This window comes from Botryllus schlosseri, chromosome 7, assembly GCF_051294905.1.
Source record: "Botryllus schlosseri isolate E-star chromosome 7, Bs_hap1, whole genome shotgun sequence".
Classification (NCBI taxonomy): domain Eukaryota; kingdom Metazoa; phylum Chordata; class Ascidiacea; order Stolidobranchia; family Styelidae; genus Botryllus; species Botryllus schlosseri.
The window spans coordinates 11,166,155-11,401,472 of record NC_137242.1 but is presented as its reverse complement, the minus strand read 5'-3'; the positions used below and the strand labels follow the sequence as shown (position 1 = coordinate 11,401,472).

The window sequence follows — 235,318 nt, the reverse complement described above, 5'->3', positions numbered from 1 at the left end:
AATTATTTTGCGCATAATTTCAAAATTTCGTAAAAATATCTCGTGGCTCCCTTGCGAGACGTAAATGGCACACCAGTTGAGAACCACTGTATTAGGGTCTGGAATGGGCATAACAATTCGGAGAACGTGGCGCAAAACCATTAGTCTGTGTAAAATTCGCCAGACTACACTACTGCAGGCTGTATATCTATTATGCAGTACAGTTACCGGGGAGCGGCGGCGCTTACGTGGTACACGGTCTTTATAAGTCGCATTTGATTGGTAATTGCACAAGCGCGTTTGTTGTTGTTGTTGTTGTTGTTTTTGATATTCATGGGCTTGTCAACTACTATAGTCATTTACACCAGGCCGATATTTCTTATTTTTGATTCCGTATCTGCCGACTTGTAGCACGGCCTACTTCTAGGTTTTTGTGAGACACCGATTACCCGGATGATATGGCGAGGAGGAGCCCAGATAAACCTCCAACACTTAGGTAAGAATTCTAGAGTCGACCTCGGTCGGACTCGAACCCACAACCCATTGGTGTTGTAGCCCTGGACTATACTACTACGCTATCCAGAGGTGGTCAGTAACGAAGTACTTCTACTTTTTCGAAGTACTCAAGCAGTTTTCCTCTACTTCTGGTACTTATTCAAGTAGATCTTTTTTCGCTACTTCCACTTCTACTTCGTAATATTTTGTGAGCTACTTACTTACTTTTCGTTATTTTCAGTTTGTCAAGTAGAAGAAGTTTAATCCCAATAAGAAAGATAGCCTAAGGAATTTCGGGGCTGTTTTCACGCAGTACCAACATTTAATTTTCCTGAAAGTAATGTGATGCCCAGAATTTTCGTTGCGCTTCGCACACAGTAGATATGGAGTGACAGCTATGTTTTGACGAAAGTATCGATAAATATAAATTAGAGACCGGATTGCGGTATCCGTTCACACCGCATTGTCGCCTATATCAAATATTTTATCACCGTAAGTATGACCCCCATAACGTTTGAAACTACTGTATCGCAGTCTAGCAATTACCTATTATACCTAACAGCCCATGACGTGTCCTATAATCTTGAAAAGTGGACTTGGACTTTTTTAACGTTAGACCTGTTTTAGCTGACCACCGTTGAAACTTTCTGGACAAAAGACAAGAAATGTATTTCCCGCTTTTTAGAAGTAGTAATTGTATTTTTCTTTCAATTACGAGTATTATACGATGATTTCTAATTATAGTTTCAGTTCATTTGTCTGGAGAACATACATGTGAAAGTATAAAAGCAAGTGTAGTAATGCCTTATATTTTCCAAACATAAAGCTATACACTATATGGCATTTTTACGATCTGCCATATTTTCAATTAATGTATTAATCACGCAAAGTGTTAAAGCCGTATCAGACACAACTTCTCCGTATTGTTCTTCGACGGAACTAGGGACCTTATAATATGGGGGAGCTAGGGCGCCTTGCCATGATATTCTCTAAAACGGGGTGTTCGAGTAAACAAAGGATTAGTATCGCATTTCTATATCAATATTATCATTTACATCCCATGGTTTGGACGACTGCTTATTCTGTCAAAAATTGACACCTCCTGGGATGCATCAATATGAATCAAGCTCTCTACACCTACCGCATAGCTCCATTTGCAGCTTTTGACAGTCCATGCGAACGAAATACGATCGTTTTCACAACCACTTTCTTACTTGAGTAGATTTAAAGTCAGTCAATTCTACTTCTACTTCAAGTAGTTTTACGTTGCTTATGAAAGAAGTACTTCTACTCGTATTTGAGTAGATTTTTTCTTCGCTACTTCTATTCGAGTGGCTTTCTGGACTACTTTGACCACCTCTGACGCTATCTCGCCACAAGCGCGTTAGTCTGTTTTCGTGTACAGGATCGACTGCGTGTAGAATAGTAACTGTAACATCACATCATCACATCATTATTGGGATTAATGTAAGCATCAATCGACCATATGACAAACATAACAGCAACAACGATGCTTGGAAATGCCTGGAACTTTCGCATAAATAACCTGTTTGCGATGATATTAGAAGACACTTAAAACATTTACCCTTGTAGCAATAACGGGGCGAGATCATACAGTTGACTAGCACATAGGCTTAAACATTTAGAAAACGGAATAGAAAATACGAGCAAGAAATCAATTTTGACTCTATCAGCCTTTTTATGCAGATATGTTTCAACAACCATCAGAATATAGTATTTTGGTATTCCACCACTGTCTTTTTAGCAAACCAAAATATTTAATGATGGGTCAAAACCAATTAATATTGCGTAGATTTTAAAGTCACATTGATGGAAAAGTGTATCTCGTGTTTTCTAACATATCTTCAACTGACAAACTGCCACTGGGATAGGCTACACTGCCTGGAATCCCGAAAGATTACTTACTGGCCAGGCCTGAATTAGATCTGACCGCTTCACAAACACTGATTTCCACAGTCATTGGCAGAATTCCATCAAAGCATCCTTAACTTGACTAACATTTAAACAAATGTGCAACATACCAGCACGCTCGATACAGTGCTGCCAGTACCATTCTCGATTCACGATTCACAGCCTGGGGCTTAGCAATGCAATAGGTTCATGATTAAACCTCAACAGAGTTATTTGTTACTGCGAATCTGTTTCAAGTTAAAACGTTCACGCATGTACTGTCAGATACTGATCTAAGTTCGACCGACACTGAACGACAAGGTGCACACTAAACTGTACCCTATTAAAACATGGAAAATATAGGAAGGAGTCCAAACGACTTCGAATAGATTTGATTTACATACCAAACTTGGCATGTACATAGTGATGGAAAAATATGGCAAGGAGAGCCATGCTCAATTGCCATGTACCGTAAACCGAATGAAAAGTAACAAAAGACAGCATAAAAACATTTAAGTAGGCTAATGAAAATGAAGCGAAATGTGTCGGTAGGCGACTTTAATCGAAGAGTAGTTGTTTAAGATATAACTACTGCCACGGTAGGCTATACTAGAGTCCGATATGACAGCCTTTCCTTGCGTTACAAAAGGTTTTCGAAGATTGCTGGTCTTAGAGTCAGTCAAATTGACTAGGATGTCCGACCCGACTTCAATCCGGGTCCACCCCTATTGGGGTCGTTATTATAGGGATGGTGCGAACCCCAGAAATGATCTGGTTCGTGTGAACGCAAACAATTTTGAAAGGTTCTGTGTGATCTCCAGCTTTATCGCGAACCTATGACATCACGTGACGTGATATTGCTAATTTCAAGCCCAAGTTTGCGTAAAGTAATATATTATTGTAAACGATAGCTACCGACGACTCAGGCCACATTCTGCCGCAATGCTGAAGTAAAATCTGACATACTATAAGCATCACCAAATTTATCAACTGGAACAATCTATAATTTCATAAAATCAATATTTTCGGTCACTTGCCAACAGTTTCGACGAGGACTTGCCAAGGAATATAAGCTTACGCTATGCCAGTCCGGACAACGTATTCAACGTATACAAAATTTGATGAAGGTCGTAGCGTATGCTACATGCTGTATCATTCAATATTTGTGGCACGTCGGCACATGGTTAAAGAATAGTTAGCACGAGAGGTTAGGTGAGCACTTCGCAATAAAAATTATGAATACAGGTGGGGCTTATGTTCTGTGCCACAAGCATGCCATTCGAGTGTCAAATATACGTATTAGTATCGGCTCTTTATTACCTTTGGCTAGCATATCGTACGGTCGCGTGAATAAGTAATTCAATGCACATCGGTTTCTGTTCGATTTGGACCATGTGATTTGGATAGGCGGTGTCTTGAAAACGCCCTAAAGTGGATCGTTCTACAAATCGGCAGATACGGAAGCATAATAAAGAATGTTAGTTGGGTGTAAATGGTTGTCTAATTTCACTAAAATAGAGCGAAATGCCAGCAAATCTAATTCTAATATAACTTGTGAAATGTTCCTATGCACAAATTCTAATCTAATTTTTTGATTTCCCAAAAAACGCCTAAACGCCTCGCTGTCCGCGGTTTTCTGCAGCGAGTTAACAGGAATATCCCTACCGCGGCGGGAAATCCAGTGTCAAGCTGCCATCACATTACTTACACCGTACAATTACAGTAGTATTGGGACGAATAATAGCCATGCGTTAGTGTAACGCCGAAGCCGTTTCAGCTAGTGCGAGATATTGTTGTTGAGCACAAGCAAAGGCTTATTTCGAAACAACAACAATAATTTGAAACTGAAATCAATTTTACCATTTCAAAATGCTTTACGTCACGTTCTTCAAAAATTACAAATCAGATGCCGGCTGCATGTGGCCCGCGTCTTGGGAACCCCTGGTGAGTCCAAAACGAGGCAAGCTTGGTGTACAGACGTTAACCATTCTCATGATAAAGGGAACGCACTGTGATCTGATATAAGCTGAACTTCATTTTTGCTTGATTTTTCATTTCTCATTCACAATTTCATTCAATTTCCAAGTTTTTTTCGAATTCAGTAATTCTAATTCTAATCTAGTCTGGAAAAGCTGTGTAGCTCTAATTCTAATTCTAACCCAATTTGGAAAAAATTATGTAGCTCTAATTCTAATTCTAAACTAATTTGGAAAAGCTGAAAATGTTATAGATGTTCAATTGTTCATGTCTGCGTGGTGTGGGCTGGGAAGCAGCTACGGCACTGGTAGCCCGCATAACTCATGTGTAGCCTACAATATGGTCGTCCGTTGTTCCACACGCGTAGAAAAGCGCAATGATCTAGTAACAAACTCAGTTTGCGTAATTGAGGTTCTAGCTCTACTATGTTGGGGAATAAATGTTAACTGTGATAGCTTATCATTCTGGTCGACAGGTAAGATCATCGCTCTATCAAATATGCCGGTCCTGATTTTGGAACAGTATCTCGCCTGCTATCGACAGTCATCGAGCATGTCCAAATTCGAAATACAATCACTCTGTACTGAACAAATACCAGCCAGCCCTCCAGTTTACCAGATCACGACCTGACATATCGATCTTGGCTTCCGTCACGTACCACCTCATTTCCTAGCTTGTCTTTTAGCATTCTCTTCTTTTACTCTTCATTCAGTGTGCATCTTTACATCCAGGGCTGTGGAGTCGGTAAATTTGACCACCGACTCCGGTTCCGACTCCGACTCCTGAGTATTTAAACGTACCGACTCCGACTCCGAATCCGACTCCTGGGTCTTTAAACGTACCGACTCCGACTCCGACTCCCGACTCTGACTCCAGTTTTATTACCAATTAACTGCGAAAATCATATGCCACATTGTCGGTTGAATGACTATCATACAACCAATAAACATATGCAAACATATGATTAACGGTGGCATACTAAATTGTTTCATTGTGGCACAGCTCGAATTATCCACTATGCAATTAACATGAAAGAAAGATTTGCTAAATACCCTTCCCTTTTCAAGTTTTTATAACATGGACTTTCTAATATCCTGAAATGTATGAATCATTCAAATATGGCAGATTTCCAATCCTGTATAATAAAAATGTAGATAAAAAATCCAAGTGTAGCTCTTGTGTATGAGTCAGCAACTAATAAAGAGATTGAACTTGCTAATTTTGTCATTGTACACTATCCTGATTACAAGCACACACATTCTTACTACTATCTAATAGACATTGGTCATAAATGGTTTAGTTAAGTAGTCAAAGACCATAGTCTATGTCAGAGGTCTCAAACTCAAATGTGAACACAATTTCCTAAAATGTGATGACCCGCGGGCCGCAGCCTCAATAAATAGGGGTATTCAGTCTATAATATCCAACTAGGACTTATTTAACGGCACCTTGCAGACAGGCATTCCACAATCATCGAGAAAATGTAATTTACCATTATACTATTTACGCTTGGCACGAAAAAATCACATTTTCAACTATTTGAATAAAATAGTTTTTGTGCCGGGCATAATTTATTAGAAATAATGAGTTTAGACATCATGCGAGAGGACGCATGATGATATCGTAAAAGCTGTCGGGTTGTAATATTGCAGCTATTGGACCTTTGAAATGCCACAATTTTATGTACAATATTTTAGAATTCACTAAAGATTGATCAGATATCAGAGCATGTGAGCGGTGTAGCCTAATCGAGGTTTCTGATATACTCGTGATAAGTATAGGCTATTGTTACTGTCATTGCCAAAGTCAAATTAAACCAGCGTTAGGTTTTCTTCGATTAATATTGGAACAGATCAATAACAACGTGAATATAATCATTATATTTCCATAGTAATAACATTGTTTTTTACCCGTTTTAGCGATCGTACCCCCTGTACTTTCAATTAGATTTCCAGTGACCACTGTCAATTTTAACACAATTTCTGATGGGACCTATATAAAACTCAGAAAGCCCATTCACATAAAATCGCGGGTTGGGCGCGAAGAATATTTTCCAGTTGAATAAATTGGTCCAGAAAATATTCCACAGCATATAGACCAATTTCCATAATGCATCTGGTACCCCCTGATGTGGTGCTTTGTACCACGAAGGGTCTACGGACCCCTGGTTAAGAACCCCTGGAATATAAATGACTAATTGCCGAAGAATTCATTGGTGTTACAACTGTGGAGCGTACCACTACCTTACTCGCCACCGATAATAGCATGGACAGAGAGAACAAGCAACATCCAGGATGTAACCAAATCTACGTCACGGGGGTCAAAGAACGCCAATGGTTTCCATACAGAACTCATTATATTTCTATATTCTATATACCATACGCAACGCAAGCTACGGGCTTTCGCTATATTACTATTTATTCCCCACGACAGTTTCATATATTTTTGCGTCCGTAGGATTGCCAAGTCACTATTCCAAGAGGCAAGTCCTTCTCTGATCTTAACGTTCGACCCTGCTCAACTCGAGTCATTATTAGTTTATCACCCAGTCAATCCAAAACCGAGTAATTTGACAAATGGTCGCACTAAACAAAGTCCCGATTTTCAGTCACGAATCATCCACGTATCATGTTTTGTCATCATGAACCTGAAATGTGACGTAATAGCGATCTTCCACTGAATGCTAGATTTTAGGAAGTGATGTGATAGTGAAGTTTGTTTAGATTCCAGGGTTTTGTAGTCGTTTTAGAGTGAACTTTAAGTTCCTAAATCAAAAAAGATATATGACACTAGAATATATTGTCGAATACTTGAAATTGAAAAATGCGTTCGCGGGCCGCACAAAATGTTCTCGAGGGCCGCGAGTTTGAGACCTCTGGTATATGTCTAGTCTATACATGTACTTCATCAAGTATTCAAGGATTGGTACTTGCAGTCTTTCTTAATCATTTCTTCGACCCAAACAGCTAAGCTCCACAACAAATATTTTTAATTTTGTCAAGTGCGAAGCATCGATTGGTCATATTTACATCATTTTTACAATTTTACAAACCAGCCGATGCATTTGCTTTGTCGCAGTATCATGGTATAATTCCAAAAATTGCATCAATTTTGACTGCATCGCGAAAACGCATATAGCGATTTTCTTCCCCTGTGCAACTGAGTTGTAATTTGCAAGTAATGTCTAATTTTATCTATAACTTTTTAGGTCAAAGGGACACATGAGATTTACAAACCATTGCGCGGGCAACTGGAATGTTGAAAACCTTTTTTTTGTCGTCCAATAGGAGCGAACCGAATTAGGTAACATTACAAACAAGACTTATATTAATGTGCTCTAAAATTGATAACAATATGTCATGCAACTGTGCAGTGCGTAATCAGGCCCTGGTCGCGCGAAGCTCTAAATTTGTTGCAAGATAATGACTGAATTATATCAATGAATATGCTGCTAACATACATTGGGGGTCGCATCTGTATACCACTGGGCTCATTTGGCAAGGACAGGATTATTCGACGTTTAGACATAGCAAAACCGACGGTATCAGTGAACATGCCTCTATCATTTTGTGCAAATGTTTTGTAGACGATCTCACTGCGAGTGCACAAGCGAAGCCGCATGTTGGACGACACGTTATCTCGTATTTGCGAATATATTTAGACTCATTTCTGCGAATAATATGTGTTTATAATTTTCAGAAGGGGGCTCAAATACTGAATGCAAGAAATCTAGTGACAATGAATCATGCGAAGTACCGGGAAAAATTTCAAGTCAAATAAATCTGCTATGAAATATTCTACTGGATGGTCATATACGAAGATCTGGGATAAATGTGGCTTGCCCGTGGATACGTCAATGCGTCAGAACTGTTGTTTTAGTCATCATCAAATTTTGTGGTCATGCTAATCAAATTTTGGTTGGCCTTGCAATTGTACCTGATGACCTCGAAGGCCACATCCAACCTTCTCGTGTGCCAATGCCAAATTTGGCCTGCGTGTAACGGGCTGGCGGCACCTGATCTGTATGGTTATTAATAACAGAGATTCGTGGTACATAAAAATTATATTGAAAATTATTTGAAAGCAAATGTTCTCATGATAGAGATGTTGGAGTCATAGTCGGAGTCGAAGTCAGGGTCATTCTCACAAACTCCGACTCCGACTCCAGTCAGTATTTTCCGACTCCGACTCCGACTCCGACTCCGACTCCGACTCCGACTCCGACTCCGACTCCAGCTATTATAGTTTTCACGACTCCAACTCCGACTCCGACTCCATCAAGCGAAAATTACCCAGACTCCGAATCCACCGACTCTGACTCCACAGCCCTGTTTACATCGCACAGGCCCGGGTGGCCTGGGTATCTGATTTCAATGGCCACTCCTAGTTGTTTCGACACCTTCCTATATCTTCATTGTATCGCAGTCTTGTGGCGTTTTGAAATGATTAAAATTCCTAATATATACTGAACTGATAGCTTCAAACAATTCTTAACGTGATCTCGGTGAATGGGGTGTGGGGTCCTATACAAAAGTGTAGAAAGAATTTTCATCACGCAAGTTATGTGTAAGTCTTGGACATACTGAAGGTGCGATGTCAGAACTAGTCCTGTATAATTTGGTCTAAAAATGGCTTAACCTAGAAAAAAATCTTATAAAGAGGAAGAAGAAGATAAAGAGAAGAAAGGAAAGATTATTTTACCAGCTTTTCAATGATAGGTTTTGTCACTTTTTTTACCTTGGGGAAAAAAAGTTATGACCAAAAACGTGCCAAGGGGTAAAAATTGAAATTAGGGAAAAATTATTATAAAAATATGAACAAACTGCTAGAAACTAATGAATTTTCAACAGAAAAGCAGGATATAGATGCAAAAGGAATATATCAAAATAAAATAGAATTATATATCTGTTTCAGGGAGTAAGAGTAAGCAAGACAGGGGGATGGGGGGCGGAAGTAGAGCTGTTGTTGTCCGTTATAACTTCATTATGTTATTGTTTACTTACTATGGTCTGTTTCATTTACCTTGCTTGTTTTTTTAGATAGTGCTTAGTCAAAAAAGAAACAGCAGTTTGTGTTAAGTGTAGAAAAGGCTATCGTACTGTAGATTCACTGTATCATTCGGGAGCTCATTTCTGCGAAAGTGATAGTACCACACACCCTTTAGACTAGGGTTGCATTTAAAACAAAAATCAACTAAAAACAAACACGTTTAAAACAAGGCCCTAATTTAAAACATGTTTTTCATTGTTTTCAAGTCATGACGTCACTAATATTGAATTGTGACGTCATAATGGATATAAATTGACCATTGCAAATATAGGGTAAATATAGCCCCTTTGACAAAATATCTGTACTACAACTGTTGAACCGACTACTTTAGAGGGTTCCAACAATCCCATAACGATATACGTCGGCTAAATTGGGTGGTAATTGTCCGTGTGATCATACAACATGTTTTTGGAAAGTATTTACACAATTTTTGCATAATTTTATAACTTGAAAACAATACAATTTTGTTTGAAACTGAATTGTGAAACGCTAATCACAACTTTTCAGAAAAATTAGGAAAATGGCCATAAGAGGTAGGCCTACATCCACACATCATGCCGTAATTTATTGAGAAACCATGCGAGATCAAAGAAACGTTTGTGGAGGCTTTGTCGAAAATTCGTATTTCTTCACTGGCAAATAATTTTTCTCTGAGAAATATTATTTGACCTGTGATGTTCAGATTGCCACGATAGAATAATTAGACACGAGCAATCTAGGCAGCTATGGACAATTAAATAGGCTTATATTTATTTCGAAGTTCCCGGTCGACATAAGGGCAATCCTTTTCGGCTAAGGTTTTCTCGCAGGCGATCCATTAGCACACTTTTCAGAGCACCACATTGGCAAATACTTCATATGTTTTCGAGCATCGCGGCGTGGTAATGGTCGACGCCGAAATGCCTATTTTTATTTTCTATAAATCATGCTTTTTTCTTGGGGGAAGGGTACTCATAATCAAAAATTTGGCAACATGAAATCGCGCCCAGCGCGAAAAAAATGAAAAGAGTTGCATAAATTGTCGATGAGTGATGTATAAATAATTTATGTTCATTCACCGACATAATTTCGGGACCCCCAATTGGACGATTTGGGGTGCGGCAGTTACGGTCTTGGTAAGAGGTCAAAGTCCGCTCGCTGTTTTCTGGTTGAGATTTTACTATTGGAAATATTTTGCGCTTCAATCGCACATATATATATTAATTGCATGTGGTACATCCAGGGTCAAATCAAGGTTGTTATAACAGCCATCGAGGAAGGGTTCACACCATGTGCTTCGAACCAGATGCACGCAATCCGAATTCCCATCTGTGATTGGCAATACGGGAAATTAATTGCATTGGGTTTTGTTTTAGTGCTTTGTGTGACTGGTAAATCAACTGGGAATGTCATGGAGATATCTGCCCACATTGAATTTGGTACTGCATCCAGTTATTAATTTTAACACGAATGTATTCCAAACAAAGCTCCGCTCCGCGACGATGTTGGCTGCATATGATTTCATAAATGCAGTAGCCTTAACAGCCCCTAAAGCGCGGTAACTGAACATATTTTCGAATATTCTACCAATGGGTATTGTGTCATCATGAACATTTGCGTTACCCGAGAAGATACATGTTGCGATTCCGTATGTAGCCACCTCCGACTAATTGTCGAAAGAATGCGACCACCCTCCCCCCACCAAATATACTTAGATATTTCTGCCACTTGAAGTAGTCTTCACGGGGCAGTTTTGCTTCATTGCAGTAGAACTCACATCCACAGGATGGCAGTCTGAGATTGAATATCCTGCTGTGTGGACTCATTTTAGTTGCTAAGTTCCCAATAGCCCACTGAGGCAAATATTTGGCTGTATAGAGGTGTTTTGCTGGGCATTGTGTAAAAATAAATGGTTTGATACGTAAAGTCAATCACGGAGACTTCGAAATGTTAGCAAAAATCCGTTTTCTCCTGTGATATAGGCCTACATAACCATTTCCCTAATAACTTCAAGATGAGCTGCTGGATATGAATTAACAGGCTTGACGTTATATGTTCAATAAAAAATATTGTTTGTCAATTTTGGTGTCATCATTGTTGCGATCATACCCAAATGTGTCGTCGGAAGCGTTATGCCTTATTATTACATTCACCACCAGCTTTCTTTGATTAAATGGATTTTCAGCACTCGATGATATGAAATCGAAGGCGCAGATTTTAAAGACACGGCCAGTCGGCCACGTATTTCAAAAAATGCAGTTGAATAATTAGTTTTGAAATAATAACAGCCAACCCAATTCCTAAATAAATATAATGCTGCTATTTTCAAGAAAAGTAATTATGTTGCTGTTTATCACTAGCTTTAAGTTATCAGTTGCACAAGATAGATGACGATTGTACGATATTTGAGCTAAATTTGAACTACAACTTCGGGGGTCCAAAAGGGGTCCGCGAATGCAAAAAAGTTGAGAACCACTGCTCAAGTTCATAGTAAAATTATTACGGCAAATCAGAAACCACCAAAAATGTAAAGCTTTTTGTATATAGAACTGGCGTTTAATATTGCAAAACACAAACAAAAAGCCTCGATACCATTTAAAATTTAAAAACATTTCTGCCTCTGTTCAAGTATGGTATTTGGTATTTGTTGACCAGCGTAAATGTACGGGTCGAAAAGAGCTTCTAATTGGACGATGATGGAGAATCACTTTATTCAAGTTCACCGAAAAACTCACTCATTACCACAACCCATGTTTCATGATAGATGATTTCAATAACAATATTTGATCTGTTGCTATTGTATGCTAACCGTGATGTCACTAACGAAAGCTGAAATTTGATTAATTTATGAAAATGAGAAAAATTAATACGGAAAAAATCTGACGTGACGGAGAAATTATTAGCACCGAATCGGATTCAGCAACCATAAATTAGCCTAAATCAATCATTAAAATTTTTGACGCTATTTTTTTCGAAATTCGTAAACCAGTTTTATTTCCGTCTCGGTCAACTTTCGCCCCCTTAACTTATGATAAATACATCCTAATAGTTATGTTTCATTTTTTTGCTGTTCGATTGTTAGTTTGCCTTACTGAGAGTGATATTCCAATTCATGGTGTTGTATTCTGTTACGAAGGTATCGTGTTTTAGCTTATAATTGTATTTTAATGTCAGGCAGCATAAATGCAAAGCTATTTGGAACCGGGAATATCTCGATTCAGAAACAGGAAGCCATTACAAAATCTTCCTACCAAATCTTGAGGTGAAATTACCATCAGTCTCACCAAGACGCAGCGAAGCTACGTTGTTTCGACTACGCACCGGTCACTGCGGACTCAATGCACATCGCCACCGCATTGGCTGCTCGGAATCCCCATTGTGCGAGCATTGCGGCGAATTAGAAACGGTCGAACACTTTATTATGACCTGCTCACATCTGACTGAGATAAGAAGAAAGCTACAACGTATCGCGCAGACAAAGAACGTACCGTTCCAGCTATATAACCTTTTAACGGACAGCAACATTATCGCCGATATACTGGACTTCATACGAGAGTCAAAGCGTCGCATTTAGCTACGTACCCATCTTGTATTTTCATGACATTTCTTGCTATCATTTTGATCAAAATGTCTAAATCGCCGTGGTGCAAAAAGCCTTCGATGCGAAAAGCACCACTAAATGTTTTTATACATAATAATAATAATAATAATAATATTGTCAGGCAAAATAGTGCTTTACCCCCTGGCACGTTTTTGGTCATAACTTTTTTTTTCCAAGGTAAAAAAATGACAAAACCCATCATTGAAAAGCTGATAAAAATACGCCTTTATAAGAATTTTTTCTAGGTTGACCGAAAATTCTACAGGATTAAACATTCAATCCAATGATACAATCAATTCATGCGTCTCTTACATCGCAAAGATTTCAAGGCCGGACATTCTTAGACTTACCTCAAAAATTAATGCGCTGCGCTAAATCCTCAATCCATTACGATTCGTTGAGGTGGTGCCATACATTTCCGCAGTATGTTGATAACACAGGGCAACAAAAAAATAGTTTTTTGAAATATCATGATATTTGAGATTGATGTAGGGGTATATCAGGGGCGCTGAGTTCGAAAATGACATTACTTTTGCCGATTTGGCTATATTTTTTGAAAATATTGCCTCTTCCTACACATGCCATGAAAAGTAGCATGTTTGTGGATTATATAGGTTAACTCGCGCTTGAGGAGGTGAATATGGGCCTAGATTAGTTTGTATCATCTACCATGTAGTACTATAACATGTGCGTTGTAGTGCACTGATAAAGCAACAGTTAGTTTAATCCTGAAAATTATCATTTAGAGACTATTTTTCCGACAGATTCTACGTCAAATAACACACCCCTCATTTAAGCTACTGACACTTGTTTCATCACCGATGATTAGTGATCTCAAATTTAACACGCTTTCCGACGCTTTGTAATATGAGATACTGTCCCTTGCTATCCTTTTCAGAAATTTCGATTCATGGGTGTTATATTAAGTATGTTAAAAATTGAGTGATAGCTTGACAGGGAAAGTGCCGTAATCGACCTAGATTTGTGAAATGTCACCAAGTGCAATTACAAGGAGTACTTTGATATGACGTTGGGAATCAATATTAACGCCGGGCACCGAAAACCTTCCACCAGTATTAGGTTGAAACTTCGCGCTTATGGACTCCAAATAATGCAATTCGTAATCTCCGTATAGTTTTGTGCCAGCCAAAGAGTCATCATGATGGTTGATATTTTTACATGGGTGAGATGTAAGGTTGGAACCAGGACCGTAACTGCCGCACCCCAAAACCCATAATTGGGGGGGGGGTCGAGCTCGAAGGGGGCCCCAAATTATTTCGTGAATTAGCATAAATTATAGAGTATTTTTTGAAAATTTATGCAACTTTTAAAAAAAATTTCGCGCAAGTCGCGATTTCAAGGTGCAAAATATCATAATTTTTTGGTACTCTTCCCCCAAGAAAAGAGCACGAAAGATTTTTAGAAATGGACATATCGGCGTCAGCCAATACCGCGACACGACCCACCAAGACATATAACGATTTAGGACATATTACATGCGACTCCAAGAAGTGTGCCAGAACGATCGGCAGCGTAAAAACCTTGGCCGAAAAGGACTGCCCTTACGCTGACCGAAAACTTCGTTATATATACAAAATACATAAAGCTTTAATTGTCCATAGCTTAGGCGCCTAAATGACTGGCGCCGAATGTTCCTGTCCTCAGAAGACGAATTCCATCCCGCGGGGAAAAATTATACCCCAATGGAGAAAAACCAATTTGAAATCGTGTGCGTCTTTTAGTTTAGTACGTTTGCCCGATTATATATTTTTTAAATATGGCAGACAGGAGGTCACGAAATAACATCATGTAACGAAGTCATACCAACGGTTCCGCCCGCCGAAGATGTTCAATTATCATGTACGGGTCCTACAGTTTCCAAGACACCTCACTCAGCTGTACCGGTAAATCTGATAAAGTGAGCAGAAAGGACAAGAAATTGATATCAATATATATGCAATTCACTAAACACTCAACGGTGCGGCTAATTTCGTGGAAAAAACGATCAACAAGATGAAAGGTCGGTCGGTTACCGGGGTCGGTTTATCATCCTATGGGAGCCCAAGACCCAAGTTTTTTTGGGGGGACCTGACGAAGTGCTGTTTCGTTCCGCCAACGGGTATACGCCCGATGATGTTTAATTATTATTGAGGGGCCTACCTTTTTAAATACATCTCACTCAGCTCTACCGGTAAAACTGAATACGTCAGCAGATAGGGGATAAAATTTGATAGCAATATATCTGTAATCTCCGATGATGCTGACCGATTCAATCATGAAATATTGAAATTTTTCGCGCTCGGCGCGTCTAGGCGGGAATGGGAGGCCCACTAAACGCACACCCAATAGCCTATAGATGACAAGTAGGCCCAAAGAGCGGGATAACAAGGGGGTCTGGGGGGCGAAGCCACCCAGAAGTCCGGGTTATCACCCTATGGGGGCCCAAGACCAACGTTTTTTGGGGGGGCGGACGAAGTGCTGTTACGGCCCTGGTTGGAACTAAAACAAGAAGTCCTAGCACTTCCTCAACATTGACACTGCTTAACAGCCAATTACCCGCTCCCCCAAAATTCCAGTTGCAGCTTCACGTCCCTGCCAGATGTTATTTGGCATGGTGCTACGATATAGGATGTAGTAAAAGATAAAGATGGCAATAGTATATGCTGTAGCAAATGAATTAACACGGACCCCACAACATTATTACGAATACAGATTGAAACAACGCCTTTAGCTCCAGATCATCTGAACAACAATGGTATTGATTTGGGTTAAGACGACAAAAAGAAACTGCGAGAATATTTTATAAGCAGTTCTGTGTGTGTGTACGTGAGTGAGAGTGATAAAACGCCTCTTTACATACATAGTTAATTTTATACTCGGTATTTGATTCAAGATAAATGGTCAATTTTTCTGTCTTACACACAGTTAGCAAAGTGTAATGACTTTTCATCATCACTCATACTTCGAACAATCAATTTAATTTGAATCATGACTTGACTCGACTTATTCGAGTCACCTCCACAAATCGATTGACTTGACTTGACTCGAGTCAAAATGTGCAATGACCCGAGATGACTCGTGACTCGAAGGTAGTAACTTGATCCAAACACCGCCCTAATGGGTTGGCTACCACAAGGACGACATGAGGTCTCTTCACATACAATTATCTATTTATGCGAAGCATAAAAGTAAATAAATCTACGATTTACTCCCCACAAAATGTAATATTTAGGGTTTAAAAACAGTAATTTGATATTTTTAGTGGTATACGTATCTTCTAAAATAGAGTCGATCTGGCAAAACTAATGTGATATTTGTAATCAGCGACCTTCAAAACATCCGAAACGACTCCTAGATGGCGCATGTGGGGGTTATAGCGTAGTGGTGAGCGTCGGCGCCATCCACGCAGGTGGCTCGGGTTCAATACCCGCCGTCGGAATTTATTCTTGGCCCCTCGTTTCCCGCGTCGATTTTCTTATGGCGACAAAAAGCCCAGAAGAAGGGGACCCGACGAAGAAACAAAAAGACCAAGATATAACTTCCAAAAACGACCGACGAAGAGCCAGCTCAGGAGACCTCAGGGGACCCCAACTGGTTGGTCGTTCGGCATCTCCCTATCTGTTCATTAATTACATCGCATTGTGTGTGTGCGTCTTGGACAGATTAAAATATATTTTTACGATTGATTGATGCCGAACTCATTAAACGGTGACATTCTGGGTCAACACATGGTAAGAGATTTTCCTTTCCCAGTAAAGCTAGCGGCATCTCACCTGCCACTGTATACCCCGGTGCGGGATGATTCATACGATATTAACATGTGCATAATTGTGTTTTCATCGCATATTCATATTTACATGCATACTAAAAACGTTGACATAAGGTATTCAATGAAACATAAAATACCAATAAAACACATATATAGGGGAGATGTGGTACCGATGGATCAAAAATTGCAAAATGATCTCTAGCCCTCAAATCTTCAGCCGAGAATAGCGGATCTTTTGCTGTCTCAACACTTTGATGCAAGCTCTAACTATCGCGGACATTTACATGAATATCTGATTATTCAAAAAATATTTATGAACGTTTAAAATTTGTTGCTCGAACGTGTCATCGGTAGGGCTGGGCAAAATCGAGTACCTGAGTGATTCGATTCTGAATCACGTAAAATGCTTCGAGTCGAGTCGAGTAATCGAGTATCACTCATTATGACGTCATAGCAGAATATTATTTGTCAAAGTTCAAATATATACCTTTTAAGCGACCACAAAGAATATAATGCCTGTTATCCATCATATTAAGGATACTTTGGTATTTTTTCGACCATACCGATTTCATTGCACTTGGTGACAATATTGTGGGATGATCATGACTTCGGAAATATGCTATTTCCAGTAACGTTCGTAGCTTTGTACTTCATGTTTCGTATGCTACGATACGGCCAATCAAGGTTTCAAGGCTTCAACAGTGAAATTAGTATAAACTCGTTGATCGTTGATAAACTCCTCGTTGATAAATCAACTTTCAGGGGCGAGGTGCGTATAATTTCAGTACTCGAAAAAATCGTCTTTTACTACTCGACTCGAATCATTAAAATTAATACTCGATTCAGATTCGAGTACTCGAATCATTGTGCCCAGCCCTAGTCATCGGTCCCCACCCGGTGGGTCCAAAGGCACACGACCATGGGACCTATGAGACATACGCTCAAAAACTCAAATTTGTTAACTTGTTTTGTTGTGCACTGTAAGCTAAGCTACAGCAAGCCAATGAAGAATGTTTCGTCGCGACCTTCAAGAATAAAATAGATTATATCAACCCAAATGTTGGCATAAAATCATGTTGTGATTTACGCCTAAACGTACAAAATTAATGCCACATACATATTACCCGCAAATCGACATTTTGACTTCCAAATACCTCGTAATAGGGATAAAACACCACATGTAACTATGATTTAACGCCTATACATATGCAGGCGAGTTTCTGTTGTTAAGTGATTAGTTGGCCCATCTGTTTGGCTTGATTTGGCTATGGTACCATAGGTCCCCCACCCCATAAATATTGTAATTGACTTGAAAATAGTCCACTCGAGGATGGTATCGATTCAAAAAAATATGTCGCATTATATACCCTGATACAAGCCCTATACTTCACATCAAAAATTATGGCGGGTTTGTTAGTCTGTAAGGTGATATAGACAAATGCAAATGTCGATCTAAATTTACTTTATACCCCCTAAAACGTAAATTATTCGTCACAGACCCCATAACTCAGGCAGGTCGATTTTTTTTGCATGTGAGGAAAGATTCTGTCAGCATGTTATTGTAGAAAAATTCACGGAGTGCAATCATGGAATTATCATGGAAACTTTTTCAAGTATTTTCGGTCCCAGTGATCCATCGGTACCACATCTCCCCTACTGATACTGCTACTTACACTTGTGTTTGGACAAGAGTGGCAGTATGTACGACAATGGCAATATATGTATAGGCATACACTTTTTATCTATACGGTCGGGAGTATGCTGCCGATGATATGTGATTCGATATATAATGAGTGATGTAAACACAATAATGAAAATGATGATAATATATGATAGCATAATATTCTGAGGTCAAATTATCCATAGACCATAATACGAAGGTATAACAGGTACGAAATTGTGATCTCAAAATTGCTGAGCACTTCAAACAAGTTTGTGTTAAGCATATCCCGGTATCATTTTGTAACTTAATTTATGAGAATTTAGATAAAGAATGAAAATTATGAACATTGAATATCGTTCGTCATTGACCTGCTACGTGCTGCGCACAGTATACTAATGTTGTGGTTTATCATTGACAACAGTTTAATATTTAGAGAATAAAATGGAAAACAATTATGTTGACATACATTTCATTGTTAAAATATAGGAATGAAACAAGTCTATACCCTTCTAGAAATAGCTACTAATACTCCAAGGGTAAACTCAAGTAACATTCGGTGTATAAATATCGATTCTAAATATACAACCACAAAATAGCACAATCCTATTCCAATACTGAGCGAGATTACCCAGTGAAGATGAATGAACTTTTTATTATAGGCAGTGAAAAGTGCGAAGTATGCCAATGCGTGGTAGAAGTAATACAGACTAGCGATCAACATGATAAGACTTGTGATATAGAGAATGCCTATGCAAGGTGGGAAGCTGAGTCGCACTGCCAGTAGCGTGAGAATGCCGATTGTCCAAGTGGTCATGCAGAGGCCATGCATCCACATAGTACAGATCATCATGAAAAGGAAGAACAACGCACCGTTTGTCTGCAAGGTAGACGTGTCGTTATTTATTATTGCTCTTTAATACAAACATAGGATTTATTCTAAAATAATACCAGTCACCACATTCCATTGACCAACTCATCCATCGGCATCATTGATTTAAGTGCCTACCAGAACAAAAGTGGGCCTAGCTAAACGTCGGAAGCTCAAGAATCACAGAAACCAATACAGGTCTGGTGTATAAGATTAATGACGAAACAATCACGGGGACAAATACAGGGACAGTGCAAGTATATAGATAACTATATAGTCTATGGATATTGGATAGCTGAGGAACACATGACTGCACGGTTGGGCAAGTAATTTCCGTTTACTTCGTAAACAGATATGGTCATCTTATAGCTGGCGACCCGAGCGCAGAATTTATTAACACGGGTCTTAAACGAAAGCTGCTATTGCACTGATTCCGAAAATATAAATTATAGTCTGGTGGAGTTCCACCCCACAAAAATTGTAACTGAAGTCAGAAATACAGGCACCAGTCAGAACAACCACAGCGTCGTCTACGGATACAGTTTGTTTGTTTGTTTTGGGGTAATCATGGTGTTAGTCGACTACAATGGTCATTGGTCATTTACATCAGGCCGATATTACTGATTTTTCATTCCGTAACTGCCGACTTGTAGCACGGCCCACTTACAGGCTTTTGTAAGACACCGTGTATGCGAATGAGATGGCGAGGACGAGCCTATATAAACCTCCAACACTTAGGTAGAAATTCTGGACGGAGACAGTTATTGTATTGGTATTCAAGATTTTACGATTCCTTTCATGTTCATTTAGCTACATAAGGCCGGCATTCTTTTATCAGTATTTGAGCGTTTCATTGAAGCAGATTGCTCTCACTCTCTCTTTCGCGGCTAGAATCGAATACTTCTACTTGACAAACTGTGGACAGCGAAAATTAAGTGACTATATCATAAAATAATACCAAGTAGAAGCTGGGTCAAATTTTACCTGTACGCCTGCTCCGAAGCCATATGGTGATGATCGAATGATATGAATAAACAGTATTCGTTAAAGACATCGGGCTCAAATTTATGACGTAAGTAGTGTAGTAGATCGGTCGTGACTTGGTGTTTTTAACATGGGGCTCTTATGGGTGCGGTCGCACATCGTATGGAAAACTCGTGGTGGCACATCGTACTTTTTGACCCCCCCCTCTCGGTCGCACATCGTAATGCGTTCTTATGGGTGCGCTCGCACATCGTACTTTCAGGTATAGGCATCTGTCGCATATCGTATTGAAAACTCGTGTTGGCACATCGTACTTTTAGGTATAGGCATCTGTCGCACGTCGTACTTCCGCGTGTCGTATTTCGCGTATAGGCAGTGGTGGTGATTCACAATATGTTCTTATGGGTGCGTCGGCATATCGTACTTTCGGGTATAGGCATCTCTCGACTGGTGTTGATTATGTATCAAGTAAATAGTCACGTGATTGATTCTTAGTTAACGTGTATGTCGCAAATTATTATATAAAGGCGAATTCACACATACCCGGTTCGCACGGTAAATTCGTGCGTAACGCACGTATCGCAAGACTCAATTCACACATTCACGATTCGCGATCACTGTACGGTAGCCGTGCGACGACCAACCGGACGTATATTCACACTGCCGCGGTCGATCAACCACGGTTGCAAGCGGTACACCTTGATTCCATTCCGGTTTGCTATGCCTCTTTTCAACATATTGAAATATGACAGGCCTATATAAAGCCCAGGTGGTTAGTAAGTAGTATTAATAAGTTTTGTCTAGGTTGTGTTTTATATCACTTCCACGCAACAACATAGCTAACCTACTTTTTGCACTTTGGAATATTTGCACCTATTTGTAGTGTCACAGGTGAGTTTGCGATAGTCCCAAAGATGAACCCTGCAATTTAAAAGTGACCACCTCTGCTGAAACTATTCGAGCCATCAACCACATCTACTATTTAAAACTACTTGATCACCTTTCATTTCTTCATTTCCTACACTTGGAAGTAGTTTCCACATCTCTCTGAAATTGCTTATTCTACTTGAAGGCGAGTAAAACTTTACAGCAATACTTTTGTATGAGTAGCAACGCTGAATATTCTGACCACCTTGGATAAATATTCACATATTCCTGATCATTCCAAGAAATCAAGTGTGCCTTACAATACAGAATTGAATTTTCAATCATGTTATGCAAAGAAATCATGAACAATAAAATGAAATGATTACACTTGAAAGCAACATTTGCAAATAGAGAATGCATACATTTGAAGAAAGAAACAAGAATAATATGCAATACAATGGTACCAATTAAATCAATGCAGTAATAATCATAATAGACAAAACAGTATGCATGAAATAACAGTGCTAGTTTTCAACTGGTTCTTGTGATCATAAACTTGGAAAAGTTTGCATAATGTCCTTCATTATTGCAGCGGCACACACAGCCTCCGTTGACTCACAACTGTGCCGCCATAAAGTTCGCAAAATGATCATTGATCATATTAGTCCAGGGTGCAGGAAACTGGTCAGTGCTCTTCTGTAGAAACTTCATCATCCCACCCTGAATAAGATATAATTTATATTTTATATGTTACATGCATAGCGTGACAAGTCATACATCACAGCTTCACCTACCTGCATCAAATGTCTGTCATCATAGTATCTTCGCTCTTCCCTGGTATCCTAATTGTCTGCCAATTGTAGAGTTCAATGACGCGTTGTTGGTGGATGCAAGAGATGACGTAGCAGTGCTAGTTTACACATCAGCTGGTTTCACATCATTTGTCTCTGGCAGTGGTTTCTAGATCCCAATATTAAAACATTTGAAAGCTTATTTTACAGCAACAATGCCTTTGAAATTTAATATGCCATAAGGAATTTCACTTCATGCAAAGATTCACCACAATTCACAATATCTGATGTTGTCACTTTAACCAATCATTGCTTCAACTTATTCTGCTGCAGTAATCAAACTATCAGAGTAGTGAACTTTTTCAATATCTGCAGGTTGGCAACAGTGATACACAGATGAGTATGGTCAACAAAGAAGCTAAAAATTTATACTTTATCACGACCTATTCTCTGCATTGGATGCGAGAAACATTTTCTGCTAGTATGACGTCCTATCTTGTGCAAATGCAGCATTTGAACTAGGAGTAAATGAATATGTTTCCCCCTTTCCCAAAAATTGCTCCTCGAAGTCGACCATGGAGTTTTCACTTGCCCCAACGAATGAAATTACAGCAGCAATACTAGAATGAATATTAGAAATGAATGGAAATGGACATACCAGATGTTTGCAGTACATCAGCAATTGATGTTGATGTAGGCTGGCATCAACAACTGCCTGATTTTTTACTAGTGGAAAGGATTATAGAGTACAATTTCTGTAAACAGATGTAGTAAGATTGAAAAGACACCATTATGTAGTAAAAATGCATGCATAAATATAATATGAATCTGAACTCATTTAGTTGATAAAATGAAATAGTGTTGCAGGAATGAATTACCAGCTTCTATCAACTAACTATAGGTACTCATTTGCTACATGATAATCACAACACAGGACATGGAATTCTAGGTTAAAATGTCAAATGCAAATATTAACATCAACTTCGTATATACAAGGATAACAAGGTTATGAAATGACTTGTAGCAGTCCTTCAATCAGACGCACACATTGAACTAGAATAAGTGAATAGCAGGCAGCCCTGTGATCACCAGCAGTGATTTATCAGGTATGCAGAAAACAGACTGCTGTAGAAACACGTGCAACTGAGTCAGCCTGATCGCAATATCGTTGCCAGACGCAAAACAATCATCGCATAGTAATATAGAATAACCACAACTGGCGAGCATACATAACAAAACGACTGATTACTACTGCAGAGTGCAGATTACTGCATGGCAGTACCATCATACCGGCATGCCGTCTGGTACGTATCTACACATCCTACCGGTAAACTCACCTTCTCATATCACATTTTCTTCGTACAACCAATATACACCCTGAACACAACATAGAAGCACTCTCCTTCGATAATTATTCAATACATTCATCTCGACAAGCTGCTAAATCCATAGGACCACACTTTCGACTGAGCTCACGGCAGCAACGATAGCCACGGAAAGTTCGTTTGATCCAACTTTCCGTACGGCAGCAAAAAAGCGAAGAAATCAACCGCGCGATAGCCGTGGCGACAGCCGCCGTGAACGAATCGTGCATGTGTGAACATTTCCACGGCAAGTCGGCCGTACGACCGTACGATGGAAAACCGTACGGCAAAAATCGTGGCCGGGAACCGTGCATGTGTGAATTAGCCTTTAGTTTGTGAACGCGGCTATTGTTGGTATTCGAATCACCGTCTACGCCGGCTCCGTGGTAAACTAATTACCAAGCAACTGATTCCTAGATTTAGCAAACTATTTCACAACCTTTTTTGGTGAAAGTACGACATGCCGCTAGCACTCTATCAACGAAAGTACGAATCATCGCCGCGCCCATAAGAATAACGATATATCGAAGTCGCATTCACCGCAAACGTTGGGATTAACTCGAATCGGTCATAAGGCTAATTCACACATGCACGGTTCCCGGCCACGATTTTTGCCGTACGGTTTTCCATCGTACGGTCGTACGGCCGACTTGCCGTGGAAATGTTCACACATGCACGATTCGTTCACGGCGGCTGTCGCCACGGCTATCGCGCGGTTGATTTCTTCGCTTTTTTGCTGCCGTACGGAAAGTTGGATCAAACGAACTTTCCGTGGCTATCGTTGCTGCCGTGAGCTCAGTCGAAAGTGTGGTCCTATGGATTTAGCAGCTTGTCGAGATGAATGTATTGAATAATTATCGAAGGAGAGTGCTTCTATGTTGTGTTCAGGGTGTATATTGGTTGTACGAAGAAAATGTGATATGAGAAGGTGAGTTTACCGGTAGGATGTGTAGATACGTACCAGACGGCATGCCGGTATGATGGTACTGCCATGCAGTAATCTGCACTCTGCAGTAGTAATCAGTCGTTTTGTTATGTATGCTCGCCAGTTGTGGTTATTCTATATTACTATGCGATGATTGTTTTGCGTCTGGCAACGATATTGCGATCAGGCTGACTCAGTTGCACGTGTTTCTACAGCAGTCTGTTTTCTGCATACCTGATAAATCACTGCTGGTGATCACAGGGCTGCCTGCTATTCACTTATTCTAGTTCAATGTGTGCGTCTGATTGAAGGACTGCTACAAGTCATTTCATAACCTTGTTATCCTTGTATATACGAAGTTGATGTTAATATTTGCATTTGACATTTTAACCTAGAATTCCATGTCCTGTGTTGTGATTATCATGTAGCAAATGAGTACCTATAGTTAGTTGATAGAAGCTGGTAATTCATTCCTGCAACACTATTTCATTTTATCAACTAAATGAGTTCAGATTCATATTATATTTATGCATGCATTTTTACTACATAATGGTGTCTTTTCAATCTTACTACATCTGTTTACAGAAATTGTACTCTATAATCCTTTCCACTAGTAAAAAATCAGGCAGTTGTTGATGCCAGCCTACATCAACATCAATTGCTGATGTACTGCAAACATCTGGTATGTCCATTTCCATTCATTTCTAATATTCATTCTAGTATTGCTGCTGTAATTTCATTCGTTGGGGCAAGTGAAAACTCCATGGTCGACTTCGAGGAGCAATTTTTGGGAAAGGGGGAAACATATTCATTTACTCCTAGTTCAAATGCTGCATTTGCACAAGATAGGACGTCATACTAGCAGAAAATGTTTCTCGCATCCAATGCAGAGAATAGGTCGTGATAAAGTATAAATTTTTAGCTTCTTTGTTGACCATACTCATCTGTGTATCACTGTTGCCAACCTGCAGATATTGAAAAAGTTCACTACTCTGATAGTTTGATTACTGCAGCAGAATAAGTTGAAGCAATGATTGGTTAAAGTGACAACATCAGATATTGTGAATTGTGGTGAATCTTTGCATGAAGTGAAATTCCTTATGGCATATTAAATTTCAAAGGCATTGTTGCTGTAAAATAAGCTTTCAAATGTTTTAATATTGGGATCTAGAAACCACTGCCAGAGACAAATGATGTGAAACCAGCTGATGTGTAAACTAGCACTGCTACGTCATCTCTTGCATCCACCAACAACGCGTCATTGAACTCTACAATTGGCAGACAATTAGGATACCAGGGAAGAGCGAAGATACTATGATGACAGACATTTGATGCAGGTAGGTGAAGCTGTGATGTATGACTTGTCACGCTATGCATGTAACATATAAAATATAAATTATATCTTATTCAGGGTGGGATGATGAAGTTTCTACAGAAGAGCACTGACCAGTTTCCTGCACCCTGGACTAATATGATCAATGATCATTTTGCGAACTTTATGGCGGCACAGTTGTGAGTCAACGGAGGCTGTGTGTGCCGCTGCAATAATGAAGGACATTATGCAAACTTTTCCAAGTTTATGATCACAAGAACCAGTTGAAAACTAGCACTGTTATTTCATGCATACTGTTTTGTCTATTATGATTATTACTGCATTGATTTAATTGGTACCATTGTATTGCATATTATTCTTGTTTCTTTCTTCAAATGTATGCATTCTCTATTTGCAAATGTTGCTTTCAAGTGTAATCATTTCATTTTATTGTTCATGATTTCTTTGCATAACATGATTGAAAATTCAATTCTGTATTGTAAGGCACACTTGATTTCTTGGAATGATCAGGAATATGTGAATATTTATCCAAGGTGGTCAGAATATTCAGCGTTGCTACTCATACAAAAGTATTGCTGTAAAGTTTTACTCGCCTTCAAGTAGAATAAGCAATTTCAGAGAGATGTGGAAACTACTTCCAAGTGTAGGAAATGAAGAAATGAAAGGTGATCAAGTAGTTTTAAATAGTAGATGTGGTTGATGGCTCGAATAGTTTCAGCAGAGGTGGTCACTTTTAAATTGCAGGGTTCATCTTTGGGACTATCGCAAACTCACCTGTGACACTACAAATAGGTGCAAATATTCCAAAGTGCAAAAAGTAGGTTAGCTATGTTGTTGCGTGGAAGTGATATAAAACACAACCTACACAAAACTTATTAATACTACTTACTAACCACCTGGGCTTTATATAGGCCTGTCATATTTCAATATGTTGAAAAGAGGCATAGCAAACCGGAATGGAATCAAGGTGTACCGCTTGCAACCGTGGTTGATCGACCGCGGCAGTGTGAATATACGTCCGGTTGGTCGTCGCACGGCTACCGTACAGTGATCGCGAATCGTGAATGTGTGAATTGAGTCTTGCGATACGTGCGTTACGCACGAATTTACCGTGCGAACCGGGTATGTGTGAATTCGCCTTTACACTCCAAAAAGGTGTGAAATATTCTCTACAAGCGCTCGCAAGATAACACATCAGAATAGCCATCTCTCGTGGTTTGATGTTACAAAGGTAGGAATTACGCACAAGTAATATTTTGATAATTAGTTTGCCACAGAGCCGGCGTAGACGGCTATCCGAATATCAACAATAGCCGCGTTCACAAACCAACACTTCAAAAAACGTGTGAAATAGGTTACAAATCCCACGATCGCTCACAAGATAACACCAAAGACATAGCCATTACTCGCGTCTTGTCATTACATACATCCCAATCGCTACAGTGTAATATGTCGGTGGTTGTTACTATCAAGTAATAAGTAATGAATAACAGTACCAGCGCAGACCGTGATTCGAAAACCAACAATTTGACACTTGCACGCGATCGCTATATGTTTTGACACTTCGGAACAGTCGTTGACTTTGCGTGATACAAATCATGAAAATATTCAATCAGTGTGTCAATTTGTCAACTTGAAATGAAACTTACTACACAGCTCAAGTTGATTCGTATCTGAATGTGTTAATTCGGTACAATTCTAATTATTTTGAGTAATCTTTTTAACGCGATCTTTTGATTCGACCGTAACCTGAATATTACTGACGCCGACTTTCAGCCACATCGAATTATTCGCACATTCCGCGTCGTCGTTTTCACTTATAGAATCAATACCAACTATAACTCTACAAGAATCAAGAATCACAAGTATGTGCATTACACAGTTATTGTCTTTATTAACTTGAAATCAAACTCTTAACAAAAACACGCAACTAATCATTTACCAGCTCTAACATTATGAAAATCCTCGAGTCTTTATTTTTAAGAATGTTATAGTACGGTGTCGGAATCCATTCGCGGGGTGTACTAAAGCTAAATCCAGATAATCCAAAATGAAATATTTGGACTTTGACATAGTGTGACTTGAAATAGGATTGACAAACATGACTACCAACTTTGATCCAGCCACATTTCAAGATCATACTTTGAACCAAGTATAATGTAACATTACAACTCTATTCACGATCCTGCTTTCCGTTTGTCAAAGAGATATTTTAACATCTTACCATACTCAAAAGAATTATTCACAACATTAACAATTGTTAAAAATCTAGTTTTCACTTACTGGATTATATCACTGCAACTCATAAATTTGAATTAATTCATCCTGGTTGTATTCGTATGCTCGGTATTTTTTATTCAATTGTAAAGATTGTTACTATTCTGAAGACAAACTATTTACTAATCGGTGCATATACGATTTGACTTGGACATATTATATTTTGAGTATACGAGATTTGAACGTCTGAACAATAACTGAGAAATAATTTATCACAATTAAATCCGTAATATTACAGCGTAAAAGATATTGGAATGTCAGCAACTCTGTAAGGTCATAGTTACTACCACATTACCTAATTTACCCGACCAACTCGTCATGATCATTCCTGAAATCAACACAAACGTGACCACTGACTTGAGTTAACCACAAAACAGCATCAAGTTTTAAATCCACTTGAGCTTACGGCTTATTTGAATGCGGGTTATGTTTTGTTGTAATTGAGTGTACGGAAATAGTATTACGTCTCGACATCTCACCATCTTACCATATTCAAAGAGTCAACCACGAAAACATTGTCAAGTAAATCCGTTTGTAACTTACCCGACCAACTCAAGCAGTTAGCCAAGCATACACGAGTCCATACAAACACTAAAACCTAAAATCCATAGCAAGTTCGGTTGTACTCATATCCCTACGACACCTCATTTTTATTCAACTTTAAAAGTCGTTACTATTCTGTAAGAAAGAGAAATTACTACGCGGTATATTCTGCAAGACAAAGTAATTATTACTCGATATATTTTGTAAGACAAAAGTAATTACTACCCGCTGCAGGTGACTTGAGATTAACATAATATGTTTGAATATACGAGATTTGAAAGTCTGATCAACGTAGTTGCGACTTCATTTCTTACAATCGAACGCTGGTGTTATATTCAAAGTTATCATGCTGTAAACATAAGGATTGACACATCGATTTAACATATGTAATAGTTGATCATGACTTGATTATTAAATTATTCGCGTTAATTAGACCCGGTGTTGTGTTGAAAGTTATGACAGCAACAAACTTTTCAGTACCAATGTTATTAACATATTAAGCTGTAAAACTATGCGTGTCTGAAATGTTCTTGAATGGAAAATTATTCCACCTTGGTACATATCACCCTGCGTATCGCGGATATCAGAAAATATTTTACAAATGTAATTGTCCCCACTAACCAAGACTAAAGATGAAACAACAATTTCCTTTGTTAAACAATAACCGGTACAATACTTTATCATCGTAATCAGCAGTGAGAATTGAAACACTTTCGCACATTATCCGGTGTCAAGATATCACACTAGGTGAATTGACATACCGCCGCTTGCATAATACCTAATCCGTTCACACCATTTCACATACTTTGATCATTACAAAAGTAAATTGGAATATGTTTGCTAGATGCATTCAATTCAGTTAGAAATGTCTGGTGCACAACAATCGTAATATCAAAAAAGTACTTGCTACACTGTTATTTGCTAAACGTGTTTTGCATTGTTGTTCATTTGTAGTATTGATTGTTCTTGAACCCTCAAATAATAATTCCTGACATGAAACCAAGCCGCTGAAAGTCGTTACCATCACGAAGATACAATGTGTACGATGTTTGTCAAATGTGTCCTACCTGGCCAACAGAAAACAATTTTCACTCACTCGAAATGAAACCAATGTGATGGTCTCCATTCGATATTTTGTTTGTGTCAAATACTTTGCAATGAGCACATTTGCGTGGTTGAGCTTTACATCATCAAGCTGTTATTTGTAAATCAAGATTTCGGTAAACTTGTAAATGTATCGTTTAACTAACCGACATTTAGTGATTGGGGAAGATACCAGACGATACACATCCATCTCCGAAATACTGCATTGATCTTAATTTCCATCATCGTGATAATCGAAGTACATTTCTTTCGAATTCGTAACAACCGACTACGACATGATAAATTTTTGACAAGTTATGCTTGGAAGATTGGTTGTATATCACGAAAAATAATTACCGCTCATATTGATACTGTTATCCATTGTTCGGTATTTTCAAACGAGTAAAATTTATTACTTGAGTTACTCCGCTTAATGCAAATGTAAACACAACCGTCTTTCAACATCGCAAAGACATCGATACAAAGTATACAATCAAACGCAACAAGTTTTACTTTTGTAGGTTGTGTATGGTTATCCTGCATAACTCATTTCTTACCAAAGCCATATGAAATATATTCATGTTACACGAAAATATTCACTCATGCTACAAACCTGTACAATGATTGGTGGTGCTTTCAAACTGTTTCGATACCTCAAGAACTTTATTGTCTGAATGGTTGTTCATGTATCGTAATAATCAAGTAGTTCAACACAGAACTAGTACTAACAGAAACACCAGAGTTGTTTGCACAAAAGTTTGTATGTGTACAGTATACGAATACCATGTGTAAGTCCAGCACAATTGTGGTATCCATACGAGTTTAGTTAACACAATTTACGACACCGAGGTCGCGTCATCTTTCGTAAGACAACAAACCAAGGCTTCAGGATATGTCCATGTCATAGCAATGAATCGGCTACTCCAACAACAGAGTGCATATGTTTCCTAGTTACGGTGCTTACATCTTACACACAAATCAATCTACTTTGCTAACGAAAAGTGGTGAGTCATCATATGGTTATCCTCACTAGTAAAACATACTATCATACAAAATGGTCGTTATAGTTTGCACACCAACGGTACATCGTACAAGTAACAAGTCTCGAGAATCCAGTTATTCAAAAAACGTGAAAGTATTTCTACACCAAGTCGTTATGTTGACGAAAGCGTATATTGTAATATCATGATCGATTTGCATTCGTTGGTCACAAACTGTCACTACTCTAAGTAATTCTTTTTCACTCAAACACAAACGCATACTTGTCACCATTCGTTTTCATCAAGTACGAGTTCAAGAAACTTACTACGACATGAATTTTTATTTTTATGTTGTGTAAATAGGTAATAATTAATTCAAGTAACACTATATCAACATCATCGAGTTGTGCTAATAGATTTACATGTGGTCTTGTGGTTTTCATCGGGACATACAGCACGAACTAACTGTAGACTCCTCTCTGTTGTACAGCTACTCGGTAATCGAAATGCATTAACATGTAAACAACGATCTTGTTTCGTCACACCAAAAATATGTTCACTGTCGCGATACTCCGCACAAGACGTGCATAGCCTTTTCACACTCGTAATAGTATACCAACGTCAAGCGATAACGTTTAACAAGACCAACGACACTGAACCCACGACGTTTACCTATGTAAAATTACCACTTTCACTTGCCAGTCCATCGTTTACCTGACTAAACATATTATTTTCCTTTGGAGATCTGACGTTTACCCAGAGTAAGAAACCATTTTCACTTGTAAATATATTTTTTCCTTGGCTAACAAACCTTTTTTCACTTGTAAATATATTTTTCCCCGGGTAACAAACCTTTTTCCCTGAGCAACAAACCATTTTAACTTGGTGGTCCGTCGTTTAGTCGAGTAAAAATATCATTTTCCTTTGGAGATCCGGCGTTTACCCAGTGTAACAATACATTTTCACCTGGAAAAATACTTTTACCTAGAGTAACTAATCATTTTCTCCTGGGTAACAATCCCTTTTCGTCTGGAAACTATCATTTAACTGAGTACCAATACCGTTTTAACTTGGAAATACATTTTTTCCCTGGGTAACAATACCATTTTCGTTTTGAAAACTGACAACCACACTGGTCAATTTGATATTTTTGTATATTGTTACAACAAACAGTGACGGAAATATACACAGACAACCGGTTTCAGAGTATACCCCATCGGTCGTATCACATCAATATCATCGGTTAACCACATACAATATGCTCTTGTACACCGAAATGCATGTTTTGGAAACTTGGACAATAGGCCTCGATAGTTCTGTGATGTCCGGGTTCGTGCTTTGGATTTTCCAGAGTCAAAATGTCTGAATAAAACACCTCCTCGACGACGGTTGGTATGTGGATAACGGTGTTCGGAAAACGGTTGGATTTATGTCACCCATCGCGATAACAATTCCTGGTCGAGTTTTCCTCCGACATGTTTGCTATATTGTGTCTTTATTGGTCAATGTATGTCTCGACATTCAGTTTGAAATCGGAAATGATAAAGTATGTAACCGGATCCGGATATCAACTCTGAATCGATAAACCAATGAACAATATTCAAAGTAAACATGTCACACCCTGTGTTTTCACGAAAAAATACCATCCAGACGTACGTCGCGCTTGTTTGCCCACACCAGTATACGCGCAAATGGAGGTGTGTGACATTGCATGCAATGCGTTGGTATACAAACATCGATCCACAGACATTATCATAGTCGGTAGTTTTGATGTAGATCGAATGTCACCCGATAACAATACCAATAAGCCACATTGCAATGACTCTGAGTCTGCGCTATTACATCGATATTTCGACACCGTTCACTGGTTTAGTTTATGGTTTTATCGCGTTGTAACATTACAAGATAGTCATGACCCTATCTCCAGACAGACCACCCATATCAATTGGATACATCGGTCAATATCCAGCGTGTTGTCGAGACCGAAGTTTTCTGCTGAGGCTACAGCGTTTGACCAATGTGAACTATCGAAGTACGGTGCTCGAAATGATTGCGATCAGTCTTTCACTAAATCACGATGCATGGATGTCGCTACTCCCACATAACGACTCCAGATAAATATCGCGAACAGTGATTCTGCAAATCTCGGACTGATACTGTGATCCAATAAGATGTGTTTCTGTGAAGACTGCAATCGTACATCACAAATAGAACACTACCTCGTGATTTCACACACAATCATAAAACACGCCACCGTTTTTCAAGTCCCAGCACCATAGTGTTACGACACAGACAAGAAGCGTCGGTGAGAGAGAGAGAGAGAAAGAGTTCTTTTATTCGTCAACCATGAAATATAGTAAAGGCAATGTCCACAAACATTCACGTCCAATAGTATACATTTTTTAAATTTTTTCCTCACTATAATTTGCACGGTATAGACTGGGAGACCCGATATGACCGAAGTCTTCTAGGCCGGAGTCACCCAAGCATATTGGCAGTATTAATTATAATATGGATCAATTTTTTCTCTCAGTCAAGTAGCACCGCAAAGAGTAACGAAATAAACAAAAGTAAATAAAAGACAGCAACACTAGTGAAGGACGGTTACCATAGTTAACAGTGTGATCAGAAAATAACAATTTGACCCATGTACACAGTGGTAATATTATTGTAGCATATTAAATGAATCAAAACAACAAACAACATTACTGTGGTCATGAGATATGTTCTTCTTAGTACTTGGATAATATAAATTTGCAATAGCGAGCTTTAAATGTATGATAAGGAAGAGTACGGTACAAAGTTGGTACATTGTTCCAAAATTTCACACCTATATAAGATAGGGAATTTCTTGACAGGTGGAAATGATAAAACACGGAAGGCACACTTTGGTGTTATTTGATATGGATTTTACACCAGACGAACCTCACATTCGAGTGATGCATTTGAATGGCGATTGTATTATTGATGTCCAGAGAAAAGAAATGTATCGATTTATCGGATTTGTACATATCCAACAAAAACCTGGGTATATGATTGTACACGGTTCGCATATTTGACTGTGATCACAATATTGGTATGTACTGTACAGTTCACTTTCACCGCCGTGCGAATAACCCATGTCACGGTTCCGTGTTTGTGTGTCTGTATGTCATGCTTCAGATTGACTCAGAGTCATTGCAATGTGGCTTATTGGTATTGTTATCGGGTGACATTCGATCTACATCAAAACTACCGACTATGATAATGTCTGTGGATCGATGTTTGTATACCAACGCATTGCATGCAATGTCACACACCTCCATTTGCGCGTATACTGGTGTGGGCAAACAAGCGCGACGTATGTCTGGATGGTATTTTTTCGTGGAAACACAGGGTGTGACATGTTTACTTTGAATATTGTTCATTGGTTTATCGATTCAGAGTTGATATCCGGATCCGGTTACATACTTTATCATTTCCGATTTCAAACTGAATGTCGAGACATACATTGACCAATAAAGACACAATATAGCAAACATGTCGGAGGAAAACTCGACCAGGAATTGTTATCGCGATGGGTGACATAAATCCAACCGTTTTCCGAACACCGTTATCCACATACTACCAACCGTCGTCGAGGAGGTGTTTTATTCAGACATTTTGACTCTGGAAAATCCAAAGCACGAACCCGGACATCACAGAACTATCGAGGCCTATTGTCCAAGTTTCCAAAACATGCATTTCGGTGTACAAGAGCATATTGTATGTGGTTAACCGATGATATTGATGTGATACGACCGATGGGGTATACTCTGAAACCGGTTGTCTGTGTATATTTCCGTCACTGTTTGTTGTAACAATATACAAAAATATCAAATTGACCAGTGTGGTTGTCAGTTTTCAAAACGAAAATGGTATTGTTACCCAGGGAAAAAATGTATTTCCAAGTTAAAACGGTATTGGTACTCAGTTAAATGATAGTTTCCAGACGAAAAGGGATTGTTACCCAGGAGAAAATGATTAGTTACTCTAGGTAAAAGTATTTTTCCAGGTGAAAATGTATTGTTACACTGGGTAAACGCCGGATCTCCAAAGGAAAATGATATTTTTACTCGACTAAACGACGGACCACCAAGTTAAAATGGTTTGTTGCTCAGGGAAAAAGGTTTGTTACCCGGGGAAAAATATATTTACAAGTGAAAAAAGGTTTGTTAGCCAAGGAAAAAATATATTTACAAGTGAAAATGGTTTCTTACTCTGGGTAAACGTCAGATCTCCAAAGGAAAATAATATGTTTAGTCAGGTAAACGATGGACTGGCAAGTGAAAGTGGTAATTTTACATAGGTAAACGTCGTGGGTTCAGTGTCGTTGGTCTTGTTAAACGTTATCGCTTGACGTTGGTATACTATTACGAGTGTGAAAAGGCTATGCACGTCTTGTGCGGAGTATCGCGACAGTGAACATATTTTTGGTGTGACGAAACAAGATCGTTGTTTACATGTTAATGCATTTCGATTACCGAGTAGCTGTACAACAGAGAGGAGTCTACAGTTAGTTCGTGCTGTATGTCCCGATGAAAACCACAAGACCACATGTAAATCTATTAGCACAACTCGATGATGTTGATATAGTGTTACTTGAATTAATTATTACCTATTTACACAACATAAAAATAAAAATTCATGTCGTAGTAAGTTTCTTGAACTCGTACTTGATGAAAACGAATGGTGACAAGTATGCGTTTGTGTTTGAGTGAAAAAGAATTACTTAGAGTAGTGACAGTTTGTGACCAACGAATGCAAATCGATCATGATATTACAATATACGCTTTCGTCAACATAACGACTTGGTGTAGAAATACTTTCACGTTTTTTGAATAACTGGATTCTCGAGACTTGTTACTTGTACGATGTACCGTTGGTGTGCAAACTATAACGACCATTTTGTATGATAGTATGTTTTACTAGTGAGGATAACCATATGATGACTCACCACTTTTCGTTAGCAAAGTAGATTGATTTGTGTGTAAGATGTAAGCACCGTAACTAGGAAACATATGCACTCTGTTGTTGGAGTAGCCGATTCATTGCTATGACATGGACATATCCTGAAGCCTTGGTTTGTTGTCTTACGAAAGATGACGCGACCTCGGTGTCGTAAATTGTGTTAACTAAACTCGTATGGATACCACAATTGTGCTGGACTTACACATGGTATTCGTATACTGTACACATACAAACTTTTGTGCAAACAACTCTGGTGTTTCTGTTAGTACTAGTTCTGTGTTGAACTACTTGATTATTACGATACATGAACAACCATTCAGACAATAAAGTTCTTGAGGTATCGAAACAGTTTGAAAGCACCACCAATCATTGTACAGGTTTGTAGCATGAGTGAATATTTTCGTGTAACATGAATATATTTCATATGGCTTTGGTAAGAAATGAGTTATGCAGGATAACCATACACAACCTACAAAAGTAAAACTTGTTGCGTTTGATTGTATACTTTGTATCGATGTCTTTGCGATGTTGAAAGACGGTTGTGTTTACATTTGCATTAAGCGGAGTAACTCAAGTAATAAATTTTACTCGTTTGAAAATACCGAACAATGGATAACAGTATCAATATGAGCGGTAATTATTTTTCGTGATATACAACCAATCTTCCAAGCATAACTTGTCAAAAATTTATCATGTCGTAGTCGGTTGTTACGAATTCGAAAGAAATGTACTTCGATTATCACGATGATGGAAATTAAGATCAATGCAGTATTTCGGAGATGGATGTGTATCGTCTGGTATCTTCCCCAATCACTAAATGTCGGTTAGTTAAACGATACATTTACAAGTTTACCGAAATCTTGATTTACAAATAACAGCTTGATGATGTAAAGCTCAACCACGCAAATGTGCTCATTGCAAAGTATTTGACACAAACAAAATATCGAATGGAGACCATCACATTGGTTTCATTTCGAGTGAGTGAAAATTGTTTTCTGTTGGCCAGGTAGGACACATTTGACAAACATCGTACACATTGTATCTTCGTGATGGTAACGACTTTCAGCGGCTTGGTTTCATGTCAGGAATTATTATTTGAGGGTTCAAGAACAATCAATACTACAAATGAACAACAATGCAAAACACGTTTAGCAAATAACAGTGTAGCAAGTACTTTTTTGATATTACGATTGTTGTGCACCAGACATTTCTAACTGAATTGAATGCATCTAGCAAACATATTCCAATTTACTTTTGTAATGATCAAAGTATGTGAAATGGTGTGAACGGATTAGGTATTATGCAAGCGGCGGTATGTCAATTCACCTAGTGTGATATCTTGACACCGGATAATGTGCGAAAGTGTTTCAATTCTCACTGCTGATTACGATGATAAAGTATTGTACCGGTTATTGTTTAACAAAGGAAATTGTTGTTTCATCTTTAGTCTTGGTTAGTGGGGACAATTACATTTGTAAAATATTTTCTGATATCCGCGATACGCAGGGTGATATGTACCAAGGTGGAATAATTTTCCATTCAAGAACATTTCAGACACGCATAGTTTTACAGCTTAATATGTTAATAACATTGGTACTGAAAAGTTTGTTGCTGTCATAACTTTCAACACAACACCGGGTCTAATTAACGCGAATAATTTAATAATCAAGTCATGATCAACTATTACATATGTTAAATCGATGTGTCAATCCTTATGTTTACAGCATGATAACTTTGAATATAACACCAGCGTTCGATTGTAAGAAATGAAGTCGCAACTACGTTGATCAGACTTTCAAATCTCGTATATTCAAACATATTATGTTAATCTCAAGTCACCTGCAGCGGGTAGTAATTACTTTTGTCTTACAAAATATATCGAGTAATAATTACTTTGTCTTGCAGAATATACCGCGTAGTAATTTCTCTTTCTTACAGAATAGTAACGACTTTTAAAGTTGAATAAAAATGAGGTGTCGTAGGGATATGAGTACAACCGAACTTGCTATGGATTTTAGGTTTTAGTGTTTGTATGGACTCGTGTATGCTTGGCTAACTGCTTGAGTTGGTCGGGTAAGTTACAAACGGATTTACTTGACAATGTTTTCGTGGTTGACTCTTTGAATATGGTAAGATGGTGAGATGTCGAGACGTAATACTATTTCCGTACACTCAATTACAACAAAACATAACCCGCATTCAAATAAGCCGTAAGCTCAAGTGGATTTAAAACTTGATGCTGTTTTGTGGTTAACTCAAGTCAGTGGTCACGTTTGTGTTGATTTCAGGAATGATCATGACGAGTTGGTCGGGTAAATTAGGTAATGTGGTAGTAACTATGACCTTACAGAGTTGCTGACATTCCAATATCTTTTACGCTGTAATATTACGGATTTAATTGTGATAAATTATTTCTCAGTTATTGTTCAGACGTTCAAATCTCGTATACTCAAAATATAATATGTCCAAGTCAAATCGTATATGCACCGATTAGTAAATAGTTTGTCTTCAGAATAGTAACAATCTTTACAATTGAATAAAAAATACCGAGCATACGAATACAACCAGGATGAATTAATTCAGATTTATGAGTTGCAGTGATATAATCCAGTAAGTGAAAACTAGATTTTTAACAATTGTTAATGTTGTGAATAATTCTTTTGAGTATGGTAAGATGTTAAAATATCTCTTTGACAAACGGAAAGCAGGATCGTGAATAGAGTTGTAATGTTACATTATACTTGGTTCAAAGTATGATCTTGAAATGTGGCTGGATCAAAGTTGGTAGTCATGTTTGTCAATCCTATTTCAAGTCACACTATGTCAAAGTCCAAATATTTCATTTTGGATTATCTGGATTTAGCTTTAGTACACCCCGCGAATGGATTCCGACACCGTACTATAACATTCTTAAAAATAAAGACTCGAGGATTTTCATAATGTTAGAGCTGGTAAATGATTAGTTGCGTGTTTTTGTTAAGAGTTTGATTTCAAGTTAATAAAGACAATAACTGTGTAATGCACATACTTGTGATTCTTGATTCTTGTAGAGTTATAGTTGGTATTGATTCTATAAGTGAAAACGACGACGCGGAATGTGCGAATAATTCGATGTGGCTGAAAGTCGGCGTCAGTAATATTCAGGTTACGGTCGAATCAAAAGATCGCGTTAAAAAGATTACTCAAAATAATTAGAATTGTACCGAATTAACACATTCAGATACGAATCAACTTGAGCTGTGTAGTAAGTTTCATTTCAAGTTGACAAATTGACACACTGATTGAATATTTTCATGATTTGTATCACGCAAAGTCAACGACTGTTCCGAAGTGTCAAAACATATAGCGATCGCGTGCAAGTGTCAAATTGTTGGTTTTCGAATCACGGTCTGCGCTGGTACTGTTATTCATTACTTATTACTTGATAGTAACAACCACCGACATATTACACTGTAGCGATTGGGATGTATGTAATGACAAGACGCGAGTAATGGCTATGTCTTTGGTGTTATCTTGTGAGCGATCGTGGGATTTGTAACCTATTTCACACGTTTTTTGAAGTGTTGGTTTGTGAACGCGGCTATTGTTGATATTCGGATAGCCGTCTACGCCGGCTCTGTGGCAAACTAATTATCAAAATATTACTTGTGCGTAATTCCTACCTTTGTAACATCAAACCACGAGAGATGGCTATTCTGATGTGTTATCTTGCGAGCGCTTGTAGAGAATATTTCACACCTTTTTGGAGTGTTAGTTTGTGAACGCGGCTATTGTTGGTATTCGAATCACCGTCTACGCCGGCTCCGTGGTAAACTAATTACCAAGCAACTGATTCCTAGATTTAGCAAACTATTTCACACCCTTTTTGGTGAAAGTACGACATGCCGCTAGCACTCTATCAACGAAAGTACGAATCATCGCCGCGCCCATAAGAATAACGATATATCAAAAGTCGCATTCACCGCAAACGTTGGGATTAACTCGAATCGGTCATATATAATAATTTGCGACATACACGTTAACTAAGAATCAATCACGTGACTATTTACTTGATACATAATCAACACCAGTCGAGAGATGCCTATACCCGAAAGTACGATATGCCGACGCACCCATCAGAACATATTGTGAATCACCACCACTGCCTATACGCGAAATACGACACGCGAAAGTACGACGTGCGACAGATGCCTATACCTAAAAGTACGATGTGCCAACACGAGTTTTCAATACGATATGCGACAGATGCCTATACCTGAAAGTACGATGTGCGAGCGCACCCATAAGAACGCATTACGATGTGCGACCGAGAGGGGGGGTCAAAAAGTACGATGTGCCACCACAAGTTTTCCATACGATGTGCGACCGCACCCATAAGAGCCCCATGTCAAAAACACCAAGTCACGACCGATCTACTACACTACTGACGTAGCGATTCGATTGACATGTATAGCACGCAGGGCAAGCTTTCTGACATTTGCGGGTGCCCAATGTCGAATACTATAACTCCCCATCACACAAAAATTGGGTTTAAATGTGTGGCTCCCATATCCACTTTGGGTTCAAGCTTTATGTGCACGCCCCGATTTCGCCACTGCCGTCCTGGCGCGGCCTACTTGATTGATTGAATGAACGGTAACGCTATCGCATAAAACTTATCTGGTGATTTTCCGAATAGAAATCACTTCACGGACTTATTACAAAGCATCTGCCAGTGTTTCGCGAGTGCTGCAGAAACCCACCCACCACATGGGTCGCGGCTATATTTGAGGTCGCTCATAAAATTCTCACCACCGAGGAATCCTGCTGCTGCTGCTGCTGCGGCCGCCGAGCAAAGCCGGGGAAGGCATTTTGTAGCGGAGCCAGATTCATTTGTTGCAATGGCATTGGGTTGATCCCCATTCCTAATAGGTTCCCTCCGTTTCCCAACGGATTTACGGGTGCAGGTGAAGGACTCGACACGGCCTCGCAAACTTCGCAACCCCTGAACAGAGGTGCATGAATGAAATTAGCAGGTGAGTATTTATGCTGCACATGACACTGCAAACAATAATTTGAAGAAGGGCTTCTAACACATTTGCAGTACGCGATCTACTTTTCGAATGCTGGATATAACGCGAGATACTTCGCTACTGCGAATTATGTCAGTTTGTCCCAATCGTGAACCTGTTGACCAGAGAAAATGATCGATTTCGTTCTGCCTTAATGCTGGCTTCTTGGGTATCCATGAGAGGTGTGATTCGAACAGAACATAATAAATTGGTGTCGTAGTTGTCGGGGCTACATAGTACGTGTTACGTAATGCCCACTATACGTAGGTGGAAAATACGTGTATTCATCACATTTGCACCCAATGTTCCCTCGAATTTTTGACGGGTCTGCGCACACTCACCAACTCACTGCGCAGACCCTGGGAAAACAGTGTGCAACGACTAAAAAAAGGTCATCACTTCAGATTTTTTGTGCGCAACTTGGATTTTCTGTGCGCAGAGACCGTGAAAGTACTGCGCATTTGCGCACGTGCGCAGCTTAGAGGGAACATTGTAATTGCACCATCGTGTAGAGTGGAAATCAGTAAGTCCTCATGTTGTCCTCATGTCCATTCCAAAGCGTATAAAATGAGGGAAATACGCCAATTCTGATGTAAATATACGACAGGGGTGTAGTGGATTCTGTTGATGTTTTCCACCTTATGGCACCTTAATTCATGTTCTACACGGCGTACTTCACCCGTTAGACATATCAAATATAATTGGTGTAGTCAACTTGATTCGTTTGCACCCATTGATAGGTAAGGAAGAGTTTGTACCAGAGATTGCCAATTCGCCATTAACATGATATTTTCATTTTATGGTGAAAATCCGTGAAATATACGATTAGAGTACGATATCGTCCGCTTCACCTATCGATCGTGACTGTCGATCTGCTGAAAGGATATCGCACCTCTGATTTGAAGTCACTGAGTACAATACCTGCCGTTTCCGTGCGAACGCTTCTCGCAATCGCCACATAAACGGTGGTCACAGTTTTTGGCATCTTCGATGTGAAGCAAGAAGCAAATAGGACAGAGTTTTGCGTCCGGTATGTCGTCTACGACGTAAAGACGATCTGGTGAGCTGCATGCGGGACATTGCACCTGTCTGTAATTGGTTTGCAAAAGGATTATACCATCAGTCATCACCTGATAGACAACTTGGGCGGAGTCATATGAGACTAAATGGCATATGTGAAAAGGTAAAGATATACAGCAAAATCTACCACAAATAGGACATTGTATCGTTTGAATCACATAACACAGAGACTGACTGAGAAATCATTGAACGAATTTTGAAGCAAACTTCAATCGTTTTCAAAACCGTTTAAGATACCGAAACGATTATTGTCGATGAATTTTTATCAAATTTTGTGACGCTCCGGGTCTTATCGTAGTATTTACTAGGGATGGTGTGAACGCGAGGTTCACGTTCGCGTTCTGTGTGTGAACCTCGGAAATTTAGAGATTCGCGTTCACAACAGAACCTTGGTAGGTTCTGCACTGTGAACCTTTTTGGTAAATTGTAATTTGGACTTCACTATAAGATCTTTGGTTAAAATATATTGCATTTCAACTGCGGGTCACTCTATGCATGGCGCTGGCAGCATAAAAAATCAACACTAAACGAGCATGCACCTTGCCAACATTAAAAGTTTTACTTGCTTTTTGTTGCAAAAAATTTCTCGAAATATCCAGCTTTCCGTTTGTGAATAATTAGTGACTCTCTGCCGTGAGCTTGACCCGCAATCACACAACATCACGAGCGATATACGTAGTCAGCGAATGATGCTTATTCAACCAATCAATGACATTGATATCGTTTTCTGATGTAAAAATCATGCGGGCGTACGGAGTCAATCTTGACTTCATATCCTTACTGTATCATTAAAACCAAATCCGTGCGATTAAGGTGCTGGCTACTGCTATATAACTTGTTGTTTATGGTATCGGTAGCGAGTATAGAAACCCGTTTTACACTCTGCTCAATATCAATGTATAGCAATACTCAGACTCCGAACACATTGTCCGGTCTGTCAAAGACCGTTAAGGCGTAAACTTATATTCCCTGGTAAGTCCTCGTCGAAATTGTTGGCAAAGCGACGGAATGTATTGATTTTATGAGATTATTATATGCCTTCGTAACCGTGGTTGATACATTTAGCGACGTTTAAAACGCCAATATGTACTTCAGCAATGTGACATTATGTGGCCCGAGTCTTCGCTAGGTATCGTGTACATTGTACAATGTACATTAATATAGGCTATCACTTCATTGAAGGATAGGGTTGGAATTAGCAATATGACGTCACGGGGTTCACGTTCGTGTTCACACAGAATCTTTCAAAAACGTTCGCGTTCACACGAACCCGAACCTTTCAGAGGTTCACACCATCCCTAGTATTTACCTATACATGCAGTGGCCAATCATGACGAAGGATATTCGCATTCTGCTGTCACCAAATTCGGCTGGGTTATGAGATTGCCGTGGGAAGAGCTGCCACAGTTGCTACACATGTTAGGTCAGAAGCACTTAAAATACAGTTTCGTCTCTGTATCCTCACTAGTTTCGTTTGAAATAACATGACTGAATTGTATAAGTACGGTGATACTTAGCAACATAATATCGCAATGGAATGAATGTGGAAGTATTGTTGGTAGGGTTGCATATAAAACGAATGGTTGTTTAAAACACTTTGTTTAAAACATGTTTCAAACAGAGCTTTAAACAAAGGCCCTTTAAACAAATTGTGTTTATTTTAAGTTGTAAAATAATGCCATAATTGTGTAAATACTTTCCAAAAATATGTTGTATATTGCCTACGGACATTTACCATCCGATTTAGCTGCCGTATATCGATATGGGACGGTTGGAACCGTCAAAATAGTCGGTTCGACAGTTACAATACGGATATTTCGTCAAAGGAGCTATATTAACACTATATTTTCAATTATAAATGTCAAGCCACTATGACGTCACGATTAAATATTCAAGACGTCATGGCTTTAAAAAACAACATTAAAAAACATGTTTTGAACAAGGGGCTTGTTTTAAACATGTTTGTTTTAAAATGATTTTTGTTTTAAATACAACCCTAATTGTAGGCCTACCCATGGTTTCCGACTTCTCTGACGCATCCGCGACAAAATAAGCGTCCGCAACATTGAAATCGTTTTGGATTCATCACAGATTTGCTGCACATTCCGCATATGATTGGCCTCGGCAGTGAGCGGATATTCTCAAAGAGCAAGGTCTTTCGGCAAGTACAGCATGAGACGGCTCTGTAAAATTGAAGTTTTCAAACATATAGATTACAGGCGTATGTCGTAAATATCTATCACATATACTTAAGTGGACGCTCTAAATAATTGTCGAATGACTTGATAAAAAGTTTAGAATTTTAAAACTATCAGTCGAAAAAAATTAATGTTGGTAACGTTATGCCTACGAGGTAGAGATATTCAGGGTTCATTAAGGAAGTACTCCGGCTTCTTACTAAAGTGGTTTTGTTTTTATACTTACACTTTTACTTCAGAAGTTTTGCAGCCAATCTATTTACTCGTATAACGTTTTAGATTTGGTCAAGAACAAAATTATTTGACGGTATTCTTGGAGGCACAGAACTTCAATATATACCACTGAATAATTATTCATATTTGTAATAGACCCGAATATTTTGACGGACACCCGTCAGGGGCGTTCGTCAGCAACTATAGGGAATTCAAAATAACTATGTATATCAAAAGTCGCATGACCAATTACGGCGCCACGGACATGGCAATTCGAATAGTCGAGTCGAAGAGATGGATTATCCTGAATGTACTAATTTTTAGATTCTCCACGTACTCCTTCCTTATGATACGGCTGTTGAAATACAAAGTTCTGACAAAGTCTATGATGCTTGGTCCAAATCTACTTCTTCACACCATTTACGTGAATCTTTTCGTATTTTTCATATTTATTGAAAATGACTATACTGGTGTTTGTAACCGATTATAAATTTGCAGCCTTAGCCCTTATTTACTTGTACATTACTTCTACTTAAGTAGCAAACCAACAACAACTAATTTGACCACCTCATCCGCTAGGCTGCTGCTATAATATACCATGATAAGTTTGGGTTCAACCTTCTTCGGTGTTACGAAATCTGTGTGACAGTTTGTATTTTCGCTCTCGGTCGCATGAAATAGAAGAGACTACTCTGTGTTACGATCGGTCGTTGATTTGCGTCTGGTTACTGCCCGAAAAAGGAACACTGCTTTGATTTGCTTGCGCCATACGTGTGAAACTGTGTAATACATAGCGTGTCGTGTATGGGTATTTCCCATCAGCTTGTTTTGAATGGCTTGGTTATATATATCTAAATTCCTTTGTTAAATATTGACGCAATCTGTCATGTGATTCGTTCGTGTTGACTTGCGTGCGATTCCATAGAAGTGTAGGCTATAGACACAGAGTATTATCAAGTCCGTACAGCACTGTATATAACTATATACTCAATGTGGCAGCAACAAGGATTTGATTCGAAAGCGTGGTGCATTGCAGAATTTTAATTCCAAATTTATAAAAGCAAAGTCACGTATGTTCATAATTTAAAATCGTCTGATCGTGTCCAACTGGACAAATGAGATCCAGGATCCGATTTTGATGGGGAAAAATTGCTCAATCTTTTTCGCTCAACATTAAAAAAACGGGGCATTTTTCATGACTATGGTATATTCTATAATATAGAATATTTAGTATAATAAAACACGTTTACATTCCATCTCCCAAAGGCATTGTTCAGGTTCGAGTAAAGATAGATGTAAGTCAGAGAGGGGATGCGTTAAGACAGGGTGATGAATCGTGGTCCTTTTCATAATAAATTACGCATATATTCCGTCCCCAAAGGCATTGTTCAGGCTTGACTAAAGATATATAGAATTTTTCTCTGAGGAACGCAGTCCCAGCCCCTACGTTATAAGTTATAGGGCAATACAGTAAATTATTTCGAAGGCCTAATCTGCGTTCGTGGTGAACTTAGGTACCATGATTTCTCAATGATGTACGTCATGTAATACTCTTCAATGTGACGTCATATTTGACAATAATGTTTATCTCCTCGCACCAAATCCGACTGAAGTTCAGGTACTCCTTGCCTTGACAGCCAAAATGTGGCAACCCGATACATGAGCACACAGCCGGACTATAATGCCGAATTAAAAAACGCACTCTTACCTGCCCTGGCCAGTCTGCGTCATTCCAAGAATACACGTGTAACAGGCCCGATGCCAGCACGGCAGCATTCTCGGGTCGTTCAGGGCTTCATAACATATCGGGCAGTGGTTATCTTCCACTGCGTCGTTTTCCATGACGCTTGCCTCTAGCTTCATATATCGAATATATGTTCGTCGCCGAGTAGCAAAACGAGAATGTTTCGGGAATAGCTTTTCCTAAACTCTTAATCAGTGGGAGTAAAAGCAGAATTTTCCTACCTTGTGGATCACCGAGGGAATCCCCTTGTATGTTTCGCACGCTAGCAGAACAGACACTATTGTGTTTGTCGTTCTCATTGTTTTTCTAATCAAAAGGATTGCAACTATACCCTCGACTAGGGTTGTATCTAAAACAAATGGTGTTATAAAACACTTTATTTACTTTAAAACATGTTGTAAACCAGTGGTTCCCAACCTTCTTGTCTTCATTCCCCATTCAGATTTATTCCGTGTCTTCATTCCCCACTACCCAAAACTCCTATATATCCTTTAAAAATGCCCCTCCATAACATTTGGTCTGACGTTTAGCAGGGACTTGCTATTGGAAAAGTGTAAAGAAAGCAATGTAAAGAATGCAGATGATATTCAACAAATGAAACATTTTAACGAAAGATAATACAAAAATAAACACCACAGTTTGCGTCACAATCAATGCGAATTCTGCAGTTGTTTTGCGAAAATGAGCTTTTGCGAACAATACGCAATGGGATTTTCGATACATACATTCCAGACCAGTTAACTTGTAACGGCAATCGCTGATGTGTCTCTATAAATATGTGGACTATCCTGTATATTAGGGTTACCATACGTCCTCCTTTTGCAGGTTTTTGAAAATATCCTCCGAGGACGCCTAAATGACCTTCTTTTTGAGATTTTGTTCTCTTTTTTTTAGAATTTTGGTCAAATTTACTGTGAAATTGGACTTAGATACCGTAAATCAGCACCGAAATAAAGCTCCGGCGGGTATTTAGCTGAGCCGGAAAGATAACCTTTTTTTTAGTCAAGCACATGTTAACGTGAAGGAAAAAACTGTATGTTGGGCGCTGAGTGAGAAAGTTGGCCTTTTTTTCTGGTCAACCGACCACGAAGTGGGGAAAATTTACCCTTTTTTCAAGATCTTTCGCTAGTATCCCAAGTTTGAAAATTTTGCAAAGGTGTAATCCTTTCCCGATTCCAAAATATGGTAACCACACCGGTTGGGAACCACTGATCTATATATAGCTGTACCCGCTGGGGGTTTAGCACAGTGGTTCTCAACCTTTTTGTCTTCGCGGACCCCTTTTGTACCGTGAAGGACCCCGCAGACTCCCTCAAGTTTTAGTTTAAATTTAGCTCAATTATCGTGCAACCGTCATCTGCATGTCTTGTGCTAAAATCAACTCTAGGCTAGTGATAAACAGCAACAAAATGACCGTTCTTGAAACCAATATCATGCTATATTATGTAGAAATATGGATAGACTTCTATAATTTCGAAGGGACTTCTGCAGCCGTATTTCTTATTCCTTGAAATATGTGGTCGTGTCTTGAAAATTCACGCGTTCGATATGAACGAGTGTCAAAAATCCATTTCCACAAAGGTAGCTGGCGGCGAATATCATACTAGCGCCTGACCCTTCCGACGACACCTTTGAACACGATCGCAACATATATGGCACCAAAATTGAGAAGCAGATATTTCAATGAAGTTATCACTTCCAGACTAGTCATTTCTACATAGCAGCTCATCTTCAAGATATTCTGGAGCAGTGATTATGTATATCACAGGAGAAAATGGATTCAGCGATGACGTTTTAATCCCTTTTTTGAGACAGACTAGAAAAAAAACTATTTTAACAAACCTCAACAAAAAATAAACAGCAATATGTTTGTATCAGTAGGCTATTGGCAACTTGGAAATTAAAATGAGTTTACACCAGGGGTGTCAAACATACTGCCCACCAGACGATTTTATCCGGCCCGCGAAGCCATTCTGAGTAGATTGAAAAATGTTTGTATTATCCAGCACATTTGTCACAAATGTTGATTTGTTTGGAAGTATACTTCCGTTAAATATTCCCTAAGACAGCAACTGTCGAGTCTGTTCGTAGGCCACATTATAATCACCAGACTAACGGCGTTTTGGTTTCCCACTTATTACCACTACAGAAACAAAACCCATTTTCGAAGAGGAAAAAAGTGCACAACGAGTTGAGTTTTATGGAATAATGTGCCAAAAAGTAGTTATTCACACAAGCGAAAACGACAATGCTGGACCGTTATATGAAGTTTACATGGATAATATATTATTTACACAAAAATATAATTCATAGAGATCAGCGCATGGTCGCGGAGATGTATCATTTCTGACTCAAAAGGTCCCCGGAATCTGAAGAAACCTGAATCGTGCTTTAATAAGAATACAACAAATTCAAAAGTCCGTGTTACAGTTTAATATCTTGTATTCCTCACAGCGCATACACACTACACACGGCTAACACCAGATCACGACTTAAGCAAATGGAACATAGAATTAAGTGAACTTGTATCGTCGTTACCGCCACTGTTTTAGCAGCGATTCATAAGTGTATTCAACCAGCCAATCATCATCGTCAATTCCGTTGTTCGCGAATAAAGCGTTTCTACTTGCTGGAATAAAGCCCCTATTTTCAGGGATACAATTGTAATATACTTCTATCTATACATGCTTGGTAATGAGGTGTTCAAGTGAATAGCAAAGCGTGCGGCCCGCGAGCATTTGGAATGTTTGAATCCGGCCCGCAAGGTAATTTGAGTTTGACACCCCTGGTTTACACAGTCGGTTATTTAATCTCACACGGCTATTCTGTTGATGTGCTTACTGAAGCATTAGCAGTTTGAAGCGAAGCTGCTTCGCGATTTCCCTAATTTACAAAAGTTACAAATTCGTTTCCAATCATTTTGCAAATTTAGAGGTCTCGCGCAGACCCCCTGAAAATGTTCCGCGGACCCCCAGTTGAGAACCACTGCATGGTTTAGCATGTTTTGTTGGAAGTTGTGTTATCGATTTAACATGATTACACTTAGGTTGTCATTCATTATGTTATGAGCATCACATTTTAAAATCTCAATATTTTGTATCTGTATGCAACTATGACACGTCCGCTATCATTCCGCTTTGGATAGGCTGCCACTGCAAATAAGTTGGCCCGATAATCTATGTAAACTTAAAAGTCACGTGGACGTACCTATGCCTTTACACAAGAATGTCAAACAACGGCATCTGATACTATTAATAAGTGATGTATTAAACGGCTATTATGACGCCTTCGTCTTTCGAAATGTATTCAGTCTGGACCAAATACTGTAAACAGCAGTCATATCGCATATACTGGAGTAGCAATGCCCGAGGACGAAAATGATTTGAATCAGTATGCGTCATCGGAAGATGGAAATGGTTCAAGCGAGACTTTGCAACCAAAGGTTATATATAAAGTTGTCCTCTTCTGGAATCAAAGCACAGATGTTCCCGATAGATATATAACACCAGGAAGTCACAAAAATGTTGTCGTAGAGGGTGATCATATTCATCTGCCAGATGTGCCTAACGACGTACAAAAAGCGCTAGCATCGTTGGATGTGTGTAAGGATACATTACGGCAATTTATTGATCGTCGAAGCTGCGTGGATGAAAGCTTTTTGAAGACAGTTATGCTCCAAGTGTCTCGAGGTGTCGAACACTTACATAAATGTAACAAACTCTTGGGCGCGCTTACGCAAGATCAAGTGTACATCTGTTGCTGCAGTACAAACGAAGTCAGTGTTGTGTTACACAATCTACTGGGGGAAGATGTCACGGATTCTAACAACACCGGAGGAAAGCATGGCGACATCAGGTGTCTCGCTAATTTTTTCTGCAAGCTTATCACTGATCGGCCGATATCAGACCCCAGCACTATGACCGAGAGTGACATTAGAAAGTGCAGTGATACGGGAGCAGCATTGCATCTAATTCAAACGAGTTTTGAGAAACCGTCAACTATCAAGGAAGTGATCGATCATCCATACTTTTGGGAGGAGAACGAAAAAATTGATTTCGTATGCGAATCTTTCGATCACATCAAGCACTTGCCACAAATGAAAAATAAAATAGATGAAAATGCTCATGAAGTATTCAAGGGCAGTTGGATCACTGCTCTCCGACTCGAAAAACGCGAGAAGTCAGATATTGAATCGCGACTAAGGGCCCAACAAAAGAAAAACGTTGGTGGAAAAAGAAAAACACAAGTAAACGTCAAAACGATCGAGAATCTTGCATCTGGAGAATCCAAATTTGAACGGATCCCCCATATTTATGACGGAAATGAGATAAGAAAATTCGATCCCAAGGATGTCAGAGATTGGAAATTACTAATGGAAATGAAATCAGATGTTACTATACCTGATAGTATGCTTGAAAATCACACAGGTTGCGAGCATATTGGGCCGATTTTGCTCAAGAAATCGGAAGATCCATTCCGGGAAGATTCATTATCAGACCTTCTCAGGTTTTTTAGGAATAGGAGAGCGCATTATTGGGAATCCAAGGATAACGTAAGAAAATGCCTCAGTCCTTACCCGAATGGCCTGTGGACTTTTTTTTCTCGGCGGTTTCCTAACTTATTGCCCTTTGTATATGAGAACAGGCACACCTTATTCCGCAATGATGCTTAAGTGGTGAGGCGGGTTTTATTTATTGTTGACGAATCTACAATTCAGACATATATTTACAACGCGAAATTTTCATTATTTTGCAATTACGAATCAAAACAAATAAAAGAGTTTGCTCATACTATTTTTGTAGATTAGATTCATATTGGAAAACATAGTTGGCCGTATGCACCACTGATTAGAATTGCATCAAGCTAGAAATAAACTCGGATAAGTAATAAGATGACTAAGGTGACTATAGCTTAGACAGAATAAATCGGTTGATTTATGACATTTATGTGAACGGGACCCCCTAACTTATGATATGATTCATTGACAAAGATAAGGCCTACGATGGTAATTCATAATTCATACATCAAAGTTATATATAGTTTCTGAAAATTATATAGAAATGTTTGAGTGAACATCGTGTTAAAATGCAGTAGATCTGACACAGTATATATGTACTTTCAAGCAGCCTTGGACAATGGACAACTATAAAATTTTCAGCCATTCCAAATTAGATTAAAATTAGAATTAGAGCCACACAGTTTTCTCCAAATTGGATTTGAAGTAGAATTACTTAACTCGCAAAACCTTGGAAATTGAATGAAATTGTGAATGAGAAATACATACAGCAAAATCAGTTCATATCAAAACACAGTACATTCCCATGAGCATGAGAATGGTTAACGTCTGTACACCAAGTTTGGCTCGTTTTGCAATATACCATCGATGGAGGGTCAGCTGATATGAGCACATTGTCTTGACGTGCAATGGCCCAGACACTACCCATACCGAGACACTTAGAAAGCGGCCTAGGGCTTTCCCACAATATCAATCTTTATGATAAGATATTCTTTCGGCTAGTAACATGTCTGGATAGCCATAATCCTATCGTGCGCAGCTCATAGTTCAAAATAAAATGAACTTTATGATCATGATAGGCCTATTTCTTGTTGCATTTGTACTTCGTTAATCAAACATTATTTCTTTTGTGGTTACCATGCCCATCGCCCATGTTAAGTAAGCACGGCGTTGTAGCCTACTAACGTAAAGTTTCAAAAAAACATTGTTGCTCAACTGATTGAGCTATTTTGTCTCGGTATTGCATTGTTGCATTATCCTCTAATATATTTTGTTTGGTTAGATCTGAAGCAATCATCCTCGTCTTCAGTTAATTATATTGTATTCCACCCAGCGTATCCGCTGGGCTGACGTCAGATTACGACTACAACAAAGGGAGCATAGAAATATGCCAACTCATATCGTCGTTGGCGCCACTCTTTCATCGGTTCGCGTATTGAACCGGGCTATCATCGTATTTAGCCAATTCCATTGTTCACGAATAAAGGTGTTGTCACGTGCTAGAATAAAACCCTTATGAGCCGTGTTTTATCAACTATATGCTTTTCTATATGCTTGATATTAAAGTATTCAAATTGAAAGTAAGGGACCGCAGTAATATTTTGGAATCAGTTGACTGGTCCGACCCGCGGGCGATTTGAAGGCTTGAATCCGGCCCGCGACACAATTTGAGTTTGACACCCCTGCTGAACAGTGTAGGTAATGCGATGTCGGCTTGGCATGCTTGATAACGCGCAATGAGATATTTTCCGGAAAACAATAAACGACTCTTTTGCGGCTGTTGGTCACGGGTGGAAGATTATTCCGTACGTTAGCTCCCTTCGCATGCAATGGCATAGCAGCATTTGCTGCCGCCCACGGCTTTCGTTGAAAATCCCCCCCCCCCCCCGCATCCTAAGTAGACCGCAGCAAATTTCGACATAGTTTCATGTTCAAGTAATCTTTTCAATAAAAATAACTACAAATAATATGGCGCGTCTCAGAAATTCTGTATTGCTTGAGAAAGAAGCCTCATCGTCTTAGCGTTTATAAGGCCCAAAATATTAAAGACAAGAAATAGTGAACGAATTGGCAAAAAATCAGTAGCCGTCTCAAAACTGAACTTTTCGGGCTTTCGCCGAAGCGATATCAGCGACAAGATCCTAAAAATCAAGTTTTTTAACGTAGCCTCTGTCTATAGAAAGAACCGATGGAGCTGATAGCCGATCATCATTCAAGGTAGAACGTAAATCAGATTTCATCAGTTTGAGCTTTGAGAAGCTCCACTCACAGCTCGCAATTGAAACACCAATGGTCAGATAAAAAGTTTCAGACACGAGCATAAATATGGTGTCGAATCAAGTATAGGTGTGAGAACGGCGATGCGGGTGAAGAGGAGCCCAGAATAACCTCCGACCAACAATCGACCAGGGCCGCCTGGGCGATAGCGCTTATCGTCGCCACTATACGCTATCTCCCCCGCTAACTCCAATTTAACAATTCAGATCTTAATCGAAAGCTATTGTTGCCCTGATTCCGGAAATACATTTTCAAAGCTGATCAGGGCAACGGAACCACCCCGAAATAGCCATCAGAGTCTAAAAATCGGCATTGTTCCGAATAATCGCTCGATACAATTTCCATTACCATGATCAGGTCATTGTGTTGCAGCGCTCCGATTGTTCGGAACAATCGGCCCTGATGGCCATTTCGAAGTGGTCCTTTGCTGTGCTCACATATTAATTTGTGTTTTCGGAATCGGTGCGACACTAGCTTCTGATTGAGACCAGTTTGAATAAATTTTAGCTTTCTGGTCGCCAGCTATAGGACTACCAATTACGCTGCTTTTAGCCGGCTGTGTGGACTGTGCACTGTGCAGCCTCATTCTGCCGCCCCCTTGGAGCCTGTCGCCCCTGGCGCAGAGCCTTAACCGCCAAGTGGCTTCTACGCCACTGTTCACATGTACGATGATTGTCTCTATGTACCAGTGACGAGCGGTCAATGGAGGCAAGTGAGACACTGCCTCACCTGTCGCCGGGATAAGAAAAGCAAAATGTGTAAACCTTCAATGATTGTTGAGATACCATCGATGTCCAGGAATAACTAAATTTGAATATTTTTCCATCCAACATCACCAATTTTCATATTTATTGTTCATAAATACTGCGCGAAAGCAGAGATGATCCGCCCATGACTCACCTGGGACAATGCAATTAATCATAAACAGCTCAGAATTCTTGATAACCTGTATCTATCAAATGCTTTTGTCGCACCGATTCTGAAAATCCGAATATTAACTATCTTAGAGCACTGGAACCCCCTCAAAATCACCAAGGAATTTGAAATTCGACTTTATTACGGACAATGGCAGCAGACTTGGATAACTAGAAAATTTTCAGCTTTGCCAAATTAGATTAGAATTAGAATTAGAGTTCCACAAATTTTCCAAATTAGATTAGAATTAGAATTAGAGTTCCACAAATTTTCCAAATTAGATTAGAATTAGAATTAAAGCTACACAGATTTTTTCCAATTTGGATCAGAATTAGAATTAGAGCTACACAGTTTATTTTTCAAATTAGAATAAAATTATAATTACTGAATTCATGAAAACTTGGAAATTGAATGAAATTGTGAATGAGAAATAAATGCAGCAAAATAAAGTTCAGTTCACATCAAATTACAGTGCATTCCCATACGCGTGAGTATGGTTAACGTGTGTCAGTGTTGGGATGACTCGAGTCATGACTCGACTCGAGTAACGACTCGACTCGAGTAACCTTTTTCGTATGACTTGACTTGACTCGAGTCACTTTGCAAAAATGACTTGACTTGACTCGGCGTTTCAAAAATGCATATGGACTCGTGACTCGGAGCACACTTTACGAGTCAACTTCAAGTCATCAAGTAATTTGTGACTATAAAAATCCCTGTATCTTCCATGTATTCGGATTGTTCTCGATACGCTGGTGCGACCTGTGAGAGCGACCAATTTCATTCATTCAATGATTTCCCGTTTTACTGAACCTGGATTGTTCTGTCACAAAGAAATTGACCGCAAACGAAGTGATTGATGCTTAAAGCGTACGCTTTGGTTAAAGTAAGAAAGCAATATAATAGCGAAGTATCCATCTCTGTTCTAAAGACTATGGTCATTGGTGCCCGGTGCTCAACTTAACGCTTAACCAAACCTCATGCATGATTTAAATTGAATCTGAAGCAATCGTCTTCTTTTTTCTTGATGTAGTTGCGGACATGGAAGTGAACAAGCTTGTGCTAACTATCTCCCTTTGTTCGCTGCTGTGCTGTTTGTGATCGAAACTAGAATGTTGTTCGCAGACTACAAGCTACTATGCCAGCATGGCTATTATTCGTCACCCTTATAACTACTATGATTGTACACTGTACAATGTAAATAATGAGATGGCAGCTTGACACTGGATTTTCCTGCGCGAGAAGGATATTCTTGTTAACACGATGCAAAAATGCCGCCGACAAAGAGGCATTTTCAGGAAAGAATTAATTAGATTAAAATTATAATTAGAGCATATGAATAATTCACAAATTAGACGAGAATTAAAATTAGAACATGGAAACATTTCACAAACTAGATTAGAATTAGATTACTGGCATTTTGCTCTAATTTAGTGAAATTAGACAACTATAATCATCTAGTTGTCCAAGTCTGAATGGCAGCGCAGAGAAACAATAGCCAGGTGAGGCAGAATCTAATCTGCCTCACCCATTATTCGCTAACAATTGGATGATCGCAGCACAGTGAAACGCGCAATCGATTTCGGAAACCGAAAGTGTTGTTTGAATTGTACAGTAGGGGCGGTCAATACGTAATGCGCAGCAAATACATTCCCTTTCTGATGTAGCTGTTATGTATTTTCCATCCATAGCTACGTTAAATCATATGGTATGTGATAGCTACATACGTATTGCCGGCGTTGTCGTTGTTTGTGGTCTTTACTACTACTACAATATGATTAGGACTGAATACAAGAAAACGCATTGCTCTATCAAGTATGCCGGACCCCAATTGTGGAATAGCATCTCGCCGGCTATCCGACAGTCGTCGAGCATGTCCGCATTCAAGTAGAAATACAAGCAATTTCTTCTAAATGAATACTAGCCAGTCTTCAGGATTACCGGACCACGACCTAACATCGACCTCGCCCTCCGCCACATGCCACCTCATTTTGTCGCTTGCGTCTTATATTCTCTGCATTACTTTTTATTCACTGTGCATGCCTCTTATTTACTTCGCCTAGGCTAAGGTGGGTGTCTGATCTTAAAGGCTACTCAAAGTTGTTTCGACACCTTCCTATCCTTTCATTGTATCGCAGTCTTGTGATGTTTTTGAAACGATGAAAATATTAATAAACCTGATTGATTGATTGATATGGTGTTGTCGACTGCAATAGTCATTTACAACAGGTCGATATTCAATATTTGATTCCATATCTGCCAACTTGTAGCACGGCCCACTTCTGGGTTTTTGTAAAACACCGCTTACATGGAACAGATGGCGATAAGTAGCCCATAGATAGCCTGCGTTTGAAGATGGCTAATGTGAGAAGAAACAGGACGCCAACTCAATCAGACTCGCGAGGATATAGTTACGGATTATTATTGTACTTAAAATTCCATATTTTAACGTCAAGTTTCAATCCAATAATTTCGTTTAAGACACAAGATTTGTGGAAACCGCTACTTTTTATTTTGAATTTAAAAAAAGCGATGTTGTGACAATACCGCAGATATATGAATTATGACGTAAGTGTAAATAAAATTAAAGCTTGATACTAGTAGTGGTTAGTAGTGATATCGCAGTGGTTCTAACCTTTTGCTAACCGGCGGAACTTCTTCACTAATCTGCAAGTCTTCGCGGAACTCCAAATTTTCAGCTGACTCACAAATCAAAAAACTACCGCAATAGATAGACCTAATTCATTGTTGTAGATTACTGGTGCAAAAAAGAAACTGTGCATCAACAGTCTGTTAAAAGAACAAAACCATTAGAGTAGGGTTACCATACGTTCTCTTTGAAGAGGATTTGTCCTCTTTTTTGACTTTTTTGAAAGTGTCCTCGGAGGACGCCCTTTCGTCCTCTTTTTTGAGATTTTGTCTTCCTTTTTGAAAATTTAGGTCACATTTAGAGCAAAATGCGAGTGATATGCCGTAAATTAGCACAGAAATGACGCTCCGGCGGGTATTTCGGAGTGAAAAACGGTGATTTGAGCTGTGAGCGAAAAGTTGACCTTTTTTTTTAGTCAACCACCATAGCAATGTGGAGAGGAAAACAGTATTTTGAGCTCTCAGCGGAAACTTGACCTTTTTTTTAGTCAACCGATCACAAAATGGGAAAAATTCGCAGATTTTCGAGAATTCTTCTCCGGTTTTGCAAGTCTCAAATTTCTGAAAAAGTGTCCTCTTTTTAGATTTCTAAAATATGGTAAGCCTACATTAGAGTATTATTTAACACGTAACGAAAACATTATAATGAATATTTATTGCAGAGCAGTGTGACTTGTGTTAACTTTCAGCTACCGGCTCAGACGTGCAGACGCATCTTGGAAAGTATCAACGTATTCTTCATTCGACAGACTGGATTTTCAAAATGCGCAATTAGAGCTGGAACTATTCACTTTCGAAAACCCGCAACTAGAACTAGAACTAACGACATTTAAAATCCACAGCCAATTAATACCTGATAATATGAATTACTGAATTGGAAATGAGTGACACCATAGTGTCCTATATGGTGTCGACACAGGCAAATCTCACGCCTCAGTGAAATTGTATCACGTCACAATTTCCATTTGGCTACAGGCAATTTGACGGTCATTTTTGACCGGCTTGCCGAGCATTAAATTTGGTAAAACGGATATCAATCAATCGAAAGCCGACTCTGCACTGATTACGAAAATATAAATTTTATTCCGCTCGTGGCCCTGGAACTCCCACAATCAGCGTCGAATTTTTCATTATTATGGAGATTGGCATTGGGACGCAACAATGCCGTCTGGCTCTTTTTCTCTTGAGCTACTCTCTCGTTTCGCTAGACAGCATTGTTGCGTCCTGAGCAACTTTCTCGTTTCGCCAGATAGCATTGTTGCGTCCCAATGCCAATCTCCATAACAATGAAGAATTTGAGGCTGATTGTGGGAGTTCCAGGGCCACGAGCGGAATAAAATTTATATTTTCGTAATCAGTGCAGAGTCAGCTTTCGATTGATACCCGTTTCACCAAATTTAATGCTTGGCAAGTCGGTCAAAAATGACCGTCAAATTGCCTGTAGCCAAATGGAAATTGTGACGTGATACAATTTCACTGAGGCGTGAGATTTGCCTGTGTCGACACTTGACACCATATAGGACACTATGGTGACACTGACGGAATATTGGAGAGAGAATTGGCATTTTTAAAGGACAGGGGCGAGTAGGAAATAGTGAGGTGCCGACCCCCAACATCCAATCCCTGGCTACACCACTGTTATTATTGAATACTCCCAGCTAGAAATGTCTGCAAGAACACCACACAAGACACAACAGGTCACTGGTATCGACGTACACGCCAAACTACGACACGTGCTTTCCAGTTGGTCTACTTTACAATAATATGCGTGGGGTTAGATATGTACGATAGAACCAAGACTTTGGAGCAGGTGCCGGAGCTGTGCATTTTCACCGGAGCTGGAGTCGGTGCTTTACGTGGAATTTAAATCGAGCAGAGCAGGAGCTGAAACTAATTATATAAAAATAGCCTATACGCTTCGATGTATTTCATAATATGCTATTCTACTACTTGGGCTTGAATTCACATAATGTAAAAGCAACCCTTCACAAAATTATGAATTGTTGCCTCTTTAGTTTTTACCCACATTTTCTAACCAACCACGTTCCTGGAGATTTGGCAGCAGACAAGTCACATGTTCAATGTTCATAGCTGCAACTAATGATAGGCCTCTGTATATGGCTGACCCATTTGATAGTTTTCACTCCGGTATTTGATGGAGCCAGAGCAGTAGTATGAATAAGCTCTGCAGCTGGAGACAAAGCAATTAAAAATTTATGCCTATTCCAAAGTCCTGGCTATAACTAGTTTACTCACTTATTCAAATCCGCAGACGAAACCACTACCAAAACTATTTTAAGAAATAGTTATAGGCAGAGGTGGTCAGTAACGAAGTACTTCTACTTTTTGTAAGTACTCAAGTAGTTTTCCTCTACTTCTGGTACTTACTCAAGTAGATCTGATTTTCTCTACTTCTACTTCTACTCCGTAATATTTTGTGATCTACTTACTTACTTTTCGCTATTTTCAGTTTGTCAAGTAGAAGTAGTTTAATCCCCCAATACGAAAGATGGTCTGAGGAATTTCGGGGCTGTTTTCACGGCGTACCAACATTTAATATTCATAAAAGTCAAGTAAGGCCCAAAAATTTTGTTGCGCTTCGCGCACAATAGTTATGGTGTGACAAATATGTTTTTACAAAAGTATCAGTGAATATAATTTAGGTACCAGATTGCTTGGTTCCGTTCACACCGCATTGTCACCCATATCAAATATTTCATCAAAGTAAATATGATCCACCATAGCGTTCGAAACTACCGTTTCGCAATCTAGCAATAACCTATCATATCGTGATCTAGAAGCCCATTACGTGTCTTGCTAATCTGGAAAATCCAGCTTTTTAAACGTTACACGTGTTTTAGCATATCACCTCTGAAGCTTTATGGACAAAAGACATGAAATATAGTTTCCGCTTTTTAGAAGTGGTATTTGTACTTCACTTTTAATTGCGAGTATCATACTTCGAGTTCTAATTACTTTCAGTTCTTTTGTCTGCAGAACATACATGTTGAAGCATAAAAGCAAGTGTGGAAATGCCTGTATTTTCCGAAAATAAAGCTACACTAAATATAACTTTTACGATCAATCATAATTTTTTTATCAACGTGTACTACTCGCGCAAAGTGTTTACACCGTATCCTATACAGCTTTCCCGTATTGCTCTTCGACTAAACTACGGGCCTTATAATATGGGGAAGGTCGCCATACCATGATATTTTCTAAAACGCGCTGTTGGAGTAAACAGAGGATTAGTATCGCATTTTCATATCAATACTATAATTTGCATCCCATGATGCGAAGAAATGCTTATTCTGTCGAAAATTGATACCTCGTTGATGCATCAATACGAATCAAGCTCTGCACCTTCCGCAAAACTCAATTCGCAGCTTTTGACAGTCAATGCGAACGAATTGAGACTGTTTTCAAAACTACTTACTTACTTGAGTAGATTTAAAATCAGTCAATTATACTTCTACTTCAAGTAGTTTTAGGTGGCTTATTCAAGAAGTACTTCTACTCGTACTTGAGTAGATTTTTTCCTGGCTATTTCTACTTCTACTTGAGTAGCTTTCTTGACTACTTTGACCACCTCTGGTTATAGGTGACCGCCATTACTAGATTGGTGGTTGTACAAATCTGTCGATTGAAACGCAACAGCGTTGTAGGCTTACAGAGATTGTAGGCATTTCAGAAGGACGGGGTCTCGATTTCGGACCTCTGGATTTCCTGCCTTCGCCACTATATGCACTCGATGTACCACAACACCAATGTGACTGTTGCGGTGGTATGTCATTTGAAGAGGCGTGCGCAGGGTAGGTTTTAATGTTTTGTACATGTAACACTCTGTTGATATACAGTTCGGTCGTGCACCAGTAATCCATAGTAATATATTAGATGTGTATATGCTAGATTTTTGTTTTTATGACTCAACGAAGGTTTGGGGCTCCGCGATGGCTTGAAGATTAGCGTAGGTGTTTCTCGGGTTAGTAAGGTTAAGAACCACTGTCCTAGACCAGTGCTTCCCAGTCGGTGGGTCGCAAAGCTATATTTCAGGTGGGTTGCGAAGAATTTCTAAATGTTAACGCTTCTTATTGCATTTGCCAAATGTTCCAAACATTTATCTTCTCAAGATTAGACGAGAAAATACACAATCGCGTCTAAACTATATTGCGCCATAATCGCCTCAGGCCACGTCCCTGTGCTCACAATCATTATGTGAGCCAGGTTTTCGTGACAGACATTTTTATTGGAGAGTGAAATCAGACAGTGCGTTATTGTGCAATAGTGCATGCCTGAGACTTTATTATTTCCTCCGAACGCTTTGCGAACGTTGATAAAGAAATGCAGCACTCCAGACTGATTTGTCGGACATAATCAGCAAACAATTGCCGCAACGCAATCTACTCACAACCAATTTGTGTTCGATATAGAAGACAACTTGCTGATTGGATACCTGCTTCATGATGTTCTCCGACTACAATCCTCATTTACACCAGACAGATATTCTTTATTGATTCCGCATCTGCCGACTGGGAGCACGGCCCACTTCCAAGCTTCTTTGAAACACCGCTTACGCAGGTCGGATGGCAGTGGCGAGATAGCGTAGTGATATAATCCACACTCCACAGCTGCATCACCAATGGTTGTGGATCGAGTCCTACCGAGGTCGTCTCCATAATTCCCACCTAAGTGTTGGAGGTTTATCAAGGCCCATACTCGGCATCTCATCCGTTTGAGCGGTGTCTTACAAAAAGTATAGAAGGGGGCCGTGCTACAAGTCGACAGTCACGGGATATCGGTCTGGTGTAAGTGACCATGTAGTCGATAAACACCATGAATACAACAAATAACAACAACAGATCGGATGGCGAGGAGAAGCCTAGATAAACCCTTCTCGTTTGTACAATCATATGTTACATATACCGCACCCTAAACTGAAGGGATATATCAAAATGATCTCATGAATCAACATAAATTATGGTGTATTTATTTGTGTATTTATTTGGAGAGTTATTCAACTTTTTTTTTAATTTTCTTCGTGCTAGGCGCGATTTAACGTCGTCAGTCTTTATTTGAATATGGGTATACCACCCCCCCCCCCTAACGAAAAATACTCATAATTTATAGAAATAGGCCTACGGTGTCAGCCATTCCCACGCCACAACACACCGAAATTCATGAAATTTGCGACAAGTAATTACTTTAAAATGGGCCAGCCCGAATATGTAATTATAAATATTTAATTATGTGCCCGAAATTTTCAAAGACACCACCTCGTCCCTAAGCTCTACCGGTGAATCCCTTGGGCTGAGAGAGGACAAAAAATTATAGTAATATATGCAATTGCCAATATCATCCATCGAATTCAATCATGAATTCCGGAAAATGTTCACGCTAGCCGCGACCAGAAAACTACAACACACGGACAACATAACGGACCCACGTGCAGTGGTTAAAACGCTAATCGTGAAAGAGGGGCCTCGAGGGTCAAGCAACGAAATTTGGATGAAAAGTTGGTCGCGAACTGAAAAAGGTTGGGAAGCACTGTCCTAGACTAGTGTGAACCTGAACGTAACCTTAAACAATCAAGCGCTCGTCTTCGACCACTGAAGCACGCTAATAGCTATGTAGCCTAACCGAGATCTCTCTTACGAGCGAACGTAGACCAAATAGTGAAGTGCTTGCGGACCAGCGCGGCCCTTTGAGGCTATTCGTTATACTGTTCGCCGAAACAAAGACCCTCTTGCTCGACAAGTAACCCTCAAATTCGACTCGACTCCGTTCGTTGAACGAGAAAAGACACCACAGGTGGATATTTCCAGCTTGTCAAGTAGAAGTATCATAAGTAGCGCAAGGATAGGCCAAGTATGTTTTCTTTGTGGGATCGACATTTTGCGTGTGTGAGAGAGATATATGGTATTCTTTTTCGCCTGCACCATCGAGATGCTTTGACGACGGAGATGCGATACGGCCTTTATAGCAAGGTCATCTAGTCTGCACCCCCGTTTTTTCTCCTTCATGCTATCCGTGATTGCTAGCCGCGGATACCAGTTTTCGAGTCTTCGTCTGACCCGACCGGGGATCGAACCCGCGGCCTACCCATCAAGAAGCCGGACGTATCGCCATTACACTACTCGAATCGGGAAATAGTGATCACCCTGAAGCATTGCCGCAAGTCGCAACGCACGCGCCAAGAACTACAAAACAATGTTCAATGCAGTGTCACAGGTATGCCATTCTTTGTTGTTGCATAAATTGTGCATATTTAAATCTTTAAAGTTATTCATATTGCTGTCATCTGTGACAATAGAACAATAAGAGGTGAATACACTCGAGGCCAGCGCCCTAACTGCCGCACCCCAAACCCCCCAATCATGGTGGGCCCGAGCTCGAAGGGGTCCAAAATTATTTCGTGAATTAGCATAAATTATAGAGTATTTTATGAAAATTTATGCAACTTTTTCAAAAAATTGTTGCGCTCTGCGCGATTTCAAGCTGCTAAGTATCTTCATTGTGGGGTACTCTTCCCCCAAGAAAAAATACGCAAGATTTATAGAAATGGGCATATCGACGTTGGCCATTACCGGGCCACGATGCACCAAGACATATAGAGTTTTAGGGCATGTAACATACGACTCCAAGAAGTGTGCCTGAACGATCGACAGCGAGAAAACCTTGGCCGAAAAGGACTGCTCTTATGCTGACCGAGAACTTCGTTATATATACAAATTACATATAGGTTTAATTAGGCACCTAAATGACTGGCGACGAATGTTCCTGTCTTGGCAATCTGAACCTCACAAGACAAATACCATCCAGCAGGGAAGAATTATATGCCAGTGAAGAAATACCAATTTGAAATGGTGTTCGTCTTTTAGTTTAGTAGCCTACGTTTGGGCGATTCTATATTTTTGATATCGCAGACAGGTCACGAAATAACATCATGTTACGGAGTCATACCAACGGGCCCTACTGTGTCCATAACACCTCACTCATCTCAACCGGTAAATCTGATTACATGAGCAGACAGGACAAGTAATTGATAGCAATATATATGCAATTCCCGATCTTATTGACCGCTTTTATCATGAATTATAATCGAACATTTTCGCGCTTCGCGCTGGCTCGCTATTCTATACTATACAGTACGACTGATTACGTGGCAAAAGCGAACAACGCGATTGTGGGTAGGTTTATCACCCTATGGGAGCCCAAGACTCAAGTTTTGTGGGGGCCTGACGAAGTGCTGTTTCGTTCCTGCCAACAGGCATACGCCTGAAGATGTTTAATTATTATTGAGGGGCCTACCTTTTCAAACACACCTCAATCAGCTCTACCGGTAAATCTGATTACGTGAGCAGAGAGAGGATAAAAATTGATAGCAATACGTATGCAATGCCGGATCATATTGACCGATTCAATCATGAATTATAGAAATTTTTTGTTCGGTTTATCATCATATGGGGGGCGCAAGACCAACGTTTTTTTTTTGGGGGGGGTGCTGACGAAGTGGTGTTACGGCCCTGCTTAAGGCAGATATATCCGATCAAGATAGCGTAATGGTTAAGCGCCCGGCTTCTTGATCGGTAGGTCGTGGGTTCGATTCCCGGCCGGGTCAGACCAAAGACCTGATTAGTAACACTGGTATCCATGGCTTCCCTACTTGGCGCTCATGCATTACTGGGATAGCATGGAGGGGTGGTGCATGACTTAGAAAGCTGTAAAGGCTATATCTGCACTTCCTTGTCCAGCGGCATATGCACATTAGGGTTGTTCAGATTTGAAAAATTGTCCGGAAACTTAGGCCATTGTGATCCAAATGATGATTTAGTACACAAAAACAATTTTATGAGCAGTTTTGGTCATCTTCATCGTGATCTTCCTTTTCCTCAAAGCCCCCAAAGATCACGGGCCAATTCTCCTAATTATTGGGGATTCCCCAGACTTTTTACCTAGCTCTTAGTGCTCTGAGGTGATGATTGTACCTTTAGTGGGGTTTACAGTTGAAAAAGACCGTCTATAGGTGATAAATATCATGGTAATATATCTTTTTGGCAATCGTATTGAACTACATATGCCAGTGCGACCTTCTGGTACATGTGTTGTTATCTCTATAGGCCCACTGCTACAGCTAGTCAGGCTATATGAATGAGACAATTGCATGCCTTTCCAGGTTGCTTTTATTTTGTTAACGTTGGTGAAAGATCTATTAAGTAGGAATATAATGTGCAATGCCAGTGCCTCCGGACAATTTCGGCTCATTTGTAAAATACTGGGTTGTCTAATTTGATGGAGGACCGGAATTTAGTTGAAGAATGTCTGAAACAACGCGGAGAAGGGTTGTACCTGTCCTGCAAAGAACAAGAGACAAGTCCACTACTCAATATTCCGGCCCTGTGGATATAATGCTGTATCAGCTGTATCAGCTGTATCAGCTGTATCCCCCTGTGGATATAAAGCTGTATCAGCTGTATCAGCTGTATCAGCTGTATCAGCTGTATCAGCTGTATCAGCTGTATCACCCTGTGGATATAAAGCTGTATCAGCTGTATCAGCTGTATCACCCTGTGGATATAAAGCTGTATCAGCTGTATCATCTGTATCAGCTGTATCAGCTGTATCACCCTGTGGATATAAAGCTGTATCAGCTGTATCACCCTGTGGATATAAGGCTGTATCAGCTGTATCACCCTGTAACAGCTGTATCACGTCTATACTATATCTGGGATGCGCGAAATAGTCTAGTAGTCTATCACACATTTAGTGAATCAGCTCTTCTTGCGTAAACGCGCGAAGCAAGAGAAATTTATATATTTCATGATTGAGTCGGTCAATATATGATCGCGAATTGCATATAGATTGCTATCAATTTTTTTCCTCTCTCTACTCACGTAATCTGATTTAGGCTACCGACCGGTAGAGCTGAGTGAGTGTGTTTGAAAAGGTATAAGGACCCCTCGTATAATAATTAATTAAACATCTCCGGGTTTATACCCATTGGCAGGAACGAAAAAGCACTTCAAAACATAACGTTTTGGGGGAGTTTGGGATGCGATGCGGCAGTTGTATACGGCCCTACTTATAGCAAGGCAACAAGAGGATTTGTGCGATGATGAAGTATAATAGACCAAGATTCACTCACTCAACAATGATCACTCATATAACACCTGGCCATCATGTTCGAACAGATATCACAAGTATCTAGTATCATATCTAGACTGCTTTCAAACCTGCATTTAAATTTGATAATCCCAACTACTCCTGTGTGTCTGTGTACCCACATCCGCCTCTAGACCCAGATATTTACGATACTGTTTTTTCTCATAAAATAAGTAAGTTTCATGAACGAAAATAACGTAACCCCGGAACGAAATTGCAATCAATATCTATTTAACTAAAAATTGCCATTTTCTTTCTTTTTCGCCGGCTGCGGCCTGGTTTCGATCCAGCATTTTTATTTGGAACCGTGATGCGTAGCTTTCCGTCGGCAGAAACTTGCAAGTTAGTATCAGCAGGCAAAATTGCTTCCCCAAGAAACCTTGCAAATACCAATTCTTTTTCCTTGTCCGATTTTTTGTCCCATTCATATAAATGGAATTCATATTTTCGAAATTTCCCCTTCAGTCGGTAAATCCCGTGATTATAAAATGCTCTTTGTACATCCAAATACATTGTCGTGACCATTTCATGAAGCAGATCAACCAATTTTGTCAGTTTACATTTTTGCCATTGCGTCTGTACCTTTATCATGAAATTCACTGTTTCGCAATTATTGTTCGTATACAGTCCTTCAGAGTACGAATGCCGATTTAATATTTTATTCGGCCCCCAAACCTTCTCACGAGCCTTCGCGAGAAATGTAGTATCCAAGTACGACAGTATCTGTGGACAGTTTTCCTTGCAGTATACTTTTAATGCGTCTTCTGCTGACGAGTAGTATGCAAGGGTAGGCGACTTCATCAATTGCAAAATCTCATCAATTATGAATCTCCGAGTGTTGTCATTTGCCCCGACCTTGATCAATTGATCAGCAATATTTTTTTTTATGTGATTGTAACATAAAATGTGAGTAGCCCCGGGCAGACCATCTAATAATCCACTATACATTGCCCTCTCGTCGTCGGTTCCGATTGTTAGATTATCTGCAGGTGGAAATGCTTTTTGCAGCTGACGACGACCGGCATGATTTCGTGTGTAGGAATATCGGACCCAGAAATACGGGAGAATTACCGGCCGTATCTCTTTTTATTATGCTCAAATTTTTAAACACCATGACAGTGGCGTATATTTTCCCAAGATTATAGGTTTTATCAACAGATAACGGAGTATCCCCTGTAAAACAAAATCTTTTAACATCTGAAATTTGTTCCGGTATGTAAAGAGTAGCGCAGAATGGTTCATCTTTGTCTATAGCGCATGATTGTACATAAGGATGGTTACTTATCATGCTTAGGACTTGCTGATAGTCGTCGGATACCTGACTGCATGTTCTGGCATTTTTGATAGGAAATTCTTTCGCCTTTTGTATTCTCTTCTGGTCTCGTATCTGTTGCTGATTACGTGGCAGTTGAGTTTTAAGATCGGGATCTGTCATTAGCATGGTGTATGCTTTTTTCGGAGCAATAAATTTTGTCAGTCGCTTTATTTCTGATAGCAGTGGTGTTGAGCTCTTGACATACATTCCGGCAGAAGCAGATGTCGCATTGCCGTGTGGGGCATGTTCAGCAAAGATACCCCTGTATTCATACAATACGATGTTGCTAGAGTCCGATTTCAACCATGTAATCTTCCTCTGATATGTGCGATTAACTTTGCTTTTACAATGGTACACACACATCTCGCAAACGATATACTTAGATGCATCGTTAAATTCAGGCACCTCAACACGAATGAACGACTCCCCTCTCCTAATTCGCTTACAAAATTTGCCATCGAGTTTGTATGCGATTTTTAAATGGCCGCTGTTGACGCTTTTCATGTAATATATACTGTATCTATGATGCCCGCACCAAGCTCCACAATCATCGGTGAAGGTATATTGTAGGCCGTTTTCCTTCCTACTGTTATTGGTATCCTCTTTCCCAACAAAATATACATTTTCTTTCGGTCCTCGCGGAACTTCTGTCAGAGGTTTATCGCTCCGTTTCCGTGACAGCTCCTCGAAAACCTTCCGCTGTGGAAGAAATGAACCATGCGGAAGTGGACTGCCATGTTCTATGACCTTCACTTTTTCATTGCAAAGACCATCTGAACTGGATTCCTCTGCTTGTAATTTCATGCGCGTTTGCTCTTTTTCTTCATCATTCGAATCATTTTCATCATCATTTACCAAACTTTCAACGTCATTTGGACTGTCATGTTCTATTATTGTCGTCTTTTTATTGCAAAGCCTATCTGGACTGGATTTATGTTCCTGGAATTCCATAGGCTTTTGCTCTTTTTCTTTGTCAATCGAATCATTTTCATCATGTGTCAAACTTTCAACGTCATTTGGACTGTCATGTTCTATTATTTTGACTTTCTCATCGCTAAGTCTATCTGGAGTGCATTCCTCTACTTCCGTTGTTTCGCTTGTTGGCATCGCGACCTTCCCCGTGTCCACATAGCTGTCAATATGCTCTATATCTTCCTTCACAGAATTGGTAGCTTTCGGCTTGCGTTGAAGCAAATTAAAGTGATTGAAGACCACCGATTTATCATGCTCACTTTCGTGGGTTGAAGTCCATAAAATTTCAACGCGAGCGCGCGCCTTGCTCACTCCTCTACCGACAACTTTCCTTGTGTAAGCCACACTTTGAACATCATGGATTCCCTGACTGGGCATGTAAGAGAATATTGGAGCATTTATTGCAGCGCTTGCGGTATACATGTGGGTAATTCCGGAATATCTGCTAATCCCGTAGGCCGACTCAAGTACTTTTGCGTATGAGGGTGTGACAAACCTCCAATCATCCAATACTTCGAGATAATGACGTTTTTCGTCAACATCATAGTTTTTTTTATATTTCAACATCTCCAGTGTCGTCGCAAGTCGAAGAAGCAAATGGTTATCTTCATTTCCATATAGCCCTAGAGAGAGCGCGCGGTAGAAACAATTTCCATCTGGCTTTGCCGCTCTCGGAGAATAATCGTTCAGAACAGCCGAACAAAGCTTGGATAAGATATTCACGGATGTGCGATCTTCGGTGCCAACCAAATTTTCAGAAGATGAGAACGGAGGAACGAGAGAAACATCGTGGACTTGCAACAATTTTTCCTCACGTGAGGCCAACTGTCGAATACACATGCCTTCAAGTGACAGTTTTTGTATGCGATTTAACGCCTTTTTGGCATCATAGTCGTTGTTATTAAAGCTGCAAGGACGGCAATAAAAATATAGATCGCTCCACTGTTTATTCGAAAATGTTTTGTGGCAGATGTTGAGACATGCAGCGTGTGTCCATTTGCCACATTCATCCCATTGAATGCAAGGACTATTCGTGGTTTCCAAAGTACAGGCGGTGCACGGATATTCTGACATCTAGCCGGGATCAAAGAAATTTCGTTACTTTACATTAAAAGCTCTGCTTACGAATAATTCTACAGCTAATAAATAAACGTTGGTTTATTATTGACTAACACATGTGCGATTCCGTGGATGCACTCAGGGCACTGCCTATCAATAGACAGACATTCCCGGGCCAATACGTGGCTTCTGACGTGTGCGACTGTAGGTATAGTACAGAGGTCTGCAATCGGCAACCTTTGGTATACAATGCAGTATGTCAAAATATTACGAACTGGCGAGTGTAAGACATAAACCAGACACAGCTTTGTTGTGCACCGATTTCTTAGGTCACAGACAAATCGTAACGAGTTCTCACATCCACAGCAGAAAAATCGCGTAACAAATTCGCATAACAACTCCACAATTTTAACAGACATGGATTTTCAGATGTTTTGCCATGCAGCCCACATAAATTTGCATTCGATACAAATACACACATCGCCTGAAAGTTATGACGCAACTCGCGTCTTTAATGTATTTTATCTCGATTTTACTTCCTTTTAATAGAACAAAAACAATTTTGACTTTTCCAAGTCAGATCGCCTTGTTACAAATAATATCCTCGACTATATGGAATTCTACCCTACAACGTTTACATATAGGAAGTGTCTACTCGTCCGGACCCGGACGAATAAAGTTCCTCAGGCTATTCGTCCGGTGTAAGCATGCCGCAACTGTAGAATGGGTGCCGGCGATTTCCGGAACTGTGGGCCGTAACTGCGGCATGGATTCCGAGAGTAGGTTCGCCTCTTATGAAGACTTAAAAAGTGCTTTGGAGAAATACCAGAAAGAAAATTACGTCCAGCTCTACAAGAGAGATTCACGTACGCTCGATGCAGTAAGAAAGCGAACCACTCAGCGAAATTTCAATGATGCGCTCAAGTATGGCCAGATATCTTTTCACTGCATCCACGGCGGCCGTAGATATGATACGGAATTTCCACCGGGTCCACAACCACATGAACATGAAGAAGCAATGTTCCCCATGAGCATTTTGTAGTCTTGGTATCGTGAAATTAGGGTTAAATTAGCCTCAGCCTAAACCCCAACCCATTCCTATGACACCCCACCACCTCATCTTACGACACCCTAATCCTAACCCACACGTGCTGACACCCCAATCCCTAACCCCACACATGCAACCGCAACCCCTATCCTAACCACGCAACTGCAACCACACCCCCACCCTAATCCTAACCCCACACATGCAACCTCATCTTACGACACCCTTCTAACCCCACACATGCAACCGCAACCCTGCCACCCCTATCCTAACCCCGCATACGCAACCCAACACATGCAAACCCCACACATGCAACTGTAACCCCACCACCTCATTTTACGCATACGCAACCCCGCACACCCCACCACCTCATCTTACGACACCCTAATCCTAACCCACACGTGCTGACACCCCAATCCCTAACCCCACACATGCAACCGCAACCGCTATCCTAACCCCGCACACGCAACTGCAACCACACCCCCACCCTAATCCTAACCCCATCTACGACACCCTTCTAACCCCACACATGCAACCGCAACCCTGCCACCCCTATCCTAACCCCGCATACGCAACCCAACACATGCAAACCCCACACATGCAACTGTAACCCCACCACCTCATTTTACGCATACGCAACCCCGCACACGCAACTGCAACCACACCCCCACCACCCCACCCCACACATGCAACTGCAACCCCACCACCTCATCTTACGACACCCTAATCCTAACCCCACACATGCAACCTCATCTTACGACACCCTTCTAACCCCACACATGCAACCGCAACCCTGCCACCCCTATCCTAACCCCGCATACGCAACCCAACACATGCAAACCCCACACATGCAACTGTAACCCCACCACCTCATTTTACGCATACGCAACCCCACACGTGCAACCGTGCCACCCCGCATACGCAACCCCCACACATGCAACTGTAACCCCATTTTACGCATACGCAACCCCACACATGCAACCTCATCTTACGACACCCTAATCCTAACCCACGCGTGCTGACCCCCCAATCCTAACCCCACACATGCAACCACAATCCCGCCACCCCAATCCTAACCCACCCGACCCTAATATCCCCCACCCCAATGCGAAAATCAATTTATTTTAACGTTTATAAATTCTCACATGTTCATAGGAAGCATTGGTTTCATGGAGACCACTTCCTGATGTGTGGAGAATAACGAAGAAATGCCCCCTTTTTAGCTCGCTACTGGACTACAAGTAGCGGCACTGCCACACATGCTGTGCATTACGCTTGAAATACAGGGTAACGTATCACGATTTCATTGCAGCACTTTCCGTAAAGAGTGCCAAGCTCATATCAGGTTTAGTACATCAGAGGATGGGCAGTATCTCATAGTGAAGAGTATTAATGAACAGCATAACCACGGGTTGAGCAAGGTAATATGCGATTATCACTATTGAATCAATAAATGACAACTAATGCATAATCACCGTTATATTTTTTCATTTTGATCTGATGATTCAATAAATGACAACTAATGCATAATCACCGTTATATTGTTGGAATTTATTGCAGGTCGCCTTCGATCACTTGCCACATCAGCGTAAGTTAGACTCGCAGCAGAAAGAAGAGATCAAAGAACTGCTGAGGCTGAAGGCAAATAAAAAGCTACTACAGAATCATTTACAGAATTCGTTAGGTCGGGTCGTGCTTCTAAAAGACCTGCACAACATCGCGACTGCTAGAAGTACCAATGAATTATCAGAACTAGAGGCGACAGTAAAGGAGCTGAAAGAAATTCCAGGTAAAACAATTATGTGACGGTACCCAATTTTGATACTTATACTGATACTGTGTTTAGGAGCTATTGTGGAAATAGTGGTATCAGAAGAAAATGTCTTGAATGGTATTTTTTTTCAAGACAAGGAAATGCGACTGACATATCAGCAATATCCTGAAATATTGTTCATTGATGCAACATACAAGTTGAACGACTTGAGAATGCCACTTTATCTGATGATTGTCGAAGATGGTAATGGAGAAAGTGTAGTAGTTGGTGTGTTTGTGTTGGCGTCGGAAGATGCAACATCCATAGCCCAGATGGCAAAAATCTTCAAAAGAAATAATAGTAGATGGAGTGAAACGGTCACAATCATGGCAGACAAAGATTTAACCGAGCGCCAAGTCTTCAAGGCAGAATTCCCAGATGCAAAAATTCTGATATGCCTATTTCATGTCTTGAGGACATTCCGCAGAGAATTGACATGCGACAAAATGGGAGTAACTGCATCACAGCGGCTTGAAATTTTGAGTATTGTTGAAGAAATGGCCTACGCAAGGTCTCACCAACGTTACGGGGAATTGTACGCAAAACTGGTTGAAAATGGACCAGAAAATGTTGTGACATACTTCAACAAAAACTGGCATAACATCAAAGAGGAGTGGGTGTATGCCCACAAAAATTGTGGTGTGACTTTTCAAAATCAAACGAACAATAGAGTTGAGTGCATCAATCAAAAATTGAAGGACGTCATTGCAAAGTACTCAAATCTGCAGCTATTTTTTCGAAATTTATTGCTTGTCCTGGAGTCTCTACGCACAGAGCAATCCCATCGAGCTATTTCGATTCTGCAGAAAGTGCCTGCGATGCCATTTGAGGTGGGTAGTGTGCAGCACCAGTACGGTCAGATCCTCACACCGCATGCTCTTGAGAAGGTTATTCATGAGCTCAACATTGGTGCAAAAGAAAATCAATCGCAGATAAATCAAGACCTTCAAATTTCTGCGAATGACTGCAATTGCCATTTTCGCAGGTCGATGAAATTACCTTGTCATCACATTTTCCGCTTTCGTCGACAATATTCTCGAAGCTTATTCTGTCCAGATTTATGTGCAGTGCGGTGGACACTCGAATACTACAGGATAAACAATAACGTTCTCTCAGATCATGAAATTGAATTCCATGCTGGGGCCTTTGGGATTAATGTCACAAAGCCGAAGCCCATCACGTCACAGTTTCAAAAGTTCAAAAAAGCCAATTTGATAGCCCAAAAATTAGCTTCGATCGTATCCGAGTCATCCATGTCTGAATTCAACAGCAAAATCGAAGTGTTGGAACTACTGGTGCAGGAATGGGGCAGTGGACGTGCAGTAGCACTGTCTACCAGCAACCCAGCTGAAACACAAGGTTAATAGATAATTTAGAAAAAATTATAATTCATAACACCGACTTTTATAACAGAAACTGAATCAATAAACCTCCAACGAAAGTCTGTACCTGGGACCAATAACACTACAGCAGGTACTGCCTCTGTACCTGGGACCAATAACACTACAGCAGGTACTGCCTCTGTACATGGGACCTATAACACTACAGCAGGTAGGCCTACGTCTATTGTGCACTCGTTAACACTTGATATTTATTTCTGTATCCTCTCCATTTCTGGTAGGTTGTGTTGATTCTAACAAAGATGGATCTCATGCCTCTGTACCTGGGACCAATAACACTACAGCAGGTACTGCCTCTGTACCTGGGACCAGTAACACTACCGCAGGTACTGCCACTGTACCTGGGACTAATAACACTACAGCAGGTACGTCTATTGTGCACTCATTAACACTTGATATTTATTTCGGTATCCTCTCCGTTTCTGGTAGGTTGTGTTGATTCGAACAAAGATGGATCTCATGCCTCTGCGAAGGAAAAGACGGTGGTGATTGTTGAGACATCAGGTTAGTTAGCATTTTACTTGAAATGTTATTCTAGTCTATTAGTTGCAGACAACACTACATCACCAAGTAATGTAGGCCTATCAGTCATTCATTCAATCAATCAATCAACCATACATACACTATTCACAAGCAACATCTCAGGTTAATTAAGCTACCAGACATCATGTTATTAGGACTGCTTTCACAAAATATCAGTATCAATAAACTCCTATATTTGTTGCAATTTGATTACAATAAAGAAATTATCTTAAATCACAGACCAGGTCACTATACTCACTGGATTTAGATGTATGTTGCAATTTCATGATGTTTGCATGTTTGTTTACCTTCAGATTGCGCTATAGCAGTGTCCGAAGTCTGTGATGCAGAAAATAGCACCCCAGCAGTGTCCGTAGACTGTAGCAAAATCACCATGACACCAGACAAGTTCACGGGTTGGTGTCAAATAAATCCAAACTTTATCTTGCTACACTATAGTAAAACTGATCTTGCTGTTTCAGATCTTTCCAACATTCATCTGCCATCAAAACTGAAAAAAAGAGGACGCCCAAAAGGCTTGGAACAAACTGTGGTTGGCCTTCCGAAGAAGAAGAAATGTGACACTCCAGTTCCATTTAAAAAAATACATCCTAAAGACAGAGACCGATGTAAGTTTATTTCATGCAGAACTTCAGCAAATTTCACTTCTGCCTTATTCACAGTGATGCTGTCATGGTTTGTATCACCATCTGACACTAATGAAGCAGTGTATGGAAAGAAATTGGGCAGTAAGTCTGTCACGTCTGACACTCGTCTCATCCCCAACAGCTGCCTTGATGAGACTGTGAATATACTCCACATCAAGAATTACTTCGCATATGATGGATGGGCTGCTGTGATGAAGGCATTCCAAAGTAAATATAGTCAGAAAGACTGGTACTGTGGAGTATGCGACCTTCAACTTACAAAGAGCAATTCAATTCGTTGCGACTCCTGTCTCAACCGGGATCATCTTCTATGTGCTGGACTAAACACTTACCCTAAACAAAACAAATGGTTCTGTGGCCGCTGCAAAAAATCACAGATGCCTCTGTTAGAAAAATATGTAGCGGCAACTTTGACATTGAAAGTAGGCTACTTAGTTTTCATGTTTGATGTTCCCAGTGAAAACACGCTATCAATGCTTGAATATCTTGAAAGCAGCAAATTGTATGCACAGCATTTACTGTCACCTGCAATAAGGAATGTGCGGAAATGCCAGCATGCATACCAGATTAACACCCAATGATCATATAAACATTGAAGTTGTACACAAATATTTTTCGAACAGTTTGTCGTATGTGTTCGATGACTTTTTCATACCTGCTTAAGTTGTTCACTCCCTTAATACAGGACCCTCATCGAAGGGAAATATCTACTTGGGCCCATTTAATAGTTACCTAACCAAGAGATCTGTCGACTGACCTATCATTTTGAATGGATTACCACTCGTGAACTGCTGTATTGCAGATTATAAAAAAAAATACCTCATTACCTCTTGTCGCCGTAATAACACTCTTGCCATACCTAATTACCTCTGATAGTCCTAGTAACACTCTTGACCTACCTGATTACCTCTGATAGTCGTATTAACACTGTTGCCCTACTTTGCCCAGACATTGCTTCATTCATTCATTTGCTATCATTTAATTTTTCTTCATCTTTTCAACTACGATTTGTTACAGTCAGATGATGCAGAGACAATGTAGGCATATACTCGTTTCATGGGGTTTTTATCAGACCACTTGACTTCCAAGGCTGTATCGATCTCTCCTATCCGACACCAAATACTGGTATTTTTCTCCTATTAACACTGTTGCCCTACTTCGCCCAGACATTGCTTCATTCATTCATTTGCTATCATTTAATTTTTCTTCATCTTTTCAACTACGATTTGTTACAGTCAGATGATGCAGAGACAATGTAGGCATACTTGTTTCATGCGGGTTTTATCAGACCACTTGACTTCCATGGCTGTATCGATCTCTTCTATCCGACATCAAATACTGTGCATGCACATGTTTTCTGTATGATCATTGCTGCTGTCCATTTGTTCTGTATTTCTGTTGTATGAAAATAAAGACGCACAGTCTCTCTCAGTTAGTATTCCAATCATTACTGCACAGCAACATCAAGTATGAGTACTCGTAGTACAGCAGAGGTGACAATTCCGTCTTAGCTGTGCAAGTTCACGTACAATTGGTTAGGTCAATGGCGCTTGCATGAGTTCAGAAATAGGTGGAGACAGCAAGAATTTCAGCGAATCGTTCGTGTTCTGACTGCATCCGGTTATTTAACGATAGCACTTTGGAGCTCTTCGTATGGCGCAAACATTCCCTCGGAGCTCCAATTATGAGCTTACAAATCACTATCCTACTTGTTCTCACTACATTAAGCGTAGGTAAACATCTCTTGTAAAGGTAAAGGTGGGCGTCAAGTTCTGGTACTTTCAACACAGCTATTTGCAATTATTAGTATGGCGTAAACTTTCCCTCGGAGCTATAATTATGAGCATACAAATCAGTAACAGTAACCATTGAAATCAGTAACCAGAAGGGCGAATAAATAATGTACAAAACCGAAGCCTGTCAAAAACGCATACAGTCTCCATAGTAACGGGCCTACGTCACACGGTGCCGGACGAATAGCCTGAGAAAATTATTCGTCCGGGTCCGGACGAGTAGCCACTGCCTTACATATACGCTATTCGATACAGTCGAATATTGCAATTATCACATGTCATGGCCTGGAAAGCGATTCGACCACCGGTTCAATTCTTTTCAAGGTATCTCATGACGGACAGTTTCATCAATCACTATATCCGATTAATTCTAGCAGGGCTGATGTGGCATGTTGTAAACTTCGAAAAACCTAAATTGCAAGCAAGCATCGATAACCTGGTTCACACAAAATACCGTTGCAATAGGCTACCTCAATCACATTATATTTTGGCCGGAGATACGAATCTTGCAAAAACAAAGGCTGACGCTACTACCGTGTTACAATTTGAGAGACGATATCTCACTATAGGCGTCAATGCCATCGCCTCACGTTTAAATCTATAGGACCGCCTTACCCTTAATCTGAGGTATAGGCCTACCTATACCCTACCGCTCTACTACGTAGCTAACTTCTTATAAGCGTACCCCGAGAACTCACCGACTATGATCCAATGGCAGTCTGGCGCACGTGTTCGACAATTCATTACTCCCTTATAGGAAGCCACGAGTCCATCGCACCAGAATAGCCTATGCATCGTGTAGTCATTATTTATAACCTGCGTTACCATTCATGAAAATAAGTTATAATCAAGCTTGTTGGCACGTAGGCCTATACCGTGATGTATGGAATGTGCACTGTGCAGTGATGTATTCATATACTAATAATTGATAGACAAAGTTCCCAGACGAGGAGCTCTCTTCATGACATACCAATCAAATTACCGCCACCTCCTTCTGGTGCACTAGTATCATAATATTGTCGTCATGGCGTAAGTCCAGGGCCGTACCGGCACTTCGTCACACCCCCCCCCCCCCACAAAGTTGGTCTTGGGCCTCTCATAGGGTGATATACCGAACTTCTGGGGGGCTTCGCCGGTAATTGAATATATATTGTTATCAATTTTTATCCTCTCTCTACCCACGTAATCAGATTTATCGGTAGAGCTGAGTGGGGTGTGTTTGAAATGGTAGGACCCCTCAATAATAATTAAACATCTTCGGGCGTATACCCGCGTTCGCAGGAACGAAGCAGCACTTGGCCAGGCCCCCAATAAAACTAGGGTCTTGGGCTCCCATAGAGTGATAAAAACGACCCCACCCCATCACGTTGTTCGCATTTGTCACGAAATAATTAGGGCAACAGTTTAGCGTGAAGCGCGAAAATTTTCGATAATTCATGATAAAATCGGTCAATAATATCGGTAATTGCATATATATTGCTATCAATTTCTTGTCCTCTATGTTCAGTTGTTCACGTTATCAGATTTACCAGTAGAGCTGAATGAGGTGGCTTGAAAACTGTAGGGCCCGTAAATGATAATTGAACATATTCGGGCGGGAGGACCCGTTCGCATGACTTCTTTTCATGATGTCCTTTCGTGACCTCGTGTCTGCTATATCAAAATATATAGAATCGCCCAAACGCAGGCTACTAAAGTAAAAGACGCACACGATTTCAAATTGGTATATCTTCACTGGCATATAATTTTTCCCTGTGGAATGGTATTTGTCTTCTGAGGTACAAATTGCCAAGGCAGGAACATTCAGCGCCAGTCATTTAGGCGCCTATGGACAATTAAACCTATAGCCAATGATATATATACAATGATTGGAAACTGCCACGCCCCCTAACGCTGTAAGGTTTACTGCCGCCGAAATCAGCGTGTGCGCGGATAAGGTTGACTGCATACACTTCATTGAGTAATGCTGACTGTGGTGGAGTGCTGCTATCACCTTTGCTGGCAGATATTTCACTGTTTTCTCGTTTGTTGGTTGATTGTAAACAAGTTTTGCGAGCATAGTGAGACAGTACTACAAACTAAGGTCTAATCAAACTTCCGCCAATGCGCAATGTCCAGGTACTGACTAGCTGTTTATGTTTTTGCATTTGTATATGAGCGGAAAAAGCTTGAAAAATTATGACTGATTCAGATACTTATATAAGTAATCTTGTTGCTGGTGGGTGGCCAACCTTAGAAGTCGATGAGACCCATTCTAATAGAAAGCAACCAGGCTACTTTATAACTTTTTCCCGGGTGAGGGGAATGGAAACTTTCCGCTTCTCTTAAATCATCATTGAAAATGAAAATTTGGCATTTCGAAGAACGAAGTGCATGAGTGAAATAATGCAGCAATAATACTGGTGTCCGGTAGTCAGCATGATATTCCGTTTGATGTAAGTTATTTTTCAAGCAATATAACACCCCTCTGTAAAAATCTTACACTGGAATATATTTGCACAGATTTTACATGTACAGTGTACATTGTACACTAGGGTTGTTCAAAATACGGAAAATGTTTGGAATACTGCGTATCCATGACTTCTTGCGTGTAGATTATTGTTAAAAAACGATATTGGGCCTGAAAGAAACTCGCAGGAAAGCCGGCAAGATTTGTCTAAATGTGTACATTGCAGTGTTGGGATCAAGTCACTACCTTCGAGTCACGAGTCATTTCGAGTCATTGCACATTTTGACTCGAGTCAAGTCAAGTCAATCGATTTTCAAAGGTGACTCGAGTCAAGTCAAGTCACTCGATTTTTCGAGGTGACTCGAGTCAAGTCGAGTCAAGTCAAGTCAAGTCACGAGTCAAGTCACAATTCAAGTCAAGTTGCCTTTTCGAAGTATGAGGCATGATTACGTCATTGGATTTTGCTAGCTGCCTGAAATACAGATTGAGTGGTCATTGGATTTTGCTAGCTGCCTGAAATACAGATTGAGTGGTCATTGATTCTGAACCAATGAACGAATATAGAGTTAAATATACACGCAAGAAGGCGCTTTATCGTTACAATATACGTAGAACTGGTATAAACTACGTAAGTAATTGCATAGCCTCAGTTTACCAGCCAAAATAGAGAATAGAGAAGCGAATTGTCAAGATGCAATACATTACCCATTGACAAATTGATATGATACAATTCGAGCCTGCGCCAATGGTTGATGCCAATATAAACTATATTCGAATTCAATTTCAATAAAACAAGAGGTTTGGTTAAGATAAGAACAGAAAACAGAAATATACATTTTGCTATTACATTACTTTACTATACTACTTTAATTACGACATCGTAAGCTATAAGCTTCGATCATTTCGTTTGCGGACAATTTATTTGTGAAAGAACAATGGAGGCACAGTGAAACGAACGATCATTGAATGATTATTGTCGCTCTCACGGGTTACACGAGCGTCTCGCGAGCAATCCGACCATATGCAAGATACAGTGATTTTTATCGACACCGATTCCTTGATGACTTGAAATTGACTCGTGAATTTTGCTCCGAGTCACGAGTCAATCCACATTTTTGATACGCCGAGTCAAGTCAAGTCAAGTCATTTTAGCAAAGTGACTCGAGTCAAGTCAAGTCATACGAAAAAGGTGACTCGAGTCTGACTCGAGTCAAGTCATGACTCGAGTCATCCCAACACTGGTACATTGTACACACACGTGTTAGTTGAGAAGTTACTTGTTACCATATTGACTATATTTATTTTGATCCAATGGTATGGTTGACTGGCAAAACTGACAAAACGAGTTTCGTATCTAATGTCTTATAATGTATTTGTTGACAGGGCGTATATTGAACAATTCCAACCTTGAATTTACCAGAAAAGAGTGCTCGTATGAAACACGCAGACACCACCTCCAACTGGGAGCAAGTAAGAACGGGCTGCGTAGTGCATACTACAAGAAGTTGAAGGATATTGAAAAATGTGCAACTCGTTCCCAGTCTGGAACTGCCAGCGGATCGATTGATGCGGGAAAACCACTATTGCTGGAATAATCTGTGTTTGCCAGGGAATCACATCTGTGACAATTATAGTTCAAAATATGCTGGTATTATCACGCACTAAAGGAATGTCATATGTAGGCTCAGGGGAAATGCTTACAGTTCCTCCCCCAACGTGTGTGGACATACTGGCATTTTTTGAAGGTTTTGGTATTCAATTCATCGTTATCTCCTCCTGGCTCTTTTAACCTTGATATCATATACAGTTAAAGAAAATGTTACCCTTCCTACCAATGATTCGGGCAAGAGCAAGCTAACATCTAAACAAGGCCGGATATTTTATCACGAGTAGATAAGGCATCATTCAGATCGTAATTGGCCACTTTTGAGCTAACGAAAGCGAGTGTACTATTGCAATTTTGAAGGAAATTTTCCCAAGTTGAAGATGACAAAAATTGATATCTAGTACTGTTATTGCTTAAAAGATCACACATAAACTGTTTTTGTTGTCCACATTGTTACTTTTGCATGCATCATTTCGTTTATATACGCATGAATTAGGGATTTGAAAATTCAATACTGCATTCGTAAATGTTACATCTGTGAATTATATGTATCTTGTTTTATCATTCCTCATTGCTTTGCATAACATGATGGGATCCTGAAAAGTCGACCTGGATTTTGTGGAATGATCATGGATAGGCGACGTTTTGTCAGAGAAGAATGATGTATACAGCGTTGCTACTGAAGTATTGCTGCAATGATTTACTCGGGTTCAAATAGAAGTAGCGAGAATAGAAATCTGTGACGTACGCAGTTAGTTGGAAATAGTCACTTTTGACATTGGAGGGTGAAGCTTTTATGACTACCATAAAATGACCATCCAATGAATATGTTGGTGCTATTTTCAAATACATTCAAAACCCAGGGATATCTAGATAACCCTGGCAAAAACCAAGTTGTGATGCTGTTGTTTGGTGAGTGGTATGGAAGCACAGCAATTACCCGAGGAAGTAGGCAAACCTACCCGAGTACTCAGAAAAACTAGAATTACTTCTCTAAAATCTACCTCCACTAGATATTTATTTATATATGATGTTATTGATGTACCAATATGATGGAAAAGTGACACCTCAATTTAGAATGAAGGTTGTGTCACTTGCAACAGTGGTTGAACGTCCGCGCCTGTGTGAATGTACGTCGCGTTGGCCGTCACAAGGCTACTGCGTTGTGATTGCGTATAACCGTGAGTCGTCAATGTGTGAATTGGATTTGCAATACGTGCATGACGCGCAAAATTCAACCTAACTTGACCGCGTTTATATGGCAGTAGTCCGCTAGCTCAATGATATATATACAATGATTAGAAACTACCGTGAGCTCTGCGTTTCAGCGTGTTCCTGGTCACGCTTCATCGCATACACAGTTGTGCTGTAAACAAAGGCTTCCTCAGCAATACTTCTTTGAGGAACTAGCGATGATATATAATTCATTGGGTATATTTATCAGTGGCAATTAGCGTTAACGTGTTGAATAGCTTTAAAAGCGCATTTCTTTCTCTCGTCTGGCATTTTTCTTCTGATTATGCTAGCGGACCGCTGCCATATAAACGTTGATTCACGTACACGTACTTCGTACAGTCGTACACCTAGTTCACAAAATAAATTTCGCACGTCATGCGCGTATCGTAAATCCAATTCACACATTGACGACTCGCAACTATACGCAATCCCCGTGATGTAGCCTTGTGACAACCAACGAGGCTTATGTTCACACAGTCGCGGACGTTCAACCTTTGTTGCAAGTGACACAATCTTCATTCCAACTTGAGGTGTCGCTTTTCCATCATATTCCTACATCAATAACAACATATATAATTAAATATCAAGCAGACGTAGTTTTTAAAGGAGTAATTCTAGTTATTTTGAGTACTCGAGTAGGTTTGCCTACTTCCGCGGGTGATTGTGTTTTCATACTACTCACCAAACAAAAACATCACAACTTGTTTTTTTCTGGGGATATCTAGATCTCCTGAGTTTTGAAGGTTTTTGAAAATAGCAAGCACATATTCAATGGCCATTTTGCTGTAGTCATTAAGCTTAACCCTGCAATTTCAAAAGTGACTATTTCCAACTGACTCCGAGCGAACAACCAAATCTACTTTTAGAACTTTTTAAAAGTACTATACAGATTTATATTTTCGCTACTTCTATTTGAACCTGAGTAAATCATTGTAGCAATACTTCCACTACTTCAGTAGCAACATTGCATACATCACCCACCTCTGAAAAAAGTCACCTATCCATGATCATTCCACAAAATCTCGATGCCTTACAATACAGAATTGAATTTTCAGGATTCCATCATGTTATGTAAAGAAATGAGGAAGATAGATACACTTCACAGATAGAACATTTACGAATACATAATTTAATCCTCAAATCCCTAATTCATGTGTATATGACCGAAATAATGATGCAGGCATTTGAAAAAAGTAACATTAATATGCAACTGTACAGAACTAGACCAGTGCAAAAATAACCATGTGGACAACAAAAACAGTTTATGCGTGATTTGTTAAGCAATAACAGTGCTAGATATCAATTTTTGTCATCTTCAACTTGGGAAAAGTATTTGGATGATGTCCTTAATAATGCAGCAGTACACTCGCTTTCGTTGGTTCAAGAATGGCCAAATACGACCCGAACGATGCCGTATCTACTCTTGATGAAATCTGCCTTGTTTGGCTGTTTGTCCATCTTTGCTTGCTCTTGCCCGAATCATTGGTAGGATGGGGAACATTCTTTTTCCGTAATTTTATATAATATCAAGGTGTCACCAAATTTATTAATATCTGTAGTGCAGAATAAGGATTCGGCTATTTGACCGTACCTGTCCATGGTTATTAAATGCATAAATGGTTATCGAGACCCAAGAATTTTTTGATTTTCCAAGTTGCTGTTCCTTCAGCACAAGAATCTATCCATTTTCGCATTTTAGGCAAGAAATCATTTTCCAGCCAGTCCAAGCGTGAATCGTCTGGACTGCAATATGGCTTCAAGTCGGCGTTGTAGCTGAACTTGGTTGATGTATTCATAATGTCGAACCACTTGTAAATACCTGCAAACCATGCAGAAGCTTCTTTAGTGTCACCTCTCCTGTTCGCATAATACGCGCAACACTATTAGACAGAAGCTGAGCTGCAAAAATCTCCCGCATCTTTGCCAAGCGTTGCATACGAAAATGTGCATCCGTCAATTTGCCGCATCTCAATTCCGTCAGTTCAAACAGCCGTAAAATGCGGCCATCGAATAAATTTACCATCCTTGTTGAGAAGTTTCGTACCACCAGTGCGGCTGGCGTAGAGGTTGTTGCGTACGCTCTTGGAACATCTTGCGATTTGCACTGAGTCCATCAGCAACAAACGCAGCTACCCGAAATCCACAATCCTCCAAGATGCCGACACATTTCCAGAATATAGGCATACTCGAAAGTCGAAATGAAGCCACCGACTTTGTTGCGCAGTATGCCAAGGGTTTGGAAACAGACGTTACCTGGCCACTGGCATAAACTTGAAGAGCGTGTGTAGCTGGTTCATCATCATCTACAGGTCTCGACTCCCCAAGATAAACGAATCCTACCATTCCGTCTTTCGTTGTACTGAATACAATATTCTGTTTCACTGAAAATGCAAAAAATCAGAAGTAGTTAGACACATGAAACATCACCGTGAACAGCATTGCTGAAATATTCGCGATGAAGTTTTCGACACAGCTATAAAGTCATGAGAACACAATCTAGACAATTTACAGGCAAATTTAAGGTTGGAATTGCTGCAATTTGCAAATTGATCGATTTGTGTCCTATACGCAAGAGCAAATGCATTAGACATTAAAACGAAACTCGTTTTATCAGCTTACCAGTCAACTACCATGGGAATCAAAATATATAGTCAAGGTAGCCCACCACTCTGTAGTGCTTATGCAATGATGAAGAGTAGGCTACAGCATAGAATCATTTCCTCACCTTTCAACAAATCAGATGACGCGAATGAAGTTCGCAAATCTTTAAATCGTCTTTTTTTGTACAATTGATCCAGCCACGCATGCTCCTTATAAATTTCTCAAGGTTTTCCGCCCATTCATATTTGGCGCCAGTGCAAAAACGTTTTGCTGGAACTTTAAACAAATGCGCATTGGCAGAGGTTTTAGCACACCCTGGTATGCAACACTATCTCACATCTGACGCAACCAACTATTCATCAATCAACTATTAGTGAGAAAAAAGAGTTATAAATATTATAGTAGCCTTCAATAAAATTGCTTCCTGTTAAATGGGTCTCATCGAATTTTCAGGTTGGCCACCCACCAGCAATAAGATTACTCACAAAAGCATCTTAATCAGTTTCGCTTTCAAGATATCAGATGGCGCAATTGATGCTTACAAATGTTCGAATCTCAATCTGTCCTAATTTTCCAAGCTTTTTTACGCTCATCCACAGGTGCAAAAACCTAAGCAGCTAGTCAGTACCTGAATATTGCGCATTGGCGGAAGTTTGATTAGACCTTAGTATGCAGTACTGTCTCACTATGCTCGCAAAACCTGTTAACAATCAACCAACAAACGAAAAACAGTGGAATAACTGCCAGCAAAGGTGATAGCAGTACTCCACCACGGCCAACATTACTCAATGAAGTGTATGCAGTCAACCTTATCCGCGCACACGCTGATTTCGGCGGGAGTAAACCTTACAGCGTTAGGGGGCGTGGCAGTTTCCAATCATTGTATATATATCATTGGCTAGCTCAATCAGAAAAAATCCCAGCCGCGAGTAAGAAATGCGTTTCTAAAACTATTCAACACGTTACCGTTGTATTTCACTGATAAATATACCCAATGTATCATATATCATTGCTAGTTCCATAAAGAAGTATTGCTGAGGAAGCTTTTGTTTACAGCACAACTGTGTATGCGATGAAGCGTGACCTGGTACACGCTGAAACGCAGAGCTCACGGTAGTTTCCAATCATTGTATATATATCATTGCTATAGCTATGTATTTCGCATGTACACTAGGGTTGTTCAAAATTTGGAATTCTGCGTGTCCATCGCTTATTCTTTAGATTATTGTTAAAAAACAATAATGGGCTTGAAAGATGCTCCCAGGAAAGCCGCTAACATTTGTCTAAATGCGTTTGAAAGTAGTTGGTGAAGAGTGGGCGGGCAACCGACAGCAGAGGCGGGCAATCACGAAACCACGGTTCTTGATTGGGTAATCGGCTAAGCTTCACTGATTACTGCAACAGCTGACTCGGATTCGGAAGCTTCGCTTTACTAAATTGAAAGTCTGTTTTGCTGAGGTAGAGTCTGTTAGTAGCGGCTGTGGTTCTGTACAAGCGCGTTGTGTGTTGATGAGTCATTAGTAGTACTGTAACACGTGTTCTTTGAATGCTTCACAGTCGATAGCAGTAGTTTATGCTTTGGAGCAACAATAGTGCAGTCATGGCAGAGGCAAAACGGCGAAAGATTGCACACATGCCGCAGCGAAGAACAAGATCCAAATCTGAGCAGTACTTGGTCGGATATACTTGCGATTACATCTGTGGCTCGAGAATCGAGATTACCTACTATACGAGAAGAAATGAGTTACTTGCTGCATCTGAAAGAGCATTGTCCTCAGTCAACCCCTACTCATGAACTATGTACTGTTGTGGTGGATGATGTAATGACAGTGTGGAAAATGGCGAGAATTGCGACAATGCAGAAATCACATGTGGTGCGATCACTTCAAAACCTGCACGAAAGATGGCGTGATCTGAAGAAGAATCCGAAACAGGAAAGTGATCCCAAGGGTAAGAGGAGAAAATTCACTGATGATTTGGACAAGCTGTGGGATATTGGAAGTAGAGATGCCATAACAACAATAAAAAATGACATTTATCTATCACATGAAAGAAAGCTTGAAGACATTGCATTTATGAAGATCAACGGCAATCTCGCCAGTCAATAATGTTGGGAAGAGACAAAATTCTGGCTAAAGACCTCAAAAAGAAAACAGCAGCCATTGCAGATCAAACTGTTGAAAACGTTTCACACGACTCAAGTTGTGACTATGTTGTTTTAGCATCATCGTCATCTTCAAAAGAGGGTGACAGTTTGAGTTCAAGTTCTGACTATGATGCTGATGTTGGACTTGGCACCTCGACCCAATCCATTAAACTGATGGCACCTAAAAATATTATGAAAAATACGCATGTTTCCCAAGCTCTGGATCGATTGCAAGTAACTGACAACGATGCAACGATGCTGATGGGAGAATTTATTAAGGCTTGTGGAGGAGATATAGCCATGTTCTCCCTGTCAAGATCTTCAACGAAGAGAGCCAGGGAAACAAATCGCCTGGAAATATCTCAGGACATTTTGGAAAAATTTTCCGACAATAGGCCACAGCATGTTGCCATTCATTGGGATGGAAAGCTCACAGAGGATAGATTAGGAAATCGATATGAAGCTTTGTCAATTGTTCTATCTTGTCAACCTCAATACTCGGAAGGAAAACTACTTGGAATTCAGAAGATACAAAATGCGGCAGGTCAGACACAAGCTGAAACTACTTTCGACATAATTAAAAAGTGGGATATACAAGATGCTGTAACAGCTTTGGTTTTTCACACCACCGCAAGCAACAGCGGCTGGAAGAAGGGTGCAGCGAAGATCCTTGAGGACCTTCTAGGAAAGAAGGTTTTTTACCATGCGTGTCGGCACCATGTGTATGAGCTAGTAGTCAAAGACGTCTGGAAATGTTTATTTGGAAAAGCAACAACCGGACCAGAGAACACATGGTTTGCCCACCTTAAGAAGAGCTGGAGCAGTCTTGACAGAAAACAGCAATTCAAGACTCTGACTATTCCTGTATGCTTTAAAGAACGAGCAGCAATGACAGTTGAGAACTTCAAGCTACTACTCGCCAGAAAAGATTTCTTCACACAGGATGACTACAAACAATGTGTGACTAATGCTCTTGCTCTTCTCGGTGCAGATGGAGATATACATCATCACAAACCTGGTGCAACACACCATGCAAGGTGGATGGGCACAATTCTGTATGCTCAGAAGATGTTCATGTGGGCTGATCAGTTTCATTACAAATCTGAAGAAGTGGAACTGCTGCATCGCTTCAATTTATTTTTAGTTCTCTTCTATATCCCTGCCTGGGTTGCTTCCAGCATCGGTCGTGATGCAGCCGGTAATGACTTGAGATTCATCCAGGACATGTTGAGTTACAAGGAACATGATGAACAAGTTTCCAAAGCTGCTTCACAAAAGCTTTTAAAGCATGACTGGTATATCGTGGAGGAAACCGCTGTATATGCCTTGTTTTCGCCGAGTGAAAGCAATGAAACCCGAGAAAATATGGCAAAGACGCTCCTACAGGTAGAGCGAACTTCAAGTTTCAGGAGAGGTCCGCCCTCGTTGAATGCAACTGTACGCATCAACAAGGACACTACTTTGTCTGATTTTATTGGGCCACAGTCGTGGTACATATTTGATGTTTTTGAATGCTCTGGGGCGTGGCTAGCTCAACCGGTTGATGTTTGGCACTTATCAGATTCCTACACCAGAATGAGCTCCTACATCAGTTCTGTCAAAGTCGTTAATGATGCCGCAGAACGAGGTGTAAAGCTAAGCACAGACTATGCTGCAATCTTGACTGACAATGAACAACAAAGAGACAGTCTGCTTCAAGCTGTGGAACAGCATAGGAAGACAGTTGGAGACAGCAGGAAGTCAACTCTAATCAAAAGCCTGTAATCTGCAACTTGTGCCTGACAATGCAACACTGATCTGCAACGTACTTTTTTAATGTCTTTTGTAAATAGTGCTTTTCGCCTTCATTCAATTGTGAATAAAAAGTGTAATATGCGTTTGTTTATGGGTGAGACGTCGACCAGTCATAACAAGTACTACTGAGATGTTGACTCCTGGTGGTAAATTTTTGAGTTTCACTCACTGTCAGTAACTTTTGGAAAGGTAGCAATATGCATGCATCTAGTTTATTCGTATCTCAACTAGCGAGAGCACCTGTGCAATACATAGCACTTTCTGCAGGTAGATATTAACTTAGGTGGTTGCGATGTTGTACTATGGACTCTTGGTGATAACATTAACAAAGGCAATATATCATGTCTGTAATGCCACCAACAGAAACGACTGCACAACAGCACGCAAAAATCGTTACCAGCAGTGTTCACAAAGTCGGTCTTTCAGCCAATCATTAGCTTATTATTACCGGCTTCAACCAATCAGGATTAATGGCTTCTCTTTGCCCGCCCACTTCATCGATTCCCCGCCCACTTGCCGACGGCTACTTTCAAACGCATTTAGACAAATGCTAGCGGCTCTCCTGCGAGCTTCTTTCAAGCCCATTATTGTTTTTTAACAATAATCTACAGAATAAGCGATGGACACGCAGAATTCCAAACATTTTCCAAATTTTGAACAACCCTAATGTACACCGAAGTTTTCGGTCAGCGTAAGAGGGCAGTCCTTTTTGGCCCAGGTTTTCTCGCTGCCGATCGTTCTGGTACACTTCTTGGAGTCGCGTCCTAAAACTTTAAATGTCTCGCCGATATGTCCATTTCGATAAAGTTTGCGTATTTTGTCTTGGGGAAGAGTATAAAATAATTAAGAAACCTGGCAACTTGAAATCGCGCCCGGTGCGAAAATTTTTTGAAAAAGTTGCATAAATTTTCAAAAAATACTTTATAATTTATGCTAATTCGCGAAATAATTTTGGGCCACCTTCGAGCTCGCCCCCCCCCCAATTGTGGGGTTTGAGGTGAGGCAGTTACGGTCCTGCGTAAGTCCTACACTATGTTAATTAGATAGCACTAGACTAGACGCGTCTAGACCAGTGGTTCCCAACCTTTTTCGGTGGCGGGGCCAAATTTAGAATTTCAGAGTACGGCCGGGGCCGCACGAATACCAAGGCAATGAAAGGAACCCAAAATAGTCACCAAAATATGAAAATTGACATTGTTCCGGTCATTCGCTTGACGCCATTGGCCATTGTGTTGCCGCGCTCCCGTTGTTCAGAACAATCAACCTTTGCTGGCTATTTCGGAGTAGTTTTATTGCCCTGGCGAGATTTCAACTCGTATTTTTGGAATCAGTGCGACACTTGCTTTCGATAAACACCGACATATCAAATTATACGGACGCTTGGGTCGCGAGCTATAGGACTACAAAGTATGCTGTTTTTGCCGGCTAAGCAGTACGCATCTCGGCGTATTCAATCATGAGTCACTTGTTGCACATCTATCCGTAAATTAGTTATCAATACCAAGGGCCGTAACAGCACTTCGTCAGTCCCCCCCCCCCAAAAAAACGTTTCTCGTGAGCCCCCATAGGGTGATAAACAGAACTTCAAAGCCCCCAGACCTCCTCAGGCTAGAAGGCTATTTACCGCTATTTATCATCTAAATCGGGTGTACGTTTTAGGCAGCTTCTCTCGACTAATCGCGCGAAGTGCGAAAAATTTATAAAATTCATGATTGAATCGGTCAATATAATCGGGAATTGCATATATATTGGTATCAATTTTTATCCTCTCCCTGCTCACGTAATCTGATTGACCGGTTGAGCCGAGTGAGTTGTGTTTGAAAAGGTAGGACCACTCGTGACCTCCAGTCTGCTATATCAAAAAATATAGAATCGCTAAAACGTACTAAACTAAAAGATGCACACGATTTCAAATTGGTAGTTCTTCACTGGCATATATTTTTCCCTGCGGGATGGTAGCCTATTTGTCTCGTGACGTTCAGATTGCCAAGACAGGAACATTCGGCGCCAGTCATTTAGGCGAATATGGTCAATTATACCTATATGTATTTTGAATATGCATAACGAAGTTTTCGGTCAGCGTAAGGGCAGTCCTTTTCGGCCAAGGTTTTATCGCTGCCGATCGTTCTGGCACGCTTCTAGAAGTCGCATGTTACATGGCCTAAACCTTTATATGTCTTGGTGCGTCGTGGCGCGGTAATGGCCAACGCCGATATGCCTATACTTCTATAAATCTTTGCGTATTTTATCTTTGTCGAAGAGTACCGAATAATTAAGGTACTTGAAAACTTGAAATCGCGCGCAGCGCGAAAAAAAAATCCCAATTGGGGGGCTTGGGATGCGGCAGTTACGGTCCTGTCAATACCTATATCTATAGGTACTGCCCGTTAACGGTCCTGTCAATACCTATATCTATAGGTACTGCCCGTTAAACTCTGGAAAGTTAGGGCACATTGCATTGAAACAGCAGTGACATAATCTTAGCAGTCTACTCACAACTTTCCTGCAATCCTAATTGAAGACTCCAAGCCAAGCCAGAGTATTTTATTAATATATAATTTTTTTTCATAAATAGATTTCTCAATATTTTTGTGGGGGCCGCAAGAAGGCTAGCTGGGGGCCGCATGCGGTCCGCAGGGCCTCGGTTGGGAATCACTGGTCTAGACTATATGAGCCTCCAGATACTACACCTCTACCTAATACACTCCTACAGTCACAGACGTCCAGACCCACGTATAGGCCCACGAGTCCATACACGGCTCTTTGCCCTATCTTGTTTCAAGAAATCGAAAGTGTCATCGGAGGACGCCCAAGTGTGCTCTTTTTCGTACCTCAAAATATGGTAACCCTAGGCTAGACACCAACGAATATTTATTCGCAACAGAGTTTCTCGCAAGCAGAGCTTTGAACACAAAGTAACGAAATTTCATTTGATCCCGGCGAAGATGTCAGAATATCGGTTACACTAGAAACCATGAATTGTCTTTACATTCATTGTGATGAATGCTGCCAATGGAGAATGGACACACTCTGCCTATTTCCACGTCGTCGGGGGTTCTCAACTTGCCCGATATAACGGGCCGCAGATCTATATTAATATGTATCAGTGTTGGGTAAGTCACTACCTTCGAGTCACGAGTCATTTCGAGCCATTTCGCATTTTGACTCGAGTCAAGACAATCGATTTTCGAAGGTGACTCGAGTCAATTAAGTCGAGTCAAGTCAAGTCAAGTCACGAGTCAAGTCACAATTCAAGTCAAGCTGCTTTTTCGAAGTACGAGGTATGATTACGTCATTGCATTTTGCTGCCTGTCTGAAATACAGATTGAGTGGTCATTGATTCTGAACCGATGAACGAACATTTTGCTATCAAATTACTTTACTATAATCTAGTTTACGACAAAGTAAAAGCTGTAAGCTTCGATCATTTCGTTTGCGGTCAATTTATTTGTGAGAGAACAATGGAGGCTCAGTAAATCGCACGATCATTGAATCATTGGTCGCTCACACGGGTCATACCAGCGTTTCGCGAACAATCCAAACATATGCAAGATACAGTTGACCATTTTTATCCACACCGATTACCGACATTCACATGCGCAGATCGTGTGTATGTGTATCGAGTCGGTGTATATGCCGCAAAAGCATCAAGGACAAAAATAAACTACGTCCTTTCCTTTTTTTATCTATCCATTATATGTTGTCTGTAAAAGCTGTAAAGGAGGACGGATTGCCTAATAGGGGGACAATTTGGCGTTCTCGGAGGATCACTGGTCCAAAGGATCCGTTGGGCTGATATCTGCGCACCATAAGAGGCCGGGTTTGGTCAGAGAGACAGACGGAGTCTTTATTTCTTCATCCAACTGAAATACAAACAAACAGACGGCAATAATGGTGGTACGGTATTCGGTACCAGGTAGGGAAATCCACAGGGTGATACAGCTGATACAGCTTTATATCCACAGGGTGATGCAGCTGATACAGCTTTATATCCACAGGGTGATACAGCTGATACAGCTTTATATCCACAGGGTGATACAGCTAATACAGCTGATACACCTTTATATCCACAGGGTGATACAGCTGATACAGCTTTATATCCACAGGGTGATACAGCTGATACAGCTTTATATCCACAGGGTGATACAGCTGATACAGCTGATACAGCTTTATATCCACAGGGTGATACCATAGTGTCCTATATGGTGTCGACACAAGCAAATCGCACGGTTCAATGAAATTGTATCACGTCACAGTTTCCATTTGGCCAAAGGCAATTTGACGGTGATTTTTGACCGACTTGCCGAGCATTAAATTTGATGAATCGGATATCAATCGAAAGCTGACGCTGTACTGCTTGCGAAAATATAAATTTATTCCACTCATGGCCCTGGAACCCCCACAATCAGCCCCAAATTATTCATTGTCGAGTAGATCGGCAGTGTGACGCAACAATGCTGTCTGGCGAAGCGAGAGACTAGATCAAGAGCAAGGATGCGGCCGAGCGGCGAGAGTGGGATCAGCTGACGTCGCGGCAATAGCAATGTGCAACCGCGCCACAGAGAAACGTTGCGCTGTTGATACTTTTTCTATGCGCTTCGGCCCGCTTGTTGCGTAGGGCTCCAGAGATGCGTGGCGCTGTTGATACTTTCTATAGGCGCTTCGCTAAAAGCGAGCACACACCAGCCTTTCCTTGACTTGTAAGGGTAGAACTGGGTCCACAGAATGTATTTGGTCCCTACCAATTTTCGAGCAATATCCTTCAGCTGATAGAGATATTTCTAGTAGGAAAATATACTTTTAAGTAATAAGATTCACTCAGGACAGCAAATTTAGATAATGTAAATATATCAGTGTTGAGTTTTCACTCTTCTAGTCCCCATAAGCACCACGTCGGTGACCTTGACACCAAATTCCGAGAAGGCATAAAAGTGCAAACTCTGTTGGGCCGAATGGACAATGGACCAGACATGGGGTGATTACTTCATGATTGTAATCGATTGCGATTACGATTACTTCTGAATGACGCGATTACGATTACGATTACAGCAAAATCAGGAAGTAGTCGATTACGATTACGATTACATTGGAAAAGTAATCACGATTACTCACGATTACATTTCTTTTGCATCTTGGAAGCTATGTTGGAAGATAATATATGGATTGCGCTGAAGAGGCCTAATGAGATAACAAACTCCCTTTAAAAGATATGCGTCATTTGCTTGTTACGTCATAAATATACCCATTGCCCATTTTTATAGAGTTCAATTTATAGCGCCGAATGATTTACATTCTTGCCAGGGCCATAATTGCCGCACCACCAATTTACCAATAGGGTGGGGAGCGAGCTCGAAGGGGACTCAAAAAGTATTTCGTAAACCAACATAAGTTATAGAGTATTTTCGAGAGATCTAATTAACTTGAAAATACTCTCTAGATCAGTGATTCCGAATCGCGACTCCGAGCTAGCCTACTTGCGGCTCCCATTGACGTTGGAACATCCAACAAAAATATTATAAAATCAATTTGGAACAAACAAAAAAATTGATATTCAAAAATTACACTTGCTTGGCTTGAAATCTGGAGTTTATAATTAAGGGTGGAGACCAATTCCTTTGCTGTCGAGTAGCGATTCTCTACTCAGCAACGATTTCGTTACTCAACTCACGTCAAAAAGTATGCTCACATTCAAATGCGTTTGGATCGTCACTCAAATTTAAGTCTGCTCATCATCAGACTTAATTAAGTGCAGGTGGTGTTGCAACACGTTTTACAACACTATCTGATCATCAAACCAATGGATCATTTGACTTGATTGTTACGTTCAAAGGCCGCATTGACGGAATGAATGCTGTTTTCCCCATGATAAAAATGTTTTCATGTCCTATTGTAGTTGTAGTTAATGTGGTCACTGACCATGGTAATTTACAACTTGAGTTGCTAGACATGCAGTCAGATATAAATACATGACAATTTGTTTGTGCATCTCACGAAAGTTTTCCTTCTAGTCTGCTATGCTTGAGCCACTACAATATCGTTTGATCATGTAACAAACCGGAGGTCACGAATTAACAACATACACTAAAGTAATTATAAAAAGACATCAGAGGTTACGTGTTGGAGCCCGGAGGTTTATCTAGGCTCCTCCTCGCCGCCTCATCCGCGTAAGCGGTGTCTTACAATAAGCCTAGAAGTGGGCCATGCTACAAGTCGGCAGATACGAAATCAAAAATGCAGAAAATCGGCCTGGTGTAACTGATCGTTGTAGTCGACAAACAAACTCTACAGGTAAATCTGACCATCGGGGGCTGAGAGAGGATTAAAAATCAATAGTAACATAATGCAATATTCGACGAAGTTCAGTCTTCAACTGGCGATGACCACTCTATAGAGGACGACTTGCTGTTTTGGTCCTGATTCCAGCTACTACCCATGCTAACATGATATATAAGCCCATGGCCATGGCGGCAGGTCCCAATGTTGAGTAAAGAATTATGAAATAACGATTGGCGCCCTTTCAAGTAAAGTCATATGAGAATAAGACGAAGCGAACATAAAATTCTGCCTCCAACTTAATACAAATATTGTACTGCAAGCTGCCGTTACGAGAAACGGCAAAATCGGCTCGGTTTTGATATATAAATCATCAGCTGTTGATTTGTACTGCTTTGTTGTGGGAATCGCAATGTTTTATTTGACGAGTACAAAATTTCAAATCTTTGTCCGGTGTACGTACGTACTAGATAGGCCTACTGCTCGCCAAGCAGCTACGGTCAAATTGCGTTTAACTAAGCATAAGCATAACCAAACATCAACCATAAGTTACTATTTGAAACTAGGCAGAGCGGAGATAAATTATACTGCTGCGAGGTAGTAGCGTGTGGAACGTGTTGATAACCTGATATACAGCACGGCGGGTGTTCACTGTTCTTACAATGACACTAATGTACGACGTACGTGCATCGAATATCTATTTAGTGTGAATACTTCTTACGCAATGACGCGCAAAGCTAATAGGCTGTTTCTGACGTAATAATGAGCTGTGGAGTTTAAAAATCAGACGATTGTGCTGTCACAAGCCTGGTATAATATCTCTTCCTTGTTCACGAATGTTCAGTTTATGTCATAGTCCTTGCAAAAATAAAAAGTAATCGTTCTTTCACAGAGAAATCGATTAAATATGCGAAGTAGTCGATTACGATTACGATTACTTCGGATTTCTTTCGAATGTAATCGATTGCGATTACGATTACTTGGAAATGCTGTAATCGTCGTAATCGATTACGATTACTAATCGCGATTACCCCATGTCTGCAATGGACATTCAGTTATTCACAGATGCAAAAAAATAATGCAAATCCGTTTTACGTAAGTTACATTACGAATATAAATACAGGCTACAGAATGAATATAATTCAAATATCTGTGATACCACTGTATTACTTTGGACGCAAAAGGTCCCCGGCATTCAAAAAAACTGTTTGGTGTTTGAAAAATGCTAAACCAAATTCCAACGTCAACGTTTATAGTGATATCAGATATATTCCAGTGAAAAACAAAGGTATGAATTTGGTGGTAACATTTTGGAATCATTTGGCAGGTATGGCTCGCAAGATTTCTAGTAACGGATTGAATCCGGACAGCGATACCAGTTTAATTCGACACTCCTGCTGTTAAACTTTATTCAACATCCCAGCAAACACGAGATATATTTCGGATATCTTTTTGTTATCCTAATTATCTCAAAATTGTGTTTGTGCATATCTTGTACGGAAATGTATCTTGAGTACATCTTTTTCTTATCCAACAAATTTCGTCAAAATGCCGAAAATATATTTGTGATGAATCAAATTCGATTATTGTTTCATTTTATGGTATAATTTATCTATACTATCAATTTTATTGATGTCTTACTCTTATGGGGTGATATGTCACCATAATTGCCACTATCGAATCATAGCAATTTACATAGTTGTAAATTGCTATGATCGAATGTTTTTCCTTTTGTCACACGCCGCTTTCGCGTGATTTTGCAGATATTTTGATTCTTGGCCATCCCAAATTTTGGAATCCGAATCCATTACGGCTTCAGGCGGCAATTTGAAAGTCTTATGAATTCTGGGTAATCCGAAAAACTGCTGCCAAAATAATGCTATACTATTTGATAGTTCAATAGAAAAATCCTGCTACAATCCGACTGTCAAAGCAAATTCAGAATCCGGATCTACTCCGGCTACGCTGAAAACCATCCGGCTGCTCATCCGTACTCCGTAGTGTAGCCGTCTATTAGCCGTCGTAGCCGAGTGACTCACTGGCTTAAGGCACTTTCTCCTCACGCGAACGCCCGTTTCGGCGCGCAGGTTTCAAACCGCCAGACAAAAGGAGGAGGGTTGGTGCGATGACATGCAAAATAAGGTCAAAAACATGCAAAATAAGGTCAGTCGCGACATGCAAAATAAGGTCAGTCACATGCAAAATAAGGTCAGTCGCGACATGCAGAATAAGGTCAGTCTCATGCAAAATAAGGTCAGTCACATGCAAAATAAGGTCAGTCGCGACATGCAAAATAAGGTCAGTCACATGCAAAATAAGGTCAGTCACATGCAAAATAAGGTCAGTCCATGCAAAATAAGGTCAGTCGCGACATGCAAAATAAGGTCAGTCGCGACATGCAAAATAAGGTCAGTCACATGCAAAATAAGGTCAGTCACATGCAAAATAAGGTCAGTCCATGCAAAATAAGGTCAGTCGCGACATGCAAAATAAGGTCAGTCACATGCAAAATAAGGTCAGTCACATGCAAAATACGGTCAGTCGCATGCAAAATAAGGTCAGTCGCGACATGCAAAATAAGGTCAGTCACATGCAAAATAAGGTCAGTCACATGCAAAATAAGGTCAGTTGCGACATGCAAAATAAGGTCAGTCACATGCAAAATAAGGTCAGTCACATGCAAAATAAGGTCAGTCGCGACATGCAAAATAAGGTCAGTCGCATGCAAAATAAGGTCAGTCGCGACATGCAAAATAAGGTCAGTCACATGCAAAATAAGGTCAGTCACATGCAAAATAAGGTCAGTCACATGCAAAATAAGGTCAGTCGCGACATGCAAAATAAGGTCAGTCACATGCAAAATAAGGTCAGTCACATGCAAAATAAGGTCAGTCACATGCAAAATAAGGTCAGTCGCGACATGCAAAATAAGGTCAGTCACATGCAAAATAAGGTCAGTCACATGCAAAATAAGGTCAGTCGCGACATGCAAAATAAGGTCAGTCACATGCAAAATAAGGTCAGTCACATGCAAAATAAGGTCAGTCACATGCAAAATAAGGTCAGTCGCGACATGCAAAATAAGGTCAGTCACATGCAAAATAAGGTCAGTCACATGCAAAATAAGGTCAGTCACATGCAAAATAAGGTCAGTCGCGACATGCAAAATAAGGTCAGTCACATGCAAAATAAGGTCAGTCACATGCAAAATAAGGTCAGTCGCGACATGCAAAATAAGGTCAGTCACATGCAAAATAAGGTCAGTCACATGCAAAATAAGGTCAGTCGCATGCAAAATAAGGTCAGTCGCGACATGCAGAATAAGGTCAGCCACATGCAAAATAAGGTCAGTCGCATGTAAAATAAGGTCATTCGCATGCAAAATAAGGTCAGTTGCATGCGAAATACGATCAGTCGCCACATGCAGATTGCGGACTATAAGGTCAGTGGCACAAGAAAAAAGTCGGATTTGAAGTAAATATTTGGATTTATACACGGACTGGACTGTTAATATTCTAGATGCGACTAATCACCTCGTAATCGAAATAATCGTCTGATTATGTTTTGTTTTAAACATCTTCACCTTTAGTATATAGATGAGGAATCTCAATCATGAAATTACTATATAGGAAAGATATTTTAAATTTATTTTTCATAGGAGAAAGACTTGGATTTCTAATTAAAATATGGATTTGGATTTACGCGCCAACTGATAATAATATTCTACATGCGACTGACTTCGTAATCAAGATAATCATGATTATCTTTTGATTGAAACATCTTAAGACTTAGGATATAGATAAGGAATTTCACTGTTCAAAGTAGGCTACTATACAGGAAAGATATTTTGAATTTCGTTACCATAAGAAAAAGAGTTGGATTTGGAGTTGAAGTATAGATTTGGATTTATGCGCGGACTGACCTTATTTTGCATGTCGCGACTGACCTTATTTTGCATGTGACTGACCTTATTTTGCATGTCGCGACTGACCTTATTTTGCATGTTTTTGACCTTATTTTGCATGTCATCGCACCAACCCTGTAGGATTGAGGTCTTTTGGAGTAATTGCCGATATGATGTCTGAGGAAATCCATCATCTGGTTTTTCTGCAACTTTATGTCTTTGATGCACAAGCTAAAAAGGATTCGATTACAAGGAAGTTGGATTGATCTTCATATGTGATAAACTTACCATTACTTCATGACAGGCCGCGTTGTTGATGGTCAAAATTTTGTAGTTCAGCGATGATTTCAAATGAAGGAGCATCTGAAAAACAGCGAGACTTTATTCTCAAATTCGAGAACGCATCAAAGTGCTAGGAACTTACTGCAGGACTTAGATCTCTGGCCGTTACATTCAATGATGGGATTATGCCATTCTTGAACACTCTTTTCGCTAATGATGGCAAACTTGCATTGCGAGCATCATTGATATCACTCCTGCTTGCCAGAATCATAAGATGACCGCATTCTTGAAATTGGCATGTCTTGTATCTGAATACTTGGATTACGTTTCTTCCTTGCAGGAAAAACATCATCTACAAATTATAAACGTTTTACATATATATATATACCATATTGCACAGAATAAAAGGGTATACCTTGACCATCAGTTGACGCCGAACTATTCAAAAATTGTTTGTTCCGCTGACGTTTTCGTTTTGGCCGCTGCGCTTCATTTTCAGTCCAGACAATGACAAAGATGTGGGCAAGCCACTACTCTCCGCAACTTTTATTATATCACTAAAAGCTACCTTCCATACATCTAAAACAGATGAATAATGTAGATGGCAAGGTAGGCCCACTTGGAAAACAGTACGCTAATCTGAGTTTATATCTTACTGGATGAGCATTTCATCTGTATCTTTTATACAGAGACCAATTGCGATTATCATATTATGGTTGCTTTTTGTTCTTGGCCTTACCGTGCTATTTGCATTCTTACGCAACCACCAGCCATGCAATACTATTATAGATATAAACAATTTCGCACAATTCACAATTCATAAGATATAAGCTATGGAATCAATGAGATCAATTCTACATCGGTTTTCCAGCTTTCATGTATTACAGCAACAGCAACCGGTTGTTCTTGTTCAACAAAAAGCACAACAGCAAATGATTGCTCGATTTATTGATCGACTAATACCCACCTATATTCATTTGCAGCAAATCCTTAAAGTAAGGTTTGAGTAAGTTGATATCCAGAAAATGTGCTCATGATAAGCCGCACGAGTTCTATAGTTTATTAGTTGATCTGAAATGAATCACAGAATTATATTCAGACATAGCCGCCTAGTTATGATGTGGACATCACATTACCAGAAAGACTAGACTAGTTCTACTTCTATGAAGTTATATCGTATTACCTCAAGTCCTTAACTATGATTATATAAGAAGCATATAGAAATTACCTTGCACAGTGCAGTTTTCGGTATTCTTCTATAGAAATATGCTTGGATTAGCCTCAATTAACTGCGATTTCCCTGAATGCTACTAAAACCAAAACGACAACGATATCTGCACTGCAAGCCGCCATTATCAGAGCGCTTCTGTCTTTTGTCCTACAGGGTTGGTGCGATGACGTGCAAAATAAGGTCAAAAACATGCAAAATAAGGTCAGTCGCGACATGCAAAATAAGGTCAGTCACATGCAAAATAAGGTCAGTCGCGACATGCAAAATAAGGTCAGTCCGCGCATAAATCCAAATCTATACTTCAACTCCAAATCCAACTCTTTTTCTTATGGTAACGAAATTCAAAATATCTTTCCTGTATAGTAGCCTACTTTGAACAGTGAAATTCCTTATCTATATCCTAAGTCTTAAGATGTTTCAATCAAAAGATAATCATGATTATCTTGATTACGAAGTCAGTCGCATGTAGAATATTATTATCAGTTGGCGCGTAAATCCAAATCCATATTTTAATTAGAAATCCAAGTCTTTCTCCTATGAAAAATAAATTTAAAATATCTTTCCTATATAGTAATTTCATGATTGAGATTCCTCATCTATATACTAAAGGTGAAGATGTTTAAAACAAAACATAATCAGACGATTATTTCGATTACGAGGTGATTAGTCGCACCTAGAATATTAACAGTCCAGTCCGTGTATAAATCCAAATATTTACTTCAAATCCGACTTTTTTCTTGTGCCACTGACCTTATAGTCCGCAATCTGCATGTGGCGACTGATCGTATTTCGCATGCAACTGACCTTATTTTGCATGCGAATGACCTTATTTTACATGCGACTGACCTTATTTTGCATGTGGCTGACCTTATTCTGCATGTCGCGACTGACCTTATTTTGCATGCGACTGACCTTATTTTGCATGTGACTGACCTTATTTTGCATGTGACTGACCTTATTTTGCATGTCGCGACTGACCTTATTTTGCATGTGACTGACCTTATTTTGCATGTGACTGACCTTATTTTGCATGTGACTGACCTTATTTTGCATGTCGCGACTGACCTTATTTTGCATGTGACTGACCTTATTTTGCATGTGACTGACCTTATTTTGCATGTGACTGACCTTATTTTGCATGTCGCGACTGACCTTATTTTGCATGTGACTGACCTTATTTTGCATGTGACTGACCTTATTTTGCATGTGACTGACCTTATTTTGCATGTCGCGACTGACCTTATTTTGCATGTGACTGACCTTATTTTGCATGTGACTGACCTTATTTTGCATGTCGCGACTGACCTTATTTTGCATGTGACTGACCTTATTTTGCATGTGACTGACCTTATTTTGCATGTCGCGACTGACCTTATTTTGCATGTGACTGACCTAATTTTGCATGTGACTGACCTTATTTTGCATGTGACTGACCTTATTTTGCATGTCGCGACTGACCTTATTTTGCATGCGACTGACCTTATTTTGCATGTCGCGACTGACCTTATTTTGCATGTGACTGACCTTATTTTGCATGTCGCAACTGACCTTATTTTGCATGTGACTGACCTTATTTTGCATGTCGCGACTGACCTTATTTTGCATGCGACTGACCGTATTTTGCATGTGACTGACCTTATTTTGCATGTGACTGACCTTATTTTGCATGTCGCGACTGACCTTATTTTGCATGTCGCGACTGACCTTATTTTGCATGGACTGACCTTATTTTGCATGTGACTGACCTTATTTTGCATGTGACTGACCTTATTTTGCATGTCGCGACTGACCTTATTTTGCATGTCGCGACTGACCTTATTTTGCATGGACTGACCTTATTTTGCATGTGACTGACCTTATTTTGCATGTGACTGACCTTATTTTGCATGTCGCGACTGACCTTATTTTGCATGTGACTGACCTTATTTTGCATGAGACTGACCTTATTCTGCATGTCGCGACTGACCTTATTTTGCATGTGACTGACCTCATTTTGCATGTCGCGACTGACCTTATTTTGCATGTTTTTGACCTTATTTTGCATGTCATCGCACCAACCCTCCTCCCTCAATCGAGTGCCCCAATTTTGCTGAAAGATATAATTGAAGATCCCTGTGAAACCTTGTCACAGCTGGAACACCTTTGAACAACGGCAAAGTCTGAACTGGTATGATTTTGTTTCTCATTCGAACAAAGCGATTGACAGTCTAAATCAGGGGTGTCCGCCGACACCAAGGAATCATTTTCAGACACAGCAGGGGTCCTTTTCGAAATTAGTTCTATTATCCAAAATTGAATTGCCAATGTGATTTATTGCGAAATCGCAAAGTCAACCAAGCCTTTGATGAGCGTGACCATGAAATTTATGGTGTGGATGGTTTTATCTAGAATGCCCATAAATGTCATTGTTAATTCTGGTGCAAACCATTGATGCAAGGCAGTACCATCTGTATTGTGTACCACTAATATAATGTTGTTACAGGTAGCCGCTTTAATGGCATTCCGGGGTGTGCCATTGCCGGAAACTGTCGAAAATATGATGACCAGCATAGCAGTAAAGAAAGTATATGGAAATCCTAGTCTTAAGGGTCAAAAAAGCAAGAGTGACACTTGAAAAGACTATTAGACGTAAGTTATCAACGGTTATTGACGGAAATTGAACGTAATCAACGTAAAAAAAAGTTGAGCCAAAGCCTCGATTTTTCAACATTTTAATCGTTTGACGTCATATGTCGTCACTGATGTGCAAAGTTATCTACTTTAGTACTCTAGTTGTTGATGAGTTTTGTTCGTTGTCTGATGGCTGATGTATACTATACCATGACTGGACAGTGGATATCTTCATCTAATTATATCTCTTTTTAGAAGCATGCAGATCGGCTCATCCTGACCTCGAGATCCCAGATAAAAGAACTAAAGATCAGGTTGCAAGATCTCTAACTGTTGCTGGATCTTGCAAGGTAATTTTGTTATTAAGTTTGATGATTGTGTGGTGTGACAGTTGTGTCTTTTATGATATTATTGGACTGTAAGTGAATTGTTCTTACCGCTCATCTTCAGAACATTGTATATCAGTGGTCCCCAAACTTTACGAGAAAATTTACGAGACAGGTCTTTGACAATTTCCCTCCGCGGGTCGCATTTGTCTCACACGGGGAGAATAAAATTTAATTTGAATAACTCTACTTCATGTTGATTTACAAAATAATTTTAAGCAACTTCGATTTTGGTGCAGACAATAACCTGTCTAAAAAATTTTATACTCTGGGAATTAAAATATTCGAAAATTTCTGGATCGTGTGAATTTTTGGAAGGTACTTCGCAGTCATAAAAATTGTCTCGCAGACCCCAGTTTGCGAACCCCTGCATATATTTACTATGCCGTACATGGAATGAGCGATCATTATCACATCAGCCTCTCACAGGCAACTATTACCATATTAATATTAAAATGATAATGTAAAGAGCAATCTTCACCCCGTGCCCAAACGATAGGTTTTGAAATCCGTTCCCAGCAGCACGTCTTCATGACGCCAATAGCATGAAAATCTCTCTATAATGACAGGCATTATTGATCTTGAACACGTTCAGGTTCTGGTTTCTCATCTTGAAAGCGTAACTGCGTTAATTATATCTTCAGTGTAAAAGTAAAGGCCATGTCGCTTTTGAAAGAGGGCTTGAGGTCTTTTGGTTAATGTAACTCAGATCACCATCCCATTTTACCCAAAACCAAACACATAACGACTTCTGTTCTACAGTGATAATTATCAATTGTAGTAATTTACTCATTTATGTTATAGGGTGGCGATAAAGAAGATACAGGAGCAAGGCTGTCATCACAGAGTCTGACAATTCCGACAACGATTTCGAACTTATGCTTAGGCAGCAATATTTGCTGAAGTGATTGCGCAGTTCTGTGCTGATTTAATACACGAACAAAGCCATGCATGATTTGTAAAATCATCAGTCAGTCTTCATTGATAAGGGCAGTGCAGGATGTGGCAGGTCCAGGTACCCAACCAGGTTCAGGGTTCACCTAGGGTCAGGGTTCATCTAGGGTCAAGCAAGATATCATGACAATGTCATACAGGTATCTTTGAAGATGTCCTATATATGTGCAAATGTGTCGACAGATTTATATAAACAGTACATATGACTAGATATATTTTGAAGTAGTTGAGCCAGACAACATTGTTGCGTCACACTGCCAATCTACTCGACAATGAACAATTTGGGGCTGATTGTGGGGGTTCCAGGGCCATGAGTGGAATAAAATTTATATTTTCGCAAGCAGTACAGCGTCAGCTTTCGATTGATACCCGATTCATCAAATTTAATGCTCGGCAAGTCGGTCAAAAATCACCGTCAAATTGCCTGTAGCCAAATGGAAACTGTGACGTGATACAATTTCATTGAACCGTGCGATTTGCTTGTGTCGACACCATATAGGACACTATGGTGATACAGCTGATACAGCTGATACAGCATTATATCCACAGGGTGATACTATAGAAATTAAACATGGAACGGCAACGACCGATTTTGCAGCTTCGTTCCGCTTCGCCGAGGCTGAAGTGGAGAGTGGTTTTGCGTTAGCGACTGTAGGATTTCTGGCAATCCAAAAGCTATCTTCCCGAGCCCAGAAATTATTGAATCTGGTCTTGATCGAAAGCCACTGTTGCACTGATTCCGAAAATATAAATTAAAATAACGATCAGGCACTGATCCACCTAGAATCCGTCCTCCAAGTCGAAATATCGGCATTGTTCGAACAATCGGAGAGTCGCAACGGGTCATTGTTATGGTCATTGTCTTGCGGTTACCCGATTGTTCTGAACAATGCCGATATTTCAGACTTGGAGGACAGATTCTAGGTGGATCAGTGCCTGATCATTATTTAAATTTATATTTTCGGAATCGGTGCAACAGTAGCTTTCGATCAAGACCAGATTCAATAATTTCTGCGCTCGGGAAGATAGCTTTTGGATTGCCAGAAATCCTACAGTCGCTTACGCAAAACAATTCTACCCTCCAGCCTCTGCGAAGCGGAACGAAGCTGCAAAATCGGTCGTTGCCGTTCCATGTTTAATTTCTATAGTGATACCAAGCCCCGAACTACTGCTATCTCCGGCTAAGCAAATTTGCGTGATCCCCATGCGCAGATGCATTGTGGGTACTCGGTTAATCGATTTAGTACAGGGGCTTATGGAAAAGCGGTCAGTGTTTGAATATATTTGATTCGTGTTTGGTCTGTAGTATTGTATGCGTATAGAGCTTTGAATGACTAATTATTCTAACATTCAGGATTTGTTTCAGCCCAATATCTCGTGTCAGTATATTGATATTCTGTGTAATTCGACATGTCGAAGATAGTACGTTCATCAGGTGGTAGTGGTAGTCTTTGCTGTGCCTTTGAGTGTAGTAAAAGGCGGAAGAAGATATCCAGTGAGTCGTAAGAAGTAATAGTGACGGCAGTAGTGATGAAGAGTCGATAGTAAAGCGTCGATACCCCAGAACTTTTCACCGGTAAGTGAATAACAGAATAAGCATAGCAGCCAGACACGCCCAGATCAGTCACAGTTGTAATAAACTGGTCATGGTAAAGTGATAGCAGAACATTTCGTTGCAGCTATATGAATGAAATGACCAGACCAGACTACCAGCAGAAATCCGTGTCACCATATCAGCTATGTAATGTTCATCATCAATATCTGTAATAATGTCCGTTTCACTCTTCATATTCTGTCCGTGATCGAGTACAAGCAGTTCGGCCAATAATCAGTTTAGTATTCAATTCTTGCTTATGCTATGTAGGCAAGAGTAGGAATACAAGGAAAAGATTCAATTAATGGCCTATGGGTTTTCATCAGCATAGTTGAAACAGGATATCTTTTTCAGATGTTAAACAAATACTGTGGAATTTGCAAATTCCATAATCGAGTTCATCTATAGTCCTTATAGCTTTGTGCGAAACTGTCAATTTATTTATTCAAAAATATTTTTCAAGGTTTACCTTTGAACTGCTTTAGCTTTAGAAGGCTGCGTCGATCTTGAATACAATAGCCTATGGAGTGGAAAGTGACGGATGTATAATTTTATCAGACAAGATATTTTATGTCCCTTCTGCTTTTATCATAGCTCATAACAAAGAATTGATTATTTAGTGTGCTTTGCTTCATACAATGCTCCTTATAATGCAGCTTTCCTACTAACAAATCGCTGAAAGGAAGATGATTAGAAAGCATTAAAAGAAAAAAAACTGGGTTCCATCAAGATCGTCAGTTATCTGCTCCGATCATTTTCCGGAAAGGGCCATTTACCGTGTGGGCCAGTTGATACGTTTGAGGGAGAATGCGGTGCCAACGAGATTTCTGAACTTTCCGAAGTATATGAGGTCAAAGGTACAGTAGACATTTATAAATTTACTTCTAAATTTAAGTTTATATTAGTATACCCTTACCCTAGCCTCTGTTGATGTGAAATTCGTGAATTTCAGGCTTCCAACAAACAGCAAGCACAAACCGGTGAAGCAGTTCTCCACGACCACAGTTACTGTGCACGTACCTCTCCTCAAAAGCTCATTCAACAGCAACGCCGTAGAGTGGTACAAATTGAAAAGAGGTTGCATGCTGCCAAAATGAAGACATGCCGCCTGAGAAAAAAAGTGAAAACTCTGGATGAGGTCATTGCATCTCTGAAAAAAAATAACTTGATCAGCGATTTGTGTGAAGAAGTAATGTCACAAAAATTCAGTCGTCTACCAAGTAAGCTGTTGCAGCGCATGCAGCTGCAAGCTGGTGGAAGAGGAGTCGAATACTAAAGAACTGCAATCATTTGCAATGACGCTGCAGTATTATTCTGCTAAGGCAATTTTGTGCGTCAAAATTTTCAACTCGCTCTTCCCCATCCGAGTGTGATAAGACGCTGGTATGGAAAACTTCCCGCTGAGCCTGGCTTTACTGGTATTACGTTTTCTACTATCAGGAAAAGTAGAGGCATCAACAACTCCTGTAATATGCTCCATAATGATGGATGAAATGTCGATCCGCAAACAGGTTTTTTGGGATGGAAAAAGATATCGAGGATATGTAGACATGGGTACTGACTGCGAGGACGATGATTCTTTGCCACTTGCAAAAGATTTATAGTTTTTATGGCTGTTTGCGTCGATTCATCCCCGAAGATTCCGCTTGGATACTTTTTCAATAATGGTGTGACAGGATCGGAACGAGCAAATTTGGTTAAAATTTGCATAAACAAGCTTAACGAAACCGGTGCAACTGTTGCTTCTTTGACATGCGACGGGCTTTCCTGCCATTCCGCTATGCTTTCCTCATTACGGGCAAATATATCATCCAGGCACATTGAGTCTAGTTTTCCCGATCCATATTTACCCAATCATCAAATCCAAGTAATTTTAGATCCTTGTCAAATGCTCATAACTCATCAGAAACTGCCTAGCAGAATGGGTACTTTGCTAGATGGGAGTGGTCAGCAAATTTGGTCTATCAAATTGCAACTTCGATCAGAATTGGTTTGTTTATTGTACCTCGTTCGCAGATATTAAGCCTTAACTATTAAGATATTAAGCCCCCACATTTTACTTTCAGATCACCCTCAATTACGTCGAGGGTGATGTCAAGTCAATAACAATTAATTAATTTATTGCTGTTTTTATTTTTTTCATGTTAGTTATTTTAATAGAAAAATCATTCAAAACCTTGCGTTTCTCATGATTAAAGCTAGTGTTTCTGAAAATGAAAGTTTGGGTACGAGACAGTACAGCGCGGTATTTCGTGTGATCCCAGAAATGGTTGATCCGAAAACGCACAGGTAGGAATGCTTCATCTAGCAGGCAAGGAAAGGATCATAGGCAGCCACGATTACCAGTGAACCCAGCCCTCGGTGAACCCAGCCTTACAAACTCGGCCCTCGGTGAACTCGGCCCTGGGGAACTTTTGTAATTAAGTGTATTAACAAGTATTATTATGAATTATTAAACTGTTAATGTTATTATCAACAGATTTGTCGATCTTGTAAGGAGGTCAGGGCATGCGTGGATCACGCAGTCACGGCGTGATCAGATCACGTGATCACGGATTGCGCAAGCGCCAAGCTCGGCCTTACAAAGTCGGCCCTCGGTGAACTCGGACCTCGGTGAACCCGGCCCTCGGTGAATTCCGTCCTCGGGGGAAACCCCCCCCCCCCAACCCTAATATCCCACCTCCAGCAACCCTAATATCCCACCTCCGGCAACCCTAATATCCCACCTCCACCAACCCTAATATCCCCCCTCCCCCAACCCTAATATCCCACCTCCGGCAACCCTAATATCCCACCTCCGGCAACCCTAATATCCCACCTCCGCCAACCCTAATATCCCACCTCCACCAACCCTAATATCCTACCTCCGCCAACCCTAATATCCCAGCTCCCAGCTTTAATTCAAAATTGTTCGGGGGCGGAATTCACCGAGGTCCGTAGTATTCGAGAAACACCATGAATACCACAAAACAAACAAGTAGAGTATGTGAGCGTCGCGTTATCTCCCCCGCTTACTCAATCCGTGAATACAAAATTTCCCGAGGGCCGAGTTCACCGAGGCCCGAATTCTCCGAGGGCCGAGTTTGTAAGGCTGGGTTCACCGAGGGCTGGGTTCACCGGCAACCGGCAGCCACTACGTGATTCCTGCCTGATCTGATACATTAACCTTGCTTTATAAGTTTTCATCCAGTGTACATGCCTCCTCTTTACTTAGCCTAGGCCCAGGTGGGTGTAGATTTTGTAGATCACCTCAGGTCGTTGCGTTACCTTGCTATCTTTTCATCGATGATTGATCTGATCAAATCAATAACGATAATAAACTCCGAGCGCAGATTGCTGTAACCAACATATCGTCAATTTCAGTGAGCACTAGGCAATTCTACCCCGATCTAAATAAGGACTCATGCATTCATCTTGTTTCTCTCATTTAATGATATAAATATAGTATTTCTCTCATTTGATCACATCTGCAGAAATCGCTAACCCATATTGCTACACATAACTCACATATCCTCACTTTCACTTTCTACAATTTATTTCGACTACTTTCACACAATGAATAAATAGAATAACAATTAGATGGTATAAATTTGATTGTAGCTGTGCCTTTGTCATGTCACATGATGCTGAATTTTCCTCCGCCAGTGGTATTCATAGCTCCCACGTAGCTGGCAGCGATAGCATTGACATCAGCGCCATTGTAGTGAGAAGATTTCGAATCGAGGCCAGGGTGATTCTGCTGCAGTCTCCGGTAATAATTTGAAGCTGGTGGTCATAGCTATAGACGCTTTTACTACCTATAGATACAGTACCTGGGAAATAACAACAAAACTGACATTATTCATCGCAATCATTTGATAGCTTGGTTAATTATTTATACTTGAAATATGCCTGTTTGTTGGTTTTCAAGATTTGTAAGAATAGTAAATTACAGTGTGTGCTTGCAACAACAATTCGAGGACGCAGTACATGAAACTGAAGCTATAATGAGTAAAAAGACAACATCAGCAAGCTCCTTCAGGATTAATGGCATCATATCCAAATCAAATTGCCATACACAGTGTGTGATTATCTCTTACTACTATCTCTCTCTCTCTCTAGTAGTTTCCCTAAACGCATGAGCGATCTCGTCTTCTTGTTGTTGTGATTGTGCGACATGCGTGCATGTATGTATTAGCACCCACGTCTTGTGTGTTGTTGGAGCAATAGGGATTAGGCTAGTCGATGCAACTGTTCTTTTGTATTTCAGTTTGATCATGTGCAACTTTGCATTTATTCATTGCATTTATTACGGTATTTAACCTATGAATAAATGCAAAGTTGCACATGATCACGGGCCACGGGTTGGCCGGCCCTGCACTAAACAAACTTGGGAGATCACCTCGATCATACTTATACATCAATTTAGCAACCTCTAGAGTGCAGAGGTCCTTTACTGTCAAGATGTTCAGGGATTTATATTTGGGGGAGAGTCGTTCCCGTTCTTTCATACCACTGATGTATTTAATTGCCAAATTTTGAAGTACTTCGATTTTCGAATAGTACGTTTTGCAGCTAAGTCCCCAGAAGACTATGCCATAACTGAGCTGACTATGAAAGAGTGAGAAATATAAATTTCTAAGCACAGGTCTTGGGAGAAGACAACATTACCAAGCTCCCTTAGGATTAACGGTATCATATCCAAATCGAATTATCAATGCCATGACAATTGCCTTATCCCAGTAATTGTGAAAGGTCAGCAGGAATTTTTGAGCAGAAGCATATACCCAGCAAACACGAGATATATTTCTGACATGTTGAGATATCTTTTTCGGCACTTCTTCGATGGCAGTCAGACATCGAAAAGTGTTCACCATGATCACCGATGAATGTTTTCCATGAACACGAAAAAAAAATTATAAACGTCAAAATAAATTTTTTTTTTGTGCCTTTCGAAAGACGAATGTTAGGGTTGGGGTGGGGGGTATTAGGGTGGGGGGAAAGGGGGATATTAGGGTTGGCGGAGGGGATATTAGTGTTAGGATTGGTGGATGGGGATATTAGGGTTGGCGGAGGGGATATTAGTGTTAGGATTGGTGGATGGGGATATTAGGGTTGGCGGAGGGGACATTAGTGTTAGGATTGGTGGATGGGGATATTAGGGTTGGCGGAGGGGACATTAGTGTTAGGATTGGTGGATAGTAATATTAGGGTTGGGGGAGGGGGAGATAGCGTAGTCGTAACGATAAGCGCCCACCAATCTGGCGGACCCGGTTCGATTCCCGTCGGAGGTTTATGTGGGCTCCTCTTCCCTCGCCGTTGCCGCTCTTACGGAGACAAAAAAGACCAACGAAAGAAAGCACTCACAAGGAATGGAAAGAACTAGTAGAAAGGACCGCGGCTTCAATAAGATCAACATCGAAATGAACTGCGACATCGGGCACGGCTTCGATAAGATCAACATAGAAAAGAACTGCGACATCGGGCACTCTAGACCGAGGTGGAAATTAGATTAAAAGGATCGCAACTGCATGCGTGTCGTTCGACATCCTCCTATCTGCTCATTACATCGCATTTTGTCTTATCGCATGTACATTGTGTGTGACTTGTTCAGATGAAACATATAACCCAACGATTAATAATATGATATTATTACTATTAGGGTTGAGGTGGGGAATGTTAGGGTCCATTCATTATATTCAGCACCCATTACCATCCGTTCAAAAGATACATATTTTCCAATTGCCAAGACAGAAAGTATCGAATCTTTCATTCGAGCACGGGGTTAGATCGTTCTAGTTCATTACAAAACTGATTCAAATATAAGCGAGTGATTAATATGATGCCTATTGAATCAATAGGTTACGTCAATTCACGCGGAGTCATCATTACAAACGATGGAAAAACATAAGCGGGTGAATTCAAGCCTGCAGGCTCGTGCCGCTAGGACATACTTTGCGATAGGTGATGCTGGAGCAAACTGATGATAATCAGTATGTTGATATTTCATCCTTTCGAATACACGAAAAGATTGCGATTGAACGAAAAAATTGGAAGGTATTGAAACGATATTTAGTAGTCGTTGAAACCGGACATTCGGACACCACACTTCCTGTAGCCATAAGACAATGTAAAGAGGCACTTACGTCGTTGTAGCCTTGTAGGATGGGCAGTTGGACACTGAATATAAAGTAACAGAAGTGATGGGATGATAGCCTAATGAAGTGGCATGTTTCGGAATGATGGGCCGATATATCAAATTGAGATTTGAATGTGGACGTTCTTGACGTGGACGTAATGAATGGACCCTAACATTCCCCACCTCAACCCTAATAGTAATAATATCATATTATTAATCGTTGGGTTATATGTTTCATCTGAACAAGTCACACACAATGTACATGCGATAAGACAAAATGCGATGTAATGAGCAGATAGGAGGATGTCGAACGACACGCATGCAGTTGCGATCCTTTTAATCTAATTTCCACCTCGGTCTAGAGTGCCCGATGTCGCAGTTCTTTTCTATGTTGATCTTATCGAAGCCGTGCCCGATGTCGCAGTTCATTTCGATGTTGATCTTATTGAAGCCGCGGTCCTTTCTACTAGTTCTTTCCATTCCTTGTGAGTGCTTTCTTTCGTTGGTCTTTTTTGTCTCCGTAAGAGCGGCAACGGCGAGGGAAGAGGAGCCCACATAAACCTCCGACGGGAATCGAACCGGGTCCGCCAGATTGGTGGGCGCTTATCGTTACGACTACGCTATCTCCCCCTCCCCCAACCCTAATATTACTATCCACCAATCCTAACACTAATGTCCCCTCCGCCAACCCTAATATCCCCATCCACCAATCCTAACACTAATGTCCCCTCCGCCAACCCTAATATCCCCATCCACCAATCCTAACACTAATATCCCCTCCGCCAACCCTAATATCCCCATCCACCAATCCTAACACTAATATCCCCTCCGCCAACCCTAATATCCCCCTTTCCCCCACCCCAACCCTAATATTACTATCCACCAATCCTAACACTAATATCCACCAATCCTAACACTAATATCCCCTCCGCCAACCCTAATATCCCCATCCACCAATCCTAACACTAATATCGCCTCCGACAACCCTAATATCCCCCTTTCCCCCCACCCTAATACCCCCCACCCCAACCCTAACATTCGTCTTTCGAAAGGCACAAAAAAAAAATTTATTTTGACGTTTATAATTTTTTTTTCGTGTTCATGGAAAACATTCATCGGTGATCATGGTGAACACTTTTCGATGTCTGACTGCCATCGAAGAAGTGCCTCTTTTTCTTGTCCTAATTTTGTCCAAATCATATCTTGTGCTGAAACATATCATAAATATATCTCGTTGATATGTCCCAGATTATATATTTCTGTATATATCAATAAGATATTTATTGTATATATTATTTGTATGGCTGCCTAGGCTATCGCTCGAAAATACATTAGGGGCGGGTGAAATTCGATTCGGCTGGTTTGTATATATTTCAGCATATCAAAGTATTTGAAGAGTTACAGATGAAATGAAAGTCATCACTTGACTCAGGAACATATATTGTCATGCGACATAACCGGGATATATTGAATGCGCGGTCGATCTTTCGAACTTTTAGTTGTCACTGCTCCTTGAACACTCGAAATTCTTGAAAGAATGCGAAGAGCGTTTCTCGGACGCCATGTTATCATGCGGGAATGGATGATTGTTTTTTATCTGCATTGCGCAGTGCACTGGACTGCACAGATTTCACGCGTTCACGTATCCGTCAGGATCAGTTTAAAACAAAAACGTTGGAATGCAGCAGCAAACAATATGCTATTCATATCGATAAATTTATTTCCACTCGAAGCTTTTTGACTCCGGAGTGATCGTCAAAATGAGGTCAACCAAAGTCGAAATATAAAAAGAATATTGTCGTTGTGACGTAATAATGACAAGCACACAGAGAGTCAGGATTGGTTGAAAAACGAACTAAAAAGTTCGGGTCCGCAGATCACGTGATTCAACTATCTGTCAGGATTGGTTGAAAAGCTTCCAGTGGCGCCAATCCGTTCCGCGAGAGAATAGCTTTTACAGACAGAGCGGGCTTCGTGCGCTGTCGGTAATAACTAATAAATGACTGCGTAATTGAATTAACGTTTCATTTTCATACTGCCTGGTTTGCCATTTTATCTACTGTCTGATTGTTTTCTTGTGTTTCCAGACCCCTTCACTAGTTTTGCTGTAAAGCCACTGTGCAGACTACCGGTAATCCTGTCTCATTTTTCTGAGAGTTCTAGTAAAATGGAAGAAAGCAAGAACAGACGAAGGCATTACCAAAAAGAGTGGGTGGAGGTCAAGCGAGCTAGACTTGCCGACTTGAAGAGACAGAACGTTTCATCGTCAACAGATGGCAGCACCGATGAAGACTCCAGTTACTGTATATCTGTACCTGCAATTTCATCGCACCATTTGCATGATGATAATTTAACATCATCAGAATTCAACTCTGATGAGGAAGTCACCATGGTGATGCAGCCGTCACCTCAGGCGATGAACTCACCTGCGTTGGATGTTGTAGCTGTAACCCGCGAATCTGATGATGATGATGATAATGATGACGATGCTGAACTTAAAATTGAAACATTCAAGACTGAGCTTGCTCATTGGGTGTCAGTCTGCAATGTTACACAAAGTGCAACGGATGCGTTATTACGATTCTTGAGGGAGAATGGATCAGATATTGATATGAAGCAACTCCCAACAACAGCTAGATGCTTGCAGAAAAGTGCAAGACACATCGCCCTGAAAGTAGTATCACAAATGCAGTATTATTATCTTGGTTTAACCTTGGAATTAGAGAAAATAATGGAGACCTTTACAAAATCTGACGTTGAAGGTGTGTGCAACCTTGAATTGTCCATGAATATAGACGGTTTACCAATCTTCAAGAGCCTAAAAAGTAGCCTATGGCCGATACTGGTTTGTATCGACAACTTGAAGCCTCAAAAAGTGTTTCCTGTTGCTTTAGCTTATGGGGAGTCGAAGCCGCAAAACCTTGACTTTTTGCTAGATACTATCTATGACCTAAAAATATTATTAAGGGATGGGTTCTATTTTAATGACAGAACGTACTGCGTTGCTTTGAAATGTATTGTTCCGGATGCTCCGGCTTTGGCCATGATAAAAAGAATCTAGCAATTCTCTGGTTATTCATCTTGCGGAAAGTGTGGGGGGTCTATCTTGGTAATCGAATGACATTTGCCGATACTGCTGGTCATTGCGAGCTGCGTAGTGATGTATCATTTCGCAATCAAGCTGATCCAGGAGCACCATATGGGCTTTACGCCTTTTTGCCAACTCCCTCCCTTACTTTTTCAGCAGTTTCGCACAACTTTTATTATTGACAATTTTAGATTCAAAAGTGATCATACCATTCGGTTGAAAAAGTTGTGAAATTTACGAATCCCTGTTGTGATGTTTGTGGATGTAACTATATGATAGTTTTTGATTTCGCCCGATTTGCTATTTACTGCACCGTTCCATTGTTTTCTTTGTATTAGCAGACTCCTATCACTAGCTTATCCGATTCTGACAAAGATGAGTACGTTGCTGTCCTCTTTGTCAAGGGTGAACCATCGGTTGCAGTAATACATAGAAGCTGGAAATCAAATGTGGATGTGAGATTCCTTCCGGTAATGGATTTTTTTAATGCGTAAAACTGTTTCAATATATGCTCAGGGAGTATTGCATTGCTGGTGGCCAAAAAAGGGTGCCAATACTAAGGCCAAGAAGAAAAAGCCTCCGACATATGATGGCAATTGGTCCCTGTACAAGATACAGATCAAATGCTCGGCCAGTAAGTGCAAATGTGCATTGCAGCATTATCAGAACAATCTATATCAAATCAAACATCTGTTCCAGATGAATGGCATGTGGCATATAAGTATATGTTGCGAGCTGCGGAGGGCAGTGGTCTGCCTTCATCTGAAGACGGAGCAACTGGGGGGGCCCCCTAAACGGAAACGTCACCCGACCAAAAGATTTTTGGACACATCTGATGGTAACCTTTTACTCTGTCTGGTATGTAATGCACGGAATATACATGAGAAATTGTTTTATACTTTGTAGATGGTGCCTGTCCTGTGAAGATACGAAAGCAGACACCAGACGTGCCGATACCTATGCCAATGCAAAGAATTCCATCATCTACTGTTGAGATTGATCCCACTGTGGAAACTGGCGACCAGCTGCAGGGATCTACCCCAGGCAGTAAGTTCTTAGCACTATGATTCATTCTCAAATTTGAGTACTCAATAAAGTATTCCTGTATTTAAGATGCCACTTCATTTGAAAGCATTCTTGATTTACAAAATTCAAACCATCAAGAATCTGCCCTCTTACCGAGTAACGGTAAGTTTACCGCACATTCTGGTCAAAATGGCATTCTTTCAACCAAATCCGTTTTTAGCTCCTTATTGTACATCCACCCCAGCTAGCTGTTAAATATGGCATCATCAAGTTCGTCCGTGGACAGCTGCGAAGTTTCCTTGCTCAAAGACATGAAGTTGCAGCTGAGCCAGATGCAGTTGCAGCTGAACCAAATGATGGGTATCATGAAAGGTCAACAAGATAACAATCACACAAAAAGACCTCACAGCCCAGTGTTATTGGAAGACGTCATCGAAAATCCGTGTGAAACCTTGTTGCAACTGGAACATCTAGAAGACGACTTGAACAGCGGCAAATACAAAAAGTCTGAACTGGTATGTTTTTGTTCGTCAGTTGAATGAAGTGCTTGATGGTCGAGTTTGTGGGTGGCCACAGGCTTCAAGCGAGTATGTGGCGATTGCCTGCCTGCACTTACAATTCTTATTCGATAGATTGATTAGAGCCGGGGTTGCCAACATGAGAGGCATGGCCCCTTATAGGACCACGATGCTTTTCAAAAATGATGTGGTCTCAAATTGAAGGGCAAAACGAAATAAAAATTTTGGCCGCAGCCGTTTTCTTCAGAACGCCACCGTAATGGAGCTGCAATTTATTGAAATTTCGATAGCAACTTCACGCTCCAGCAGTCACGCAGCGATCGAAATTTATATCGTTGTCAGCCGATGTTATGATGAAAATATGTCGTACACACCAAGGTGGTTTAGATACCGCGTTCAACAGAAGATGTCCAGTCAAGAGATTTGTGTCAAAAGCTGGCCTAGTGTATTCCATTTCTTTAGGACATGGGGCGTGTACGACATATTTCCTTCATAGCATCGGCTAACAACTATATAAAGTTCAATCTCTGCGTGACTGCTGAAGCGTTAAGTTGCTATAGAAATTTCAATAAATTGCAGCTCCATTACGGTTGCGTTCTGAAGAAAACGGCTGCGGCCAAAAATTTTATTTCGTTTTGCCCTTCAATTTGAGACCACATCATTTTTAGAGTGCAGTGCCCCTTTAACGTCTACCTCACATTGCTGTTAGTGGTGCGGTGAGCAAAATTGAGTACCTGAGTAATTTGATTCTGAATGCGGGGCTTCAAGTCATATATTCAAGCTTGGTAAGCTTTGTAAGCAATGTTCCCTCTAAGCTGCGCACGTGCACAAATGCGCAGTGATGACACGGTCTCTGCGCACAGAAAATCTAAGTTGGGCACAAAAAATCCGAATCGATGACCTTTTTTTTAGTCGTTACACACTGTTGTCCAAGGATCTGCGCAGTGAGTTGGTGAGTGTGCGCAGACTCTTCAAAAATTAGTGGGAACATTGTTTGTAAGGTATGGGTTTTACCAAGAATACATATCAAAAGTTGTCCATTATAGCGCAAACCTCTACCGTTAGCCAATCCCATCTATAATATACATCACTGATTTACACTCATTACAGGTATCTGCTTTAAAGGGAGTTGATGGTGGTCAAGGTCAATTATCACAGACGGTCAAAATATGATGACCAGCATAGCTGTGAGGGATGTGTGGAAATCCTTCAGCCTCATGGGTCAGAAGAGTAAAAATGGACAGAAAATGGGCTTTCATAAGATGACATTGTACAAGACTGTTAGGCGTAAGTCATTACCAATATTCAAATTATAACACCAATATTCAAATTATAACAGCGATACAGTGTAATCTAAGTATAGTACGTGGAGCCCAAGGCAACTTTTTGACTCAACTATTCGACCCTTTTTGCGGTGACGTCATATTTGCTGATAAAGACCTGCTGAACTAAAAGCTAGATTCAGTCAAAATATTTGTTTCAGGAATAAAATACGAGTATATTCTATTTTCAGGAGCATGTAGACTGGCGCATCCTCAAATTACAAATCCTGAAAAAAGAATTAAAGACCGAGTTGCGCGATATGTCACTGTTATCGGATCTTGCAAGGTGATTTTGTAATTGAGTTTGATGCCGGCGTGACAGACTGACAGCTGTACTTTGTATGGTTGAACAAGCCATTTGGGGTACAGAACTTCAGAATAACGCGAAACAATAACTTCATATTGTTGATTTTTCCGCTAAAAGCTTTTTGACTGACTGTCGTTAGTATAGCGGACGTCAGTCAATATAGCATCAATTCATTTCGGGTCAAGTACAAGTGTAAATGTCGATCATATAATCTCTTCGTATCGACGATTTTAGGCGTATGATGAGCTTGTCAAAGAGTGCGGGAGTGCTGTCAATTAGCGAGTCCCTGATCTCTGATGAACAATTTAATACGCGTGCGTATTACGCAGTCTCGGCGACAGTTTTCGCAAATCAAAATGTCCGAACTTCACGGCACCTATTTCAAACCTTTGTCGTCTTTCAGAACTCGAGCCATGATACACATTTTCTGATCGTTACGTTCAAGTATCAATTACGCACGTTAAAGTCTGTTTGCAGCGGTTCGATGTTATTCAGTTTCGCGATATCGCTTTTTAATCAATATCACATAAAACAATCACTAACTAGCGTAAACTCGACCGCATCGGCTCCAAACCCGCGAGAGATAGGAGCCAAAGAATGCTAGGTCCGAGACGCGATAGTTAGACCAACAATGATATCTTTCACACCAGGCCTATTACAGATGCTATTGTGTAGGCCAGCGATGATATCATGCACACCAGGCCGAAGCCGCCAATGCAGATGCTATTGCGCAGGCAAGCGATGACATAGTGTGAACTGGGCCTATTGCAGATGCGATTGTTCTAGCCTGCGGAACTAGGCTTTTTCGAGACGCGATAAATCAGGCTAGCGACAATTGCCACACGCACGAGAATGAATGACCTAGTTTCGTGACCATCTCAGCGGGAGATCATCACAGACTCGTCTCGCAAATTGACAACACTGTTCTCGCAAATCAGCCGCGCGGAACATCGATAACACAATTATTGAATGGCAACTGAATATTAGAGTTAGAATGATCACCTGGCACACGCGCGTATCAAAATCGAAGACGTCTCTAACGAGGTCGCATCGATTCGCCTGATTACTAATCACTGGTCACAAATCACTTGGGCGTCTGAGTATTTTGTACGAGGTGTCCGCGAGTCGGCGCCTATGATTATAATCATGTTCCTTGTAAAAAGTGAAACAAAAGATTTCAAAATGGAATAAGCTCGAAGGTGAATCCAAATTATTTCGTAAATCAACATGAAGCAATTTTTTTGGGAGAGGTTTTCTATTTCTGTCTGCACTTCCCACATATAGTCCGAATTGGGTCCGTGGGCCGCAAAATGCCCAGGTTTGCCCTAATCTACAAGCCTTCGGAGAACCCCTAATTTTCAGTGTGCCACAAAACAAAAGTCTACCAGTAAAGCTACTCAGGCAGACTTGTACAATCTACCCATTTAGTTGCTTGGTGGTCAACTAACTAACGGTTTTTTGAGTCTAAGTTCTAGTTGCTGATTTTAAAAATAATAACTTTTAGAGTTCTAGTTGCCCATTTTGAAAATCGGGTAGGTCTAGTTATAGTTGCGAGTTATAAAATTCGAGTAGTTATGCGGTTGCGCTTTTTGAAAATCCAGTGGTTCGTACAAGTCTATTTTTCGGACTAGAATGAGTCTGGCAAAATTTCTGGAAGTTCTCGCATTTTCCTCCAATCACGCCTTAATAATCAATCAATTCTGACACATTTTGACGTCACTCCTCTGTGACCTCATCGAGCCCGCATATCTACGTAAAATCGGAGGTCAGTGTTTATCTACTCATTGATGTTACAGGATGATGATAAAGAAGAAAGAAGTGATCCTGTCACCGTGGAGTCTGATGCTGACGTCTCTGATACTGAAATATTGTGTCTCGCTGATACATTGTGAATTTGTGATATTCGCAGCAGACTGCTTTGACCCTTGGACTTGAGCAACTAGATAATTGAATAGGCACTGCGCTCTAAAAATGATGTGGTATCGAATTGAAGTACAGTATGAGTTAGATACTATGCCGCGATAGCTGTAGTAGTGTAGTGGAACGGGGATTATTCAAAATTCATTGAATTTCAGCTCCCTTATTACGCTGGCTTTCTGAAGTAAATGGATGCGGCCAAAATTTTTTTCGATGTGTGCTTCGATTTAAGACCACATTATTTTTAGAGTGGGATGCTGGTAATCTAGTTCATGAATATTTCTTAGCTCCGATTCTAATCTAATTTGTGGAATGCTCCAATTTAAATTATAAACTAATTTCTGATTTTCTCAAAAATGCAACAGGGGCAGACTTGGACAACTAGATACTAAATTAGAGCGAAATGCGAGTAATCTAATTTTAATCGAATTTGTGAAACGTTTCGAGGCTGTAATTCTAATCGAATTTGTGAAATGGCCCCATGTTCTAATCCAAATTATTGTTTGCCTGAAAATACCTCGTCCGCGGCATTTTGTAGCAGGTTAACAAGATTATCCCTCTTGCGCAGGGAAATCCAGTGCCAAGCGACCATACTTACAATCATCTGACGAATAAGAACCATGCGTTAGTACAACGCAGAAGCCGTTTCAGCTAGTGCGGAATAGTGTTGTTGGGCACAGGCGAATTCAGTAATTCTAATCTAATTTGGAAAAAGCTGTGTAGCTCTAATTGTAAATAATTTGGAAAAATTGTGTAGCTCGAATTGTAAATAACTCGGAAAAATCTGTAGCTTTCATTCTAATCTCATTTGGAAAATCTGAAATCTTTCTAGTTGTTCAAGTCTGCACAGGAAATTTGACATGAACTGGACTGAACTTGTTCAATTAACTAGTTTTCGTGAATTCAGTAATTCTAATCAAACTTTGAGAAAAAGCTGAAAATTTTCTAGTTGTTCAAGTTAACTAACTCAATCGATTTTATTCACTTTGATGAGTGTTTTTTTACTTGGTTCGAGTGTTGAATTTTAAATGAATGCTATATATTCATATTGACATAAACCTTTGTCAGCAACTAGTAGATAATTTAAAAAATATTGTTCATTGGATTACCAAATATGACGTCATGGGCGTTTGATTATACGAAGTTTCATGCTGGTGGGTGGCGTCTTATTTTGTAATGCGATTGTTGATATGCAAATGCTGACGGATGTCAGTTGAAAGTATAAGTTTTATTCAGTTTACTTCTTGCTCTTAGTAATTTTTTTTTACTGATCATTTTTTAATACAGAACTAAAACTGATACATGCTTAGTACAATTATTGGTTAGTTTGCTTTCATGTGAATTGCAGGATGTCACCAACGTTGCCAGCGACAGTTCAGGGTCAGCTAGGTTCAAGCTATGATCGAGTTTATCAAAGATAATTGAGGATGTACCATTGATATATTTTGAGAATATCAAACAGATATCTTGTGGGGATATATTTAGGACATCTTCTATAGATATCATATGGATATCCTAATGTGTCGACAGATTTATATAAATATTATATATTATTCGGATATATTCTGTAGTCGGGAGAGATATAATTTATATATATATTATATATCCTGTGTTTGCTGGGTATGTTTATTTACCTGGATACAACGAGTTAAGCAATCTACATCAGGAAGATATTTGCAAATGAATACATACGGTGACACATATATAACCTTATCTTGTCCGAACCATCGAAATCGATATGTCCAGGCCAAAGAGTAATCAAAACAGTCACATCAACCAACCACTTCTGCCTTGACTACCAGCTTAACGCGCAACTATCAACTTAACCCAAAGATGGCGGCCAATTGATCACGCAAATATCGCGAGTAACGCACTCCAGTGTTTATATAGCTCAGTGGGTGATACAGCATTATATCCACAGGGCCCAATATTCCCGTTCACTTATTGCCCGAAGACGACCAAAACGCAGGACTGTCCTGTTCAAACAGTCTAAGACAGTGGTTCCCAACCTTTTTCCATCCGCGTACCATTTCGAGGTTTTATGTAGTGCTCGCGTACCACCTATACATAAGCTACGCGCGCCGAAGGTGGTCAAAAATGTTTTCACTGGGTTGAGGCAGCGAAACAGAAAATAAACTGCCCATTTCAAGGTGCAGTATATGATTTCTGTAGTGGATCTATTTGGAATTCTTGGGGTCAAATATATCAAAACGGAATTCGGTTCGGTAAGAATCCAAATGCTTCACGACTAGATACTTCCCCGTAGGCCGGGGGTGGCCAACCTTTTTGCTATTCACGACCGCATTTAAACTACTCATGTAGCCCACGGCCGCATCCCAGGGCATAGTCGTAACTAACTGTAGGTGAACGCCTAGAGTGTCTATGTCCAATTGTCCATTTCCGGTGAACTCCGGACTAATTTATTTATTCATATAGGGTTGCTATACGCACCGAAATAGCGAGGGGTAACTGGTGATGTTATGAGACTGCAGGAATTGCCGCGCCGAGCGCGTATTTTTTCAGATTTACTATTGGATTTCGTGATTAATATTAGTAGTTTTACGTATTACTATCAAACATTTAACCTTTCTCAGCCCATGGATGTGGTCGGATTGACCGGAGAGTTGATGGAGGGGGTGTTTTCGAAAATTTAGTTGCGATGATGCATCTTCGGGTGGGCCCATTGTTATTAGTCACTTTGCTACATGCTGGTATTTCTCGACCTCCAATCAGGATTGTCGGTACATAGTGAGGTGTGCAGTAGTACACGATTCCGAGTTGGTATTTCTATATGAGACGCATCATATTCCTCTACTCTTCGAATCTGAAATGTGGTGCTCTAATTGAAAAGGGCCCTACCATATTAAATTCGAAAAATAAAGACACGTTAAATCGCGCGCAGCGCGAAGAAAATTTCAAGATTAATTAAAATCTGTCAAGAAATCGGCAGTCAATTCGTAAATTCAAATTGCATGTCGACGGCTGCTTACACATACTAATTGAATTACGTGTCCACAGCCGCACAAATTCCCTTCTACAGCCGCAGGTTGACCATCCCTGCCGTAGGCCATCATTGGTGGGATTGCTCCTATACCCACGACGACGAAGGCTTCAAAAAACCTAAAGTCAACACCATCTGAACTAATAACTCCCTTCGGTCGAGAAAAAGACAGAATCCATTCGCGTACCACCTGGAAGACCTTCGCGTACCACTAGTGGTACGCGTACCACAGGTTGGGAACCACTGGTCTAAGAGGTTGCCATAGTGTGAAATATGACAAGGGTACCTACTGAGCAACATTGTGAAAATCCAACAAGTTCATGATACAAGGCTTGCTCTTGTAACAACAAGAGAGTCAAGTGAAGGCAATGTATGTTTCTGAAACTCAATGAATTTATTGTTAGAACATTTTGAATGATCAAACTGTATGAAGCAGATATGGCAAAAAATAATCAGCACCTTATAACATTTTCGTGGCTTGCGACAATTGGTATTATCATTGAAAAGATGTTGAGAATTACAGGTAATTTTCCATCTGTATGCTGAGGATAAGAAGACAATATCACAGCCAATGCTTCATAGTTTGTTCCAAATCTGTCTTCTGTCAACTTCCCATCCCAGTGTATAGCAGCATGATTGGGTACGTCTTGTTGGAATGATTCAAATATATCATGTGGAACCTTACGGCGATTAGCCTTTATGTCTCTTTTATACTTGATATGGATAGCACAAAGGCGTCAATATTCCCTCCGCATGCCTGCATGAAAGCACTAAGTAGCATAGTTGCTTGGTTATCAGTCAATTTTAGGCGCTCCAGCTCATCAGTAAGATGTTTCTTTCTTAACAAGTTACTAGGAGCCTGAAGTTCAATAAATGAAGGATATTTGATTGCAGCATCATAATCAGAGGGTGGTGTACTGGTTTTCTTCCCAGGTGACGAGGACATTAATGTAACAAATTCATCACTAGAACTTATGCTCGCAGATGCTGAAACAGGTTCGTCACTGATCTCAGCCTGGCTTCTTTCGAAGGTCTCATGTTTTCCTGCGAGTCGTGCACTGCGAGAATACTATTGGTCCTCATAAAATGCGATGTATTCATTTTTCTGAGATGGCGACAACTGCGTCGCAATGTCCAAGGTCCCCCAACTTATCGAGTTCATCACAATTGACATGATGTTCTTTTGAAGATAATAAAGTTCAAGCGGCATGAAGTTTGGCAACCTCTTCCAACAGTTTGAACAAGAAATTCCTGCGTTTTGGTAGTCTTAGGGCAGTTTTCTTTCATATATAGCAGATATTTTAGAACTGGGAGTGACTGATACAATCAGATGACTATCCGCTCGAATAGTAACCAGACTTCGATCTTGTTCTTGATGAATCCGGCACTACCTTTCTCTGCGTTGTGTCAGGCATTCTTCTTCTACTAAATTTCACTCTACCATCAAATGGAATTGCTCGTTATGTTACAGATAAACTAAAATTGAGGTAAATATTACTGACATTACATATCATACACCTTTCAATACATTTACTGCTTGAAAAGCAGCTGCAAATCTCTGCATTTGTTCACAACTTTGCAACCTAACAGCGCTCCTTCGAAGTACGATCCATAACAAACCAGTGTCACCCTTGCAATTATTAAATACTTCCCATGAACACGATAGACAGCTTTTGAACAGGAAAACGGAGATACATCTGATATTTATAAGACAACATTTAGGTACAATTTTGAAAACAAATATACTACCTTGCAATTCCTTTTTTCTGCACAACCGTTTTCAACTGATAACATCACAAAAGCTACACACTGGTTACACGGTCAACACTACAGAGCACTTCGTCAACGTAAACACTCTGGTGTATCAGCTGTAGTAAGGAGAAATGACCTCGGGATCTTTGAGGAAAAGGAAGATCACGATGAAGATGACCAAAATTGCTCATAAAAGTGTTTTTATGTACTAAACCATCATTTGGATTACAATGGTCGAAGTTTCCTGACAATTTTTCTAATCTGAACAACCCTAATGCACATCATGCACTCATGGTATGCATATGCGCAGATCGTGTGTATGTCTATCACGAGTCGGTGTATTTGCCGCAAAAACATCAAGGACAAAAATAAACTACGTCCTTTCCTTTCCTTATCGCGACATGCGCTACAATTGGAGTTTTAATAGACAGCTAATGGTAATTTCTGATCCAACGCAAGACTATTACAAATTTGCCACCTTTCTACAACTGCAGACAAATTCTTTTCGAAAGAACAACGTACATAGCACACCCTGCTTACTAGGCGGTTTTACTCAGATTTTGTATATCTGCTTCCAGGATATATGATAGTCATCAGATTAGGAAATTTGCGATTCAGTTATCAAACAAGAAAAGAATGAGATGAGTAACATTAGTTGAATATATAGCAAAAATTTTGATTTATGACAGGCACTTCTTTCGCAGTCTTGCTTTTGGCAGAAACAACACATCGAAAATCTCCCGCTGATAATTGTGGTATCCATACACGATCCTAAGACCCTGGAGCAGAGAACACAAATTATGTTCACTTGTTCAGTCTGAGCCTACTTAAAGCATTACGTACTTCTCTTGTTCTTTCCTTCAATGGCTTGAGTAGCTCTTGTTTGAGTGCTGTAAAGTGAGTTTCAATATTTGCATAGCAGATTGTGAGCTCATCTTCCACTCGGATTGCAAGGTCGGTGATAGCGTCGACAATGGACTCATCAAGCGTCACTTGATCATCGCTGATGTTGAGCTTGGGAATCTGAACAGAAGAATCTGCATTTGGACTGTCTCATTCTACAATCATATGTCTAAGACCTTGTATTCCCCGAAGGACTCTGACAGCATAAGCAACTGTTCACAACTAAGAGCACAGTTGCTCATATCCAAATCTTCAACTGGACAAACAGCAGTCAGTTCTCCGATGTATTCCAGTGTTTCGTCTTCCATCGGCGAGTTATCACTCAAGTCCAGTTTCTTAATCTAGAAAATTCAAGTCGATATGATTAAGATTTGATCTACCACCTGAATTCGGAATTTATAATTCAGGTTCCCAGTAAAATAAATTGTCATTGGAAACATTTTGTGAATTTTTGCAGAAAGGGAAGAAGTAAAACCAGACTATGATATATTGAAGTCTGCATTCAATGTCTCACTTCACGTTATCCAGATAAAACCGTTGGATGACACTCCAAGAAGAGTCGTGTCGACCCTGATATTATACACATCTCTTTGGTTCGCAAGGTAACCGTGATCAGGGTAATTTCAACAAAATCCTCTTAAGCAGGGTTCTCGAAGTATGGGTCGAGACCAAGCCAGAGCAATTTTTTAATATGTGTGCAATATTGACATTATTTCATGCAACAGCTATGATTTTTTCGTGCTTTGTACGATCGTCTTCGGATAGTTTGTCCGTATCTCTGACATGTCTGAAAGCTTCTCCGGACAGCTTTAGCCTGCAAGTAATGCTCGTGAGGATAGAGGGGGGAAGTGCTGGACCATTACTGCAGCACCCCATTTTTTTGCTGTATACATAAATGAATAGAACTGTATTCGCAATTGTGAAAGAACGGTATATTCTTGGTATGGCTTAATGCTGTCGGAGATCGTTGAAATAAATTATTCGAGGGATGTGCTACGAGCGGGTGCGGGACCGACCCTTTCTGCGCCGGTCTCTTGAAGAGAAAAAGTTTATACCAACATGCGGCAGGTCTGGGCATTATGCGGTATCAAAGATTCCCTTCGCTGGTTGAACAACAACGTCGAAATTGATGTGTCCATTATCCATCGAAATTGTCGGTATCAAATATTCCCGTCCTCGTAATATAAGTCACGCAGTACAGATGCGACCCACAAGGAAAATAATGTATCCCCACTTTGAAATCACGTGCATCACGCTTGTTACATAGAACTGCGTTGCATACTTCTGGTCGTCTTACCTTCTTAATGTCATACATGTCCCTAAAAACGTGGCAAACTAACAATATTAATAAAATATTTGTGAGGCATAGTATAGCATAGCATAGTAGCATAGTAGCGAGCTGTGGATAGAACTCAGATTTGGGTTGCCGTCTAAGAAGTTCAAGAACTACTGATCAACAGGATCAGTCAGCATGGAATAAAATATGACAAGTGCATATTTACGAGGCTGTAGATGCCCAGGACATAATGGTAGCCCGGATAAAAATTTTGTAAGGTACCATGTGACTCGACTACAACCATATACTCGGTTAGGTCTTGTAGATGTCAAGGACCTAATGGTAGCCAGGTAGAAAATTTGGGAGGGGCAACATGTGAGCAGCTTTACCCATTACAAGAGACCGAAAATCGATGGTGATCACGTCGAGATGAACCCATGCCAAGTTGCCACACAGAATAGTTACAAAAATTGATTTGATGAACTTTAAAACCGTTAAGATACGATCGCTCTCGCCTGATATTGTATGCCCAATACAAAAATAATAATCCAATGGACTTAAGCTAATTTTATAAAGTTACCTACCCTCAAGATTACCTATTACGCAAAATATAGAATGGTTCTATAAAACAGATCATGGTGATGTATTTATCAAAATTTCGATCTTTGCTGTACATTCAGCAGTTTGTTAAATCTAAAATTGTACATGCAATAAAGGAATTTGATTGTGATTATATGATCTCAATCATCAATAGTGATTTGCTACGGATTCACCAGTGCATTTCGTCGTAATTGTGCTTTTGTAGCATCCCTTCTACGGTTCATTAGGACAAAACAGGAGCAGCATTGTGTTATTACGTTGAAGATTTCAACAACAGCAACTCCAGCGATTTTGCAAATATATCAGATAAAGTTACAGAATAAAAACAGCGATCGATGGAATCCTTACCCACGACACCAGACAAATTACTAAACCCATATACGATACATACACAGCAACTGAGCTCCAAAAAAATCTCATGCAAACCCACTGGCAGCCCTGCCATTCAGACAAGAGTAAGGACTCTTAACCGGGTCACATCACTCCCTAGCATGCTAAACCGAACCAGGGTTATGAAGGACATAATTGATTCTTCGATAGATTCAAAGGACGTCAAGTGTAATTTCATACCTTATATCCCTTGAGATTATTCTTTAGAGCGACAATGCAATCGCCATCAAGATTACAGCCAGCCAAGCTCAGTTCGGATATCTGACATTTCCGTATGGAAGCAGCAAGGAACTTCACGCCACTGTATCGAAGATTGGGATTGTAGCTCAAGTCAAGAGCTTTTATCTGTGAAATACATAATGAACGTTCGAGCTGAAATTATAAGGAATGCAACTTGCGCTAAAAATCATCCCGATGAAAGATTCTCTATATTAGATAGAGGCCGCACCAATTTCCATCTGTCTGCACTGGAATCGACTTATATTAAAATCCACTGACCGCGCTTGTGTCAGCAGAAGGAATTTTTAGTCACCCTAAAAATCGGCCACTAGCTGCGCTCGCGGTTTGCCTGTATTTCATGTTGTTTGTTTCTATGACGTCATAATTGGTTGTATGCAATGTAGCTAGATCAGAGGTCTCAAACACGCGGCCCGCGACGGCATTTTGGAATTTCAAGTATTAAACAATATATTCACGTGCCATATATCAATTTTAGTTATAAGATCTTAAAGCCCACCCTAAAACTACTATAAAGATGACTGAAATCTTGAATAACTTCACTATCACATCACTTTTAAAAGCTGCTATGCAGTAGAAGATCAGCTATTACGTCACATTTCTAGTTCATGATGATAAAACATGGCCCTTGATGATTCGTGACTGAATGAATTGAGTTGAGTCGGGTAAAACGGTAAAATCAGAGAAGGATTTGCGACTCGTAACGGTGACTTGGTATTCCTACGGACGAAACAATCTATGAAACTGTCATGGGGAATAGTAATATATCAAAACACCGTTGCTTGCGTTGCATAGGATATGTAGCTATCTAATCGGGTCTGTATGGCAACCATTGGCATTCTGTGACCCCCGTGACGTATAGTTTGTTACATGTTAGGTGTTGTTTGTTCTCTTTATTCATTTTATTATCGGTGTCGAGAAAGGTATTAGTACACTTTACAGCTGTTACACCAATGAATTCTTTGCCGATTGAACATTTCTATTCCAGGGGTTCTTAACCAGGGTCCATAGACCCCATCGGAGTACGAAGCACCATGCATCAGGGTGCACGAGATGCATTGTGAAATTAGGCCTACATGCAGTGGAATATTTTCTTGGCCGGCCGTATTATTCAACTGGAAAATAGTATTGACTCTATGCGCGATTTTATGTGAATGGGATTTCTCATTTTCATATAGGTACCATCGGAAATTGTGTTGAAAATGGATAGGGACGAGAAATCTCACCGGAATCACAAGGGGGTGCATGATGCATCCTCTACTATGATGTCTATAACTCATTAATTAAAAACAAATTATGCCCGCCACAAAAACAATTTTATTCAAATATTTCATAATATGAATTCTTTCCGTGTCAAGCGTGAATATTACAATAGTAAATTACATCTCTAAGATGATTATGGAATGCCTGTCTACAAGGTCCCGTCAAAAAGGCCTACTTGGAAATAATACATTGAATATCCTCATTATTGATGCTGCGGCCTGCGGCGTCATCAAAACTAGGAAATTGGCCCGCAAGCTCCTTTGAGTTTGAGACCTCTGAGCTAGATGCATGTTTTTGAAATTCTCCATTTGCTGACAATTGCCCTTGAAGAGTGTCAGCTCGAAAAGCTTCAGGTTTTAATAAATTCTGCAAAGAATATATTATTAAAATGTATATTAAAGTTCTGTACCCCAAAGAGTCTCTACAGGTATAATCATATGACATTTATGAGAGAATAGGCAATTGTCACTGGATTCATGGTGATCATCTGTCCAGTAGAGTCAGGTTTTCCCAAGTTATGGTGGATAAAACTGTCTTCAATAGAATTTAATCTTGGAAGTTATATCTCAATATACACTATACAGTCAAAATCAATAACCAATTTCACTCACTGTTATTCCTTCCTTGACAAGCGAATCAAAAAGGGCTACAACTTGGTCCCCGGTAATTTCGCATTCACTCAATCCGAGAAAATCTGAATTTTTCTTCAGCAGATTGCCGATGCTTGAGAAGCTTTTACAATTCATTTCAGCATTGTAACTCAAGTCCAATCTTGATAGCTGAATTTATTGAATATTCGTAAGTATGAACTCCAACAACAAAAATTTCATTCTAGAATTCTGGTCATTTCGTCAGTACTTAGCTAAAATTGACATACATAAATTCTAAAAAGGTAGTCGTGTCAGTCCTACAGTGCATATGGCCCATCTAGATAGCACTTGTGTAACAAAGACACAAATGAACAGCAGAATGCCAATTCTCAACAGAGCTTTTAACATGGTTTTCTGGTTGAATGTGGCTAGTTTCAATATTGTCACATCAATCGTTTTTGAATGCTGTCTCACGTATTTGTTAAAAAATTGTCCGATGATAAAGTAGCTATATTAGAATATGGAGTTGTCAGAAGAATTTTTTATATCCATCAATATCATTATATCAACCTTCTCAGGTAAATTCAACCAGAGTTGTCTCAATGATCGAGCACTGATTCCACAGTTGAGAGCACACAATTCCGACATCTTATTACAGTGCAGGATACCCCCCAATGTTGCATAATCGGATATTTCTTCGTTGTTACTGATGTCCAATTTTGTTAGTGATGGTACCTGCTCAAATGTTAATTGAAGTTGTTGAAACAAGCATGTATTATCATCAACATTACCAGTGTTTTGATGAAATTCTCTTTAAGAGTCAAAATTGCATCATCGGTTAAATTGTTTTCAGATACATTTAAAGACGTAGTGTTGTGAGCCTGCAAGATCTTGCAGATTGATGGTATGACCTGGGTGATGTCATCTTCACCAGTTATCGAAAACTGAGAAATCTTGAAAAAAAAACTTGTTATTCTTCCATTCCATTTTGACGATAATGAAACGTACCGAAAAATTTCCGCCATCAATTGCACACAATGGTTGTAGGAGTTCGACAGAAACTGAAGAATCGCGTAAGTGAAATTCATCAACCCCTGAGCATTTAACCGCTTTTATAATCAAATTCATGGCGTCTTCCGTTAGTTGACTGTGTTCAAGTCTGATTTCCTCCCAAAATAGCGATTTAGCTGCTTGGCAAAAGTTGTCAAAGTTCTCAATATTGGTATTGCTGAAGTTTTCCAATTCGTCAGCCTCCCATAATCCCTCCGTCTGAACTTCGCTTCCTGAAAAATATTACAGACACCGTCTACTCTTAAGTAAGAAATTATCAAAATATGGCCTTTGGGCAGAGGTATTTTAAATACCAAGCACGTTGTGAATCTCAAAACCTGACTCAGTTAACAACCTTCTGGCAAAGCTTACCCAATTTTCAGTTGTATGATGTTTTATGCTATGGAACAAGTACCGTAAATGCATGATTATTCCATACACGCATAATAAATGTGAATGAATTCAGTAGAACCATATCCATAGCCTGGTGTACCCTAATACTATTTCCAGCATTTGCGACACCATTTAAACACTTGGCATCACGGTTCTTGTTTCAGTGGAAATCACGCGTGCCAGTACTTGTAAATAGAATATTGAATCAGAGTTGTGTATGGATTATCGTAATTTTCCAAGTATAGTACGCCCCCATGTATAATACGCACCCTTAAAATGGCATGCAAATTCTGGGAAAAAGCCTGTACCCAGGCGCGTAGCCAGAGGGGGGGTTTCGGGGGTCGAAACCCCCGACTTTTGAAACGCGAAACCCTTTCCATTTACGCGAAACCCCCGTCGATGCATTTCAATATTTCGTCGGTCGGTAGCACTCAGTGTTGCCAGGTTATTTTACAACAACAAGCAAAAAAATCTGAAAAACAAGCCCCAAACAAGCGAATTTTTAGCCGACACAAGCCCAAAAACAAGCAACAATTTTTAGAATTCAAAACATTGTATTTACAATACAATTCACTCAGATATAGGCCTAACATGTGAAACGATGTCATTTTCCTGTCCAACATCCACAGTGTCCTGATACATGCTTTCATTATACCGCTCCAGCATGCATTTCGTAGGTTTGAAGTCGGTACAGCAAACATTTTGTACGAGGGTATCACAAACCTTGACACCAACGAGCGAAATAATAGTAACAGATCATCCTGTATTTTTAGATGATCTCCAATTCGGACTGAAAAAGCTTGTTTATTTTGTTGAATTGTTGCAAGATTGGTGTCAAAAACTGCAAATGCAACTTGATAACAGGCTCACCATACATGTTTGATGAAAAATCAAACAAGCCCAAAAACAAGCAACCCGCGACTCCTGAAAATAAACCGCGAATCGCGAAAACTACAAGCCCAAATTCGCGGGAAAACCGCGAGGTTGGCAACACTGGTAGCACTAGCTAACTTGTAGCAAGCTCTTGCGCAATGATTTATGACCGATACATAGGATGGCTTTTTCTCGCGTCTTCTCTCGTGTGCACAGTAGACGAGAGAGGGCTTTTTTCGCGTGCGTGCAAGGGAGACAAGGATATTATATCGTCGTATAATGTAATCACAGTCACAGTCAGAGATGCCACTCCTGGGTTTTTCCACCCAGATCTGGGTTGTTTTAGCATCACCTGGGTTTCTGGGTTTTTATCCTTGAAATCTGGGTTTATTTTCAACATCCAGTTCGCCAGGTCAGCTTTACGCTCAAAAATTAATTATCGGATTAGTATGGTCGCAATATCGTAAAATGCACGCACTTCAGTTCGCCATTGTTAATGGATTTTGCTGTTATTGTAACGACAGAGTGCTGATAATCTATTTCACTACTAAAATTAGAGTCTTCGGCTTGATGCGATGGCGCTTCATTCAATGGTAACTTCCAGATCGCAGAAAGTCATGTTCATATAGGACGATTGCCAGTTGCGAACTCGGCACTTGATGCACTTGGTGAACAATTCGGCATGTATCGATAAATATCATGTAACTGTATGGCAAGCACAAGCACATGAACAGACCAGGTGATGATCCGACTAATATAATCCTATTGTTATCTCTGAGTATATTTATAGTTCCGACGGACACTCAGAGCGAGAGAGAGAGAGAGAGAGAATTAGTTGGACACCCCTAGCTAGTTAATCAGAGGCATTGGTTATCACTAGGGCAATTTTTTTTTGACCCAAAAAACGGAAGATTTTGACCTAAAAAATCTAAATTTTGACCTTTTTGACCTAAAAAAACTGAAATTTGACCAAATTTTGACCCCACGTATGCAAATTAGGTGTTTTCGCATACAATGTTAAAATTGTACTACTTATCTTCATTTCTGGTTGGAACTGTCTGTCCTTACAAAGTAGATTGGCCTGAAAAAACGTTTTTAGCTCAAAAACTGACAGATTTTTACATGAAAAACTAGTATTTTAACGAAATCTGGCCCTATGAAGAATTCCAGTAGTTACATTACGTATTCTGGTGGAAATAATTAAAATTTGTTGTAGTACAACGAAAGATCCTTTCCTACATTCTCGGGTAGAAAGTGTCTGTCCTTACTACGTAGCTTGTCAAGAACGGAGAAATAACGTTCAACAGCAGCATTTGTTGGCTGACAACACTCAAGTTGTGTGCACACTGCTGGTGACAAACCGTGTTGCTTCATTCTGACAATGTTGTCTATATCACAATTTTTCAGCTTGCGCTTCTTGATATAAGAACCATGCAATGTCCAAGCAGTCTTGCTTCAGCTAGGATATTGCGGTACGTTGACCATAAAACCATGTCACTATTTGTTTCATTTGACCATTTATGATTCACAATGAGCAGACGATGGTCCGTTTACAACGGTAGGCCTATAAAGTAGGCTACAAGCTGTAAAATATCAAATGATAAGTTCACCGACAGCGCAAAATCTATGATACAAACGAAATGCAGAGGTCAAAAAATGTTTGACTTTGTAAACAATTTTGACAAATTTTGACCTAACGCTACAATTTTGACCTAATTTTGACTTTTTTTGACATGTCAAAAAAAAATTGCCCTAGTTATCACTTATCAGCACATTCGAACCCTAACCCTGAATTTCATGATTTGGCAGTTATTTATTTCCACTATACATTGGTCTGTGATTGTGATTGTCGTAGGATTAATCAATCGAAGGCCACTTTCAATCTGTTCAGGTCGCTGAAAATACATGAAATCATCTTTAGAAATAGGGAATGGATGGCATTGCATTGAACTTTCGCAGCGCGATGATATTATTAGTACCGGTACACTATTAAGTATTCGCGCTGCGCCCCAATTGTTTCATTGCGATGTGTCGAGAGGAAAACAACGTTTTTTGTGCGATTCGCAGTGTTAACCAAGCAAAATGTGTATTATGAACTGTTGTAAATTCAATATCAAAGACTTCAATGACTGTATGAGTGTATTCGACGACTATCAGGCTCCACTTCCACAGCTATCTCGTGCCTTTTGAGTGAAATATAGGATCTGGGTTTATTTCGCCTCCACATCTGGGTTTTTCCGAAATATCCCAGTGGCATCTCTGGTCACAGTGTAGCTACAATTCGTCGCGTCGCTTTTATGAGCGCGCGTAATCAATATTAATAATATCGGATGTATTGCAGTATTCACCTCACTGGCGACGCGTAATTCATAATTGTCGCGTGGTCCGCGATCTCATCAAATCTAGAACTCTATTAGGTCTATGCTTCAACAATTGGATGCTTAATCTCACGCATTCAGCGATACACGGCAACACAACTTTGATCTACAATTTGACGGCTTAATATCAATAAAGAACAAAGAAATAGCAACAGGTTATCGGAACACTGTAAAACACTGTATTCAAACGGCATTCTTCAATCTACGCTAACATTTTTTTGCTAAATTCCTTTACCACAGCCAGGCCACGCGCAAGCGGCAAAAACTAACGAGAATCGATCTCGCTGAGATGATTGCGAAATTAAGTCATCGATTGGCGCGCGTTCGGCAATCGTTGCTAGCCTGATTTATCACGTCTCTAACAAGCCTAGTTCTACTGGCTTGAAGAACCGCATCTGCAATAGGCCCGGTGCGAACTATGCCATCGCCTGCACAATCACATCTGCTTTGCCCGGCGCGCACCATATCATCGTTGGCTTACGCAACAACCGCATCCGCACTATGCCTGATACGAAAGATATCATCGCTAGCCTAACGATCGCGTCTCAGGCCTAGCATGCTTTGCCTCCTATCTCTCGATGGATTGTATGCGGATTTGCGATTGTGATTAAAGAGTGACATCGCTCAACAAATGTCATCGAATGTCCGCAATCGACCGCAAACATGTAAGTGCGTACAATCCGTACATACGTGATTGATTTTCGCTAATATACTACTTGAACATAACCATCGGAAGATGTGTGTCAATGCTTGAGTTATAAAAGATGAGAAACGTTTGAAATTGAACCACCTGAAATCGGTGCCATTATAGAACAGATTCCATAGCAACTCGGACATTTTGACTTGTGCAAATCGTCGCCGAGGTTACGTAATATGCGTTGATATGCGCGTAAGGGGATCGCCAGACAGGACGCCTATTGCCGAAAACCTAACCTATAGCCGAAGCGCATCGGTTTTCGACTATCGGCAGGCTTTCGGCTTTCCGCTTCATTGGTGTGTATCGGACCGCGTTTTCGCGGGCCGAACAACATATGGTTGCGATCAAAACATTGTTGACTGACTGGAAATGGACGCGGAAGGAGCATTGGAAATGGACGTGGAGTTGGAGGACGGTGACATTGAGTCGTTATTGGCAGTGTTGCTCGTGCAGCAAAATATCTGGCCCTGTGGATATACGCAGTTCACGCAGGTATCACTCTCCCACGCTGTTCTGGTGCTCAGGTATCAAGTCTGGAGTGTTTTGGGGATGTGTTCAAGTTTGTTTAGTAATCAGGTATCTCGCAGGTAAACCTCCAGCACTTAGGAATCGAACTCTGAAGTAGGGATGGTGTGAACCTCTGAAAGGTTCAGGTTCGTGTGAACGTGAACCTATTTGAAAGGTTCTGTGTGAACACGAACGTGAACGTCATGACGTCACGTGACGTCATATTGCTAATTTTAACCCAATATTTCAATTAGGTGATTGCCTATATTGATCTACTGTACACGATGCCGAGCGACGACTCGGGCCACATAATAGCTCAGTACTTAAGTATACATATTGACGTTTTAAACGTCGCCAAATGTATCAACTGAGGCAATCAAATGATATAATAATCCCATAAAATCAGTATCTTGCGTCGCTTTTACCATAAATTTCGACCTGATCGGACAATGTATTCGGTGTCTGAGTATTGCCACATGGATATTACGCAGAGTGTAAAATGGGTTTCTATACTTGCTACCGATATTACCCTATTAACAAGTTATATACAGCAGTATAGCCAACACCCCAGTCGCACGGATTTGGTTTTTATGATACAGTATACATATGTAGTCAAGATTTACCCCGTACGCCTGCTATATTTTTACATCAGAAGACGATATCAATCTCATTGATTGGTTGAATAAGGATCATTCGCTGACAAAATACAGTGTATTCGCTCTTGATGTCATGTGATTGCGGGTCAAGCTCACAGCACAGAGACACTAAATATGTACAAACGGAAAGCTGGACATTTCGAGCAAACTTTTGTAACAATATTTTTTTAGATTGTCAAGGGCATGCTCGTTTACTGTTGAATGTTTATGCTGCCAGCTCCATGCATAGAGTGGCCCGCAGTTGAAAGTCAATAAATCTGAACTAAAGATGTTATAATGAAGTGAAAATTGCAATATATGAAAAAGGTTCACAGTGCAGAACCTACCAAGGTTCTGTTGTGAACGCGAACCTTAAATTTTCCGAGGTTCACACACAGAACGCGAACGTGAACCTCACGTTCACACCATCCCTACTCTGAAGTCGACCTCGGACGGACTCCAACCCGTGTGTCTGCGGTGTGTTCACGCTAGTTATCATGTTTTGTGATTTTTAAATTCTTTGAATTTGCATTTTTCCGGATGGTTTGAAGCGGCTGAAGGAGACACTTTGCTCGCGTGAGCTACTGAGCTGACGACCTGGACTAGCATCGAGCATCAACATCAACATCAAGTTGAACGCTTGTCCATTAATTAAATAAATAACACCTCAATGTCGTCATAGTGAATTCATGGTCTACTTTGAACGTACGTCACAAAGATGCGAATTTTCGGACAGATAATATGGAGTTTGCGTTTGCGCAGCTGTTCTCAGATTAGTAGATATCATTATTGATGTAGTGGAATAATTGGCTACTATATAATTTATTTGCTGTTCACCAATATAATTGGCAACCTTCGTTGCGAGTTACTTTCAAAGAGTAAGCTAAAACCCGTTCCAGACAGACGATAAATGCGTGTGAACTGCGTATATCCACAGGGCCAAATATCTGCTCGGCATTGGCTCTGCTAGTTTCGTCTGAAAGGTATGATTTGGTGATTCGGCAAAGTAGTGTACCATACATGTTCAGTTCAAGCATATGGTATATATTACAGGGAATGGGTTCGCCCAATTTTTCGAAACAGACGAAATGGGGGAGTACAACTTAGTTAGAGAAATGCACAACGATCCGGAAATGTTTCATGAATATTTTCGCATGGATTTCAACACCTTCTATGAGCTGCTGGAAAAACTGAAGCCAGAAATAACGAAGCAGGATACCAATTGGAGGAAAGCTATTTCAGCTGACATAAGACTGGCAATTGCATTGAGGTAAAGTTTGAAATATATTTTAAGAAGCCGTCATCAGGCTTAGTATATCTTGCTTTAGGTACTTAGCAACTGGGGATTCTCGAAAGTCAATTTCCAAGAGTTTTCGTGTTGGACATTCGACAGTTGGAGTGATAATTGAGGAGACATGTGAGGCGATATGGACCATACTAATGCCTGAGGTTTTGAAGTCACCAGCATCACCAGAGGAGTGGCAAAGAATATCAAAGGGATTCCAAGAGAAGTGGGATTTTCCAATGTGCCTTGGTGCCATTGATGGAAAACATATTACCATTGAGGCCCCTGCCAAGTCGGGATCAGAATTTTACAACTACAAGGGAAATTATAGTATTGTGCTTCTCGCTGCATGTGACTCACAGCTTTGCTTCACTCTGGTAGACATAGGTGATTCGGGGAGACATAGTGATGGTGGGGTATTTTCGAATTCGACCTTCGGAAGTAAGTTCATGAATGGTCAACTAAATGTGCCTGATGATGGCTGCCTACCTGGGACAGATGTACGTGTTCCCTAGTCATGGTTGGAGATGCGGCATTTCCATTACGCAGGAATCTGATGAGACCCTATCCCGGAAAACAATTGCCATCGCACAAATCTATTTTCAATTACCGATTATCACGTGCACGGCGTGTCATTGAAAACGCATTTGGTGTGATGGCAGCGCGGTGGAGAGTGTTCCGGGGCACCATTACTGCCGAGCCGAAACTTGCCACTGACATTACCAAAGCTGCATGTTGTTTGCACAACTTCTTGCAGCTAAGATCCTCGTGCACACTCTCAAACCTTGGCACCGCACCAGCCACTTCAAGTGATTTTGGAGGCCCTACAACCACTTCTCAAACCGGGACCACGGGTCCAATATGTACAGCAACGAAGCAAAGGAGGTGAGGGAGAAATTTACCAATTACTTTATGAGCAATATTGGCAGAGTTGCATGGCAAGAAGCAGTGGTAAATCGCGTGTGAGCTCATCGACTCTGGTGGACCACAAATCTGCTTTGGATATTCTGGGACCCCAAATCTGCTTTTGAATATATTGCTAGACGAAATGACACTATCCGATGTACATTTGATTGTTAACCACTGTTCCAAAACATAAATATTCTTTCATTCACATTACTGGAACAGTTTTTATTAAAGAAAATATGAAAATTGCTTGTGTGAACATAGTGTTAAGCAGTGTATAACGAAGTAGAGTATATCACAGATCAAGAACGAGTACTAGGGGCAAGTTAATGCATTCATATTGAAACAGTTTTTACTGAAGAAGATATGGAAATTGCTTGTGCGAACATAGTTTGACAGCAGGGTATAACGAAACACATACAACTAAGTACAGAATATCACAGATCAAGAACGAGAACTAGGGGCAAGTTACCGCATAAGAAAGGTAGAACCACAGCGAAAGACATGAAAAATGTCAAAAGCAAAAAATGCAGTGAAGAGAATTTAGCATGTATCAACACAGAGGTAAACAACAATGTCAAAAACATACAGCCAGACTTGTGCAATCTACCAATTTAGTTAATTGACGTGGTGACTAAGTTACGGATTTCGAAAACTGAGTAAGTCCTAGTTCTAATTGCAGATTTTGAAAATTGAATCGTTCTAGTTTCCGATTTTCAAAAGCGAGTAGTTATAGTTCCAGTTGCACATATCCAGTCGTCACACAACATACATCATTCTGTATCCTGTGTATCAATAACTTGTGTCTCGAGTGAAGACATCTGCTCACCCATGAATTGCATAATACAGCTCATTGTAGAAATAGCTTTGACTGGTGGCAATTTCTCCAGCATCTTTGCAACCATGCTGCCAAAGTGGGCATATTCGTTTCTTGGACTGTTTGCAAGATGAGCAGTAAAGTCATTCATTGATTTAACTTTTTGGCTCATGAAGTCGGATATTGCGGCCTGCATATGGAAAATATAAGAATATCACCACTTTCAATAACTTTACTTGTACTATAAGCAGGGCTCTGGAGCCGGAGCCATCCATTTTTACCGGAGCTGGAGCCGGGGCTCTACATAAAATTCAGCCGGAGCTGGAGCTAGTTATTTGAGGGGTAGCTCCGGCTCCGACGTGTTTCATAAGATGCTATTATGCAACAACCATATCTACTGAGTTCACATAATTCAAGAGCAGGCCTTCGCGAAATCAAGATTATTTTCCTCTTTGTTGCTGCATCCAATGTTACTGACGGCTGACAGACTCTAGATTACTATAGATAACTAACCTAATCTATATAGACAAGGGGTGGCCAGCCTTTTCGGCTAAAGGGCCACATGAAATTGACGAACGAGTGCGCTGCCAACTAGCCGCGCCAGGCGCGTAAAACTTTCAAAGTTAATATTATTATTACTTGGGTATATTGCGGGTCGACTGTATACCGCCCACTGGGCTCAGTTTGCAAGGACAGGTCTATTCGGCATCTGGACATATCGATATCGAAGATTTCCGCTAATATACGACAATCATATTATTTTGTGCCTACATTTCATCGTCAACGATCTTTCTGCGAGCGCAGACGCGAAAAGACTTTCTGTCGTAATATTTCGACTCAATCGGCTAAATCAGGCGTTTTGTCATTTTCAGGAGGGGGTAGGCTACAAAGCAAGAAAACGTGTGACAATTAAACACGCGAAGCGTGAAGAAAAATTTTACTACTCTTTTAGTTTATTGTAATGTACGACGATTTACTAAAAATGGGACTGGATCCTGAATTCGCTAATGCGCCGGAACTGATATTCTAGTCATCAACATCCCAAGTGTCGCAGCCAGACTAATCATATTTTTGGTTGGCCTTGCAAGTTCACAATCTGAGCAATTCAATTTCGATAATATAATGGGAAATTAGCTTGCGGGCCCGCAGGCCGCGGGTTGCCCACCCCTGATATAGACAGACACCTTCGACAGTTTTCAGAGTCGGAGCTGAAGCCGGAGCAGTGGTAATAATGCGGCTCCGGAGCTGGAGCAATGCAAATTTCGGCTGCTCCAAAGCCCTGGCTATAAGCCTTCATCACATCCAACTCACCTGGAATTCTTGTTTATCAGCATATTTCTTCCTCTTTGTAGAGACAACTTCGGTATGTGAGCTTGTTGGCTGATCCGCACACTCTACCTCATTTCTACCATCATCAGGCATAACCTGGCTTACATCTTCTTGAGATTCATGGACTTGCATTACATCTTCTTCTTGGCTTGATTCTGCTGTTAACAAAGTTGTACACGTGAAGCAGACCAAACACATGAATTCATCCTGTGGCAGGTTACCAGTATTTGAAGAAACATCCAGTCCATCTCCATTCCCATCAGAATCTGGTGCAACATTTCCAATAGTTCTGATCGCAAAATAAGCAATACCAAGTAAGAAATGTGGGCCATCTTGTAGTTATAGATATTTATATGATGTTAGGACTTACGGTTTATGCTTCAAATGATCAAGCAGAAAAGACATGGACTGATAATGAGTAAACTCCTTGATAGTGCTTGCGGCAGAGCCACTGCTTTTGGCTTTCTTCAACTCGCCAACATATTTGCTGAACCTGTCTCGGAGTTGTTTCCAACGTTTTTTGCAGTTCGTCGCTGTAAACAATGTGAAAATTAATAAAAAACATCAATCATTATACTGTGACATAATACATTTATTTACAACTCCCTACTGGACAATTTTTGGTCATGTCGGTGTGACGAAATTGGTCACCGTAAATACTATTATTTCCAAAATAGCCGAAATGATGTGAGTCATGAGGATTTAGTAGTTGGGGAGCAAAACTGCGTCGTGATTTCCCTAATTTAAAAAATTTGAAATTCGTTTATCAATCATTTTTAAAATTTATAGGTCTCGCGTCACGCAGACCCCCTAAAATTGCTTCGCAGACCCCCGGTTGAGAACCACTGGAGCTATACCATACCATACACTCATAACCATAAACTCGTCATGCTTACCTGTTGTATCGTATTTAGCGAGTTTTTCGCTGATCTTTATCCGAATATTATCTTTTCGTATTTTATCCAAAAATTTCGTATGTGTAGAGTCATAGAGCACTGGGTAGTCCCGGACGCTTTCGATCAGATCCTCATTAAAATTCATATCAAATGCACAGCATAAATAGGCCTGACACTGCATACAAGAAAATATGAGTAAAACAATAGGGCCCCTTCCATCACAAGAACTGAGCCCCAACATATTATATCTACCGATCTATCTATTTATCTATCTATCTGTATATTTATCAATGATTCAATATACCAACATATCTGGTGCCATGATTGCCGACCATCTCATATTGTTCTCATCAAGTACTGGTATACAGTGCGGTAAACAATATTGACACTGTACTCCACTACAATTGAAGTAAATTAGTACTGTTACTTCAAACAACAACGCCACTGCCACAGCATCTCTTCTCCCTGCGATTCACAACACTCAACATAACATCGCCCAGCAAGCCAAATACGACTGAAGCACACGATGAACGACCAGCCGTTGGCGCCGATAGCGCATAAAGTTAAAAATATTTCAACTCGATTCGCGCCCGTAGGCTTTCGGCCAGGCTCGCGAAAAACGAGAGAACGCTTCTTCGTACGCGACCTGTCTGTATCGCATAGGTTTTCGGCTATTGGCTAGGTTTCCGGCTATAAGGGATCGCCAGACAGGACGCCTATTGCCGAAAACCTAGCCTATAGCCGGAAACCTATGCGATACAGACAGAGAAAGCTCGCGTATTCAATTGTTCGCGAGAGATCAGGGACTCGCTAATTAACAGCACTTCCGGACACGTTGGCAAGCTTATCATACGCGTAAGTTCGTCAACGCGAGGCGATTGTATAATCGTCATTTACGCATTACTTAACCCTAATGACTTGATGCTATAAAAATCGAAACCCCGCCCTCTTCATTTCAAACCCCGCCCATATTTTTCGGCTGGCTACGCGCCTGCCTGTACCCATGTATAGTACGCGATGTTGTTCTGTTTTGCGATGTCACTGTCGAACAATCATGACACAACCATCGCTAATCATTATGCAATCAACGGCATTGTCTCTAAACCAGAGGAGTCAAACATACGGCTCGCGGGCCGCGTCCGGCCCGCCAGACCATTTCATCCTGCCCACGAAGCAATTTTGAGTAGATAGAAATTTTCCTATATATTCAGCACATTTGTAACAAATTTTGAGATTGTGCGCAGGAAATCCTTTCATGACATTAGGCACCATTAAAACCACCCGACTACGGCGCTATGGTTCCATTATAGTTACCACTAGTAGCAACAAGTCGGTGAAATTGACATCCAATTTCAAGAAGGCACTCTTAGTTCAGAATTTCATACAAATATGGTCCAATAAGTTATCTTTAGAAGCGAAAACGCCAATGCGGTATATGCGTTTAAATAGAAAAGATATTAGCTGCACAAATATGCAATTGACATAAGGTCACACTGCCGCGTCACTTTCGAACCAATCTAATACTAATGACCCGAATTCCAACGACCACGTTTGCATTTCAATATCTTGTACTCCTCACAACGCATAAGCAGGGCTGACACCAGATTACGGCTAAATCAAAGGGAGCATCGACTATGCCAACTTGTCGTCACTGTTTTCGTGGTTCTAAACTACTGTATTCAACAAGACAATCATGGTATTTTTGCCAATTCCATTGTTTGCGATTAAAGATGTTGCGACCCTATGCTCCGCGTATTATCAATTATATTATCAATGCTTTTGACATATTCAAGTGAAAACCAAGAGCACGACGTAACATTTTCGAATCAGTTGACTGGTCCGGCCCGCGAGCGATTTGAAGGCTTGAATCCGGCCCGCCACGCAATTTGAGTTTGACACCCCTGCTCTAAACGATAGTACAGAGCAGCCAAAGCCTGCGAGACTGGCGACGCGATAGTTCGGGCCAGCGACACGACGTCTTGCGCACAAGGCCTATTACAGATGCGATTGCTAATCATTATACAAGTAACGGTATTTCCTCTATACAATAGTAGATAGAATTCAAGGCCGGCGACGTGACATCTTGCGCACGAGGTCAGATGCGATTGCTCAGGCCAACGGTTATGTCGTGCACACCACGCCTGTTGGAGGTGCGACTGATGACGCAAGCGATTATATTTTGTGCACATGGCTTGTCGATGAATTAGCAAGGATTGCCGCGCGTGGGTTAAGCAATCAATGAATGACCTAATTTCGCTCGCGTGCAAACGGCAAACCAACTCAGCAGGAGATTGTGTGCTGTGCAGACAACTCTCGTCAATTGGCAACACGCTTTTTGCTAATTGGCAGCGCGTTATACTGACAATACGGATTACTAGGCACGATGGCTGAAAGTGATGAGCGATTGGAAACAAACATGAAGAGAGGTGTGATTTCAAGTTTTTTTTATCGGGGGAGATTTTTTTCAAGCGTGTTGTTTCCATGTATAATATGCACCAGACATGGGGTGATTACTTTTCGAATGTAATCGATTGCGATTACGATTACTTGTGAATCCCGCGATTACGATTACGATTACGATTACAACCAAATCAGGAAGTAGTCGATTACGATTACGATTACTTTTCAAAAGTAATCACGATTACTCACGATTACATTTGTTTTGCTTCTTAGAACTAATTTCAGAAGAGATATTGGAAGACAATATAAATAAGGCTTGCGATGAAAAGGTCTAATGAGATAACAACTTTCTTTATAAATCATACTTCATTTGCTTGTTACTTCATAATGCACCCATTGCCCACCTCTATGCAGGACAATTCGTCGCACCCAACGATTTGCATTCTTGCCAGGTCCGTAACTGCCACACCCCAAACTCCCCAATAGGACCGGGAGCGAGCTCTAAGGGACTCAAAAGTATTGAGTAAATCAACATATTTTCTAGAGAGTTAATTAACTTGAAAATTTTCTTCGAGCTTCGGGATTTGATGTCTTTAAGTAGCTTGATTTTGAAATGCATACCTCTCCCACTCAAGAAAAAAAAGCATGCATAATTTACAGGCATAGGCATGTCGGTGGCGGTCATTACCCCGTCACGACACACAAAAAGACGTATGCAATTTCGGCCAACATGCAATTCCACAAACTGTGCTACCAAAGAATGTCCTTGGCCAAAACGTCGGGTACGTGTCCATTGTCAGTACCTGCGCTCTGTGGGCGTGACGAATAGTCCGGTCCTTCCAATCTGCGCCCCAACAATGCAAATGCCAGCCGCAGCAATCACAGAGGAATGAAGACATGGCAATTTGTGTGTGCGTCTTACGAAAGTTTTTCTTTTAGTCTGCTACGTCTGGGCGACTACAGTATCTTTTGATTATATAAAAGGCGGGAGGTCACAAATTAGCAACATACAATAATGAAATTATAACAAGATACCAGATGCTATAATTATGAATTACTTGCCCCCAGCTCTACCGGTAAATCTGAATGAATAGCAAGATAATGCAATTACCAATATTATTGACGAAATTCAGTCATCAACTTGAAAACTGACCACCCTATGGGGCCCCAATACCCAGGGTTGTAATGACTCGAGTCGCGATTTTTTGGTGACTAGACTTGACTTGAGTCATTTTTTGTATTGACTCGAATTGTACTCGATTCATTTTTGCATGACTGGAACCAAGTCATATGACTCGAGACTAGAACGGCCAAGACTGACGTTCCATGTAACTTCGAAGAATAGTAAAGTTACCACATAATTTGTATTTCGTCTATCAGTTCTGATACTTGGAAATTGGGCCGTAAACTGTGAAAACGGATGAAAATTACTATATTATGAATACGAGTCAGTCTATGTCACTCGAGCAGAGTTGAAAAAAGTGGGTTGAACCGGATGGATCAGAAAACTGATCTGTGAACATAACGACTTTTGGACTCGTACTCGAGTCACAAAATATGACTCGGACCCTATACTAGCTGACTTGGACTCGGACTAGACTCGGGGATGAATTGAAAATGAATCGACTTGATTCGAGTCAAAACTATAAAAGTGAGATTGACTTGTGACTCGGAACATTGTAACTTGGTTACAACCTTACAAATACCAACATTTGGAGTGGGGGACGAATTGCTGTTTTGGTCCTGATTGTACCTACAACCCACGCTAACATGGTGTATCAGCGGATGACTATGGCGACAGGTATAAATGTCGAGTGAAGAATAGTGAAATTACGATTGGCGCCCGTTTCAAGTAGTCATATGAGAATAAGATAAAGTGAACTTAAAATTCTACCTTCCACTTAATACTGATACTGCAAGCTGCCGTTATGCCGTTACGAGAAACGGCAAAGAACGGCTCGGTTATGATATATTAACGCAGCTGTTGATTTAAACCATCGTAATGTTTTATTTGACGAGTACAAAACTTCAAATCTTTGTCCAGTGTACGTACAATACATACGTATACTACATAGATAGGCCTACTGCTCGCCAAGCAGCATCGGTCAAACTGCGTTTAACTATAAGCAGGCCGTGTTACTTTTGGCATTTCAGGAGCCAGATGCCAAAACTGCCAAAAATAAAAATTTGAAAATGCCAAAAATAAGCAATTTTTGGCATATGCCAAAAATAACACGGCCTGCCAAATAGTGCATTTCGTTCATGGTGTTGTGTTAACAGGACCGTTTTACAAGCGAGAAGAGCGTTTGTGAAAGGCAGGTTTCTTAATGTGGGTCCAGACCACCCATTAGGGGTGAAAGCATGGCGTCCTAAATGGTGTGGGTACAGCGAGATTGAACGGTTGACTGCATTTGGTTTACGTCATACTTTCCATTTATCCAAAGGCAATTTTACGACCACTTTTGACCGGCTTGTCGAGCGCTAAATTTGATAAAACGGGTATCAATGAGAAGCTGCCGCAGTACTGATTATTAAAATATTAATTATATTCTGCTCATGGAACTGGAACCCCCAAAATCAACCACGATTTTTGCATCGCGATCGAGTTGAACATGGTGACGCAATAAACTGTCTGGCTATTTCTGAGCTGCATAGTCTCGTTTTGCCAGACAGTCTTGTTGCGTCAATGTTCTTAAACAATCTAACCTTCCCAGGACTCTTCCATGCGAGTTGGTAATATTAAAGCCAACTGAAGTGACAAAAGTCCTCCGAAAATATATCGGTAGACTGAAGGAGAAATGATAGTCGGGCTACTAAATAGAATGTGTTAAGAGACAACACAGGAAACTCCTGGAAAAGGATCGGGAAGAAAATTCTTTCCGCGATGAGATCGATGGCACTGGCGTAGCGATCTCTTTTCATGATGCATGGAAGCCGGTTCGGCCCTCCAAAGATTTTGAAGCTCTGAAAACCTCTTGTGGATGACTGGCAACATTCTTTCCCTCAGCGGCTACTGTTGAAGCCGATATTTCCCAGATTCGCTGGGCGAGAAATGGATTTAGGAGAAACTTAGCTGACATGAGTTTGGAAGCACTGTTACAGTGCAAACGATTTAAGTCTATTCAACAGCTGTAACAATCAGCTGTTGAGCGTGTTTGTTAGGATTTTCTTTCTTTTTTTTTGCTCATTGGCACCGATTCCGGAGGATACTGCACATTTTGTGGTTTTGTTTGATATTATTAACCTATGAAATCGTTAGGTTTTTTCTTCTTATTGTTCGTTGGCACTGATTATACGTGGATGCCGCACATTTTGTGGTGTCTTTTGACAAACTAGCCCAAATAAAGCGTTTTTGTGATTAATTCGAGGCTGAAACCATCTATTTAGAGGACGATGCCAAAACTGCCAAAAATAAAAATCGAAAAATGCCAAAAATAAGTTATTTTTGGCAGTTTTGGCATATGCCAAAAATAACACGGCCTGACTATAAGCATAACCAAACATGAATACATAAGTTAGCCTACTATTTGAAACTAGGCAGAGTGGTGATTATTATCTTGCTGCGAGGTAGTGGCGTCTGGAGTGTATTGATAACCTGATATGCAGGATGGCTTACACATTTCTAACAATCACGCAACAATGTACATCGAATATATATTTACTACGTGTGGATAACGCAAGGACGAGCAAAGCTAATACTTCTGACGTAATAATGAGCAGTGACGTTTGAAAATCAACCGCTAGCGCTATCAATAACCTGGTATAATATCTCTTCCTTGTTCAGGAATGTTCGGTTATGTCATATTCATTGTACGAATAAAAAGTAATCATACTTTCACAAAGAAATCGATTAGATATGTGAAGTAGTCGATTACGATTACGATTACTTTGGATTTTTTTCGAATGTAATCGATTGCGATTACGATTACTTGAAAATGCTGTAATCGTCGTAATCGATTACGATTACTAATCGCGATTACCCCATGTCTGATATGCACCCCCCGATTTTAGGGCAAAAAATCGTGAAAATTTTGCGGATTATACATGGAAAATTACGGTACTGGGCACGATGGCTGAAAGTGAGCACGATTGGACACAAACACGAAGAAAGGTGTGATTTCAAGTTTTTTTATCGAGGGAGTTTTTCCAGGCGTTGTTCCCATGTATAATACGCACCCCCCGATTTTAGGGCAAAAAATCGTGAAAATTTTGCGGATTATACATGGAAAATTACGGTATATAGAGAAATGGTTCTTAACCTTGGCTCCAGCGCCCCGAGGGGCGATTTGGATATTGAAGAGAGCGGGAACGCTCAGGGGGAGATAGGGGAAGTGCTGGGCTCAGGGGCGGTATGAGGGAGTGCTGAACAAAAAATGGCGTTGTACTAGGGAGATAGGATTATATAGTAGAACAGTAGTTCAATAGATGCCAGACTTTTCATTGCAAATTAACATTCGATAAAATCTGTCAAATCTTGAAATTTTCCGTTCCGCTGGGCGTGAAAATAATACTGACAACGTTTTCATCATGTTTCCATGAATGCAGTGGTTTATTATAGTCCATATAAAATGAACTGCGCGTACTTCTAGATCAACAATTCTCCGTTGATCCATAAAACAAAACCCAATACAATTAACTTTCCGATATTGTCAATCGCAGAGGTGAATTCGGGATGTGTATATCAGCCTAAAACCAGATGGTTGAGCCCGTACCCAATTGTGTTTAGAACAACCTTGATTTGATCCCGAATATAACACATACGATTATTATATCGGTAATTAGATGAGTTGTCCTTGACTCGGGTGTGATTCAAGCACGATATATCTCCAATACTAAAGTCCCAATTTGACCTTTTATCCATTGTTTATAGTACAGTCCTTGAAATGTGTGTGTGTGTGTGGGGGGGGGGGGGGGGGGGGGGCGCACCTAGGCAATAATTGAAATGGTATTTTTATAGAGCAGTGGTCGCGAACATATGGCTCTTTTTATGATATGATATGGCTCTCTGATGAATTTTCAATTTTGCACTGAAATCGCATCATAGCAATCAATATTGCTGCAAGTTTTTTGTGAATTCGGCCACAATCATTATTATTGTGGTAGCTCAAACAAGTCTATGTGAAGCCAGGACAGTGGCATGTTCGGGGTTTAAGTGACAAATTTATACCCTTTTCGAAATCCTGAAATTTATGTTGGACATTGCCTGGTGATGATTGCTCAATGCTCATTTATCAGTTACTATAATTGAGTCACGAAGTGAACTTCGATTTCGTACCACCATGATGCCGGGGATCTTCAATTGTCATGTAACAGTTGATTGACATTATTGTACGGCTCTTTGGGAATGACAATTCAAAATATAGGGTCATTACGGCTCCTTTAACGAAAAAGGTTCCCAACCCCTGTTATAGAGGATAATGACATCACAGCAGGGCCAGCAAACGTATGCAGTAACCATTTGTCTTTTCTGCCTTACCGTCTGTTCGCTTATCCAACACTTCTTGGAATTGCTTTCGCACACGAGCAACATCCGGAGCATTTCCCTGTATGGTGATCGTATGCCTGCAGTATTGACAAGAATGTGATAAGAGAGTTCATAGAAAGACCTAATGCTTTTGACAGCAATTGAGTTCAGCTTCGGTTTTCAGGACATTGCAGATTTACTGGCAGCCATCATCGCTATAAAAGCAATGAAGGAATGTCTTGCATATGCCTAGAGCAGGAGCGAGTCGTAAATTGCTATTGTCACGGTTTGACTGAAGATCACATGCTCATTAGGGTTGTCCAAAATTTGGAAAATCTCAAAAAGTCTTCGTGATTGTGTCTCATTCTATAGATTATTGATAAAAAACAACAATTAGCCTGAAAGAAGCTTACAGGAAAGCCGTTAAGATTTCGGTCAAAGCGTTTGAAAGTAGCTGCTCAAGAATGGGCGTGCCACTGACCATAGAACGGCGAGAAGACTAGTAATCAAATAACCACGGCTCTTGATTGGCTAATCGGCTATGCTTCAATGACGACGGCAGCAGCAGCTTGCTGATCAGGTGTTCAAGAAGTCTGCTACCGGCGGGGATTATGAGTGCGCATTGTTAATAGTTTGGCAGGTGATGATTCAAGATCAATTCAGGACATGTTGAGGTACGAAATACATGATGAACAAACAACACCTGCTTCACAGAAGCTTTTACATCATGACTGCTTCATTGTGAAGGAAACGGCTGAAGCCTACATGTCGTGTTTTCATCGAGAGGCGCTTATGCAAGTGTTGAGCGAATTCACCGTTTCAGTACGGATCCACCATCAGTGAATACAAATATATAAAACTTAACAATGGCACTATACTTTGTGTGATCTTATTGGATCCAAGTTGTAGTATATAGTGAAGTATTGAAGGTTCTAGGGATCGACTGAATCGGCCGGTTATGCTTGGCAGTTATACTTACAGCAAATTTAATTCACTTATAAGAGTTGTCAAAGTCCTTAATGATGCTGCAGAAAAGAGGTTTAAGGTAATCACAGGCTATGCTGGATATGATATCCAAACTATGCTGGATACTATATGCAGCATAGTCTGTGCTTTTCTTTACACCTCTTTTCTGCGGGATCAATAAGGACTTTGACATACCATATCCAGCACAGCCTGTGCGAGTGTGCGTACATTACCACCCCTTTTCTGCGTTATCATTAAGTACTTTAACAACGCCTACAAGTGCATTCAATTTGTTGTAAGCATCTGATAAGGGCCAAGCATAACCGGCTGATTCCGCCGATCCCTAGAGCATTCAAAACGTCACCTATATACTACAGCTTCAGCCCAATAAGATCACACAACGTATAGTGTCATTGTTAAGCTTTATATATTTGTATTCATTGATGGTGGATCCGTACTGAAACTGTGAATTCGCTCAACACTTGCATAAGCGCCTTTGCTTTCTCTCGATGAAAACACGACATGTAGGCTTCAGCCGTTTCCTTCACAATGAAGCAGTCATGCTGTAAAAGCTTCTGTGAAGCAGGTGTTGTTTGTTCATCATGTATTTCGTACCTCAACATATCCTGAATTAATCTTGAATCATCACCTGCCAAACTATTAACAATGCGCACTCAGAATCCCCGGCGGTAGCAGACTTCTTGAACACCTGATCAGTAAGCTGCTGCTGCCGTGGTCATTGAAGCATAGCCGATTAGCCAATCAAGAGCCGTGGTTATTTGATTACTAGTCTTCTCGTCGTTCTATGGTCAGTGGCACGCCCATTCTTGTGCAGCTACTTTCAAACGCTTTGACCGAAATCTTATCGGCTTTCCTGTAAGCTTCTTTCAGGCTAATTGTTGTTTTTTATCAATAATCTATAGAATGAGACACAATCACGGAGACTTTTTGAGATTTTCCAAATTTTGAACAACCCTAATGCTCATGTGTTGCCAACTCAAATCGCTTCATTAGTGCTGCGGATAAGTTTATGTTAGACATGCAGCATCTTTCTCTGGTAATAGCTAAATTTCAAATTTAAGTCTCAATGTTTTCCCATCTGAAAATGTGCACTACTAATACACTACATTTAGTGAGGTACCATTAACGGCAACTTTGCATTGATACACAGGAATCTCAGTCACTTATATATATAGTTCAGGAATAGGCAGCGGTGTTCAACATATGAATCCATTCGCAGGAGGTACTATTATAAAATTGAAATTAAAATCATTTATTTCATTATACAGTGGCCGAAGACATAGACATAATATACAAATATATATTTAAAAGACATCAAAGACTGATTTGATGGTAAACACACATGTGTCTGACACATTCCTGAGATTTTATAAGCTTGTCAGTGGCCATCCATAATATCCAATTTGTTAACACTTTAGAATAGATGAAAGTCGATTCTTAGAACAGGATGGAAATTTAAATCTGTAAGCAGTTCATTCATAGATTTGCTTATCTACTTTTTGTCTAACTTCAGGACACACGATACGGACAGAATCATAACCGTTAACACTTCATCAAATGTCCTAATGTGTTACTGTCTGTACAACTTGCCTTCTTAACGTTCTTTTGTGAAGACGAGATCAGCAAATATTTTACTAATATGTAGCTTATTTAGCAGCTCATAGTATGACGAATGGTGCCTATAATTAGGATGTTCGGTGTAAAGTGGTGATTTAAATTGCAGCAATGGATGCATTATATAACAATTCATACACATTGCGTTACCTCCACACCAAAACAGGAATACACTTCAGTCGATTCTTCATTGAAACCAAAGCATTTATCTTCAACTTTCCGCTTTTTAGATTGTTTTGAATACCTCACAGATAGATGATGAATCAACCTAACACACACAAACCGTTTTTTTTTTTCAATTAGGCCTACAGGACTAAAAGCAGTTGCCAAGGTCAAATCACTGTCGAGGATCCTGCTTTTTGGTGCGAGGGTCGTCTACTTCCTAGTTTAGTCAATTCGCTGCAGTAGGCCCACTTGTTTTACTACAGATTTTATCAATATTTTTAAAACTATTTTTGCGCCTTTCGTAAGCCACACAAAATGTGGCCCGCGGGCAGTATTGCCCCTCCCCTGGATATAGTTGGAGAGGATTCAATGACCAACAAACCAGATTATAGTGATAAGCCATATTCAAATAATGTTAAAATATAGAGTGATAGTTCCACTTACTTTTCTTTGTCAAGAATGGAACGTACTTGATGCACGCTGGTAATTTTTTCCAATTCAAATACATCTGCCTGGCTAAGCTCTGAGATACTGGTAGATTTTAAAACAGACTCATTGACAGTAGACGCAATTAAGTTGTCGAATTCCGATACTGCCTGAAATAATTTTACAGTTGATGGACTGGGCATAATTTATTGCTACTGTATTTAATTTCAATATGAACTCAAATCCTTTAGAGACAGATGAGACTAATGAATAAGGATGTACATGTACAATGTACTAGCTACGAATTAGAAACAGAAGAAACCACAATGAGCAATCACCAAACTAATCACATAGCCTTACAGTCACCATAAAACAAACCTTGGACAGTCTCTTTTCATTGCCAGCGGCAATCATCACTCTGGCATAGCAGCCCATTGTCGATTTGTTACCAACAAGGTCCACACAAGTCCCACTGGATTGCCGTGATCGGAAACTGGAAAAGGCAAGAACCGTATGAAGAGAATGATATCATACATGAAATAACGGCACATTCCCATCGGATGAGTTTCATAAAACTGAATCGACACATATAGTTTGTGCTAAATATTATCGTGGTTCTATAGCAGTGGTCGGGAACCTATGGCTCGCGAGCCATATATGGCTCTTTTGGGTGTAAGATATGGCTCTTTGACAAATTTTCAATTTTATACATTAATTTATCAATATTGCAGCAACTTATTGGTAAATTTTCATGACTGCCCGAATATAATATTATCGTGGCAGTATCAGTATATATATATATCGACTTTTCAATTAGATAAAATAAAAAAGGGCAAAAGAAAACAGAGACAAAAGAACATCGAGATAATCAGTTTTGGGCTCGTGTTAAGCGTCTCCAACGTAGGCGGTCGTGGGCGTCTTCAAGTGACAGCCCGCGTTGCGCTAGATCAGTCTCCATTGTCGAGCGCCATGTTCTCCGATTCCAGCCACCTCTGCGCCATGGCTATAGTATAGCATATAGTATAGACATGTCTTTGAGAGGTCAAGACAGTGGGGTAACCAGGGTTAGGGGTTCGTATCCCCCTTTTCAAAATCCTCAAACTTAAGTTGCTGTCGCGCCGTGGACTAACACGACTCGCGAATTCGATCTACCCGCCATCGCGCGCCTCGAAATCTTGGATTGCACGATATCTTGATTGATATACCTTGAAATGACGACGCTTGTAGTAAATTCAGTTTTCAAATACACATTGTCTTCCTGATCTACGACGATAAACAAACTTTCTCGGAAGTGACATTACCAATTACAATTTCAAATGAAAAAACAACGCCATAGCTATCCGAGTTCTTCATTGGTAACGTAAGTAGCTTTCTATAACCGACGTAAAATGTAGGTGTGTAGCGTTATGTTACGCCGAATACTTAAGAAGTCGATCAATATTTAGATTTTGGGAATCAGTGCGACAATTTCATTTGAATAATAACAGTGATGATAGATTCCAAGGTATTTACGATGAGTTGTGCTATCACAGGTGAGGCTTGCCCCCTCTGTGCCTCATATGTGCCTTAACTCTCATTTCGCGCTTTATTTTCGAACAATATGTGCAAATTCCGTGATTTTGGGAATTAAAATGTTCCAAATCTAATCATTCATAAAAATCGATAAAAATACCAAATCATTATTGAAGGTTTCACAATTTTCCCTCGCTTATACCTGACGACATATGAAGCACTGCCTCACTTGCCTCCCATAACCCCACGTAACTGACGTAGCACACCCAGCAATTGGTATGTACTGCTGCAGTGACCATGTTTGGCACCACCTACGCATGTGGGCAGAAAATATGGCGCACACTACGAATCCTATATATTAGTGCTACCAATACGTCACGAATTTTCAATTGTGACATAACAGTTGATTGACATGTATGGCTCTTTGGAAGTTACAATTGGAAATATTGAGTCAATATGGCTCTTTGGTCGAAAAAGGTTCCCGACCACTGTTCTATAGCCTGGTGGTTTTGTTTGTGGTATTCATGGTGTTTGTCGATTACTATGGTCATTTACACCAGGCCAATTTTTTCATTTTTATTCCGTAAATGCTGACTTGTAGTACGGCCAACTTCTGGGCTTTTATAAGACACCGCTTACAAGGATGAGATGGCGAAGAGGAGCCTAGATAAACCCCCAACACTCAAGTAGGAATTCTGGCGTCGACCTTGGTCGGACTCGAACCCGCAACCCATTGGTGTTCCAGCTATGGATTAGACCACTACGCTATTTAGCCACTATAGCCTGGTGTAATAGGGTGGAGTGAAAAATGGAAAATTTTGAATTTCAAAACGGACACTTGATATGTGGTGCCAAATTAAAAAAAAATAATTTCTGTAATAATTTTGGGCTCGTGCACCCTCTAGTGGTCGTGCAATTGCACCGAACGAGACAAAAATAGCTAATTTCGCTATATATTGATGACCGCTTCCGCTAGAAAGCTGATTTTGGGCTCAAAAGATGCGGAAGCAACAAGTTTCTATCTCACTTCCACAGAACTTCGTCTTAAAAATGAACAGAAAAAAAGTTACGAGCAAATTTTTGATTTTTAGAACATTTTTCGGTAAAATTACGCACTGAAGCAGGGTACGAGGCCAAAAGCGTGTAGTGATCGATCTTATGACTGACAACTCCATATTGGAAACACATTAATTGCTAATTCATATTGAAAACACAAAACCATCAATTCTATATTGAAAAAAGATATATTTCAAAGATGGTTTCACTACCAGAGTACTAGTCTGCACGAACTTTGAAATCTTGTTTCGTATTAAAGGATTTCATCTGTTTTTGAGACTTCAGTTTTTCGCTGATTAAGCCATCTCTACTGTTAAATCCCGACACATGGGCAGATGATTTGATCACCACTGTAACGTCTCTTTCCACTGCCTGGTTGTGCCAGGGATGTTTGAGGAGATGACCTTAGATTTTCCATCTCGAGATATGGCGAGTTTTTGATTGCTGGTGGCTGTTCCGCATCTTTTAGATGCAATTTGACAATTTGGTGGTATGATTTGGCCTTGATGTTTATAATTGGGATTTTTAACAATCTGATTCTAGTGTCCACGTTGTTTTTAGGTTTCGTTTCATTAACATATCCTCCTTCAAAGTCGCTAATTGGAATCTGGTATTCTGTTTGATCTGCTCATAGTTGTAATCTTGCAAGTCTTCCGCGGCCTTCATCATCATCACCGAGCATTCCCAAAAAACATTATCCTGATGGGAAAATATGCTTTTCGTTGTAGCAAAGGTAGTGCAAGGTTGCGAATTAGTGTATCAGAAAGCTTTGTAATATGGGAAACTATGTTGCACAAGTTTTAGCACCATCAACAACTGTGACTTTTTATTTCAAACCATGACGGAAAATAAAACTCCATGCAGAATTAAGCAAGATAGTTCAGATTGCTTGATGAATGACTCTGTCGCACATGTATGTTATGTATAGAACGTCAAAATTTGGCATGTTCTATGTGGGACAGAGTCATCCATCAGGTAATCTGAACTATCTTACTCAATTCTGCATGGAGGTTTATTTTCTGTCATGGTTTGAAATAAAAAGGTACAATTATGGGTGATTCAGTCCCACATAGAACATGCCGAATATTGAGTTGCTATGTGCGACAGAGTCATCCATCAAGTAATCTGAACTATCTTGCTCAATTCTGCATTGAGGTTTATTTTCCCTCATGGTTTGAAATAAAAAGGCACAATTCCATTGTTGATGGTGCTAAAAACTTCTGCAACATAGTTTCCCATGTTACACAATTCGTAACCTTGCACTATCTTTGCTACAACAAAAGGCATGTTTTGCCCATCTGGGAATGCTCGGTGATGATGATGAAGGCCTCAGAAGACTTGCTAGACTACAACTATGAGCAGATCAAACAGAATATCATATTCCAATTGACGACTTAGAAGGAGGATATGTTAATGAACCGAAACCTGAAAACAACGTTGACACTAGAATCAGATTGTTAAAAATCCCAATTATAAACATCAAGGCCAAATCATACCACCAAATTGTCAACTTGCATCTAATAGATGTGGAACAGTCACCAGCAATCAAAAACTTTTCATATCTCGATCTGGAAAATCTAAGGTCATCACCATTAAGGATCAATCATCCTTGGCACAACCAGGCAGTGGAAAGAGACGTTAAAGTGGTGACCGAAGCATATGCCGAATGCCCATGTGTCGGGATTTGAACGTAGAGATGGCCTCATCACACAAAAACTGAAATCTCGAAAGCAGATGAAATCCTTTATTACGAAACAAGATTTTAAAGTTTGTGCATACTAATACTCTGGTAGTGAAACCATATTCGAAATATATCTTTTTTCAATATAGAATTGATGTTTTTGTGTTTTCAATATGGGTTTGCAATTTATGTGCTTTTAATATAGTTGTCAGTCATAAGATCAATCACTACAAGCTTGTGGCATAACAGCGCCTGCTTCGGTGCCTAATTTTACCTAAAGACAGCCTAAAAATCAATAATTTGCTTGTAACTTTTTTTCTGTTCATTTTTAAGACAAAGTTCTGTGGAAGTGAGATAGAAACTTGTTGCTTCCGCATCTTTTAAGCCCAAAACCAGCTTTCTAGCATAAGCGGTAATCAATATATAGCAAAATTAGCTATTTTTGGCTCGTTCGGTGCAATTGCACGACCACTAGAGGGTGCACGAGCCCAAAATTATTATAGAAATTATTTTTTTTTAATTTGGCACCACATATCAAATGTCCGTTTTGAAATTCAAAATTTTCCATTTTTCACTCCACCCTACTGGTGTAATAGTGACGTTATTACGCCCAGTTTTTCTACATCAGCACTCATAGCTGCATTCTCGTTGGTCGTTTTTCTTGCTGTCAAGGTACCATTATTCTTTAACATTTCTCAACTTTTGATAATAAAGCCTAATAAACTCTCCGTCTCTGATTCATATACAATTCTTTACTTGTGCCAAGCTATTTAGCAAGTAGATATATATATCTTTCATGACGCGAAGTTGTCGTATAAGATACAATGATTACTGTGGTAATAAAATCATTGCGTAAAAGTATGTAACTCTAACAGCAGAACAAATAACATATATGCCTATATTGGGAAATAACAAACATTTTACATAGGTTGTGTTATACAGTTATACAGTTCAGTTTATTAGGAATTCAATTGGTTAAAATACCACGATAACTTACGGCCTTATATTGCGCATTCCATTCCAAAATGGGAGTCATCCTAAGCAATCGCTGATGTCTGTTTTGCGAACGTCGGCCTCCCCGATGTTGCAAGTGGAATGCGCCATATAAGGCCGTAAGTTATCGTAGGCCCCGATTGCCATCGCACAGATAGGAAGCAATTGTAACCTGACTCTAATACATACCATTCAATCAAAGATCCGAATAGTCCTAATCCTAATTTAGGAAAAACATGGGTAGCATGCACATTGCACACTGAATGAAAAGTAACAGAAGATAACGTAGAATGGAAAAGCAATGAAAATAAAGTGCCATGTGTCAGTGGGCGAAGTCAATAAATGCTGTTACACACAGGGAGCGCTAAGCGCTCAGACACGGGTACTCAGCGTCTAACGCAGGGGTGTCAAACTCAAATTGCCTCGCGGGCCGGATTCAAGGCTTCAAATTACCCGCGGGCCGGACCAGTCAATTGATTCCAAAGTGTTACCTCATGTGCTTGTTTTTCACTTGAATAGTTTATTATCAAGCATATATGGATAATGCACGGCTCATAGGGGTTTTATTCTAGCAAGTCGCAACACGCTAATTCGCGAACAATGGAATAAGCAAAAATATGATGATTGTCCGGTTGAATACAGTTAAGAACCGATAAAACAGTGGCGCTAACGACGATATAAGTTGGCAGGTTTCTATGTTTCCCTTGCTGTAGTCGTAATATGTTAGCTCAGCGTATGCTCTGCGAGAAATACAATAAATACAATATATTCAACTGTAAACGTGGACGCTGGAATTTGGATTATTAATATTAAATCGCATATCGGGTTCTCTAAGTCCGGGGACCTATCTGGTGGGAAGTGACACAGCACTGCGATCATAGATATTTGAATGATATATAGGCGTTTTCGCTTTTGTGAATAACTACTTTCTGGTCCATTTTTCCATAAAACTCTGAACTCAGTGTGCACTTTTTGCCTTCTCTAATTGGATAGAGTGAAACCTCAACACGGTAGTCGGATGGTTATAATGTGGCCTGTGAACATCCAGAACATGCTCGACATTTGCTGTCTTGTGGGAATATTCAATGAAAGAATTTCATGCAAAAAATCTCAACATTTGTTACAAATGTGCTCGATAATATACGAATTTTTCAATCTACTCAGAATTGTTTCGCGGGCCGGATTAAATCGTCTGGCGGGCCGGATGCGGCCCGCGGGCCGTATGTTTGACACCCCTGGTCTAACGCATTATTCAGCATTTCCCACTTGGTAGCGGACAATTCACATAGGACCAGTACTATCATTCAGGTATCATGTCTGGGGTATGTCCGCGGTGCATTAAATTACTTTGTCACTGGAACTGAATTATTGATACTTGACATTTCACGGAAAAACATGTCACTTGGCATTCAATGCGTCCTGCGTGTAGCGCCTTAATGTCTGATTATGGTCAAGAAATCTCAAGCGGAGGCTAGTATATTAGGAAAGACGAATATTCACCGTTTACCTTCGTTTAAAAATCCTGCTAATCAAATCAGATGAAGATGTTGAGATGTTAGACACTTCCGGATTTTCCAATTTGACATGTTTGTAAAATGGCTTTCTGTCGTCAAGCGGTATGCGATGGCTCAGAATTACCCTTATTACTTTCAAATTTTTGCAATGCTTCTTGAATCCATTAAATGCATTTCGCATTGATACAGCAACCTTCTCACTCTTCCAACCCCCGCTACCTAAAAATAAGATGGAATGTTCTGGTAAAACCAATAAAATATAAGTTGATACGGAAAATGCATATGTACAATAATGGGCTGTCAAAATACGATAGTATTATTTCAATAATGTGGTTTTAACAATCATAATTGATTGCAACTGAAAAAGTGGCACGAATAGAACTTTGATCTTTTAGAAAAAAATAATGTTTTGACTGCAAGGCCAAATTCTGCTCTTGACTGATACGATTCAGGGCCAACTATAACAGTTTAGTCAAGTATTAGAGAATTATGATTACGACATCATACTCAAGAAAACATCAATAGTCTCGGTATTCTTAATCTTATTTTAGCGCGGAAAAGTAAGTTAATTTGGTAGGTTTCGTGGACCATACAAAATTTGGGAAGCTGATGTCACTCATCACTCCTGTCCAGCCCTAATCATGGTTTCATCGTCATCTGGTCTAGTTTAGTGCAGTGTTGGGATCAAGTCACTACCTTCGAGTCATGAGTCATCTCGAGTCATTGCACATTTTGACTCGAGTCAAGTCAAGTCAATCGATTTTCAAAGGTGACTCGAGTCAAGTCAAGTCACTAGTTTTTTGGAGGTGACTCGAGTCAAGTCAAGTCAAGTCAAGTCAAGTCACGAGTCAAGTCACAATTCAAGTCAAATTGAATTTTCGAAGTATGAGTGACCATTTAAATTCATTATATTTTACTAGCTGTGTTAAAGAGATCAATTGGTCATTTATCCTGAATCAAATAACGAATAACGAAGTTAAATATACATGCAAAAATGCGTTGTATCGCTCACGCACACGTAGAACTGCTAATAAAACACGTAAGTAACTGTATAGCTACATCAGGGGTGTCAAACATACGACCCGCCAAATGATTTCATTCGGCCCGCGAAGAAATTCTGAGTATATGTTGAAAATTGCGTGATTTTATCCAACACATTTCTCGAATTTGTAGTAAGAAATACTACTAATAAATATTTCTTCAAGATAGCAAATTTCGAGTATGTTCATAGGCCACATTATAACAACCCGACAGCGGAGTTGTGATTGTAGTTATCGTCAGGAGAAAATCGCTGACATTAACCCCCAATTCCGAGAATGAGAAAAAGTGCATATATTGAGTTAAGTCTGTTAAAAGTTAGTAATATTTTGGAATCATTCGACTGGTGCAGCCTGCCCGTGATCTGTATATTTGAATTCGATCCGCGACGTCAGTTGAGTTTGACAGCTCTGAGCTGCATGCTATACATTCTCTTATTACCAGCCAAAACAGAGGATCGAATACGAAGCCTCGAGAAGATGAAAGAAATTGATATCGTACAATACACTAGTCATCTATACACATTACACATCCGTGAGGATATAAATGCATAAAATATATTTGTTAGATTTAAATCATACAAGAGGGTTGGTAAAGGCGAGCGCCGTGCAATGTAAGGACAGAGCCGTTGCTATTAAATTAATCTGCTACTACGACAACGCAAGCTGTGATCATTTCGTATGCGGTCAGTGTATTTGTGATATAATAATGTAGGATCAGTGAAACGTACAATCAGTGAATGACTGGTTGCTCTCACAAGTTACAACGGCGTATCGTGAATAATCCGAACATGCACAATGATTTAGTCGACGCCGTTTACTTGATGACTTGAAATTGACTCGTAAATTTTGCTCCGAGTCACGAGTCAATCCACATTTTTGAAGCGCCGAGTCAAGTCAAGTCAAGTCATTTTTCCAAAGTGACTCGAGTCAAGTCAAGTCATTCGAAAAAGTTCACTCGAGTCTGACTCGAGTCAAGTCATGACTCGAGTCATCCCAACACTGGTTTAGTGCTCTTCAACTTTTTTTGGCATGGAACAATCTTTAACCGTTTACACAAAACTCGTACATCCCAGTCCACATAATACACTGAGTCCATGACAATCCTAATCAAATTAGGGATGAGCATGACTGCAAGGTATAAGAAATGCCAAAAACTAATTAGTGGGCGAGGTTACCGAAACACCATATTACTCAGTGGTTCTAAAACTATTTTGTTTATATCACGCAACGGTCTCCTGTCATTTTGAAATAACTCTCGGCCCCTTGAAAAATTCACACAGAACCACACGTTGGTTTTATGGTACCGGCGTGGTCGATTTTTTGCGACCAGCTCGGCTATGTTTGGTTTGGTTGCGTTTTTAACAATGCAACCCTAATTGAAGCAGCATCCCATTACAATCGCTAATCAGCACATTGCAGAGATAGGAGCCAAAGAGGACTGCAGACGTAATCGTTCAATCACTCCATTTTGCGCACAAATCAAGAAATCATATGGCCCTGTGCACAGTCAATTCTTGCTAATTGGCAGCACTGATAAAACGCATTAATAAATTTAAAATGAGCTATGAAGTGTAGGAGACAGAACCAGCATTTCAAATGGACAAAGTTTGGGATCTGTTTGAAATGGCAGCTGGTTCGACCCCTAGAACCCCCTGGGTCTATCTAATTCACTGCAATCATGTACACTGCGTTATCTATAAACGTCTGACAGGAAGTACCAATTCAAAATTTTTGGGTTAGTGCGGAGTTTCGTCGAGATTCATTGTAAACAGATATTGCAGCCTGTTAGGAAATGCAGGCTAGGGTGAAGAACACCCAGTTGAAGAGCACTGATCCCGTTGATGCCTAAAAAGTTACTTGATAACTAATATAAAAGGGGTCATCACTTTTTCTCGGGCCCACTTTTGCTTGAGTCCTCATTCATGGGATCCCCTTAAAACTGGTGTCTGGGCAAGAAAGATTAAGTTAAGAAGCCCTAATACTGACCAAACATGGACCATTTACAGGACAAAAAGTAGGAAGTGCCAACGAAAACTTAGTCAATAAGCAACTCGTAACTGTGATACAACGATGCTTGTGTTTCCATGAACATGTACAATTGTGCACTTATTCATTATATATATATATATTATATATACATATTTGTTAGGCCTTTATAAATCTTTACAGATTTGTGATGAGAAGTTACCTGTTCCAATCGCAGGAAAAGCAATGCTTGTCATTTCCAAATCATCAGCAATCTGCAGTGTTTTACGAAGCAATTCTTCCATGGACTCGTTCTCATATGGTATTGCAACATGAAAGATCTTTCGAGACTTTAGGAGTCCGCCAGCAGAACATTGAATTTCTTCAGCAATTTTTTCCAGGTTATGATTCATTGTAGATATCCCAGCTTGACCAAGAATATATCTTGAATAGGGACCTAATGAAGAGATACCATCTAGTGTTATGTTCTAGTATTTTTCCAGTAAACAAACAAGCTAACCATAAAGATAGAATAAGGACTCAATACTAAATATTTTTACATGAGCAATGAGGAAAAAATTTCATAAAAAAGCAGCATAACTGACAGATACCAGATTATCAGCACTGATACTTTTCCATTCTTTGGCAAGGGAACGGAGCAGAGTTGACAGTAGAAGAGCTTCACAACAGTACAGATACTGCGAAAGGATACCCCCAAAGGAAGCAAATGGGTCTCTGATTGGATGATCATTAACCAAACTGATAACAATTTTGCCTCTGGGACATAGCTAGAGACAGGTAAACAAATCAATTTGATTTATTTCGAATATTGAAATTTTTGAACAGCTTCTTGGAGGTACAGAACTTCAAGATACAATTGCATAGTATATTCATATTGAAATGAACCCGAATATTTTCGGCTCACACTCGTCAGGGGTAATCGTCAGCAACTAGTAGAGAATTCAAAAGAACATCATATATAGTTGCTGACGAGTGACAGCCGAAAATATTCAGGTTCATTTCAATATCAATATACTATTCAATAATTTTGAAATATAGCGAGATCATTTCTGGATATTCCTACTTAAAGTTATACCGGTAGTAGCTTACATCTGCTTGGCAAATTGAAATAAGAAAACATCGTCATATTCATCATTTACATGATTTTTCTACTGTTCGTTGATAATGCCTTGATCTGGAGGGACTGGCCACTTCAATTGGCACTGGTCAGTTTAAATGCATCTACTAAGTTATAGATATCTTGAAATTCTGTAGTCCGAAAGCAAATATGCCATAAGTTATGTGAGCATGAATAAATTAAATATGCACGGGACACAATGGCCATGAGCATGGGTGAGCACTGATAAACACAAAAATATGTGGTGAAAATTCATAAGTAATCATTCGTACGTATACATTAGACACGGGACTCAACTTAACAGGATCAGTTTTTCAGCCTCTTGACAGAATCCGATGATCTTACCATCCAAGGAAAATTGCTTATTTGTAGTGTTCACAATAACGTCCACATCCTGTGTTGTGATGTCTCCGTCAACGACTTCTATTGAAATACTCTTTCTTGATTTCTGAAATTCATGCAGGTCTCAGATCAGATCTCAATTTTTCCATTCTCATTAGCATTTCATATATTCTAAATTTTAGCCTCATTTAAATCAGCAAGCCTAACATTAACCCTATGTGACATGGCGACATGCCTGGAGATCATTACTACAATCCAAGGTAGAAGGTAGCATGGTAGAAAATATCAATTCAATGACGGAGTGGCCTGACAGCATTTATTTTCTTCCATCTATACTCTAGAATTCGCTCCTATGCAATATGCATGTTCAGGTAGGCCTATATATCACTAGTTCAACGACTTCTGGCTGTCAAAGTATAGGCACCTTATACAGATACAGTCCCACCAAAGTCGGTGGGGTTAAACACGATCAGGAGTAAAACAAAATTGGCCTTTTGGCAGTTCAGAAGCAGAACCACCATCAGAAATTACCTCACAGATATGACTGATAAGAGTAAAATATACAATGGTCTGAATGTCAATGGCCTGACATGGGCTATCAGCTAGTAACAGGGAGACCTCCGATGTCAAATTTTCCCATATTAGTGTCAAATGTATAAGCACGTCTGAATATGATATAGGCACATTCATAAGACCACTTGTGTTGATGGTTAATTTTATCAAATATTTGTGATAGCTGAAGGGATGATAAATAAGGGAATAAAAAACAAGAAATTAGGACCAGCCATAGATGTTTTGTCCTTGTGTGATACATTTGGACATGTGTCTTATGTACCATGTCAACGTTTATGAAACTATTTCGTTGTGCTAATATTCCACTGATGAAGAAAGTCACAGTTTTAGTGGAAAGAATTACCAACTACCGGTATGCTATTGAATACAAACCATTGGTAGTTGGATGAACTGTTCGTCACCCCAGTCATTCGAGGGCAATTTCTGCAAGTGTATGTCACAATGTTGCGAAATTTCGATTGCTTTCAGTTTTGAACGTGTGGAGGGGCTGCTCAGAAAAGTGTATATCCCATATCTTCTCAGAGGAATGTCTTCAATCACACATTCGATACCTGTTACACACAATGTAAGTTATGACATCCTTCTTTATAATCATTACTAGAAATATTATAGAAATCAACAAAAAAATATTCAACCAATAATTAGGGGCCTGAGTGATTCGATTCTAAAGCGAGTGTTAGGATTCGAGTTGAGTATTCGAGTTTCAATCACCATGACATCATAGCAGTATACAAGATGAGGACATTTCAAATATATACTTTTTATGCTACGGTACCACAAAGAATATAATGCCAGTACTGTACCACATTAGAGGTAAATTCATATTTTTAAAACCTATTACATTGCACTCTATCACAATTATGTTGGTGAATCACGACTTCACAGATATGTAATTTCCACCAACGCTTTTTACTACATGATTCATATGCTGCAACACGATGAACCTAGACTTCAAGGCTTTAACTCACTGGAAAATACTATCGAAACTATAATATTCGCTGTGGCAACGAGCGCATACTTTCAGTACTTGAAAGAATCATCTCTCACCACCAGGGATATCTAGAACTCTCTGACATGTATAAGGCTAAAGGGGCACAGCGCTCTAAAGATGATGTGGTCTCAAATTGAAGCGCAGTTCGAGAAAAAAAATTGGTCATAGCCATTTACTTCAGAAAGCCACCGTAATGGAGCTGCAATTAAATGGATTTTGCATATGATGCATTACGCTCTAGTTACCGCGTTTCTTAACCCGTAGCAAACTTTCTGGCGCGATATCTTCACCGTCGCACTTACTCGACGCGACCTCCATATTGTAGCTTCATTTCTTGATGTATTAAGTGGAAAACATATGTGTCACTCACCTTGCTTCCACAATCCATATGATACAACAGCATGGACTCTCAATGCCACTCGCAACACATGTATGTATTTGCATAATCACCATACTGGTCAAGGGTCGGTTGTACGCTGCAGGTACTGTGCTGTGCAATGCTGGTGTCTTATGATCTGACACTAGCCTATGATTCAACAATGAACATTCTCAAGGACACATTCTAATTCACTATAAATATTAGAAACAGTTGGCCTCTACAGGGAATTATCTCCGAATGAAGTCACAACCACCGAATACATTCTTGCCCAATGATTATTGTCACAGTACTTTACCGTATGCACTACAAAATTGCTATCATTTTACATCAATGATAATGAGGCACAATCGGCACCACCTTCGTTAGATCATTTTTGTGAATTGTGCATTCGTTAATAACCAAATTAAACATCTATATTAATTCCCCATTCGACCAGGCGGCATTGGCAGTTGGCACAGCAGGATACCGACAGTGTACAACAGAGCCTCGACAGTATGGTGACTACGCATAGGTATGTTTTTTGCAAGTGGCATTGAGAGACCGTGCTTTTGTATCATTTGGAAGCAAACTGAGTGTCGCAGCATATGTTTACCATATACTACATAAAGAGATTGAGCTACAACATGGAGGTTGTGTCGAGCAAGTGCAACGGTGAAGATATCGCGACAGAAATTTCGCAACTGTTTAAGAATCGATGACGCGCAACCACGTCAGTTCGTCTTATACAAAATTCATTCATTGGAGCTCCGTTACGATGGCTTTCTGAAAAAAATAGATGTGACCAAAAAATTGTTTTCGATCTGCGCTTCAAATTGAGGCAACATCATTTTTAGAGCGCAGTGCCCCTTCAAGTATAACCCGGGGTCTCCACTCTCCAGTATATTTTTGCTACCTACCTCGTGGCACTTCGGTATTCTTTGATAGCTTTTTAATTGAGTCACGATTCCACCTAATCCCCTTATCAGGTGTCGGCAATTGTTCCGTGAGACTCCTCCATATTGCTTGAGGAATTTCTGATGGTCTATCCGATATGGGCAGTTTCTTTGAATGCCATTGAGTTTTAGGCGTCAATTTTTTTTCCTACAAATCATTGTACACAATATTGTTGAGTTGAGTTTGAATGCATGATTGTAATGATAGGAACTTTCAAATGTGTGGTAATGAGTGAAACATTATGGTTATAGGGTATTATCAAGTAGGAGATTATTGGCATAAAATTGCGAGGTCACAAAATGAAGAAGCGTTTGCATTGTATCCAAAGGTGAAATAATATATTATAATCTGAAAACATGCAATGCTAAGCAAAATAAGCCACTAAAAGTTAGTATTTTTAACTTCGTCACCACTGATTTATGGTAGAATTGACGCTGAACGCATGGCATATTAGATTGAAGAAATGATGTAATACAAGAAAAAGATATAAAATCACCATCAGAGTAACTTGTTTTTCCCTTTCCATAATGGAAGCAACTGTAGCATCGACAAGTTCCTTTATTCCAACAACATAATAACACTGATGGCGTTCAATCCATCTCAAAGTAACTTCCTTTGAGGGCTTGGTTGATGCGGTGAAATGCTTAAGAGCATCCCCGGTTGCAGATACATTCATTCGAGTTGATTTGAATTGTTCAAGGAATTCTTTGATTTTCTTCCTACAGTTGCTCTCCCAATCCGAAACTGAGTTGTGCTATAGATCAAATGTGTACTCTGTACATGAGATCATTATGTATCAAAACACAAGGAATGTAGCATGACAATACTACGTAGGCTACAGTAGGAATAGGCTAACATCCTTTTCAAGAGCGATTTTTGTCTTGCCGGTGGTGATGTGATTAATTTCAGAGCTTCCAATCGTTATTCGATTCTGTGATGGTAACTAAGCCGCCAATATCTCTTAAACGGCTTTATCCAGGAATTAGCCAATGTGTGCGTTTCATGTAACTCTTGGAGTTGTACAATTTGATACCAAGATCTGAACTGTAGACCCTCGAGAACAGAGAGAAAACATGGGTTACAAAAAATTTTCATACCCGGAAATCACGAGGCCTATATTTGACGCTATACTATATTTTATTCTTGAACGATGAACTGTGCCATTAATGAAATTCAAATTTACTTTTACAGAGTGGTGGGAATTATCTATTAGTGTTCATCCAGCATTTAAGTAGTGATTGCGATTTTGAAGACATGCCAAAACCACATCAAGCAGAAACATGAAAATAATGCACTCAAGGAAGCAGCTTGGAAGTCTATCAAAAATGCTCTAGCCTCAATGGTAACATAAATAGACGTCACAATAGAAATAATAAGCACACAGAACCGTCAAATTCAAAGCACGTATTTAGAATATTACCTCAAATATTTCTCCGCGTATAGTCACGTTTTTGCCATTTATTTCTGGTGAGCCTAAACTTTGAATATGATCGACAAAATTCTTCATATGAATAGGTGAATCGCAGATGAAAGTTAATATTTCTTCATTCCCACTTTGGTAGTTTGTACATACACTCTTTTTCTTGGTCTGTAGGATCAAAATTAACAAATCTGAAAATATTTGACACGTACATTAAATCTCAAATGGTGGTCTAGTTAGACCTATCAAGAGAACAGCAATATCAATCGCAATAGAATGGATCATCATCATCACTTTACTAAAAAAAAAAATTCAAATAAATACACCACACAATTGTGATATATTGAAAAGATAGGAGGGTGCCGAAACGACTTGTAGAAGTCTTTTAATCAGACACCCACCTTGACCAGCAGCATGTAAATAAGAGGCATGCACACTGGATTAAAGGAGGATAACATGAAAGTAAGAGACAAAATGAATGCTGCATGTGTCGGTAGGCGTGGTCCATATGTCAGATTGTGGTCCGGTAATCTTGAGGGCTGACTAGTATTGATACAGTAGAAATTGCTTGTATTTCGATAAGAAGTAAATAGTGATGTAACTAGAATGGATTGAAGACCTTCGAGCCAAGGACTGATTGCTTTAAAAAGCTAACGGGTTATTTCACTGTTTCGGGTAATAAATATGAACATATTATTCTACTATATTATGCAGGTCTGCACTCGGGCATTTTTATAGGTGTATTTGTAGCGCACATTATATAGTCCAACCATGGTGTTATTGAAATAAGCAAGTTTTCACAGTCCTAATTATTGTACGTTTTTTAAAGATCACAACAGGTTGAAAATGGGGCCACAATAAGTAATTGAGCATGTAAATAAGTCCATACCCAACATCTACATCTAAAACGCCCATAGAATGAATGAAAGGCCTCCATGCTCCCTATAGGTTCCATTGCTTTTACTTAATCAGCGAGTTTAGTATTGGGTGAATCTGTGCATATGACGAATTTCTATCAAGTATTAGTGTACCACTAAAAGTCCACAACATACATTGAAAAAATTAAAAAGTGAATCTCATATGATTACAACAACATTTATATGGGGTGAACTTCAAGCCACTTTCCACTTTGCTGAAGGGTGTTTAAAATGAACATATGCCTTATCCTATTCACAGAGCGTCATAAAAAATTACGCAATTTCGTCACATCTCAAATGATTCCAATTTGAACCAAAAATTTTATGAATTTTTCTTGAGCATTGCCGCCAGCCTTATCGCCAAGATGTTTGTCCGAATTTGCTGTTATTTCAGAAATTCCAAAGCGGTTGTGCGCACATCTGGATTAAAAGGTTTTAATTAAATGACCAGTAATAATTCAATTTTAATTGAAAAGCAATTCATCTGAAAACTGCTAATACAATAGATTAAAATTATTTTAAATTATAAGACAATAATCTATATCAGTGGTTCTTGATCGGGGTGCCATTTGGAATGCTCGAGGGAGCCACGAGATAATGAGATATTGGAAGACTACGGCTGATGACTTTATTCAGCTTGGACCTATTTTGTGCGGGGGTTTATGTATTCAATTCAGAACCTGGTGAGGTTGTGGTTCGTGATTGGAGATTATAACATACAAATCTTAATAAGGCACTAGAATACGATATAACACAACGTGTACACAATATCGTGACACAATAGGCAGTGCATTGCTTTGCTGCTGCGCGGAGTTCTGGATACGATTTCCGTTATACATTGCGATTTCGAAAAGGTGCTGGCTTGTCGAGGATTATATTGACATTTCCGGACCAAAAGCAACAGTAGCCAGCGATACATTGGACGTCATAAGACTACGCCTATATTGCAAATCTATTCATCAAAATTACAGCCTGGGTGAAACAGGCTGAAACTGGGTAGTACAAAAAAAAATTGTCAACTAGATTCACCAAAAATTATAGTTACTCCGATTATGCAACAAGTCACACAATTGTGAACTTTCGTATTGTCTAGGTGCCGTTACATGCAAACACTCCGAATAAAAGCTTGAGTATTCCTATGTTATGCCATTGACAATAAACTCACGATCAAATCTTTCAATCTCTCTTCGAGCTTTGTCTTTTCTGAAAGAACACTCTCCCTGTACCCATATAAAAGAAGTTCACTGTGTTCATTCAACCATTCCACAACCACTTGTTCAGTTTCTTTGCATTGTGAGCGCATGCTGCCACAATAAATAGGTGGGACAGGTATCCGCTCTGATGTGAGACCATTCATAATTTTATTGAAAATGAGTTCACATTCATTATTCCATTCTTCCGATGATTCGATCTATTGAAATGAATAGAAAGACAAATCTAAATAAGGTTCTCAAACATATTAACATCAAAGGACAATATTGAAGTTATCAGTCATCAGCATAAGCTGGCGTCAAGTCAACAATATACATTCAGATCATGCCTTAACATTGAGAAGATAGGTACCATTATTGCTACATATAAAGCAGGACGATTGTCTTTTTGTTGTTAAACTTATGTAATCTGACTCCGGAAGGTTACTTGTATAGTTCCCCGCGTAGATGTTTCTTGACAGACCAGCGTCAATGGCAGTGATCGGCTTGGAGTAACGTACGACAGATTCTGTCTTGTATACACGCAGTCGAGATCACACTGACAAGGTGTTTTTGTTTCTGTCTTCCAAAGACTGGCAGATTTATTGAATCATTCCAAAACGTAATGTCAAATCGATATGAATGAATTGAATGAATGAATATTTTGCGTTGCATTACATACATATAAATAAATACGAATTACTTCCTCTCAATATTTCGCATCATACACAAATCATCTCATACCACAATTCCTGTATAAAATTTCAAGATACTACATAGACTTCAATCTATGATACCCTAAACTTCGTTACCATTTCCTGTGTATCTTACAATACTGATATTGTTCTATGTATTATTCATAATTACCCAAAATATATACCGTTAAACTACACATTTCTTACTCTCTAATTATAGATGCTCAACACATTCAACTTATTGTAAGACTTGAAAAATAAACAGCGATATAAATAATTTTATTGCTTCGTTAAAACAGAAAATTTGATTCTAAATGACGATGTGACATCATGCACAGTCAGAATTATGTTGGTCAAACGAATCCAACTTGAAAATTTTGATGATGCAAATTTGATGATCAGAACATATTCCATAATATAATTAGTCTGTTATTCCTAATCACGCGGTAAGTCGGTACATTTGAATATACGATTTGGTGCCTCTTACCAGTCTTACCTCAAGTATCTCAGAAGAAAACTCAACTTCTTCATAGGATAACCGGATACGTCCACAATCAATGAAACTCATATCATCTTCCACTTGTAAATTTTGACGCATGAATCTTATGAGATGCTTTTCACATGGGAAAGATGCTTGTACCACTTTTTTTCGATTCTGATGAAAAATGCAAGAACAAATGACAGTTGACCATTCTTAACGAAATAAAGTTATCTACTTTTGCCCATTACTTCAAGTGAATTTTAATATGTCAATACTGCGGAGTTTGACTTAACCATATTCTATTTAAGACTGTTTCATTCCACTCTCGTTCAGCATGTTTAAAGCAACCAGACAGGGTCTCAAAACCAAAGTTCAGGTGATCATCCCTCTCAGTTTTTTACTATTGAATTCAGGACCACAAAAACAGCTTCTGTTGCCTCCTGGAATATATTTTTAAAGATGTTGAGTAAAATTTAACACATTATCTAGTGTGCTCAACATACCCTGTCTAGTATTCATATAGTTTGAGTATTGGAATTGAGCTCAAGGAAGTTAATTTCCGATATGATGTAGCCAAGAGATACTAGAGATATTACAGTCTATACCGGTGGTTCCAAACCATCAGAAAAAGGGAAAGGAAATGTCTCGATTTTCACTTTATAAATTTATGGTAAATTTCAATTACAAATTCTAAATACTTTTAAGTGACATTTAATTATTGTATGAACAATAAGAACAGTGCTTTTTAAGGTGCGTTTCTTTGTGAGTGCTCTCTTTCGTCTGGTCTTTTTCTGGGATTTTTTGCCGCCGCAGAGGAGCCTAGAGCCTAGGCGCTTATCACCACCACTACCCTATCTGCCCCGCAATGCAATGTCTCAAATCCATTCCGACTTAGCGAGAACGGATGAAATCACAATGATCAAAATGGAAGTGGTTCAAATCCCGGTTCGGACTAACTGCAATGTGTAGGTTTATTTGGACTCCTCATCGCTAACCTCGCTGCGATTGCAGTGTATGAATAAGCCCAGAGTGAAGGTGAGCCGAGTCAAAAAGTCGGCAGCCAAAGACTGAAGCTCACAGACGCACGAAAAACGAGAGTGACCGATGGCGCGAGAATGGAAGCCGTCCGTGACAGGACAAGAAAATACCGCTAAGACATCGATCTTAATGCAATTACTGTGCTGGGCGCAAATGACCTTATAGGCGATAAGCCCCAATGTTGTGGATAAAAAAATTTAAAAAATGATCAAGTGAAAAATTAGGATGCGGAAAGGTCGCCCTTGGTGCATCCCTTAGCTACAACCGTGATATTGGTTATAAAACTTCTGAATATACCTTGATGCTTTCGAACTCCTCGAGTTTTTTTTTCACTTGATCTTTGACGCCACACACGGATGCAATCAACGGATCTTCTGACCACGTTACAGTCAGATCATCATCAAAAATGTCTCTCTTATCACACACGGTTTTGGGATGAAAGTGAATTTTACAACTTTTGAATCCATTGAAGAAATTATTCAACTTGCTTCTGATAGATTCTGTCCACTGTTTACGGTGTTCGGTGTCCTAAATGTACATTCAATAAGAACATATTTACAATGCACAATTCAATTGTTTAATATGCAATTCCATCTCGCAAAAAACTATACCCATGCTACCCACATATGCACAGATCTGCATATTACAGTCGATTATATTACCTTTCATTAGGACACTTTGGTTCCGCTCACTATTGTTCAAATTAAGCGGGAAATCAATTTTTCGGTTCATTGTCACACATAAATGCAGACAATGCAATAAAAATACTTGAGTTTAAATGGTTTTCAGGTGCGCTATACTGCAGTAATTGACACTGGTCAAATAAAACATGCAGGTTAGTGATATTGCAGGCGATCCCTGTTATCGTCCAACCATGAAATGTAATAGACAACCTCCAAACCTACTAACCGCAAGCAGATCTCATTCGATCTGGCTTCATTCGATCAAAGGCTGCCAAGCTGTGGCAACTTATACCGCTGATACAGCTATGAAACAGCTGTGATACAGATGTGATAAACCTGATTGCGGGAGTATGATAATATCCAACATTGTGTATTTCACGCCATATTAGGATACGAATCTGACTTCCTATTGCAATGATCATGAGTCTATGTAAGCGCATGTTTAGCTGACTCGAGACGAGACTCTTTTGCTAAACCTACTGTTATCAACGTCTGAAATGTATTCGTACGTCTTGTGTAATATCTGCGACTTGAGAAGATCTCACCAGGTTACAGGATTCCAGGTTAAGTAGTCAGCCAGCTAAACCTATTATACTTTAGCTATACTTCTACTTCCAGGAACATTAACTCTATATCGTTGCACTATTATACAGTATTTTGATACCGAACAATTCAACCTATACTGCAATTTTGTGAGACACACACACATGCAGTTAAAATAGTACATTAAGTTTCCAAATAGAGTACTAGGCCATGTAGCAAGGGCTGAAACGTTATTTTCTGTATCATTCTGTTCTACGAGATGGACTCAAATGTACCAAAGTAAAAGCGACGATCAAGCTGGCACGGCCTTAATTTAGTTCATTGTCGATTGTCAGTGCATAAATTATCATTTACCATTTGATAAATTATATGATGATAATGATGATGATGATTAAAAGAGACAAGCATTTATACATTGATGACATTTATCTGTGAACAAATAAGCATATCATGTAAATAAGAATGATGTAATACTTACGCCGAATGTAGTGCCAGCAAAACAGATGGAATCGTCTTTGATAAGTATTGATATGTCAGATGAAAACGAATTCCGGAGCTTCAGATAAAATGTTGGTGACTTTTTGATAAATTCTACTATGCTCTGATCTCCATCATTCCATTGGTAGAACACACATTGAAATGACTTATAATCGAAAGTGACGGATTCTAAAATACAGAGGGTCATTCTTTGACATAGACATGACATAGAGGTCATGAGTCAATAAACTATCGTTCTGCATGATGCAGTGTGTCCAATATAGCTTGAGTCAGTGAGATGAACAAGTGTTCAGATGGTATCTATATAATAGGGTTGTAAATTGCGATTGGGTCAATTCAATGTCAATTCAACACTCGTGGACTAGCTTCAAATCTTGTATATTAAATAATAAAGACTTTGAAAGCATGATTAGTGGACAATACAGTTTGAATGATTGTAAAGAGTCCGATGGCATAAAAATAATTGCATTGACAAATCCCCATCCAAGCGGTTCCACGGAAATCAGATTACTATATTTTCATGGACTAGAAATCCAACTGCCTGAAAGGGTTGCATTCTGCATATTACAGCAGAATAATGTATAATAATGATTCGCATTCATTCCTAATGAGTTTTCAACTATTTGTGATATCTTTTTTTAAATGTATTTGTATGGGCAATATTGATTTATATTATATCTACCAATTGACCAGCTAACATGATACTATAAACAAAAATATTACCGTCAATGAAAGCATCGGGATCGTCATGTTCAAGTGGCGACAGAAGAGAAAATGAGTCATTGCTTAAATTGGATTCCTGTCTTCGGATCTGATTTGGCGCCTCCGGTTCATGGTAACCAATCTTGAATAATTATTGACATAATTACACATTCCAAATTTACGCGTGAAAGCATCTGAGGGGAGGCGCGAAGCCGGACAATTAATGTTACTTGAACCCAGAATGAGTTTAATTTGTAGTGAAACTTAACTGCGCCTAATTATATTACGATTTTAAATGTCATAATTGAATCGTACAAATTATGCACCGGTGCTAGATTTTTACTGATACCGGATTTTGCACCGATGAGAAGATACTTCTGAACTAACTGTTGAATGTGAACTGGTGAATGTGAGTGGCAATCATCTGATGCTTTTATGGTCTGTCTGTCAAGCGTCTGGGTAAAGTGCGTAGAAAGACACAAAAGCTATGGAGAATTACCGTAACTTTCCGAATATAGTGCGCCCCCATGTATAATACGCACCCCTAAAATGACGTGTCAATTCTGGGAAAAAGCCTGTAGGCCTACCCATGTACAGTACGCACCCTGTGTTCGCAGTACATGAATAGTTATGTTTTAGTATTCGATGTCATTCTGTTTTGCGATGTCACTGTTGAACAATCATGACATAACAATCGCTAATCATTATACACTTAACGGCATTGTCTCAAACTATGATAGCAGCCAAAGCCTGCGAGGCCCGCGACGCGATAGTTCTGGCCAGCGACAATATCTGCGATTGTTCAGGCAAACGGTTATGTCGTACGCATTAGGCCTGTTGGAGATGCGACTATAGTGTGTAGGCCAGCGATTACGTCTTGCGCACATGGCGTGCTGTTAATGTGATTGATCAGGCCTGTAGTTGACGCAATAAATTAGCGAGAGTTGCCACGTGCGGGTGCAGCAATCCAGTGACCTAATTTCGCTCGGCAACCAACTCGCCCGGAGATTGCTTGCTATTGTACAGTGGAACAGCGCAGACACTAATTGGCAACACGCTTCTCGCTAACTGGCAGCGCGTAGCACTGATAATACTAATTACGGGGCATGATGACTGAATGTGTTGCGCGATTAAAACAAACATGAAGAAAGGGTGATTTCAAGTTATGTTTCAAGGGAGATTTTATTCAAGGCTTGTTGCACCCATGCATAATACGTACCCCTGATTTTAGGCCAAAAAATCGGGAAAATTTTGCGCATTATACATGGAAAATTACAGTAGTAGGCCTATATCTCAGTATAAGGTCATATCATATCCCATGTAGAGCATTTTGAAAAAAATCCTATGTCTACTCCATTATAACAAAAAATAAATAAATAAAAAATACTAGCACTGCAATAAACTACTTCTTGCTCTCGAGTTTAATTTCATTGTTTCACTTACAAATATATAAATATAAATATTTAAAAATTTGCCGAATGGCTGCCTCTGTTAATAGAAGGCAGTGTGATGAAGGATTTATTAGGCTTGGCTTCACATGTCTACATGACAAAGGAGTATTCAAGGCTCAATGCGGTTTATTTCCAAACTAAGTAAAGTGTACCCTAAGCCTTATGAAATTGTGAAGCCATTTGTTGTTGCCTTTCCCATCAACATATCACTGGGAATGCGCGTTTTCAACAATGTTACTTCTGAAGACGAAGCAACGCAGTGTCTTGGATACTCAATATGACATGTGCCTGGCTCTTTACACCGCCAAACCGTCAATTAAGACATTGTCAGAATAAAAGAGCTCAAGCATTATATTAGCTGGATATGTAATTACTAATTATTGTACTATCATGGTTGTTATGTGTTGTATTTATATCAATTTATTGTTCCTATTACCGGTTACCGTATAAACCAGTTTTGATTTAAATGGTGCTGCCAAAATGTTGAAAAAAATAGGGGGACATCAGCTTTTCACGATTTTCAAAGGAAGCCACAGTGTACAAAAGGTTGGGAACCCCTGTTGAGACACTAAGATTACCAAAAATCTGCATACTACATGCTACCACTACGCATGATTATTTTAGAAAAAATATTCAACAGAAATTTGTTTCATGCTCCGCGCGATTTATCTCCGGTTCCTAATTTTTGCTGGTGTATTGTTCAAATTCGATATCAGACTGATTTATCAACAGTCATAACTTTCCATGCCATCAAACTATGTGTTGGTATTGCAAACATTCTGGTTGCTCTTTTAAATAATATTTGATAAGGCGATAAGGGAGAGAGAGAGAGAAAGAAATATTTATTGATTCGTCCAACCGTAAAGAAAATAACAGTGATGCATGAAATAATTACAAGTAACTTAACGATGTCGGACAGGGTGTAATCGATATGACTCTAGGGGGCGTGGAATTTTTCACTATCATCAAGGGAGTCTGTCTAAAAAAGTTTCAGAACCAGCGTTCTAGAATATGCAAATAAAGGAAGCGCTTCACCTTCCTAGCACCATATTTCGACTTGAGCTCCTTGAAAAGTATTTTAAGTGTTTCTTGCTTCCCAATTATTTTGAAGGAAGTCCTGTCATCTTCTGAAAGATGTCTGGATTTCTTTGCATACTTGATGTCTACCTTTGAGAAGAAAGCATGGTACAAGAAATTATGGGGACCCTGCAGTTTCACATATCAACGTTTAGGGAGCTGAATTCGGTGATCCGTGTGATGACAGGTGGGCAAGGCGACTTACATGTATAAGAACAATATAACTTATAGAACCGCTCTTGGAGGAACTCTGATATCACAAATGATAACGTTGGCAGGAAGAATTTGACGTTGTGGAGTGACTGATGATCTACCTACATAATACTTCTACTTCCCGATCTCTCACACGCAGCTGGCCAAGTGCCTTGACAAGCAATGAAATTTACTTGATAATTTTTGACGACATTGGAATAGTAGTTGGCATGCATTCCGGCAATGATTAAAACTAAATGAATGCATTTTAAAATATAAAAACAGCAGCAGATTGATTCCTACGCCTCGCTACGATAAATGCACAAGAATAGGGCACTACTAATACTACACTCAGTGAATAAGTTGGTGTTTTCCTATATCAAGATAAGGTCTGATCATTCATATTGTCAACTTCTTTCCATGAAAAGAGATTGACCACAGCAGTGGTGAAAAATCCATATTGTAAAGTTTGGAAGCTATACTGAAAAGACAATTGCCAATGTATTCAATTCTATTGCCTCAGGCATATGGGAAAAGTTTATTTCTTCTGAAAGTAAACAGTGCAGTGTAGGGTGTGTAATCGAGACAAACAGATGACTAAAGCTCAATATAATATTTTTAGATGATACACAAACATCTTTTGTTGGCACAAAATAGGCGAATTTTGCTAAAAGTCGACTTCTAGGTAAATAAAAGAAAAAATGAATGGCCTGTCTGAACGACACGAAATATGTTATCTTGAAAATTCTTTGCAGGTATGAAATTATCCACCATATCTTTGTCAATACCACAATTCATCAATCAATCAGTTTTATTAATATTTTCATCGTTTCAAAACATCACAAGACTGCAATACAGTGAAAAGATAGGAAGGTGTCGAAACAATTTGGAGTAGCCTTTAATATCATACACCCACCTAAGCCTAGGCGAAGTAAAGAAGAGACATGCACACTGAATGAAAAGTAATACAGAGAATATAAGACACAAGCGACAAAATGAGGTTCATGACCATTACCTATTCTGATTCAAGCTTCAGGGGATGAATTAAAAGCGACCTTTTTTCTGAGCAGTATGGAATACTTTTGGGAATACTTTTATGAATACTTACTCCATAGCGTTTATTCAGTTTGGATAGATTTATCCTTTTCTTTCCACCGGTGAATTTAACCACATTGAAATTTCGAATTGCGATTTCAAGAGTCCGAAATTCATTCTGCAATAGAAGACAATCTAATTATTGATATGTGCGCAAACAGTCGGCAAATCACTCTTAATGAGTGGATCTTCTAGTGTTCTTGAGTTATAATACATTGGTTCCCGGGTTTTTTAGGAGCCAGTCTCAAGGGTTCCCTGGAGGTCAAGACACATACTCAACTCATACATATGATTCCTGATGACAAGCTCGTCTTAGCCATCATTGGTTGCAGACAATTAGGCACCATCAGTAGTCAAACTGTTGAGGTGGTATGCCGCGACGGCGTACGGAGGGTAGGTTGGGGTAAGAAATCGAAACCTTGTGCTTTCGCCGACAAGACAGCGTAATGGTGGAGCGTCCGGTTTCTTGATCGGTAGGTCGCAGGTTCGATTCCCGGCCAGGTCAGACCAAAGACCTGATTGGTAATACTGGTATCCATGTCTTCCCCGCTTGTCGCTTAGCATTACTGGGATAGCATGGAGGGGTGGTGCAAGACTTAGAAAGCCTTACAAGGCTATTTCTGCATCTTCCTTGTCTAGCGGCATATTCACATCATGCACTCATGGTGCGCATATGCACAGATCGTGTGTATGTATATTATGAGTTGGTGTATATGCCACAAGAAGTATGCAACATCCTATTCATATTTTGAAATGCTAATTCTATCTCCATCATTGATAAGCTCTTTTGAAATTAAGAAATTGTTGTCGCGTTTTTCGTTTCAACCGACCATATGATGACACTTTCCAAAGTGAAACCTCACATTTCTGAACTGCTAAATGAAAGAAAACAGCAGAAGTCATAGTTATTTGCAATAAATATTCATTAATGTTTTGTTTTGTGTGCAAAATCACATTTTTATCGTTTTTTTTCAGAATAAAAATGCTCTGGATAAAAAAGAACACCTGAATATTTAGGCCTACCTAGTTCGGCCATTTCACCAATTTGACCAAACATCCTTGCACAGCTAATGAGCAAGTATTGATGGAAATTGAACATAACTTACATATTTTTGCAAATTTTCCACAACCTTTACATGCGCTTCCATCACTTGGTTTCCATTGCCTTCTATTATAAATGTATTCATGACTCTTTCAAACGCCAAATTTGCCTGATCAAACAAAACAATTCAAATTACAAAACACACCCAAATATCGGACTTTGCATCTTTGAAGCTGATACCGACTTGCGGAAACGAGCAGAATACTCAACGCAATAACGGTGATTGTATGGGGTATGGACAGACAAACATCATAAATATTATGATCAATATCCTGCACCTCACTACAAATGTGCGGATGTTAATATTTGCCATGGTACATCAAAATTATCACAGAATGTTGAAATATTCGGTCGCATGCAATTCCACATGAGATAAATATTTTTTTAAATGTCTATTTTCATACCAACAGGACTAAAAGGTTAAATATAACAGTTACAATTCATCAGTTTATTAGGATATATAATTATTTTTCTTACTATATCACCAACAATCCTCTTCAAATCCTTCATTACTGATCCCTTATGAAAATAAAGAATAGCCAAGCCTTGAGGTGGACTGATCGGGAAAGATATAGTGGTCCATACATCCTTTAAAAAGAAATAGGACTATGAAGACATCTAGTGGATACAATTTTATATGCAAGATAGCCTGATATCTCCTTTGGAGTTCAAAAAGTACTTAACTTGTACTCCTACGCGCCAAACCAAGGTATGCTGGGTATGTAGCACATACCTTGTAATTTTTTAGGCTAATATTATATATGATATGCGTTACTTCGTCAACACAAAAAACTGATCTAGTCCAGGTATTATGCATGTACTTCCCTAATAAATTGATGCTACTTTGGTAAATTTGAAAGTGTCCACCTTTATTCAACCACCTTTATTCGACTCGTACACACTCACTTGACGGCGTCGAAATTTTGCCACCATATGCATGTGGCTACTATAGCTAATTGGTAATAAATGCTTACGAGTCACTCTAATTCTAATTATGTATCATATTTAGCCAGCCAATGTGACGTTATGACATCAACCCTGTGTTACCCACGTAAAATTAACGCCTTGTGCCTATGCTGGTATGATATGAAACTGAATGAAGGTTGCCTAATATAGAAAAGTAATAATACCAACTACGATTGATCAATTAAATCCTTGAATAAATGTGTAAACAACGAAACTACATTTTTACCAACGAACCAAATGAGTTCGGCCCAGCAAGGTGTCGGTTCAAGTTAAATTAGGGTCAGCGATAAAGTAGCAGACCTGCGGTAATCATGATTACAGCATTTTCAAGTAATCGTATTCACAATAGATTACATTCGAAAAAATCTGACGTTATCGTAATTGATAATTTCACATATCCAATCGATTTCTTTGTGAAAGTACGATTACTTTTTATTTGTACAATACCTATGAGAAAAACTGAACATCCGTGAACAAGGAAGAGTGCGATATTGTGCCAGGTTATGGAAAAATGACAAATGATAAGTTAGCCGACTATGCAAACATCTACGATACAAACAAAATGCAGGTTGCAAAAGATATTTGACTTTGTAAACAATTTTGACTATTTCTTGGCCTAATCCTAATGCTACAATTTTGACAAAATTTTAACATTTCAAAAAATCACCTTAGTTATTACTAAACAACCCTAACCAACAGCTAATTATTACAATTGTAGCCAACAGATATGGAAAGTGAAAGGAATGGGGTGCAAGTAACGACTGGTGAGTGAAAGTGCAATTTTGCACTGACCAGCTTGAATTAGTATTTAAACAAACCTCTTGCTTTTACTCCTGCGAGCACATTTTATTCGCTTGGTCATTGTAAATCAAAGGTCAAACAGCTTTTCCTAAAGTCAACAACTACCATTCAACAGTCAATTCAAATGCCTGAATTGAAAGGACATTAAAGGAGAACTTAATATCTTTCTTGATCCGACCGCATTTTGTTATATTATCCCACTCCATCATTCTACTACAAATTTTCCCTAATCTTATGATAAAGATCATGAAATTACATGCACAAAAATTATGAGAGAGTTCCACCTGAGCAAATCCTTCTGGTTTATATTCAATTTCAGAAGGACGGGATTTCGGAAATCTTGCCATAGCGCCAGTGGCAACAAATTCAATACCAATGTCCTGCTTTTCCTTATCTGGGGATAAGTAGCTTGGTCCTGAATAATCATCCTGCAAATATATAGAGCAAATTAGGCTGGACACAAACAAGTGTAGGAGGAAAAGAGGAAACTTTCTTGACTTGCAAGAATAATTGAATATGCCACAGATTATAAACTTAAGTTATCTTTTGTTTGACAGCATTTAATAGCCCATACATTCCGCAGACATGTCTCCGCGTCCACAAAAACATTTGGTAACACAGTCATAATTCTTATTTCTTTGTAGCATTGAGGAGCCTAAGTAATACTCGGCTTTCTAAGGGCACTTGGCCTGGACGTTTGCAGCTGACTTCACACAAATAGAGAGACTGAATCAATACGAGAGGTTTCATCATGCACACTGTAGGAATATCGAAGATACATGTTTAAATAATTTTGCGTTTTTGGGATTTATGTTCTGACTTCACAGTGCATTTTACAGGCCATGGGCCAAATCCGGCCTGCGACACGATTCTGACCAGCCCACAAAAAGTTGGTTGGAATTTCGATCATTATACGACATTTCAATGTTAATGTGTGGACTGAAACCATAGGCCAGTATTCCTTAACGTTGCTGCTGTGAGATTTCAGGGGACGATATGGGGGCGGAAATACTCAATGGGTGCTAAAGGGGGCGGAAAACGCAGGAAGCAATATGACATTTCCACAGTGCAAAATTGATTCTATGTGGAAAATTGATTCTATAGTTCAGTGGTCGGGAACCTATGGCTCGCGAGCCATATATGGCTCTTTTGGGTATAAGATATGGCTCTTTGACAAATATTTATTTTTGTACTGAATTGATCAATGTTGCAGCGATTTGTTGGTAAATTTTCATCATGGCCAGTAAAATTATTCTTGTGGTAGTATAAACATGTCTTTGAGAGGTAAAGACAATGTCATCTTCAGGTTTAGGGGCTCGGACCCCCTCTTTTCAAAATCATCAAATTTAAGTTACTGTCACGCCGGCGGCCAATACCACTCGAGAATTCTATTCACCCGACTCGAAATCTTGAATTGTGCGATACGTTGATTAATCAAAGAGCATAATAGCATACATGGCGACGTCCATTTCAAAACGCAGTTTTCAAATACGCATCGTCTTCCTGATATACGGCGCGAAATAAGCTGCTGTGGATGTCACAATTACAGACTCGAATTACAAAAAACAACGTCATAGCTATTCACGTTTTTGATTGATTAGTATAGCTCTGTGTAGTACCGGCGATAAAATGTATGCGTGTAGCGCGACGTTATGTTACCGCCGAATACTCTGAGAATTGAGAAGTCGATAAGTATTTAGATTTTCAGAATCAGTGTGACAGTCACATTCGATTAATATCAGTTATAATAAATTCTACGCTACTTACGATGAATTGCGTTATCAATGGTGAGGCCTGGTCCGTCTTATGCCTTACCACTCGTTGCGAGATTTATTTTCGTACAATAAATACCAGTTTTTACATGAAAATATGACGCACACGAGGAATCCCATGAAGTGAGTTCGAATTATTGCTATCACGACGTCACGAATTTTCAATTGTGACGTAACAGTTGATTGACAAGTATGGCTCTTTGGGAGTTGAGATGGAAAAAATAGGGCCAATATGGCTCTTCGGACAACAAAGGTTCCCGACCACTGCTATAGTTGAACAGAATCAATATATATATAGTAGATCTCGGATTAATTGGCTACAAGCAAGCTAGTCTTATGGTAATTATGTTGTGACCTGCTAGTAAAATAATGTTTAGCCCGTCTTTCCTGGCAATATCATCCTTGCGGTTACGTCATAATTCGCAGTGTGTGGTCTTATGTTGAACTCGCTTGCTTTTTAGCCGTGATCAATCGCCAGCTTTGATGGTAGTTTGGCTGAAGAACTTATTGACTTGATAAATGACTTTGAGAATGTAGTGTTTTATCAACAGATTTGTAGCAGTTGTCCCAGCAGGGTGCCAATAATCTTCTCACGCACCCCTGCACCAAAAATAAATTTCCACGACCCTAATCTTGATGACAAAGCAATCTGCGAAGAATATGCTTTGAGAGATCGCCAAGTGTAGCGGGCGTGCTCGCACTTCAGTCATAGAGTCGTATGTAGACAATTAGATTCATTTCACTTTATTCTTTCTATATTTGTTAATATATTGCAGTATAATTTGATCCTGGTAAATCCACAAGTTTCTGACCACCACTTACTACTATTTGGCTGTTCTGCGTTAATAAAGAAAGCTCCTTGGATTTGCGTGTGATCAGGAATGCAAGAGAACTGGAGCAGTCATTAGTCAGTTGGCTAGTGCCTAAAACAGGAACTGTATCATCGACTCCAATCGAGCACTATACCAGCGTGTCTTGCAACAAGTCGTTGCATCGACCACCACGAGATTGGACATGAAGATTTCTAGGCTATGAAGTTGAATATTCTCATATTTGGGGTACAACCAAGCTATTGTTGTTAGCATTTCCGTCGTCATATCTTGTAAAGAAAGGTTTCAGTACAGTATTGCAACTGTTAAGGAAGCAGAGAAATATAATGCAAATATCTAGAAGAGCTGATCTGAGACTCTGTTTATCAAGTATTGAACCAGACATAGCTGAGTTGGCTAAGTCACGCTAAGCCCAAGGCAGTCATTAAAGACATTCCTCATGCTTTTGAAATGTGAATAAATTTCTTCATTGGAATTTATGAACTGTATAACGTTGTACGTTACGATATGAAGAATCAGATACCGTACAGCTTCCCTGTATTGCTTATCATATTTTAGGCAGTCTTGATATTACGGTGGGCGCCAGAGTAAAAGGATCTGTGAAAGGGGGAACTGTAGCTAAAAGAGGTTAAGAACCACTGCCATAGGCTGAATAAACTGAAACGGAAATGAATTTTCTTTGAAGGCTGTCTAGTCTATTTATGTACTTGAGTTTCGTAGCATATCTTCATCATATGCGTAATTCTGATTCAAAACAGAGTCGATATAGCATGGCATTCCACAACAATTAAAAACACAAGTCACAGTTTCCACATTACGTAATTGAAAATATTTTTGTTACCATTATTACATTAGAAATGACACGGTCTGTGTCTCATTATTTTGCGTAGTGCCATTTACTTCAGGAATATAGACACTCTCCCACTGGACGCCAGAAAAACAAATATCATGAAAATGAGGCATGTTTTTGCAACTCATTTTACAGCTCCGTGCAGCTTTCTAACTACTCAGAATTTATGTATTATGATGTTTTAAGCTAGCTTTAGAAATTTTATATTGCAACTCATTTCTATTTTTCAAGCAACTTTTTCCTACGGTACAACTTTTATCAACTATTGTGCAAAATGTAAAAGAGTTATGCAAACAAATCTACTATAAAACTATTTTCCAGTATTGTTCTATTCTCTTTGATTTGCATACCAAAGAGCTACATGTTGGATTTGCTGAATCTCAATGTTATCAATTACACAACAGTTGGCGCGCAAGCTAGAAGTTCATCAATTCCTGAACAAAATTAGTAGTGGAAGCATGAGTTGGCTTTTGGCTAAGTCTGCACAAAAGGAAACAGGTTGTGTCAAGTCTTTTGAGGTCAAGTTCTGTTGAGCAAGCTTACTTAGCTAATCTGTGTGTTTATAAACGTGCATTTGTTATTTTGCAAGTAAGAAGAGATAACCTTGATATTTGCCAAGATGACAGTCCAAGGTCCAACCTGTGGCCAACCTAAGATTTTTGTGCAGCCCACTACTCATTTCCACTTCAAGTAGTATTTTAATCTTTGAATCTTAGTCTAATTAAAATGTTCCAGTCACCTTTCAAGGGCGCAGTAGTGGTATAGAATGGGATCTGTTCTGTTATACAACGGAACCTTTCGACTATCTCATACCTTAATAATTTTTTATAACTTTTGCATAAATGCAACTCTTTACTGCAACATTTGGTAAAATTAAATGCAACTTTTTGTGTAACAAAAACATGTGTCCGCTTGTTATGCGCCAGATCATCTGCATTTACTGCACCCGCAATTACTCTTAGATTTATTATGTCAATGTGTGTTGTTACAACAACATTGCATTGGAACAGATAGTTTCAAGTATTTTACCTCAGCAAACCGTATCTGCTCAAATTCCCTTTCAGGTGCTGAAGTAGTAAAAGTCCCAGCGGCATCATAGTCTCCACTGACCGGTGATATTGTATCTTGCATGAAGGTTACTTCATTCCAAATTCCATTATGATCAAACTCCGGATCATTCCTATTGTTCGCTCTTGAACCAAATTCCTATAAATCAAAGGACAAACTTGACAGCAAATTGAACTCGAAGATTGACTAGACGGGGATAGTGACATACACTAAATGTTATTTATAATATTTCGGAAAGAAGTAATCAAATATATGTAGTAGGCTATAGGGTTGTCAGCATTAGAATTGACAGCACATTCTCTTCAACTGAAAATAGCTGTATCCAATGATATTGATCTCAGAGCGCGTCATGCAGTTACAATATACTAGTAAACAAGATGATTGTCGAAGTAAATATAATTTGACACAAGATATCGATTTATGGAAGCTCAAGATTTCTCAAAATTTCTCAGCATAAGTTTACCACGCAGTAGGGTGTCTGTAGCCTACTATCAGCTGATTTATTGAAATACATTGCTGCAAAATAGTTCACTATTTCAGTCATATTCAAACGAAAATAATAACAAAATCCACGTACAATGGACTTTACAAGTCGGTCGATGTCTCTTAAAGCTGCCTCCACATCATGTTTTGGACCTTGCACTTCAATATCACAACTTTCAGAGAGGTTCGAAGGAATATTAATGTGAACCTGAGAAACACAGTCAGATCAGTTCAAGACGTGCTTAGATATCATGAATAAAAAATCTGAGGAATCTACTTGACGCTTTTTCATAATTAAGTACTTAAGATCTTTTTCAGCTACAGTTTGCATCTGCTAGTGCTTTTTTCATTACAAACCGGTACAAACACCTATATATGTGCCAATGGCCACTTGCTAAATTATATGACGACGGGTTAGTACCTTATGAATAAAAATTCTAGGGTTCGACGCATTTTGCTAAAATGATTTCATGCAATGGCTAAGAATGGGATTTGAATGTTGAGTAGTATCTTTTTGTCGGTGATGATTTAATCCTGTTACTTATATTATTCAACTTTGGTACAATTTTGCGGATATAGTATGGTATGTGATTATTTTACTTTTGGTTCATTGATCGTAACAAATAGAAATGATGGTGTTCAGAGTACTTTGCTAAAATCATCAAAACTATACCAGAATCCGTCTTGAAGGGGTAATGAAACATCACCGATTGCCAAGTCAAGCACTCACTAATATCTATATGGTTGTCTATAGTCTATAGTCTAGACCAGGGGTGGTCAAACTTTTTAGCTGGCAGGCCGCATTCAACATATGAATCTATTCGCAGGCCGCACTATGTTAAATTGAGATTATTAGTCAAAATGCAATATTTTATATTTAATTATACAGTGACCGAGGACATCTGGAGATAATATATCCAAAACACACCAAACAATAATTTGATGATATCGTACGGTGTGCACTGGGGTTATGACTCGAAAAAAAAATTTGCCTCTAGCAGGAATTAATGAACATTTTGGTATGAATTAATAAAATTATAGTCATTTTGTTCGAATCGAAAAAATGTCCAGCACAAAATAACTTCAATTTTTGACACTGGTCCAAATATAGAAACAATTTACAATTCAAAGGTATTCTTTGCTACAAATTTAATGTTCATATATATGTCCTTTTGCACTTCTGGTAAAGTCCATCCATCAATTTGACTTCCCTTTCTGTTAATACCTTAGTGCCAGGGACATCTACAACGGACATATCCGACTTCCAATGGGATCTTGAGGCACTATATTGCTGCAGGACATTTGAACGCAAAGATAGCAGCAAATAATTTAATCTTTGGTATATTCTAGAGCAGGGGTGGGCAAACTTTTGAGCTCGCGGGCCGCATTCAACATCTAAATCCAGTCGCGGGCCGCACTATACAAAATTGGGATTATAAACCAAAACGCAATATTGGTATTTGATAATATAGTGAGGACATGGAGATAATATATGTACTTATTTAAAACAAACCAAACATTGCTTTGATGATATCGTACTCACGTCAGAAACATAGTGGCGAGATTTCATCGGCTGGTCGACCTCAATAACCAATTTGTCAAAACTATAGAGATGAAAGTCGGTTGTCCCGATTCTTAGAACCGGATTGAAATTCAAATCTGTGAGCAGCGATCTGTTCATGGATTTACTAATTCCACTTTTGGTTCAGTTCCAGGACACACAATGCTGACAGCATCTTATTAATGCTAGCTTCAAACACACTTCTACTATGTGTAGATAAAATATAAATACCCCAATTCTACGCATACCGAGAAGGAATCTACCTAAGACACGCGCAAATCGTTTTTTATAAGCACATCACTGAGATAATTTAAACTGGAGTGACCAATTTGATATCCCACTCGTGATCCGAATTATGACGGTAGGGTTAATGAGGTATTATTGTCTCTGTAATTAGAACTCAGACGAGTAGTTGTCCTGGCGTAGGCTGCACTCTGTCTGTACTTAACTGAGAGATAGAACGTCCTCTTCGACCGCTGTCGTCTCGTGAACTCTTCAGACGGATATATTGTTCAGAACACAGTTTATTCTTCAACGTAATTTCAGTAGGTTAGCATGAATCTCCCCCAATTTGCTATCGCACGAGTTTATATATGGTCGATATTATCGTAATAGGAAGTTACGTCACTTACGCATAAGGCGTGCAATACACTGTTGTGACACGCCTATGACACACCGTTACACCATCTCCACTTTGAGGGAGCGGACATGCAATGAGCGGAAGTAATTAGAACGAAGGTGTCACAACAGTAATACGGTAGCCTAACGATACCACTTATTAAACAAGTCCAGACGCCAAGACTACGAGAGAGATGAACAAGTTTTCTACAGCTTTTATAATATACAAGTTAGCCTATCAGATCACAATACAATCCAGCTTACTGAACAAGAGTTAGTAACCTAACACTACACCAAATCCACATTAACACACTAGAATTATGTAGCCTAACAACTAACTACATTAAGCCTAACACAAAAAAAAAATTTATACACAATACATCTCAGTAGGCTCTGCTCAAGTGTGATACACCAGCCACGTCTGAAAGGCTATCCAACATAACAACAGTCCATGACCACTCATATATACAATGTGGTCGTTACATACAACAATTGTACTTCGCTAGTACAATTTAGGTCGGATAGAATCGACGTCTATCTCGACCAAAAACGCGTGTGCGGTGCTCCTCCGTTTACTCAGTCGTGGCAGGGCGGTTGCCTGAATTCTTCGGCGAAACAGGTCTTACTATGGCCGGGGGTTTCTTCTTTGGGGGCGGCGATTCTCGCGAAGCCTCTGTTGAATCGTGACGGGTCGGAACGGTATCAGGCATTCGATCGTGTACCAGTGAGGTCGGTACGATTTGATCCCCCTGCTTGACGTCCAGGGAGATTTGGGGCGCGAGCTGTGCACCATTGATCGGTTCGCATACGGTATTTTCGTGGTGCAAAAGCGGCTGTTCGGTACCGATATCGACAGTATGACATCTGGTGCTTGCATCCGAGACATTCCCGTCACTCAGTTCCCCCGGCATATTCCCGTCCGTATCGATCGATTGCAATTCAATGTTCTGATCAGAGTGGACGCCACGTGTTTCAACCGGAGCACCGCTTCCCGCGTTTTTCGAAACTCGCTGTCGCAACGTGTTCTCCGTTTCTGAAATAAACTTCAACACGGCAGTTCGTCTGTCATGAAAGGACTTACGTATTACAGCACGTTTCGAACCAACTAATTTACAAGTTAAATACAATCCCCAGATCATAGCGTTCAACAGACAAAAAATCAAAATGTATTGGACAATTGGGCTCGTTACACAAGCCAAGACGTACAAGATGCTGCCCCTAAAAGCTTCATAAACAACTTTAACAGGAAGTGAAGGGTCGGCATCGACGTGATCGCCGATTGTACTACGATTAGCTAAGTGGGAGGCTGATAATTCACGCAATTTTTGAACTAACAGCATGCTATGGGACATATGAGCCAACACGCTGTCATAATCCGTACCAAGTGAAGGGTCTATTTTACTGAAACTATCTAAAAATGTTTCAGTCAGATTCACCGGATGTGTCGATTCTATAACAGTATCTAAACCGTCATGCATTGAGAATTTTAACTCAGTCACCGACGCGTTCCGCGAAACTAATAAGCCATTTTGAAATTTGAAAAATGACTTCCCTACTTTAAAAATTTTAGTCGTGTTTTTCGAACCGAGATCTAATGTTACCGGACCTAAGTATGCCGTTCCATTGTCTACCAAGGTGGCCATTCGTGATAAGTTTTGGCCGAACCTTACAATCGGTCGTGCAGAAAGTCTACCGCCTGGCAAGAACAAACTCTCCTGTACTACGACAGTCTGTCTAAAACATTGTTCAGCCTGGATTACATCGCCGGCTTGACGAAACCGTGGGCGACCCTTGGTCGGCGTCAAGTATAATGCGGCGTTCGTATTGAGCGGAATCAGCGATTTTTGGATTGCAAACATTTGTTGCTCAGCGTTACATTCAAATGCGTTCAAATTGGACACCAGACTCCGGTACCGAAAATCAGATTGATCTTTTACCTCTTGTATAGTTGCAAGGAGTAGGCGCATGCTTGGAGTTGTACGATTAGAACTTGCGGCCGGCTGCCCAATCGATAATCTTCGCATATCTCCATCTTTACAACGTTTCGGCACTACAAAGAAATCGTTGACGAGACATATTATCGGATTATGTCTGATACATCTCGTGGTTTCCGATTGACACGATTTCCTGGACCTGAAACTCAGTCCCAATGTCGGCATTTCAATTCTTGTCGCGTATGGATAACGCTGTCCATAATGGATCACAACTCGTGAATTCTTTCCTATCAGCACTGTTGGGCAACGGTATCTAGTCAATGCACCAGAATCCCAAACTACTGTGGCCAATTGGTTTCGGCAATGCCCTTTATCGGGGGCACAAAGTGACAAATCAGTCTGGTCAGATCTCAAGGCTCCGTTCAAAGTGTCGTATACAATATCTACGTCATGAAAAATCAAATTTCGCAGATACCCTTCGTCTGTCGTTGGCCATGTCCAATGTACGTGCAAGGAATTATTGGTAGCATACAAGCCTTCACCCATGTCCTCCAGATCCCCGTATTGTGACAATTTAGTAACGATAGCATGCTGACATTCCGCCAGTGGAATCTGGTAACGAACCTCCTCTGATACTTCTTGGCTGTAAGTACCAAAAAAGAAGTAATGAGATTTCCACTGTCTCTCCGTAACATAACACAGCCGTCCACTAATATGATGGAAGCGGTTACGCAGGGCATAAATATCAGCTGTGCATCTCTCTGAACGACTCACGGGGTTATTTACACACTCATCTGGCGGGGTAATTTCGATAAACTCAGAAACAGCATTCTTTGTACAAACTTCAATGTCCATTTTGATATCCGTGCTATTCACTGGGTTCGTTTGAATCAACGTCACGGATGACAGCACAATCGCCAGACACAGAATTGACGGATACGCCATAATCCTTCAGCCACGCCGGTTTTCTGACAGCACGTCCTAATCTCGTATGAACCGGAGTAACTATGTCGTGTCTGGAAGCAGAAATTGGCAGGTTATTACTCGATACCTCCTGACTGGAAGGCGTGCTTGCTGGTCTGCCATTGTCCGCATTTCCTAAAACTCCGGCGGGCACTGTATCCCCTGACGGCTCAATACGATCTGAAGGAAATAGCTCGGCACAATCATTATGACCGAGGTGCTGTTTCACATCGACTGCGTCCTCCACGTGTTGTTCTCCCTTGCAATTTTCGTGAGAACCGGATATCACAGGCGTGTTCGATTTTGGTGGCAAAAAATCTGATAGGCCGTCTCCCTCGTAAAATGCGACCTTCGCACGGTCCAAAGGCACGTTCATTTGCCTGCCTGAAATTGCAATTTTCATATGATGTTTGCCCCGGTACAATACCTCGTACGGTCCCAGATATGTCGGGCGCAATCCATGCATTAGGCCAGGCTCTTTCACGTAGACAAACTTGCAACGGTCCAAGTCTTTTTGTAACACTTCAGTGATTCTGTCGACCCGCGTGCCTATCGGTTTCATGCCATCGAGAAAGTCGTAAATTTCGCTGACGTATTCAATCTTCTGCGCAGGTCTCGATGTCGGATCACTGTATTCAACCAATTCACAAGGTAAGCGAACATTCTCACCAAACATCAGTTCATATGACGTGAACCCCAGGTCTTCCTTGACCGCTGAGCGAATGCCCCACAGAGCCAAGCCAAGGTGCGATACCCAATTAGCCGGATTTCCATGTGTTTTCAGACTAATTTTCAAATCCTTGATGCTACGTTCGACCAAAGAGTTCGTCCTGGCACAGTACGGAATAGAGAATTGTAAGTCGGTGCCAATCTCCTGCATTAGAGCTGTGAATGTAGCAGATCGGAAATAGCTTGCTTGATCACATATAGCCACCTTAGGCGAGCCAAACATACTAGCATACCCCCATAGAAAAGCATCACTTACGCTTGCTGCGTCACACGTGATCATTGGCACAGCAGTCATGAACCTTGTAAATCTGCACACCACGACCAGCACGTAACGGTAACCCCTGCATTGAGGCAACGGTCCCGCGACGTCGATATTGACGGACATCCATCTTTTATGTGGAATTGGCAAGTTCGTTAGTTGTGGTCTGTTGTGAATCGTGATCTTGCACGCTTGACAATTGTGGCATTGTTTGGCCCACGATGCTATCTGCTTCCGCATGTCCGGCCAGAAATGATTACGGCTGATCAGCTCTGCTGTGGATTTCATTCCTGGGTGAGAAAGATTATGAATCATTTTGAAAAGACGACGTCTCAGACTGGCGGCAATATACGGCCGGGGTTTTTCCCTATCCGATATTCTGCACCAGATGTGATGTTCATCAAATCTGCGTTTTACCAATCCAATAGACGTTTCCGGCGGCGCGTCAATCAGAGATTTCAGCTCCTCGTCATCGCATTGCGCTCGTGCTATTTCGCCTGTCGAAACTATATCAGCATGGTCAAGAATCACGTTGTTAATGCAAGGGTATGGCTCATTGGGCAATTCATGTTCATCATCACTCTGCGGCGGGTCGTCCAGCGGAATAAGTTTGTCAAGCATTAATGCTGGCCGTGACAAACAATCTGCAACAGTGTTTTCCGAACCCGCTAGTAATTTCAAACACGGATGGTAATCCATTATGACGCATCTATATCTATTCTGACGTGCCAGTTTCAATTCACACGTGCTCGACGTGAGCGTTTGGAACAGGGATTTCGAATCCACAAAAAGGTCAAACTCCCGTCCGCGCAAGAACGTATTAAAATGCACCACGCCATTTTTACATGCCAGTAATTCCTTGTCAAAAATGTCATAAAACTTCTGATTCGCTCGAAAGGCTTTGGAGAAGAAGCCCAGGGGTACAAGCTTACCGTCTGGTTCATATTGATGCAATGCGGCCGCCATGGCCGTCAGCGAAGCGTCAGTGTATAACGCTAACCTTGCATTTTTATTCGGATGTGCCAGCGCGGTCGTCTCGGCAAGCAGCGCTTTGATGGTCTGGAAGCTGGTCTCCGATGCTGTTGTCCATTTTAACCGTTCGTCCTTCTTTGTGCAAGAAGATATCAGGTCATACATAGGTTGTGCTGCTTCGGCAAACCTAGGAATTAAACGATGGTAAAATGCTGCCATTCCGCAAAAGCGTCTCAGCCCTTTCAACCGCTCGGGCCGAGCAAAGTCCCTGATTGCCGCAGATTTGTCATTAGTCGGCAATATACCTTCCGGTGTCACCAAATGGCCCAAGAATTCCACTGAACTCAGGCCAAATTGACATTTATTCGCATTGATAGGAATGCCTACCCGTTCCATAATTGAGAACACTTCAGTCAATGTGCCAAGATGATGGTCCCAATCGCAAGATCCCACAAGTATGTCGTCCAGGAACACGAAAGTATCCTTCACATCATGGAATAACTGTCTCAAACAAAAGCTGAAGAAGTTAGGACTACAACTGGTCCCCATCGACATGCGTTTAGGGGCATATACGGCAGAATCAACCGCAAAAGCAGCAATCTCTGATGCCCTGTCGCTCATTTTGATGATGTAATAACCATCTTTGATGTCAATAGCCGAAAATATGGAACAGCCGTACAACTCATTCGTAAAATCGCGGAGATAACTGATTGGATATGCAGTCTTTACTGTCCATTCATTAATCGCACGATAATCAAAGCATATGCGACACTCTGCCTTATTTTTCTTGGCCACAATGTGCGCTGGGCTAGAATAAGGCGATGTACTTTCGACAATCCAACCGCGGTCTAGCCAAAGTTTCAGTTTCTCTTTTACTTGATCGCGATAGTGATGCGGTATTTTGCGTTCAGGCAATTTGATAATTGGCGCCCCCGGTTTGAGGCAAATGTCAAATTCATATCCTTCTAGCGGCGGACGATTCAAGTCAGTGTCAAAAAGGACCTGATATCGTGTCAACAACGCGGTGAGTTTCTCATTCTCTCGTTCAATGGCCAGGTTAGAAACTAATCCTGCCGCTGTAATGCTAGATGTAGCCGTTAAAGTTAGGTCTCGTTCCTCGTCAGAAATAGTCTGATTTTTCATATCAATAACCCATCCAAAGTGTTTGATAAAATCAGCTCCTATTATGTCATACGGAACCTCAGCTTTCTCAAACGGAAAGGTGTACGTGAAATCAGAACCAAAAGTCAATGATAGGTCTTCTGTGCCAAAGCCGAATAACCTTGTATTGTTGGGACATCTGAAGGCGACCGTAGGCTTAACAGACGCGCAATCCATCATTTTCTTAAAGCAGCGTTCGCTGCCAGAATCCACCAACAACACACATTTCGTAAGCAAATCGCACAAAAACAAAAGATTCGATCCAGTGAATGAAGGGGGGTTTTCAAGTTTTACTTCATTTATTACAGGCATATTTTCAAACTCGTCAACCCCTATTGAAAATTTTTACTCTTTGTAGACACGTCAGAGGGGCCATGATCCTTTTCCCAGGTACATGGAGCCGTGCATTTAGTGGCTTTCCGACCGTATCGGAAATGAAACCAGCAATACGGGTGTTCAACCTTGGATTTCCCGTCCCCTGCCCCCGAGTCATTATTTTGGTTCGGCTTCTTACTGTCTTTGTAACGCGAATTGGATTGATTACTGTTACTGTTCACTTTCAATACTTCACGAAATTCCGACCGTAGATCTTCAAACATTTTACGAATACCATCGGAATGATCACATTTATTCCTAGGTTCCCAGCCCTGTTTGTTCACTGCATTAACACGGTCAGTCGCTACAAATGCTGGGGCCAACGGTGAAAGGTTTGAATGAACTGCATTGACATAACCCGTGCCTGTCGGAAGGCTTTCATCCGCGCGCTGAGCAATCGTCAATAATTCGTGTGTATCAGTGTCATAACCGTGAGCTACTAGCGATGGTCTCAACCTAATATCCAACATTTGGATAAAGATAGATCGCCAAGATCGCCTGTTGGCCTCGCTGTCAACCTGCCCGGAAGTGTACTCGTTGGTGTAATCGAAAGCCTGCTCAGGCGTCCATCCACCTTTCTTAACCAAAGCCATAATGGCTGCAAAATTATTGGCCAATTTTTTCGATTGTGGCATATACCGCTGAAGCAAAGCGCTCTTGGCCTTTTCGTAACTATTTACGTTTTTCGTGTCTAGTCGGCCGTTGAATGTCTGTTTAATTATGTCTTGGCCGATGTTGAGCATAACAAACGTTGTTCGAGCCTGATTAGAAGTTATACGAAACGCATCGAACATTAATTCTGCTTGTTCAAAGAATTGTTCAGGAAAACGGGTTTCGAATGTGACTTTTTTCATTTTATTCACAACTTGGTGCATTTGACGCTGTAATTCCCGTTCCTGTGCCGTCAAGGAAATTGGTTCAAAATCCCTATTCTGTTGCGGTAACATAACGGCGTCATTCGTATTTGGTGGTTGCGCTCGACTGGGCCCAACCGATCGCGACGCTATACTATGCACCGGAAATTGTTCGCGAACCACGTTCTGCTGCGTTCTATTATGCGGTACGGCGTCTAAATTCGGAACCGCGACATGTTCCGCGAAACGCTGGTTAACTCTTGTATCAAGAACGGCATTAGGCCCCATATTCTCTGAAGGATCGCGTAATGTATTAGCCGACGGCGCTATATGCCTGGTCGGTCTTCTCTGAGTTACATTAGTCAAATCTCCCAAGAATTGTCGTGGCGGTATAGCTATGTCACTTAATACCACAGGATTGACCACGTCTCGATCTCGACTTGGAAGAATGCCATTATTCAAATCAATCTCAGGATCCGCATCTAAACTAGACCTTGGGGTATCTCCTTGAGGAAAACCTCCTAACGGACCTTCGGCGTAACCCGACAACACAGACGCACTCTCTGGTTCCGGCTGTTTACGACGAGTACCACCGTGTATTTCAGATTTGTTTTCCTTTTTTATGCTAGTAGGAACAGCATCTACACTCTGATCAGAAGTACCGGGTATCACAGTTTCCTGTGAAACAATTTTGGCGTCACTGACATCATCGTGAGGTGAGTCCTCATCAGGCTTAATTGTAGTATCTGCGTTTGCGCTAGCCATCTCAGGATTGTATAATACCCTAGTCTACACAGATAATAAATCATACGCAATAACAACAATATAAGCACACAATAACTATATATAGCATGCACAATCAACTAGGGACTGCCGTATGAAGTCTATATACCAGAACGGAATAAAGAACACGTCACCTGAGTTGCGAAGTTAAGCGTTTCTTGATGATAATACGTATCGAGTCTGTGCTGGCGATATATCCAAATAATCTCGTTCAAAGGCACCATGTGACGGTAGGGTTAATGAGGTATTATTGTCTCTGTAATTAGAACTCAGACGAGTAGTTGTCCTGGCGTAGGCTGCACTCTGTCTGTACTTAACTGAGAGATAGAACGTCCTCTTCGACCGCTGTCGTCTCGTGAACTCTTCAGACGGATATATTGTTCAGAACACAGTTTATTCTTCAACGTAATTTCAGTAGGTTAGCATGAATCTCCCCCAATTTGCTATCGCACGAGTTTATATATGGTCGATATTATCGTAATAGGAAGTTACGTCACTTACGCATAAGGCGTGCAATACACTGTTGTGACACGCCTATGACACACCGTTACAGTAAATATCGTTTAGGATTTCTGTGATGTTTAGCAGTTGAATCCTTTCAAACTGCTGGGCCTTGAGATCGGGCTGTCGCGTCAGAAATTAAACGTAAAAATTATTATAGGGAGTATTTACCTTGGAACAGTGGTTCTCAAACTTTTTAAGACACGCCCCCCCCTTTATGATGGTGAAACGCAACCAGGATGCTAGCAAACCTAACGGATAGTTTGATGGCACGGAAGGTTACGACTGTGGATGAGAGATTTTTGAACTATGAAATTCAGACTAAATACAGAGCAATAATTATGTAGTGGATTACAATCGCGCAAAGCGCGAAAATTTTTTTCAGTTGAGCTCAGCTTCGCGCCCCCTTCAGATGCCTTCACATCCCCTAGGGGGGCGTGCACCCCAGTTTGCGAACCATTGTCTTAAAATTATCATGGTGAAATATACTAAGATACTAAGAAAAAGTTTAATCAAGTCCCTACATTAATTCGAAATTGAGTATGTATAAATTTATCTATATTTTTAATTAGTTTCTTTAGACTCTCGCGGGCCGCACAGAACGATGTTGCGGGCCGCATGCGGCCCGCGGGCCGTAGTTTGCCCACCCCTGTTCTAGAGGCTGGCCGGTATTGGATTTTTGGGTCGATACTAATAAAACCGATATCTCACACCTTTACCGAGAACCCCAATACATTCAGCCGATATTCAAAAGAAGTTGGATATACATAAGCACATTTTCAAAGCTTCAGAGCATTCATTTGAACATCTTTACAGCCATTGTTATACTTGAACATGAAATAAACTAGAAAGGCTACATCTGGACACCTGTTAAGTGTAAGCTATGTGAAATATATCAATATTCTCAGTCTAGCGGTCAATGATTATAATTTTTTGACTTTCTAGCGCCATGTTGTGACGTCACGAAAATTGCCGATAATTTTTCAGCTTCAAAGGCCTATACCGATAATTCTTTCAAAGTGTGATATCGTCCCGATATTATCGGCGAACCAATAATGGGTCGGGCCCCAGTATATTCAATCTATAGACATCTGGTTAGAATACCAGCCTTTCTGACACGCATTTGCGATGAATAAGCATGATATCTCAAGAGTTACTCTCCATCTGGGGACTAGGAAGTACGGAATTATACCCTTGAGCTCTATCTCGCATTGCGTAGAGATGGAAGTTTATGCTATTTGATTAGTGGTAATCTACTGTGTTCTCTGAAAGAGCGGCATGTTCTGCATAGCACATAGATAAACTCAAAATCATCACGCCGTCCTCGGTTTTCTCATATTTTCATTTGAAATTATGGCTTGGTGGATTGTACCAAGTTTTCGTAGTGTTTTACCATATCATCTCCAAATTTGTAGCTGAGAGTTGGATTTGTTGCGGATGTTGTTTTGAAGAACTCTGACACATGCTTCAAGATTCTATAATATTATGTTGGCAACCAATGTATTGTGATTCATGAAAACCCTTGCTTATCATTGAAATTTGCAGATTCACAACGACATTCCGCCGCCCTGTATCGCCAGATACTGAGTCACATATGATATGACATATTCAAATTTTTATCATATATTCCTTGATTCGGTTTTCTAGACCGATGAAAATATGTTGAGTTGTTCTACTTTCGCCTTTTCGAACAGCCAGTTGGATTTGCGTCACACAAATTGAAATTATACGATATATACAGTCTACATCTAAAATCGAAATTAATAATTATTTCTTAATTATTTAATTTTGTATGTAAGCAAGAAAACGATCGGATTTACTCAATCTGGGCAATCACAATTTACCAAAATACTATTTTAAATCTTCGTAATAGGAATTGTGTCAGTTAAATTCAAATAAGTCAGTATAATTATTATATAGTCTGTTTGTGTCTACAAAAATAGTCTGTGTCTACAAATAAAGTCTATCCTTCATACAGTGAAAACTGGAAAATTTTGTGCTGGAGGTTTTTGGTAAACCAGTCTTAACTTTTGTTACAGTAATTTTGAAATCAGGACAAAAAAGTTCATCGTTTGTGACTACAGGAAACACAAAATTTTGAATTTTTTTTTCTAGTCATAACCCTAGTGTGCACGCGTCATAGAAAAAGATTTTTAAGCTACTCGTCATTCTCAATAACCAATTTGTCAAAATTAGGGATGAAAGTCGGTTGTGCCGATTCTTAGAAGAAGATGTGAATTTGAATCTGTGAGGAACGATCTTTTCATAGATTTGGTGATTCTACTTTTGGTTTACCTCCAGGGCATACTCTTGATCCGAATTATGTCATTTTTGTTTTGACTGTCTCTGATGTTTAGCAATTGAAACCTTCGAAAATGTGTGGTCCTGGAAATCAGGCTGTTGCACCAGCAATGAAATAAACATCGTAGTAAGACTATAACTTTATACCATTGTCCTGGTGAAATATATTAAGGAAAAGTTCAGTCAAGTCGTTGATAAACTTCCGAATCAGTACCGTTCTACCTGGAGCTTGAGATTTGAGATCCTTTCTTACACTTGGTACCATCAGTTCAATTCACACACATAGCAGAGTTAATTACAGAGGACCTCTCGATACAGCAAGCGACGTATCGTACTACCACCAGAGCAGTCAGAACCAATTATAGCCGAGTATAAAAAAAACAACTCGAACGTACCCGATAATCCAGAACACTTTAAAAATTAGTCATTCTCACTCATACTGGGAGACTAATGTTTGGCTATAAATATCACAGAATATTTCAAACACTAGTACTCTAAACAACGAACTCACCATAAGTACAATATCTACAACATTTTAACAATGTCTCTAGTAGGCAAATATGAAAATTATCATTTTCAACTATTGCTGCAATAATTACATTTTCATTGCAAATTACATTTTCCTGAGTTTCGAGGGCCGCACAAAACTGTCTTCCAGGCCGCATGCGGCACGCAGGCCGTAGTTTGCCCGCCCCTGGTGTAGACTCTAGACCAGTGGTTCCCATCGAGGGCGATATCGCCCCCCAAGAGGCGATTTGGCGGTCTAGGCGGCGAAAATAGCGAAGGGGCGATGGCGCGTTAAAACGGCTATATTGGAGTCAAGTCGGAGAAATGACCTTTCTTTAGTCAACCAACAGACAATGTGAAAGTAAAAGCGTATTTCGGTAGACGAGCCGGAAAGTTGACCTCACAAAAATTCAACTGTAAATGTGTAATTTCAAGGTCGAGCCGAAAAGTCAACCTTTTTTCTTAGTTAACTCGCCGGTGATTACAGTTCGTATGCCCATTTTCGGTTCCCAATATTTGGGGGGCGATGATTGGTGTGGAGCTTGAAAAGGGGGAAATGAGTCGAAAAAGGTCGGGGACCACTGCTCTAGACGGCTTATTTCATAGTTTAGTTTTTGTTTTAGTCCGAGATAGGTTGCATCCAAGAGAGAATCAATTAAGGTTAAGTACATGCATAAATGTCAATAATACAAGCTGCCTCGTGTTGACAAACTTACGTTCCACTTTCGCGCGCTATGATAAGCTTACCAGTGAGGCGGGCAATGCTGCCAATTGTACTTGATCTCAGGAATATATACTCTTGACTATTCACAAGTACACGAGCAAACAATTGAATACGCAGTCTTGACGACGACGAACTATTTTCACAAATCAAATGTACAACTCTGTCATGGAATCCGACCAGTAATGGCACCGACGTCGGGTGATTCAAGCCTGCAAGCATAGGCGCCGAACCTGGGTATGGAAGGTATGCCACGCATACCTAGACATTTTCTTAGGTATGCGGCATACCAAGAATTAGGTTTGGCATGTATCGTCATAAATCCCCGATTGTGTTATTTAGAACAAATCGGAATGTCTTTCCATTTACGACATTACCTGCTGCTGATATGTGAGCGAGGTAACCCGTTGCACGAGGCCAATTACCGAAAAGCGTGTTACCAATTAGCGATATTCATCTGAGCACAATGTAACGCGACGCGATCTACCGCTGAGATGATAGTGAAATTATGTCATTGGTTGCCGTGCGCTCGGCAATCGTCGCATGGGACGCTTGCCTCATTTATCGCGTCTCCAACAAGCCTAGGTTCACTGGCTTGAACAATCATATCAGAAGTAGGCCCGGTGCGCACTATACCGTCGCTAGACTGCACTATCGGATCTACATTGGCGCACACGATATCATCGCTTGGCTACACAATCGCATCTGCAACAGGCCTGGTACGAAAGATATCATCGCTGGCCAACTATCGCGTCTCGAACCTATAGCACACGTTGGCTCCAATCTCTCGATGGCTTGGAGACAATGCCGTTAGGTGTATGCTGATTAGCGATTAGCGCCAAACTGAACAACATCGAATGTCCGCTGATGCGTGCATAATTGAATTCCGCTAATACTTCGAACATATCCACCACAAGATGTTTGTCAAGGCTTCAGTTGTAAAAGATGTGAAAGGTTTGAACAACCTGAAATCGGTGCCATTATAGAACAGATTTCATAACAACTCGGACATTTTGCCTTGCGGAAATCGTCGCCGAGGTTACGTAATACGCGTTGATAAGCGGCGTATTTAATTGTTCGCTAGCGATCACGCTAATTGACAGCGCTTTCGGACTCGCTGACAAGCCTATGCGCGCAAGTTCGTTAACACGAGGAGATTGTATAGTAAGCATTTACGCATGCACTTAACCCTCGTGAATCGATGCTATATTAAACTTAATTATCAATTCCATCACATTATAACGTCATTCCTTTGTGACGTAATCGAACCCGCATACCTAAAGAAAATCAGCGTTCGGCGCCTATGCCTGCAAGCAAAGCGTTGCGAGGCCTGTTGCAGATGAGATTATGTAGGCCAGCGATGACATTGTGTGCACAAGAATTATTGATCCGTTTCGCTTATAAATGAATAACAATATTAGCAGCAGAATGCGTGCTGCTGTATACAGTCGATCGAGGGCACGATTCTCGCAGCAGCATGCAACACTATTAATACAAAATCCTTAATTGCATCTGAATATTGGAGATAGAATGGGCATTTCAAAATGATGGGGTTTAGAGAGTGAAATAAGGATATCGACCCCTGAAACCCTCCCTAGGCAAGCGAATTGTTCTGATGAAGTCGAAGGAATATTTTGGAAGAATTCTATAGTCTTGAGCACTTTACAGAAAAATAATTCGCTAGTAATGTGTCCTTTTTAAAAAGTGTTGAAGCTCCCGGTCCTGTTTTGTCTCTCAAATGGATGACTATTCACTCTTGTCATAATTATCGAGCGCATCCATTACATTGGATGGCCTCTATCATTTGATATAATACAGCTTTCTTTTCCTTTTTGAAATTGTTTATATATTTCACTGAATAATTTGTTGCTCAAAAAATTATCCCTCAGGTGTTATTTGCATTGGCGCTATAAATTTTTAAGGAATTTTATTGGTTATATATCATTTATACGTATGAGACTATATTTCCGAATGTTAGATCTAACTAATGCACGTGCCTCCAAAACACGAATGTATGTCTTAAGAAATCACTCATCTCTTAGGATCATCACCTTATATGTATCTAAGAGCTGCTTGATATATTTTCCTTTAACTCCAATGATATTTCTATGGAATCGCTTCGCCACATGTATCGTCTTGCGGATATTTTTTGATGTCTGTGAAAAAATTGATATCATCTTACTGGATGTAGTTAGGATAACAGCCAATTTAGGGAAAGACACCAGCATAATGGAAATGGCAAAGATATAGGCCTACATGGCATTAAAAACATTAAAAAAAGCCTTTACACGAATTTGTAATTCTAATTCTTGCACCATCTTACACTGCATCTACAAAGCACTGAATCGAATAAATATTATATTCATATATATACAATATACATGCATGCACTACACCAGTGGTTCTTAACCTGGTGGTAATTACCCCCAAAGGGGTAATTTACCAATTTTTTTTGAAAAACTTGTGACGCTGCACTGAAATATTTTGAAACGTAAATATGAATGTAGGCTAGCTTATATTTCTGCACGCTTGTATATATTTTGTTTCACTTAACACACCATGCCTGCTGTGATATCATATTAACTAGGGATGGTGTGAACGTGAGGTTCACGTTCGTGTTCTGTGTGTGAACCTCGGAAATTTAGAGGTTCGCGTTCACAACAGAACCTTGGTAGGTTCTGCACTGTGAACCTTTTTGGTAAATTGTAATTTGCACTTAATTATAAGATCTTTGGTTCAAGTTTATTGCATTTCAACTGTGGGTCACTCTATGCATGGCGCTGGCAGCATAAAAAATCAACACCAAACGAGCATGTACCATGACAACCTTAAAAGTTTTACTTGCATTTTTGTTACCAAAAATTTCTCGAAATATCCAGCTTTCCGTTTGTGAATAATTAGTGACTCTCTGCCGTGAGCTGGACCCGCAATCACACAACATCACGAGCGATATACGTAGTCAGCGAATGATGCCTATTAAACCAATCAATTACATTGATATCGTACTCTGATGTAAAAAATCGAGCGGGCGTATGGGGTCAATCTCGACTTCATATCTTTACTGTATCATTAAAACCAAATCCGTGCGATTAAGGTGCTGGCTACTGCTATATAACTTGTTGTTTATGGTATCGGTAGCGAGTATAGAAACCCGTTTTACACTCTGCTCAATATCAATGTAGCAATACTCAGATTCCGAACACATTGTCCGGTCTGGCTAAGACCATTAATGCGTAAGCTTATATTTCCTGGTAAGTCCTCGTCGAAATTGTTGGCAAAACGACGAATGTATTGATTTTATGAGATTATTATATCCTTTGATAACCGCGGTTGATACATTTAGCGACGTTTAAAACGCCAATATGTACTTCAGCAATGCGACATTATGTGGCCCGAGTCTTCGCTAGGCATCGTGTACAATAATATAGGCTATCACTTCATTGAAAGATAGGGTTGGAATTAGCAACATGACGTCACGAGGTTCACGTTCGTGTTCACACAGAACCTTTCAAAAAGGTTCGCGTTCACACGAACCCGAACCTTTCAGAGGTTCACACCATCCCTAATATTAACCACTAGTGATTATGAATAACAGGATCGAATGTCGTTTAGTATAGTGCTAGGTAAGTCCTATTTATTTTGCAGTAGTGGGGATCATATATTGTTATGCATGCTGGCAAATTGAAAGACAACGGGGGTCGTCTAAGTTCAGCTTTACACCTATAATGCAGTAACAATATCATAGAAATAGAGTTATCAGTATTGAAAAGTGTAGTGGTCTAGTCTAATCAAAGAAATTAAGTCTAACATCATCACAATGCCTTCGAAAAAACGAGGCAAGATATTGGAACCTTTTGGGTTCGCCTTCAAAATGAATAACCAATCTTCGTCATCTTGGGATTGAACTTTCTGATTGAATTTCATTGAACTTGTTGCCGCGAAATAGGATTTTCTGCAATGGTATCTATCAAAACGAAATATCAAAATAAGTTTGCGATCGACAATTCAGGAGATGATGTCTATTATCCTCCCCTTTGTCCAGATGTGACCACTGGATAACACAAAAACAGCCTCAGCTTTCCCATTGACATGATATTTTCAACAGGCATTTCAGTGTACATTATGACGTCACGATATGATGTAATATTATGATGACGTCACGTTATTTTCTGAAAAGGGGTAATTGCATCCCATCATTTTCTTCTCGGGGGTAACGATATGAAAAAGGTTAAGAACCAATGCACTAGACAGTGATAGTAATCTAAGTTTATTGTATTATTAATCCTGTGCAATAATAACAACAATGATTCCAACATGAAATTCGAATTACCAAAATTGCCCTATCTACATACTTTCATTAGTATACAAATAGATTATTTTATTAATAAATATTGAACGGATCCTTAACAATAACCTTGACTTACCACTTCTGCAACCTTTTTCAAAATAAATTTTTCAAATATATCAACTTCTTTAGGATGGCCGGTCAGAATTATTTCATCTGGAACGCACTCCGTAGCGACCTGTCACCGGTAAAAGTAAACTGGACATGTAAGACAACGTGAAAATTATTTCTCTAATACTTATTACAGGCTTTGCGCTACTTTCGAACAACAAAATTCCAAATAACATGCAGCATTTCGCGGCCTGTGTTCAGTTGCCACTGCCAGCTAATGTTAAATTGGTTTTTAAGTCGAAGCCCTAATCCAGGGCTTGTGATGGTGGTGTTAAATCGGTTTATCATCCATATATTTCATGTGTCATATATTTAGGTCACAATCATTAAATGAAATATTCAAAGGTGGTCAAAAAAGTCAAGAAAGTTACTAAGTACAAGTAGAAGTAGCAACACGAACTGCCTCAAGTAGTCGTGATTTGAACCGGCTTTGAATCTAGTAAAGTAAATAGTTGTGAAAAGCAGTGATAAATACTCTCACCTGAACTGTCAGAAGCTAGAAACTGAACTATGCGGAAGATACAGAGGGCTGGGTTTGTGCTGCTACGTCCAAGGAGGTACAAATTTTCCACAGCATAAGAACTCAACCAAACCATGAGAGGTAAATGATAGTTTTGCTCTGGTACAGCCGTTCTTAATTTTTGAGTACCCTGTTGCCATAGAATCGTGATCTATGCCGTATATTATAAGACTGGTTGAAGTGAAGAGCGATAACCATGTTTTATCACTATTTAATGTGATAAAACATACCATACGGTATGTCCGACAATGCGGTGTGAAACACAACTGACAACATGAAAATTCTGAACTTTACTTTACTTTTGTGAATATTCAATTATTGTTGGTACTCGCTGATCAGCGCTCTAAATTTCCAAATCTATCGCTCTGTCTCACTGGAACAACATATTACCTCAACTTGTCAAACTGCAATTATCAAAAAGTGACTAAGTAGATCACAAAATATTATGAAGTAAAGGTAGCGGAAAATTAGATTTACTTGAGTAAATAGTGCAAGAAGATGAAAACTCCATAAGTACTTTGAAAACGTAGAAGTATTTTGTTACTGACCACCTCTGGTAATACTTCTTTATGGGAGCCTGCGATCAATCTCCTCCTCTGTGATCGACGAAAATACATTTTATAAGACTCAAGATTATTTGATAGATTGCAACCAGTCTACAGTGCAAATCCTGTGACTATATTAGAGGAAGTATTAGCTGATATATATGGGCATATTGCCTTGACGTGCAATGGCCCGAAGATTACAGACCCAGATATAGAACTACATAGAATTCTTAAGATGATATATATTCACCATATCAATCACAGATTTGAAAATTTTTATGCGGGGAGTACACGTTGAAGCAAGATTCACAAAGTAGTGAGTTGTTATATACCTGTATTACCAATATGAATAAATTAAAGATTGGGAAATCAACTAGGCGTACTTTTTATTCTCTTATAAAAAATATGCTGATGGATTGTGTCATTAGTTACTTTCCTAGCATTTTCAAGAAATGGATTGTTGAGCATAGTTTTCGCATCAATCACGTGAAATGTAGTCTAAGGTATCTATGTTCGTGGTGACCTATTTGTTAGACAAGACTTAAAGGTGCTTTATGACACTATTCATCTATATTAGAAAATTGAATCTGTAATAATCACATGTTTGATAGAATATAAATCGGTTATGGTACCTGAAGATCTGGGTACTTTTGATTTAGTTCACTCACAGACTCTTGAATCAGCGGTTTTGTCGAGTTAGGAACAGGAACGTAGCCATGTTTTGTACGAGAAACCTAAATCAATACAGAAATTAAATTAAATACAGAGCCAAGGTGATATGTGATTAGACTTTGTGCTCTAATCCCATTATTACGTGGGCCTACTATGCTTAACATTGTAACCTTTACTGCAGTGGTTCCCAAGCGGTGGGGGCTTCAGGACTTTCTGGTGGAAAACAGGCGCACTTGCAAAATAATTACATACAGTATATACGGAGGTGCAACCCTGTGATTAAGGTACCGTGACCAGTTCACTGCTCCTGGCTGTGTGTGTCGCTAATATCATCGCGTGTTCACAAAAATTCATTTGGAATTCCGGTAAACCAATATTGGGGTCGTAAACACAATTGGTATGAGCAGCATGATAAGCAATGACTCTTTTGCAGAATTTTTGTTGAAGTAAGAGGAAATTGTCTATGCATACTGTAAGACGTCTTAAAGATATTGTTGCACTAAACTTAGCAAATAGCTTCTCCGTGACATCCTGAATATCAGTCTAGTGAATTTGGGTCAATGATAAAAAGTAGTTAGAGTTAAAAAAAAATACAACCAGCTATATTGACCTCATATTCAAGTTTAGTCAGATACATTGTCTAACAATCATTGCTTTCCTAACATGGGCCGGCACTACCAATTCTTGGACATGGTAACTTATACTATACAAAATCTTAGCAAATTTTATTGGAGGGAGCATTTTTAAAGGTTAGATAGAGGGTTTTACGTTGTGGGAATGAAGGCTAGGAATTAATCAGAAGTGAGTAATTAAGAAGGAAGGAAAAGTAGGGAACGACTTCCTTACTGTATGCAATATCCTAAGCTGTGTAACAACCGCAGCTATTAAGTCTTGCAAATGCGATAATGAAGTGTCGGTTTTCAGGTTTACAAAAGAGAGAAGCATTTTATACCGTGATTTACCATGTATAATACGAAAAATTTTACCGATTTTTTGCCTTAAAATAGGGGGGTGCGTATTATACATGGGTACAAGCCCTGAAAAAATCTCCCTTGATAAAAAAACTTCAAATCACACCTTTCTTCATGTTTGTTTCCAATCGCGCATCACTTTCAGTCATCGTACCCAGTAATTCGTATTATCAGTGGTAAGCGCTGCCAATTGGTTGGCGAGAAGCGTGTTGCCAGTTATCGAGAGTCGTCATGCTGAGTTTGTTTGCCGTTTATACGCGAGCGAAATTAGGTTATTGATTGCTGCACGCGCGCGCGGCAATCCTAGCTAATTTGTCACGCCAGCGGCGGTCCTGAACTATCGCATATACAACAGGCCATGTGCGAAAGATATCATCGCTAGCATAAACAGTCTCCAACAGGCCTGGTGCGCTCGATAACATCGTTGGCATGAGCAATCGCATTTGTAATAGGCCTCGTGCGCAAGATATCGTATCTTGCAATCGCATCGCTGATATCAACGATCGTTTAGAGCAGCGGTTGTCAACCTTTTTCACCCCGCGGGCCAGTACAATTTCAAAAAATATTTGGCGGACAGGTGTACTTTCAAAAATTGAAATTAACCCAGAATGTAAAGTGTGCAACCGTTTTATGGCAAGTATATGGTGCTGGAGAGTGACGTTAAGAGGGGTTGGGTCGTAATTAGTTATGTACATGATGGCATCCAGGGGACGAAGACGAAGAAATGCCTTTTCTGCTAATCTGGCTACTAAGAATACAATGCGCCGCACAAAAACACCTGACAACAGCTATACCATCCGTCCACAAAAACAGGGTTGAAAAATCACTTCGTCAGCCCACCCCCCAAAAAAGTTTGGTCTTGGGCCCCACATGGAGATATGCCAAACTTCTGAAACTTCTGGAGGGCGAATGGCATAGATGTTTTCACCAGTACTTGTGAGTACATTCATTCTACTAAGTGTAGGCAGTGAGTTTATGTAAATCGCGAAAATTTTCTATAATTCATTACTGAATCGGTCAATAATAATGGTAATTGCATATATATTGCTTTAAATTTTTTATCCTCTTAGAATTATCAGATTTTCCTGATAGAAGTGAGTGCGGAGTTGTCGTAGAGAATTTAGGACATGTACTTGGTAATTAAACATATTCGGCTGATCCTCTTGGGGTAATTACTTCCTTGCATGTCATTATTTCATGACATATTGTATTGAATAGATCAGGGTTGTAATGACTCGAATCATGACTCGAGTTGCGATTTTCTGGTGGCTCGAGTTCACTCGAGTCATTTTCTAGAAAATGAAAAATGACTCGACTCGAGTCAATTTGCGTATTGACTCGACTTGTACTCGAGTCATTGCCCATGACTCGGACCAAGTCATATGACTCGAGACGAATTCTACCAAAACAGGCATTTCATTGTAATTTCGAAGAATAGTCAATTTATCACACTATTATTGTTTCGTCTAACAGTACTGGTACTTGAAAATGCTACCAGAAACTGTTCAGTGAGGAAAATTAGTATATTATATGCGATTCGATATCACCAAGCAGGGTTGCAAAAAGTAGGTACCACAGGACATTAACTCGGAACTGAACAGTCAACACAATGACTTGGACTCGAGTCAAAACACTATGACTCACCCATCAGCCATCACCCAAGCATACTAAACTAAAAGACGGGCAAGATTCCAAATTGGTATTTCTCGCTGGCAAATAATTTCCCCCTGTGGGATGGCATTTGTCCTGTGGGTTACAGATTGCCAGGACAGCGAGATTCGGCACCAGTCATTTAGGCGCCTATGGACAATTAGACATATATTTATATATCAAAGTTTTCGGTCAGCAAATGGAAGTTTTTTTCGGCCCAGGTTTTCTCACAGCCGAATTATTTTGGCGCACCTGTCGAAGACCCATTTAAGCCTGAACTTCAGTATGTTTTGGTGTGTCATAACGCGGCAATGGCTGACGAAGAAATGCCTATTTCTGTTTGTGTATTTCTTGGAGAGGGGCAGCCAATAAGCAAGATAGTCAGTGACACTTAGTCCCGCGAAGCGCGGAAAAAAATTGAAAAAGATATGGAATAAAGTTTTAAATAATGCTCCATAATTTATGCTCATTTGCGAAATAATTTCGGACCCTGGTTTTGGACCGCGGTTTAGCGAGACAGCTGGTATAGGCTTACTTGTCGCTCGCCTGTCTTCAAATGACACGTCTGAACTTCAAGTCAAATCGAACATGTTTCCGTACCTAATGTCACTTCACGAAGTTCTGAATCAGTTAAAAATTTGTTTTTTTTTATCAATGGACAAGCCTTCAATATATGGCATCTTTAAAATAAAGTGTAAAATTGTAATGTACCTGGCGGACTGGCAGGAAAGTCGTCGAGGACCGGCACCGGTCCGCGGACCGGCGGTTGAGAACCCCTGGTTTAGAGACAATGCCTTCAAGTTTATAATGACATTGAATACTAAAACATACAGTAACCATCGCCGGTAAGTTATCATACGCGCAAGTTTGTCAACACAAGAAGCTTGCATGATAAGCATTTACGCATGTACTATTCAAGTAATGCGAATGCAGGGTGCGTGCGTACTATACATGGATACAGGCTTTTTCCCGGAATCTACATGGCATTTTAAAAGTGAGTATTAATACATGGGAAATTAACCCTTTTGAAGGGGGCGATGCATGTTTGCATCAGGTTGAAGATATTCGTTGAGTTCTAGGTTACGGTGGCGTCAGTACATGCCAGTACATGCAGTAGGCAACCAGTTATAGTTTTTATGAATAGCTTGGAATATTCCAATTCGTTAGACACCTTATTCATATCATCGTCGACGGTCTTTCTGCAAACGCAAGGTCGCATGTTGGACGACAATTTCTCTTGAAATTGCGAATATAGTTAGACTCAATCTATTTAATTAGGTGTTCTTTTCATTTTCAGGAGGGGGAAACAATATTAAAAGCAAGAAATCGAGTGACAACATATTGCACAAAACATTCTACTTCCTCGTAATGTACAAAGATCGACCCGAAATGTGGATAGCGCATGGATTTGCCAATTCGTCGGAACTGATATTTTAGTCATCAACATCCCGAGTGTTGCGGTCATACTAATCATATTTTGGTTGGCCTTGCAAGTTCACAATCTGGGCAATCAATTTTGGATAATATAATTTATTTCGAAAATTACCTCTCGGGCCACTCAAAACGTTCTTGGGTTGGCCGACCCTGCTTTAAGCTTTATAAGTGGGAGTAAGGGCTCGAATGTGTATTGACCTAATTACCACTCCCTGACCACGCCCCTGCGAAAATGAGACATGTTATATTTCATATCTAGATAGGCTATCTAACGAATAGTATGGACTACGATCATGGTTGACGGCTTGTTCAAAACGTAGCAATAGCGGCTACGTATCGAAGCATCGTTATTGACTCTCTGACGCCATCGTGGGGGTCAGCCTTGGAAATTCTGAGAGAGAATGCTTTTTTGGAGAAAATGTTGTTTTTTCAAGTTTACAAAACACGCTAAGACATGTTATAGCGGGTTTATTGAAGGCGAAATAGGTAGAGGGCTATACGTAGCTCACTTTTAAACTGCTCATGTTCATATCTCGGCAAGGTCACAATATGAAATTGAAAAGTGGTGCTTAAATTCCATAAATACCTTCCCCCTTCAAAAGGGTTAAGGGTAATTGTGATTTCGAATCAAACATATCTACTAGTGGAATTATATACAAATCTTACAAAAAACGTACCTCTGAAATCAGAATTTCTACGACTTCTTGCTTCCTGTCAGGTAATCCTTCTATAGAGATGCCGTTTCCACACTTAATAATTCGTACAGAATTATTACGCTCAACGCTCTGTTGGAACATTCGAGAAATTAATGGAGGGATGGGAAACAAATTAGGAATATTAATTACGTTGGCAGTTGATAAAGATCTGATACATTCATTCATTAACAATTATATAAGTAGATGACTGCTACATTATTCAGTACAATAGATATGTCGATTAAACATTCTATATTGAATCAATTGATGGTGGAAGAACGGAATATTAATACTGACGATTATTAATACAATTCGAGAAATTATAACGTGGCCTGCTCACTGCAATAGAATATTCAATGAATACAAATTTATGCTACTCATTCTCTCGATTTTGAATAATAGGTATATGAATGCGCTATCTTGTTTGAAATAACTTCAAAGACCAAAATATTACAAATCCTACCCAAACACCAATGTAGAAGACTAAAGGATATTTCGACATAATCTGAGCATAGTTAGTCCGGTACAATACTGATACTGAATCAAGCAAGATTATATCGATCACTTACATGTATAAAATGATCATCAAGCCTTGAAAGCTGATAAGAGCTAAATTTCAGAAATTTGCGTTTTGACCTCTCGTGTTCCTGAAATAAATGTTACTTTATGTTGCTATCTAATAAATCTTAAAGTGGAGACAAAAACCATCTACATGAACTGAAAAACAATAATCATGTACTCCTATTTTGGTGAGGGACACTGAATGCGCTAACAATCGAGAAGCATTAACATAATTAATGCATAATTTCAATAACTTGTTAAAATTCAAATGAAGTTGTATATTACTATTTGTTATAAAGGTGTTTAAAGTAGTCATGAAAGCTAATCAACTAGAAGTTGAAGGGGCGATAAAAAATTCTAGCCATATATCAATAGAAGTAAAATTTTCTGGCTCCGAGTGCTACTCACTAGTAAGTAGTTTAAAAAAGCATCAGTCATAAATATGCTCTGATGGACTGTCAAACCTGGAAACTGACATATATATGGGCAGTGCAGTTTGGATGGTTCATGTTGAAACATCCTTTTACTCCAGTGCCCCCTTTCAGAAAATTACAGGTTATGGCGCCGCCGTCCCCCATACTTAAAGGGACACTGTGTTGTAAATAAGATGTCTCAAATTAAAGACGAGGGTATGAAAATCATTTGGCAGCAGCCATTGTCCTTGAAAAGCCACTGCAATCAACTTTGACTAGAATCTTTTCAAGAGTGGTTCAATGGTGCCATTCCATCTGCGGTATGGGGGTCACGCATCATTGCTTTTTACCACTTTGCGAACTATCTGGCACGCCTTGTGCGACTCAAGTAAAATTCCTTCACAATATCAGCTGACAACTATCTAACATTCCTTATTTGCCATCAAAGGATGGTGAAAACGCAACAGTGATGAAGTGTGTGTCAAAAACACGACATACACAATATACGTCGATACGACATATATACACAGTGCTGAATTGGTTGAGACGTGAAAATAGTTCAAAAATGCTCGAATACGATGGCCTTCTCCGAGAAAAAGTCCCTGCCTTTCTTCATCTTAGTATCTCTCCCTCTCTCACACACATTGGAAGAACAAAATAATTCTACTTGACCAGGAGTTCTCAGCCGTTCTTTGCCCGTGGCCCATTTCCCAGTTTGAAAATGTTCTGTGGCCCACCTCTTATCCTGGAGTAATAGTGCCGTTCAAGGTGTGGTCATCGCTTGCGCCGATATGCCTATTTCTCTAAAATCAGTGCATTTTTCTCTTACTGATCATTACAAATGTAGACATTCAAAGTAATGAAATTGCGCGAAGCGCGATGAAAATTTTCAAGTTGAGTAAATCTCCTCCAACAAACAAACGACCAAAGAAATTCGGGCCCCTATGAGATCCTAACAATTGGGAGTTTTAGGTGCAGCAGTTATGGTCCTGGTAGACCGTATAACTCTTAACCGTATAACGGCTGCTGTTCCACTCAGAACATTCAATCCAACGGTACAATCATTTCATGTGACTCTTACATTACACTGGTCAACACTATTTTTGTTGACATTGATCAGACAATTGATCTTAACTAACTTTTGGGCGCTGAATTCAATATTGACTTCCGCTTTTCGCTTTCACGTCAATTTTTTGGGTTAGGCACCCACCACATTGTTTCATAACCCACATAACAGCACTATTTTTAATATTTCATGTTTATTGTATAACACGTTTTCAAAACCACAAGCAGTCGAAAGTAAATCAATGGACTTCAAATAAACATTTGCACTGCTTTATTTGGTTGATTTAAACTGATATTGCTTCTACATGACAAATGAAGTGCGAGTTTCAGGGTCCAAATTTACGCTAATAACCTATAATTCTGTAGGTTCTCTGATTTGATACTCGAGCAATAGTCAGCTAACATATGTAAGCTCCAATCTACTCTGGTATCTTACCCCCATCATCTTCAGATGTTGGGGACATTCTCTCCCTGTCCATCTCTGACTATGTCAAGGTTTTTAGGGAAATTATTTAGACATTTTAGCTTTTTTTAATGCCTGCTGTCCGACATCAAGATATGGCAGTGACACATGTGTATTAGGGTTACAAGTGCATCCTTAGAACCACTTACCACAAGAAAACACAATACTTCAAAGCTGACACATATGATCCAATCGTGCTCGTGATATTGCAATAATTAAATGTTTCTGTAACCTATTACTCTTAATGTTTCTGTATTATTCACGAAGACTAACTCAGTGTGCAATTGTTACTCCACTAAAGACTTTGCCGTTTTGGAGAATGGCACACTTTATGATCCTTTTTGAGCTACCGATAGGCATTTGCCATTCACTTGACTCCTAAATCGGGATTCCTAACTCCACCAGTAATTCAAGGTAACGGTATTATGCCAATGTCAGTATCACGGCAATACACAAAGCTACCGAAAGTAGGCCTACAGAGAAAAGGATGTTTCTCCTAGGATCGAAAGTGAGATACCTTCTCTACCTTGCCGAGTAATCTTTTCTCACTTCATAAGGATGCTAAAAGTTCCGAAGATTTCTATTCCAAGTCCCAAAGCTTATGTCAAATCAATAACTCATGTTGATAGACTACTCTACGTTCTCAATCAACTTCGATTTCAAAATCTTCATCATTTGGCCTGATCTCTCTGTGGCCCCCCTCAAACGCTCATGTGGCCCACAAGTGGGCCATATGGCCCTTTGAGAACCCCTGTACTTGACGAACTATAAATAGCAAGTAATAAGTCACAAAATATGACGACGAAGTAGAAGTATCAAACAATTTGATTTGCTTGAGTACCGTAATTTTCCATGTATAATGCGCAAAATTTTACCGTTTTTTTGCCCTAAAATAGGGGGTGCGTATTATACATGGGTACAGCAAGCCTTAAAAAAATCCCTCGATCAAAAACTTGAAATCACACTTTTCTTCATGTTTGTTTAAATCGCGCATCACCTTTAGCCATTGGGCCCCCGTAATCCGTATTATAGAGTGTAACGCGCTGCCAAATAGAGAAGGGTGTTACCAATTAACGAAAAGCGTGTTTAATTAACGAGAGTCATCTGCACAGCGCCTGCTGAGTTAGTTAGTCGTTTGTACGCGAGCAAAATTGGGTCGCTTGATTGCTACAAGTGTCCGCGGCAATCCTTGCCGATTCATCGCGTCAACGACAGGCCTTAACAATCGCATACACAAGAGACCATGTGCGCAAGATACAATCGCTTGCATAATCAGTCGCATCTCCAACAGGACTGGTGCGCCCGACATAAAAGTTGGCCCGAACAATCGCATCTGTAATTGTAATAGGCCTCGTGCGCAAGATGTCGTGTGTGGCTAGCCTGAACTATTGCGTCACCGGCCTCGCAGGCTTCGGCTACTATCTACTCACGTTTAGAGAGAATGCCGTTAATTCTATTATGATTAGTGATGGTTATGTCATGATTGTTCGACAGTGACTTTGCAAAACAGAACAACATCGTGTACTGAAACACAATTATTCATGTACTGCAAATGCAGGGTGCGTACTATGCATGGGTACAGGCTTTTTCCCGGAATTTACATGCCATTGTAAGGGTACGTATTATACATGGGGGCGCACTATATTCGGAAAATTACGGTAAGTACTGCAAGCAGAGATCTACCTGAGTACTTTGAAGAAGTATAAGTACTTGTTAACTGATCACCTTTGTTTTTGTATCAAAACAACTACGTACCCAATGCAGGTGATAAAAGACATATCTGCTTGCTCTATTGATGCAAAAATAAGGAGTGGAGAATACATGATGTTGAAGAAGTTACGGTAATCGAAAAAAGCCCAATTCATGTATTGCTATCATATCCGAAGCTTCCTTCAGTTTGAAATATCAAATAAGGCTATCGAAACCTATCCATGGCTATAGCAATAGGGATAGAAATTGGACAAACTTCCGGTCCTTCAATCACACTGAATCAATGATTTTTGAAGCATTTAGTGTTAAATAGCACTTAGTACTCTAAGTAGACATCAATGCAGAGTCAGGCTGGAATGTGGATTGGGAGATCAGCGACAGGCTGATTAAAGAATCATTTCATCATAGAAGAGAGTACCGATATGAGCATATCATTATGGAAGTGAAAAATTCGTCAAAGCATCCATAGCTTTGCAGGCTTATAGTTAACTGTTCAGTTCAGTTCAGTTCAATATTATTGCAGTTTGCACCTGTGCTTTCATTGCATTTAATCAGTAATTGTGGGGGCTACAAGCTTTTTATAGAAATATTATTGGAATGATATAGTTCATAGTAATTTGTTGTCTTAGGTTTTTTTTTTAAATCTGGCATGAAGTACAAATATATATTTATTTGAGAATGTACTTTGGTCTTTGAAAATCTTGTTGCCGGGATGATAGCTAGAATGTTGTTGAGCATTTTATTAGCAGACAATGATGAGAAATTGAGGTATGATTTCTGTGAAGCGACGTAAGATTCTGTTTGATTTGAAAGGTTATATCATCTTCATCCACTAGACTTCATTTTGGAATTCCAAATCGTCTTTCGATGGTTGCTGTTCTGTTTGTCGTAGATGTAGCCTACTTCAGAGATCCCATGTGTACGTATCATTTTGTTTTAGAGATGTTATGAAGACACCCTCAATGACGTCAAAGATATCACTGATTTTAGTAGTTCAATGCTCCGATTTGATGTTTTTCGTGAAAGAGATCAAACTCTATAATTTGGGGACTGAAGTTTCGTTGACATCTAAATCAGCCTTTGAAACATATTTTCTATTTTTTTGTATTGTTTGTGAGACCTTCTCCAAATATACTTCCGATATATTAGTTTAATATTTATTGCAGTGATTTCTATAAAATGATGATCAGCTTGATTTTGCTATTGATACTCATCCATGCTGTCATGGCGCTGCAGTGCGATATTCATTCGTTCCTTTAGTGACATCTTCAACCAGGAATTTTATATGTACAAATTATGATATTTGATACCTGTGAATCAATGGTAATTCATTGATATATCAATAAAGGCCAAATACCTGGTAAATCTGAATAGGCTCGATACCATGAGGTGGATAAGTGTGAGAACGTGCATAGAAGGGTGTTGCGCCGACTTTTGATGAATTCATTGGGCCACTGGATTCCGCGGGTGATGATGGAACTGGAGAGTTTGTATTTCCAGAAAAATGGTTACCCAGAATCTCTTCGCATTTCTTCCTCCATTTAACCATATTCTGTCAAATGAACATTTTTCAGATATTTTTAAATAATTAAAATGTCACCTAAAATTTTGTCTAGGGTAATCAAAGATAAACATAGGAACATCAGATGCTCACTTTATCGCAGTCTCACTTTAGCGAAAAGGATGATACGACTCATCCTCGATAATTTCGAACGACACCAGAATTTCAAATATTTATACTTGAGAAGGTTACATATTTTTGCAGGAGTGGGTGTTGGGCCATGTGTTATTACCTTTAAGAATGAATCGATTATGGAAGTCATGGAACAGGTTGTGAAATCATCAGTACTGGTGCAAATAAAACCGCCACACACAGTAGATTTGTAATCCACATCAATCAATTTCATGCAACTACGATTACAAAATCTCGTTTAACCCTTACGGGGTGGGGCCATATTTTGCAGAATTGACCTTCACTTTTCAAATTCTCACCGTGACCCCACCGAGATTTGAATCTGGGACGTTCCAGTTTAAAAGTCGGCGGAGTATAGCCGTCTACCGATTCCACCCTTGATCGACATCCCATGACATGTCTAAGGTTTTTTAATAAGTTTAAATAAACAAACTTTTTCCCCAAAAAAAATCTCTCTCTCTCCCAATTTTCAAGGCTGACCCTCGGGATGTCGTCAGAGAGAGAAATATGATGCTTCAGTGCGTAGCCACTGTTGCCTGGTTTCAAACAAGCCGTCAACCATGGTTGTAAACCGCGCCGTTCGTCAGCTATCGAAAAATGGAAAATACATCTAAAATTTACAAATGGGCGTGGTCAGTGAGTGGTCATCAAGGTCAAGTTCATGATCAAGACTCAATCAGCCCCTACCGTCCGGTTTATGGCATAAAACAACGCAATATGCTTTCTTTTGTCATATCCAACCATTTGTAGACATAGTAAACCTGTTTATGACTCATATGCCGTCTGAATTTGCACTTGAACTTGACCTAGATCTTGAAAATCACTAAAGTGTGACCAAAATTAGCAAATCCCCCTCAGAAAACTCTCCAGAACTTGTTTTGATGTTTGTAACGGTGAACATTTACACAGAATACCGTATATGTCGACTTCTGATGTTCTGGCAGATATTCCGACAATATTTTGCTCTTGGAAAATATCTGGAAATTTTAGGTGATAACCATATTTTCATTGATTTTTTTAATAAATAATCTTTACGAACCAAAATTTTTGAGTAAGGTACCAAATGTATCGGAAAAGTCTCAGCTTTTCAAAAAACGTAGTACCCGATGTCTAGAGTGTGTCAATAGGGAGAGATAGGTGTCGGAGACATGCCATATCATATATGATACACCCACCGCGTAAGAAATATTTTTGTCAAGGAATTCAAAGAATTCTGTCGCCCTACAAAATGTAGGAATCAAGAGAAACCCTAAATTCTGGAAGGAGGACTTACTTTTGTACCATGGATTCTAGGAGAAACCTTTACGTGGTCACTGGATATGGTAACCTCTGCACCAGCTAGCAGCATTTTCGCTTCCAGTTTACCCTGCTCTTTGTCAGCTGAATTCTTGTAATCGATTCTATCTTCAAACCATGATCTCACTTCTGGTCTTGGCCATTCAAATGAATCTAAATCAGAATGAACAAGGGTCAGCAAAGTAATCCAGTCGGCAACACAGATAAAGTTGACTTGAAGAGGACTGAGGAATCTGCAGGTTAGGGATTCTTAATCTGGGGTCCACGGTCAATTGGGGGTCCACAGATTAGTTTTTAGGGGTCCATGAAAATCGATGTGAGAACTACAGCTATAAAAGTACATTGTCCTTTTTTTTGTAAGTTCCGTCGTTATTTTAGACTAATGCCCGTACCGGTATCTTGTCTTATATTCAGTTCTCACCACTAGTCACAAAAGCCACACGATACAAACACTATTAGTTGCACTCCAACTGGAAATCTGGGCAGGCCGACAGTGATGACCTTTAACGACTTATACAACGAATGGCTTTGATGGTGCTAATCTGTGCGTGTAGAGTAGTCACGAAGCATCCCAGATCACAAGAACTTACAACTGCTGCGTTCGGTATCTTCAACTGATTTGCGTTTTTTCTTGCGGTAGCGCTGTCGTTTGGACTCTGCACAGATGAATAGACACAATTTTATGTCGTTATATACAAGTGTAGGTCATCAGATCACGCTCACTTTCGGAACTTGTATGATCCTCGTTCATAGTGACCGCTCCCCAATATGTCCGCAGTATTCATACATGCAGCTCTCACACTAATTAAAAATACGAAGGACACTGAAAGCACTACCAACATCTAGCTCTATAGCCCTTCCATAATTTGAAGACGTCACAACGGCAACGCGACGCGTACTATCTACCGTGCTACTGTTGAAAACTTTTGTCCTCGCTGCGGACTTTCGCAAGTTTAAGCAATGTATAGGTGGAGGGTATGCCGATGGGCGACATGCCTACCGCAATATCTTTACAATTGCCTCAAGAATTCAACGGCTTATCTAGCTACCTGTATATTCTAAGATTTGGTCTAGGTCTCTGCTGAAATTACCAGGTTCTGTGGATACTATGCGCGTCCGGTAACTGACTGATATCAGGTTTGATTCGGTTCACCTCTTCGTTTGGTATAAATTAAAGATTTGCCAATAAACGATATGCTGAAGTATTTCATAGGCCTCGATGAATAGCATGAAATCGGGAATGAAGTATCGTAGAAGCACTCTATAAACTACTATTGTCCATATGCTACCTCTGCATCACAAGCCTATACCTACCAAGTAGCTAATAATTAACTTGAAAGTACAATATTTGACCAGTGAATTGAACAGCTGTTTCGTAATGTATATGGACAAAGGTTATACCAGGGATATCTAGTCTAGATATCCCTGGGTTATACGCAACGATGTTACAATGCAAAATGACGATACTAATACGAATGAAATCAATCACGCCGGGCCCGATAACCACATTCAACATCTGAGTCCGTTCGCGGATCTCACTACAGTAAAACAGGGATTACAATAGTCCTGTAGAATTTGGTCTAAAAATGGGTCAACCTAGAAAAAATTCTTATAAAGACGTATTATATACCGTTGGAAAGATAATTTTACCAGCTTTTCAATGATAGGTTTTGTCACTTTTTTTACCTTGCGGAAAAAAATTATGACCAAAATCGTGCCACGGGGTAAAAATTGAAATTGGGGAAAAATTAACTTAAAAATATGAACAAAAGGCTAGAAACTAATGAATTATCACCGGAAAAGCAGGATATAGATGCAAAGGAGTAAATGAAAACAAAAATATAATTATCTATCTGTTTCAGGGAGTAAAAGTGAGCAGGACAGGGGGAAGTGTGGGGGCGCAGTAGAGCTGTCGTTGTTCGTTATAACTTCATTATGTTATTATTTATTTACTATGGTCCGTCTCATTTACCTTGCTTGTTTTTTTAGATAGTGCTTAGTCAAAATGAAACAGCAATTTGCGTTAAGTGTAGAAAAGGCTATCGGACTGGAGATTCAATGTGTCTCATTGGAGCTTATTTCTGCGAGAGTGATAGTATCACACACCCTTTAGACTAGAGTTGCGTTTAAAACAAAAATCAATTTAAAACAAACATGTTTAAAAGAAGGACCTAATTTAAAACATGTTGTTTTGTTTTTAAACCATGGCGTCACGAATATTCAATTGTGACGTCATGGATTGAAATTGACTATTGAAAATATTGGGTAAATATAACCTCTTTGACGAAATATCTGTACTACAACTGTTGAACCGACTATTTTGAGGGTTCCAACTTCCATCCATCCCTTAACGATATACGTCGGCTAAATTGGGTGGTAATTGTCCGTGTGCTCATACAACATGATTTTGAATAGTATTTACTCAATTATGGCATAATTTTATAACTTAAAAAAATACAATTTTTTTTTTTTTAATAAGGCTTTTGTTCAAAATATTCTTTAAATAAATTGTTTTACAACAGTGTTTCTTTTAAATGCAACCCTACTTTGGACACGATGATTGGTCATTCATTGAAACTGGATTGTGAAACGCTGATCGTAACTTTTCTGAAAAATTAAGAAAATGGCCATATTACGTACATCCACACATCATGCCGTAATTTATTGGGAAACAATGCGAGATCCAAGAAACGTTTGTGGTGGCTTTATCGAAAAATTGGTATTTCTTCACTTGCAAATAATTTTTCTCTGAGAAATGTTATTTGACCTGTCGAGGCATTTAGGCAGCTATGGACAATTAGATAGGCTTATATTTATTTCGAAGTTCACGGTCAACATAAGGGCAATCCTCTTCGGCAAAGGTTTTGTCGCAGGCGATCTATTGGCACACTTTTCAGATTACTATATTGGCAAATACTTCGTATTTTTTGTGCATCGCGGCGTGGTAATGGTCGAAGTCGAAATGCCTATTTTTATTTTCTATAAATCATGCTCTTTTTCGTGGGGGAAGGGTAGCCTACTCAATAATCAAAAAATTGGCAACATGAAATCCCGTCCAGCGCGGAAGAAATTGAAAAGAGTTGCATAAATTGTCAATAAGAGATGTATACATAATTTATGTTCATTCACCGACATAATTTCGGGCCCCCTTCGAGCTCGGGACCTCCAATTGGACGATTTGGGATGCGGCGCAGTGACGGTCCTGGTAAGAGATCAAAGCTCGGTCGCTGTCTCCTGGTTGAGATTTTACTATTGGAAATATTTTGCGCTTCAATCGCATATATATATATTATTTGCATGTGGTATATTCGGGGTCAAATCAAGGTTGTTATAACAGCCATCGCGGTTGGGCTCATACCATATGTGCTTCGAATCGGATGTACGCAATCCGAATTCCCATCTGTGATAGGCAATACGGGAAATTAAATGTATTGGGTTTTGTTTTAGTGCTTTGTGTGACTATAGTAAATCAACATGGGAATGTCATGGAGATATCTGCCCACATTGAATTTGCTACTGCACCCAGTTATTCATTTTAACACGAATGTATTCCAAACAAAGCTCAGCTCCGCGACGATGTTGACTGCATATGATTTCTTAAATATAGTAGCCTTAACAGCCCCTAAAGCACGATAACTGAATATATTTTCGAATATTCTACCGATGCATGGGTATTGTGTTATTATAAAAATTTTGCGTTAGCCGAGAAGATACATGTTGCGATTTCGTATGTAGCCACCTCCAACTAACTGTCGAAAGTATGCAACCATCCTCCCCCCGACCAAATATACTTAGATATTTCTGCCACTTGAAGTAGTTTTCACGTGTCTTAGAAATTACTGCTTGAGTAGAAAATATAGGGCGTTACTTGTGCTACCTTTAGCAACACCAATCACTTTTACAATCTCTAGTTCAGTGGTTCTCAACCGGGGGTCTGCGAAGCCTCGAAATTTACAAAATAGTTGATAACCTAATATATATTTTTAAAATAGGAAAATCACGAGGCTGCAGTTATGCTTCATTACAGTAGAACTCACATCAACAGGAAGGCCGTCTGAGATGGAATATCCTGCTGTGTGGACTCATTTTAGTTGCTAAATTGCCAATAGCCCACTGATACAAATATTTGGCTGTATAAACGTGTTTTGTTGGGCATTGTGTAAAAAATAAATGGTTGGATTAGTAAAGTCAATCACGAAGGCTTCGTAATGTTCGAAAAAATCCGTTTTCGCCTGTGATATAGGCCTACATAACCATTTTCCCTAATAACTCCAAGCTGAGCTGCTAGACATAAATTAACAGGCTTGACGTTATATGTTCAATAAAAAATTCGTTTGTCAATTTTGGTGTCATCATTGTTGCGATCATACCCAAATGTGTCGTCGGAAGCTTTATGCCCTATTATTACATTCGCCACCACCTTTCTTTGCCTAAATGGATTTTCAGCACTCGTTGATATGAAATCGAAGGCGCAGATTTTAAAGACACGACCACGTATTTCAAAAATTGCAGTTAAATAATTAGCTTTGAAATAATAAAAGTCAACCCAATTTCTGCATACATATAGAATGCTGTTATTTTAAAGAAAAATAATTTTGTTGCTGTTTATCACTAGCCTACAGTTATCATTTGCACATGACAGATGACGATTGTACGATAATTGAGCTAAATTGGAAATCGAACTTCGTGGATGGGGGGGGGGGGGGGTCCGCGGGGGTCCGTGACGGTCCAAAAGGGGTCCGCGAATACAAAAAGGTAGAAAACCACTGCTCAAGTTCATATAAAAATATTACGGCAAATTAGAAACCGCCAAAAATGTAAAGCTTTTTGTATATAGAATTGGCGTTTAATATTGCAAAACACAAACAAAAAGCCTCGATACCATTTAAAACATCTCTGCCTCTGTTCCAACATGGTATTTGGTGTGGGTTTTTGAATTTGTTTACCAGTGTAATTTTATGGGTCGAAAAGAGCTTCTGATTGAACGATGATAGAGAATCACTGTAGCCAAGTTCACTGAAAACTCACTCATTCTGCATTACAACAACCCATGTTTCATGATAGATGATTTCAATACCAATATTTGAATTTTTGCTATTGTATGCTAACCGTGATGTCACTAACGAAAGCTGAAATTTGATTAATTTATGAAAATGAGAAAAATTGATACAGAAAAAATCTGACGTGATGGAGAAATTATTAGCACAGAATCGGATTCAGTAACCATAAATTAGCCTAAATCAATCATTGGAAATTTTTTACCTTAATTTTTGTTCGAAATTTGTAAACCAGTGTTATCTCCGTCTCGGTCAACTTTTGCCCCCTTAACGTATTGATAAATACCTCTTACATAAAGTTATGTTTCATTGTTTTGCTGTTCGATTGTTAGTTTGCTTTACTGGGGGTGATATTCCAATTTATGGTGTTGTATTCTGATACGAAGGTATCGTATCTTAGCTTATAATTGTATTTTAATATTAGGCAAAACAATGCTTTATCCCCTAGCACGTTTTTGGTCATAAGTTGTTTCCCCAAAGTAAAGAAAGTGACAAAACCCATCAGTGAAAAGCTGATAAAATTATCTTTCCAACGGTATATATAATACGTCTTTATAACAATTTTTTCTAGATTGACCGAAAATTCTACAGGACTACAAGCCAAAATGCAATCTTTCATTTGATTATATACAGTGGTGGCCCTACGAACGGGGGGGGGGGCTGTGCGAGACTTACCGGGGGGGCCCTATAAGTATCTATCCGTAACTTCTGGGGGGCTCCTCCCCCCCCAGACCACCCTTTCGCATCTGTTATTATTAGGGGAGATGTGGTACCGATGGATCACTGGGACCGAAAATACTTTGAAAATTCTCTATGATAATTCCATGATTACACTCCGTGAACTTGTCTACGATTGCATGCTGGCAACATCTTTCCTCACATACAAAAAAAATCCGACGTGCGCGAACTATGGGGTCTCTCACAGACGTTTTTTGTTTTGGGGGGTGTAAACTAAATTTAGATCGACATATACATTTTTCTTTGTAACCTTCAACACGAACAAACCAGCAATCATTTTTATTGTGAAGTCTAGGGCTTGTATCAGGCTATATAATGGAACCTATCATTTTTTTCAGTACTTTCCTTGAGTGGAATTTTTTTCGATTCATGTACAAAATTAGTAGGGTGGGGACCGATGATACAATAGCCAAATCAAGCAAAATAATCAAGAATACTAATCATGAAACAAATGAAACATGACTACGTACAGAAAATCTTTATGTAATAATTGCATATGATGTTATCGCTATAACGAGGTCTTTGGAAGTCACACTATCGATTTTCGGGCAATATGTACGTACCCTCAAATTTATAAGTCCAAGCCTAAATTGAAACGTGATTTTATGACAACATTTGAGTCAATATCTAATCTATTTTTAGACGGTTGCAACCGAAAATTCTTCTTTGGCTTGCTGTAGCTTAGATTATAATACTGAGCAAGAAAAGTTGTCACATCTGAGTTTTATATGGTATGTGTGTCATGGGTCCCCGGGCCGTGTGCCATTGGACCCACCGGGTGGGGACCGATGAAACGTTCGAGCAACAAATTTTAAACGTCCATAAATATTTATTGAGAAGACGGATGTTCATGTATATGTGCGCGATAGGTCGAGCTTGTATCAAAGTGCTGAGCCAGCAAAAGATCTACTCTTTTCGGCTGAACACTTTGGGGCCAGCGATCATTTTCCAATTTTTGATCCATCGGTACCACATCTCCCCTATATATCTTTCACCGCGGCAAGGTTTGGCCAGATGCTGGATTCGGCCATGTCTATTTTGCATGTGTGCAAGCAGCACCGTAACTGCCGCACACCAAACCCCCCCCCCCCCCCCAATTGGGGGGTCCGAGCTCGAAGGGGGCCCAAAATTATTTCGTGAATTAGCATAAATCATAGAGTATTTTTTGAAAATTTATGCAACTTTTTGAAAAATTTTTCGCGCTAGGCGCGAATTCAAGTAGCCATGTATCTTTATTACTGGTCATTGGGCCATTACCGCGCCACGACCCGCCGAGACATACAATCAAGTTTTAGGCCATATAACATGCGACTCCAAGAAGTGTGCCAGAACGATCGACAGCGAGAAAACCTTGGCCGAAAGGGTCTATGCCCTTATGCTGACCAAAGACTTCGTTATATATACAAAATACATATAGGTTTAATTGTCCATAGGCGCCTAAATGACTGGCGCCGAATGTTCCTGTCTTTGCAATCTGAACCTCACAAGACAAATACCATCCCGCTGGGAAAAATTTTATGCCAGTGAAGAAATACCAATTTGAAATCGTGTGCGACTCTTAGTTTAGAAGCCTACGTTTGGGCAATTCTATATTTTTTGATATAGCAGATTGGAAGTCACGAAATAACATTATGTAACGAATTCATATCAACGGGTCCGCCCGCCCGAAGATGTTTAATTATTATTTACTGGCCCTCCCATTTTCAAGACACTTCACTCAGCTCTACCGGTAAATCTAATTACGTGAGTAGAGAGAACAATAAATTGATAGCATAATATATATGCAATCGCCGATCTGATTGACCAATTTTATCATAAATTATCGAAAATTTTCGCGCTTCGCGCTGGCTCACAATGCAGTACAGATGATTTCGTGACAAACGCGAACAACGTGATGGAGGGGTCGTTTCATCACCCTATGGGAGCCCAAGACCCACGTTTTTGGGGGCCTGACGAGGTGCTGTTTCGTTCCTACCAACGGGTATACGCCCGAAGATGTTTAATTATTATTGAGTGGTCCTACCTTTTCAAACACACCTCACTCAGCTCTACCAGCAAATCTGATTACGTGAGCAGAGAGAAGATAAAAATTGATAACAATGCATATGCAATTCCCGATCATACTGACCGATTCAGTCATGAATTCTAGAAATTTCCCGCGCTTCACGCGCTTAGGCGACAAAAGCTGATTCACTAAACAAACTCCCATCGCATATCATAAATAGCGGTTAACAGGGTATCGCCGAAGGGGGGTCTGGGGGGCGAGGCCCCCCAGAAGTTCTGTCTATAACCCTATGGGGGGCCCACGACCAAAGTTTGGGGGGCTGGCGAAGTGCTGTTACGGCCCTGTGTGCAAGGATAGACTACCTCGAAACTACGTAATTCTACCGCATGCAGAGACGTGATGATCAAAAATATTAGCTTCAGAGGAGCCACAACACAAAAATTCAAAAGTATGTTTTTATTACGTCACAATGAAATCTAGGCTATCGAATAAAGTTTACTCCGTAAATCGGTTTTCGTTGGGTAACTTTTGGTGTTTTTTTTTGGTGTTTGGTTTCGTAATGACGTTTCTAATTACTGATCTATTTCTCTGTTCATACTTTCTTTTCTTGCAATTATCGCTCGACGATATTTTCTTGGCCAAACTCTGCGGTAATTGCTAGCCTTTACAACACAAATGGAAGAGCAGTCTTCACCATTCCTAGCCCGGAAACGATGAGTCGCAATCAAAAGTTGAAAGAGCCGAATGAGGCTCGCGAGTCGCAGTTTGCCCACCCCTGCTATATAATGATCAAATACATGAAGATTATATTTATATATATATATATATATGGATATTTCTATCAAATCAGATATTGATGTGATGATAACATACACGCGTCAGAAAAATTAACGATATTTTATTGGCTGATAATCCACAATAACCAATTAAAATTAGGGATGAAAGTTGAGTTGTGCCGATTCTTAGAGCAGCATGAAAATTTGAATCTGTGAGCAGCAATCTGTTCATAGATCTGCTAATTCTGATTTCGGCAGAGGTGGTTAGTAACGAAGTACTTCTACTTTTTGAAGTACTTGAAGTAGATTTTTTCTACTCACCCTACTTTTTAAGTAGTTATGATTTTAGACTACTTCTACTTCTACTTGACAGTTTTCAGATTTGTAGACAGATATAAGCGTAGAATACCTACTTACTTACTTACTTGTGAACCACAACTTCTACTTCTACTTGAGTAGAAATTCCGGCGTTACTTGTACTTCTACTTGAGTAGGGACGGAGACTACTTTGACCACCTCTGGATTTCGGTTTGGTTGAGCTCCATGACAGACAATGGTGAAATCATCAATCGCGTTACCTTTAAACGCGCTTATTTACTTTTGTCATTAATTTATATATTGACATTTAGGCCAGTCAGACAGACTTCACAATGTTTTGAGACAATTTTCAGCCAAATCTGAAACTTGATGATTATTTAGACATGAAATTACCCCATAATGGCAAGATAGCGTAGTGGTATGATCCACATAGGGTGGCATTTAAAACAAAACAGAACAAGGCCCTTGTTTAGAAATGTTTTTTATAGTTTTTTTAAACCCATGACATCACGAATATTCAATTGTGACGTCATATTGGATTGACAATTGAAAATATAGGGTAAATATAGCTACTTTGACGACATATTTGGGTACTGTAGCCGTTGAACCGACTATTTTGAGGGTTGCAACCATCCCATATCGTATAAGTCGGCTATATCGGGTGGTTAGTTGTCCACGGGCTCATAAATCATGTTTTTTTTCGAAAGTATTTACAGAATTATGGCATAATGTTACAACTTGAAATAAGCATCTTTTTCAAATTCCCTTGTTTAAATCACTGTTAAAACATGTTTTAAACAAAATGTTTTATAAACAACCATTTGTTTTAAATTAAACCCTAGATCCACAGCTTCAACACCGATGGGTTGCCGATTCGAGTCCGACCAAGGTCGGCCTCCGAATTCCTACCTAAGTGTTGGGGGTTTATCTAGGCTCCTCTTCGCCACGTGATCCGCGTAATCGTGGTCTTATAAAATACCTAGAAGTGGGCCGTGCTACTATTCGGTGTACACGGAAACAAATATAATGAATGTCGGTCTGGTGTGAAAGACCAATGTAGTCGATACACCATGAATATCAAACAAACAAACCCCATAATATAGATTTAGAGCAGTCTCAGTTTCACGTACCCAAAGCTATGGTGGTGCAACTAAGATTCTTCGTGTATTTAGCATAAGCAAACATAGCAATTATTTACATAAAAAAATGTTTTTGATACATATATTAATATATATAAGACACTGGTATTTCGGCACCGGCCGTAAATTCCGCCCCATGGGCCATGACACACCAAGACCAATATTGATTTTTCGGCGCATCTGCGACTATATTATACCATCTATCACTTGTTGGGCATGTGTTCACCAGGTTATAAATGCAGCAACGTGTTTCTTGCGCTTTCATAAAAAGAGAGCTGCAAGAGAGTTCCCATGCTAAGGCCTCTGTCGCGAAAATAATGATCGCACGCTTTGAAATGTTTTCACTTCGCACAAACTCAAACATAAGTGACACCATATGACACCACAAAGAGCAGATATATTTTAATATCACATTTATGTCCTTTGCAGGTTCACGTCATCTCTAGGACAGTGCAACCCTAGCATAAGATATTCCATAAAGAACCTTCCGGTACTAAAAATATGTCCGACGGTTTCCAGTGGCATACCGAGTCGAGTCAAAAATGCGGGGATCACTTTCATTGCAAGGACTGCGGGCATGAAACGTGAGGAAATCTTCAATCTATCCCAATTCTTGTATCGAACATTAACTACCTCATATTCTTGGGATTCGCATTCGCCAGCTGTGCATCACAGCACTCGTTAATGTTATCGTCTCAAGGGAATCTAGATCTTTGCCTAAAACTTCGCAATGGGGAGATGTGGTACCGATGGATCAAAAATTGCAAAATGATCTCCGGTCCTCAAATCTTCAGCCGAGAATACCAGATCTTTTGCTGTCTCAACGCTTCGATACAAGCTCTACCTATCGCAGTCATTTACATGAATATCCACCTTTTCAAAAATATTTATAAACGTTATAATTTGTTGCTCGAACGTGTCATCGGTCCCCACCCGGTGGGTCCAAAGGCACACGACCATGGGACCTATGAGACATACGCTCAAAAACTCAAATTTGTTCACTTGTTTTGTTGTGTACCATAAGCTAAGCTACAGCAAGTCGATGAAGAATGTTTCGTCGCGACCTTCAAGAATAAAATAGATTATATCAACTCAAATGTTGGCATAAAATCTTGTTTTGATTTACGCTAAAATTTACAAAATTAATGCCACATACATATTACCCGCAAATCGACATTTTGACTTTCAAATACCTCGTAATAGCGATAAAACACCACAGGTAACTATGATTTACAGCCTATATATATGTAGGCGAGTTTCCGTTGTTAAGTGATTAGTTGATCCATCTATTCTGCTTGATTTGACCATGGTACCATAGGTCCCCCACCCTATAAATATTGTAATTGACTTGAGAATAGTCCACTCGAGTATTAGTCTACTCTGGTATTGATTCAAAAAATATGTGCCATTATATAGCCTGATACAAGCCCTATACTTCACATCAAAAATCATGGCGGGTTTGTTAGTCTGAAAGGTAATATAGAAAAATGCAAATGTCGATCCAAATATTCTTAACACGCCATAAAACGTAAATCATTCGTCACAGACCCCATAACTCACGCAGGTCGAACTTTTTTGCATGTGTTTTTGCATGATTCTGCCAGCATGCAATTGTAGACAATCAAAAGCGCACAAGTACAACACACGCGCGTTCACGTCGTCCAAATATCCTATGATCGACCGACAAGATCAGCGCTCCATCAAATATGCTGGACCTGATGTGCGGAACAGTATCCCGCCGGCCATCCGGCAGTCGACGAGCATGTCCACATTCAAGTCGAAATACAAGCAATTACTACTAAATAAATACAGTCCATCCTCAAAATTACCGGACCACGACTGACCTATCGATCTCGCTTCCCATGACATGCCGCCCTATTTCTTGTCGCTTCCTTTTTCTATACTATCTTCTTTACTTTCATTCAGTGTGCATGCCTCCTCTTTACATCGCCTAGGCCCTAGGCCAAGGTGCGTGTCTGATTCCATAGACAACTCCTAGTCGCTTCGACAAATTCCTTTCTTTTCATTGTATCGCATTTTTTGTGGTGTATTGAACTGATAAAATTGCTAATAAACCAATGATGATGAGACAAATTAACGGAGTGTAATCATGGAATTGTCATGGAGCTTTTCACTGAGCGTGATGCACGTGTTCTGATAAATCTGGAACGCATAAATCAACATGTCCCCAGATTTATCAGAGCCCGTGCATCACGCTCAGTGAATAGCTCACCCTTAACTCATCCGCTTAAGATTGATGCTGATCGATCAAAGGCCATTAATTCTACCATCGGCAAACATCTGTTAGATAATCCGATTTGTCCAAATAATTATCGAGACGACCGATTTCGAATCGTTGGGCGGGGCCGTTCACAATTCCATTTGTGTGCCTTGAGTCGACTTTTATCGAAATACACCAACCAAAACTCTGTCAACAAAAGGAGTTCGCGTACCACCTAAAAATAGTACATTGAACGCTCTTTTTTTCATGCTGGTGACGTCATATTTTGTGATACGATTGTTGATATACAATGTTCTTTCCAATTCTCTACTAGTTGCTGACGATTACCCCTGACGAGTGTCAGCCGAAAATATTCGGGTTCATTTCAATATGAATATACTATTCTATTACTCTTTTACTGAACTAGGGGCCTTATGGGGCAGGGCGCCATGCCATGATATTCTCTAAAACGGTATGTTCGAGTAAACAAAGGATTAGTATCGCATTTCCATATCATTTAAATCCCGTGACGTGGACGACTGCTTATTCTGTTAAAAAATTGACATATCCTGGGATGCATCAATATGAATAAGCTCTGTACACCTTCCGCATAGCTCCATTTGCAGCTTTTGACAGTCCATGCGAACGAATTACGATCATTTTCACTACTACTTACTTACTTGAGTAGATTTAAAGTCAGTCAGATCTACTTCTACTTCAATTAGTTTTAGGTTGCTTATGAAAGAAGTACTTCTACTAGTACTTGAGGAGATGTTTTTCATCGCTACTTCTACTTCTACTTGAGTAGCTTTCTTGAATACTTTGACCGCCTCTGCATATAATACAGGTTACATGTCTTGCCAGATTTCGAAAATCGAGAAGAGATTGATTGCCTTCCGCATTTAGGCAATTTCCTTCGCAATTCCAGTGTTGAGATGATGATGAATTCTTCAGATTAAGGTTTGGTGGTTCCGTCAAAATGCTTGGATTCCGTTATCAGAAGAAGAAAAACATATCATGCTCGGAAATTTGCCGATGATTTCATAATATGCTGACGCTTCAAAGTCTCACTGAAGAGGTGGCAGGCTGACACATGGAAATATGGAGTGTCTTCCTTGAGCCATTTTTACTACTAGGCGTCGAAATAAGAGTTAGCAATATAGGCGCTGAATATGTTGTTGTTGTTATTGTTTGTGGTATTCATGGTGTTTGTCGGCTACTGTGGCCAATTTTCATCACTTTTATTTCGTAGCTGCCGACCTGTAGTACGGTCCACTTCTAGGCTTTTATTAAGACACAGCTTACGCGCATGATATGGTGGGAAGCCTAGATAAACACCCAACACTTAGGTAGGAATTCTGCAGTCGACCTCGGTCGGACTTGAACCCGCAACCCATTGGTGTTGCACTACAAAGCGGTGGTTCACAATCATATTATAATCACGTTCCCCTTTCAAAAATCATGTATAGCTCACGAACCCTCATTTTTTTTAGATAAACTCTACCAATAATTTCGCACAATCGCACATGTATATCTATAAATATAGTCGAATGCCCGTATAAGCAGGGACGTAGCACACTTCTGTCAGCTCCCGCAACTATTGTCTTGGGTCCCCAGATGACTGCTAACCATAGTGATATTGATTTTTGAGAGTTCGAATCCGTCCGACAGGTTCAGTGTTTGTGAAACTGTGCGTTCGAATACGAAGAATCTCATCCAACTATCCGACTGCATCCGGAATTCACGTCCATGAATCCAAAAAATCCGTATCGAAAAACATTGTAAAACACGGCAATTTTTCATTTCTGGGGTGCATTGTCGAAAAATTTCTTTTTTACAGCATTATACTCCGATAATAACTTGACTTATAAAAGACTTGCAGTTCCAATATCTTTTGCCAGTTGAGTCACAGTCGTGACAATTCACAGTTTGTTGAACGACTGCATCAAAAAACGCTTAACTTGAGAGGATACACGTCTCCGTCGAATCCAAACCACCAATATCAGATGTTGAGGGCGACGGAAGCTCCAATCTTTTCTCAAAAGATTTCATTGATTTTTCCAGAACTACTGGTACTTTTCAACCATGATATTTTCTTTTGCTATTGCTAAATGCCTTCTTAGAGGATAGCTTTGTCCTCATGCTTAATTTAACGATTAGCTATCATAATCCACCAATGCAATCATGAAAGATTTACAATATGATAAACAGCACTCATAAAATGTATCAGTATCAGTTTATTTTATTAGGACATTCATCATTTCAAAACACCACAAGACTGTGATACAATGAAACGATAGGAAGGTGTAGCCTATATCTTGCATATCTTCCCCGGTGAGCGATCTGTTGCTTGGCCATCCATGAGTAGAATGTTTTGAAAGTCACGCTTGAACAACTACAGAAAGGGGTATTTTATTTACTGATTAAAATTAGGATGACAGTGTTATACAAAGGTGGTCAAAGTAGTCAAGAAATCGACTCAAGTAGAAGTAGAAGTAGCGACGAAAAAATCTACTCAAGTACGAGTAGAAGTACTTCTTCCATAAGCAACCTAAAGCTACTTGAAGTAGAAGTAGAATTGAGTGACTTTAAAAATACTCAAGTAAGTGAGTAGTTATGAAGACGATCCTAATTCGTTCACATGAATTGTAAAAAGGTGCAAATTGAGCTATGCGATAGATGACGAGCTTGATTCATATTGATGCAAGTAGTATAGTAGATCGGTCTGAGGGTGGCAGGGGCTCTTATGGCGGGGGTCGTGAGCGGCTGGAAAACCGGGGGTGGTGAGCGGCTCTTATTTCTTATGGCGGGGGTGGTGAGCGGCTATTGCGTCTTATGGCGGGGGTGGTGAGCGGCTCTTATTTCTTATGGCGGGGGTCGTGAGCGGCTGGAAAACCGGGGGTGGTGAGCGGCTCTTATTTCTTATGGCGGGGGTGGTGAGCGGCTATTGCGTCTTATGGCGGGGGTGGTGAGCGGCTCTTATTTCTTATGGAGGGGGTCGTGAGCGGCTGGAAAACCGGGGGGTGGTGAGCGGCACTTATTTCTTATGGCGGGGGTGGTGAGCGGCACTTATTTCTTATGGCGGGGGTGACGAGCGGCGTTATATTGAAAATTTTCACGATGTAAACATATGAATTGACACATTGATTTTGACATGAGATTTTTTAATAGTCGATCATGACTTGATTATTAAATTATGACATTATTAGACCAGCGTTGTGTTGAAGGTTATTACGATACCAACAAACTTTTCAGAAACATTGTTATTAACATATCGATTTGTGAAACTAGATTAACATGTCTGAAATGTTTTGATTGGTAAGATTAAGCCGTGTTCGTAAAAACCACACAGCGTATTGTTGATATCAGGAAATATTTTACAAATGTAATTGTCTCCAGTAACCAAGACTAAAGATGAAACAACAATTTCCTTTGTTGAACAATAACCGGTACAATACTTTATCATCGTAATCTGCGGTGAGAATTGAAACACTTTCGCACATTACCCGGTGTCAAGATATCACACTAGGTGAATTGACATACCGCCGCTTGATTAATACCTAATCCGTTCGCACCATTTTACATACTTTGATAATTACAAAAGTAAATTGGAATATGTTTGCTAGATGCATTCAATTCAGTTAGAAATGTCTGGTACACAACAATCGTAATATCAAGGAAGTACTTGCTACACTGTAATTCACTTAACGTGTTTTGCATTGTTGTTCATTTGTAGTATTGATTGTTTTTGAACCCCCAAATAATAATTCCCGACATGAAACCAACCACTTAAAGTCGTTACCATCACAACGAAACAATTTGTACGATGTTTGCCAAATGTATCCTATAGTTAGGTGTACTAGAATTATTGTCTAACACATACACCGACAATGCAATCGAAAATTTGTCCGTTGTCATTCGCTAAAGTAAATGTCATCACAATACTCTGTCACTAAAAGACGTTACTTGTATGTGATTGAATCCCTAACAGTTATCTCACTGAACCGAACTCCAAAGAAATTTCACTCACTCGACGGATATGAAACAGCGTCGCTTAATCGGTCTATATCGTTTTTCTAAAGGTAAATCATATCCATCCTATAGAAAACAATTTTCACTAGCTTGGCAATGAAACGGAAGTCTTCATTCGATATTTTGTTTGCGTCAAATACTTTGCAATAAACACACTGGAGTGGTTGAGCTTTACATCATCAGACTGTAATCTGTAAATCAAGCTTACATCCGATTTGTAACTGTATTGTTTACCTAACCGAGTTGTATGCACAGTTTGATATTTTCCTCATTTAGTGATTGCAGAACATACACTTCGAATCACTCCATTGATCGTAATTTCCATCATCGTGATAATCGAAGTACATTTGTTTCGAGTTCATAACAACCGGTTTTTCTATGACACGATAAATTATTGACAAGTTCTGCTTAGGAGATTGGTTGCATACCGCGAAAAATAATATACCACTCATATTGATAGTGTTACTCCATTCATCGGTATTTTTTCCGTTGTCGATTTTCAAACGAGTAAAATTCATTACTTGAGTTGTTCTGCTTAATTTAAATGTAAACTCACCCATCTTTCAACAACAAACAACGATAAAAAAAAGTATGCAATCAAACACAACAAGTTTTACTGTAGGACCCTAATTATTATCCCACATAACACATTTCTTACCGAAGACA

General features: G+C 39.9%; 6 protein-coding genes and 3 long non-coding RNA genes across 20 annotated transcripts; 4 read left to right on the top strand and 5 right to left on the bottom strand.

Annotated features, from left to right (window-relative positions):
* Positions 1 to 16,017: 16,017 nt before the first annotated feature.
* LOC145442200 (uncharacterized) lies at positions 16,018 to 219,650 on the bottom strand. Of its 2 annotated transcripts, XM_080320098.1 has the most exons (39): positions 219,090 to 219,643; positions 218,957 to 219,022; positions 218,344 to 218,519; positions 216,735 to 216,929; positions 211,735 to 211,812; positions 211,148 to 211,255; positions 206,376 to 206,477; positions 204,647 to 204,745; positions 202,274 to 202,378; positions 186,078 to 186,191; positions 185,462 to 185,638; positions 181,265 to 181,408; positions 179,691 to 179,801; positions 179,218 to 179,322; positions 178,125 to 178,229; positions 176,783 to 176,914; positions 174,318 to 174,438; positions 173,575 to 173,762; positions 172,168 to 172,398; positions 170,848 to 171,006; positions 169,632 to 169,877; positions 167,550 to 167,717; positions 166,626 to 166,883; positions 166,093 to 166,276; positions 164,199 to 164,377; positions 163,257 to 163,359; positions 161,997 to 162,230; positions 158,762 to 158,987; positions 152,391 to 152,505; positions 152,031 to 152,182; positions 148,833 to 148,918; positions 130,199 to 130,473; positions 129,982 to 130,143; positions 129,761 to 129,925; positions 129,212 to 129,379; positions 127,281 to 127,445; positions 125,011 to 125,175; positions 124,775 to 124,954; positions 124,455 to 124,710 (listed from the first exon to the last, which is right to left on the bottom strand). In XM_080320098.1, the coding sequence occupies exons 1-39, from the start codon at positions 219,115 to 219,117 to the stop codon at positions 124,612 to 124,614; spliced, it is 5,874 nt and encodes a 1,957-aa protein (XP_080176224.1). In that variant the 5' UTR covers positions 219,118 to 219,643; the 3' UTR covers positions 124,455 to 124,611. The 2 variants fall into 2 exon arrangements, with proteins under 2 accessions (XP_080176225.1, XP_080176224.1); XM_080320099.1 differs by lacking the exons at positions 124,455 to 124,710; positions 124,775 to 124,954; positions 125,011 to 125,175 and adding an exon at positions 16,018 to 16,105 and having other exon boundaries at positions 127,262 to 127,445; positions 219,090 to 219,650.
* Positions 16,805 to 45,935, bottom strand: LOC145442211 (uncharacterized). The gene is made up of 5 exons (XM_080320114.1): positions 45,678 to 45,935; positions 43,571 to 43,741; positions 41,400 to 41,567; positions 40,219 to 40,411; positions 16,805 to 19,300 (listed from the first exon to the last, which is right to left on the bottom strand). The coding sequence occupies exons 1-5, from the start codon at positions 45,830 to 45,832 to the stop codon at positions 18,923 to 18,925; spliced, it is 1,065 nt and encodes a 354-aa protein (XP_080176240.1). The 5' UTR covers positions 45,833 to 45,935; the 3' UTR covers positions 16,805 to 18,922.
* On the bottom strand, positions 21,472 to 23,469 carry LOC145442766 (uncharacterized). The gene is made up of 3 exons (XR_013916153.1): positions 22,592 to 23,469; positions 21,937 to 22,102; positions 21,472 to 21,862 (listed from the first exon to the last, which is right to left on the bottom strand). It is a non-coding gene; the product is annotated as an uncharacterized LOC145442766 (long non-coding RNA).
* LOC145442765 (uncharacterized) lies at positions 24,027 to 26,024 on the top strand. Its single transcript, XR_013916152.1, has 3 exons — positions 24,027 to 24,904; positions 25,394 to 25,559; positions 25,634 to 26,024. It is a non-coding gene; the product is annotated as an uncharacterized LOC145442765 (long non-coding RNA).
* LOC145442452 (zinc finger SWIM domain-containing protein 3-like) lies at positions 69,218 to 75,454 on the top strand. Of its 7 annotated transcripts, none has more exons than XM_080320361.1 (9): positions 69,218 to 71,041; positions 71,181 to 71,409; positions 71,467 to 72,792; positions 72,847 to 72,984; positions 73,076 to 73,120; positions 73,160 to 73,198; positions 73,263 to 73,337; positions 73,670 to 73,771; positions 73,838 to 75,454. In XM_080320361.1, the coding sequence occupies exons 1-9, from the start codon at positions 70,880 to 70,882 to the stop codon at positions 74,602 to 74,604; spliced, it is 2,883 nt and encodes a 960-aa protein (XP_080176487.1). In that variant the 5' UTR covers positions 69,218 to 70,879; the 3' UTR covers positions 74,605 to 75,454. The 7 variants fall into 7 exon arrangements, with proteins under 7 accessions (XP_080176487.1, XP_080176485.1, XP_080176484.1 ...); XM_080320359.1 differs by having other exon boundaries at positions 73,055 to 73,120; XM_080320360.1 differs by having other exon boundaries at positions 69,220 to 71,041; positions 73,055 to 73,198; positions 73,838 to 73,984; positions 74,039 to 75,454.
* Positions 91,416 to 99,480, bottom strand: LOC145443407 (uncharacterized). Its single transcript, XM_080321376.1, has 7 exons — positions 99,336 to 99,480; positions 99,075 to 99,178; positions 98,523 to 98,686; positions 98,250 to 98,459; positions 98,114 to 98,188; positions 97,913 to 98,056; positions 91,416 to 91,511 (listed from the first exon to the last, which is right to left on the bottom strand). The coding sequence occupies exons 3-7, from the start codon at positions 98,529 to 98,531 to the stop codon at positions 91,416 to 91,418; spliced, it is 534 nt and encodes a 177-aa protein (XP_080177502.1). The 5' UTR covers positions 98,532 to 98,686; positions 99,075 to 99,178; positions 99,336 to 99,480.
* On the top strand, positions 101,402 to 103,284 carry LOC145443786 (uncharacterized). 2 transcript variants are annotated; one of them, XR_013916536.1, is made up of 4 exons: positions 101,402 to 101,505; positions 101,821 to 101,966; positions 102,207 to 102,298; positions 103,139 to 103,284. It is a non-coding gene; the product is annotated as an uncharacterized LOC145443786 (long non-coding RNA). The 2 variants fall into 2 exon arrangements; XR_013916535.1 differs by having other exon boundaries at positions 102,204 to 102,298.
* Positions 112,175 to 120,648, top strand: LOC145442219 (uncharacterized). 3 transcript variants are annotated; one of them, XR_013915975.1, is made up of 9 exons: positions 112,175 to 114,543; positions 114,605 to 114,722; positions 114,788 to 114,926; positions 114,995 to 115,135; positions 115,202 to 115,276; positions 115,335 to 115,629; positions 116,743 to 116,919; positions 117,146 to 117,240; positions 119,058 to 119,104. XR_013915975.1 is itself a non-coding variant. In XM_080320128.1 (5 exons), the coding sequence occupies exons 3-5, from the start codon at positions 115,372 to 115,374 to the stop codon at positions 119,194 to 119,196; spliced, it is 492 nt and encodes a 163-aa protein (XP_080176254.1). In that variant the 5' UTR covers positions 114,795 to 115,135; positions 115,202 to 115,276; positions 115,335 to 115,371; the 3' UTR covers positions 119,197 to 120,648. The 3 variants fall into 3 exon arrangements, 1 of the variants encoding a protein (XP_080176254.1); XM_080320128.1 differs by lacking the exons at positions 112,175 to 114,543; positions 114,605 to 114,722; positions 116,743 to 116,919 and having other exon boundaries at positions 114,795 to 115,135; positions 119,058 to 120,648; XR_013915974.1 differs by lacking the exons at positions 114,995 to 115,135; positions 115,202 to 115,276; positions 115,335 to 115,629; ... (1 more) ...; positions 117,146 to 117,240; positions 119,058 to 119,104 and having other exon boundaries at positions 112,175 to 114,722; positions 114,788 to 114,802.
* On the bottom strand, positions 138,297 to 141,127 carry LOC145442221 (uncharacterized). 2 transcript variants are annotated; one of them, XM_080320130.1, is made up of 5 exons: positions 140,957 to 141,127; positions 140,431 to 140,593; positions 140,282 to 140,349; positions 140,043 to 140,218; positions 138,297 to 138,921 (listed from the first exon to the last, which is right to left on the bottom strand). In XM_080320130.1, exons 1-5 carry the CDS (start codon positions 141,099 to 141,101, stop codon positions 138,688 to 138,690), a joined length of 786 nt encoding a protein of 261 aa, XP_080176256.1. In that variant the 5' UTR covers positions 141,102 to 141,127; the 3' UTR covers positions 138,297 to 138,687. The 2 variants fall into 2 exon arrangements, with proteins under 2 accessions (XP_080176256.1, XP_080176257.1); XM_080320131.1 differs by having other exon boundaries at positions 140,043 to 140,215.
* Positions 219,651 to 235,318: the final 15,668 nt, after the last annotated feature.

Excerpts from the sequence above, each read along its gene's own strand:
- LOC145442221 (XM_080320130.1), bottom strand. The coding sequence starts at position 141,101 with ATGAATTTTAATGAGGATCTGATCGAAAGCGTCCGGGACTACCCAGTG. Across the intron at positions 140,594-140,956 it reads CGCTAAATACGATACAACAG|CGACGAACTGCAAAAAACGT; the intron begins GTAAGCATGACG and ends CATTGTTTACAG. Across the intron at positions 138,922-140,042 it reads CTGATAAACAAGAATTCCAG|GCCGCAATATCCGACTTCAT; the intron begins GTGAGTTGGATG and ends TTCCATATGCAG.
- LOC145442219 (XM_080320128.1), top strand. The coding sequence starts at position 115,372 with ATGGCATCATCAAGTTCGTCCGTGGACAGCTGCGAAGTTTCCTTGCTC. Across the intron at positions 115,630-117,145 it reads AATACAAAAAGTCTGAACTG|GAGCATGTAGACTGGCGCAT; the intron begins GTATGTTTTTGT and ends TTCTATTTTCAG. Across the intron at positions 117,241-119,057 it reads CTGTTATCGGATCTTGCAAG|GATGATGATAAAGAAGAAAG; the intron begins GTGATTTTGTAA and ends TTGATGTTACAG.
- LOC145443407 (XM_080321376.1), bottom strand. Across the intron at positions 98,189-98,249 it reads CCAGAGATCTAAGTCCTGCA|ATGCTCCTTCATTTGAAATC; the intron begins GTAAGTTCCTAG and ends GCTGTTTTTCAG. Across the intron at positions 98,057-98,113 it reads CGGCCTGTCATGAAGTAATG|CTTGTGCATCAAAGACATAA; the intron begins GTAAGTTTATCA and ends AATCCTTTTTAG.
- LOC145442452 (XM_080320357.1), top strand. The coding sequence starts at position 70,880 with ATGCTGTGCATTACGCTTGAAATACAGGGTAACGTATCACGATTTCAT. Across the intron at positions 71,410-71,466 it reads GGAGCTGAAAGAAATTCCAG|GAGCTATTGTGGAAATAGTG; the intron begins GTAAAACAATTA and ends TACTGTGTTTAG. Across the intron at positions 72,985-73,054 it reads GACCTATAACACTACAGCAG|GTTGTGTTGATTCTAACAAA; the intron begins GTAGGCCTACGT and ends CATTTCTGGTAG.
- LOC145442200 (XM_080320098.1), bottom strand. The coding sequence starts at position 219,117 with ATGAACGAGGATCATACAAGTTCCGAAA. Across the intron at positions 219,023-219,089 it reads GGATCATACAAGTTCCGAAA|AGTCCAAACGACAGCGCTAC; the intron begins GTGAGCGTGATC and ends TCATCTGTGCAG. Across the intron at positions 206,478-211,147 it reads TAGAAATTCTGATTTCAGAG|GTTTCTCGTACAAAACATGG; the intron begins GTACGTTTTTTG and ends GTATTGATTTAG.
- LOC145442211 (XM_080320114.1), bottom strand. The coding sequence starts at position 45,832 with ATGAAGCTAGAGGCAAGCGTCATGGAAAACGACGCAGTGGAAGATAAC. Across the intron at positions 41,568-43,570 it reads AGAGAAGTCGGAAACCATGG|ACAGGTGCAATGTCCCGCAT; the intron begins GTAGGCCTACAA and ends AACCAATTACAG. Across the intron at positions 40,412-41,399 it reads CGTTCGCACGGAAACGGCAG|GGGTTGCGAAGTTTGCGAGG; the intron begins GTATTGTACTCA and ends ACCTCTGTTCAG.